Source organism: Cyclopterus lumpus, chromosome 12 (genome assembly GCF_009769545.1).
Source record: "Cyclopterus lumpus isolate fCycLum1 chromosome 12, fCycLum1.pri, whole genome shotgun sequence".
NCBI classification, from domain to species: Eukaryota; Metazoa; Chordata; class Actinopteri; order Perciformes; family Cyclopteridae; genus Cyclopterus; species Cyclopterus lumpus.
This window is the reverse complement of record NC_046977.1, coordinates 11,612,887-11,845,635: the sequence shown is the minus strand read 5'-3', so window position 1 is coordinate 11,845,635 and position 232,749 is coordinate 11,612,887. Positions and strand designations below refer to the sequence as shown.

Here is a 232,749-nt window from a genome sequence, read left to right as displayed (position 1 = left end):
TGTTAACATTCAGAGGAAATCTTGTGCTTAAGTCCTTCAGTATCTAGTGCTCTTTTAATGCTCCCATTTGCAGCGACTTTATTCGAGTGAATAGTAATTCACTTCTCATCTATCGAGAGCCTTTTCACGAAGAGGGGAGAGTGTCAGCGTAGGCTGCTGCTGTGTCACATATTATGGATTCTTACTCTTACAAGGAAATTATAAGGTTTCTACCAAAGATGGTCTTAGGTTGGTTCCATTTTCCATCAAAACATGTTGGGATAAGTAAAGAATCGTGAACGACACAATGAGCAGGTATTTTTTCTCTTATGTGTGTATGGAATTGCTACACAGTGCCTGCCAATAAATAATGGATGTATGTGTGCCTCGTTCATCCGTCAGCACGGTGATAACTGACCAGCTGTAGTGGGACACATTGAAAATCAAATGTATTGCAATTAGTTGATGGAGATCAATAATGAATGCATCATCTTTTTCTCTATAAAGTGGTTGGTGGATGACTGCAAGTAATTGTTTTTATTAGTGATTAATCTATTGATATTAGTAATTGTTAGATTTATAAAATGTGGCCAAGATGGAGAGTCTACAGCTAAAATCACATCATGATTTTAGGTTCTGTAAGTGGTGCTTGTACATTGTGGCATGGGGACCTTTCTGTATGTTGACACACTATTTTTGTACTCGCATGTCACAGAGTCGTTTTTTTTGTTTCACAACAGCGACAAAAAGTGTGACCCACTTAACTGTTTTAAGTCCTTTTTGTCCCCATTTCCCAAAAGTCTGTATGCAGGGAAAGAAAAATGAGAGAGGGAGGTAAAAGAGATATTCAGTATGTGCCTGTGGACCGTTAAATATGGCCTCCGATAAATCAAAGTCTGTCTGTTTGAGGGTAGAAACTTCTCGTCGCCGCTCTTCCCCTGCCTCATTGTTCCATAAATGGTTCTCCAAATCTCCTGCTGCCTGTCGCAGTAATTCAGTCCAGTCGGCTCAATGTCGGCCAGCAACGTGGTGCCGCTTGTTCATTGTCAACCTTGCCTTACTGTCAAAAAGCCTCTAATATCCTGGGAGCCTGAACTCATTCACCCCATCTGTTGTCTCTTTGCTTTCTTCCCTGTGATGTATTGATCGAGGCGAGTGCCACTTATTCCCTTCTCTCCTCCCTTCGTGTGACCTAAATTCCCTCCTGCATGCTCATTAATTAGCTGATGCAAGTCTGAGTTCCCCAGGGAGGTTGGGGATTGAGAAAAGCTCATTATAGGACACATCAATAAATTGGGAATAATCATCCATTTCTGTGCATCAAACAAGCCTGCAGGTGTGATAGCTCTTCGTTTATTAATGATAATCTGTGTTTTCTTTAGCACTCATCCAGTCAGTATTCTAAAAGTCATAGTTACTGGTTGCAGCCATCCATGATTTAACATTGACTTTTGCATGATGTTTTTATATCATGACATATGTAACATTCTCCGTCTTTTCTTATAACATGACTTTTTGGGGTTTTACACTTTACACATTTTTGAATAAATGACCTTTGACATACTTTTCCTTTACTCTGACTTGTGACTTTTATTCAAATCCTATACTACAACTTTTTACTGAGTTTTCAGTATTTCACATAACTTAGATGAAGATAGGATTTATTACAGGGTTTTGTTAAATTATTATTACACTAGTATTAGTATTAGTTTCAGCTAGACACGACACGACACAACAAGAAATTCAAACCCAGATTCTTACTATGAAGAGGCAACACAAGCCACTGGTCCGCTTTAGGGAAATTATTTTTGCTCATCTAGTTCTTTAGGAAAAAGAGCTTTATGAAACTGTAAAGCTGGTAAAGATTCAGGTTGCAGTTTAAATGGCAATGTCTGATCTCATTTGAGAACAGCACTATGCATATGTTTGTATTCTGGTGTTAGCTGAATTACTTTAGCTAACACCAGAATACAAACAATATTCCTCTGTATCTCTGCCAAAACGTGTCACTTATCGGAGAGGCATTATTATTATTTATTTTTGTGTGTGACTATTTTCCGTCATTGAATAGACCAAACAATTAGTTGAAGAAATAAATCGGCACATTAATTGAGTTCAAACAAATAGTTGTTTCTCTTTTACAGCAAAAAACAAAGCCAGGAAATCTAAAAATGAAAGAGACAGAATACAACAACAAACAGTTTATTTAGTAACAATTGATTATCAAAAACAATATTTATCAAATAACACAAGTATAGACAAGTAACTGATGTCATATAGTACAGGCTTAGTGGTAAACATTCATCATTGTAAACTAATGCTAAATGAGGGCACACATGTTTGTGTATCTAAGGCTTTGAAACTTTAACTTTAACTTTATGGCACAGTTCCACACATTACATCAGCACTTCATTTAATAAAGTAGTGAAGCATTCATTCTGCCAGACATCAATTCATTGTGCTTGGTTTTTGGAAACCACCCAAACGTACAACAAAACACCAGTGCAAACACCATTACCTCATTGTACTACCGTCTGCTTTGCTCCCACATTCTATCTCCAGACTTCATTGAACCAGCGCCATTCGGGATCCCCATATTGGGTTTCACAGGGCGTCTCTACGGTTAAGCGTGTAAGGCTGCAGGCATGTAGCACCGGTATTAGCCGAGATCACAGCTCATATGGTGAGGCTCACAGGGTGCTAGATCAAGTGGGAAGACAATTAAATCCAACGTTTGCAGTGATATTCTTATGATTAGAGCCCAACAAATAAATTGGCCGGATGATGAACTTGTTGCAGCTATGTTTGCATTTCAACATGCGTTGGCCGCTAAGTAACAAGAAATTGCAGTACAATCCCCATTACATAGTTTATCGACCAGACAACACAGAAACATTTGTTTTTTAAAATAATTATTCTTTTAGAAACAATATAAAGTAATCCTCATCGAAATTGTTTGTTATGCAGTGTCTTGCTAGTGCTCGGGTAAAAAAAGCAATTAGGGCTGAAACAGTTAACAGAAAACTACTAACTATGATTATCATTTGATTGTTTAAACTATTCATGAAGCAAAATGCCAAACATTTGATGTTTCCAGTTTCTCACGTGAGGATTTGTTGCTTTTCCTGGAATTACTTTGAGTAAACTAAATATCTTTGGGTATTTGACTGTTGGTTCGACAAAGAATATTTAAAAATGTCACCTTGGGCTCTTAGAAATGACATAATATAGACCAAAAGATGAATCTCTTAATAAAATATTAAATATCACACTAATCAATAATGAAAATAATCGTTAGTTGCAGCCCTAGTTGCGATTGAGGTTAAGGAAGTTGACTATAAAATCAGTAAAGTGACACAGAGGCATGTTAAACAAGGCTATATAACTATTTGTTAGTGTATTTTTGCATTGCGTTGCATTTTTGGAGTGAATGTCGAGCTCGTGGGGCGTGTGCATAAAATCATCTAGGGCTTAGCTTGTATACATTCTTGGCTTAAATAAGAAAATATGTATTTATTAACTTTTTTAAATATAATATGTATGCATCTGATGATCTTAATGCAGTTTCAAAAGATGCAAATCACAGGAGAAAACAAACAACTAAATCATGAACAAGCTAAATAACTTGTTACAGCATGTTCCTGGGAGGAACCGTCCTGCCGATGCAAAAAGACCCCGTGCATAAACTGTAGAGTTGGCCAACACTTCCACGCTGGCTGCTGACTGTCTGATGGATTTAAGCCAGAAAACAGATGCGTGGCCGAGAGGCTTTGAAGTGGATTGCAGTCATTACTTCCCTCCGTGGCACACTGGGTACGACAGAGCTGTGTGCCAGCCGTGGACACGGTGTGTGCCACTTGTTTTGCTAAATTGATGTAGATCATGACATAAGAAATCAGAAACTATTCTTCAGTGTTTTGAACATTCAGTCTTTCTTAACATAATGCAATATGTCACTTCATGAGGTGCAATCTAATGTAATCCAATACAACTGTTCTTCCATAATGCCAACAATTTGGGTTTTCCTTGTCATAGAGGTGTTGGCTAAATTAGATATTTTAACACTGAGCTATAATTTAGTGATGGTGTTGTACTGGACTGCATTATATTGCGAGAGATACACCTCAATATAATATAGTCCAGCACAACACCTTTGTGACCACAGTAATAAACGCATAATTTAATTCACACCCTTCCAACAATGTCACCAAAAACAGAACATTATGAGCTTTGTAAAGATGGACTGTATGGCAGATCTGCTGTATTGGACGGGATTAGACTGTGTACCTGTTGAAGTGGACCCTGGCATGTTTAGATACCACTACAGGGAGGTAATAGTCAGGGAGAGAGATTTTGTGTTATTGATCCAAGTTTTAGAGATTGTGAAGAGTTGTGTTCATAGCTGAATTTCAAAAAAGGTTCTAATTAGCAGTCAGAAATATAAAATAAAATGTCTTCTCTTTTCTTGTCCCTATGATCATATTTAGACATGTTGAATGTGTCAATGTAATCTTTAATACTTGTGTGGTAAAAGTCTGGATCATGTCAAAATTATCCACATGTTCAGACAACAGAAAAGTGAGAAACTTTTGTAATTTAAATGAACAGACTCTTTAACCCTCTTAAATCTAGTTGTAACTCTTAAAATCTAAGCGTTAACAACCAAAAGTCATAGTTTTCAGCTGCGTAAATCTAATACATATTTCATGGAAATAGTATTGCCAACCTTCCATCTTCCACTGGACTGTTGTTATTTGTGTAAAGTTACAGAGAGTACTCTTGACTGTCAAAATGAGAAATGATTAGACTTGCAGCTGCTCTTGGATAATAGGAATGCATAGGATTTGCAGCTGAGGGAATACTGTGATACGAGCTGCCTGTATTGCCATTTGTTGTGTCAGCCACACAGCTAACGAGGCCATGAGGGCAACACGGTAAATGCAGTCATTTTGATTCATGGGGGACAAGACTGTTCTTCACTCAAAGGACTGTTTAGGGAGGACTTCCTGGTTTGATGGACTGTCAGAAATGGTGGGAGTTTGGGGGATGCTGCTGGAGAGTGAGGTAATGTGGCCTGCACGTCTCCCTTCAAGCTCTTCATCCTGAGAATCAGAAGTAAAGTTATGTATCAGTGAAGAAATGAAGAGCTCAAATTTCATTCCATTTGAATACTATTCTGCACATCTAAATCAGACTTGATTGATGATTGGAATGATTAGAAATCCATAAGAGTCCACTGAATGGGCCACTATTAAATAACATGGCTACTATGATACATGAGCTTTGTCCAATGCACGGGCTGAATATTGGTAATGGTATTTGGCTCCCTTTGTTTTGTTTATTTTGATAAAGTAGCATTGGCCCTTGCTTGAAATGTTAAAAGGAATGCGTTACCTATTCTAGAAATAATTACCCTAACCAGATTTGAACTGTCATATTGCCTAATTGTAGAAGTAATCTACCTTTATCTTGGCCCTTCTTTAGTGGTATGGGCTGGACACCTCCAGTTTATTCTAAATAATTATCCCTTTACTCCACCACTGACATTTATCTCTATTGTGTCTAAACTGGGTCCCCTTCTCTTTGGTATTGTCTATCTTACCATTTGTAAGAGAGACAAAAAAAAAAGATATATATATTTTATCACTTCAATTAAAATAATAATGTGCTTTAGTTCCAACCCAATTAACTGTATTCTCTTTCTTTACAATGACCAACAGAACAGTTTTGACTTTCCCAAAGTGTAGATTTAACAAAGTTTTTTTTGTGCCCAATAATAGTACAAATGTGCTGTGTAGGGAAAACAGAAAGCTCTGCTTATACAAACCATGACTAAACTGCAATAGCTGTAAAGTGCTATACTTAACAAAACAAAAACCCCATCATGTCCACCCTTAAAGCAGCGGTTCATGCAGTGGTTCACACCGTGTCAGCAGTCTCCTCCCCTTCAGTGTGCTCTCCGTAGCGATTGTATAGCTCCATGTCCGACAGAGCGCTCTCCACTGCCTCCTCGTCATAGTCAGTTTGGTAGTCTGACTCCTCTGATGAAGGGAAGGAGCGGAAAACAGGAAGTAAAGGAGCACATCGTGGGTAAATAAGTTGGAATACGTGGTGGAGAAGCGGTAACGATGAATGAGGGTGTGCAGGTGAATAGTTCAGAAAAGAAAAAATGTGAAATATTGTGTCAAACAGTGAACAGTGTGACAAGTGAAGGAATACAAATAGGTTGTACATAGAAAGAAGAGGATGATAGCAATAGCTGAGAACCATTGGTTGCTGTATTACTTAAAGATGGTTGCCAAGTAAGACTTGCAGAGGTCCTACTTTACATCAGCATCTTACAACATGGTATATAAAAGGAATCCTGAGGTTCAATGCATTTCCTTTTAAGCCCTGTAACATACATTTTAAGCCACTTTGAGTTCCATTTCATAAAAACGTATACTATAGTACGTCAAAAAGTAATAAAAACTCCATAGTATAGTATGTCAAAAAGTATTGTACTTTAACAAAGTAATACAAAGACCTAGTGCATGTTAAATTAAGTCAGTGTAGTTTGTCATATCAAAGGATGTTATAAAAAGTTATAGTAAGTACTCAATTAAAATGGAGGTCCAGTTAGACACAATTTCCTCATGCAAAGCTACGGAACATCCCAATAATGTCTAACTTGTGCAATGATTTAGTATCGTAGTACAGCATCTCAGAAAATGATCAGAAAAAGTCAGTATAGTTTGTCGAAAAGAATTAATAATATATTATAGTCTCGTAAGGGACCATTGTTGTGGGACAGTTTAACGTTAACCACCCGACTGTAAAATAAAGTGTTACTGACGATCATTATCCTCTAATATTCAGTAAAATATGCCATCAGGTCCTCGGCATTTATGTTTTTTATGCCGATTAGTTTAATATTGTGAAAGAGGGTGTGGCCATGAATGAATTCGACAAACCATTTATATGCAAATAGTTGTTTAAGGGTCTTTCTAGATTCATAGCCACCAGTGGGAGTGGAAACGTGTTCATGTGCACCCAGATCCACAGTGATTGAGATATGTAAAACAAAACCAGGCGCCCCTGCGTCTTCATAAATGTGACAAAAGGAATGTTTATGCCTATTTTTGTGGTTTAGGGGTACACACACATTTTGAGGTGCGAGTCCACACAGCTTTTCTCATAGTGGCTTTGTGACGAGCACGTGGGACCAACCTGCGTGTACAGTTAAACACATAATTGATTAAAATGTATCCATTTCCATGCTTTCTAGTATGACAGGAAAAGAAAACCCATCTAAAAACAAATAAGTGCACAGGAAAGAATGTTATTACCATTTCTCCTGCCCGTTGGTAAATGGACCTGTACTTGTAAAGCGCTAAGGTTCCACCTGCACATCAGCAGTAACTAATATTCACACACCGTAGGCACAGCTAAGACAACCGTCAATCCTCTGATTGAAATACGACCCTGCTCCCCACTGAGCCAGTCGGCCTGTGTGCACGCATTAAAAAAAAAAAAAATATATATATATATATATATATATATATATATATATATATATATATATATATATATATATATATATATATATATATATATATATATGATCTTGGTTGAACGTGAAAGTGTGCGAGTAGTTTACCATCCACCAGAGCAGGTTTGACAGGCTCGATGCGGGACACAATTTCTGCCAGGTCAGTAAAGGAAGCATTGGGACATGACACCACCTGAAAAGACACAGAAACACATTTATATATTAATTAAAGTCATACTCAAATAGACTTAGTCAACAAACAGTCATGCAGTGGGTCTCGATAATCTGGTAAAAGATAACGATTTGGCTCCATTTAGTGTGCAGTCATATACATTTTGGTGAGGGACAAATCAGGCTATTGCATCAACTGTGGGTATTGTCTTTGTGTCCTTCAGTCACACAGGCTCATTTAACAATTTAATGATGTTTGTTTGTTTTTCAATTATAAGATGCTTATTCTGGATCTCAACTACTTTATTTTTATTGTTAGCTCTTTTGTTTTCAAATCTATGCCACCTGTTTTGTTTGTTCAGCATTTTGTGAAACATTACTGAACACACTGTAAGGAGAGATGCACATGTTCCCCATAAAGTTGCAATTAAAGCTATTAAATAATGGAAATTGGAATCAATCTAGGACAGTTTTAAGCATTACAGTTTCAAAACTGCATCCATGACTATCGCTCCATCCCTATCTTTACAATTAATCTGGTTCGTTTGTTAGTTTCTTGCTTTGGGGCTATTGTCAAAACTCATTTCAATATTCCTGCTATTTTTCTACTCATCCTCCTCCACATGTTGTTGTTTTTTGTTCAGATTGGGGGTAAATATCTCATCTTTCTTTGTCTTTCTCTCTCCGGCCTTGTTAAATTGGTTCTTTTGTCTTACTTTGTCATTGCTGTGGGACAAATCTGTTTCCTCTGTACTTTAAGAGCAGATGGATGCATAGTTTTATAATGTTGTTACTTGAACAGCGGTGTAGCCCCAGGCCTAACATGAGCCTGTTGACGACAGACTACAGACGAAAATTACGATATAATGTAGAATTGAGAAAACAATGAGAGAAAATATAGTACACCCATGGTGATGATAAACATACATGGACTGCAAATGAGATTACAGATATCGACCAAAGTCAAGAGGATGTGAAGGTTGCTTTGTTTTTGCCCAGATGGGTACCAATGCAGAACAGTTACTGAGCTAATGTGTTTGTGACCTCATCAGTTTGATTGCATTGAAGACAAACCATTTCCTTCCACCTGGGTAGTTGTACGTTTTTTAATAGATTTGATTAAACCATGAGTGCAAGACATTTGAGTTAAAAATGTCTCCTGTCATCTGGTTCGCTGTAGACAAGAATCTGAATTGTGATGACAATCTGTAGTAATAGTTATATTCTGCTGCTGCTCTGCATTAAACTGTGCCTAATGGCCTTCTTGTCATATAAACTACAGCATTCCTTCATGCATTTCCCTCCCTCCATACTTACATTGTTCTTGCTTTGGGTGTTGTGGAACTCCTCCTGGTGTCGGTCTTTCAACATTTTGTCCACCACTCCACTGCGAGTCCACACGTCAAACACAGTCTTTCCGTGCTGGTATCCCACCTCCTACATTACACAAACGCTCACATGTCACTATCACTTTTTCTACTGCAAAATCATTAAAAAGGTACACCAGAAGACTTTGTGTAAACTTGTTTGATATTTGTTACTCAAACTTACAGCAATCTCATCAAACTTGCCGAACTCCAGGGTTCGGTATCTGTCGATTGGAGGTCTGATATACTCGCAGTAGTCACTGCTCTTCACAGACTCCAGCTGCCTAACACAACACACGTAGGCCAGCCGAGTCTGAATCTCTGCCATGTTTAACACCTAAGACCACAAGTTCAGAGATGAGCATACAGTACCACTCCAAAAATATCCTCATTGTTATTCAAAGGATACATTTAGTTTCTTTGCACAGTCTGTTGTCTATGTCTTTATTTTTTAAATCAAATCAATTACCTTTACTTTCTCAGCTAAGGGGTTTAGCCGTTTCCATAGCAGCCACCAGCCTGAGAGGGAGTCGCCGTAATTAGTGAGGTTGGTTTCATCCCGGCTGCCCACGTCAATAGCTATCACCACTTTGGCCCCCATGGAGCGTGCCACATCAGCTAGGGGAGGAGGAGGAAACCGAAACAATGGTGGGACAGAAGAAAGAGAAATAATCAATCCTACATGAAGTTAAAATACTAACAACGACATGGTCAAGGCACTGAGAGAAAGAAGGCCCAGTGAGGAATGAAGTAAACTGAAAAAACTGAGCGTAACACACCGGGCAGGTTGTTGATGTAGCCTCCATCCATCAGCAGGTGTCCATCTTTGGGGTCGCAGAGAGGAGGCAGATACCCAGACAGAGACATGCTGGCACGAACATACCGCCACAGAGAACCTCAAACAGCAAACAAGGTATGCCTATTTAGCACCATATATTTCATTGAAAGCAACCAACCTGAACTGACAATAATTAAAAAGGGTCAGTTCACCAATCAGGTTGGTAGAATTCTCAGAGGCAGATAAAACCGAAAGTATCTACTACCATGGCCAGACAATACTTTAAGCAAAAAATAAGAGTTTTATTACCTAAAGTGTCAAATTACAAAATAAAGTATAAAAAAAACACACCAAAAACATAACACTGTACGTACCATCAGTGTGTACTCTCATGGCAGAGGCAGTGATGTCAGTTGTAATATTGAAATACGGGATGCGAAGGTCCTGCATACACAAAATGTTCCAAACAGATAGACATAATAAGTTCACACGATGCATTTGCTTATCCTACACCATCTTAATCAGCTGAAACTAATTCATTGTTATCTCTGTGTCCTCTTCTAGTTCTTTGGGAACTCACCTCAATCTGTTTGCTCTTGAAGACATTGCTAATGCTGGAGTTGAAGGCAGCGCCGGAGAACATGGAGGTGACTGGGTACGTCAAATCCAGAACCTTCTTAAACACAGATGTCATTTCCTGGAGAACATAAAAAAGGTAAAATGGCTTCTATTCTTCGCACAACAATACATTTTCTTCATTACAAAGCAGAATTAGTTAAAGTTAAACTTGATCTAAAGAAAATCTTCTAGATTTGTATTAATTGTTTTTGTCTGTAGTGTATATGAAGGTTCTTCTTAGGACACATGCTTTGCTTTGTAAAAAGGGTGAATTCTGTCCTGTTCTTACTTTGCTAAGGACAAACGTTTTATTACAACAGTGGTTATTTTAGTTTGATACTAAGGGTGCAGCCACACAGCCAGCTGCTTCTAGAGATGACTCAGAAGCAAGGACAGAGCCTGAGGAGGAGGGGCTGGAAACACGGTAGGAAGACGAATCGTGCCACATGCTCAGCCTGCAGACCTAGAGACTGAGCAGGTGTCTCAACTCAGCCGTCATGGATTGTCACAGGGTTAAACACACAAGGATGAACTTCATATTACAAATACAAATGTGCTGTCCATGAGCTAAATGCACCAATCATTCAGGGCTGTGTGTGCAACACCAATCCATTAGTTTTAATGGCTAATCAGCACAGCGTGGTTCATTGTTATAAAAAGGTAGACTAGAGGTCTAAACTGCATTTAAAAAGCGTGCAGTTAGAAACAGTCACCTTCACAAGGACAGACTTACAAGCAGAACATTGAAAGGGCTTGAAACATATTCCTCTACAAACTGGAGGAGTTGCTGAAATCCATCTTTTTAGAATAGTTTACTCTCACCTCTATAGTATCTCTATCTAGTATCCCCTGTCTAATAAATAACAGTATAGAAACGGGGCTTGAATTGGTCTCTTGATGATAAGAGGGATCAAATTTGAACCGCCTACTTGTAATAAACCCAAATGATGTGTCATTGCTGCATTGACTCACCATCGCCCATTCTTTAGCCCTCATTTTCATGCGGCTGTGGCTACGGTCCTCGGCATATATTGCCCCCATCAGGGAACCGATCGAGGTGCCACCAATAAGGTCCACTGGGATGCCGGCCTCACAGAGAGCTCGCATTATCCCCACCTGGGAACAGCCCCTGAACAGGAGGGTTGAGAAGGAAACATAGAATTTGATGAAAAAGACACATATACCCAGCCAGCAGAGAGAAAGCTTTATAATTACAGTCTGAGACTGACAATTATAAAATCCATTAAGCCCAGAGGAGGCGTCATATTTAAAAGTGTGTGTCCTAGATTACAGTATATTATGACATGAACTTTTAGAACAACTGTCGTGTAAGACAGTCAACGAGGTGGCATTACCTGGCCCCTCCTCCTCCCAGAATAAGAGCAATAGCATTGCCTGTAAGGACTCGAGCCAGGCGTGAGAAGTCTGAGTGACGGTCTGCCGGCTTCTCAAACACACGTTGATACAGCTCCAACTGAAAAACAAAAGTAGAGAGGATGAGTGAGATGTTGAGAGGATTGAATGGATAGGAGAAAATATATGTTAAATAAGAAAGGAAATATTATGAGAAATAACTCAATGAGTTAATTAAGAAGGAAAACAAATGTGTTTTTGATCAGCCGATGAGAAGTGAAAGAAAAACAATGACATCTTACCAGTTTGGGCAGGCTCCTCTTAGAGAAGACCCTTCGGGGACAAGAGAGGTGGAGGTGTCTGGAGATCCAGCTTCGCATGTTGAGCCAGTCCACAGTTCCTGTGGGTGGGGGGCCGTCTTCTCTGTGCAAAAGCACCAGCTGCTTCTGGGCACGCACTGCACTTCCTTCCAACATACGCTCCAGCTAAAGGGAAGACGGCAGGCACAGATGTTTTAAAACATTTCTCATTTCAGAGTGGCTCTTGAACAGAATGTTTAATGCTAGCACAGAAATAAACTGCAAACTCGTGACTTCTAGAGACTAAACTGGCATGTGTACAGGTAGGCAATTGCACTTTCATATTTATGAGAACCTTTAAGAAGAAAAAAAAGGGACAACTCTTTTATTTTTAAATTTACAATTGTGAGGAACTACACTTTCATTCTGGGTAGCAGGAAGGGCAGAACAGAATGGAGATTTATTTATTTTTTCCAAGTGCAATTTTCAAAAGCTAAATAGTCAGAGGAAGGTCGGATCTCTTACTCCTTCAACAGGCCCACTGCTAAAGGTTTAGTGTATGTGCAAGGTGACAGGATGCCGCGCGTATGTGTGTGTCCTGAAAGATAAAAAAAACCTGCGCCATGACTTGTTCTGAACAAATATTGATTTATCTTTCCATTTCTCCCACCATCTCCTGTTAAACAGGGACACATTCCTTACTATTCTCTGCACCCATTTTAATCTTGGAAGGCAATTACCTCCCCTTAATTAGCTGGACGGCACTTCCTTTCTCTCGCTCCCCACCTCTCTTTCACAACATCCATCCTACCTTTGGCCAAAAGGTCAGATACAAACCTTTCAAAGCCGGTGTGACTATTAAGTTGTTAAACCCCTGAATAAAAGCATAAATCAAGAGCAAAATGATCAGCACTCACCCCAATATAAAATCAGAAAGCGACCTGTTAATATTAATTGGTGAGACTTCTCTGGAGAGAAATCCTAATAAAGACTAGAGATTGTATGGTCAGCTGAAACACAGACCATTAACCCATCAACGTTATTAATTTACCTCCAGCTTTACAAAAGGTTCATATTTTCAGTTCCAGATAACAAAACCCATCTAGTTGACAAAGTATATTATCGAAAATATTGTTTTAGAGTAATTAAAAGGATATGTCGAGTTGTTTTTAAAGCCAACTTATCCTCCACGTAATTCTTGTCTGTGCATCACTAGCCAGTTCTAGCCAATTGTTAGTGTCATTAACCTCCACTGGTTCACTTCCAATGAACATGGGTATTGTAGTTTATTTTGAGTCATTCCCAAATGCACACTACACTGTTCTGCTGCAGCAAATAGTTATTAGCTCATCAAATCTGCCACTGAAACTAGTAGGGTTCATACATTCATATGACCAAACATTTTGTGAAATCTCGGTGTATACATGAAAGTCAGAAAATGTAATTCCAAAGCATACAGTATACCTTAAATGACCAAGGAATGAGAAACAATAGTTTGATTAAAAGAATAAACATTTATATAACCGTTTATTCTTTTAATCAAACTATTGTCCCATACGTGCAAATCCATCTGTTTGGACTGTAAATAGCGGTTCAGGCTTTGGTCAAATAGAATGACATCGGCCCTTTCAAGTGAGGAGCGAGCCCCAACGAGCAGAGATATGCACATTTGCTTTCGCCACAAACGGTCGGGGAACATTCGTCGAAATAGCAGGCTGGCATCTACCTCGGTTATCGGCACCTGCTTGTTACCGAAAAGATAGTGTTTTAAAAAAATAATAATAATAAATATAAATATATATATATATAAATAAATAAATAAAAAGGCACTCCTGCTGTGAACTATTTTATACCATACAGCCTAAACTATGTTTATAATTACAAATTATGCCAAAGTAATGGAAATGTATTGAGCAAAAGTGGGAGTTCCCGAGCTGCTGATACAATCGCCATGGAGGCGGAACAGAGCGAGGTTGCAGCATGATGACGTACAGAAACTGGGAGGACATATGGGATATATGGGCGGGATATATGGGCGGGAATTTTCCACAGGTCGAGTTATTTTGTGGTTTGTGTTGAGCAGACACAGCGGAACTCAAAGCCATGGGATATTAGTTTTGATTTCTTCATATTGTGTAATTTAATGTGTAATTGCTACCATCAAAATCAAAGTAAATACTTTTTTTACTTACTTACTTTTAACCACTTCTTTCTTAATCAGGGTTCATACATATTTTGACCAATGGATGTCCATGACTTTTCCATGTCTAGTCCAGAACAGATACAACAATAACTTATTTTTGACAGTTAGGAACTGTAGTTTTAAGCAATGTTAAAGAACATTAAATGGTAAATAATGTATATCTTTTGAGTTTTGGACTGTTTATTAGACACAAAAGGCAATCTAAAGATGTCTCCTTGGACTTTGGAACCTTGTGATGGGCATTTTTCACAATTTCTTTACAGAACAAGCTAATGATCAAACTAATGTTAAGCAACTATACAACCATCAAACAAAAACTACATTCCCAGAAATACCTTTGCCACTGAGTCTTCCGTCACCCAGCCCTAACACCTCACCTCCCCAACAACAGGGTCCTGCTCTCCTAGTCCCACAATAATGATGCAGTCAGCCTGACGAATGCACCGCTGTGTCCACGGGGTCAGTGTGTAGTCCGTCTGGTAAAGAACTATGCGATGGAGGTCCTCTTGTTGGCCCAGCCAGCTGGACAGACGATACTCATGGACACTAAAGCGGATAAGAGTCCATTAATGACAGCCACTGCTGCCTAGTTGGCAGCACACAGTAGAGCCTTTTTTTTTTCCAATAATGCATACTTAAACTGGATTTAAGGACGAAGTCAGAAAGTAAATTAAATAGACCAACAAGTAGTAGTGAGTTTCTGGGGGGTTGTTAAAGAGAACGCACTATTCAGTCAACCATCAAACATACCTGTCTAGTGCTGCAGCTCCAAGTCGCTGTTTGATAACCTCACTGGTCAGCAGAAGAGTCGGACCTTTAAGTGAAAGATCACAGCGGTTACAGTCAATAAGTCTGGTCAGTCTACAAGTGGTCCACCACTAAGACAGGTGGCACGAGTTGATGAAGAACTTTTAATACAAATATTACAGCAAAACAAGCAAGAGAGCTGCACTTGGAGTGTAACAAACTGTCACCCCTCCCATGGTCACTCCCAGCTAACGGAGTAAATGCTCTCGTAATAAAACCTAATTCCTTAGTTCAATATGAACTGACCCTGGTACAGTAGAGGAAAGGAGCCGCCCTATGGAGTAAACGGGTCCTCTAAAACGTGGCGATTGCTGGAGCAGTTACACCGTAGCAGGGAGTAAACCTCTAATACCAGACACATCAGACAAGCTGTGTGTGTGTCTGACAGCAGCAGTAGTGTGGCCACATGGTACAAAGACCATCCAGGACATTAAGTGTCCTCAACTCCACGCTCTGATCTCTCTGGCAGTGAAACAGTGAAACATACAAATTAGGAACATTTTGAGCTCATGTATTTCTTTTCTTACCTATTGCCATGAGTGCATGCTGCAGCTCCAGGGTGAAGGCAGTCAGAGGTACTTCTTCTGATACAGGCAGGACTGTAACAGTGGAAAGGTTGGAGGCCTGGTTCCCTGCATCCCACTTACTGCCAGGAGTGTGGAGGGCCAAACTGCGAGCTGGGGACATGCACATACTAGTAAACCCCCACCCCCTTCATCAGTGAGTTGAGATTAACACAAGAACACATGCAGATGCACAAACCTGTCAGAGGACCATTGACCTGCTGGAGGATCTTCTGTCCCAGTAAGTGGATCAACCTGGTGACAACCTGAAAAGCACATTTTATAAAGAAGCTCCATTTTAGCCATCAGACTGACAGCTGCAGTTTATTCACCATGTATTTAGCAATACTTAACATTTTTATTTGAAGCAAGTAAGTATTTCACATTCAAAATGTTTTTTTTGGGAACACATTACTGGCCAGTCGATGAATTCATAAAATTATCATTATCAAAGGTTGGGTTTAATCAACCAATTTTAAAGCAATTAACTCTGAATGAATTGTTGTTTTCACATTAGCTGAAATGTATTTTAACAATTGAGGTTCACTTACCTGCGGGAACTTTCTCTTGATGGAGCTGAGAGCTCCTTCTGGTAACTTGGCCAGCTCAGAGTCTCGTACAGCATGCACTGTGGTGGCTCTGTTCTGATGAGTCAGGGTCTCCACCTGCAGAGAAACAAAAGGACACATCACATCGTTTTCTTGGTCAGAAAACAAAAAGGTCAAATCAGTTTTAAGTTTGTATGTTAGTCCATAACTGTTCGTTTCACGAGTTCCAAAGTTAAAAAAAGAAAAGCTATAAATAAGATCTCTCCATCTCATCCAGAGTTGACGTCAACACAGAGGTGCTAAATACGTCTCAGAATGTTAGCCACCTTCAGAGCAATCTCATTCCCTCCATCACAGGAGCTGCGAACAGCTTCCCTCCTCCAGGTAACAGTAACCATAGTCTCCATCAACCCGGGTATTATTAGAAGCATCGCAGCAGAGAGTCGCCACACCAGCCAATCGGAAAGTGGGTGAAGTGTAACAAAGTGACTTTGCTTTACATAGTTTATCAAAATTAAAAACACAAAACAGTCCTCATTTTTAAAACTATAAATAGGAGCAACACTAAATGTTTGCATACGTTGGAAGGAATAAATGCACCAGTGCTCAATTTCCTTTTATAAATTCTAAATTAACCTGTAAATGTGTGCAGCTGGTTCAGACTCAAATCCCGCCCTTCTCGCGCCTACATTCAATCATAAATGGGCAATGAAAAAGCACCTTATGAATGTTCAGACTTTAGACATGAGCCTGCCAAGAGGAACCTTGCAACAGAAATCAAAGTGCTTGTGGATGAAGGGACCCCCTCAACACTCAGTATCTATTGTGCAGCATAGCACATCACGAGTTTCACCGCAGTATTTAGTAATTAGTTTCCAGGAATGAGACAAAATGGTTGCGAACTATCAGTAGCATCCCCTACCCTGGATATCAATTTTTTTTTTTTTTTTAAAGAGTTTGAAAGGTCTTATTTATTTACTTATGTTTTCATATGGTATAATGATTGTGCCCAATAACAAGGAAATGGAGTGATTGTGCAAGAATCCTCATGTGCAGGTGGTGCCGATTTGCCAGGTGAGGGGACTGGAGGAAGCAGAATGTGTGACAGTCACCGTGGTGACTCCAGTGAGCTTGGATACTTACAGCATACTATACACAGACAAATGTCAGCTGCTCTACAGCTGACCAGGAGTGGAGTATGCCTATTTCCTGCAAACGCTAGTCTAGTCTTTGAAGCCACCAAGAATAGTTTAATTTCATAATGTATGCTGAATAAATTAATAGAACTGTGAGTAAACTATAACGTATGGTATGGATAATACAGATACAGTATTCTTGAAAATAAAATTTAAATCAATTTCAGCAGGCTCACTTTTTCTCCCTAAATATTCATTGGATGTACTTGGTTGAGTTGTTATTCATTGGCAGTGAGAGTAGTCCAACGTTGGTGTTTTTGAAGAACATGTTGACAGTGAATATGTTATGTGAGGATTAACTACTGTTAATGACAAACAGTTTTCCTGATGCATATTTAAATCTGCATGTTTTTGATCTACTATGTTTCTGAAGAAAAACTCAGAACTGTTCCTCTTGATATGCAGTGATTAATTATTATGAAGATACTAAAATGAAAAACAGATATTTATAGTTGTAAAACTACTATCCACCTTCTGTCTTCCCCCTCACCATCATGGTCCTTACCACTCCAATCAGGTCGCCACGTCCGTACTCTCCTATGAGCTCCTTCTTTCCATCTTCCTTCATGATTACAGAGCGCAGTCGACCACTCAGCACTATGAAAGTACTGTCCGACTTCTCTCCTTGCCTGAAAAATATACACAAAACTTCAAAAATCACTGCAAACATGCATGTAAACGGGACTATCCGGAACAGGTGGTGGAGAGGAGGACACTGAATAAATTCTTGTCCATATTGGATAACCCGGACCACCCTCTCCACCTACTGCAGGGACAGCGGAGCACGTTCTCCAACAGACCGCTTCAGCTCCACTGTCACAAGGACAGATACAGGAGAACATTCCCGATACTGATACAGGAGAACATTCCCGATACAGATACAGGAGAACATTCCCGATACTGATACAGGAGAACATTCCCGATACTGATACAGGAGAACATTCCTGATACAGGTGAACATACCTGCCAACTGCAATAAGACTTTGTAATAAATCTCCTCAGGCCAGATCCTCCTCAAATGAACATCAATAAACCTTGCACCGCTGTCACTTTATACTTTAGATACACTTTCATTTATATTTGAATTTCGTTTATTATTTAAATTATTAAATGTAATATGCCCTGCTATTTTATTTTATTGTAAATATGTTTGCTGCTGCTTCATGTAATTTCCCCGTGGGGATGAATAAAGTAAAATCTAATCTAAAACCAAAACCTCCACTTTTCAATTGTTTGTTGACATTAATATGTTCATGCAAGAGATGTCAATAGATTTGAGATGAATTCCAAAGTTGACCTTGTTTTCTAAGATTATGAGTGGAGTACCTGTAGACCGCCCTGCCAGCTTCCACAGCCATCCAGTCCAGAGCAAAGTCTATCTGTCTGACAAAAGATGACATCCTTCTCACCACTGTGTGAGCAACGTTCAGCACAACCTTGGGCTCCACGCGCATTATCCTGAGGAGGAGACAAAAACAACAGACCATTGTCCTTGCTTTTGTAAACATGTTAAAACATTCCACATGAGTTCACATACGTTTTGTTTCACATGAATATATGTTGTAAACTATCTTAATATCACATATTTTAATGTATTTAATTCCTAATGTATTTATTAAAGTAGCTCTTTATTCAAATTAACAAGAAAGCTGAAGTAGAAAACAAAGAACACATTAGGTTTGTAGATACTGCACTTTCCTTGCGCCCTTTAGATGGCTCAAAAATACTGAAGTTTATCTAAAGGTTTAGGTTTTAGATAAAGTCTGTGATTATTATTAATCATCAGAATAAAACGTTACAATTTATAACTCTGTTATACACTCGAACTTCACCATCTATAGTTACTGCTCTCTGCCTTCGATATGCAAGACTACACATCTTGAGATCACATTTCATTAGATGTGTGTGTGCAGATGTACTGACTCGTAGAAGTGGGTTTTGGAAATGGAAAGGAAGATGCAGTCTCGCTGGGCTCGAACAGTGAATATGAGGGGCTCTCCGGTCAGGACAGCAAGTTGACCGACAAGCTCTCCAGGGTGCGTCACAAACAGACGCGTCTCTTCTTCACGGTCAATCATCCGTTGGTAAACATGGAGGAGGCCAGAGATCACAAACTGGATGCTCACTTCCTAAAGCACCATGAGGAGAGGAGAGCACAAATGTGACATTCTGTAGGTGAATGCCAAGATTCAGGTGTGCCAATGGGACACACTGATTTGTGAGTTCTTAGTTCATTAGAGTTAGAGCATGAGTGTATTACTGTTGTGAATAAGACTTGAGTATTTCAAACAATACAGCCGATGAGTCAAATATTCAAAGTTTCACGCTGTGACATAATTTGGTAAAAATGTTCCCAATTCTTACACTTTGAATTGCCTTTTATACGAATTGTGCTCTATAAATAAACTTGCCTTGCCTTACATGACATTACAATTTGTCAGAAAGGCAATCGCAGCTAAATGGACCCGACTGTCTTAAGCTTGAAGCGAAAATATTCAAAGCGTTAATGTATACTTGTGGCTCAGATCAGGCCTTTGTCCTACAACACATTTGTGTGCCAAATGCTGCCATATTAAGTTTAACAGGAGAAAGCTTCCTTACGTTTTTTATTGATGGGACCACAAACCAAGTTTCACACACCTGCAATGCATCTACAGCCTCCATTGGTAAAAAAGAGACCGGGATAAAAATGGAAAACCCTTAAATTAAGTGACTCTTAGGTGTCAGAAACGGAAAGGAAGATATAACTGCTTTTGAAGTTATTGTTCTTCTAACCTGGTCTCCCTGACGAGCCACCACAGAACCAGCTTTGACTTGATGGAGGGTCACTCTGCCCTCAAGTAGACTGGGGTCCTACAACAGACCAAAAAAAAAAAAAGGTTTGACAAAAAAATATACTGAATAATTAGTATGTTTTTGTTCATTTTCTGTGATCAACCAGTCACCTGCAACTGGATGATTCCCAGCAGGTCCTTCTTAGCAGCCTGGAGGATTGTGCAACTCTTACTGAGGTGAATGGCATCAGAGTGCCCCCCACTGTCTGTGTAGTGAAACACTTCGGAGGGCGTGTGCTGCATTGTCACACTCTTCTTCAGACTGGACTGCAAAGACAGACATAAGAGAGGGATTCATGAGGATGAACAAGACGAAAGCAACATAAGATGCAGTGGATGCTGGGATATGGTTTTAAATCTACACAGCCAAACAGATTCAATGTGAAGAGGTGACGTGGCAAGAGAGTCTTACTTTGGGAGTGACAGGACTGGATGGAGTGTCATCTATAGTGACTCGAGCTCGTTCACAAGCCATGTTCAGGTCATTACCTGCAACTGAGGACAAAAAAGGGGGCCGATTATGATTTTAGGTATGTTGGTATCCGTATGTGTATGCTTGTGTCCTTCCTCAGATCAGTGACTGCAGGAAATTACTACAGACATATGCCATTTGGTGACCCCGTCAGTGACCCACCTGCGCAGTCGGTGGGCATCGAGGTGGATCGCAGCTTCCTGTAGCTGCTTGAAGGACTGTCCTTTACATTATCTGCTTATGGTACAGTGCCAGCACAGGATTAGTCTCCACACAAAGCACTTTTTAAACGTGAGTTCAGTGTATATTTAGAATTATTTGTTTAACCTGACTCTGTGGAGCTCTCCGGGGCCCCAGTGGGCAACTCATCCTGGAAGTACAAACGACGAGTCGTCTTCCAGGAAGTCACATCTCCCATCACACTGTTTATGTTGGACAAGGGCACCGCCCGACTCTCCTGTTAATTAGGCAACCAAACAAATAATAACCGTCCACATTTCAGTTTGTCAGGACTACAGTAACATTTTGAATAACCATAAGATATTTCATGCATAATAGATTTGAAGCGCAGGGAAATTAACACATTATGCGCATCACTGTGGTGAGGACAACATTATACATAAAAAAATAAATACATAAAACCTTTTTCAAAACATCAGGAATTGTCAAAGTGAACACCCTTCAACACATTTGCTCACAAAAAGAATTCAAGTAGTATTTGGGTTCGTCATCATAATGTCTGAGGCAAGCCAGGTTTACTTGCCTCCCTGTTTACTGGGGTTGTAATAATTGTCACTGAGATTTATGAAGGACCAAGTTTTGACACTATGCTTAAATGTTGTGTGAAATTAACTTGCATGTGTGACATAGTGTGTATGTGCATTTCAGTGCTTGGTTGTGTACAAATTCATATAGATTGGCATTTAGGTATTCAATGTGAGCCTCTCCATGTGTGTGTCTGTGTACACACACACACACACACAATCATGTGTGAACTAATTAATTTCCATCCTACCGGATTGAAGAGCTCAGTTGTTAGGCCCAGATAGTTATGCAATGCCAAGAAGGTGACTCTTTGGAGGCGCACCATGATTATCTGTAACGCACACAAAATCAAACACAGCGGTAAACAGAGCAGAACATATAATACAGCAGATTGTACCGGTAATTACATTAAAATGTGATTGTGTTTTATTTTATAATGATGTGTTCCAGTAATAGGAACATGTCTCAAAGAAAAACAAACGCTACACACTGTATAAATATGTTGTTAAACAATCTGTTACCTGAATGACGCGAACAAGCGTCTCTGGGTATTTCTTGAACACAGACTCAAAGGCTGATGCAGGTAAACGTAAGATGGTTGCACGAGTTGCGGCCCGTGCACATACAGTCTTATATGGAGCTGGATAACCCTGGAAAAGGAAGGAAGACGTAAAGACAAAGGGTGCCATCACTAGAGCCTAATATACATATTTGATTGCAGTGTTGATAGCCACCTAATTAGAACCGTCTGTGGAATAATGAATTGGACAAAGCACTTTTTAGGCCTCTTAAATAAACTTGTACATGCATTATTAATTGTTAAAATAAACTTAGTATGTTACAGGTTTGGATCACTAGTGTTTTTGATTAGTGATACAACTTTCTATTTTTCAAGTTGTTCCAAACTTTGAAGTCTTGATTTTTCACTGTTTGTATGAAACACCAACTGATTAATCGAATCCAACCTGACCGATCACACTATGGGTGTCTTTTTCCGATTTTTGTAATATAAATTTAATGAAGTTGACTAATAAAATACAACCATCATACAAACCCTAAAAGGTTGTATCTGAATGGAGGAACAAAACGGAGGATTACAAGGGAAATGAAAAACCAAACCAAACATGCCACTGGAGAAAATACAGAAATAACTTGACACAGGGATATAAGCTATAATGGATAAACTAATTGAAAGTGGAAATATGAACAGTTGAACAGTTGAGAGGGCAAACAGATCAGAGGACAGAAGCAGAGAAGTTAGTCAGATGTGCAGATGCAGAAAAAAAAGAAGGGGAAAAAAAAGGGGAGCTCACAGTGATGATGTCCAGAATGCTGAGCAAGCTGTGGACGCTGTCTCCTGGAAGCACGTCCTTCACCACTGGTTCAGTACCATCCTAAAAAACATGAAGAAAAAAATACTTTACTGTGACGCCACATATATATTGCACCTTTCAAACAAATCTGCAGGATTCCAGTGAGATTGAAGAACTACCCACAGTAGAGTGATATTAGACTATAGGATGGGATGCTCCTCCTGAATTGTACATATTGACAGAAGCAAGTTGCAGCAGTAAAAACACATTTAAATACAAACAAAAAAGCAGAGCAATTCTTTTTCTTCTGCTTGTTGAGCCTTAAAACAGCAGACTGCATCTAGATAAATGTTGCATTACTGCTCTCTGGTGGCCATATGTTTTCATGGGTATTGTGAGGTTGAGGGGGCCATTGTAACAGTTAACACAGTGTAAAGTGTGCCTTTGCCTCACACTTTAAGACAACATTTTACATGTGTTATTGATCAGTGGCACTATGGTGCCTGTCGCCGTTTTAGTATTATGTATTTAAAAAACAGCACAAGATTCAAGAGCTGTATAGATACAATTTTAAGGCTTCTCTTTATATTTTTGGATATTAAAATTGGATTAAACATTCACATGTAATATGATAAGTGTCCAAGAAACACAATTAGATTAAAGTTTTTCTGGAAAGGAAACTGCTGAAAACTTAATATGATATCCACATACGTTCTCGTGGATGCATAGCTCGAGTCGTCCATCCTGGACCACGAAAATGCTATCGTCATCGTCTCCTGGCCTGAAAAGACTTTCACCCTCCTGCAGTTCGATAAACACCATGTGGCGACACAGCTCGAGGAAGAGGGGCTTCTCAAAATGGCCCAAGACTCTACAACAAGTTGCAGAACACAAACATTATGAAAACTAATGGGAGAATGGGAAAAGTTAAATCTGTAGGAAAAGTTGTATATTCATCAACCTGACATTCTTCAGCATATAGAGGACCTCGGAGGGCATGTTTGAGCTCTGCACATCAAACTCTGTAAGGTCAGCCTCCAGCAGGGAGGGCGGAGGTTCCTTCGGCTGCAGGGTGGGAGGATCTTTGCGGATCCTCAGGATTCTGATGACCGGTACAACAACAACATATTTAACAAATTCAGAGTTCACAGTCCCATTTAGAGATGATTTTCAAAGACTGGGCCATTTTCAGCCATGATCAAGCTGGTATGAAAGCCAGGTTATATGTTCCTCATGTTTTGGTCCATTTTACGTAAACAAGGCAGCATTGCGCTTGAAATGACAATGCTGGCAAAGTAAAAAGTAATGATAGCCAGTATTTAGCCGTTGGTTGACTCACATACAGTTGTACCCCCAATCAGTGTTTGGACCACAGCTTCCAATTAGTTATTATCCAACTCTCTCAACAATGTCAAACACACATTTACAACCATTGCTCCCAGCTCACAAGCCTAAAACCTTTGCAAGCAAAACAAACTAGAACGCATGTCAACTTTAGCAACTGAACCAAACATGCTAACAAATCTAACATTATTCAAGGGTTTGAAACAAGTTAGGAAGACAACAATGTTATGTAATGTCATCCAACCTGCACATGCTACCATGTGAAGTGACTCGGTGTGCTCAGCGTTTACACATCACAAAAAATGTGATCCTGAACATAACTTAGCCCTTTCAGATGGAAATGGCATCCGTTTTGGGAAGCTCCAATAGCCTCGTAGTAGCCTCAGCTAAAGGAAAATATTTAAATATTTAGATTTTCCAGGGAATTTCGATTGTTTCTCTCATTGTCCATGTGTTTTCAATGAGTGGAAAATTGGTCAACTGCTTTTCAGTATTTCCAGGACACGTAGGAACCCTGCAATTCCATTAATCAATTGAATAAACAAGACTAAAACTAATCTGAAGAACTGTTTCAAGGTTTCACTTGAGCACATTCAAAATGTAATTAATTAAGCATACTTGCGAGCTATACTGAGAACTTTGGTTCGTTTGCGTATGCGCTGCGGTTGCTTTGTCACTGAGGCAGAGGTGGGAGGAGGAATCGCTGACAGCGTCTGGACCTTAGAAAGACAAAAACATGCAAGATTTTCATGTTTGCAGTTTGTTTACTGCAGACAGAAACATGCATTTAAATGTATATGACACAAGTGTCGATAGAACAAAAAATAAGACAGGACCTAAGGACCTGCATTCATAACTAAGCTAAAAAGTAATGTTCTGTTTTATTCTCTCACAGTGTTTTACAATAAGCTATTGGAGCCTTAGCATTTATATTGCCAGTGGAGAAGGTTTCATGCAGTAGTGCAACAAGATAGGAACACTCAAAAGGAGAACATTTAGTTACATGCAGGGAAAATGTACAAATAAGTATGTACACAGCACAGTATGCCCCAAATACATATAAAAGCCCATTTACACAATTTATAATACTGAGATGAGTCTACCCCACTGTAAATGTCTATAAGACTGCGAGACAAATGGAAATAGAGAAAACCTTTCGCATAATCTTCCTTCCATAGAAGAGCACTTTATCTCGTTTTCTGAAGCGATACTGAGGTACACCGGGCTGTTTTTCACCTTGACACAGAATCAAAAAACAAAATGCAGATAAAGTCATGTTAAGACCACATTATGAAGAAAACATGGATTTGTCTGAAGAGCCAAATCTGAAATATGCATTATGGCATTAGAATAAGTATGAAGTTCAGGATGAGTGACTTTTGGGTGACTCACGAGCAAGCTTGAATCTCCTGTAAAGGAAAAGCACCACAATGCCGATCAGTGAGACAGCAACTGCAGCTCCAATCAGCACACCTGTGAGCTAGACAGACAAGAGCATTATAACAACAGTACAGACGCATGAAAAGGTATTGTATTGTAGTTATGTTCCCACCGAATAAGATGTTATTTATCTGCTGGTTTAGTAACATTATCTGTAAAAGTCCAAAGCTGTACCCCAGTTAAATACCACATACTAGAAGCAGGTTTCGAGTATGTAGTGCATTCACAAGGGAAAAGGGACTAAATGTATGCAGTACTGGCATAAGCTGAATGTATACTAAAACAGAGTAATTGAGTATAATGTTGACATACAAAATATTGTTCCATAATGGAAATCCAAAACATAAATGGGAGGAGCTGCTAACAGCTGGAAAAATGTGGATTGTGGTGAAACACTGATTGTCATGGTTTGTTAGTACAAATCAGTATAGTATTGATTTACTGTATATTAATTGGAATTAACAGTATACTATGAAAATGTGTTTATGTTGCATATTGAAAAAAACACTATGTTGTTTGGTCTTGGGACACAGCACAAGTTATTTGCTTTTGATGTCATGATAAATGCACACACACTTTATGCAGGCAGTGTTGCCAGATTTAACTGAAGCTCAAAACTATGATTAATATTAATCACTTATATAAACAGATTTAATGTTGTACATGTCTGTTATCTCTGAGCTATGAAAGAATAATAATGTGAATAGGAACACATTATAATCTAAATAATGCAAATTAGGAGTGGAGGGGCCAATATATTTTGAATGTTTAAAATCGGTGTAAATGTGTAAAAAAAAAATAATAAAAACGATGATAATCACAACCCACCCAAAACTTAACTGCCCAATTAAATAAAAAATATCCCAATCTGGCATCACTGTGTGCAGAGTGCTGTGCTCTGCTTGCTTGTTGAAAGATTAGGCTATCACAATGAACTGTTGTTTCATACCATGGTGGTCTGCATCCTTTCCTCCACAAACTGTTGCAGTCGTGCGCTGATTTCATTTTTGCTGTTCATCAGCAGCTAAAACATAAGTAAGATTAGCTAAATGTACTATTGCTCAAAAGGAGGTCACCACTGTTATGTCAGCTGTTTCTTGTGCATTGTAAAATAAACAGTGTCGCTTACTAAACTCGCCCTCGCCAATCTGCAGAATTCTCCATCATCCTCTCCTGAGCAGTCCATCCTGTAGTAAGAATCAGATGCAGGTTTAAAGCCAAGTAGGGTTTCACATACAAGAGATGTGCCCTGATGTTTGCTGCATAATGAGCATAGCAGAGAAAACACAACAAAAGCAAGTACGTTCACGAATCAGGCAAGAAGCAGTCATAATACATTTTTAAAAAAAGAAGACAAGATCGCTAATTTGTGAGGATGATATCTTTCATGGAAAGCTCACTAAATGTTCGGGAGTGAAAAAGGGAAACTGTGTAAAGAGGAAGGTGTATTTGTGAAATAGCAGTATGCTCCACCAGCCGCACATCAGTTGGCTTCGTGTCTTCTTCATTTAAATATGACTTCATGACATTATCAAGAAGCAACACGATGAGCTAGTACGATGAGCCTGGGACGATGTAATCAGCGGCTGTTGTTCATTTCAATTGATTGCAGTCTGTGGTTTCAATTGTAGCTGTAGCTTGACGTTAGCTAAAACGACACTAGCTAGCAGCTGGCTGACTTAGGTAGTAACCCGTCTTGCCAGTGATTATAAATAACCAAAGTCAACGTCATCTAAGCATTAGTAAATTATTAGTTGACAGAAATTACTAAACTTACTTCTCGAGCGTTTCTGACGTGCTGCGTTAAGCCAGTAACATCGCCTCAGACGATGGAGCAAAGTTAGCAGGAAGCTCAAAGTTTTCTGTATTCTGCATGTCACTTGCTTAGCCCCGCCCACGTGTGTCCGTCCACCAATAGCGTTTCTGATATCTGCTGTTGCCTCGATACCGTGTAATGCACTTGTCCAATCGGGAACGGACCAGGCACATGATTCTGTACCACTGTGGCGTTACACAACAAACAATTAAACTAAAAGAGGAAGGATTTAATAAATTAAATGGTGAAAAGTAGTAGACGTACATTTACTCAACTACTGTTCTTAAGTACAATGCTGAAGTGTTGTACTTAAGTATCCCCACCATATGCTACATAATACTTATTTCTTCTATATTTACAGGGGAAATTATAGTAGTTTTTACTATAGCAGCTGCTAATAATTGTGTGTGTTTTTTTTACGTGCGTAAGAAATTGATGCATAGTAAATAGTAGTAGTAGTTCAAATTAACACCACATTGAACAGTTAACGTTACAACATTGAAATGCTGCTGTTAATTGTTAATTGTGCTGCTGTTATGTTTATTAATTCGTCAGTGATAATCTAATGAATGTATAATATAGGCTAAATTTAAGATTAAAAGCTTTTATTTTATTACTATTATAATATATTTCATTAGCTTCCAGGCAACATACTGTGTTACATATATATTTCCTGACATTTACATGTACATTGTTTTCACATTGCAAACTCACTACATATTCATACAACCAACACAGCACTTTTACACAGTCTTTAATATATACCATGTACAAATATACATATCTTCACCCTGTCCTCATTCAGTTAGATTACATGTATGTCAAAGTTAAACACAACTGAGTTACTACTGAGATATATGAATCATTTACACACACAAAACAATTAAACGGGACGGACTGTGAAAAATGATTGTTAACTCATTTTCTCAAGAGAAACAGTGTTCCTTGTTAGCTTAAAACCCTACCATTAAAAGACACTTTGATAGCAAAGAATATTTTTGGAATCTGCCTTTTTTTTGCTTTTTTTACGCTAGTAATTTTCTAATCATATGATATTCAATCTAAAGATGCATCTGATTTAATGTCAACATGCCATTAATAAATTGCAATCAACATCATGTATTTACTTAGACAGAATATATGCATACAAAACAAGACATAACATAAATATCCTCTGGGATTTACAGTGCTTATGTACTCTTACTGGGGTTAAATAAGAAATATACATCAGTACAACCAGAGTATGCAAGAGTACATAAATACAAATATAAATTGTAAGCAAATTTAAAGTAACAGTTATCAAATTTAAATACTTTTTGTTTTAAAGCCAATTGTTGTACAAACTGCAAACATTTCATTATCCAAACTCTAATTTTGACACAAATAAAACATAAATGTAAAGTTTTCAGACATCTTGTCACCTTTTCATGTTGTTCTCCGCATTACTCTCTCTCTCTTTGTTCTCACTCACGCAGCTTCATCTCTCCCTCTTGATTTGTTATTTGTTCAGGTACTTTGCTACAGACTGGTAGGCAATGAGGATCTCTGAGTCTTTTGGGCACGTGTAACGAAACTCATCTTGTTTGTAGGCATTATCCAGATAACGTGTCAGACCTTTCAGCTCTCTAGGGATGGCAAAGTTGCGGTACTGCTTGCACACCACCTGTGGGAAGATGGGTTTTAGGATTGTATTATTCTCAAAAAGACGTCAGCAGAACTTGAAGTCCTGGAACAGCTCATTATGACTTAGAACTCATCTTTATCCAGGAGACAAACATTTGTAGATCTCTATCCATATGATGTAATCTGCCTACCTTGACAATATTAAGTTTGGGAAGCAAGTTGCAGTCTGCCAAGGTGAGGGTGTCACCATCCAGGTAGAGGCGCGAAGACTCAGTGGCATTGGGGTTCTGTTCCAGCTCATGGGGGAGAGGAGTCTCTAGGTACATGGTCAGCTTCACCAGAGTTGACAGGAATTTTTTCTCGAGCCCTGAAAGAGTGTAAAATGCTTTTCTTATCCTTCAGGTCTCCATTTTATGTCTTAAACAGAAATGATTGTACATTTATTTTTGAGTCATCCATCTAATGCCCTTACTGTCATTGAATCCAGGAATAGGATTTTTTATATATCCTGAGAAATTTCGGAAGATGTCGTCTCCAGCACCGTTGGACTCTTTGTATCGACAGCACAACTTTGTATACCTGCCATTGGTTGAATGAATGTGTGTCAGTGCAATAATCAATGTGTCTCAAGACAAATACTTGACAGAAAACATTAAATAGTCTACTCACTGTGGTGGGGCTAAGTTTTCCTCCAGGAACTCCTCAATTTTGTTAGTGTCAGTTTTGACGTCATCGTTGTAGAGGAGGAACGGAGGCTGAGAGCCTGGAGCCAGAGCCTTCAGCACTTGAGGTGTTCTACAACAGAACAGCAAACAGCTGAAAACTTAAGCTCACCAAAGATGGTCAAATGATAGTAGTTGTAGTAGTAGTAGTAGTAGTAGTAGTAGTAGTAGTTGTTGTTGTTGTTGTAGTAGTAGTAGTAGTAGTAGTAGTTGTTGTTGTTGTTGTTGTTGTTGTTGTTGTAGTAGTAGTAGTAGTAGTAGTAGTTGTTGTTGTTGTTGTTGTTGTTGTAGTGGTAGTAGTGGTAGTAGTTGTTGTTGTTGTAGTAGTAGTAGTAGTAGTAGTAGTAGTTGTTGTTGTTGTTGTTGTAGTAGTGGTAGTAGTAGTAGTTGTTGTTGTTGTTGTTGTAGTAGTAGTAGTAGTTGTTGTTGTTGTTGTTGTTGTTGTTGTTGTTGTAGTAGTGGTAGTAGTAGTAGTAGTTGTTGTTGTAGTAGTGGTAGTATTATTCATTTTCAATATTGTTGGTCTAACATTAAATCTACAGTTGGAAGAAACTAGCAGGAGTATGCTAGATTAAAAATATATATATCAATATACCAACTCTGGTAATGTCAAGCAGCTGTGAGTACTAACCAGGCATATGTTTACGGTTATAATTATACATTTGGTGACACGCAATGAGTGCACACACAAAGTGCTCGCAGATTGGCAGGTAGTTGACGTATATTATGAATCACAGCCACAGATACCGGATTTCTTACTTTCTTTTTGTTTATGAGAGCATTTTATTTATTTATTGGTGTTGTGATGTTCAGATAATATCAACAAACAGATTACCAACCCAAGTTTTAAAATTAATTGATGATGGGTTCGATCTCTTTGGCCAGTTGGGCATTTTTGTGTGTGGTTTTTATGTTGCTTTGTGTGAGTGGGTGTTCTCAAAGTATGTTCATTTCATACTCAAAATCTCCCAAACATTATTAATATTGTTTATATGTTAGTCTGTAGTGCTATCATTGTACCCCTATTGTAAATAGCGTACCCTTTTTAACCATGTAAGTGACACAGGATGCACTCCCTATGCAAACCCTGTCAAATTAAAATGCTTTAGAAATCAAACATCGTTTTTTGTCTTTGTCTTGTGAGTTGTATGCCCCACATCAACTGTTTATGTGCAATTACTCTGACATATAGTAGTTGTGAACAATAAGCACACATTACAATGAAAATGCCATAAATGTAACCAGTGAAGATATCCCCATGTGTATCTTTGTTCAGACCACATTAAGGGAGTTGGCTGATTCTTGTTGTATTTCATCACATTATATTGTGAGTTGTAAATACCTGTCTTAAAAACAAGACCAATACATTTTACTTCGGGAAAAAATAAAAAAAGATATGTTCTCACCTCTTCATGTCCACAGTGGTGAGGGTGAAGTTGGCCCCTTTCAACCAAAGAATCATGAAGAGTCTCTGAGAGAAAGGGCAGTTCCCGACACTCTCAGCATCAACACTGGCCTGACAGACCAACAGACAACATTATGAACACCTGCACTACTCATTGCTTACAGTGATGTTTAAACATCAGAAGGGATCTTGTTTTTTTGTAATGAACCCGACCACATCATTAATACCTGCACAGGTATTCTTGTCGAGCCTGCTACGCTCCCACAGTTTAAACCAACCGCTGAGGAATTTCAACTGGTGAGTTGAGGATGCTTTACACCCAGATTATACAACCCAGCATTCATACATTTTCTAATACAGTCTGATATTGTTGTTGAGTCACAGGCATTCGTGGAGGCAAATATCTGAAAGAAGGGCAGGACACAGGTTTTCCAACTGGACAGGCCTCTTTTTTAGTTTATACTGTTCATCATTTCCACTCTGATACTTTCAAGGAATAACAAGAGATGGATATAGTGACATTAAGCGTTAACGCAGTTAATGAAAAACAATGTTAAAGCAGACACTATTTTTGTCATTGTTTTTTTTAGATGTATGGCTACTAGAGAAGCAGTGGGTTAAGATTAAAAGCCTACAAATTGAGTTATATATTAGTTTAAATAACTGCAAGCTCGCTGGATGTTTGCTGTTCATAATAAATAAAAATAACAAAAATGATGTACTGCATTTAAACTGTTTTATCCACAGCTGTAGAGTTTAAACAGGATTTATTTTAAGTAAGTCTTACCTTAACAAAGAGTTCAATCTTGGGGGCCTGTGCCATCTTTATTTCTTTCTGTTTCGTCTTGTATCTTGTATCTTCAATCCCTGTCAATGCGAAAACAAGTTAGTCATTCAAAAAATCTGACTTTCTAATTATGCCTATTTTGCTATCTCATTATTTCACTCTTTCCTAGTTTTAATGAAACTGGTGGAAACATGCGTTATTCAAGTCTATACTCACAGTCTGAATCAGGAACACTGCTTTATCTTTACCGTTTGACCTTTTATTCCAGTAATTCACCTCTCCCTCTCTTCTCTCCCTTCTCTTCTATGCGTCTGTTTCTGTTTTTTGTTTGTCTATCACCGCACCTGTGATGCTGTGGGAGGCAGGCCACACCCCCTCTGGCCTTTCCAGTCAGACCAGTAGATCTTGATCTCTGTCCTCAGCATGTCAGCCTTCCAGCATATTCTCTGAAAGAAATCTTCCACTCTCAATCTGTAAATGTCTCAGTCAGTCCACGTTGGTCTTTATCTATCTCTGTTTCCCCCTGTTTACGTTCTGTCACTTTCTCTCTACTGTAATAAGGCAGTGCATTATTAGCATATCATTGAGTTTTTTCCAAAAGACAAATGAGAATAAAGCCATATAATTTGATTGCTTTAAGGCTTTGTGCAGCTAGAATAATGTCTAATTAAAATGTGGATTTACAATGATTGTATAACACAATTCATTGTATTTCCTTTAAGTGCTTTATTAAATCCTTGCACCCTATATGGCCAGAAAGTATGTGTGAACATGACAAATATATGTGACTAAATTAAAATGCTGCTACAAAAGCCTCTTTGATAATATGTGTGTAGCCTGACTTCAGGGATATACTTCCATTCAGCCTCATGGCATCAATAAGGCCGAGCACTGATGTTGAGCGGTGAAGCCTGTCTTGCAGGCGGCACTCTAATTCATCCCCAGAGGTGTTGGATGGGGTTGAGGTCTGAGCTCTGTGCAAGCCAGTCAGTTTCTTCCCCACCAAACTCTGAAAATAAACATTTCTTAATGGACCTGGCTCTGAGCATGCAGGAATTGTCATGTTGAAACAGGCCTTACACAAACTCTTAACATACAATTTTTTTATATCTAAAATATATATTGTATCAAATATTGTGCATTTTGTTATTGTGTCAGAAAGATATTGAGAATTGAGAAAACTACCTGCCTGTATGTCATATAAGTCTTTCTCTCTCAGAGTTATCAATTGTGTTTTTGTAGTTCGGAGTCTATTGCTTGTTCCCTGTCTTCCTCTTAGTTTGATGTGTTTGTTTTGGCTTCATCCAGCAGCCTACTTTCACTCGTCAATCCGCATTCATGACTGGCAGAAAATGCTCTCATGAAGCAGGTATTCACAAGGTTTCACTGAAGTCTCAGGGATTGGAGAGAGGAGGCAGAAACAGCCCTCAAGCAAGTTTACATGAAGGAAAACAACAATGTAGCAAGCTGAGAGGAGTGAGATAAAGCTCACATTATTGAATGACACAGATTGGTGGAGCTATGTCATGTCATATATATCATTACATAAGCGTGGATGCACAAGAGAGGAATCACAAGGGTGTGATAGCAGTCACCTATGACTCTGTGCAGTGGAATCCACAAGTCAGAGTATTGTACAAGGTCAATTAAAGTAATTTTCTATTTTGAACTGCCATGTTAGAGGACTCATTGAAAGATATTCCACATTTGACAACCCAATTGTCCCTGTTAACACAAAAGGAACATCACAATGTATGTGATACAAGAGTAAAAGGTAGTCATAACCATGAAATGCTGAAAATGTGGTGGACACAGCTCACAAATCAAAGACTGGAATTGACTTGGGCTATCTTAGCAATTATAGATGACAGAATTTTGAATACAGAACTACGAATCCCACGAATGAAATCAATGTGGACAGACCGCACTTCTGCCTTGAAATAGTAAAAAATCACAAATAAATCGCAGACATTCGTTGCTAACCGCAGTGGAGTCATCAAAGAGTCAACAAATGTCAATCAGTGGTCAAAGAATGTCGAGCAGACTAAACCTTCCATGGAATGACAGCCGAGCATTCCTGGAGCTCGATGTTTGGATAAGAGGCCCTCAGTTCCTTCTTGGTAAGAACTGTGTCCAAGTTCCTTCTTGGTAAGAAGGAACTTGGACAAGTCTCCTGTGACGAGCCTGTAATAGAGAGAACGTCACAGGGTACATCCCAATTCTCTTAATTGGATCAGCTGATCACAGCTGGATGGATTTAACAGCTGGAGAGACCTTTGATGGAGTTTGTGTCTGCACACTTGCACTGTGCTTACACTAATAAAGACACCACTATCATCACTGCCAGAGTCGTTTTCTCTCTGTAGCCTGTTACCTGTTTAAAAAACTGCATTGAGTATTTATACAGTCGTCTGTGTCCTGCTTATGAGCGCAGGACCGATTTCTACCGGTTTATAATATTTATTTATTATTTAAGAAATCAAATATAAAACTTGAGTTTAATCTGTGATCTGTCTTCACTCTGGTATGAAACTTCAGTGATGTTGAGAACAATCAGTTCAGGCCGTCAAATCAAATAATTGATGAGCAATGAGGGGGGTGCGTCGACCTTTAAAACACTTCCTGGAAGCCTGCTCTCATGCACCCTCGCTCGTGGCTCCTCAGAGATGCCTCCTTGCATACATACTTGGCGCGATCACAAGGACAGTATATCCACGAGTTCCCCTGTGAGGGAGACTTCTGCTTTGTAACCGCTCACCACTCGTCATGATCGTGGCTGATGTCTCAGCTCCTTTGTGTCCCTCCCACCACCGACAGTCTCCAGCCAGACAGACAGTTCTCCCCTGTCCGTCTGTCTCTTTTTGTCTGTGTCTGTGGGTGTGGCTTCTCCTCTCTCCAGGCTCTCTGATTTCTACCAAGTTTCACCTGCTCCAAACCACATAAGACATGAACCCTGGCTTTCCTTCAAGCCCTTGTCAAATTGTTCCATCAGCTACAGCGGTAGTCTTAGATTTCTCACTACTATTTTCCTCATGCCTCAGTATCATTTGCCTTCCTGCCTGCCAGCCTCCTTGCTCGCTGCCTGCTTACCCCGTGCAACCTCAGCCCTGTCCACCTCGCTCAGCCATGCTTCATTTCCTCTTTTCCCCAATGCCCTCATCTGCAGTGCTTTTCAATAAATCTGTTGAGCTTCATCTGTCTCCTAGTTGTGTTCTGCTCTTGAGTCCACCTTTTGCACTAAATCTTAACAAATAAACAACAGAAAAGAGTATAAAACATGAAGCAAACTTTTTTCCTACTTGTCCATACATTCAACACAAAAAGAAACGTAGAGCATTTTCCCATTCAGTGCCTTTGCCACAATTACATTTTTGCACCGCACATGAATGTACATATTACTAACTTAAAATGTGTGTTGCCAATAAATACCACACTTCTATACATTACATTCTATTTTCCACAACGTACTACGATGACTCACTGGTGTGCGCGTACCCTTGTTTTAACCGCCATCTAAATCCTGTTCACGCTTCCTCTTTTTCTGTCAGTGCACACATGTGGCAGAAACATTCTGATCTTTTAGAGAGTTGCCAAAGAGACACAGGAGCAGATCAGCATTATATCGACTAGTTTGAAGCAGGATGCTGAGCTCGAATCATATTCAATCATCTTTCAGGGAGCCACACCTCAGCTTTCTTGAAAGGGGTTCCGTTTTTGGTTTATAAGCGCTTCAAGATCGCAATCATGTTCCTACCAGCAGATACCAAACATGGTATCAGTGGTGACAGTGGACTGGCAGCTCATCTGGTGATCAGGTTAGTGGAGGTTTGGGGTTCTCTTGAATGAATCACTCTGGTCCATGTGTTCTGACCTATAACATCTGTGTTGTCTCTATGAAAAGAAGTACAAAACGTCAAAGCTGACAGAATACTAGTCCACTGTAGGTGAATATGTACATTCAGGGTTGAAAGTAAATTGGTGTGCCAGTTGTTCAGCTTCTCACGCTGAACAACTGGCAGTGAGTCTAAGAGTGCCAGTGCCATCATTAATCATTTAACACATCCTGTTCATAGATTGTCTTTAAGTCTCAACTATAGAAGCTCACTTACAAAAATAATGGTTGTAAGAATAACCCATCATAAAATCTCAAATCACAAATGCTCTTGTTCTTGTAGGTTACATTTTAAGTAAGGGAATAAAACAAACTTTGACTGAGCAGGATGTTTTATGGTATCTCAAATGCGGGGTATATCCCATTTTAATAAACGCCAAAGCTGTGGGACAAAAGACACAGAGGACTTTTTTTGTGGTAGTTTCCACAGGTTGGAAAACACATTTGTATATAATTATGAACAGTATTTGTGTTTTGGTGTTGTTGTTTTTAGATTATTTATTCTTTTTCATGCAAATAAGTCTTTTGTTGTTTTTTGCCTTTTAGTTTTCCTTATCTGCACACTGTTCAGTCAGATGTCCTTTTTCTTGTTTTACGCAATGTGAAATCTTTTGCACAACCCCTATTTCTTAAGATTTCACACAGGAAACCCACTCTCCAGCAGTAAGGCTAGCAACTAGAAGAAGAGAGACCTTTTCTCTTGACTGAACTATTTCATCATTAATGCCAAACAATGTCTTTGATTTCATTCTTTCTTTAGACATTACAGAAAATGTTTTTATGGTAACAACATGAAATGTTTGACCAGAAGTGGTAACTGATTGTGCGATGATGTGAATGAATGGATGTTTTCTGGTTTCGACACTTATAACTTTCTCCTGATGCTTTTTCCTATTTGTCCATATAGAAAAAAGGAAGCTCATACATATGTTTCTATTGAGTAATGGTTGAGCAGAAAACCGGCATGGTCTCTGATTTCAGTGGGTGGTGGTGAGTCTTCTTCATTCTGGGCGTCACAGACTGCTGAGTTGAAGTCTATGATGGTGAGTTCTCTTTACGATCATCATTTATGTTGCGATTAGAGAGACAGATCGGATGTCAACACAGACTGGGACAAAACCTGCAAGACATGCAGTACAACTTACAGTAACCCTGAGGAAAATAATTTGGTGCACTGTATTTGCGTCACAGTCATGACTGCCACACCTTGACAATCTCCCTTTGAGATAATAGCCTTATTTTCCTGTTTGCATGTCAGTGCCAGTCATGCAAGTGTTGTGTTACTGTCTCTGGCTGTGAGCCTCCATTAGTAACCTTTAGTAGATTATGAATGAAAACCTGAAGTAGTAATACAATGTTTTCCTGATCCTGTGGTTACTTTTCATGTATTCATTAAGCCCATTCGGCCATCCAGAGGTGACTCTAATTCTCAACTGTTAGAGGTTAGAGAAATAGTGAAAAAGGTTTATTGCAGTATATAAAAGGATCATTTTAATTGAGAGCTTAAAGAGCTCTGGTACAATTTGCACAACATCATATTTACTAAGAATGCCCAAGAGAGCCTAATTAGGAGGTTAGTGACACAACTACTGGATATTCTCAGGATTCAGATAGATTAAAGGATGTGTTCAAGTGAATTTAACTTGTTGCAAAATACTCATATAATACTATAAAAGATGTGCTAAATTCTGAATTGGTCATGGTTCCCATAAATACTGGTGCAAAATGAAAAGCAATTAGCAAATTTGGGGGGGGGGGGGGCAATTTATGATTCTGGTACAGTATAGATATGACAGGACATGAAGGGAGAGATGGGGAATGACTTGTTATCCCCAGACTCAAACTGGGGACATTGTGGTTCATCATCAGTGCTTTACCCCAAACACCACCAGGGCATCCACACGTTGATTTAAAAGGTCTGCGCTGCAATTATTTTATTATTTTTATCATATGGGAATAAATGGAAAGTACATCCACATATTCTAAAACACGGCAGAAAATGTTGCAAAATCATTGAATGTGATGGTAAGGGGTTTGTAATAAACAGGCAGAACCTGCAAACATCCCTGATATGGGGATTTAACATCTACTTTAACAAAAGGTAAAGCCACAATTCTCATCTCTCCTTTATGATCCCATTTCTTAATTCTTTTTGCGACAGGGGTGTGTTAACATTAAGAGGACTGTACTCAGCTCAAGGAAGAAGCGCCTCCTCCTCTCCTTTCTCTGTGTTTTACCACTGTGTCTTTTCAATGGATGGCCGAGAAGATTCCAGGCACTGAAAGCCATAAATCCCTTCACCTTCCGTAACGGGAGCAGCAGTAGAAACATCACCATCCTGCTGTGGCACTGGCCTTTCAGAAGGGCATTAAGCCTGAGGGGTGATGTGTGCTGGGACCTCTATCGAATCCCTCACTGTAGACTGGTGGACCAGCGCTCCTTGTTCCCCTCAGCTGATGTGGTTGTGTTTCACAACAGAGAGCTGGTACTGGGACAACAGAAGCTGCCCCTTAACCTCTCACGGCCACAGGGACAGCGGTGGGCCTGGATGTCCCTGGAAGCCCCTGTTCACAATGACAACTTGTGGCAGTATGCAAATATCTTCAACATGACCATCACCTACAGGAGAGATGCTGATATCACAATACCCTATGGCGAGCTGCTACCAAAGGAGACTGAAGGACATCTGGTTGAAGAAGTCCCTCTGAATAAGAGCTTCCTGGTCTGTTGGGTGGTCAGCAACTACAGGACCCATCACCGGAGAAGCAAAGTGTACAAAGAGCTCAATGCCACAGTTCCTGTAAAGGTTTACGGTCGCTGGACAAATAATCCCCTCTCCTCTCAAGCCCTCTTACCTACAATCTCTCGCTGCTACTTTTATTTGGCTGTTGAGAACTCAGTCACCAAAGATTATGTCACAGAGAAGCTGTGGAGGAATGCTTTCCAAGGTGGGGCGGTGCCTGTCGTCCTGGGACCTCCATTAGACAACTACAAAGCTGTGGCTCCACCTAATTCTTTCATCCATGTTGATGAGTTTGCATCAGTTAAAGAATTAGGAAAGTATCTACAAGAGCTCGCAAGGGACAAAGAACACTACAATGAATACTTTACCTGGAAACATCAGTGGAAAGTGAAGTTGTACACAGACTGGAGAGAGAGACTGTGTAAGATCTGCTTACAGTACAACAATTTACCTCAGGAGAAAGTTTACTCCAACCTAGAGGCCTGGGCCAATGCTAAAAGCACTTGATCTTGCATAAATATGTCTTACTTATCATATAGATCAATTAGCAGCTTTGAGATTTAGGAAACCTCATCGAGAGTACATATACTCTGGAAACATGTATATGTACATATATGCTGACATCCCTAGCACGATATAACAAACGCCTGACTTCACCAGGATTAACAGAATAGTCTAACAGTTTGGGAAATGGTCCGATTACCTTTCTTGCCTGAGTTAGATAGACATGGTCATCTGAGAATGGCTATTCCTTTCAATTTAACTCAACACAGCACACTGTAATAAACACAGGCACATTACTGTGCATTCACTCCCCGTCTTTGAATCGTCAGCATATCCTTTCAATGTCAGCATCTTTTACATGTTCACAATACTGGACCATTCAAAAGGGCAGGCACCATGTTGAAGGATTTAATAATTTTTTGATGTTTGTCATTTTACATTTGTACTGTATGTAATAAATGTATGATTTGATGATGTCCTGTTTTATTTCATGTCCATCTTCCCTTGAAAGTAAAAGCAATGGTTTACATTAATGTCAGTTTCATTGCAGGAAAAAACATATACTACTTCTGGTCTCAAAGCTCAACTTCCTCAAACTTAAAATAGATGGTGTTTTCAGTTCCTGCGGTAATGAGTGAGTTAGTTGTGATGTCTTTTTGAGATCAAAGACACCATCCAGTTCCTTAGATGGTTATAAGTTCATGTTGGACCCGGCTCATTAAACTTCAAGTGCAAAAAAAACTTTTAAAAAAAACAACTTTCTTTGGACATACAGTATGTCTCAAGACCTGGAGTTAAACCAGTTTGCATTCAAGGTTATGTTTTGATTGAACACATCTCAGGTTTAACTATTCTAATTTAATCCATTTACAATCTGTTGAGAAAGTGTCACATTAAGAACTACCGGTTAAGAGTCCAACAATTCTGATTGAACATTGGTAAATATGTCTAAAATGATTCATGAGTTAAGATTGTTAGAATGCTGACATTTTAAAGGATTGTTTCAACGTTTTGATCATTTAGTTTGCTCTTGTTAATAAATGCAGCCATCTTAAGTCAGTTGAGGGATAGTCAAAGAGTGAATAAATGACATTTAATGTCTAAACATGACAGTCAGAGTAAAAAATATCTTAATACAAGACCAGACGAGAGAAATACTCCACTAAGCACACAAACTTGTCAAGTATTGGGTGTTATTCATCAATTCATAAACATAAAAATCTTTTACAATAAAAAACAAAACAAGCAGTATTGAAATACAGTTTGACAGCACAATTGAGCCGGGTCAGAGTAGACCTCATCTTACAATTCACCTGAGACATTGAGAAAAATATTGATTGTGTGCAAATGGCAGATTAGCAGCTAAAACACATGTGAGTAACAAATTATCACCTTTCCTCAAATTACTTAGAATCCCCCCACCCTAAAATGATGCTAAAGATATTGGCCAAAAGACTGATTAGCAACAACTTTAAGGCCAAAATCTCTGTTCATTATACAAGCGGGGCATTTTCTTTTAGAGAGAAAAAAAAACAAAACAAAAAAGATATCATTTTCAATACAAAAGCAACTTTGTGCAAAAACATAGGAAACGTTGCACTTTTTCATTTCAATTAGGCAGATCAGACAAATACAGGAGCTGCTCTATTCAGATGAAACAAAGAAAGTATTGCACAAACATTGACGAACTGTCGATGGCGGATAACCAAGATCTTTCCTCACCTGCGTCACAGAAAACCTGCACGAGATTTGGCAAAAGTGGAAGGAATTACTTGGCTCTTTAACCCTGCTCACATTACACACATCCTCACCCAACAACTGGACCATGTATTGTAGCAAGTTAACATCGGTACCAAATCTCACCTTGACATTGTTCTAAACCGGCAATGATAAATAAAGCCTATTGAATAACTTATTATGCATTATCCAAGAAAACAAAAAAGGCATATTCAGTTTAAAATGTGTCTTAGTTGCTGGTCATTGTAAGGAGGATGTTGCCCATGGCAGTTTGATACATTTCACCAGCAAAACACAACCACTTTCAACAATCCCCCTGCTGTGGTCAGTAGAAGAGCCTCCCCACTTGGAATGTTTCCATCCCACAATCTGACGCAATTAGTCAATCTGGTTACTGGCTATAGAGGCTCCTCTTCCGCTTTAGTTGAGGTTGGACAGAGGTGCGGGAAGGCAATCTGTGGTTCTGGCATACCTGAGGACCTGAGTTTATCCAGTTAGGTGACCAACTAGTCCAGGGTGCAGGGTTTGTTTCAAGATGTCAGGCCGATGAAGCGGGGGCATGTAGAGTGTAGGAGGAGGGGCACCGTGGTAGCTGGAAGCAGGGTAGCCCTGACTGGAAATGGGGGAGGTGACCATGTTCAGTGGGGAAGGACTCTGCTCGTAGTATTGGCCGTCGCACTCCTCGTCTAGAGGCAAGGCCAGGCGCTTTCCTTTCTGTCTTCGGTTGCAGAACCATACACGGACAACCTGCCAGGAACGACATTCGTCTGTTAAAAATGTGACCAATTAGACACATGCTTCTTGACAATGTAAAAGGCAAAGGGGATCTCTTTTAGACTTTGTACTTACATCTCTCTCCAGACCTAGGTCATCTGAGATGTGTGTGATTTCTTGGGTGTTGGGCTTGGGACACTTGATAAAGTAAGACTCCAGAGCAGAGCGCACAGCTCCCTCCAGACTGGTCCTTCTCTTCCTCTTTCTGGTGTCAACAAATACTCTCTCAATCTTGTACATCTGACAAATAAGAAACATTTTATAGTCATGCACTGTTGAGTACAACCTTATTGATATAAAAGATGTGTATTTTATATATTGTTCCATTTGATGCATGCCACATATTGAGTTCATGGGTCAAATAATGTTTGTGGCCACTAGGTGGCATATTACAATTCACAAGAATAGAGGGTCTTGGTCCAAGCTTGCCCAGCAGAAAGTTAGCCAGGCCTGAAAAGACCCATGAAGCTTGGCGATCGTGTTGTAAACTAGTCGACAGATGCCAGAGAAGCAGACTTACATCCTGGGGATTGTCTGAGGTCTCTGCCTCATTCAGCCATCTCTGAAGAAGGGGCTTCAGCTTGCACATGTTCTTAAAGCTTAGCTGCAGAGCCTCAAAGCGGCAAATGGTGGTCTGGCTGAACATCTTACCTAGGAGCACATGCAAACATCAAATATGACAACAATAAAATAAAGGCCATTAACTTTATAGCCCAAACAACAATATTTAAGGAATTTTGTTTTCTTCTTATTTACCAGATCAGTTGATTTTAGTCCCAATTAAGAACTGATCTACATCCCAAACTAGAAATCCAGAAGGTGTCCACCTGGACTTCCATACAGTGTTTACAGAGCTGCTCCCAGGTGGACCATAAAGACTGGGTACTCAGTTATGACATCACAAGTTCCCAGCTTTGCATAGTCTGATGCTGAACCTTTGTCATTTAAAATCCCCTGGGTTTAACAACGCTTACCCTTTCATTTACATAATTAATCAAAAAAGCCTGATAAACCATTATCTCCACCTGGTAACCAAACTCACCATAAAGGTTACCCAGGGCAAGGCCAACATCGGCTTGAGTGAAACCCAAGGTAATGCGCTTGTGTTTCAGGTCCTTAGCGAACAGCTCCAGTTCTTCTGTGGAAAGATTCTCCTTGAAAGGGAAGAATAAAAAAACAAGATGGAAACCGTTGGAGCCGAGGTAGCCTAAAGTCATTTATGTGAGATTAAAGTTGCATTGGTAGTCACGATAAGAAAATGGGAACACTGATTCAATGGCTGGTCTTACCTCCTCCGAGTCGCTGCATCCGCCGCTGGAGGACCCGCTGCTCCGCGTGGAGGAGGCCGGGTTCTGCGTCTGGGGCCCGGCGGCAGTCTGGGTAGTGTTCACGCTAAAAAACGCGTTCCCTGGAAGCCCGTTGCTTGGGGGAGAGGGGGACATAGATGGTGAAGACGCAGATGATGTGGAGGGATTCTGATTACCGCTACCGGGTGCTGTAATGTGGGTGATCCCGGGCCAGAAGGACGGGTTCCAGGCCGGAGAGTAGAAGACTCCATGGGACATGGCGGCGGAGGCTGGCGCCGTTGAGTACTGCTGAACCTTAATCTCCGAGTAGTCATTGCTGGTGTCCTTCTCAGTCTTTATGTCGGGCAGTTTGATTTGCTCCCGAGTCTCAGCTATGGAGGGACTCATGTTTGTAGGCTGGGTGGCTGCAGTTACGCCGGGTACCTGGCCGGTGTACTCGGGCGCAGCGAATGGATACCAGTGCTTGGGTTGCCCAAACTCTCCAGCCTGAAGATCGGATCCCCTGTAGTCACTGGTGACCGGTGGGAAAGCGAAAAACGTCTGTGCGGATGCTGGTGCGATGCCACCATACGCGGATTTGTTGTAGAAGAGGCCCGGGTCTGGCAGGACGCCGTGGGGAAGCTGGAATGGCGCAGAGCTGCCCGAACCCTCATGACCCAAAACCTGGGTGCAAGGGTTGGTCCGACTGAAGTCATACGGCCTGATTTGGCACTCCGGACTCTGCGACCTTTCAGACATCTTCCAAACTGCGTGAGAAATGTTCAACAAGCGTGCGTCCCAAATCAAAAGTTTAAAAAAAGTGTGCGGCGACTAATTCGAAACCTGCTCATCCGTTTCACTTCTCGGCGCACACCAAGGAGGGATGGTAGAAGAAGAAGCTCTCCAACCACGAACAGTCCGGTTTTTCGGAGATGGGGGATATTAGGCAAAAACGTAGAGCTGAGCAGTTGCCGTTATGGTGAATAACCACCAATACGCCTCGGGCCTAGTCCATGAAGTTCTTACTTTAACACCAATCACCTGACCTTCAAGCTCAACTGCTCCTCTCCGGCCACAGCTCCCACAAGCTTTGCTAATCACAACTGCGGGGATTGGTGATCGCCGTAACTCTTCGCCCATTGGCTGGCGAAGACAATTGCGCACAGCTGATGGTGATTTTGTGAATGACCTTGATGCTTTCCAAACGTAGTGGGCGTGTTTTCACGTATACTTTAAGCCATTTTGCTGCAGACCAACTATGTGTTTTGGGTTTTTTTAAGCGATTTTGAAATTTATCGTAACCATTATACAGAAACATTGTTAAGTCAACTTAAAAAAAAATAAAAGCAGATTTACATTGCTAAATAGGCACGAGTCACTGCTCCTGTAAATACATATTGTAACACGATAACGTGCTCACCTCATACATGAATTATAATGCTCGGTTTGTTTAAGTTATTCGTCTCTAAGGACATGGCTTTGATATTAAAATCCCTGGCATTTAGACCTGAGTTAATGTGATCACTAACATTTCAACTGAAATAAATTGGCATCTGTAATAAAGACAAATTAACTTAATGAATCGGGCTACATTTACTTTGAAACAATCAGATATGAGAATAACTAACTAATGGGTTATGAATATTTGGGAAATAAATAAGGAAGAAAAAAAGTGTACTGGAAATTACCTCAAAGTATTATTGGGAAAGCACGAGATAAGTAGGGAGAATTGCATGATAAGCCACACTACGCCTCTGTGCACTAAAGAAGAAGTTAAAGAGTGATGTCTGAATACTGCTTTTTCAAGATGAAAAATGTGTATGCAGTAGGTATATATTTGAGGCAGCTAAAGCTGTAAAACACTGAGAAATATAGGGGCTACTTTTGATTCCATCAAAACCATCCCACAGCATTCAGGTGAACGTCTCCCATTCACCCTTGATCGATGGTCGTTCAAAAGCCTGGATGGCCGGAGCACTGGTACAGATGCGCTCCCCCAGCGCGAGTCGTTGGCTGCAGATTGCGGCAGGAAGACACACTGCGGGAAGGGAGAGGGGGTGCCATTGTACGACCTGGCCCCGGGGCACCCCGTGGATTTCAGATCCCGAGTTGCGATGGTCGACCATTAGCTCCTTTTCAGAATGGAACAATAAGTCTCAACCCTTTGATTCAACAAGATTCCGCCCCACACCCACCTCCTCCTGTCTCTCCCCCCCTTCCCCCCTCCCGTGCTCTGAAACAAACACCAGGCTGCAGTTTCCCCCTGGTCTGCAGGTCCGGGGTTCATTGAGGCCATATACATTGGCTTTCAGTTTGATATGGCCTAAAGGTCCAAAACTGGTCTGAGGACCGAGGCGCTGTGGTCAAATGCAATAATACAGCTGTGTTTGAATATCTCTTCCAGCTTAAGATGAATGTGCATCAGATTCATTTATGTTTAAGCTTGTATAACAGGTATTTGTTTTATTGCATTGGCCTCTTAAAATGAAGTGATACCTGACTGGTAAAACATTTGATTAAACAATGATGCTATTTCTTCACAAGGAAGTGTGGATTGGAATAACAGCAGAAAGATACAACAGTCTAGTCTCGAAGTATAGCAGAAATATATCGTTTTGTTACACCTCATAGTTATCTCTCGTGGTCACAGCTTATTAAATAGAGACAACATTTCTCCTTCTGAGTTTGACAAATGAACAGTCAGCAGCCTCTTCCATATACAGAGTTAGATGGGTCCAGGAACAGGGAACCTGAGGGGGAATAGCTTAAAAGACATCAAACCCCAACCATACAAGCATTGTTCTGGGCCATGGACTTGGGGGAATAATTGTCATGCAAAAGACAGACAGCAAGAGAGATAGCAGACTTCAGGCTGGGCTTCAGAGAGAAAGGGACAGCAGAGCACAGAGCTCTCAGGGTGTCCAAAGGAGGGAGGGCAGGGGGGTTTAGTGTTGAATAGCTCAGTACAGTGAGGAGGAGATGTGTGAGGGGAGTATCTGGGTACCCCCCACCCCCCCCCCCAGTTGTCTCAGATCTTGTCTTTAGTTCTTTTTAAGTGGCCTCTTCAAGACACCTCAGAGATCTGCTCACAGGGCAAGTCCGGTCAAACAGAGAAAGGGACAAAGTTTCAGATAAAAGAAAGCCTGTTGATGTAGCAGCAGTGTGAATGTGTTGCACACCTCAACCAATTACACCACTGGAGACGGAAACTACTTCTATGAGCAATGTAACCAAACCAACCCCAAATAATCAGACCGTCTATTGCTCTTTAAAAGTATTTGTCTTCATTTCTGCTTATTCACACCTTCACTGTGGGCTGTGGGCATTTACAGGAAAGCAATACTGGGCATATGTGTGTGTGTGATAAGACTCAGGTCATGTGACTGACTGTTGGTCCAGCAGTAAGAAACTTGTGAGATGATCTCTGAGCTGGTTACAGATTTTTGTGGAATATTTTCTTTTTTAATTGACAAATACAGCCGTCTTTCATTTTAGGATGTATGTTTTTTTTTATGTCAAGACATGCATCTACACTTGTCATCTCAAGAAGTGATGTGTGAGTTTCATTTAGGGGCTGATGTGGTTAATAAATAAGCACTCCTGAGAAGCTGTTAATTAAAAACGCTCTAAAAATACTGGTGTCGTCTAAAAATGAGGGGAAGGTCTAAATATCTGCCTGAATGACACTGCAATCTAGAGAACTAAAATATATTTTAATTGCTTCATTGTGATGTGTTTTAGTCAAATAAATATGGACATAAGAATCAGTCTCTACTTTTTAAAAGTTACTGATTTAACAAAGAAATAACCCTGGAATGTAAATACTGCCCATCTTGTTGAGCAGCACAAACGCCTCCCTCAAACAAGTCTGATGGCTTTTTGATTTTCTTCGGCCCTGCCTTTGATAACAACCTTTACAGACCCTCCACCCACCCACCAGGTTTTTATCTGAGGGCCAATGGCTGCTTTCCTTCCACTGTCCTCCGGCACAAAGAGCTTTTAATGGCCCTCGGCGTGCGGCTCAATGGGGACAGGAGACTGAGACTGACCCCCACACACACACACACACACACACACACACACACACACACACACACACACACACACACACACACACACACACACACACACACACACACACACACACACACACACACACACACACACACACACACACACACACACACACACACACACACACACACACACACACACACACACACACACACACACACACACACACACACACACACACACACACACACACACACACACACACACACACACACACACACACACACGCCAGGGCTTGAGGCAGAGGCCACACTAAATGTGTCATACTGCGAGGTGCCATGTGTGATGGCAGAGTTCATCTAAACAGGAAATGCTGCAGTTTGACTTGAGTCTAACTCAGAAAGGCTAAGTGTATATTTAAATGAGTCTGACTTCCCTTATTTTGTCATCATTTCTTTACAGAATTGCTCACTAAAGTGGTCTAGAGGCTTGTTTTTTGTGGGTGTTTTTATGGGGAAGTGGATTAATGCCTATAGTTTGCATGGTCCCATTTGATCTTAAATGTTTCGTACACACTGGTCGGGTCTTGGTCTTGGCTCCGTAAAATACTCTCGTCATGGTCATGAATTGGTCTCGACTGCTGACACTATCACATACTGTTCTGGATCAGCTTCTTTCAGCTCTTCATTGAAGCTATATGACGTTTAAACTGAGTGCCTTCATGCTTTCATCAAGTGGAATATTTAAATTGCATTATTTTATATCTAAAATTCAGTCTGAAATATTTGGTATCTTTAGAAAGTTTGGGATCCCGACTAGAATCTATGAAGTTTTGTTTGGCAGCACAACATTAGTTTGTATTGAATAATTTCAATGTATTTCCCACCAGAGAATGAGATCAAAGTTGCCGACATTCTTTGCATTACGTTTAGACCTTTGTTGCATCTCTTTCCCTAATTGCCTAGTTCTCGCAACTATCACAAATAAAAATATAATATATATAAAATATGTATACCAAGCACAAAAAGAAACAAAGTACTTTGCACATGTGGTAAAAACTTTAATTCCAATCCTTGGTCTGCATGTACAAATATCTATAAAAAGTGAACACATTCACTCTTTGTATGTACATTTTGCAGCAAGAAGTTAACTTGGGCCCGGACAAGAAGACAGAGAAGAAAGAGGGACAATACAAGAGAGTGATATTTACCACCTACAGTATAGTCAATCACCAACATTTCATTCAAGTGCTCACTTTTACTGTACGTTCCTCCTCCAGCAACAAGATGCATACATACATACAGGAGGCAGAGTAGTTCAGCAAAGCATTGCCATTATTCAAACACAGTAAATCAAACCATGCAAACAGACATCATCAAGTACTTCATTTTCATATATATTTATATTCTATAATCTTAAAATATTTATGTGCAGCTTATATGACAAGGAATAAAATAGGCAACACAGACAGTAACAACCTTGTGTTGTGCTCGGGAGTTTTTTTTACAGAGGTATCACAGAGATCTGATCTGTCAGGAATGTGGTTTAGACACTAGCTATGCATGACAAAACGAGGAGAGGGCACCTGTTTCTCAGCTTATGCATGTGTGTGTGTCAGTGTGTTGTACACGTCTGCAATTGTATCACATTCTTTGGAAATAGCTGCAGAGATTAAGGAAAGTAACAACGGTGGAGGATTAATCTTAACTCAGAGACAAAACACCTACAGGGACATATCTGGGAGGACTCTGATAACATTATGTTAAAAGACCGGAATGACAAAATCAGTGTCAGAAATAAATTAAAGAATCCAACATACATTTGTAGTAAAAGCCGTACTGGGGGCAGATATAGTAAAGGGAGCAACAAGAAAACAATCATTTTTGTATCACCTCTGCCAGGATCCTCCATTTCTATATGCATGCAATGTGAGACCAAGTGGTTTCCACCAGAGAAGTGGCGTGTATACCTGTGTGTAAATGTGTGTGTGAAGTGTCCAAGATTTACTTGTGATTCCCCTGATAATGTAAAGTCGAGTCATCAAACAGCGGGTTCTTCACTTCCATCTCTCCAGTCTGTAAAGGAGTGGAAAAAATGGGTTTTCAGTCAAATAACATCATCACAACTGTTTAGTTTGTGTGTGTGTGTGTGTGTGTGCGTGTGTTCTCACCGGCGCAAGTCCGGGGCACTCGTATACAGTGAAGTCTCCGCCCACTTCCTCCTCATCTGATGTGACCTCGGAGTCAAGGACTTTCTGTTCAGGTTTGTTACTGAAGAAGGGAAAAAGACAGTGGAGTTAAGGCGAAGAGGTGACAAGGTCAGAGGAAGTGGTTGAACTCTGCATTAAGACATGAGAGACAAGAAAAAGAGGACAGGGAGGAGTGGCACAGAGAGCGTAGCCCAAAAAAATAAAACGTACTTTCCCATAGAGAGCATCTGCTGTTTTTGATGTTGGTAGTGATACATTTGAGCATTTTGGGCCAGAGTCTTATCTCCCATCTGAGGATACAAGAGCAGAAGGAAGTGTGTAGACACGTTGGAAAACATATCTTCGGTGCACAATCACATCTTGTTTCTAAAGAAGAAGTGAGAAATAGAAACTAAGCAAGCTCTAACAATAGCAGTTAGGTGAAGAAAAAGCTGTGTGCTTACAGAGGGAAGGTTTGTGGTGGCAGAGGGTAGGCCTGCCCCTTTGAAAGCAGGGTAGTCCACCTTCTGAGCCAGGCGCTCGTCTTTCTGCAACCTGTGGGGCACATTATGAATCTGAGTTTCCTGCCATTCTGAAGGCTGTTTCCTGTGCTTGGCATTAAAAACACACTTTAACCGAAGCTCACAGAGCTTATGATACACGAAGCGCAAGTGGCAGTTGGCTTTTAAGGGTGATCAATAGTTGTAAATGTTCATGATGAGTTGAAACAACCAACATAAAGTGAAATTGCCTGAGACGTCCATTCGGCAAATTATCACTGGTCATAAAATGAAAAAAAACAAAACAACTGTAGTTTTATCAGAGTTATTTACTCTGTCTGTGAGGTTTTAAATCAACCAGTAAACCTCGAGGCAATACTTTGTTCTACATGACTTTTAGCTGAACTGATAGTTGAATTAATCTCTGAACGACTTGAGGTGAAGGCTGACCCCTCAATACAATGTTGCGTAGTTGATGTTGTTTTCTTGCTGGCATTGAACACTGTGATACATACTTCCATTTTAATATTATAAAGCCAGATTAAAATTTGTTTTCTCTAAATGTTCTTTTTAAAAAAAAAAAAAGATCTCCATGAGTGTAAATTATGCACAATTATGTATATTATAAATCCTCTCCTCCATTCATTCTATCAATCTATAAGTATTAACAATCAACGTCATATGGTTTGTTATGCAATGAATCTCAAACCCAGATTGGTCTTTCTAGTGAATTTAATTTGGTTTAGAGACAACAAAAAGATAAAATCAAGCGTTCTCTTATGTTAATTTTGAATTCAGGTGTTGAGACTTACTTGACGTAACAGACGGTTGCCAGGGTAACTGCCACGATGCCCAGCACCACACACACCGAGATCATAACTGTAGGTACAAACGAAAGAGGAAAACAAAGAGGAGGCATGTTAAGGAGTAAACAATGAGTGATTGATTACTTCCCTACTGAGACGTCTTCTTTTATGGGTGATGAATATAATTATATCTTAGCCCATTTGGGTTGTTATGATCATCTTGGGTAAAATGATATGCAACGCATATTATCACACTGGGATGAATAGAATCCAATGTTCATTTGGGACAAATAAAGAACAGAAGTGATTTCATCTTGCTGGCAAACATCCAGACAGCGAGCACTAAACTGCTTAACAAGAGATGAGAATGACAAAATGACCCAGATAATAACAAGCTATAACTTGTTGCATTGAGGTTTTATCCACCATCTGCTTGCATCTTTATCTCGTACCAGCACTGAATTATATAGCATCAGGCTTTCACTTCCTAGGTGCAGTTAAGCCTTCTGGTCTGTGTTGAGGACATAAGATCGTACTCACTGACAATAATGTTGTCACTCTTGGATGCCGGCACAGCTATAGGACCAACTCGGCCCCGAACTCCAGTGGTCCTGGGCTCGGGGGTTGGTGTGATGGGGAGGGCAGAAACCGCAGGGGCTGGAGTGGTGGCGTTGAGGATCTCAGTGAGGAGACGATCCTGGCTTGTCTGTTGGAGTTTGGAGGCATCTGTCTTGCTTTTGTTAACATCTGCTTTGGCTGCTGGAGAGAGTCAGGAAGACACAAACAGTCATCATCAAAGGCTACCATGAGGGAAAACCACAATATCTAATGGAGGGGAATGCCGACTGAAGGACATGTGGGCATAATATCACTGAATACTCTCTATACTAGAAGAGCTTAAAGTAAATCCCACATATCCACAATCAAAACTGTTTTCTTTTTAAATTGCGGTCAAGGCTCTTACCAGGATGTTTGGACTGCCTTGGTGGTTTGATCTCTGTCACTTCCTGTTTCTCAATGACGGAGTGAATGTAATCGATCTCTTCATCCAGGTCAGGGTAGAATGACACTTTACCTACAGACAAGATTTAAAGTTACACTGATCAATTTAAACCTTAATTAACTCAAGTATAAGTTAAAATTAAATAAAAAAGGCAACAGGAATTACAGATTACATGTAATGTTGTACCTATTATAGTGACATAAAAGGCGTCTTAATATGGACAAGGTACCTTCATTTATACACATAACATAGAAATCAGTTACTAACTAGCGACAGTCACTCCATATGCATCACAGGGCGAAACACCAATGGCCAAAGTTCTGATATTAACAAATAATTAGCCATAATATTAAATTAATTACATCTAAATCTTCAAACAGAGGTGTACCCAATTATTCTTTTCACCATCCTATTCTGTTAATTAATCAGCAGATTTTTTTCTTCGATTAATCATTTGGTCTATAAAATCAGTGGAAAATAATATCCAAAATGATTGATCTAAACTGGGAAAAAGCCTTTTGGTTTGAAAAACACATCTTAACTTTTATCAAAATAGTTGCACTAATTAACTAATCAGCTCAAATGTTCCTAGTTGTTGTACCTAATCAAGTTTGATGTTGGGCTTTTCTGTCTGAAAAAAACATATTTCTTCAGCGTGGCCACTTTTGTGACTAACTACTAAGAAAGGGAGAGCCAGAGAGCACATGCATGCAGTTCAGACACATCGGTGTGTTTTTCCGGGTCTTGCCTCTGAAGTGATGAGCAGGGAGTGTGCCCATGTGTGTTGTTTGTTTGTGGACTGATAAAAAAGGAGACAATACTAAACTGTTGTTAACAGCCCTTGGGGCCAGACAGTGAGCCGCATTCCTGCAGTACTGCCGAGGTGTCCAGGGCGACCAGGGCCGATAGTGTGTGTGTGGCCGGGGGAGGAAGCACCGCGGGGGGCAGGAGCAATCAGCCAAACTTTGGTTTCACTGGGTCTCAGTGGCTACATTCACAATAGATCCCATAGCGCACTGCTAATGACAGTGATCAAAGTGCTATTTCCCTTCATAAAAGTTACCCTGCAATATATCAAATACAAAACTATAGGTATTTGCACGCAAAGCTGAAGAGGCAGCAAGTCATGTGAAAAGAAGAATAACAAAATAATATAATGGCAAAAAGCTGAAGTTGCTTGCGTTGCTTGCTAAAGTTGATGACCGATTCAGCGTCCTTTGCCAAAACAAGTTGTTTTGATTACTGTGGAAACCAATGCGGATAAATAAATGACCAGTGCGGATAAATCTATGTAAACAAAATGTGTTAAAGCACATTTGAACACCACCTACATTGAATTAATGATTACATTGTCACTTTTGCTCCTGAAAGCCGGCCATCTGCCTGAGCTAATGTGTATAATATGACATGCCAGCACTTTCACTGCCTGCTTTGTTATTTTCGTACCCCCCTCCACTAATGGCCATTTAGTGCACTCCATGGCAGGTGTCTGTGGAGGCGGGATGCACCATCTGTACTTTGCAGGTGGTTGAGAGCTCCAACTGTGCCCGCGTGCTCACCAGGAGCATGTTGTAATACAGGATTACATTTTAGAGGAGATTTTCTTTTAAAAAGAAAAAGAAAAGATGTTCATCGCATATTTCTTAAGTGTGGATTTATCTGAAATCAGCAAGGAGATGGTGACAAATATGTGAGCAGTTTTTATTGATATGGAAATCCTCAGGACCCTAGCAAGGTCGAAGTTGATAATTCACAACAAACAAAACAAAAAGGCGGTGATTTTCTGTATGTGTGTGGTTTGTCACACACTGTCTAAGCACGCACACCTCTCCTTGTGTAAGAGAGTTTTGTCACCGGCTTGATAATGACCCATAACCTCTTGAGAGGCACCCAGGGGGCAGTTGGGTACAACAAACAAACAAACAATAAACAGCTCAACAGGGATTGAGGATCACACACATCTGTGCCGTTCCATTTTCACTCTTAAAAAGCATTCACCTTTCTTCCTCCCCCAAACCACATGCTTGAATGTTGCTCTCCCTTCCTGCCCCCTGGTCCTTGTTTTAAAACTCTAAATCAGACAGATTTCACAGATCTTGCCACATTTATGTGGACATTTGACTGTAATCTAAACAAATTTTAATTTGTCGACTAATCATTTAGTTAATTTTAAATAGACAGATCTGGAAGAGCTTCTGAACAAAATTACCATTTTAAATCTTGTGTTTACCAGAGTTGAGTTGTTAGTCGTAGAAGGGCCAGTTGTAAGTGATCACAGGGCCTCTCCCTCACAATGAGCATGTCCTCAGTCCTGTCCAATGATCATTGGCTTATACTCAGGGTGTCCTGCTGCCCTCTAGTGGGAAATGGAATATGTGGTGTACTTAGAAGGAAGAGAAACAGCCAGAGAGACTTCAGGTGTGACATTACTCTCTAAAACCAGAATCTTGACCGACTCCACAGCGAACAAAAAGCAAAACGGGGTCGGCCTCTTTCAGATCTTTCTAATGAATGCGCTTCTTCCCCAGTGTATGGAGGGTAGGCCTGATAGGAGATTATAAGAAAACAGATCGACAAGGTCACAGTTTAAACAGAAACTCGTATCTACTTTGTTAGTTAGCCTGTTTAGAATGAGGGAGTGGTGCACAGTTAGTAATGTTTCCCATAAAATCTAAAGTTGATACGTTAGTGCAGTGGCGCTTCCTCTCTTCTGCTATAAAAAGTTAACCACAGATGACTGCAGAGCTTCAAGTAAAAACAATGTGCTCACCTTCAGTAAACAGTCCCGCCTGTCTTTCATCCACAGAACTTCAGTTGCCAGTATCTGCTCGTAAACCTGCTATGGCCTCCTAATTTCTACAATATATTTTTTTAATCAAGGGACATTGTTGAAAATATAAAATAAATTAGTGTTTCAAATAATTAATCTTATTTTTCAAAGTAATCTGAAAACAACAACAAAAAGTTTTAATTTTTGTAATTACAATTGTACCCACAAAAAGGTACACTTTCTTCTAAAAACAAAAATCACTTAATGAAAAAAGAAATGCAACTTTGAAAATAGAAGAAGCAGAAGCCCCTTCCTCCTCGTCTAAACACGAACACATGAGCAGGTCTTAGCTGTTGTATCTGCGGTTACTTCTCTTGCTGAACGGTGGTGAAGGTTGAACTGAAAGTGTAAGAACTGCAGTTGTTTCACACAGGATTATGTTGATCCTGTGGCGGGGCACCTGAGCCGTAAGAACATTTGAAATGCATCAATCTGGTGCACTTGACAGTACGATTAAGAGGCTAGATGTATGGAGCGGTAGCTGCTCAACGCTGCAGAGGAAATGTGCAAAGAGAGTCAGCCGGCCCACCCCATGATGAGTGTAAACATTATGAAACTATGTGGTGGAGTAAAATATACTATATTCATTAATAATAATAATAATATAAGTAATGGGAAACACTGAGGAAAGTGTTAGCTACAACATTCTAAACTTTAAACATGTTTGCATTGTGATGCCCTGGCTGAACATTATTACACCGTGCAGTTACAACCTGTGAAATTGTAAAAAGCTACAGAAATGTCACGTTGAAGCTATTTGATAATTGTGTAAAGTGGAAAAGCATTATGTGAAGAAATGATGTTATTCTCAAAAGGTGTAACATTTTGTATTTAATTGCGAATTAACTAAAACTGTAATTTGGCGATCTAACTTCACGTTATTTAATTAAAACTGCTGCAGGTTATCTGTTCATGTTTTGTGTTGCTGAGCCCCTATAACAGTTGTTTGAATGACATTGTCTCTTCAGTGTGTCGATTGCTCCATTATATAGATTATATAAAGTAAAAAAATATAAACATGCATTCACAAAAATAGTCTGACATGGAGACAGCCCTGCCTTTAGCAAATACACTGCATATAAAAGAAAGCATACAATGTGCATACTTTGTGCGTCGGCTGGACAGAGGACATGGCTTTGAGGCATACTGTATGTTTACCAATGGCAGCGCACGCCTCCATGTCAAATACAAGCAGGTCCTACTTTCAATAGAAAGTGCTGCCGGTGTCTTGGACATCTACTCTGCTCGTTCATCCTCTTCAAGTTCATTTAGAAAATGTTGACATTTTAGACTCCTTGCAGAGGGGTTTCCAGTGATTACAATAACTTTGAATTCCTGCAATTTATAAGCACTCAACGCTACAGTATTTTTACATAAAACAGCTACTACAGCCAGAAAAGAAAAAGCAGGATGAGTGACGAGTGGAATCCTGGGTGCTGTAAACCAAGGACGATATACCGATAGTTCCTGCCCTCTAGTACATACGACATTCAATTATGTATTCCTTTCTGGCCCACATAAACATCTCAGCATCCAATTATCGCAAAACACGTTGTGTTTGTGATATTACTGTGAAAATTCAACCTGGCTGAAGGGCCAGTGAGTCAGCTTGATGGTGATGACAAGATGTGTGCTTGCTGACAAAACAAAGGTTTAGTCACAAGCGTATACGTGCGTGAGTGGGACAAGTAAAAGAAAGAGAGAGAGAATGAACCGACTACTATTACTACTGGGGGTGCAGGAAAATCGTGCGTCAGAATCAACAGTTTTGATAATGTGTATTTTTCATGCTTTATTAAGTGCACAAACATTTGACAAACAATCAGCTGTTTAGTCCTGAAAACACAGCCGTTAGAATTCCTCTGAGGGGACAAGAGAGTGTCTTCAGAGGTGATATTTGCAGCGTGTCATGCTGCCAAACCACCGAGGCAGCAGCTGGACTGCCGAATCCATCGGGTCTTGATGCATTTTGACAAACCAAATAAACCAAATGTTCATCTGTTCATTTTGTGTGTGCACACCGCGTACATGTGGCTATGCCGGTGTGAAAAAGAGACAGAGTTGGTCTCCCATGCGGATCACTGTGTGCTGTGGTCTCTCAGGGGTTTATGTAACCACTCGGGAGCTTAGCTGAGGCTTATGATGTGCTGGATTCACAACACCACATAAACAAAAGCGTCATGAGTTACAATCCGAAGTCTGAATAACTGATCAGGTTTTAACGTCGTAAAAGAAACCCTCCTCTCTACACGATGTGACCTTTCTCTGCAATACGCCCTCACACTAATCTCTCCTTCTCGTGTTTTCTTCTCTCTCTGATGCTGGCGCCAATAATTTGAGCCAAGTTCGTATCGTCTCCTGACGCAGACCCATCTAAATTATTAATCCTGCAGAGAACACACAAACACACACACACACACACATAAATACAGTCCGTCAGTCACACACAAGCCAAGATGTATACATTTCTCTCTCTATTTCTGCAGCGCCATTGAAACCCGGTGTGTGTGCCAGCAGTGCAATGATGTCATGCCATGGAAATCATAGAAATATGATTTATTGTTTTTGCCGCTTGGCTCTGTCGTTGAATAAATTAGAGTCAGTGATGGAGATGAAGGGCGAGAGAGAGAGAGAGAGAGAGAGAGAGAGAGAGAGTGAGGGGGTATGTTGTCTGAGTGATTAAAGCCGGTGCGGGGGCGATGCGGGGGCGATGCGTGTGTGTGTGTGTGTGTGTGTGTGTGTGTGTGTGTGTGTGTGTGTGTGTGTGTGTGTGTGTGTGTGTGTGTTGCAGACGCAGCAGGGGCGGTAGGGAATAAAAAACACAGGATCGGACCATAGTTGTCAGAGATATAGATGAGGACCACAACAAGGAAGTAGAGACGGGAGAATTGGACAAGAAAAGAGCAAATTAGAGGAGATATATGAGATACGGAAAAAGATGAGAAACAAGGAAGCTACGGTTGACAGGGGAGGAGAAGGAAGGCACAGAAGCAGTAGGCAACTGAGAAGAAGAGGTGGAGTGAAAGAGAGATGTGGGCAACAGGATACTGAGATCAACTGAAAATAAAAGAGGCAGTGACAGAGAATGAATGTGCAGTGAAGATGGAAAGGAAAGCAGAGAAAGAGTCGGTCGGTACACATTTACATGCACGCTTGTTGGAACTGTCATTTAACATTTAAGCAGGTCGTCTTTGTAGAATTGAGGTCGCAATTAGTCAGTATTAATCAATCTTCAATTTTATCCGGTCAAGCTGAACCTTTTCTGTGTTTTACGACTAGTGATAAAGAGTAAAAAATATATATTTACGATGAACTGCTTTGTCTACAAAATGCGACGTTCATTCCTTGTTTCGTCTGACCAAAAGTCCAAAATCCAAAGATACTCACGTTACAGTGATATTAGACAAAGAAAAGCATCAAATCCTCACAAGCTGGAATCAGACAATATTTGACATTTTGGCTTGAAAATTAATTTAAAACGAATAGCTGATGATTGAAATAGGAGCTGTCATTTCAGCTCTAATTAGAACAGAAGTAATGCTTGTGTGACGTTTGTTGGATTGCTAAACTGACTGCCTGCACAGTAAAGTCAAAGATACAAAGAATGTAATATAAAATAATTTCGTGGGGCGACTATGGGTCAGTGGTTAGCATGCCCGTCTTTCAATCAAGGGGTTGACAGTTCAATCCCCGCCCTAGTCGATGTGTCCTTGAGCAAGACACTTAACCCTGCATTGCTCCCCGTAGCTGTGTCTACGGTGTATAATTTAAAGTGTCTTTGAGTATCTAGAAAAGCACTATATAAATTAAATGGATTATTATTATTATTATTATTAAAAGAAATTGCCCTTCTATTTCTTGATAGTGTTTTCAAATATTAACCTGCAGGGTACCAGACATCCTTGTAAATGTAAAATTACCTTATCTTACAAGGTGTTTATGCGCATATCAAAACACTGAATTAGTCGGTCAGTGTGAGTGAAAGAAAACCCGGGTTCAGCTATAATGTGATCAAATGAAAACCAGCTTGTGTGTAGTGATTGCAAACCTGCCTGAGTGTGTATGAGTGTGTGAAATGTTTATAGAGTATATTTCATACCCTGCTGATGGTGCCTCTTTCTCACAATGCAGTGACCTTCCTTGTTCTCCTCCAATGGGGAGAGGCAGGGGCCACATCGGGAGGAGCCAGGTCTGCAGAAGTGGCGTCCATCTTTAGCACAGTCTATGTGGTGAGGGCACTGATTGCCAGCTGGGTGGGGAGAGAGAGAGAGATTCATTAGTATCCCGACAACAATAATGTGATGCAGAAATAGTGCTTCTAATGAGGCAGTTATATACCAGTCTTTGTGTTAAAAGAAATGCTATGAAAGTGCTCTCATTAAGAGATGCTTCAACTTTACAACAAACTATTTCATTAGTCAGCTCTTCTGTTTCATTCTGAGAGGCTTCCATATGGGCACGAGTTGCCAGATAGGACGAGAATGTTTGGACAGGAAGAAATGTTTTACCCGTTTGATCTGAGTCAGGTTCAACCAAAGTAAAGACTGATCTCACAGAACTGCCCACAATCAGGTTAGATAAATAGACTTTTGACACAAACACAAACAAGAAGAAGTGGGTTGCAGATCCACAGCGTTTGGTAGCAGAGGGCAGGAGGAGCACTGGAGTGCAGAGCGGATAATGAGCAACGCAGAGCTGCACAGCAGGCCGGATAAAAGGTGACCAGCACAGTGGGTGTTTATGCTGACATAACAGGCAGGAGGTGATATATGGAGGAAAGACGAACCAGGTATTTCTGGGGGATAATGAGTCTCAAAAGGTCAGGGTTGTTCAAGTCTATAGGTGACAGAGCAGTGTAAAGAAAAAAGGGTTCTGCTTGGTGGGTGTATTTAAATGAGTTACTGAAGAGGTCAAACAGGTCTACTGTATTATTTATGTTTTCATAAATGTGTTCATTGCTACCTGTTTCATGTTGCTTTGATAAATGAGGTGTTACGAGATACAATATTGCATCTTCGTCTTGTTTTTCTGAGTACTGCTACTGAGTGCGGTCCCACCTCCTTTCTAAAAGACATGAGGAGAATTACACATTCATAACACATGGCAGGAAATCGCAGAGGGGGATATCTCAATGACCTCCATGGCAACAAGGCCTGTAACATCAGAATAGGCATGTTTATGTGTAGACAGGGAGGGTTGCAGCGATGAAGATAAGAGTTTTTTTAAATTTGCATACACATGTGTAAATAAGCATGCATAGATACATTTATCAAAATAAGTTCTTCATCTCAATAAAAACAGACCATACGTATTCCAAGATTTAATATTTACTGTTTTTTGTCCCTCAGTTTTTAAATGTGCTCATTACTTTGCACTTGTGTGGATTGACTTCATAGGTCTGACCCCACGGATGTACATGGCCCCTTTTCAACATACTCTACTACTGCTGCTGCTCCGTCTGACTGGGATGTCAAATGGGTTGATTAACTTAAGTCATTGCACATCCCCCTCTCCTTATGTCACTCATAAACTAGCATTTTGCTTTTTGCTCTGGCGGGAGGAGTCGTCAACATCAACACAGAGCTGCTGGAGACCCGGGGCCGACAAAATAAACACAAAATCAAACTTCTTTGTAGTAGCTTTACGATGCACTGTAACATCTGTTTTGAACTCAAATCAAAATCTAAACATAAATCTTAAAACCACGTGAACTAAAAGCTAAAGAAAATAAATAAATAAATAGCAAAAATGAGCAAATCTACACTTTTCAACCACATCACCAATTTTGATGTGCAAAACACCGCAGACGGTAAAACAAAAGCGAAGACATGCACACGGTTACACACACGGCCAATGCGAGCGCACACACACACACACACACACGTCGACTAGTCTGCACATCGCAACACCGCCAGGGAGATGGACACACACGTCCACGTCTTCTCCTGGTCGGCCTCAGGGAGGGAGCGGTGGAGTGACGCATGTGTAATCTGAGAACCTCTGTGTCAAAGACACAGGAGGAGCAGGACGGGGATGCTTGTGTGACATCGGAGGCTGACAGGCCAGTGGTGTATTCACATCCACAAAACCAACACGCAGGTATATAGACAACTCCCACAGCGTCTTCGGTCGCTGCTTATTGATTAAAGTCTTTTTTTTTTCCTTCTCACGCAGCAACAACTCTGTCACTTTTATGTTTAATTACTGCCTTACCTGCTCAGCCCCGATGCCAAGTTCCTCCACATCCTTGTGAGTGCTCATCACTCACGCTGTTAATTGTTTTCTCTCCTCTTCCTTCCCCAGTTGTCATGGCGTCTATTTTTACATGGCATTTTAATTTCCCTCCAGATATCTATTTCACGTGTTCTTGTTGATTTCCTATAACCCCGAAGATAATGTCACTGGAAATAGATCTCAGGGCATGTGCCAATGCGAGACATTGTCTTAGTCAGTCAAAATATAACTGAATCAGTTTTTCTTCCCTCTGTCAGCTACTGTAGTCTCTTACCTGACAACTTTCATTCTTACTGTCGATCACAAACATAACTGCAGTCTGCTATATTCCAAAGATGCAGTCCATCAACTTGTTATTTTAAAACCATAACAATGTTCCAGATAAGCCCAGAGGTCTTTGTTGAGTTGAATTCTGCATGGCTGTGATTAGTTAAACACTGCCCAAAGCAAGGGAATGAGTAAATCGTCTCAGTTCTCAACTCCATACCAAGCCAAGGGTCACGACACAGGACCCTGCTGGTATCTTCTGAAACATGCTGCCCAGGCATCACGTCTCTCTCCTTCTTCTTCTTCTTCTTCTTCTTCTCGGCCCCCCTCTCGTGTCCTATCCACAAATTATTCCAGCGACTATTGTTTACGACTCTTTGATCCGACCGGTGACTGTCTGAGGATCAAGGGCTGGCCCAGGATCAGGTGCAGATGGCAGCACTGAAGTCAGAGATCAAACATCCCATCCCTCTGTAAAACTCCTTAACCTCTCTTCGTCGAATCAATTTGTCAAATGTGTGACTGTGCGTTTGTATGAGTGCATGTTATTAGCGTTGGAAATCCCAGACTCCCTCACAATATTTCATACTTTTGGACAAAAGAGATAAACAAGGCTTTAGTCTCAAACTGTTAACATGCACCCAACAGTATGTTCACATGTACTCTCATTTAAATGTCAGACAGCCAGTGGTGGGAACAGCCAAAGAATGAAAGTGTCTATAGTAAAGCAAGGAACACATATGACTCAGTATCACAGTGTGTTGAGATATTGTTGCAATAATGTAGGTATAATGCATCACAAGAGACTATATCTCAGTGGACAGCTGAATCATTCGCTGTATTTGTCCAGACACCACATATCATCATAAACAAAAAAGACCATTTGTAAATGCTGGCACATAAATGAGTCCCTGGTGTCAAAGACAAAAAAAGGAAGAGGAATTAAAACCTCGTTATGAAAGCGAGAAGGCAATGTCCTCTATAGTGTCTATCCGTATGATAATGGAGCCGGCATTCATTATTATTTACCAACCGTTGCATGAAAATCTTTTTGTTCCATCTTCATTGCGATAATATGACTTTGGTGCACCACAGAATACGGTTATACCAAATGTCATTTTTCATAAAAAGAAAAGAATACATGTAATTGTAGTTCTAACATTTCACCAGGCTCTGGTGAAATGTTAGAAGTCAAAAACAATCCTACGCAGCCACCACTGAAATCTAATGATGCTACTAATCTAAATATAAATTCTGAATAATATTAGTGGAGCCAAACTTTATCTGCAAATGTGCAGAAATATTGTGTTTACACAGAATGAATAAACATGCAAAACAAAAAAGGCATATCTCAACATTATAAAATGATGCTTCAAAGCTTCAAACTTGTTGGTACAGCCCTATAACTTGCACAAGTAGATTTAATTATTAGTATTATCTCACAAATACATAATGGAACTTTTTCTAAGCACAGCTGAATCTATGAGGATGCTGGTCATGATAATTCTATGACAAAAGCAGCTCAAATCGATGTACCAGCATAACAAAAGGTGTCACACAGGAAGGCGGCCCTGCACCAACAAACCTCCCACACGGTGCCGTGGCTAATTAGAAAGCTCAATCAAGGAGGAAAATAAATACAAAACAAGATACAGACATATGGAGATGGAGATGGAACAGACACGTTCCTGCAGCATTTCAAGTCGTTTGGTATCGGCGAAGACAGTGAGAAAACATTATGCAACTCAGAGACACAGAAAGTAGTCCTTGGAAGGAATGAGACATTACTTTCTTAAAGCATCTGCTGCTGCTGTTGCCAGGCTGTGTGCTCACTGCTCAGCAGCAGCTCTGCCAGAGAGCTGAGAGGCAAACAGAGGCCTGGTCACAGCCTGGAAAACAGCTACACTGGCCGACACACACAGAGACACACTTTCATGCCGCCATTAACTTGTGCTCCATCAAGCTGTTCTACTGCTACAGTACAATAAAATGTCACCCAATCTGTAATTGTGTGTGCGTGTGTGTGCGCGTGTGTGTGTTGGAGACTTAGGAGGAGACGTAGGGAAATGGGTCGGCCGGGAGGGTCATACACTCCCATTGTGTGCCTTTCCTGACCCTCTGATTGCAGACAGGAAGTTAGACAAACACTCCAAATCAAGTGGAAACCTTTAAGAGCTCTGCTCGGTGCTCTTCACTTGATATATTACCACACTGTTTATTTCCACATGGATAAAGTGTCTGTGCGCGTATGTTTGCTCATGTGTTCATGTGTCGCTTTTTGTGCAACCATGCTGCTATGCGCATGTTTATCCAAAACAAACAAATGCTGAGCAGCCTGTTTCTAGTGCTTTGTTTCAACGGGTATCATTTGGGACAGGCGCTGCTATTGTATGCTGCAAGTCAGGATTAGGCAACGCGACGATATGCTGTGTGAGCCATACAACAACATTCATTTGTCATTGTCAGATATTTTGCCATACTGGTTATACAGTAGTAGCTATCCTTTTTTGACCGCTGGGCAAACGCAATCCACCCCGTCCACGGGCACACGGATTTGTTGTTACAGAAACGCAGTTATGCTTTTTTAAATATTTTCTATAAGAGCTTAATGGCTTTATGGTAAAATGACAGATTGTTTAGTGATCCATTCTAATAGTTGTATTACTGGATCCCAAAAAAAGAAAGTTCTGTGTATTTAACTTATCTTAAAACTGTTTCTCAATTGATTATCCAGAAAGATTTCAATATCATATTTGTCACAACCGGCGGTGGTAAGGCGAAAACTCAGCAGCAGAGGAACCGACAGGAGTCACGGTGAGGTCAAAACAGAGTATTAACGAAGCAAAGTAACAAACACTCGGGAAAACCGATACAAAACACTATTCGTCGCAGGTGAAACACACAGGTTGTAGCAGGAAGGAAGGAAGGAAAGAAAGACAATCTGACAAAGGAAAGCAGGGGAGTATATATGCAAGGAGTAACCACAGGTGAAGGGAATGACAATCAAAAGACACACACAAAGGAGGCAGGGGAGTGGCTGAGAACAGGTGAAGGGGATGAACAATCAGGAAACACTGATATCGTCACATAAAATGACATCTACCGCTATAACAGATTGTTCCATATTGCCCTCTACTATCAGAACAATTGTGTGGTCATGATTTAAGCATAAAAAGGTGTAGTTTCTGGTTCCGTGGCCAAGGAATTAAAAAAAATATAGATTTTTTTTAAATCAGTCATCTCTGCGTCTTTAACAAAATACCGTAAAACTCTGCCACGTAAACTTACATCGCCTCACTTCTCGAAAAAACAGTGTCAGAAAGCAAATGACTAACTGTGTGTGCCTTATCAGTCTCAGTACCAGTGTAACGAAGGTGTTGGGTTCCCACCATAATCGGATTCAGGGACTCATGTAACATTTTTCGCCACACTTCGCGGAAAATGGGGCATGACTCAGCACCTGTTCTACACACTGCCGCGTCGTAATGCTGAGGAAGGAAAGAGCCGTAGTGGTGGTTGCGTGATGTAAAAAAGGTGAAAAGGCAGTGAATGGAAATGAAAAAAAGCCAAAGAATATCCTCGTCAAGTGTGTTGAAGGTGGAACAAGCTTTGTCTTTGTCCCCCCCTCATGTGGAGCAGTCATGCCTCTCCTGCGTTATCTTATCTGCGTTATGTCCTTTTTCTTTTCCGTTGCAATGTCTTCTGTCATGTCACACAACGACGAGTCCAAATCTTTACACAGTGGATAGTTACGGAGTCATTATCATGAGAGGCAAAACAGAACGGAACGGGGCAAACAGAACAAAGGTAGAAAGGGATCATACAATGGCAGCAATATATGTAAAAGCTTCCGAAATGACTCTTTTGTTATTTTCCTTTCCACGGTCATTATGTTTGTTAGCCTCTGGATGGCCCAGCTGTTGTTGGGAAAAGTCTGTTATGAACAGATTTCTGAGAGCTGAGTACACCTTGTATTCAATAAGTGGATTGACCAATGCAAACTAAAACCCACAAATTGATTGGGCGGATTTGTCTCACAATGACCTCAAAATTGGTTTCTCAATAACAAACCTGTTATATTTTTAACCCGGTGTGATGATGACACAATAAGGGGTATCTAGGACAGACATATTTCCAGAGTATGAGCACCACGGAAGACGTGTCAGCACCGACATTATTGGCACCTCAGACACGGACATTCCTGGAAAGGATGTGGCAACACACACACACACACACATGCTAACCGCTCACATAGTAAGTTGTCCCTTTTCTGATTTAGTCAAAAAAAATCAATACATTTTAATTGCAGGATTGGGTTTAACATTTTTTTTTAAAAAGACAACTGTCGGTACAACAATTAAGGTTAAGGGTAGTACTGAAAGTAATGGAGAATCGTATGTTTCATTCCAGCTAAACTGTGCTGACTCTGGCTTGATCAGATTTCTGGAAGCGCTCTGTAAGTTGATTAATTGTGGCCCTCTCATTTCCTGGAGAGGTCTGGTAGCCGATGGTGCGTTCTCAAATGAAGGTCGGGGAGAGATAGAAAGAAAGGAACAGAGCGAGAGAGCAGTGGTTTGAAGAAGCCACAGCAAAGCCTTAGCCGACCACTTATTCTTCAGACCTTCCAGTTGAGACAACGAGGACCACAATCGGGAAGATCAATAATATCTTTCCTGACTGTTGCAATGGATGGTTACCACCATATGTCATGATCATTTATCCTTTCTCTCACTGAAGAATGCTGGTAATGTCGAATCCCCTCAAAGACCAGACAAGCTACAAAACAGATCCATTTGAAGGCAGAGGAAACACGTGTTAGCTTTAAACTCTATGTTCTAAATGACTTCCTGGCAGCACCGAGTTCAAGAGTAATCTAATGTGTGAAAAGAAAGAGGCAGATTTAGTGATTTGCCATAAACACCTTTTAGATGTGGTACTATTATTATTATTATCATTGGCTAATCTTTACAGAGTCTTTTAATTGCATGCTAACATAGATCCACTAAATCTCCAGAGATGATACAAATGCCTACATACAAACCCTCATCTTCTCTGTGGTCTTTATACTGCATGCAGTGTGCGCCTGTCTTTTTCTGACTTTTCATAGCTCTTAATCCCATCTACAACGCCTGCAGATGACTAATTATGCTGCAAGGCAACACAAAAAGTGATTGAAAAACACTGCAGCCGGTGGCTGTGTGTGTGTGTGTGTGTGTGTGTGTGATACCGAGGATCTTAATCGTTAAAGGCTAATCTTGGTGGAAGGAAAGGCCGGAGGCGGTGGGTCTCTGAATAATCATCATAGCTCACACCATGACACACCTGGCATTTAAACGTGGCAGCACAACAATGATCAGGATGAATTTGAATATTGAGAATTGAAGTTGATACAGGGAAATGCTAAAATTAGAGCAACAAGAACATTCATATAAATGAATAAAACAATTGACTATTCTGCTGCTGATTCAACAGGCCCAAATAAGCCTGAATTATAGAACAAATAAGAAAGAAATTAATTCTGTATCTTGGCAAGCAGACTAGACATAATTTATGTAATTAATTGGGTTCATGGAGATTTTAAACAACTTCAATCCCAAAAACCAAATGTTCTGGGAAAGCTTTCTGGCATATTTACACATGATGCGTTACCATTTGCCGACTCAACCGACCTGATTACTATGCATTTCATGCTGTTGTCCCACTCCAGCTAAATCACCTTGAAACCTGAGTCACTGGTAATACTGAATGTGCTTTTGGGTGGTTCTGCAGATGCCTCTAATATATTCAACGATTTATAAAGTACCATTTACTTGAAAAATGCCCGTGGAGTATATATATACACGACGGCAATAACAATCATGTGCAGCTACATTGTGCTGTAATCACCTTATTTCACTTGGGAGTGAAGAAATGTATTATTTCAACTCAACAAAGTCGAACAACAGCCCACATACTGACACCGACACCAAGCATACTAGCATTGTCTTTGTACAACAAGAGACAAACTGGAGGCAACAGGGCATCTCCATCTTGTACAACATCCGGATTTCATTCCGTCACTGGAAAACTTCTCTCTGTCACCAAACAACCCCCCATCCTCCCAGATTTGTTATTCAGAACTGGAGAGGGGAAACAATGTTGTTTGGATTGGTTACATTATGATGAAAAGCATACAATAGCCAGACTTCACACATTTACTCTCCAGAAGAAAAAGAACACAGACACTGCGACACACAGCCTCTCTGTCGCGCATAAGCAGCATTAAGCTGCACTCCCTTGTGATATCACAAACAGCCTTCGGTGAGCTGGAGTGGAACACGACGACTGTGTGGATGGGTTTATGTTTATGAAAAATGTGTTAAAGTCCATAAATGCTGACAAGTCTTGGTCCAGGTCACAGCAATACATGTTGAGAGTGAGTGAGTGATTGTGTGTGTGTCCTCGGATAGAGGGGAAAGATTACATGTGAAACCCCAGCTGTTGGTTCTCCCACATGGTTTCTGTTTTAAAAGCTCAGAAGCAGATTATCTCCCCAGCAATCATCAATGTGTGGAGACCCAACACACACACACACACACACACACACACACACACACACACACACACACACACACACACACACACACACACACACACACACACACACACACACACACACACACACACACACACACACACACACACACACACACACACACACACACACACACACACACACACACACACACACACACACACACACACTTTAAAAATAGTTTCTTACCGTTATCATTTTCCAAATGTGGAGCAAATTATTTGTTTTGTTTTTTTGTGGCTGCTGCTGATATTAAGAAGTATAGGCTATTTAAAAAGAAGAAGAAAATACACTCAGGTAGAGTTATTACGTACTGGTTAATCAGCGAATCAAAGCAATACTGAATCAAACCATAAACAATTTATATTACAATCTATACCGCAGTATAATAATATTATGTTGTCTATTTCCATGGATGTCCTGTTGAATTGGACCGACAAATGTAGGTGTAATATTAACAGAATACAAATCGGGGAGAACACAAGGAAATGCACTGAGTAACCCAACAAGGAAAGGAATCGTCCTTTCTTTGTGCTCTCGTGTCACTGAGACGTACACATACCTGTCTAACCTGTCCACAACCTCCATCTCAATTGATGGGTTATCCCATAACTTCATCAACAGCTAACCTAACACCATAAACCATTTTTTTCCAGGTTTGTGTTCGTCACGAGCTCATTAGTTAAAGATGGCCCAGTAACGGATATTCGGGGTAATTGCTGCACCTGGTGCTGCTGCGTGTTCGTACCGCGTGTTGCTGCGTCTTTACCTGGAAGTCTGGCGCTGACAGGGACGACGCAGAGGAGGACAGCGGCGAGCAGCAGCAGCGAGGCCCGGCGCAGGCGTCCGTCCTGCGGGCTGGAGAGCAGCAGCATCCTTGGGGTCTTCTCGGTGACGGAGAACCGCAGACGGAGTTCGTCGTCATTCCCCCATCACTTCTGGTTTATGTTTCTATTTTGTTTTTGTTTTTTTTGTACACGAGAGAGCTTCAGCGCGGGCTTCACGCAGCGATGGTCCAGGCTGTCGAACGACGCGACGCAGTCTGTGACACACTGCGCACTGTAATCCGTGGCGGTGCTAAAGATAGCGGAGCTTCTGGCAGGGTTGGACGGGGGTGTGTGTGCGTGCGTGCGTGTGTTTGACATGCTGCCTTCATCGTCTCCACGTAAACTCCCAAATAAAAAACGGATGTATCACCCAACAGACAGCAGACTTGTTTTCCAGATTATTATTATTATTATTATTATTATTATTATTATTATTATTATATTTGTATGCGGACGGTCGGATACTGACAATCCATGATCAACCTGTTCAAATGTATTAATTGTTGTAAAGTCAAACATGACAATTAAACGTCTAACGGAGTAAAACCTGAAGAGAAAACTGTACAATCACTGACAACAAAATTATGATTATTGATTTTGAACGTCAGCTTTGGACATGCACCTTTTTAAATGATTTGGTATGCCTTTACCATACGATCCACCACATGCTTCTGCAAATTATGACAATCGAGATGTCACTGTTTCCCACAGCACCTGAATGCAGCAGTTTACTGAGAGATTACATACAGGGCCCAGGAGGTACGTGAGACGTGATGACGTGGAACCAGGTTTGTTGGTTTAAATAACATTAGATTAGTGTGGTTACATTGTTTACACACCGCTAGGGATGGCTGATAATAAAAAAGATAATCTTATTTACATGCTGTTGAGTTTACACGTTATCAACCAACTATTTATTTCTATCAATTCATTCATCATTAAACAACACAGATTGGCTAATAATGGCCTAATGACGATAGTATTTGAGCGAGAACGTTGATTAGCAAGCTGTTTCAGTCAGTTATCAAATATACACTACCAATAGTAGTAGTAACAGTATAAATGTTCGTAAAACATAATCTAAAACATACTACTGGGAACGTCATGCATGTAATTCCATGATACATGTGTGAATGTTTTTTTTGTAAACTCACCCCTTTCATTATCAATGATGTCATAATTTGTTATGATTGTGCTGTTCTGAAGTAGCTGTTCCTATCTGGCACAAAATGTTTCAATGTCTGTCTCATCTTCTCCAGACAAAAAAAACAAAAGAGAATAAAAAAATACACATTCAGTCCACTCACCAAAACACAACCTCAAGCACTCAAGCCTTTGGTTTTCTGTTTAGACACTTAGACACATAATAAATCCTCATGTGTCCTCTCTGAATGCTTCACAGGAAAGACAGTGATGCTTAAAAAGCTTATTGTAATGTGAAAAGCTCAAACTACAAATAAGTTATTTTCTCCCAAAGCAGTGAGTGTAGAACATTTTACAGACAAATCAAATCTGACTGCTGAAGTTCCAGATATTCCAGATTTGATTACTTCAATAGAAAAAAATATTCCCATAATGATATAATCCACAGCTGCTGAAAATGCAGAGCAATTTTAACCCACAATGCAGGAAAATATAGGTAAAAGCTTTGATAATTGTGATTTCAAATTTATTAACAGGACTGCCTCGGCTCAGTGGGAAAATAAATACAGAGAAGATGCAAAACGGAAATTGGCACCACGTCGTGCATCTTTTTTGGCACTTGACTTTCAGCCACTAAACTAAAAACTTTGTGTCCATGGTGCTTTTCTCTGTGAACTGTAAAACAGTCCTGAGGTATACGGGTTGGCAAAACCTCATACAGGCTAAACAAAACAAAAAAAGTAATGTTGGATTAAGACGATAAATTAACTCAGCAGCATCAAAAACATGTCCACTGTAAAGACATAAAAGAAAATGTACTCAGGCATGAAAAGTGTTTTCCCCCACACAAACATAAGCTGACATTTAATGTACCACAAAAATCATGCAACAAATTACTAGTGAGAATGAAGGGACTATGAGCTGATAAGAGTTCTGCATATATTGTTACATGAAGTGATTCCTCATCATAGTTCAGTTTGTGTAGAGAGTGAGAGACAACTGTATCCATCATACTTTTGAAACAAACAGAATTCAATAGGCCTTTCCAGTTTGACTGTTACCATTTTAAATGATGCAAAAACATCGCTGGACTCCAGCAATCTAAATGAAGGACACACTAATTAGAATGGTTTTTGGGGGGGGGGGGGTTTCAAACCATCCTTGTAGAGTTGTCCATGTAGGTGGCTTAGAACATTGCATCAGTGGACATGAAGTTACTTATTGCAACACAAACAAATGCCATAGACGATCATCATACCCGTGTTTCAAAGTGCATAGCCGCCTGGGACCGCAGACCAACCTGTGGTGCTGCATCTGGAACTAAACCAGACTTACAGAAAGACTTCAGTTGCAATGTTTTAAGATGGCACGATAAATTACAAAGTTATTTATAGGCTTAAAAACAAGAAGCATACAGCCTGAATCCAAATCCAAACTTAATTTCTTAAAGATTCATGGTGGTTGATCCTACAGACTTTTTATTACTTGCATGACTTTGTAAAAAAAGGAAGGATTTCATCAAATAGCAATGTTTTAGCAGACTCTTTTTAGGTGTTTTAGTTATTAAACACATTGCATTCACGTGCACTCGCAAAACGGAAATGCAGAACCTAGCAAACTGCATTCACTCTTAAAATTCCCTGAAGATATTTACTAGTACAAAAGAAAATAAACTTTCCAAATTGGCCCCCGCTCATCTCCTTCATCTGCTAACATGATTTCATTGAGCGGCTACGGTAGCTCACACCACCTACTCGCCAGGTGATATTGCATTCCCCATCACGAAATACTTAACAGTAGCTGTTGAAGTGAAAAGGTGCACTCAACAGTAAAAGCAAACCGCATTGCATAAAAACCTAGCTGAGCACATGTTTGCCTTGTCTATGTTTTCCTCTAAGGTGAGGTCATTTTTAATTCTAGTCGGTGATCTATGTCATTATCAGCACAAACACTTGTATGAGCCTAGCAACACTACAGGCTGGGTGTGGGCAGCACCAGCCCAGCCATCTTAACCTACAGCTTTTGGTCTCCAACTACCTAGTTTAGTCTCATGCCATCCCTCATTTCAGAAGTTTCAGTAAAAGCCCCACTTTGATTCTTTGTCTAATAAATGTAGTACCATCTTTAGGTTTAGAAGTCAAAACAGGAAGTGAATGTGGCCACCGCACTGCTTTCCTCTCCTCCATCGGTTGTAAACATGCAGACTGCAGTTAGGTCTCCATGTAGGCAGTGAGGGGCTCTGAGGCACACGCCATTAAGAAGCTGACGAGAAATCTGTGTTAGGAAACTCGACTGCTTCAGGATCAGCAGTGGTCAAGGGTTTGCGTTGGGTCTACTGTTAAAGTTTGCGGTTTGACAGGAATCTGCTGAACAAGGTTCAGTTCTGTCCTTCTCTGCTGCCTTTGAGCAGAGCTGCCGCTGCTGTGGTTGTTGTTGTTGTTGTCTCAGCTCTTCTTCTTCCTCTTCCTTAAGAAACATCTCTTGTTTCTCCAAGACAAACTCCAAGGTGGGCCCTCTGGCTGATCCGTCCTCCAGCTCCTCCTCGTCTGCCAGACGGAGTTTGATATTCATGCCGAGAGTTTTTTTGGTCTTATCTAGACAATGAGGCCAATGATATGCAAAATTAGAAAAAGAACAGAGAGAAGAATTATAATTTGAATAAAGAGGCCTTTTTTCATGGGATTTGTTGACAATAACTATAGAATATTACCGGCCTTATCCTTTAACCTTCCTGCTCCTCACCATGTCCCAGCTGCCTCTCCTTGGGCAGCAGCAGCACATCCACATTGTAATGTTCCTCCAGAGCCTCTGTGAGCACGGCACCCTCGTGGCTGAACAGGAAGACCAAAGGCAGAGTGATGTCTTCAGTGGAGTCTCCATCTCCAACCATCTGGAAGAGGGGAGTATCCACGCTATTACTTCCCTCGCTGTGGTCTGAGAAAAGAAATAAGGGAGTAATTTGAATGATTTAATTTCCATGAGGTCCAGCCTTTAGTATTAGAGTCATTCTAAGCTTTGAGTTTTGAGGTGGGCTTTAGTTTCTCTGGTAATCATCCTCACCTATAAAGATGACTCCTATGGCCCCTGCTTCCTGCAGCCAACGGGCCTTTACAGCAAACATGCAGTCACCACGCAGTGCCAGAGCGATATGCCCTTTAAGTGCCACTGCACTATCTATTGGCTCACATGCAGTGTATGGAGAGGCTCTCACTATGCTGCCCTTCACCTGCGGCACAAGAGTTTGAGTGTGTTATTGCAAGTTATTGTGTTGAGACAAAGAAGTGCAGGTGAAACAAAACAGGTAACATTTGCATGGATCAGAAAAGATCTGGAATGTAATTGTTAAGAGTCAATGCTTTGGCCTTGTTAAGGTCCATCATTTCGCTGAAAAGTTATAAATTGTATAACGTTCTATGATTTGGTCATCTTATCATCATCAAACACCTGTTTCTTTTTAAAGCTACAGGACTTGTTGGGAGCTTTGATGTTGACACTGTATACTTTATTACGGTCACATTGAAAGCTCACCCCGTGCTCCTGCTTGGTGAGGTCCATCCCAAACTTGGCAGGTCCTGCTGTGAGGACTGTCCTACCCAGAAATGGGGGAGATATGAGCTGAACGACATGGGGCAACACTTCCTCCTCCTCCATGGTGTGGCTCACCTCTGCCACAAGTTTGACCCGGTACACTGCTTTATGCTCCTAAAGGAATTCATATATAAAAACATTTAAATTCAAAATGAAAAAAAACAAGTGACATGTTTTAGGTAAGAAAAGGACGTACTGTGTCAATGTTATGCTACAACTAGTTACATTTTTATCCTGGTTTATCAGGGAATCTGTGGACACTGTGATACTGTAAAGATTAGTAGCCCACATTTCAGGCATTATTTACAGCCATGCGTGTAATTATTACCGTGACCCAATGTTTACTCCATAAAGGTTGCTTTAATCCCAATGCTTATAAACCGTTTAAAGAAACAACATTAAATGGTTAATCCATTTACTGGGATTGCATGATTTATTTTTCCCCCTCATGATACCAGATGATATTTACTGTTTAAATAAACACAGGACTGAGCATAGTATTGCTGATAAGATGATGAAGTAATGTGTTAAAAAAGCACAGCTTACAACCAATGTACATTCACGCTCAGTGTTATTTGGTTCAAAAGCAGGTCGTACAATTAACAATAATTAACTTTTTTTGACAGCTCCATTGAAGCATACTCACAGATTGTAAATGCGTGAGTTTAAGTGCATCATTGGAACCAAATGGACAAAATCAGGTCTTAAATCGGGAATTGAAAACATGTTTTGCATGTTTTGCATGTTTTAAAGGAAATCAATAGGGAGAACATTTTCTGTTTAGGAGGTCATTGGGACAATGTTGGGGCCTAGTGCAAACCATTGACTTGCCTAAAGCTTTGGAGGCCTAGACAGGCAGATCTTAATGTCACGAGGTGAGTACAAAGTAACTAAAATACTTCTGACTTACGGTTTGTCCTGCAAAGACCTCATTCAGTGGGGTGAGAGAAATACCCATGCTTTTCAAGAACTCTACTGGCTCCATCCCATTATCATGGAGCGGTAGTTCAATTTCCCTGTAAAAGTACAAATATTACCCAAGTAATCAAGGCAAACTTGTTTCACCAGTGAATTCACTCTAAAACTGGAGATCCCCTAGAGATCACGCACATCTTCAAACTTGACCTTCACTTTAATCTCAACTACACACCTGTAAAGTTGTGTGACTGCATCTTGCATTTTGTTGTGATGTAATTGCAGTAACAAAAAAAAACTGAAATATAATCCCCTCTAAAGGTATTCTAAATCACCTTAGTAGTGACTTTCATAAGTGCCCAGGACCGCATTTTACCATGATGACTCACAAGGTGAAAGACTGGTGTAGTCATTTAGGCACTTGTTAGCAACCGCCTATTTCGAGACATGTACCTACATTTTGTGTATATTGTAGAACATTTCTGGAAATCTCTTCAGCTTGGGTTAACCACAGACCTTATGGCTTCTAACCAAAAACTCGTAAAAATAAAAAATTAATTGACTTTGAGACAAGTGCAACAATGCTAACTCATTTCATGGTTTTAAAACTCTTTCATGCAGCACCTTATAGCTGTTGTGGCTGGTAATCAACACACCTGACAGGTGAGGGGTGGAAGGCGCGTCCCACTCCAGTGAGGTACTTGTAGCTGTCCCGTATGGTTTTGGCAAATGAGGGGTTGTTGGGAAACAACGTCTCTATGCTGGGGCAGGAGTGTGTGAACATATCTTCTTCTTTAGAAACAGGAACAGCCTCCTGAAGCACAGAAACATCAATTGAACATAAAACACGTTTAGCTCATAGAGAAAAATGTCAATTCACATACAAAAACAGTATAAATGACGTCAATAAATAAAACTGAATAAAATACCTATTCATACTAACTAACTACTGTCATTAACTACACTGTCTACAAATAATGTTATATAGAGTTAAAATATCAGAATAAAAAATGGCAATATAATAATAATATAAACATAATATAAACATATAATGTTTGTACCCGTGTTTGTGAAAAGGCCGTATTGTTGCTTTGACAGGGCGGCTGGGTGATGGAGAGAGAAACAGGGAGGAGGTGAGCCTCCGTGGTGAAGATGTAGTCGTCAATATCGATGGGCAGCTGACTCTTATCCGTAAACAGCAGGTACAGGTATTTAAACATCTCAGCCAGAAAGAATGAGTCCATCCTGCACACACAGAAACATACACATGCACAGAGACAAACGATGTTATCACACATTCATAAGAGATATTTTGTGTTTCCATAACAACAGTTATTTCATCTCCAGACCACACCTTCTGAGGTTGCTTATCCAAATGAAACGTGACATTGTACATGTGTGTGATGGCATTTGTATACCTGTCTTCATGCATCCCAGTGCGGACATCTTGCACAGCAGCAAAGCCGCAAGGCACCCTGGCGTAGGCATTGAGTTTTTCCACGATGGACTGTCCCACTCTGAGGTAGTAAGGGTCGCCAGTGGCCTGCAGAAACCAAAATATAATCTCAACCACACACCTAATAAAAAGCTTTGTGTATATAGTACAAGAGTGGAGCAGGGTTGTTAATTAGCCTACTTATAACATACCTGACTTTTCTAATTATTAGTAATAGTATGTTTGAATAGTATTATAGTTATAGTGTGTGTATTTGTCCATCTATGGCACTGGCCTGTCACCTTATAGAGGTAGTAGGTGCTTTCCGCAAACTCTGGTCTCAGTAGGTGTTGACCCCAATGAACTCTAAACTCGGTCGTGAAAGCCTGCAGGGAGATTAAGCACAGAAAGCTAAATACATTAGTGACACTGGCTTCTTTTAAGTGTTTTTTAGAACAGATTTCATGAACAATTGGACAAAGAGGCTTAGCCACACAGACATTTATATTTATTATTCCTTTACTTGGTGTAATGTAACGACTAATATTATATATCACCTCAACTCAATGGATCTAATATATGGCAGTAGCAGACACTTCCATATATTACTGTTTTGAGTTTTCATTTGAACTTCCAGAAAACTCACTATAATGCAATGTCTAATTATATTGTGATACACAATTATTTATACTGAGACATATAATTGTATCAATATTTCCCAACCCAAATGAGCGTTATATCTTCTATATGCCTAGTATATGTCATTAAATAAACAAAAAACGCAAAGATTGTTTACCTCTGGAAGGAACTTGTGCTGTTTGGTGACTTGATAAAGCATTTCATGAGTCTCAATAGCTGGTTTCAGGTCTCCTCTCAAAACCTGTATGAACAATCAATGTCACTCGACTCCAGAGACACGTGTGCAACAATTTCTACGCCTTCTAAAATGTTTAATGGTAGCGAATGTGATTCATCGAGGATCCCTGACCTGTAAGCCAGGGAAGAATGCCAGGAGAGAGTCCATCCAGCTGCGCACGCTCACAGTGGGGTTGTGCATGTGTACATTAAGCAGCAGAGGAGGTTGACTGATGTACTTCATAATGGCACTGTAGTGCTGTTAAAGAAAAACATGAGACTTATATTGGCAAACACTTCAACCCACAATCACAATATGAACACAATGGCCAATTACTGTATGTTGCAACAGGGGGGACAATACAGCATATAGATTTATATGCAGGCTTACAGTGATAGAGGACTTACAATGTTGAACCTCTCAAGAAAAACATTGTCTCCGAGAAGAATGTAAGCCTTCATCAGATATTCATAGTACGAGTCGATACCAGCACCAACTCCACTCTCTGCAGACACAGAAGTGAGAAGATTAGTATCATATGGTTCATGTAAAAAAACTGTGGAATATGTTTGTACTATACAGGTAATTATGAAGTATCAGTGTGCTATGTGTGGGTTCAGTTTTAATCTGTTGTCTATGCCAAAGTTTTGCCTCACCTCTCCTGACCCATTCCTCATTATGGATATTGATGACGGTCCCCACCAAGTCACTTCCCCTCTGTCTCCTCTGCCAGAGGACATCCAGAGCCTTCCTTGCATGTTCCTATCAAACAGTAACAACAAGTAGTATATCCTTAAGATGTTTCTGGAAAAACAGTTACATCATCCTTACATGATTTCATCTTTCAACAACAGGTATCAGTTATAGCCAGCAATAATTTCTGCGAAAATGACTGTATTCCACTCTTGTAGCTCAGTAATTTCACAATAAGGCTGTACTGCAAAGAGATCAATGTTAAGAGCCCTATCTCTAGAGTGGCGTACGGAGATAATACCTCAAAAACAGAATCTCCTGACAGTCTGCTGAGAGCAGCAAACTCCAGGATCATTGTTCCAGCACATGCTGTGCAGGTGTCCGATTCAGTGCCCGTGCGTGAAAGTGGGTTTAGAACTCCATACCGCAGATTCACCTGGTAACCAAAAAAGAAAAAAAGACACATTTATCTTATCTACTTTAGGTGCTAGAAATACACTCAGCTCAAATCATTTCTAGTTATTTACTAAAATAAATACTATGTTGTTCATTAGTTCCTCTGTGGTGCACTGACTGTGGAGGAACTATTCTCTATCAATACATTGAGTTCAATTCCAGGGCAATCCTTGATAAGATTGGTCAGTCAACTGTCTGTTCCTTCTGCTTATAACACATCTAAAATAGGCCCTGTGGTATTAAAGAATAAAACAAGAAATACCTTAGGGTAGGGAAGGCCACTTGTGGTGTTAAAGGCAGGCAGTAATCGATAGCCCAGCTCTTTGGCCATGTGTAAGAGCTCATCCCGATACCACAGCATCCTCTCCCCGCGCTGCCGTAGCAGGTCGGCCATCACGTGGGCTCCCAAAAGCCCTCTGGGGAGAATTAAATGAAGAAAAGAAAGATTTTCATTTAAACAAACAACATTTAAAATAGAAAGGTTGCTTTTGAACGGTTGAAATACTTAGATCTAGTATTAGCAATACGCTGGGATGTGGAATAATTCTACATTCAGAATTTTTATTTATTTAAATGATTAATCTATTAAAACGTGCATACTTTTACAAAGTAAATAAACATAAAAGAGACATGTTTCATACCCTAAAACTCTGATGTTGGTCTCAAACACAGACACCACCACATCGTTGTCAAGACGTACATCTGTCATGGCCTTCCTCACTGCGTCCTCAAACTCATCAAGCTTGTTTAACACCTGAACACACACACACACACACACACACAGGAACGAATAAATCTACTTTAAAAAAAAGTGAAAAAACCCCAGAAAAATCAAAAGAAAGGTGACAAAACAGACTCAGAAACAAAAGCTGTTAAAACTACTTTTATTCTTGTAAACAGAGGAATAACTCACCACCAGGGTATCAAGGGTGTCAATCAGTGTGAGGGAAAACCTACAGAAAAGATGGACGACACATTATGAAGAGAGTCTCTGGCACAGCGGGGTGGAGCTGATGTCCCACTTCATCATTAATCCAGTTTCATATTAATGAACCACAGACTATTAAATGTAAAATATGTTGCATTTGCAGTAACATTACATTATGCAACATGCATGGTGCATAAATGATGTATTGCACTGCAAGTATGTCACTTATTGCCTTCTTGTAAATTAAATTGACCTAAATGTGCATTAATTCATGTATTCCTATAAAACTGGAGCATCTACTCGGTGTTGAATTCAGTATGTTTGGAGCAGCACAGTATTATACAATTTTTTAAATAATTGTCTTTCTTTAAAAATGAAAAATACATCAATTACATAAATATCACATTGTGTATTAAATCTCCATTCACTTGCATATTTGCTCCAATGCAAATGTATCTGGATGTTGATTTAGTTATGTATCACAAAATAGAAAAACTGCATCAAGGTTTTTCAATAATAAAATATATATTTTAATCATAAATATAATGCAAAATATAAATGCATTCTATTGTAAATCCAAAGCACCATATTTAGTTTAAAGTATTTTTTGTAATGAAATAAAATGTCCAAACAAATATAAATGTAATGCTTTATTTTATAGTATAGCATGGATAGTGATATGACACTAGGACTCACATAATACCTTCAGATGAGCAGTTTAAATTAGGATATCCTATAATTAACAAAGAGTTGGATGCAAAATTGCAGCAAATGCATAGGTGTATTTTTCTTCTTTGATTATATTACTATATTGTAACATTCTCAGTGAAGAGGGAATTTTGAAAGCAGGCAAAATATATAATGTATAAAACAACTGGACAGAATCAAGCAAATGTTTATGTAATGTAGTTTCATTTTTACACTCAGCAAATTAGGAGTTTAAAAAGCAACTGTGTCAAAGTTTTATGAAGCAATGCTCTTAAAACACAAAGCACTCGAAGCCAGTTATTGTAAATATTAGATTAGAAAAGTGTGCGTACAACTTTGGTTTCAACTGATAAATAAAAAATACATGACTTGTTTGTTTGAGGAAATTTAACTGAACTTACTTCCCCAAGGAGTCATCTATGTCCCCTCTATTGGGCTCCTGGCCACGGACTCTCCCCCTGCAGCTTAGAGGCATAAGCTCATCTGCTGGATAGGCATATTTCTGCAACACAAACAACAGTTACTGTCTTCAAGCTTCATTTAGCAAAAAAGGTGTCATTAAGGAAAGGTGGAGGCTTGAAAATTCTCGAGGAGGGAACGGAAACTAGCAGCCTGAAGCGGAATACCTCACACAACACAAGAGCTGGATCACTAGTGGAACTGTAGTTTTTTCACACACAATGTTCTTCCAATTAGATGCCCTGAATTAATTATGGAGCGGAGGTCTGAAGACTACAGCACAACCAAGAAATAGTAAAGGGGAAATTGCATTTGCTTTGCATAGTTTCTACACCAGTGAGCACTGAGCAGTATTTTAACCTTAAATATCTTTGTCTTAATTATTTCAAAAAATAATTTCAGAGATCCTTATTAAAAATGTGTGTTCATTTTAAAAACAATATTGGCCAACATTTCAGATGCAGCTTACATTTAAAACTCTGAGCCACTGAATGAGTCTAGCTACCAACGACCCAATCATCTCTTGCTGTTCACTCTCACTGCTTGCTTTCCGAGAGGAGAATCCCAACTCCTGGAACGGATCTCATCACTGACAAGAGTTGAATCAATATTATTAGGACCACCATGGATCATATAATGTTCTGATGGCATCTGTTACACCAGTCCGATACTGCAGCTGCAACTAAATCATGCATGATTGCTTTCTGCACAACCCCACTAAAACAAATCCAACTGCCCTGAGGCCTTGGTCCAGCCACTGATTAAAGCTTTTCTTAACCAGATGACCCTGAAAAATGCCAAATGCCAACACGTGCTAGTCTCACAATAAATTTGTTTTATATACTTCAAGTCTTGCTAGAGTTTTGACCTCTTCAACTTTTCATAACTTCCCTCTTACAAATACAGTTTTGTTTTTTTAAACGTACATAAAAGTGAACACCTTACCATGTAACTGCCGTAAGCATGGTCAAACATTTCAATAATCTGGTCCCTGCAAAAAAAGGAAACAATATTAATGCCACTGTAAAAGTTGTCACAAACACATCTAAACAGCATTATATATATTTATGTCTCTAGATAGTTGTTTACCTGATAACAGTCTTCTCTTCTGGTGTCATGCTCTGGCTCTCTTGACATTTCGCCCAGCCAAGAAGACTGGTGATCAGTAAGGTCCTCAGCAACATCCCAGTGCCAGAAGTGTGGACCAGATCCCAAAACAGTTTATTTCCTTTTCTCCTCAAGTAGACTTGTAATATGGACAAACAAACTGCGGTCCTTACTCCAACGCCCACACAGTCAAACAGTCCAGCAGGCACAGCTGTCCTCCTTCAAAGCCCCGATCATCCTCAGTCAGGTATGAGTCGGCTGCAGAGTTCTTGTTAGCTTCCTCCCAGACCCCATTTCCATGTATGTCCACTGTAGTTGTTGTGTAGCTGATCCAGTACTGTTAAGACCACAAAATGCCCATAGTGCACTTCAGCTGACCGTATCCGTGTCAACAATAGAGGCAACTTGCTACCGCTGAATCTCGATAACAAAGACTGACCACGAAACACTGACTAGATTTAACTGCACGCGTCTTGTTAAATCAATAAAAGTGAAAAAATGTTACGACAAATATGTAGGTACCTGGACAATCTAAAGACAGTGTATCTAACGCTTGCTAGCCACAACAGGGTTGGGAGGGTCCATGTTGCTAGCTAACGATAACAAGTTGCAAGTTCGCCCTCTTAGCTAACTAGCATTAGCTTAACAGCTAAATACAGAAATAAAGCAACAAATATTTTTGGCTAAAAATAAATGGTTGACTTGAACTTTCAAATGACTGTCATACAGTTAAATGGTCAATGACACGTCGTCAAGTATCACTGCTACCATACAGTACCCTGACGTCGAGTACCGAGCTGTCAAAGAACAGACAGGCGAATTTGCTACCCGGACTGATCAGTTAAAAAGGGTTAAATTTGCCCTGAGTCTCACATTTAAGGGACGCTTTATTCCCACGTAGGATAACGTGAACTCTCCCGTTCAGCATGTGACACTCTTGGGGTGGTTGGCTATTGAATGTTTAGATTTGGTTCATGCTTAAAGTTGCAGTTGGACAAGTAATGTATGTCGAGTTATTGTCCAGACAGAAAGAAGATCCCCTGGCAGGCTAAACTTAGGGCGCAGTATCCATTGTAGATAACTGAGACACGCGTTCAACGTGGGTGGAGTCAAATGGAAGGGGGGGGGGGGGTATGAGAAGTATGAAAGCCCATTCTTGCAAGAAAATAAATAAATAAGATGAACATGTAGCTATGAGAATTGATTCAGAAATGTGCCGTCAGTCGTGAAGTGTAGGATCCGATACACGCAGATTATAATCCTACTCATGAACGTCCGGAATGATTTGAGTGAAACACAGAACATAGCTCACTGGTGGCGAAATATGAATGTGATATTTTGGGAATTCTTTAATTGATGTTTGAGTTGTTTGTGGCATTTCGGAATATTTCCTTTAGCAATTAGAGAGTGTGCCACTACTAGTCAGAGACTTGCCACTACTAGTCAGAGACTTGCCACCACTCGGTGTCAGACGACTGCAACCATGGTTTACATGGATTGTGGTTATATCTGGACCCTGGTCCTGCACCACACCTACTGCTATTATCATTATTATTATTATTAGTTTCATTGCTATTTGCATACCCTTACTGCTTTTATTATCATTAGTATTCTACTATATCCACTGTTGCTGTAATTATTGGTAGTTGTAAGTTTTTCATCATGCATACTCATCATATGAATCATTTCTGTCATTTTCATTGAATGTGCTGTAACTCTGTCATGTTGTTCATTCTGTACACATGACATATATTGTACTTCTCTGTTCCTCTCTCGAAGGGTTCTTACCTTTTTCTCACTGTTAAAAGTTTTTTTGGGCAGAGTTTTTCCTGAACTGATGTGAGGGTCAAAGGTCGTATGTGTACAGATTGTGAAGGCCCTCTGAGGCAAATTTGTAAAATGTGATTTTGGCCTAGACAAACTCATTTGAATTTAATTGAATAGTTAATTGAAAGTGCCAAGCTGACACAGGACCGCCACTAGATGTCAGAGTTTATTTTGTAAATTTTAGTTTGTAAGGTTCTATGATGCTCGAGTTAGATTCTGTTTTATTCTGCTTTCAATGAAAAGTGCTGTCCAATCCATTATCCGAACCGCTTATCCTTTTTGGGTTGCTATGGCACATATAGAGACAGACAACCAGTCACACTCACATTCACACCTACGGGCAATGTCGAGTCCGAGGAAGCCGGAGAACCCGAAGGGAACCCACGCTGACATGGGGAGAACATGCAAACTCCACACCTAGGCCCCTCTTGTTGTGAGGCGACAGTGCTAGCCACTACACCACGGTGCAGCCCCGTTGAAACTTGCTATATGTAATTAATGTGATGGTTAATACTTAAATAATAGACCAAACTTAAGTTACACATTAAAGCAAAAAGATTTGCAGAATCAATAAAGCTAGTTTGTCATGGGTGGGAACAGAAGATGATTAGAACCAGACGCAGAGACGGTCAGGAAACAGGGTTCACAGAACCTATTTTTATATATGTAAAGCATTGTAATCAAAATAAAACTCAGTCAAAAAATAGAAGAAACTCTAATTAAACATAAAAACAACACACGCATTTACTTACACATGAATAAATATACATGGAAAGAAATTCTGCTCCCAAACAAATGCAGTGTCTGGCAGTGAGGTTGCAGATTGCAAACAGCTTATGAACCATCAACCTTCTGGCCCTTGTCTACGAACTCCTCACAACACATATCGTAATCACTCTGGTATTCCAATTCATGGAGAGTCTTTGACTTCTTCTTCCTCTCCTGGATCTGCTGTGGCTTTGAGCTGGTCTGCTTTGTCCATATGTGTCACTGGAAAAGTGACTAATAAATAAATATTGAATGAGGCCAATCTCCTAATTATGACTTACCATGGGGATATTTTTATTATCAGCTACATTTTTCTTATTATTTTTTTCTTTTCTCTGGCAGAAATGGGCTTCCATAAGAAACAGCACAATAAAATGGTAAACTAAATAAGTGCTAACAGCAACAACTCTGCACACAAAAACTACTTTGATTAAACTTTATTATGAACTGTGTTGCATTAAACAATGCAACGATTGAAACTTGATTATTGCTGTGTAAACGTTACATGAATATTACACCGCCAGTAGTCAACTGTAGTCATCCTCTAATGTTACCTGTGTATGTGTTTTGCATCATGTAAATAAACACGTCTTTCCTACGATCCTTCTATTGCCTTTGCTTTTATTTTTGACAGACTCGTATTTCCGGGCACCTGCTCTGCTTTGAATGTTTTGGGATTCAGACGAAAAATGGGTTGTGTTTTTTCGTTGTTTTAAAAACTGAGAAACATGGTGTTTCTGTATTTTCGTTTTGTCAACGAAACTATAAAACAAACAAACAAAAACGGGACGCGGAGCCTCATGGAATCTAATGCCTTCTGGAGATGAAGTGGGCAGATTGTTGCGCGATGGAGTCGCGTTGCAGAGAACAGGCGCATTTCCCCCCAACCTCCACTTGAGAGTGTGTAGACGTCACGGGCAGAACAGCTACTGCGCATCAGAAAGGAGGAGTTTATGAAAGAAACGTCTCTGTGGTTCAACTTCCTCCAGCTAATAAAAGGGCGTTGCCCATTTTCAACTTCTCTGAAAGGTGTGGCGATTTCGGGACCGCGTGAAATTCCTCCTGTGACATCACTCCAGTCCCCTCACTCAGGTAAGAAAACGGTTTGTCTGACTTGTGATCACAGTCTGTGTGGATTGACACGTATTTATTCTCTGTGTGTGTTTCGTGTTTCTTTTTTTATTTGTTATGCTTTGCTTATCGGTCTGCAGCGGTCGACGTTACAATGTTGTGTTTTTAATTTTCTGCAGTTCTAGTCACGTACACGTGTCCACACGAGTATGAAGACTTGGTCGTTCACGTAGTTAAAACGGATTCATACGACTATATTTAGAAATAATGTGTTTATTTTACCCGAAGTCAGAGGATGAAGGTGAATCCGTAGCTGAACTCTAGTGCTGAAGAAATACATGATACTGATACTGTGAGCTTTTACATCTCCCCAGTTTGAGACTTCAACCACAACAATGTCTGTCTGGGTGAGTAGTTGTATGCAAATGAGATTGTAGGCCTTCAACAGAAAATACACTTGATAATGAAAGCATATTTGTTGACTTGTGTTGAAGGACGACTTGGACCTACTCTTAGACTCCCCCTCCTCCCTTACTGTGAAAGTAAGTCAAACACACTCTTACCTTTTAGTTCCTAAGATGATGATTTATTATTCATGCATGAGATGCAATGGCTTGAATGGATGGTGACTGGGTGGATGTGTTTCTGTGTTCCTCAGTCCAGTGCAAGAGGAACTGTGAAGGACAAGGCCAACTTCAAAGTGGAAGAAGATGTGTCTGCACTAAGGAAAGCCATAGAGGGCGTTGGTAAGTTAATGAGTCACCACTATCGGTACTCTGCTACATCAGACCAACATGTAAAGGACTTGTCATATTTTACTGAATACGTCTGCTAGTTTGTATAGTGCAGTGTAAGTGGTAAGCCCGTTGTGTATCTCTTCTCTATAGGTACGACGGAAAAGACACTAATTGAGGTGTTGACCCAAAGAAGTAATGCTCAGCGTCAGCTTATTGCCAAGGCCTACGAGAAAGCCACAGGCAGGGTATATAAATGGACTTTTAAATTTCGATTCTGAGTGTTGTAACAAAGACAGAGAAAAATATGGCGCATGAACCTTCCTCCATCAGAAATTAGCAGCTGACCTGGAGGGCGACACCCACGGAGACTTTGAGGATGTGTTGGTCGCTCTGGTAACCGCTCCTGACATCTACGACTGTCAGGAAGTCATCAAAGCCATCAAGGTGAGATGGTGTTGGATTGACTTTAAGATGACATGAACCTGACTCAAAGCAGAGTGTGTATTGGCCTGCTGGTGCGTCATTGTTCAAATAAACCAAACCAAAAGGTTTCAACCAGAGCAAAGACACCAGTATTTCAAGTTTCATTTGTTTAAACAGACTTTATGCATAATTATACTTAATGCGATCATGTTTCACTCTGTTACCATTCACTGGTGATTTGCATACAGGGAGCCGGGACCACCGAGAGTACGCTGACAGAAATCTTTGCCTCGAGATCCAACAGACAGATCAAGGCCTTGTCTGAAGCATACCTCGCGAGTAAGTGCTCGTATACAGAAACTCAGATTATTGTGAAACAGTTGGCAAATGTTCACGATGTGTCTAGATTGTTGTGAAATTGGTTATTTTGTGCCATTTCATTCAAGAAACTGGAAAATTGCTGATTCATGATCTGCAGTCGGAGGTATCTGGAGATTATGGCAAAGCATTGCTCATCTTGGCTGAGGTACGTTACATTAAAACAGTGACCACATTCTCAACTCGTCAGAATCAGACCTAAAGCATTCGATTTATTGTAGCTAGATGGGTGTAAACGTTTCTATCCCATCTTCAAAAAACGTAATGCAAAAAAGTCAACCTACACTGCGGGGGGGGGGGGGGGAAGAAAATCTGAATTGTAGATATAAATGAATAATAATGGATCACTTCTACGCATTACAAACTTCATGTTTTTCTGGTCCTCCTCACAGGGGAAGAGGGACGAGAGCACCAATGTGGATACTGCCAAAGCTAAAGCAGATGCTAAGGTATATTCACTACAGAACAGTTTAGTTACTTTGACAGATCTGAAGGTGCCGTGTTAGTTTGACATTCTTTGCTTGACTTTAGAAAAATGAATGGGCACCGCACACCCTGAAGCAGCCCTCTTGCTGTTTGTTCTACCCTCAACATGAAATTAACACTTTTCATATGATACAATGCACATGTATATTCTTAAGCTACGTATTTTTCAAACATCCCCCTTATTCCCCCCCCAGGCCCTGTATGAAGCAGGGGAGAAGAAGTGGGGAACTGACGAGGGGACATTTATTGACGTCTTGTGCCACAGGAGTATTCCCCAGCTTCGACAGAGTGAGTTCACCCCTACACGTTTGTTCTGTGGATGCTAATGAAATAAAACAGACCCGTGTGCAGCCATGTTAGCGGCTCTCTGAGGTTTTACAATGGTCGTTTGAGCGCAATGCCGATGTCAGCATGCTTACATGGTCACAAAGACAATTCTGACATTCCGATGTTTATCATGTACAATGTCGACCGGGCTCACCATCTTACCTTTAGCATGCTTACATTTGCTGATCAGCTCTATACACAAAGCACAGCTGTCACTGATTTTAAAGGTTTTTGGTAACAAACAAAAGCATTGGACAAACTAAAAGTTTGATTTGACCCCGGAAAGAGGAAAAATCTAATTGTCAATCCATCCCAATACGTTTCTTGATATTTCACTAAAAGATAAACATGTCTACCTCATGGTGGCGCTAGATAAAAGAAAGACTGTGGATCCCCAAAGTCGGTGGGGTACACTCACATTTTCACGACATGAAACAAAGATGGTGGACTGACATTACCATCCTCAGAGCACTGCCGCTAGTATAGCTGACAATCTAAATTCATTAAATAAATGTTATGTTTGCCGACATCTGATCTTCAACAGTTGTATTGTTGTGTTTCGGCAGCTCTGGTAGAGTACAAGAATATTAGTAAGAAGACTCTACAGGAGAGCATTGAGAGCGAGATGTCTGGAAGCATGGAGAGTCTACTGGTGGCTGTTGGTGAGAATAATGAGTCATACTGTCTGCCCATTTCTGACCCTCACGTTGAATAGTGATCCATTCAACTTCTTAACCTTGTTTTTCTTTTGTCTAGTTAAGTGTGTGAAGAATGTTCCTGCATACCTGGCTGAGAGGCTTTTCCGGAGCATGAAGGTAAACTGCATCTGTATCATAAGGGCCCTTTAAAGCCACATATTGTCTGGCTGCATCCCGTCCTTTTTAGCCACAGCAGACATTTGTATTTGTCTCCAGTGGTGTGGAAAGGAATGCTAAGCTTGTTTTATTGTGGCCTTTGACTAAACGTGCACCACTGGCTGAACTGTGTCAACAGGCTCGAAACCATGTGACAGCACAGACAGAAGCAGCCGTTACTGCACGATGATGCATCTATACACACGGGCCAATTTGTGCCTTTTTGCTTCTTTCCCCAATGTTCCTTTGTCCAGGGTGCAGGGACCACAGAGTCCACTCTGACCAGGATAATGGTCAGTCGCTCAGAGATAGACCTGCTGGACATCAGAGCAGAGTATAAGAAGCTGTTTGGATCTTCCATCTACTCCGCGTTAGAGGTCGGTGCACACGCCCAGAGACATGAAATCACACATGCACCTCGACAGAAATGTTTAAATGTCATGCAATCTTGTTTTGAGAAAGTTGGACAATTGTTGGGTTAACATCAGAAGATAAGTCTTAAAACATAATTTCCTCTTTCTCCCCCCACCTCTTTGTTTGTGTAGTCTGAAGTTTCGGGCAGTTATGGCGACACCCTCAAGCGTCTATGTGGCCAAGACGACTAACTGCTTCCAACTCCAGTGATGAGCAACATGTGGTGGGAAGAGTCGCAGCAAGAAGAGGACCACCGGTCACTTTCCAATAGTATTATACATTACATTTGAAATACCCATGTAGAAATGCTTATGAATGTGGAATTCCAGTCAAGTTCAACCAGACCGTGCAGACTGATTAACACACAAATTTAAGAAGTGCAGACATGAAAATGTTGTTGAATGCATTTTTGAATTTATAAAAATGTTTGTATTCCATGTGACTAACGCAAATAATTAAATGTCCTAACTTTCACAAAAATAAATATAATTAATACTCTATTTGATGTTGGTGAACTGAGATACAAGACATGTTTATACAAAAATACTTATTTTATTTCAGGGTTTTGTTTATGTTGCTATAACCGACTCCTACACAGGTCATCAAGACCTTGTCCCCCCCTTTCCTTTTGTCTTCTGAAGGCTTCTGCACCTCGATCTTGAACATGATCTGGAAGAAATCTTTAATGTGTCGAAGGAACTCGATTCTGTAGAGACGGTGGGGGGAGAGAGGGGGAAGAAAGTCAAAAATGGGAGATATGAAGGATAGGCATGCACCAAGTTGGATGAAATAGTCCTGTCAACAAATATTAGTGTCCTCGGTCTATTCCATGCTGTGTGCTTCAAATGACGTAGGTTACCATCGAAGGCCATCAGTCCGTTATCTCATGAACCTCACCTTCAAATATTAAAGCTAGGATGTCTAAAAAGTAAAATATTCCAATTTATAGGAATAAAAACAATGCAAACATGTAAACTTGATTTCATTGGTCTTCAGAAAATTCAGCATTACCTGAGTAATGAGGAGAGCATTGTGATGGCACTGCCAATCTTCAGTTATCATAGTACTGTACTTGAGATGGACACAGCACCGGTACCATGATAACTGAAAATGGACAGTTCATAGTTGTCTCCACATTCGTGATGATTCAGATGTCTGAAATCAACTTTGTATTCAGTTGGTTTTCTATTTGCTTACAAATTACATACAAACATTTTATTATAAATCTATTAATTCATCATGTGCGGACACCAGACATGGGCACAGCTGGCCAAGTCCCATGATAATACGCGCATGCAAAAGCACGTCAACAATTTGCCAAAAAAAAAAAAGCGATCCAAAGTCCATTGACTAACAGAGTTTTGTTATTTTTCTGCCTGTTACACAATTAAAACAATTCCCCCATTTCTTTATCACAAATAAATTCCCCATAAAACCTTTTTATGGGGAATACAGCAGTAAGAGAACAATCAATGCAATACACAAATCCAATCTTGTGAACTGCGGAACTCAATGTGTTTGCAGCAAGAAACGAGCACGGGACATTTAATTTGGGTTCAAATTAGTTAGAACTTTTAGCAAATTGTGGTATTTCTTAGTGAAAATCCATTAAAGAAACAATGAATGAAGTGTATTTTTTGCCTGTTTATTTGTCCATTTCATGCTCTACAGCAGAAATAAAATACTGCTGTAGAAATAAAATAGTCACTTCCCAAGTAGAAGAATAAATAAGTGCATCGGTGTAGTAACTTAATACGTGTATTATTGAGTGATGACTTACGTGTATGGAGAGAGGGGTCCGAGCAGAACCTTAGAGACGTCCTGTTGGCCAAGGGTCATCAAGAGCAGCGTCAGGCTTTGATTGGATGAATCCACGCAGCCACCCTAAAACAGAGAGAGGGTCGATGAGTTTCAACAACAAAAACACAGAAATATACGTCATGGAGGCGGGGCTGTTTGAAAAGGACTCGGCGACCCCTGGAGAGGGAATTGATTATCTCAGGTCCAACACTGATAGCCTTCTACACTTGCATAGCATAGTTAGGTTTAGAGTCATTTCTCTACAACATATTCTTCTCTTCTTTTTCTTTAATAATGCTGCATTGTCCTGCCCCCTCTGACCTTCTAGTCTGTTGCCATGGACCCATCCCCCTTCTTCAACATCTGAGACATTTAGAGGACAGAGGATCCACTCTCTGTAACCAAGTGATCACATGTCATGTGTTATTATTGCCCAGCCTGTATGAAGACTACCAGACACCCAGGGAACATGGTATAAGCCAAATACATATTACATTGGTTGCCCATTCTGTGAATGCCATTAGTTTATAGTAAGATAAAACAAACAAAATCAGTTTCTTGTAGTGCGACAGCAGGAAAATGACCAAAATGGCGACAGTTTTTATTGCCTTTCCTGCCAATGAGGCAGAGCTTTTGCCCACTGCATTCCATCTCAGTGAATGAGTTTGATCAAACTTGGTATGCTGTAAAAATCCTTAAATACTTCAACTATACAACCTTACAAAAACCTACACCTCCGTCACAAATTATTTCCGCCATTTTACTCCATTCTGTCAAGCGCATCCATCTGGAATGTTTCATATTTCTACATCGAAGACATTTTTACCAATCACAATTTGCCTCCTGTAGAAACATTACCAATTTTAAAGTGTGGAAAATGGGTCATCATAGTTGGATAAAACCTCCTTTGAGAGCACATTTAGTTGACTATTAAGTGTTGTGTCAACTTGACCCTTTTGTGTTGTTCTGGGCTACAGAAGTTCAAACGACTTCTATTTTCCAGGAAGTTTCTGGTTTCCCACCTTTTTGGCTTAATTTCAGTAAAATATGAGAAATAGACAGTCTCCCAAGAGGCCAGCAGCCGCCAACAGGCCACGAGGCTCTCATGGAAAAGTCCCTTGAATCCTTCGAGCAAGTGGCAACCCCCTTTCAAGCAATCACACAGGGGAAAGAAACTAGGTGCAGACAAACTCAAGTATTATAACCTATAAAACACACTGAAATAAAACCGAGTGGATGCAAACAGGGTGAAATAAGCTAATTAAGGAGATATCCACATTTTGTATTTGTTAGTTTAACATTGAACAAACGCTTTTACATTAATAGAAAAACCACATGCTGAGATGTTTTGAGTATATTGAGAACAATAAACAGAAATACTTGGATTACATGACAAAACTCTCAACATAAAAATACGCGCAGCCACTCACATCAGCTCCTGTCCTGTGTTGATGTTGCGTCCAAAAACAAAATGTCGATTATGTAGCGTTGGTTTACTACAAGAAGACGGTACTGATTAACCATTAAACAAACAAGACGCACAATACAGAGGGCAGATGACCTTTAATGCTACTCCAGCTAATCTCTTTTACTTTCTGGGTTTAAAAAATGAACTACTCCAGCACAGGCTCAAACTGTCCTTTTGCTACAGTTAGGGTATTAAAATCAGCAGTTATTCAAATACTGTGCAGTCACTGAACCGGTGAATCTACCTTTTCTATCAGCAGCTGTATAAAAAAAAAAGAAAGAGTAACAAAACCTTTTCAGTCCACCCTCTGCGGCTGCTCGAGAGAAACGTTAGCTACCCACTTGGATGCGTCCAACAATATTCCTGTGTCAGAGTTAATCAGCTAACTGGACTCACATGGCTCCCCTGAGAGGAAGATGTGGAGACAAACTGAAGTCACACAATCACTGGATCTAATTGTACCAATTCTGATGAGGTGGGCTCTTTTCCTCTGACTATGTGACATTATTTTTGCCTGTATATGTTTTTACTTGCAGACAAGTAAGTTAGTCTTACAGCTACTACTGTAAGTCCCGCCTGGGGAAACACTACACCGGCAGAAATATATGGAAACATGTGTAACTTTTATCATGCCTCAAACGACCCGTCAAGGAATCCGCATTCATCGAGCTTGTTCGGACAATCACTCTTGAGCTGACGCGTCCCTTAACTGCTGAACCGATCACTGACCTTTGACCTCCGCACAGGCATATCTGTGATTTAAATTTATGTTGTTTCAAATGTCCGTTTTTAATTCATAATGGCACTTTCATTCTTTTTATTTTATAATGAAATTGTTTATGTGTGGGTTGTCTTCAGCCTCTTCTGGCTCAGCAAAACATTGTGAAAAAGTGCCAAGTAACTAAAGTGTCACTGGGAACAATAAATCAGAAGTAGCCTCTTCTAAAGACTAACTTTTCCAACATAGACAGATGTCCATGATGGCTTAAGTCATCAGGCTATAGCCTGCAATAGATGGAAGTGGGTGACCAACCCATTTTATTTGAATGGAAATGCCATTTAGTTGTGTTTTTTTACATCGAGGTTATGCCCATAAACCGTTTCTCAGTTGAATTCCAGACTAGGGTCATTACCGGAGAATGCTGGCAAACAAGGGCAGTGTCAGTATTGCATGCTCCGACTCTAATGCGCCCTTGACCGTCGATGTCAGGCATTCCCCAAGAATTTTGATTTGTCTGGGGTCAAGCTGAAAACTGATGCTCCAGCTGCTGTGTGCATGGCAATGAAGACCTGATAGCATCCTCCAGTGATGATGGAGATGTTCTAAAAACTTTACTTGAGTGAGCTGAACTGAAGCAGAGTCATAATAGTGCAATCTTCCAGGTGGAAAATCAAAACCGCACAAGAGGCAACAGATAAAGTTTCACTGTGAAATCTGTATATTACATGGAAGAGGCTGCTCAGCATTTGAAGAAAATATATCCCTTCAAACATATCCAATAATAAATTAGCATTGGATGTAATCTGTAAATCAGACCTTTGAGAGAGGAATACAGGCAGGTTACCAAAATGGCTTAAATTAGGCAAATAAAACAGGACATGCGTGGAATTTTGAATGGCAGTTGCTTTGTAGATCAGTAAGGTGAAGAAAGAGTTGCCTGAAGTAACACACACACACGCACACGCACACGCACACGCACACAGTCTCTATATTTAACCTTTATTTCACAAGATAGCACTTAGAGATTAAGTGAGCCCAGACTGGGACAATAAAATAAGATCACATCCCCATCAGATTGTTCCAAGTTTGTTTTGCCGGCCTCTACTAATAGATGGTATTTTAAACTGCAGCCGTTAAAACTAAGACAAAAACGTTGGTCTTAAAGTTGCCCTGTTTTTAAGCGGGGTTGTATGAGTTACTTATCCACAGTTCGTTACCTGCAGTAGATGGCGGATGGCAGGCCCCCAAATGCTGTCCATATACTGCAAGTAGGATGAGAACTTCATACAACCTCACTTAAAAAAACCAAACTATCCCTTTAAGCGATGGAGGACCTTTGACAAAGATGAACCTACAGACTCAAATGAACCAATGTTGTAACCCTACACAAAGTGAGGGTGGACCATCCAAGCATGCTGTCTGCTAAAAGGTAGTGACCCACTCACCCTCACAATTACTTTCACTTACAGACCACAATATATTGGAGCCCAGGCTAAAATGACTAACATCTGGAGCTTTGCTTGAATGGACAACTCCCCAAAAGCACTAACATGATGAGTGTGTGTGGAAAGTATCGAATGGTTTTTTTCAGCACTTACCCGATGCACCTCCTCCAAAAGCAGTTTGGCACAGTTCCTGCCGAGGTCCTCTGGTAGCATGGGGTCTCCCTGCCCCTGCGGCGTGGACGACATCTCAGCACTGAGGAAGGAGCCATTCAGCGTCTCTGCTACCAGGGTGAGACCGAAACCTGGAGACCTGCAGTCACCCAACATAAATTACTTTGTGTCTATCGCCGAATATGCTGGGATAATTGGCACATCACTAATAAATGCAGTAAGAGTGTTATTCCCAGGCTATGTTTACATATAACCAGTATGCTATGGTGTCAGTGCAGTTTGAAGTGTACCTAATGATGGTCTGAGGACTGAAAAGTCATGAATAAAGTGAGTACAACCTCTAAACATAATTTGTTTTGAGCAACAAGTGACGGCCCTTTTTAAAAATGAATGTTGATACTCACTTGCCAGAGTTGGCTCCTTTCATGTGGTCGGTGTAGATGTAAATGTCTGGAATGAACTGGTTGAGGACACTCCTGGTTGAATCCACTATCCTGTTGGCCATCTGAGGAGAAACTCGAACTGAATATCTGGGTTGAGATGGTCAAGGACCGTTGAAAACTCATATGACAGTCAGTTCAACTTAAAGCTGAAAGGGGCACAAACTTGAGAAACCATAAAGTTTAGTTTCCGATATTCATGATGGGATAGATACTAGAACAACAGATGTCAATTAGCAACTCAATGTGAGGATTTGCTTTGAGAAGAAATTTGACGTCTGAAGCCATCACTTTGGGCTTAAAAATATTATCACAATATCCTTATTTATGACATGAGTAATTGGTAGATTAGACAACAAAATACAACAGGACTGAAAAGGCGTGTAATTGACTGAGCATGAGAAGGATACGCCACTCCTCTGATCCTCTTAATCTTTCCTGGGTCAGTCAGCTGCACTGGTCTGATGGTCCTGCGGACAGGACATGAGAAAAATACTTCTCCTCCCCCACCAGGCGCCATACCCCTCTTCACCACCTGAGGTAGCAGCAACAGAGAGCGAGACAAGAGATGGATTGTCTAAAGTTGCATCACTAGATTTGAATGTATAACATGACACCATGCTTATCAACAGACCACCATCATCATGTCCTCACCTTGAGATCAAAGCCCTCTCCATCAATGCCAAACTTCTTCATCAGAGGGAGGGCTGTGGACTTAAGCATGTCAATCTGCAGGAGACAGAGTGTTAAGCTCCTTAAAACATGCTTCTACATCTTCATTGTACCGTTTCCCATCACAGCAGCAATTATTTTTCCGTGACATCCCCTCTCCAGAATCCCCAATACTTCTTCTTTCTTGTCTGTGCTTTTAACATTATACACACAACCATAATGATGCTATAACATGTTAAAACATGCAAACAAACTCTGGGGCAAAAATGGGTGTCACTCACAACGAAGAGAACAAATTGCATTTGTAAATATAATGTAAACCAGAAACTGTGAACATTTTAAGACGGTATACAAACGTCTTGATTTATTCAAAAACCTGAATGCGACCCATTATCTATTTGCTCAAAAACTCCACCTCAGACGTGCACAGCCTGTGGAGACACCAACATTGTTGATCTGCACAGACATAATTGCATGAAAGGATATGTGCACTAGACTAAGAGCAGTGATCATGTGGGAGGTACCCATAAATTAAATGTTTAAAGAAGTTGACAGGTTTCTTTGCAGAGGCATGCTTCAGCTTCGCCCAGTGGACACAAGCTATTTGAGTCCATATCAAATCAGAAGGTGCGAAATTTACCAAGTAAAAAATAAATAGTTAGAAGGTAATCAGGTGCATGCATGAGTGTCCTCACCGTCGGGTCAGTGTGGTCGTTGGTGACGCCCCTCAGTGTGGCCTTTAGAGAGGTCTTCATGAATGGAGCCAGCATGAGCAGGGCCTCAAGATAGTAGCCAACCGAGCGCTGCATGTTACAGTCGTGTTCAACAGAGCCGCCATGCAACAAGCCGGGCATGTAGAATAACACAGTTCCTTGTGAGGACAGACACACAGGGACCGAGTGTGAGTCCATAACGTAGTATGTGGTACTTTACAGTTTTGCTGTAATGAAGCTGAACATTACTACACCCAACACAACATGCAAAGAGTACACATGAGATGTAAAATAATTGTGAAAGAACAGAAATACAGAAAACACTAAACAACTTCTGCTGAAATCCTGTTATTCATATCCAAGATGTCCGTCTTAGTCAGTCTGCTGGTGTTGATCAACCCTGAAAGCTCAACAATCCTCTGGCAGTAAACAGTATTGTCCTAATTTAACACTCACCTGTTTGGTTAATCTCTATTTTGGAGCCATTGGTCACTTTGTCTAACAGTCTTATGAAACTGGCCTCAAAATCTGGAAAAGACACAGAAGAAATGTATTCAATTAGTCTACCAAACATCTTCCAACTGCTGAATCTGAGGATTAAAGACATGTTTTCTTCCATTCAGCAAAGTCTGTCAAAACTTTGAAATATCAACAAGTTGGTTAGAACAAACTAATGCGTTATTTTAAAACATATGGATGTAAACAAGTGGATTAGGTCCTGTGGGAACTCATCAGCCTCACTCACATGTGCTACAAGTCACTCTAAATAACGAGGCACACGTCCGCACACACTGGTTCAATGCTCTCGACAAGCATGACTTTGTACAGTTAGGTAAGATATAATGCATCTCACATCTACACTCCTGCCGCATGGCTTCCCCACATCCGACGCCCTGTGATGAAAACACACTCCCAACTGCGTAACAGCTAGCACGTTAGCCGCCGAGCTAACTGCGACGCCACATGCATGGTGAAGATGCAACTCACCGCGCAGCCCCGGGTTGTCGTCTTTGGACCGTATGTTTGAGATTTTAACACGCTTCCCACTGAGTGTGGATAAAACTAGCCTCTGTCTGAAGAAATTGCAGCCGTCGTAGGCGAGCCCCTGGCTTGCCATGTTATTGTTTCTGCCTGGAGTCAGTGGAAATCCACGTGTGTTTGTCCAGGAAGAAGTTGGTGGGAGGCGAAGATACGGAAAAGCAGGAGGGACAAAAAGGACTTTTTTCCCTTTTTTTTAAGGGTACTCGCTGCTTTCCGCCACTATATGGCGCCAGTTAACCATTCATTAAAACACGGTGGGAGTGGCTTGACGATAGCTTTGGGTCTTAAAGCCACACAACGTCATCAAAAATGTAAACAAATGGGTTACCGCCATAATTTGCACGGATGATCTCTATCATCTTTTTTTCTTCTTTTAACGCAGACTGTAAGCACATCAAAGTAAACCGGAGATTGCTTTGAATACACAGACACACAATGATTACATCTCGCCCCCCCCAAAACACCTCCTTTCTTTTGATTTAGAGGCTGAATAGAGCGAGCAGACTGGTTGTTATTCAACCCAGCCTGTCTGCAGGTCTGTTCACGGAGGGGATTAAGACTGCAGGGATTAGTCACCGCAACCGTGTCAACAAGCTTTCCCCCCTCGGTAGATCAATTACATAACCGTGCTATATAGCTCGGACATACACTGAATAGTGTACATTGTCAGTAAACAGTGACATTGGTGAGGAAGTGTGTGTCAACACGCCTGACAAAGGAGCTCTTTACGGTGCGGATCCTCAGCTGGCCCCGCTGCCACGACACTGCTTGTTGGATTCCTCTTCCTCTTCCTCTTCCTTGTGGCGTTAAATAAAAGTCGAGAGTGCGAAAGACGCGCCCACTTTTCGTTGCGCACTTAGTCGTCTCCGGTCCAGCGTCGGCAGAGCATCCAGAGAGGGTTCATGGGAAGCATACGGCTATTCTGGAGCTAAACACACACTCTGAACAAATACTCGTGCAGAGATGGTTCTTCAGCGGATTTTTCGTGCTGTCATCATGGGACCTCCGGGGTCGGGCAAAGGAACAGTGTCTGCGCGCATTACCCAAACTTTTGGACTGAAACACATTTCTAGTGGGGACATTTTGAGAGCCAACATCAATGCCCAAACCGGTAAGATACCGTCCTGTCTTTACCAGCGTCGATGTGAATTAAAACACAACGCTGCAACTTCAGATGTTACACGTTTAACACAACATTGCTTTTTTGATATATATGCTGTTTATTTACACAATTTATTATCATGCTCAAAACTAAATATAAGCTGATTATTACACACAAGATGTATGCATCTCTCTCTCTCTCTCTCTCTCTCTCTCTCTCTCTCTCTCTCTCTCTCTTTCTCTCTCTCTGTCTGTGTAAGATAAAGTCACTAACGTTTTTTTTCTCCTGGACTGATAAGGTTCCTGTTTGATTTCCTGTCTTGCTGTGACTGTGAATCTGAGCATCTGTGTTCTCATGATCCAAGGTCAAACTGACTTGCAGGGTTACACACAATGTTGTTTTTTCTGTATATACTGGAAACACTTCAACCGCCTGACACATTACCTGAGGTCAGGAAGGAGGGCCCCACTGCCCCTCAATATCACCTTGGAGGAAGATAAAGAGAGCTAAAGATAAAGGAGGGTTGCACCTTTGTTCCTTGAGAGGAGGGACTAAGGAGGGAGAGGTGTGTTTTTACAGCTGTGGGTCGAAGCAGAAAGGCAAGGTTACAGTGGGGTTTGGAGTGTCTGCTTTCCCCGCCGCATCACGGCCGCTTAATCGTGCACTTGCAGACATTTTCCAGCTCCTCAGTTTGATTGTTCAGCTGAGCGGCTCCACTGGAGCAGTTCAGCAGTCAAAGCAGTTTGTCTTATTGACTTCCCCAGCTGAAATCTTTTGAAACAGTCCTTCGAACTGAACCGGTGACCTTTCACTTCTCGAGGGCGCCTGACTAAACTCCTCACAACTCAAACTGAACATCAGAAATGCCTGTTTGGGTGTGTCCACTGCAAATGAACACTATCGCAATCTTTTAAATGGACTGATTAGGCGTATCAGGAGCAGAGTCCTCCTTACTTTGCCAATAGTTGCCTTGATGAACTGGGAACAATGCATTTGCTTTCCAAACACCTAGTTCTGGGTTCAGTGCATACTGCCATCTTCATTTATCATATGTACTAAACAAACAAAGGAAACAGCAACTCATTCAGTAGTCCCTGTTTGTCACATACACAACACAGAATAACAGTCATTGCTGTACTTATTAATGTCCTTGTTAAATTCTAGTTGCTGCATGTGACTTGTGTTTTACCCATTGCTCTTTTTTATGGTTACATCACAGCAGTATATTAGCATATTCAGGTCATTTACGCAAGGCTGCAGGAAATTCATTTCTTCAGCTTGTCTCATAACTGAACCTCTATTATCCATTATCCTGTAAAATATTCCATTAAGTAGCTTTACAGCTGATTTTTCTTTTGCTTGTGCAGCTTGATTGTATGATGACTATTGTTAGATATTCAAACCCAAGAAGCCCAAACCTTTTTGTGCACTATTTTATACATATTTCTGTTATCCAGCATTACATATTAGTCTGTAAATCTTTGGTTATTTTCCCCCCGATAAACTACAGTTCTGTGGCGTTAAATACTTGACAATATAGAAGTATTTACTATGAGGGACTCACTGCAAACACTGCCAGGGTTGAAGCAGCTAAAATCATACAAATGTTTTATCTCCTCTTTTTATCTCTGCGTGTGTGTGCGTGTGTGTGTGTGTGTGTGTGTGTGTGTGTGTCAGAGCTTGGCCTGTTGATGAAGTCCTCTATTGATCAGGGTCAGCTGGTACCCGATGACGTAATGTCTCGTCTCATCCTGAGCGACCTGAGAGCGATGGATCAGAGCAGCTGGCTGATTGATGGTATGATCGATCATATCCGCTGAGCTTTATTGATGAACCCAACTGCATGATGGGATTTTGGTATAGTTATGTATCACCTTCTTTCTTCTGTCTAACTTTTGCCTTGCTTTACCATCTCAACCAGGTTTCCCTCGTACCGTTTCCCAGTCAGAAGCTCTGGATGACGCCTACAACGTGGACACAGTCATCAACCTCAATGTACCATTCCAGACCATCAAACAGAGGCTCACCTCACGCTGGACTCACTTTCCCAGCGGCAGAGTCTACAACATTGATTTCAACCCTCCTAAAGTCTCTGTAAGTACAACCCTTCTCACCTATAACTCCTTTATTTATATATATATATATATATATATATATATATATATATATATATATATATATATATATATATATATATATATATATATATATATAGATATATATAGATATAGATATAGAGAGAGAGAGAGGCAGAGTTCAGGTATATAAATGACTCTGCCTGTTTGTGTGTAACTGCTGGATGATTTATAGCTAAAGTGCTTGTGGTCACATGTTCTCACTGTGGCAGTGACTTGAAGCGTGTTCCTGCTAGATTTCCTGCACAGTCTGGAAGAGTTAATCATTGGCTTCAGTCCACTCCTCACAGTCCTTGTTCTCTCTCCAAGTTGGAGAGAGAACAAGGAAAAGAAACAGACTTAATAAGTGGAATGAAGGTCAAGTGTTTTTAAAAGAATGGCAGTGTTTCTTCTAGTTCTTGAAGCAGCTGTCACCTACCCTTAAAACAGTGAACACACTTAGAGGTCATTTCATCAGGTATGTCTTGTACCAGAGATCTGACTTAAGCACTCAGAACAACTTGAATAGTTTGAGGCATGAATGCACCTCAAAGTGCTCCTCAGGGCCTGTGCATGTAAACAGAAGAATCAAGTCTCTGCATGTTTCACGACATAATATAATATATTGTCATCTGCTTAAATCCACACACGGGTAGTAGACTGATAGTATGAAGGGATGCAGGTGGTCATGATGTACCTCAAGTTATTACTATGACCCCTATTCTTTGTGGTTAAAGTAGTGTTGAGATATTTGCACACTTTGCTTCTCGTCCTTCTAATTAAGTAAGTTCCATACACCTGTTTCAGTCATGCTAGTGGCTGTAGAGATGGCAATGTTGGTCTGTTGGTCGGTCCAACAACTACTGAATGGATTTCGAGGGAAATTTAGTGCCGAACATGTCCTCCAGATGGTGAAACCTACTGACTTTGGCGATCTCTAGCAAGTCAGAAAATGTATACGTCTAATACTTCAGCTGTACTTTGTGTTTTTAGTTTTTATTCACAAATGTTATATAAATGATACAGAAGACAGAAATCCACTTTGTGTGATTTTAGACCTTTCCCACCACATTGTTACATGACACGGGTGTAAATTATAAAATTGATGATGAGTTAATTCCATTCAGCTGCTTCTCTTTCAGGCTCCTGGTACTGTCCATGCTGGCTCGCTGCCGTGACTCACTGGGACACTTGAACAGAGCAGAACCATCGTTAATGTTATTTGTAACACCTGTGCATTCCTTACTGTGACAAGGGGAAATGTCTGCTGTGAAACAGGCCTGTGGCTTTGGCCGGCATGTGGCCGTAAAAGATGTGGTGTGTTCATAGGTCATGCGACTGTTTGAGATAATTATCTAATGACCAAGTGCTATTCTGGTTTACGTTTGTCAACGTGTATTCAATGGCAACATAGAGATGACATCTCACATGTTGAAATGTTGTTAACACAAAGCAACCCAATAAATGTATTTTTTACATTATTCAGCGTCGCTACTATCGACCTTGTGTCTCCTCTTTTGGACGACTGGTTTGAAAGAAAAGGCAACATCTACGTGTCTTGAGCGGTGTTTACATTCTCGGCCCCGGGCCGTGTCTGTGTTTGTGCTGCATAAATCCTTCGGTTGTGGACGAGTACAATAGCTGGAAGTTACTGTGCCTCGAGCCTTTATTAAGCAACTCTGGCTCAGCTGGTATTTCCTCTTTATTATACAGCATCCATCCATTTGCAGCTTCCAAAAAAAAACGTGCGTTTAAAAAGTACTGTTACAGCATGCTGTACAATTGTAGTTTTTAACTAATTAAGTCAGCATTAACAGGAGTGAATGTGTTTCCCTCAGGGTTTCGATGATGTGACGGGGGAGCCTCTGGTCCAGAGGGACGATGACATGCCAGAGACGGTCACGCGGAGACTGAAGGCCTATCAAACCCAGACTGAGCCCGTCTTAGAGTACTACAGGTACAGATGCATCAAAATAGACCTCTACCTATTTTTGTCTGTTTTGTTCAGACGTTGCTTGTTACAGTGACCTATTATGCAGCCCTAGACACAGAACCTAAAAGAAAAATGAGCCGAGGTTGGTTTAATATCTCACTGAAGTGAACTCCTCATTAATGACTTAAGTAAAAGACATTAAGCAAATGCCACTGAACCTTGACCCCTTGCCTTGTCCTCCCGACACAGTCCTCATACTTACTTGACATGATTGAAAAAAAATTGCTAAAGAACCAAGAGGACAAGCTAATGAGTGAAAACACTAATGTTTTTCTAATTAAATATAATACAAACATTTATTTTGATATAGTTTTCTATCTTGAAAGTTTACCAGAATCAATAACCCAAGCAAGGAAAAATAACACAAAGTACAAATACGAGGCCTTTGACCCAGTTTGTACATTCATCATAATTCCTTTTTCTGGCCTAATTAGGCAGGAAAACATATCACTCTGTGCCACAGGGATGAGCTTAGCTAGTGTCCCACATATCTTTACCACAGTGTGTAAGGCTGTTCATCATTTGAAGAAGTACAGGCTAGTAGCCCACAGACTGGGAATAGAAATGGACGAGTGTTCACTTGAAAGGATGAACAACTACGTATTTGCTGTACAAAGTATCTTAAGGGAGTGTTCACAGTTCTCTGCACATTAAAAACTGTGAATGGATCGTGCACATATTTTAGTTTCTGTGTAATATTGGAATAGGAGTTTGCGTAGTAAGATCTGATTTTGGATTTTCTCTGCCCTTCCAGGAGCAAAGGCGTACTGGAGATCTTCTCCGGGACAGAAACCAACAAGATCTGGCCGCACGTCGAGGCTTTCCTCCACAGAAAACTCTCCCCCGTCAAACAGAAAGTTGCATAGAAAGCCTGAACAGATGCTGGCGAGAAGGGTGAATTAACCTTTATTCCCTGAAACCACTCAATCAGCTGCACCTTTCTGTGAAACAAGAGGAGTGCCATCTGCGTAATATATATTGTGAATGTTCATAAGGAGGACCAAGCTCATGCAGTTTGTCAGGAAGTGAAAGTAAGATTGCAGATATTGTTGGAGAGAACGCCACCATTGCCACTATGTCGCTGGAATTAGTTTGGGTAACTCTCAGGAGGTTTGCGTGCAATCTTTCCAATATTAATCGTTAGAATTTAAAGATGGTCTCTTTATTAAACAATGTGCCTTTTAAAGCCAGAAGATTTCACTGAATCAAATGTCAAGGTCTTTAACTGTAGATTACAATATAATTGTTTTTATTTTAATTGTTTTTATTTTTAGGTTTTGTAAATCGCAATCATGATTTATTTTCTTAGTCGATGGCAGCGACGATAAAATGAATGGGCCCAAGCAATAAGACATTTTGAGCTAAAGGAGACTTTCCTGCTTTTGCCCTAAAAAAATCCTTTGACAACAATATTGCATGGGCTTTTTGCCCACGCATCACAAATGCATGCAGAACTTGGGACTGTTTATTGTGCAATGGGTTATTATTAAAGGGAATTGTTGCATGTTATACAAATGACTGTAAGTTCACTTTTGCACTAAAGGACTCTTTGCTGCTTTTTTAAAGATGACAAATGGCTCAGTGAATGTAGTTTGTAGATACTTTTACTGAATATGGACCACATATCTAATTTATAAACCACGCTTATTATATAGAATATTTTGAATTTCTTAATCAAACCATCATTTTGTAACCGCTTCTTTTAACCACCTTAAGTCTTAATTACGTTGCCTCTGAAATACAATGTTTCCATTTCAACCAGGCGCTCCTTGTTATGACAAAGTATATAAATGTATATTGATATTTGCCATTTAATGTGACTTGACAACTGAAAACTTGATTGAAAAACTGTAGTAACCTAAAACATTTTCAGCAAAGTTTGTACAGGGTTATTGTTCAAAGATATCGCAGCATTCAAAGTGGCTCTGCAGTTCGGTGTTTTTGCACTCGCGTCTTCAGAAGGTTTCACCGTGTTAAAAGCTACAGAAATGATAACTTGCCCTTCAAATGTACTAAAGAATGTTTCCTGAATTGTACTGTGTGTATTTCTTAAACTTGAATACAATACTTAAAAGCACATCTCTTCAGACAACTGTGTCATGTGTATTTAAGTCACAATAAACTTCTGATACTAGTAACTATATACTACTGAGTAACTTCCCAGTCATTGATTTAATTTGACTCATTTTGACACATCTGGCTCTTAAACAGGCAGTCTTATCAAACAATGCAGAATTGGTGACGTCAGACTCTCTAGGACAGTTACAAATAAATGAATCATAATTGTGTTGTTGTTGGTGCCTACATTACCAACAATGCAAATTGCCAGCAGACAGTTGGTCGTATATTTTGATGTGTTATTGCTTGTTTTATTGCTATTGTTTATGAAGGCTTGAGCCATTAGTCCCAAACAGAGATGAGGAGCGAGCTAGAGGTCTGGTAAACTCTTTCTAACCCCCAAATTGTTTTCCATTTTCAAACTTGTAATCTCTAGCTACTAAAGAAGATTAGAAACATGAATAATTTGAGTTCAAAATAAAACTTTAATCTCAGAATTTAGACTTTAAACTCAAACTCAAATATTGTTTCCACATGTAGCCCATATTCGGTTCTGTATCTAGCTCCAACAAACGTGTTATACATTTATCTGACAAATAACCCTTTTCCCCACATGCAGTAGCACCAAGGCCTGTCAATAGATGTGTTAAATTGGTTCTATAAGGATTAATAGGCGACAACATTTCAGGCTCCTCAGTGCCTGTTGACAGAGGTCATTACTCCCGGTCTACAAAGAACTGCAGCAGTAAATATCAAGACGCAAACATGTAGCACTTGTTTTATATTTGAGTCATCAACAGCATCAAGAGAAGACAAATCTTACAGTGGTCTACTGTGAGTGAGAAGTGTATCATTTTCTTAAAACTCAAAGCTTAGTGACTGAAATTCCTACATCGAGTCTCTCAATCTTCACTCACAGCTTTTGTGATAATCTTCAAATATTTCAGGACGTTGAGACACCATGGACATGGACCACAGGTTCAGTACAACAGCGTTAAGCCATACAATTAGTTTGCATAGTGGATTAGTCACTTTGGACCAAAAAAATAAATAAAAAGTACATTTCAAACCACTACAGCACATTGCTTACAATACCTCTGCTTATGTTTACAGTTTGTATGATACTGCCCGACACGAGCACTGTGCTGATCAGACGTAAAGCTGGGACATAATGACGAGTGTAACGACAGGTGCAGCACACAGTAGCTTTCAGTCATCCACACAGGCATTGTACTTTAATGCATCACGCGGTAAATTTCATTCCCCAGTCTGCAGCAAGCAGATTTTCATTCTGATTTTGGCTGTCTTGATAAAAAAAAAAGAAAAAAAAAGAAGACTATTAACAAGGAGACAGTTAATTGGAAGCCTGATAAACTGGGCAAAAGCTCCCGTGAACACATTGATAAAAAAGAAAGAAAGAAAGAATGTCAGCAAACAGCATACAAAGAGTAAAACAAAATGTCTACAATTCAAAATGCAAGCTAATCTAAAGCCTGCTTTAAATTCTGGACGACACGGGAAACAACAAAAAAAGTGTAAAAATAAAAATATGGTAGGACGAATTATAAAGTCAAGCGCTTCAAATACTCCATCTCGACCTCGCCAGAGAAATATAAAGTGCAGGACACATTCAGATGCAGAGGATTCCTTTCGGCATACAAACATTTCTTTGTAGGGGGGCTCGGCCCTTTTCCCCTCCACAGTGGTGCTTTTCAGCTCCTTGGGTGTAGATCCCAGAATCATGCAACCAACACACCACTGACTTCTGTCTGCACAGAGCACTTGTATCAGGACACTGGCGCTTGTGATTTGTTCTCAGATGCTGGGCACTGCAGATGGAAAGCTGGGAAAGAAATGTATGATCGCTTTAATCTGGCCTATCGCTGAGCCAGAGAAAATAAATACACAAAGCCCATGCAGGCCTAGTAAACCCGTTTATTTCCATCAGCTGTGGGCCAGTTGAAATTTGAAGCTTTGATCGTATGAATGCCTGATAAATAACTCAAAAGGAGGAGGAGCCTAATTCAGTTGATGAATATTAGGTAACTAAACAAACGTAGTGACCCCTTTACACCTTACACTACCATTCCTCTTGCACCCAGATGACAGATATGGATCATTCAGTTACACCCAACACCAAGTTTATCACGGTTGACTTTGTCCCTCTAAAATGTGCTTTACCACGTAATCAAAACTACGTTGTTATATTGTCTCACATGTAAAAGCATGCACTCATGTCGGTAGCTCAATATTTGTCTGTGCATTATGGTGAACCGCTTCATTAAATAAGCAACTGATTTGTTCTGAAAGGTGGAATTATTTCTGTCAGAGGACAATATGAGCAGATGCAGCCAAGTGAACAACGACTGGTGTCATCATCTGTGGTTGTATGTGGACGGAAAATTACATAATCATTGTGTATATTGGGTGAATTTGTGTTTTGTCTGACAGCGAAGACTAGATACATTCTGAATGTCAAAGATGTTAATGGAAGATGTAAAGGAGGTAGTTTGATTACTCAGCATTTGAATTGGTCTTTTAAGCCTTCCAGACAACACAAGGAATACTTAACCACTAAAACCACTCTTGTGCAGTCTTTCAGGAACATGTATTGTCCCACTCCGGAAGTCTATAACATGCTCCAACTTTAGTTCTGCCTGCAATCCTGCAAAGTGTTCAAAGATAAACGATCAACTCATTTGCACCAAAAGCCACAATGTAGCTTAAGGTCTGCTTACTTTAGAAACAACTGAGCCAGCTAACTGACTAGCCACCCACACATGTTGCATTATGTATCCTCTCCTCTTCCCATAAGCCTAAAGAGGCCTGTGGGTTGTGTGCCACTCAATACATGCATATCAGTTGTGAGTGAGAGCTGTAAGAGCCAAGGCCTGCAGGGTGAATCTGTCCCCAAACTCCTAAATCAACCGGTTTCCTTCAAGATTGCGATTCATTTTTAACCTGGAAAGTACACAAATCCAAGGAACCACAACTGGAACTGTATTTGTACAAATTCAGGCATTACGCCATTAAAACGCAGACAAACTGCTCTTTGCTCATTAGCATACAGCTAGCAGGAAAGCTTTTAGTAAAATAATACAAAATGTGCGAGACCATGTAATCCAAAATATAAAAAGGTATGACAATGGACAACAAGTCGGAAACTCTCCAGGAAAGAGATTTCTCTTTCATTCCAGACATAACACCACAGCAACACCTTCTTTTTTTCCCTTAAGCTTGAAGTCAAATTATTAAACAGATCCCACCTGCTGAATGATCATCTTGGCTCTTATACAGTAGGTACTGTATACTGGCACATGATTAGGTACTTTCATATGTCACTTTAAGACACGTTGCCTTAATAAATGTCAACAGTATAGAAGACCTTCTAGTGTATGAAACGTTCACCATTAACCAAACCTCGCCACACAAAGCCAGTTATCCATTAGTTGTGCTTCTCTCTTTTAGCTTAAGCAGCTAAAAAAAAACAATACTCCTCGGATGTCCACTGACCTGCCTCAGCCATTAGATTTGGTACCTAACTGCCCAAAGACTTTATTGGTGTGGTATTCTTTGTGTTCCTGGTTGTAATTTTCAATTTATCAGTTTGTTTGGCATCCAAGTCAGGATGTTTCTGTTTCAGGAGAAATAAAGATGAACCAGCTTGAAGGATATAAGAACTCCATCTCTAAAAACAGGGTTATGGCAGTGCACGTCCATTCAGCTGGCAAGAGACCCTGCAGCGAAACAACCACAGCGACAACACTCAGAAATGTTTGTCATCAGCAAACATTATTTCCTGCCGTTTAAAAGACTGAACGTGTCATTTTAGTCCTGCTTTGCACTGCGTGTATTCAGCCTGGTCTGCTGTGTAAAGAGGGCTTAAAACTCAGGTTGTTCCTAAATGGGAAGGCGATGGAGATGGAGGGAAAGCGAGGGCCGATCCTACAATCCCTAGGTGGTCTCCATCATGAGTATATCGTCTGTTTCTGTAGCGTCATCCTTTGTCCACCTCCCTGTGCTTGTCCACAGTCCAGCCTCTAGACAAAGCTTCACGGGATACTCTGCCACCTAGTGGAGGGAGAGGAAGACAGGAGGGTCCAATGAAGATCACAAAAAAAAACATTCATACATGAGGAATGTCATGCACACATTTAAATCAAATATAGGTTTACAATAAAGCTGCAGAGAGACTCTGGGGGATTAGTCAGAGTATGGTGGTTATGTAACTGCACTCTGCCTCTTAAACATGCCCTAATCTGAGCTGAAACTAGAATTTCATCATAATGTCACAGGTTTTCCAATGCAGAGATTTTTTACGATGAACTAAAACAAATCTGGGAGGACTCAAACACCTTCTTTTATTTGTAAAGAAAAGCTTTTCATGTGTGATTTCTCCTCCAAATCACCCCTGAGAGACTCTGTTTAAACTGAGATGATAAGAAAAGAAAACAGCACAAATACAAAAGCAGGACTTTGAGAGCCAAGCTTCGCTTTCACCAGGCCTGATCACATTCCTGGTAGCCATCTTTCCTCTGCGGGAGAAGGGGAGGACGTTGTTTTCCCATTTCTCTGTGTACTAAGTTTGGCAGCTAGTCAAGTTTTGGGGCCAACAGAGGGGAGGAGGCCTCATTCTCTCTCAAATACAAAAGGCTTTCAAACTAGTTTAGTAGAAAAGCATGTCTGGTATTACAGACAATAACAAATACATTAGAAAAAGGTCTAGAGCATTGAACATTTGCCCACATGTAACTGCTCCTTTCACTTTAAAATGGTGGAGCAGGTAAAGTTCCTCTGTTCTAGGCAACTGATACAGAATAATGATCTAATCATGATGAGTGGGGATTTTCTGTAATACCCGAGCTGCTGACACTAAGATTAGTGGGAGGAGACAAACACTGATGGGTGAGTTGAGGACATTATGTAGTGTTTGGATTTGGAAAACGATATCCTATATCGACGATTTCCTTTTGGACTACTGCTAGGTTATCAACTTTTAACTTGAGAGCCACGTCACGTCACACTACCAGAACATTTGACTGAGTCTGTAAAACTAGAAGCCAAGATGTTCCATCAAGTCGCTACTGTATGTCAGAGGTTTCACATTTAGCAAAACAACAAAAAAAGGCTGTTTGGTCTCACTGTTAACATCAGCAGCATGAACTCAAGGTCCTGGTATGCCGGTATTGTCAACGTTTGGCAGCTGCTGTATTTTTATTTTATGTGGAGATATTTCTGTCCAATTTTTGTGGCAAAGATATTACTAAGAAATAGAACATAAGTCCTGACAATTTAAAATCTAGCATCCAACTAAAGGACCCTTACGTGTTGTACATAATCACAGGACTAACATACAACAGCTCAATGGCGCCACCCTACATCCGTGGGAAGTAACTGCAACAGCCTATGAAAAAGAGAGTAGGAGCCCTTACTGGAGGTAAAGAGTCCAAGGCTTCTTTGGGGTCGAGCTTGCAGTTTGTGCCAGTTTTCTGCTGTTCGACATTCTTGGTTGCATCATCTCTCGACTTGACTGTGTATTCTTTCACTCTGTGTTTGAAGGCCTCAAGCTCTGTATGGAAGACTTCTAAATAGACGTCTTGTCCTTCCTACAAAGCAACAAGGGTAAAAATGTTACGAAAACTGCCTTTTGCATGCCCCTGCATTGTTAGAATGAGAGCCACACACACAATTAATATTATTTTTCTTACTTTGGCTTTGTGGAAGAACTGCCTGAAGCAGCCTCGAGGATCCTGCTGAGAGTTCGATGCCATCTCCAGGATGAACTGCATGACTACAGCTTGGTGCGCCACCTGCTCCATCAGTGCTTGTTTCTACATGACAATACACAATTTTAAAGGAATGTTTCAAGTCACTTGTGCTGTGTGATTAAGGAATTCCAATACCTTGCATCTATGCAGGATGTGCTGTTGTATACGATGAGTTTCCAGCTACTTTATCAGTGTTTTATAATCCTACTCAGAAGATTTCTACATGGTGCACAACGGTAAATTCTGTATTTTTAACAACTTCATATTGTGCGACACTTAGTTTAAAATTAGGACCCGCATGAGACTTTCAAAGCAGGGGAGAATATTTCTTTATTTGGAAGTGTATACTCGCTGTTGGCAGGAGGAAGTTTATGCTTTAACTACCGCACAACTGTATATTCAATGTTAGCAGATGACAGGGCACATGCTTCCATGTTTACACGGCTGTACGAGTTTCGACGAGCTGAGAGGAATTACACTGAGTGACGATGCAATATGCCACCGACTGCAAGCTGACTCATATGCGTTTTCATGGTTGTTGACAGAAACCATCAAAAGAGTTCTCTGCCACAGAGGCATCAACTTTATCAGACTGGGATGACATTATTATAGGTGTAATTGTTATGAGAATAGAAACACCAGACTGATCCTCTCAGTAACTTACTCCTTCTTGCTGTAGTCTCATGCACCACCGAATTAAGTAGTTGGCAGTTTCATCACAAATGAGCTGAGGCATGTCTGCGAGGAACCGCTGACTGTCGTCCCATCTCCGCAACATACCTGACAAACGGATAACATTTTTAAAAAGCAGTTCGGTTCATGTTTTCTAAAGACAAACAATGATTTTGCATGTTGAACTACTGTCAAAGAAAACTATAATAAATAGTTACAATATGTACAGCAATCAGAAGTGTGAGAGTTTTGTATCATTGAGCACTTAAAGCGCACATAGTAGAGTTCATATGTTCACTTTTCGGCTATAATTGGAACTTCTTATAATAAGTTAGTGATCAGTGCCTGCTTAACATTTTAAGCTGTCCAGCATTTCAGCACAAACTGCCTTGCTGGAAACATTTACATAAAAAGTCATGTTAATTTTGATAACTCAATTTGATAATAAATTCAACCAGTCTATAACTGACAAGGTCCAGGAGTTTGCTGTAAAACAGTAGGTGACTGGCCTTCTAGCACAAATGGGTGTAATATGTTAATAAAATCTCTGCATAAAACTGAATCATTCATCATAAAATGTAGTATGCACATGAAAAGTAAATATTTCAGTAAAGCTGGAAAATAAATCCTGCCTAAACCTGCAACAATTAACAGCTAAATTGTGCTATTGTATGTACTTACAAACATACTAGACCCAACTTTTGTTACCATTAGTCTGAGGGCAGGACCAACCTTATAGGAGATTACACTTACCAAAATGCCTGAGCTCTTGGTCATACTTTTGGAGAAAGGTCTTGCACTTGTCCTTATCCACTTCTACAGATTGACTTGGGACATTGATGATACTCTGGAAGAGAGCAACGTAATTGATTAACTGCAGATAACGTTATTAAATGGTTAATAAACAGTAGGTACACAGTCATGTAATAATAACAAATGTTTTATTAGACAACACCACAATATATTTGTTCTTTTGAAATCTGTTTGCTGACCTTATCAAAAACGTCCCAACTTCTGACAGCTCCAAGCACAGGACTGCGGCTGGGTTCCGGACATCCCAGCATGTTCTCCTTGCGGCGCCACTCCTCCTCTGTGTGCGTGAGTTCGGTGGGGCAAGCCCGAGTCCGAGCACGTTCCTGCTCCAGGGACTCGGAGCTATGGACGCCGAGAGAGCAGAGCTGATCCTGGGCCTCTGCCAGTCTCCAGCTGGAGACGATGGAAGCCTTCACACAGCGGTGCTGGCTCTGGCAGAGTGACGCCATGGCACAATCACAAACGTGCGATGATGGTGACTAGTGAGGTAAATGGAAGAAGAATGGAGAAGATTAGGACTATGAGCGAAAGGTAATATACTGTCAGGGACTCAAGTGAGAACATGCAACTATTATTTCCTGTCTACCTACCACAGTGTTTGGTACACTTCAAATATTCACATGCTACTTTCTGTTTCTCCACTAACCGAACCTGGAGGTAAATTAGCCAACCTAAGATCTTCTCGGGGCCCAGATGGTAAAAGCAATTTGGGGTTTGAATCTAGACTGATGGAAAGTAAGCATTGACCCGTCAGAGAACACGAGGATGCTCTCTTTTGCAAAGGGGACAAAGGGTCTAAGCTTTCAAATAAATAAAGTGTGCCTATTTACAACGAAAGCATATGCACGAATCCTGCGGTTATGTACTTTACATTCAACAAGCAAACGCACCCAAGGGGAGGCCACTTTAACAACATCCCGCAAAAGGCTTTAACTTGAAGTTTTAATCTCTAGCCTTTTTCTTGCCCACGTTTTCAATACAGCTTGAATACATCCTTCCCCATAGAAAGACTCAGTTTAGAGTGGAAAGCTTCAAACTGCATGCTATGAATCACACACACGAAATGTAAGGCTTTTAACCACAACCAAGCTGCATTTAGTACAGGGTGGCGCGAGAGGGCTAAAAATAAAAAAGGCTTGTATCCATTCATCATGGATACCAAAACAGCTGAAAGCCTTATTTAGTCAACAACAGCAACCACACACACACACACACACACACACACACACAGCTGTCACTTGGTGTCTGAGAATATCAAGGAACTGGGGAGGGGGGAAAGGGAAAGTGAGCTGCTGCTGCTTGATGTGGCCTCTCACCATCCCACACATAGAGGGTCTCTTTCTGGCGCCGAGTTTAGCCATGTCCTGACAGGATGATGACACAGCAAGTGATCCGTGTTCTGTATACCCACGCACGCGTCAAGGGGGGATATAGACAGCTGCATTGCACGAGCATGGGTGTGCATGAGGCCAGTATTCACTCCAACATGCAGCCCGGACAACTGGGGTTGTGTAGCACGAGTCACTGGCTGACTGTTATCATTTAGCTAGCTAGCAAGCTAAGGTTGAAACAGAGCCACTGAATACATCTTCACCCTGTTGAACAACTGAAGCTGTCAAACCGTCGAGGTCGGCTTGACTCCTTCACTGATCCACCTAACAGGTTTAGCTAGTTAGCACGCTTTTAATACCTTTAAGACACTTAGTCGGCCAACAACCCGGCCCCTAGCATGAGCCAATTACCTGCCGGTGAGGACGAACGCCACTGGACCCCTCCGGTCCGCCGTAGGAGTCCCCATCGCGGCGGACCGGAGCTCCGTTACTCAGCCACTCCATCGGTTCAGCTAGCTGCTGCTGCTGCTGCTAGCTGCTGCGCCGGAGGAAGCTCAGTGTTGCTCTCGGAGGTCAGCTGTCGGCCGAAGTTGTGTAGGATTTAAATACCAGACTGAACAAAAAGTCAGCAGAGCCGCGCCGAGCCGACCGGGGAATATGGCGCACCGAGTTTAGATTCCGCTAATAACATCGCGAGCTACACCAACAGCAGTCTCTGGCTGCTCCAAGTTGGCCAGCTGCGTCTGTGGGTGACGCGCAGAGCACGTGGTAAACAACTTTGAACACGTGACACGAGCTCGTGTATTTCTGCATTAAAACTGCGCATTACTTTGTTTTGCTGTTGTATTTTTACCTCGACTCTTAATTACTTTGACTTAAAAACATGAATTGATGACACGTGTTATCCACTAAAGAAAAAGTAGCATTGCTTCCGTTTGAGGTCTCTGGAAACGTTTCACATGCTCTGTATCTGTGATTGGTGTTGCCAGTAGTTTTTTTACACAGCACTATCGTAATTTTAAAAGCGTTTCATAGGAGGTCTAACATCACTGTATAGGTTGAAACATTTCTATGTTTTGTCAATGTTTTCGTTGGTCATCATCTGTCCACGCAAAGCCCTACAAAAAAAACAAATCATGAATCATGTCATCACCATGAGAGGTCATCACTGGGCCGTGGCCCACTGGTGCGCGTCAGACCACCATCTAGCGGCGCGCCGAGGTACTGCCAATGATAAGATTGATTGAATTAAAACGTATTTTGTATTGACCATTACAGCCGAGCGGAAAAAACTAGTGGAAAATAAATAAATACATTGACAATTATTTTTTTTTTTTAAATACAGTAAAGGGAAACGGGACATAAAGACAACCCACACGGACATAATGTGAAAGTAGATAGCAGCTATTTATTAAGGTTTATCTCTGTACATGCCAAAAAACATTTCATACATTCCATTGTTGTCAAACAAAACCGACAAGCACACTTGTCCATTCACATTTTTGTGTTATGTGCTCATGTCTACAGTATGTTTCATTGAAGTATGTCCATCACGACAGCCGATGACCCATCATTCACACCAGTGATGTCACACCTACAGTAAAACAGAAAGGTCAACATGATACAGGTCAAAATCATTGATGTTTTACACTTGTGTGTAGAGAGTTGCTCTGTAAAAGTGGAAGAACTGTGAAAGTATGTTCCTGATCATGTGACATGCCACGATAACCAAATGTAGTTACATGAAGCGTACATGAAGAATTACATTAAAAAGTTCAGCAGTGCTGTACTATGTGGCTCTAGCCATCATTCACGACGGACTCACCACGGGAGAACTTGCACTGTTTGAGCGCCTCATTGAAGCCCTCACAGAAACTCAGGTCTGTCTGGTTGGTGGCACAGTCAAGGAACTGTTTGACCTCAAAGTGACACGGGCCGGGCTGGGCTGGGCTGGACCGGGGCGGCTCCTGGAATTATACAGGCAAGGAAAGAAAGGCATCACGTATTGGCACAACTCAACAAGCAACACCAGCCTTAAAGAAAAGCTACTGGCCACATTTTCCACAAATTAGTTTTTTTCCCTTAATATAATATTCATAATTTTAATTATAAGAAATAACACACGAGTAGGGTCGTAAGCAGCTCCCATGACTTTTACTTTACGAAGTTGCTTTATCATTCTGTAGTGGCAGTGCAGTTCTTATTTTTTTATTCAAGTTCAAATGTTTTAGAGAATCCAACAACATATGAAAACTAGAGAGTAGCCACGGTAGAGCAGGTTGGTATGCATTAGTCAGTGGGACTCTGTACAGCCAGTTGTGCAGCAAAACCTGTACCAGTGACTTTACTGACTAATCTTCACAAAAGCAGTCAACAGATGATCTCCATTTTCTAAAGATAACAATAATAATGATCATGCTTGAGCAATTGACAGATTAGTTAACTAATCAGCGGCTTTATACTTTAAATCCTTGGTCGAGGGGGAGGAAATGTTGTCTTTGAACAATTTCAGAAAGTTGAGGGAACAAACATAAAGTCAGACTCAAAACACACCCAGACAAAAGTGCAAGACCTCCCAATAAGGAGGACCTACTTGACGTGTTGAAGTCCCTCTAGATTGCGTTACCCAGCCATCCCGACGCTGTCTGAATGTACTTCAGCTCTTACCTGGTTTGTAGGCTTGGCTGGTTCATTGCTGCTTCCACCAGTTGATCCTGAGAGGCCGCTGACAAGGACGTGGCCCATCGCCGAGCCGACTGCCACCCCAGCAGCTGTGGTAGCGATCTGGGCCATGAGGCCCGGACCCTGGGACTGAGCTGGAGCCGGGGCCAGCGCAGAGGGAGGTGGATGAGCGGGGGCCGGAGCATGGGATATAGCTGGACTACAAACATGGCAAAAAAAACAGTCCATTTATTTTGGATTAGAGAGGTTCAACAGGACATTAGGGGACATTCCTTATTCTGTGGCAAACCACCCACTTTTCTGTCCATTCAGCTGTATCAGAGGCGTAGCTAATGCACTTTAAGTATGAATGAATATGTATCTTATATCACTCAGGGCTTTTCAGTGTCAGCTTCCTACCCATTTGTTTCGTCTATAAAATACCACCAGACAGTGATGCCTTTATTTTGGTACAGTTGAAGTCCCAAGGAACCTTTTTATAACAACATTCGTTATAGTTGTTTGAGGACGTTCATATAGGAGAGTAATGCTGGTGATTGCTAATTGTTAATTTCCTCAAACAAACAAAAAATGGCATGACAAGAGGTCATGATCGACTAACTGTGTTTCCTTTCATGCTTTGGCAACATTGTTATTCTAAACTTCCATGACAATAAATACGATCAATATCTGTTTTACGTCGGAATGAGCGCTATTTCCTGCGGAACCAGAATATCAAAGTATGCAATATCCCAACACCACAGAATAAGCCCGTTTTCCCCTTAAATCCCCTTATGATAAATGTATCTACCTGGCTGCAGCTGAGGGACGGCTGCGGCTTCCTCTGGCCATGTCTGAGGCAACTCAAAGTCGGACTTATTGAGGGATAAAGAACGGAGTCGCTCTGTCGTTGTTTCTACAACGTGTTTTCCTCCCGTTCTGCTGCGCTGTGGTCGCGGCCGGCTGACGGCAGCGGTTCATGCACGCGCCACTGACCTTGCTCAAGGGTTTGACGCCGCCGGCTACGTAACGTACACAGATGTCGCAAGACTTCAACACGCTGACCCAAAAAGACGTCGCTTCCGCTGTGGGTCGAGCATCGCAACTGTCGCGAGAACACCTCCATCTGTTGGACGGGAGTGCATGCGCGTGAGCGCAGAAGCTTTATGACTTGTGTTGTTTAAAATGTTTGTAGTTGTTAGTAGTTCGTAGTATTGAGAAGAGAGAGAATAGTTCACAATTTCATTGTGTAGAAAACAAGTTATTCAATGTAAGCTAACAGTGGTGGAATGTGACGCACTTTAGTAGGATACAAGTACTTGTATTAGTACTACTTTCTAAAAATAAATTTACAGAAAATATAAATAAACTAATGCATTATGATGTATTATGATAGATTAAATTAGCCAACATTATGCAAAGTAATTAAAATGAGCTCCTCCTTCCCCAGCTGCAACATTAAAGCGCTGAACACATTAATGCAATAATAATTATAATCCAGAAATATGTATTATTCTGCATAATATGTAATTTGTTATTGTTGGTACTTTAAGTACATGTTGATTCGAATATTTGTGTACTTTTACTTGAGTAATATCTCGAATTTTGAAGAAATGTTATTTGTTTTATTTATTTACATTATTATTGCTACCTATATATTAATTGTGACTACTTTTTTTCTTTTCCCACCTGGACCTCTGCAGTTTCTACTCTTTTCATCTCCACGCCTACTGGTTTGCATTTAGTGGAATTAGCCAGGAGGGGGCGACATTGCTCCATTTCCAGATGATACGTCTATTTCGCATAATCTCAATCAAAGAGGCCTGCAACACACACATTTATACAGTAAGAGAAACAAACAGCAGGCTACACACCAGCACCACAACAGCTAATGGCATTCCTGTTAGCTCTTCTACTTCCAATTGAACTCTCTCCTTGCTGCTTATGTTTTTTTGTAAAGAAAATGAGTTATTCAATGCAGCAAAAAACAACAACCAAAAACAGATTCTCTCTCTCTCTCTCTCTCTCTCTTTCTCTCTCTCTTTCTGTCTCTGGAAGGAGCCGGTCTTCCTGCTCTGAGTTCCCAGAGTTCCCGGCTGCTGGCAGCAGAATGCTGGGAATATCCGGAGAGGATGGGGAAGTGACATCACAGCGGTGACCTTCCGTACCAGGCCATATCACCTGGCGCAGGCTGGAGGAGAACTACCAAACACACACACACACAGCCAGAAACACATACTTTTCTCTTTCTCAGCACACACACATTCACTGAGAAACCGTATTGACACACTTCAGTTTGCTCTTCAGGAGAAGAGATAGAGAGAGGAAACATTCCCATGAAGAGAGAGAAGAAGCGATAGCTTCAAGTGAGAACACTTCGCATAGACAGGCTGAGTTAACCACATGTTTGAAAAATCCCTACCTCGCTCCAGAAGGTTCCTCACATCAACTCCGTCTGTCTTTCTACTTATTTGCCATCTTCTACCGCATGACCATCTAAATTGATCAGCACTACTTATTTAGACTCAGCCAGCCCCACAGTGCACAGTGCTGTGCACACTTGGTCACTCAAAGGGTTTTAATAAGATACAGAATGACACAAAGACAGAGACATGACTTCAACCGGGCCCTTTACCTGTAACATCTGCTCATGGTCCACATAAAATGAAATTAATGAGTGAGTGTTTTTTTTTCTTTCTGGATGAATATTTTGGGCCAAGTTAATTTACTCAGGTGCTTAGGTACAGTTTGAGGGCACAGTGTCCCAGTTCAGAGTGTTTAGCAGTTCCACCAAAAGTGATTTTCCCCCTAAACTTCTTTATTTAAATAAACGTTCGAGGTAAAGTCATCGCTCATTTCATTATAAAAGCAAAGACCATATACAAATGATTACACATTTTTGTGGCAGAACCTTTTTCTTCTTGTCTAATCCTTTAATCATTCCACAATCTTGTGCTGCTTTACAGGATCATTTGTGGTGTAGGCGGTCCAACCCTACAAACAGAGGAACCAGACATGCAGTGAAACACAGGTTGCACACAGATGGGAGCTTGGCGTTAGTTAACATAACTTGGACTGGAGTGGAGATATTTACTGAGTCTAGAGTGTCTCAGAGGTAACATTCTTTAGGAGCAACGGCTGGAAAACACATAAATACAAACCCACGTACTTGCACAATCACAGACCTACAGAGACAGACACATGCACACAGCAAATACTATACAGAAAGAGCAGGATGGACAGAAGAAGACATGGACGTCTTGGGGGAGGCGTGGTCACAAGAAGAGAGGGGGGAGGCAATAGATGCCAGGAAAGAAAGAGAGAAAGAAAGAACATGCAGAAGCCAAATCAGGCAGCGCGGGAGGAGGGATGAGTAGTGATGGGCTGAAGAGGGTGGGAGGGAGGGAGTGTGTGGTGGAGACGTCATTATACGGGAAGACAAAAGAAGAAGGGATTCTCTGGTCAGCTGCTGCTGCCACTGTCTATTGTCCTGCCGACGGAGGACCCCCCTCATCACACACACACACACACACACACACACCCACACGCACACACACCACCACACACACTCTCTCATCTTGTGTTGGACATCACTTTCTTTCCTTCAAGTTCAACTCTGATTACATGGCCGACCAACTGGCAGGCCCCGACATTTAAAGATCCCGCTAACCCCCTCTCCGAAACACCAGCTGTGTCATCTGAGTGTTTTTCAGTAAGTCTGAGATCCAACAGATGTTTGCTCCCAAAATACGGAATGCAGAAAAATGTGCAAAGAAGTTCAGGCGTGGAAAGAAAGCAAGAAAAGAATACATACTTTTATCACCCAACCAGAAGTAAGATTGCTCCAATTGAAAACTAATCAAGTACAAATATTGTTGACCAACACCTCTCTCTTAAATAACTTAATGAGGGACCAAAGATTCATATACAATTTCAATGGCACATGCTCCTGATTTTGTAACAACAGCATATGGTAGCACAAATAATAAGAGATACTTAAAAAAAGGGGTTTTAAGTTGCAACTTATTGCTTTATTAAACCCTTAGATGCATCTGTCTTTCATAAATAGTCCCTAGCCTATAGGCCTAATGGCTTTTGTTAAACATAAATGCTAGCTTTATCCTTTAGCTAAAACACACAATTTGAATTCCATACCAGCTTCTATTAAGCCATCTCCAGTGCAAGCAAATGTTTGCTTATATATATTCTTCACACACATCAACATTTAAATGATCTTGCTGTGTAAAATGATGTAGGTGAGGGGTCTGGCGATGTGACTAAAAGGGAGGACAGATTCCCATAAACATCCATAGAAAACACATGAAAATACAGATGGAAATTTGGGGAAATGACACAAAATTGCACCCTTTCATAACTCACTTACACAACTGCATACATCATGTCTTGATAGAAAATCATTCACAAAAAGTAATTTGTTTTATCATATGGCATATTGTTTATCTATAAAACATGAATCAGTGATTCATTGTCTACTAATAAAGCTGTAATTTACAACTTATACACCTATTGTAACGCATGTCTTACTCGTAAGTTGTCGTCATCCAAACTCTACTTTAGCAAATGCACAGTTTCTGATTTAAGACCGTTTTTCTTTTTTTTTAAAGCAGAAGTGCATGAAAAAGCTGCCTAATTAAACGAACAAGAGTGCTTGTAATTAGTTGTTTTCCACCCATGGAGAAGTTTTATTGTTATAAAGAGGGATGCTTTATAAAAAGAGGCAATAAATTCAGCCAACTAATAGAAGCAGCTATGACTGAAGCTCCTTTCTTCCCTTTGTGTGCGAGGCGTGTATGTATGCGCCTCACGTAGTCGCCTAAAGGTGCTGAGCTCTGCATTATCATTTATCTACCTCCCTGGTGTTTCAGGCCCTGTGCACTGCTGCTCATGTTGAGTAAGAATATCAAAGTGTGTTTGTGTTAGTCAGTGTGAGTTCATAAATGTTTACAAGTCCATTTTTTTTAATGTTTCTTCATTTCGGCTTGCAAATCCATCCAGAGCAAATGACCCTTGACCAACTGACCTCAAAAATATTCAATCGTCCACTGTCTCTGCACAGTGTGTGACACTCTGGTCCATTCTGCTTTAATTGACCTCTCTTTGACACACACACACGCAGACAGACACAATAGGAGACCCGGCACATTCCTTTCCCCAGGTGGCATAAAAGACACGGCCAGATCAATGGCCTAATGGGCTCCAAACCAATGGCCGACGATCATTAACCCCTGACGAGTGTGGGTTCCTCATACCCAAGCCAGACTATTGTGTGACCACTGTGTGTTCGTATACAGACTATTGTGTGACCACTGTGTGTTCGTATACAGACTATTGTGTGAGGGTTTTTTTCTGCCGTGTGTAGCTGGTTAACTGCTGGACGAGGGGTCTAAGTTAGGGCATTAGATGGTGACAACATGTGTTCTCTTGACCTGAAGAAAAGGAGAAAAGCTGGACATTAACATGTGCCCAAAAAGGTGTCCCACAAAGAAGTGATAGACAGACAGTGGTGGAATATGAGACAGGAGATTGAAGTACAATTTGGTGGTAATTGTACTTTACTTTAGTATTTCCATTTCATGTTACTTTAGACTTGTACTCAGCTACATTTCAGAGGAAAATATTGTTGGATTTACCTCACTACATTTATTTAACAGTTACTTCTCAGGTTTCGCTATGTTGAAAATATGAATGCATGCATCTGTAATAATGCAGCGATATATATGATCAATATAACACTCTTTTTTGCATGTGATTTTGACACTTATGTGCTTTGACTTAAATCACATTTTGACTACAAGTCTGTTCCTTATATTTAAGTTTTTTATACTGTGGTGTTGATACTTCTCCCACCACCAAGTCATTTAGCACCCAAATATTTTGGGTATTTGCAATGACACCACTCCTTAAAAAACATGACGTTCCAGTATCCTCATTATACCAACTAAGACTTAAACATTACATTAAAGAGATACCCAGACATCACAATTTCATTTCAAACCCTGAATTCTCTCCCCTCTCTTTCTCACTCTTCCCCCAAACAGCTCTCAGATTCAGCAGAAGATCACTCCATCCCTCTTTCTCCTCCAGGCCTCCACTCCAAATCCACTGTCTCCATGCAGCCGTGTGTGTGTGTATGTGTGTGTGTGTGTGTGTGTGTGTGTGTGTGTGTGTGTGTGTGTGTGCGTGTGTGTGTGTGTGTGTGTGTGTGTGTGTGTGTGTGTGTGTGTGTGTGGAGGGCTGGTGGTGGGAGGACAATGGGCAGAAAGGGGGCTGGCTGAATGGGACCATTGAGTCTGCTCAGCCAAACAGAAAAGCATCTTCCATCTCACTTCAAAACCCACAGTTTCACTCTGTACAACCAGGCCTTTATTCTCCATAATTACTCCCTGACACACATGTATACGCACATGCCCGCACACACATACATACACACATACATACACATGCATACATATTTAAAAATATGAATGATTGTAGACAATAATCACAAAAATAATACAGCCAGGCTGACCCTTGAAAGTCTAAAATGTCAAGTGTCAGTGTAGTTATATGTCTACAAGCTCAATATTTCATCACAACAACTGAACCTTACATTTATAATATTAAGAATGTTTTGATGTTTTAACAAATTATATATAGCTGCATGTCTACACAGATGTTGTATGACTCTCAATATGAAAAGGCAAGTGTCAAGGTGTAGGTTGAGAGAACATACTGCATACATCATCATTGTAGACAAGCACAAGCACTTCATCATACACATGTAGGCATGCTGATAAATACACATTGATCGTGGCAGACAGGAAGACCATGGAACAAATTGATACTTGTCGCTTTATCAGTAAGCTGAGTTTCATAAGAATTGTGTGTTTTTTATGAATAAAATGTTTTCAGTCAAGTGAGTCATCACATTATCTTTTCATACTGGTCGTCCTATAACTTCAATATACATGTGTCAATACATTTCCTATATTTGCAGAGGATTGTATCTCCCCTTCCCATTGTTCATTGCCGTGTCGTGCATGGAATGTTGTGCAATGTTGACATTTTGCAAAGTTATTATTTTTGTGAGCTCTTTTTTCTCTGTTTTTGCAACTAATCAATTGAGTTGTTTTATCGTAAATTGTATGCTTTTATATACCTTGCCCTTTGTCATGTAATCTGGCCATCTGGCTGGTGAAAATGTTTGGATGCTATTGCAGTCAGTAACTTGTCTCTTCCCCTTAATTTGCTGTACACCTGCACCTGACCTAAATATACGATGGGGTGTGCATGCTCTCAGCCACCCAGCTAGAAAGGCAATTTAGCCAGTGCATATAGATTAATTTCCAAAGCCATCTAAGCCTCATTTTCTTCACTGTTATAGGAAAAATAGCTGCAACAGATGTGTCACAATATGTATTAACAACCTAATTCACTGTAAGCCCTTTAACAAGAGGTATTACCGCAGACAGCCTGTCAGACAAAGGCAGCGGGCCCTGACAGAGAACATGCTGTCACACAGTGCAGTATCACCAACAGTTTTTTGTCAGTGTTGCACTGGGCCATTTAAACTCCACCGAGCTCGTTAGCCTAGATCCAGCCCTGCGGCCAGCCTGCTCATTGTACATCCAGCACACTGAATCATTGTGTAGGAGGATAATCCATACACGGTAATTGGTACACCCTATCATGCAACACATAAGGACAGCAGGATTTAGATGAGGGTGGATGGGTGGGTCGATCCATATATTGTCCATAGTTAGGGAGTACTGTAAACATGTAGAACATTGTGTTAACACAAACAATGAATTAATGAATCCAGCCACCTATACACCTATTTATCTATCTATCTATCTATCTATCTATCTATCTATCTATCTATCTATCTATCTATCTATCTATCTATCTATCTATCTATCTATCTATATATATATAATATATATATTTATCCAGCTATCTAGATATGCATCCATCCACCTATCCACCTATCCACCTATCTATCTATCTATCTATCTATCTATCTATCTATCTATCTATCTATCTATCTATCTATCTATCTATCTATCTATCTATCTATCTATCTATCTATCTATCTATATATTATATATATTTATCCATCTATCTAGATATGCATCCATCCACCTATCCACCTATCTATCTATCTATCTATCTATCTATCTATCTATCTATCTATCTATCTATCTATCTATCTATCTATCTATCTATCTATCTATCTATCTATCTATCTATATATATATAATATATATATTTATCCAGCTATCTAGATATGCATCCATCCACCTATCCACCTATCCACCTATCTATCTATCTATCTATCTATCTATCTATCTATCTATCTATCTATCTATCTATCTATCTATCTATCTATCTATCTATCTATCTATCTATCTATCTATCTATCTATCTATCTATCTATCTATCTATCTATCTATCTATCTATCTATCTATATATTATATATATTTATCCATCTATCTAGATATGCATCCATCCACCTATCCACCTATCTATCTATCTATCTATCTATCTATCTATCTATCTATCTATCTATCTATCTATCTATCTATATATATATATATATATATATATATATATATATATATATATATATATATATATATATATCCATCCATCCATTCCATCCATTATCACCCGCTTATCCGGGGTCGGGTCGCGGTGGCAGCAGGTTCAGCAGGCCGACCCAGGCTTCCCTCTCACCCGCAGCACTTTCCAGCTCATTCTGGGGGATCCCGAGGCGTTCCAAGGCCAGCCGGGAGATATAATCCCTCCAGCGTGTTCTCGGTCTTCCCCGGGGCCTCCTACCAGTTGGACGTGCCCGGAAAACCTCTAATGGGAGGACGTATATATATTATATATATATGTATCCATCTATCTAGATATGCATCCATCCACCTATCCACATATCCACATATCTATCTATCTATCCATCTATGTATCCATCCATCTATCATCCATATAGCTATCCATCCATCTAACCATCAATCAATCAATCAATCAATCCATCTCTTCAAACACAACCCTCAGTCCTTCGTCTCCCACCTGGCTTGCAGCAGGTCTGTGTGTTGGAATGGTCGGTCTCTCTCTCCCTTTCTCACACACACACACACACACACACACACACACACACACACACACACACACACACACACACACACACACACACACACAGAAACAAAGGGTGCAGGCAGCAGGCGATGTGGTGTTTGAGTTCTGTGTGTGTTAGGGATGGGGGCAGGCTAGGTCGGGTGGGGGGATGCGGGGAGGTGGAAGCTCCATATGGGCACCCCACCCCTTGTATCCCACTCCCTTCCTCCCCCTGCAAACAGGCAGATGTCAAATGGGACGTGCCTCCCTGGTGGGGCACAGGGTCACACTGCACAGGGGTAAATAACAGAACAGGAGGGACAGAGAGAGAGGAGAGAGAAATGCCTTCCTGCCAACTAGCCCCCATCCACCCTCCCCAAAACACACCAAAAGAGATGTGTACACATGCTACCAAAGGAAAGCTGCTGACACAAACATGCCAACACACAGCCACGGGCATAGAATTACCATCAGTCGAACAAACCAATAATGTAGTAAATTAGTAAACCTGACTTTTGTTCAAACTGAGTCAAATTTCAAATTGGTTATCATGCAGAAGAAAATAAGAAATAAATTCAACCTGAGCCTCATTTCCACTGTAATATAAAAAAGAAGCAACTGTTTATGCAACATCCATGCTCTTCAGATCATGGTGTTACATTTTTTAATTCAGTTCAATGGTGCATTTTAATTATTTTTATTGTAATGTATTATTTTATGTATTTTTATTGCACTGTTAACTTTTTCTTTTTTTTTACAGGACAGGACATTTTTTTACAGGACAGGACAATCTAGTTTAAATCATGAATGCAATAAAATGTAGCATTAGTCCATTCACTTCAGTTATTGAAGCCCACTCAAACTAACATCCTCCAAGTTTAAAACACTTTCACTGAAGACTGTAACTTTCATTAAGTTATTAGCATTTGATGCAGGGCTGTTGTAGAAGACGTCTAGCTTGATGTACCAAATACAACTGAGTGAACTTAAGTATAAATTGTAATAACAAACAGTGATTGGTGGATGTTTAAATGTGTCTGTTGAATGTGTCCACTAATGTGTCCACTATTTGACTATGAAGGGAGATGCAACTTGACTCAAGGACAGGTGTCTGTGTGTGTGCGTGTGTATGCGTGTGTGTGTGTGTGTGTGTGTGTGTGTGCGTGTGTGTGTGTGTGTGTGTGTGTGTGTGCGCGTGTGCGTGTGTGTGTGTGTGTGTGTGTGTGTGTGTGTGGAGGTATGGGCTGCAGTCCTAAACAAAGCAGGGGAATGGACATGCACACACACATGCGCACACACACACACACACACACACACACACACACACACACACGCACACACACACAGGCTGTTCTCTGTGTCTTGAGCCCTGAATGGTTATGCCCGCGGGGCAGGAGTAAGGTTACTTTACATACTGCACTTACAGCTCCCTTTACCACTGGGGTATAAAATGGATTTGAATGAGAAAGAGGGGAACAGAGGGGTGGAAGGGGGGGAAGGGGGGGAGAAGGAGGAGGAGGGCCGGGGATTCCCTTTGTGTAACAGGAGGCGAGCTGCTGCTCTGGCATGGCCATGGAGATGGAGGAGCAGGGTCACTCTCCCTGCTCTCCCTCCCTCTGTCCCTGTGCTATAGGCTGGCTGCTCTGTCTCTCCTCCTCATCCCTCCCTCCATCCATCCCTTCCTCCCTATTAGCATAGCAGCTGCCTGATACAGGGCGTAGGGTGGGGAATGGCCAGGTTGCTGTGTGCATATGTGTGTGTGAGGGTGTTTGTCGGAGGGAGGGGTGTAAGGGGGGAGGATGAGGGTGGGGGGGCGGGGGGAGTCCAGTCAATGGTGGTCCGTCTGGCTGGTGAATAGCAGCTAAAGCAGGCCCCCACAAGCTAGACAAAGGAGCCAGGAGGGAGGGGATGGGGTCGGGGTGTGTGAGGGAGATGGAGGGAGGAGGGAGGGGTGGAAGAATGAGGCAGTGAATGGAGCGCCTTGTCACTGGCGCTATGGAAAGAAGCACAGAATGAACTGGAAGAATGAAAGAAAAGTTCAAAAAGGAGCGGAGGGCAAGGAAGAGACCGGCCCGACCACCTGTCTCTCTCTCTCTCTCTCTCTCTCTCTCTCCCTCTCTCACTTTATTTCTTTTACTCCCCTTCTTACCCACAGGCAGACTTTGGGGAGGGGGTGTTCACTGGTCGTGTTTAGCAACAGACATCTTTTTTGAGCGAAAGTGTTGCATCAGCAGGATTTCAAGCTCACTGTCATCCAGCAGCATGACACTGACTCTGAGCAGATTTCACTGCACATGAGCTGGTGAGTGGTTCACATGATTGTTGTGCTCCAATCTGTGAGATGCACACAGTGCAAAAAAGGAGGAACCCACAGAAAATGTGCAGATTAGTTATAAAATGAGACAGTGGGGTTTGATCGTAGCCGCCAGGTAGTTTTTGCCAAATCAGAATAAACAATCTCCCATCCCATCGGTAGGACTTGTTTGACATACTTGTTCTAATAAATGGTCAGAGGAAAACTCCCTGTAAATGAAATAAAGCAACTTTAAGTAACTTCTAAATAAATAAATGTAACATTGAATACATTGTTGTCCATTTTACTTGTTAGGGTTTAGACTACCGAGGGGCTAATGTTAGTGTTTGCTAACTTAAGCTAGATGGCATCGCAGTTTGCCGCTAACAGTGAAAACAGTGCAAACAACAGCAAAAGTGCTGACAGAGCAGAGCTAGAACTGAGCACCCAAGGGGGGAACTGGAGGATGGGTGCTACGCTTCCGTAATGACGCAGTCGTTCGGGACAGCGTTATCAGCTGTAACTGACTCATGGGAGCAGTGCTGAACAGTGGGGCACGCTCACGTGCACAAACATGCACTAAAAGTCCTGCAGTCGGCCCGACTATGTCAACAAAGCTCGGAGAAGCTCGGATGACAACATGCAGATGGAGAGAAACTCAATTTACTGCTCAGGTATTAGTCCAATTTATATTTACATAGATAATAGTTGGTAACTGCTCTATTAATGTTTAGAATGTTAAATACAGCTCCTTTAAGATTTAAGTATGTCGCAGGTTAAGCTTCTCATGATTTTATCACATCCATAAAACAACAAAAAGAACACACACAATAGCTCATTAGAAGTGTTATGCTTTTTTCTACTTGCTCTCACCTACAGTAGATAATAAATAAATAAATAATAAATTAAAGCAACTGACTCCAGATTTCCCGACATTTCCCGTTGTGTGTAAGCAATATTCAATGTATCATTATCATTGCTGCTGTTAAGCATAGTGTGCATACATACTTATTTTACATTAAACTTTTTGCAGTTATGAATGACAATGATAAGCTGATCAGACGATAACATAAACAATCAAGAATGTCAATGTGTTACACATACCCACAGAATATACATTTTTAAGGTTTGCAGTTTGGTATCATCTTTTAAGCAGCCATTATCAATATTTCTATATGAATAATCTATCAAATGACTTTGTGTAATGTGAAAGGTTCGCTCATTGTGAATCTCCTCCATGCCACCTCGTTGCTCTCAGCTCTACGGAGCGTCTGACCATGTTTTAACTCATTGTTTTGGTTGTCAGTGCTTGTCATTCAACTCGGTTGCACATGCAGGATCTGAGAAAGAAAAATGTCTGAACGAGGCCTCAGGCGGACAGATGTGCCCTTCTCTGAACAGCTGTGATCACTAAGTACATGTCAGGCCTGCTATACCTCTGTGCCATAGCTAATTCATTATCATAAACACATTTAAAGGGGCAGCTTAAAGGGGCCACACTGATATTTTTAATTACTGAGGGTGATCGGACCTCTAGTCAGGGGTGCAGCCATGAACAAAAGAGCTAAATTTAGACCTTAACAGGTGCAACAAAGCTAAGATACTGGAAAGACCGTTAACCGTTTCTCTACGTTCCTCTTTACGTGGTCGCAGGTTCCTGCAGCAAGTCTAAAGGTTCCTCATATGTGTTCTCGTCGTAAATGTAAAACCTATTCAAAACACTCAAACGAGCCATTTGTATTACATTATTACCCAATCACACTGCAATCATGTCCATCCCGAGGCACTTTGAGGAAGTCATGCACAGGCACTCCTGTCATTGCACGTACGTTGAACAGAGCCGTTTGAAAATGAGGAATTCACTGTTGCAAAACCAATTAAATTGCATTTTACACATATCACAAGATGTTCAGTTAATCTTGTGTATTGCAGATCAAGTGTAACCCTTAAAATGAGGGGTGTAAGCATGGATATGAATATTTTATGAGTTGCAGAACAATGGCCTTTTGAATGGAGATAGAAGATTATCACACAGACGCACTTGATTACAGCTGCTGTGCCATCGACGCACCAACAATATTTGACTCGATTTATGTGTGAACAAGAACAGACAATACATACACATGCGCGGACAGGACTGTAACCGGTTAAATATGCCATTGGGGCCTGTTCCCTTTTTTAATAAAGTCATGTTCCTTCGATTTCTGGACTCAACCCAATTAATTCTTCATCTGATTTTCTCTGTCTTCTGCTCCACGCACAGGCCAGACCAAGACAAGCGAGGTAAGCCAAGGCACATGAAGAACCTATTAGGGGGCCTAGCAGCCAGCAGCAACCCTGGGAGGCCAGCCAGCTCAGTGTGTGAACAATAGGCAACCCAGCTCAACAAAAACATCCTGCAGAAGTGAGAGACTCAGGGGGGAGAGAGGAAAGGACAGGCGAGCAGCAAGCCAGATCGCCCATTCGGCCTGCCGCGGCATCCAAACACGGAGGGAGCTGGTGTTCAAAGGGGCTAAATGCATCAGGTCGGACGTTTGAGGTCAAAGATGGTTCAGCTGCAGCTCAGAATGCACGTCTAAACAGCTGCTCGAACTATAACACTTTTTTTTTCACTTTGAGTGTAACTTCAGGATCACACTGAAAGGAAAAACTCTCGAACCACAACCGTTATTTCAATCACATTAAAATGCAACCCTCCTTACTCAAACAGTTGCAGCAAACTGCAGGTCGCCACCCAGCAAATGTTACAACACAAACAGGTTCGACGTGCAGGAAGATGTATGGTTTGTGTTGCTTTTCCCACGACCCTCCCACAGCAACAGGGAGGAGGTGACTCAATGAAAGGTTACTCATGAGCAAAATGTAGCCACCGGTATCTTGTACTTTTATAAATGATACACGTACAGTGAAGGAGGACAGGACAATGTTAATTTAAAGGGCTTGCCTAAAAATGCACAGACTAGCACAGTGTTTTTTCACCTTTTTGGCTGCAAATTAATCTTTTGGCTCGAGGCCGGCCTATATGAGGAGAGAGTGTTTAACAGTTTAACCAACCATTATCAGGCCGATTTCATGCACCATCACAGAAAGCTTCAAAGTACATATTTCCCCAAAAAGAAATCACAAAAAGTACCGAGTACATTCCCTTCCCCTTCAACACAATCAGCTGAGTGAAAATTAGCAAGTCTTAGAAGCAGAGTTGTGCCTGTGGGAAGAGGTTAGTGAAGTGAAAGGAACAAAGATAATTTGAGGAAAAGAGCAGAGATGACGAGTGAAAGACACTCAAGTGTGTGCAAAAGCAGGTTTGTTAGCAGAGAGCTGAATTGTTGCGCAGAGCTTGGGCCTTAACCGTCAGAAAGGGGGCACAAGAGAGGAGTGTGTGTTGGAAATGTTTTGAGTGTGTGGATGTAACATAAAACTAGCTCTCCCGCAACACACACAGGGGAGGGGACCCTTCTTTAAACGGAGTCTACCCACAATGCACTGGGCTCTTTTATCCCGGCAGTGAAAGGATGAGGCCAGATGAATGACAAAAGGAGAGAATGGGGATCTGGGCTGGGCCCGGCTTGGAAGACAGGGAGGGAAAAGAGAGAGAGGAGGGCATGGGGTGTGTTTCCCAAACCAACCTTTTCTATGAAAAATGCAGGAGGGAGGATGAGGAGGACTGAGTTAAAGGAAATGTAGCTTTTTGCTTGAGCGCTGAATAAGAAATGTATGCATACACAGATTTTTGAGTTTAATGATTTCTTTACTGGCTTGTACACAAATGTACAAAAATAATACAGCACTCATCTCCACATGACATCACGTCATCATCACAGTGTTACAAACGTTCAAAAATAAAAGAATACAAACAAAATGAAACATGATGGAACATCTGCATCACTCGTGAAAAATCAGCCGTTTCCTCTTGCTTGAAATGAAGCAAGACCAGAAACACAACTTGGTCCAAAGAAGTCAGCATGTACACCAATCCGGTAGCTGGCTCCTTACATCATAAATGTTATGACCCTGGTAAGCCAAACCACCACACAACGTGCAATTTTTAACCATGTTACAATGATCTTACCATCAAATGTATTATTCCCCTTTCAAAAAAACAGGAAGACAGCACTTCAAAAAAGAAAGTGCTCCCAGATATCATCATCATCATCATCATCATCAGCGTTGATATATATATATATATCCATATGTATATATACATACACCCAATCACAGAGATACACGCATCTTTGCGAGAAAAAAAACATAATGTTTTTTCCACAAAGTAACACACACATTAGGACTTTATCACTTGGAGCATATATTTATACAATAGTATTTTGTTGTGTTTTTTTCTATTCAGAAAAAAAATAAAATGTTGACACATAAAAGTCAACTTTTTCAACAACAGTCATCAGTGCAATATTCAAAAGGAAAAAAAGGAAAAAAAAATAAAAAAACATCAAGTTTAAGACAAGTGATGCATATCTAATTTGTTGCCTGATACAAATCTAAATCTTGATGTGGTGGATCTATCGCTTCAGATTACTTGTTGTTCCGGGGAAGTTTGCAGTCTGGATGACTGTTTTAACGACAGCGACACAGCCCCCCCCATGAGAAGCTCAGAATCACACAAACACACTTCAATTTAAAAAACACACTCTTTCAACAGCTTCTCATGTGGTGAACCAGTGCTGCTGTGAAGCTTCTATACAACTGTTGGCCATTTGAGCAGTAGGCTTTAAAAATAATAATAATAACATCAACATCAAAAAAACAAAAACAAAAAACATACAAGCAGCATTGATACAAATGTTAGGGTGCCATGACTTTCAAAATGCAGCAGGCAAGTTTATGAAACCATTTTATTTTTCCTTTTCTATTCTGTGACATCCTGTTGTTGCTATTTGAAGTCTTCATCGTCCAACAGTATTAGGGTCCTGCTCAGTAGTAGTAACTATTCCAAAGCCTTGGCTCCTGCAGTTACCCCGTAAAAACACTGGGGGCGCACAAGGCTCCGCATTTTTGTGCAATAAAACTCCCTGCATTTATAAGTCACGCGATACAATTCCATTTTTTTTTTGTATGACTGGAAAAAAAAAAATACAGGCTGGTGAAGACAGAGATAGAGTGGAGGCTTATAGGGAAAACAATGGCAGTGTGTGTGAGAGAGAGACAGACCATAGACTCCCATGCAGAAAGGCAAAACGATGCATTGCTCGACAGAATTGGTTTGGTTGTAGTGTAAAATAAACTGCCCCGACTGAGTGTGCAGGAATGGGTTCATTGCATCTTCTGTACTGAAGTCCATCGGTCTGGTAGGCGACAAAAAAACAAAAAAACATACTGGCATGCGGATGATCACAGACAAATTGTGAACCTCCTCAGACTCCAAACAACGTGGCAGAGTGGTGCTGAACAACTTGAGAATACTTTATAGTCGAGGTAGCTGGCAAAAGGCAACCAAACAAAGTCCTTTTAATGGGAGGAAGGGGAGAAAGTCCTCTTGGGTCAACAGGCTTTGACAGAAGGGGTTTCTGGGTGGGGGGGAGTGGCAGGTCAACCTCCACACGGGACACTTTATACCTCGAGTCTGAAGCAGCTTGAGTCACCCTAGATATTCATATATGTGTTTAAAGAAGAACCACAACATGTTCAAAAAAACGCATCTTCTCAATGTACCTTCATAAATAAAATTTAAAAAAGTCAAATAAAATAAAAACCCAGCCTGCTTTCACAGTGATGACCAGGATGTTAATAAAATACTGAAAGGAGATTATAAAGTGAATTCCAAATGCGACTTTTTTTTTTGATACAAAGCGAAAGCAGCGTGTTTTTTGTAGGTTTTTTTTTTTTTTTTTTTTTTTTTTTTTACACAATGACCATCGGCAAAGTGGTCGCAACTGGCCTGAAAAGTTGGACGCCAGCATGGCGAGATCTGCATGAGCGCATTCAGCTACTGTCTCTTTTCTTTTAAAAACAAAACAAAAACAAAGTAAAGCTATTGTGTACAGTACTTCACAACAATGATGGAGCCACTTGCTGTTACATAATGATTACACATGTGAAAGCGTGTTGGATAGCCATAATGCCGCTCTTTGAGTAAAACATAACTAAACCTCTGGGAGCCAACAGAGGGCAACCCTTCTTCTCTTGTTCATGCGTCTTCCCTTTCAGATATTCCAGCATGCAGCCATTTAGCATCAAGTGCCGTGTTTCATATAAAATAACTTAAAACGGGTGAACAATGAGGAGCAATACCCCCCCACACGAAGAAACTATTCAACTTTATACTGGAGATGGGAGGTCATGGATAGAAAGAAACTGGGCCATCTGCACTCTGGAGTCCAAACACACACACATGTGATACACAGACACCGGCTTCTTTTATATTGGACGACAAGATCTAATATACACATTCAAGAGGAAAGCTTTAGTACCAACAAACTCACCGAAATGGCGTTTCTTTTGTTAAAGAGTCGTGTTGAAGCGCTGTGTATGAACCATGCGATACTTCACTCAGGAGTGCAGAGAGGACCCCGTTTGGTTTACAATGAGGGAAGATTATTCTGCAGGTCTATTTTTTTTTAAATTCTTTTCTATATATATATATATATATATATATATATATATATATATATATATATATATATATATATATATATATATGCTGTTACATATATATATATATATATATATATATATATATATATATAATTTGGCACAACTATGTAGATGATGGCAGTTTTTTTTTGTTGCTTTTTTTTCAAGAGCCTGGCTTTCCCGTGTGTTGCAGCTTTATTTTTCCACTTGTTGTTATTTTTTATTTTCTTATTTTACCTGACAGCAGAGACAGATCACCGGGCGCCAGAGGAGTACTTGGCCTTGGTGATGAGGTATAGCACAATGTCTTGGTGGCCACCGAAGGCGGCGATGTGTAAAGCGCTCCACCCTTCCCTGTTGGCCAGTCGGATGTCTGCGCCAAACTTCACCAGCAGTTTTACCAGCTCCAGGTTGCCATCAATGACAGATTGGTGGAGGGCCGTCTGTCCTTCTGGCCCGAAGGAGTTGACGTTGAACTCGCAGTTTGTCATGTTCTGCAGCAAAGAGTGCAGCTCCTTGGTGTTGCCCTTCTTCACCGCCTCCTGGAAAACCCTCTGCGGCGCGGAGCAAGTCGACACATCCGCCTGGCTCATGGTTGCAGCTCGCTGGAGGGTGGGGAACCAGTAATCCTGCCTGGGCTCTAAAGCTGGTAATAATCGTCTTCTCCCTGTTGCGCGTCTCTGGTCTGGTGACAATGCCACAGTTACACTGGATTATAACCAGTTATTAAGGCACTTTTATGTACTAAAATAGAAAAAAAATGATCACTGTATGTATCCCAAAAAGGACAAGAGATGAAATAACACACTTGGTGTGCAAAAATGTTAATATTTGAGAGATCCTAAAATCCCTAAAACATAAGAAGGATGCTCTCAAGCGATCCAGTGCTCTCTGGACGTAGTCCCCCCTCCGCAGCAGCAGCAGCAGCAGGTAGCCTATAGCTGGGGATGGAGAAGAGAGACACCTCCGACTTCACTTGGGGAAATATGAAGAATGACCACTATCTCCACTGGAAAGTCTCCGCAGGTTTTCCTTGAACGGCCCGACCTGATGCTTCCTGGCAACACGTCCCGGCTATATGTCGCTGCTCATGCGGCCAGGGTGTCTGGGAAAGACAACAAAAAAAAGACAAGAGAAGTCCACATGAATCCCGATTCCTCACCAACGGGCTGCGAGAGGGACCCCACATTCCGCCACATCCAAAGACCGATAGAGACCTTCACGCGCACACGTTTACGCACAGTTACACCGCTTTGCCACTAAACATGTCTGGAAGTGTAACCCGCTGCACATTTGTGACTTACCTGTGACAGATGGATGTGTCCGTAGCGACGAAAACGATACAAATCCACCGTGTGGCCCGGTCTGTGTCCTCCGCGCGGTCCGTGTGAGTCTCTGCCCTGCGCTGCGCTCTGGGAGAATATTTTACGCGTCCTTTATTTGCATGACAATACCGTCCCAAAGAATCAACTGTGGAGGAATGGGCGGAAACCCGGTGAGGTTATAGGCTGCCGGCTCGGTTAGGGGGCGGGATCAGTGCCCTGTGAATCCGCAGGGAGGAGGCGTGGTCTTCCGAGGAGGGAACCAAATGTTGCTGCAGAAATATTAAACAAGCCGCCCGCAGCAATGGTGAGCTCCATATCCGATCTCCTGTAGCCGACCCCAGGAAGCGGACTGAAAGCCAGAGGCGCGGAGTTGCCAGGGCTGTAAACTGCTGAGAGAGCGGGCACGTTGTAAAGGATCATCCACTGGATTTAACATACACAGGAACTCCAAACAAAACGCCAATAAGCCTCTTCACACTGACAGCGATGGTGACTCGAGGGCGTCGGACGGGATTTACATTCATGCAGAGAAAAAGAAAAAAGTCTCATGAAACAAAGTTAAATGGCCACTTTTACTTGTCCACATTGTTGAGAGATTTGACGCAAAAATCAATGTGATATTCGGATGCACACTTTACGTTGGACTCTTAGATGACAATTAAAGACAAGGGGAGGGAATCGTGGGCATAATATTACACTCTTATGGTTCATTAATACCTGGGACTCATTCCACATGGGGGGGGGGGGGGGGGGGGGGGGGGGTAATGACACAGATAATGACACACCAGGAGAAGGTGTGGTTTACAACGATGTTGCTGTTTGTGGCCCAACTTTCTCTGTGGTGGCTGTCAGTGAACGTTGCAGTGAATGTGTGTACTAATTGTGAAATAGGAAGGGGCCCACTGCCGTGTCCAGTCTGTGTGCCATTGTGCGTTAAGGCCATCGGTACAGTTACTCTACTCTCCAAATGGTTTCACCATGCAGTGGCTGTCGGAAGTGTGAACTAAAACCTCAAGACAGTGATTGCCTCCGAACCAAATGGCAACGACCGTAAAGTACAAAACCCCGAACGAGTCTTTCCGTCTCAGTCTCGCTCCATATAAAAACACCCCCGAGGAGGAGATTACAGGTGTCTGTTTGAATCATAAACTGCCGATATATTCCAGTTGTGTGGGACTTTGAACAACAAAAGCCCTGCGCTACTTCCTTTTTGCAAGTGAAAAGAAGTGACGCTGTGTGCAGATTGACACGCCACTCAGCCCCCACCACCCACTCCCCTTTACCGTGGGAACTGTGTGTGTGTGTGTGTGTGTGTGTGTGTGTGTGTGTGTGTGTGTGTGTGTGTGTGTGAAAAACAGGGTAAAGGTGGTGATAGATATTGATAGATAGACGCAGGGTTTGACAGAAAGAATGCATGTGAAAGTGACAGCGCTGGATAGTGAAAAAGCTCTGAAACAGAACTATGTGACCACACCAGGTATAGCCTCCATCTCAGGCTCCCTCGGGGCCGTTTGCGCCGTTTGGCGGCCCCACACTGCATCTCATCTGTGTAGTAACACTTTGTGAACCGCTCTCCGCTCTGGTGGGTTGGTGGCTTTCACACTGTCGTCGTTTTCCCACACTCTGAACTGTACATGTGGCGCGCGTCTGTGGCTGCATCTGTCTGCGCGCAGTGTGTCATCGTGCATCTGTGCGTCAGCGTGGGAGAGAGCCCACATACAGTATGAAGGTCGCAATCTGCTTTGGTTAATCTAAAACAAGACAAGCTGTCAGCTACTACTGACTGCTGAACACATGATTGACACTTTCCTTCCGTATAGACACATTTGGAGTGCATTATCATGTACATGGATGTTTGCTTGAGACTTTGACTGACAGGTGTCCATTAAAGGTCATACAATGTGCTACATGAAACTAGGTCACGGAAACAGTCAACAACAAATACATCAATGCAAGCGGGTTCACAAAACCATAACCAACCCCATGACAGGATGTATGCTTCAAGTTATACTAAAACCTGAACACATGTTAATCTTCCCCTATCGTTTGGTGGTCATGGTGCTTGATGCAGCACTCCAAAGTGTCCCAGTATAGAACATAACAGATTTGTAGCAATTTAACTTTTGAAAATCCAATCAACATTTTTTTTATTTTTTATAGAAAGACTAAGCGATCATGTAAATCTAACTGGATTCCTTTGGTCTATTATTCTAAACAGGGCTATATATTCGGCCCTCCTTGGTTTTAACATACAAGGCAAGTGAACTGGTAATGTACAATACGTTTGGACTTAAATAAGGAACAATAGACAGAAGAGTTTGTGCGGGAGACTCTGATTCAGCTGTGTGACACTTTTAGGTGCATCGGCAAGTGGGCTGCTGTTTGTTCCTCTGCAAGTAGCCCACAGCTGCACCAAAACAAAGAGGCTGGCTCTGACTCATTCCTAGAAATATGTTGAAGACCTAAGTCAGACCTTTTAAGATAGGAAACAGTAACAGATGTGTTCCTCTCGACAGTCCTTATGTGACAGCATTGACCTGCATGGGCATACTGAGTCCAACACCCTCACATATACAGTATGTTAGGAAATACCAAGATTCATTCTTTAGATTTTCTTCTTCGGATTAGATTTTTAATCTTATATATATATATGTATATATATATATATATATACATATATATATATATACACACACACACACACACACACACACACAGAGTGTTTTCTGAGGGTTACTGAATGGTGCAGAACATCTTCTGGAGGAGAACATCTGTCCGCTGTCAAAGCTTTTGGCTGCAGTGCATCTGGACACATTTGCTCAGACCGCAGGAGCCAAACGTTTCTCCGATTGGAGGAGTTTCTCCCCAAAGCTCCTCTCGGCCCTCCCCACCACCTCGCTCCAGAGTCTTTCTTGGTAATGTGTGACTGGGAAGCAGCCAAAACCAGATGCAATCATGCGGCTGGTTAGGTACTTCAAGAAATACTCTAAGCAATTATTTTACAACTTGTTATTTTCCATTTGACATATAATTAAGCTACAATTCGGTTACAATGACCAACGACAAAGCGCAAGCCAATCACAGTAAGTACGAATTTGCAATAATCGATCGAACAAGTATTTTGGACAACCTTCCGTGAGGACAGTCCGGTTTTGTGTCGTCAGTCTGAGGGGTCGGAGGCTGTGCCGAGGCCAATTCTCCACAACCGGGTCACACAAAGATAAAACAAGTAACGACGTTACTCTGCTTCTATTTATGCAGCCATATCTCTGTTCCTGTGTGTCGATAAACAAGTCGTGTTTTTTGTCTCCTTTATTTCAGCGACATGGAGAGAACCCAGAGCCGCGCAGTGTTGTGTGGCGGTCCTGTAAACGGACAGATCGGGGACAGCCGGGGCCAGACGAGACGGGAGGAGCCTCACGTCCCGTCCGGGGATGTGGTGCGCACGCATGTCGCAGACAGTCCACACCGGGGAACGGACACACTGCGACACACGAACGAAACATAGTCATGTAAAGTGCCGATTTCTTTCGCCATTTAGCTTAGGCAATATTGTTATTGTACATTCTCAGAGAGAGAAAGAGAGAGATGGAGATGGAGATAGAGAGAGAGAGAGAGAGAGCGATGGGAAGAGAGAGAGAGACGTTTCACCGGGAGGGAGGGTCTTCTGAATCCAATTCATTCCGGGCACCACGTGTCCTCAGAGCGTGGGAAAGAGGCGAGCTTTTCTTCCCAGCAAAGAAAGAGCAAGGATCAAATAACACGGTGCTGCAGCAGAAAGCTCGCGCTCTGCGGAGAGGCAGGGGCTGCGACCACCCGGACGAGGACGGGAGAAGACACACAGAGAGCGGCTTATTTGAGAGTTAGGATGTCGACTTCACCCGTATAGCAATAACGATACTTCAGGGTAGATGAATGTAACTGTGGTTATTATACAGTCTGCTTAAAAAAATAAAAGGCAATATGCCAAGACGTCTCTCCCCCTGGATTTGAGCAGCGCTCTCGTGTGTGTGTGTATATATATATATATATATATATATATATATATATATATATATATATATATATATATATATGTATATATATACATATATATATATGAGATCCTGAAACAATATCATTGGGCGTGTAGTTCAACGCTCATTTTGATGATAGAGATTTATTTTTCGGTAGCGTAACGTCCGACCGATAAGAATCGGGCCAGTGTCCCCTACAGATGGATGTCAACGGCCTTCTTCCACTGGCAACATCCACCATGCGCTCAATTTATCAACCCTTCTCCACACAAAGTCTGAAATTGAGATAAATACATTTTGGAAATCGGTCTAAATGCATGAATGAAGTGACCAATACCAAATATTAGGATTATCCTAAGAAATCCTAAACTAAAGGATTTACAGTTCAAGAATAACCAGTAAACACATATATCATTTCAGGATGCTCTGATTGAGAAACTCTAAATTATGTCTGAGACGGACCGTAATCCACATGATCCCCTCTGTCCAACAGTTTCTTGTTGTAACTACGACATATGAGAGGCAGGTTCAGATCTGGCTCACCCAGCACTCACAACAATGGACAGTGAACTTCACATGTTAAGCCATGGACACCCACTTGTGTAACATTATTCTTCAGAAGTGACAATACTCCTGCAGTCCTCAGCGATAACGGCATTATTAACATTACTTACCGCAACAAAAAGCCCAAAGCCTTCATTTTCTACTGCACCGAAGGTCATTCAATTTGGTAAAGGGTGTTCCATTGCTCACATGTTGAGGTCGTGACATGCTCTTCACACGTGTGATGTTGAAAATTGTCCAAAATCATTTGGTTAGATAACACCTCTTTCCAAAGTAACTTCAAATTCCACAAATTGCTTTGATTAAGGTTTGGCAGCAGTTGAGTTCCCTGTAAACGGACCGCTTGGGAAGTTAGTGGAATTTCAGCTTCACCACATTAAAGACTTTACATCTGAAAACTCCTTATAGTTATTCATGGTAATCAGGTTATTGTGTGCATGTTCTGTAAACAGCCTCCCAATAGTCTCAATAAAATGCCTGCTATGCACAAAACACCAGAACATATTTAATTGCATACATTTCCCAATTAGAGCTTATTAAACTCTTTTAGGCATTCTTATTTCTGCAACACCACAAATCCAATGTGGAGTGCAGAGGAGAGGAGAGTTGGAAATTAAGGTATGAGAAAATGTGAAGGGATTCCGGCGGTGTGTGTGTGTGTGTGTTACTCCGTGATCCGTCTGCTCTTCAGCCTCGGGGCACGAGACCCCCACTGTTAACGTTACACCTGACAGACATCAGGGTTGATGCTCATGCTGTCCAATCTTAATCGTTTACCATCTGTGAATTTCGTCATAAAAATACCTGTACACTGACGGAAACAAATGGGACTTCTCACAGAATAATACATGAAATTAAAAGCACTTTATTTCCGCATATTCAGCTTTTAGCTAAATAATACAAAATGATACAGATGAAAACACAGAATGGACATATACAGTACTAAAGACTGCTAAAAAATGCCACAGAACTTAGCCCAGCAACTTTAAAAATCAAATCAAATCAATAAAATAACAAATAAAATAGCAACAAACTTTATAGTTTGATGATAAGATTAATTCCTCGGTGAGGGAAAGTGCTTGAGTAACAATTCAAACAATCTCAATACGATCCAAACCATAAATCCCACACAAATGTGGTAGAACAGTGAATACAAACAACAACAAAATTGACTAAGTCACAACTCGATCACAGCTTGACCCGTCTTTGGTTCACTGAGCTTTAAACTTAAAACGTTTAACTTTGAACACAAAAGCTTTAACACGGTTGAGACTATGGGAGTCTGCTTTTTGGTTTGACAAATGTTAAAACCAGATGGTGAACAGGAAATCCAATTATTTCAAAAGGTTTTGAAGTTGGTGTCTCTCTTGTGATGTCAGATGAATTCAGTCTTTCCGCCTCTTATTATTACAATTATGTATTTGGATTGAACGAAAACTCAGTTTTAAAAGTGTAAATTATTATTCTGGAAATATTTGAGGTCAGATAAGGTGCAGTAGCTCGACAAATGTCAGTTCTGCTGTGCAGCCGCATCTGCTTCAGTGTCCTCGTCTGTTATGTGTAAGACATCCTGAAACATGGAGAGGACACGGCCAAAGTGAGAGCCTTCCCAGAACACCTTGCCACATCTGGTGCAGACATAGAAGAGCGGTATCCTCGGCAGGAGGGCAGGGGGCACGGCGTGGAGCTGTATGGGTGCCCCCCCGGGAAAGGTCAGGGTGTCGGGGTCCAGCCCGGAAAGGGGGGCCCATTGACACTGAACATACCTGGGGATTTCAGGGGTCACACTTGGGGTCAGAATGTGACTGAGCTTCTCCTCTTCCTGTTGTTGTGTGTGATCAATGTTGTCCTGGCCCTGCAGTAATCCTAGAAACAAAATACAGACATTTCATGAATTAAGTGAGGTGAGCCATACCAATTTGAAAACTACGTCAAACAGAAGACGTAAGAAGTAATGGTAGATACATCCAAATACATTATATCGCAACAAGGAGTCCACTAATGTTTGACTGACCTTTCTGTTTCATCATCCGGACCATGTCCTTACAGGGCACCGCTGCATACTGATCACTGTTACACGCCTGGACAAAAAGATAAAAACAGCCATTAACAGCAGGGTCGAAAGAAGTGTTTCCATGAGTAAAACATGGGGAAGAGGAAATATGTTAGACATACTGTAGCCTCATGAGATGAAGATTAAAATGATCTCTTCACATTGGATGAAGAGTGGATGTTGAACACAACTAAACTAAATGTGCATCCTGATGGTCACGGGCATACACATGAAAAGTGACGGAATTAGTTTGTGTGAAGGAAAAAACTAAACTCTTCCTACATTCTCACTTGAGGCACACCTGAATAAGTCACCTGAGCTGCATGAAGTGGGCGTGTTTAGTTTAGAATTCTCCGAGATGAGACACTGGGGTCGGAGTTCAGAGATGACGTGGGCGACCAGATTGTTTCACAAGTAGCTGGTTGACACACTAACTTTAAATCAAAAATATAAATCGGTCAGACAATAGCCAGCACGTTCCAAGATTGCATTTCCGTGTTTTCCGCATCTGCTGCTCCCCACACGTACCGTTTACCTGTATTCAACCAAAGCCTGCTCGAATGTGATTGGTTAATAATAACCCAGACTACAAACGGAAACCAGAACGCCTCCAATACCAACATCTTGTCCCGTTGCCTACATATTCTGTATATGAATGCAGAATCTGTTCATTGAGATTAAGCACCAATGGATGTGAAAGCCCAGGTTAACATTATGAACAATAGTGACCAGAGTTCCCCTGTCGAAAAGGGTTACGCCTCTGGTATAAAACCAGGTGTAGTTCAGGATCTTAAGAGCACGAAAATGTGTGTTGTGGATCCATTCACACAGACATTTTCCTTCGTGGTTGCTTTGGTGTGAAAGGGGCTAAGTGTTACACAAAGATCAGATCGGTGTGGGTGAGTGTAGACAGCGTTTACGCCTCAGTAACGTTCACATGTCCATGCTGTCCTGGCTCTCCATGGTAAAGGTCTCCCTGGTGGGACATTAGTGACCTCTTGTTTGCCGGCCCCTAACGTGCACACACACTCATCTGTAAGCCATCCTGACAGCATGTCAGTGCTAAAAGCCTTGTCAACACACCTGAGCTCCACCCAGCAAACAGCATTCCACTTAGAGGTGGGCTGTAAATCAAACCTCACAAAGCAAGATCCCTGACTGGCTCACTTAAAGCCTGTTCGCTCTCTCTTTATCCAGGAAAACTTAAATGAAGACTGCAAATCAGAAACGCAACCCTATGTCCCCCTCGTCTGTGTGCACATGCAAGAGGGGTGTTTGCCTCCGTGCTGAGTGAGGTCGGACAGGAGAGAGCGGCTAGACAGTGGAGGTGTGGGAATAGCAGGAGGTGTCATCTCCTGTCGTCTGTGGGAATGAAGCCCATCTCTCCGTCAGTGCACTCTGTATTTTCCTCTTTTGTATTCTGCCACACACACACACACACACACACACACACACACACACACACACACACACACACACACACACACACACACACACACACACACACACACACACACACACACACACACACACACACACACACACACACACACACACACACACACACACACACACACACACACACACACACACACAGCAGTATACTACACTGCGCATAGACCGCATGCATATACTTGTAAGTAGCACATACACATGGCTCACACATAGAAGTGTGGCGACAGCCAGGAAAACAGACCCAGCTATTTGCTCAGCTCAAAGTTTCCCAGAGTAGAGCAAGCCAGAACCTGCTCTGAACTCTCAAGACTAAGCCACAGACAGGGAAGGCACACACGCACGGCATCGCACACACACGCAAACCTGGATGGAAGTAGTGTGCATCTATAATAAATCAAAACACGGCTCGTTAAAAAAATGCAAAAGGCCCTGCGGAGATTCATAAGACAAGTGAATTAAACAAAGACATTTTTGAAGAAAGTGAAATCATTCAACGTTAGAAAATACACGATGACAAACGTCGAAGTGACATGAACACACATGATAGTGATATCAGTTATGCATTCACGGTTCTCATGGATATGGACGTAATGAAACGAGCCTGGTCACAGTGGGGAGGTTTTATGGTGCCTTATATTTTAATAAACACAGATTGTAGCTCTGTAACTTCATTTAAAGATTTGAAACCCGGTTGAACCAGCTAATTTCTGTGATATTTTTCTGTTTTTGGCTTGCTGAAGGATATGATTTTCCCACAGTACTACTTAATTACTGGAGTTTCTCACGCAGTTGCCACAGAGAGCTGAAGAAGAACACACTTATGGAGGTGCCTCCTCTGCAGCTCCTGCATGTCTATCGACACAGAAAGCATCAGACTGACAGTGTTGTCAAACCCATCATAGTTTGGCATGTTTGCACAGGCAAATGATCATGTTTGTGATCATCAAGAAGCACAACAAGTGCCTTCAGTCACTACAGCCTGGACCATTTTTTAAAGTTGTTGTAGAAGTGATGCATGCAACCGTTCCAAACCGTCACGTTATTGATTGTGTTTTGAAAACATGCTTCTTTTGGATGCATGTAAGACGCAGGAGCTTCTCCCCACAGCACTGAATGTACTGACCAAGCTGCACGGAGACTGCCTTTTCCTCAAAGGTAGACATTATATTTTGTGATAAGTCAGTGTTCTCCCCAGGCTTTTTTATGTTATGGCCTTAAGATCAAAAGGGACACCACAAATTAAAGAATCCAATTTTCTTATTTTGTATCATACTCTACATCGTTTTAGGCAGTTGCTACATTTTCTTAGTCTTTTGTTCTTTCTGTTTTTCAGGGAACCTCCTGCATTCTCACACTCCGTGTGGCCGCGCCAGAGAAAGAATGCTCCTTGCCGTGACAACAAAGGCTATCTAAAGTGTGATACTGTGTTTCAAAGGATGGGAGGTGGTGGAAAGAGAGGAGAAAGGGGGATAGTGGAGAGGAGGTAGGAAAGAGAGGGAGGGGAAAGAAGGAGGCAGGGGGGTGGGAGATTTTTCCCTAACGTTCTCTATCTCTCTCTCTCTCTCTCTCTCTCTCTCATACACACACACACACACACACACACACACACACACAGTAGGCAGCTCCCATGGGAAAATCCTCGACCAATCTCAAAAGGCGGTGCTTTTAGGGCCGATGTAGGTCACATGGTCAGAGCAGCCAATTGGGCACAAGTGATTTGATTCAAATTGTGGTAAGTCAGGTAAGGGGCAGCGTGGGAACTGGAGAGAAGGAGAGCGAGAGGGGAGGCAGAACTGCACCATCATTTCCCTTTGAAAGTGTTGTCTTTTCAGTCTCAATGTAAATAATTAAAATCAAAGTTGAGGTTAAAAATACTTAATTCCACTGTTCAAGGATCCTGTGATCTAAAGAATATACACAATACGTAGAAAAGGACATATTCTTCATCTAGTTTGCCATCCAAGAAAACATCAGAGATTCATTGTTTGCTTCCATCATTGCATGTCTTGGACATTATGCCATATTTTGTCCACCATCATTCTGTTATAACATTTTGCTGCCAATGTGAAATGATGTAGGTCCAATGTAAGTGGGATGGCAGACTGAACTGGAAAAAGCCGCCTCATCCTACTGTAAAAATGATGAGTAAGGAGAAGCTAGCTGGCAGAAAGCGTCGGCTTTTTTCTGCTTTCCCACACAGTCCCAAGGTCATGCAAGGTGACTTGGATACCGTTCAAAAGCAATTGACAATCTCACACACAGATTTTTACTTACGGCTGTAAACTGTGGAAAAGTTACTGTTTTCATTTTCTTTGGCTCGGCAGACGGAAGGAGAAATAGTGGAAACGTCTTGCTTCATTTAACACTGACATGTCAGTGTCAATCATTCAAGTGATGTTTGAGTGGAGAATTAAGGCTGAATACCAGTTTGCGATCTGCCAATTAATGCTGCTGACCAAAGAGGTGAGATCGAGTCATGACATTATCTTTACTGATAAAACTTACTGTTAGGCATACATGCATTGCTTTGAAATGGAAAAGAGGTTGAGTATCCTGCTACATCTTACTATAGGTTTGAACGAGGTCTATCATTTTGTGGCCTAATGTCTTTTTTTTTTTTAACCATGGAAACAAACTAAAGGCAACAATTGTTTTGTATTCCTCAGATTTATTACAAGACACCATCAGATTTTGAAATGCAGCCAAACTGAGGCAAAATTAGATAACTGCAACTGCCCTTCTCGTGTTGAAAACAATCTAAGCGATAAGATGAGGGTGCACAGATAAATCATTTACTAAATTCAGAGCCATTGTTCATCTGAATTTACTCGAAAAATGGGTTACTAAGAAATTACATCAACAAAGTGTATACTGTAATGGACAGAGAGATGGGATTCCACTAAAACACTGTGAAATATAATGAATTAACACATTATATCACCAAGTTTAGATAAAAAATAAAATCCTTCCTGTATCTACTGTATCTAAACACCTGGTGTAGGGCCACTTTTCTGCTGCAGCAGGAGCATGAGGGAAATACTGCAGTGACCGACTAAATACGTGTACTTTCCCACAGTATCCTGAGGGTATCTGGCCAGTGTCTCAGCCCGACAGTCTGAGGTAATTACCAGCTCTGTTAACTAACCATTACCACCTGACAGCAACCTGAACTTGGACCACAGCAGAGCCTGTCTGGGCTTGACATCACACACACCTTCCTCTGACTCACCTCATTCGCACACATGAACAAACATATACACTCACACTTACTTTGCAGGCATGCAGAAGATGTAAAAACTCACATGCAACTCTCTCACACGCGCACACTCTTCCCCTGACTCACGTGGCACCCACTCATTTCACCTGCAAGTCCCATTATGTCTTTCCTGATTTTCCCAGGGTTGCATCCAGTTGTGTTGCATACAATAGGACTGTGAAAGCCTGAATGTTGTGCATAAATGCTTAGAATGTAAACAATATGTAAATTGGCCTGCATTCATTCCAAGTATTACAAATCCAGTGAACTTCAAGTCAGCTGAGACAGATGTGTTATGGTCTCTATGTCAAGTTCTTCTATTATTTCAACACTACCTAATTGACCCTTGTGCTCTACTCTTATTTTTCTCTGGGGGTCGAAGGGGCGCAACCCCCTCCACCAAGTGCGCCAACATCCATTTATTATTGCCAATAATATTTTTTCTTTTGGAACTACCAGGTTAAGAGTTTAAAATCTATTTATTTCCCTTCATATCATGCTTTCATCTGTTCTCAGTTAAAATGTACATGTCCTACATTTTTTAAATGCAGCCTCTACCAGCATATACAGTAAGACTGTCATCATTAAAGTGTTTGTATTATGACACTTACATGTTAATTGAAGTATATTTGTCTTTTTCTTTTTTTACAGTATACATGGTTGACTTAATTATACAAAAAATCTCTTTAGTTTGTATCTACTTAACTGTTTTTTAAATATGATAGATTAGTTACAACACTAGGTTATGTGGTACGACTGTGGGTCAGTGGTCTGTCTTTCAATCAGGGGGTTGGTGGTTCAATCCCCGCCCTAGTCGATGTGTCCTTGAGCAAGACACTTAACCCTGAATTGTTCCCTGTAGCTGTTCTACAGTGTATGAATGTAAAATGATTGTAAGTCGCTTTGGATAAAAGCGTCAGCTAAATGACATGTAATGTAATGTAACGTCAAATTACATGTGAAATGTATTATATTGGTGGTTAAATTCTTACCATACCATTCAAATTGTACATTGGGAGTTGTGACAGGTCATCAGTAGCAATGCATTAATTTCTCTGCCCCTTAACTCGTGCTCAATCCCTTTTTTGTCTCTTGGCCTCAACATTTTTGCCTTTTCTTTCGTCCCTTGGTTCCCTCTTCATTGGAGCTCACTAAAAGGGGTAATGAAGAAGATAATAGTCTGGAGTCTAGCAGATAACAGTCTAGCCGTCACACAAATAGCACTAATGCTTTCCCTTGGCTCGGCACAGTCAGTTCATTCTGGGTTTTACCCACTCAACCTTCAACCTCGACCCCTATCTCTCTCTCTCTCTCCACCAACTGCACCTATGTCTTCTCTCTTGCTCTATGTCTTGCTTGAAGCTCCATCTACCCCCTTCCAGTGTTCCCTTCAATCTCCTTCTCTCTAGTTGTTGCTCACCTCTAACCTCCTCCTTTCTCTCCATCTCCAAGTACCCTTTTTTTCTCTCTCTCTTCAGACGCCGGATAGCTGGGGCCGGTCTAAGCCAAACAGCCAGGGAGAACAACGTCCTGAAAAGGTCCGTTGACAATGCTGCTCACTGGGCAGTGGGGTTTGAAGAGGGATAAAAACAGCTCATCTCAGAAACATAAAAAGATGGATTAAACAACCAGCAAGCCTCTATTGATATGTTGCTTTTTTGGATTATGAGTTGAAATTAAAACAGCCAGACTAAACATTCTAAGTTGGGGGGACAATGTGTTAGGCGGCACATGACATCCAACACTTGCCCTAATGTGCTTTTCAATCGTAGCAGTTCATTCCAATGTCAGTGTTGGGTTGAAAACTGAAAATTGCTCTGGGCTTCAAATAGAGCAGACCGGCCAAAGGTGAAATGATGAAATCCAATAATTGATTTGACAGAAAATGTATCTGTAACTATTTCTTGGTTTATCGTTGTTTATTTTGTCATTTATTCAGCAAAAATTACAAATGTTTACTACATGTCCAGTAGCAACCAATTGTGAGGATCACCGTTTTTTCTTTGTCTTTTAAGAAAATGTATTAATTATATTCATGCAGTAGCAAATTCATTAAAAATCCAACTGACATTTGTAGCAACGCAAATTACTATAAACCAATCCTCATAAACTGACTTTGCTCAACTGTTCACTTAATTTGTCTATTAAGCAATAGACGGCCATAAAAAACAAACAAAAACAAACCATTAGACTTTTTTAGAATTCAGATTGCTGCTAAAAACAAGTTGGAAAGATGGCATTGGAAGGAAGAGTTGATCAAAAAAAATAGCTATGGGACAAACTGTATTATGTGCTGTTGGAAGCTGTAGTTTTTATAATGCTATGAATTGTTACATTAATATCACTAAGCATACAATGGATAGTGGATAGATAGGTAGGGAGGTAGGCAGCAGGTAGCTTGGAATATGGATAGTAAACAGGAGGTCAACTAAAAGAAACCACAAATGAGAAATTGCCTTAAGTTACAGAAGCTAGAGAAACACTTCAGCACTCTTTGGTTTTAACCTGAGAAGTCATAAATAATTCTTACTTTATACGTGAAACAAAACAGACCTCTGAATTGTTGTCACAACCTATTGAACACCTATAAAACTGAGAAAACTCCACAATCCCTGGGATCCTTCTTTTCCTGTTTTCATTTAGAAGACACAATTGTTGAGGAGACAGATGGTGGGTGTTGTGCTGCTGTCATATGTGCAATAAAGACAACTGGTTCTCTCAAAAATAAAGCATCCACGCAACTGTGAACATTTGTCTTTTCGAGGCAGACATGGCGCTCCAAATGTGCCCCTGTGCCTTCAATGTACCCATTCAACCCGATATCGTTACGACATACACAGCCTTCCTCGACATGCGCTAACAGTTCTCAAACTGTCACTACACCCACACACACACCAAACTGAAATTCCACCCACTCAACCTGAATCCATCGACCTGAACTACATCTGCACACACACACAGCTCCGCCATGGGAGAGCCATCGGCAGATTCCTTTGCTCAACGTTTATCGCCGCTGGCGCATACTTCATCCTGCAGCCCCCAACCTCCACGTGGCTCACTTTTCCATTTTTTCTCATCTCTTCCTGATGTAAAGGCACGCACGCAGGCATGCAGGCATGCAGGCATGCAGGCATGCAGGGAATGTTATTGTAATGCAGAGTGATTCATCCACGCTACATATTGACAGTGGTGACAGTGGTGGCTGCCACAGCTGGTGGGGTCTGTTCTCTCGAGAAGAGCTATGAGGAAACAAAGAGGAAAAGACTCTCACGTGGCTTTTTGATAGACAAGGTGTCAGAGTTGGGTTGGATACCCACAGATCATTTTACAGACTGGGTGACCTTCTAATTGGCTAATTCTGCAGCTTGAGGCATACACCCATGACCAGATTCACACAGGTGGGGGCTGGTTTATTTTCTTAATTTCTCTTATTTATAAAGCACCCAGGCAGGATCCCTATGAAACAAATATGGCTTTTAATTGTGCTGCCATCTGAGGGTAAGTGGGCAGACGAAGAGAAACAACTTTATCCTTTTCTGTGGGCACGACAATAGTTGCACCATCTGGGGCATAATCATTTCAGATACAGCAACAACACCCCAAGCAGCAATTTATAGTTTCTGCATCCATTTGACTGTGTGACATACATATTTTCATCTGCTCATGTCCTTGGACTGTAAGCATGGACTGTACACGTCAACAAACATGTGGACACAGACACCCCATTTTAGGACTAGCTTCACCAGCCATTATGAACCCTACCAGCCTTAGTAAGTGGTAAACCAACTCTGGGGGTGTTTGACATATTTACAATAACACTTAGCAGAGAAAGATCAAGGAAGCCATTCATATGCAAAGCTGAAACCCAGGAGTTACGATGTCCCCTCCATATATGACCACCTGTTATTCCGTGGCTAAAGTCATCCTCAGGCTCTTGTGATGACAACTGAAACAGCTCCATTCGCTGAATGAAGACCATGATAAGTGGCTGAGAGCTCTGTTGGCTTGTAATATACCCTTTAACTTACAATATTTAGTTATTATATACCCACTGAGCTTCCATGCTCATATTTGATGATCACCACCTTAAACAATGTCCATTTGTTCGACCATGGGCCATTTAGCTGACGCATTTAGCATTTAGAGGACATGAACTGAGGAGGACTAAGAACAGGTAATTGTTTACACCTTAAACCCATATTCAATTTGGATCAATATTTCAGCTGACCAGTAAATGGGTTCAAGAAAAAAACATTGGTGCACACTAAAAAAAGCTGATGTTTGTCATATAAACAGACACACCCACTATGTATATGTCTGTCGGACTTCAGCTACATCCAAACCAATACTCTGCCCCCCCCGGGCGTTTCAGCATCATTTTAGAAATGAGTTCCAAACTAAAACGCCTGAAAACGAATTTCACATAACTATTCATGTACACTGGGCATGCGGGTGCCGATGTAAACAGGAAGTAGATTGTTTGCTTAGTTACAAAATATATTATTATTATTATAGTAGTCTTTAATGATGCTTGATACTTAGGATCTTCTTCTAAAATCTTCCTCTATAAACTCAAACAGACACATTTGGTTATCTATTATCTGTATTATCTTGGTTTCGTTGTTGTCTGTTCTCACACTCGTTGCTCTACTGGGGGCTAAAGTCCCTGTTGTACTGGAGAGCAATTCATGCTTTTGTTCCTTTACAGTTTCTGTGTGGACTTCACAATAGTTGTCCTACATTTTGTGTATATCGCCCTCCTAAAAGCCGCAAACTGCAACTTCAAACGTCTGCTTCGTAGGGCTGAACATGCCGCTCGCTAATCGCTCCAATAACAGCTGCTTCCTCCGCATGTCGACAGTAGCAGAATTATAAAATGCAGAATGTAACTGCACAACAGCTGCTAGTATAGAAAACAAGGTCAGCAATGCCTGTAATCAGTTATCCATGTTGAACCACTGGTCGCCGATCCAATAATAAAGGCTGTTGTTGTTTTTGTTCTTCCGGAAAAGGTTCATGTGATACAGGCGTGACGAATCAGGGCAGGACACATTGGGACTGCTAAGACCCAATCAGGTCGTTAACGCGGGTGTCATCGTCATCATTTCCAATGCACCTACACTTGTAGGTAACCCCAGAGTTTTCAAACTTATCCGTCCTCAGGAACATTTTTAAACATATCCGTTTCGGTGCTCTAAAATTCCGGCCTAGTGTGGACGCTCAGAAGATAGGGCCAAAGATATGCGTTTTAAAATGGAAATGTAGTAGTGTGGACATTAGAGTAATCATATATACTATCAGGACACACGCACACAGCTCACATGCTATGGGAGGATGAGATAAAGGCACATAAAAGAGCAAAAGGGCTCAGGGTTAAGTGGCAATAATGATGCAGAATAAGACATCAGTGTGTGTGTTTGTGTTCCAACTCACATCAAAGAGTCTCTGGGAGCCTTGTTCATGTCAACAGGAGACACGGGAGAAGAACGCAGCATTAGAAACGCAGAGAGGTAGAGGGGGAGGTTAAAAAAAAGGAAAGAAGAGGGGTGCGGGGGAAAAAAGGAAGCAGTACATGATAGTGAACAAAGGCTGAGGGGAAAAGAGAAGACTGAGGTGGAGGAGGGTAAGGGAAGGTTGAGGAGAAGTGGGTCGGAGGTGAGAGGTTGGGGTATTAGGGCAGAAGAAGGGATGGGACTCGCAGTAAAGGGGTTCACCTCTAGTGTGAATGCAATGAGGTAAAACCAAAAAAAAGGACGATGAAGAGAGTTCCTGTGTCATACACCCTCTTTAATTCCACCCTTCCTTCCTTCCTTCCTTCCCTCCCTCCCTCCGCTCCTCTGCCCCCTTCCCTCCCTCCACCGCTGCTCCCTCTCTGCGACCGGTCCCAGCAAATTCCCTAGGGCCAGGGGCAGTCCCCTTTCAGTCTCCAGTGACACAGTAATTAGAAGTGTGGGAACTGAATCCGTCCCTCTTTCTGAGCCCCGCACTCCCACCCGCACCCCTCCCTTGCTCCCTCCTTTCGCTTGCTCTCACCCCCCCCACCCCTTACCAGGTCCTGGCTCCTACCCTTCCCCTCCACTTCCTTTGCCACCTCTCTTTTTGCACCCCACCTACGCTAAGTAGCATCTACCCTCAGAAAAAAGACACACATCAGGTCAGAAAGACATTATGTTCACATCCAAGGCTGAATTTGACCCCATATCAAAAACAGTGTCCACAAGTCTGCGCCATCCACATCTAATATGATGGATGCCTTAAAATAAATACAACATATGTTTTTAATTGACGATATGAATATCAACTCGCAGATTAAATTTAAATTGTGAATCTAATGAGATCCCATTGGCTTAATCCCCATGGGCCACCTGTGATGTTCATGGGAGCTACACATCACACACACTCTCAACCCCATACACTTCATTCACCCCCAACCCCCCCCCCCCCCCCCCCCCCCCCCCCCAATGCACCCCACCTCACCCCCCACCTCCCCTACAGCCACAGAGTCCCCTATCTCTTCGAACAGAGCAACGCTGTCTCTCCCGCTCCCTGTCAAGCCCACCACCCCAACCCCCATTCGCTATCTCCGCGGCGATAACCATGGGAACAGCAGCACTGTGGGAACGGGCCACCAGTTGACCAAAATAGACAGCAGGAAAATGAAGGGAAAGAAAGAAAGAAAGGGCTCGCTGCATCCAAGGAAGCCTGTGTGTGTGTGTTTGTGTGTGTGTCGGAGGTCCATGGGATCAGCCAGACAGACAGGTACTCAGGCACTCCAGTCACCTCTGGTTTCCATCGGCGACAAAGGGGACGCTGGGTGGCTTGAGTTGCAACATTAATTGATCAATGGAAATGCCGATTTGATTTGAGTTGGTGGGACATACGGAGAGCTTTCCTTCTCACACACACTTTTAATGGTCCAACAGTTAAGATACAAGTGTCCTAGGCAAAAAGGCTACACCCTTAACCACAAACACTCACACCCTAACAACACACTAATATTACACCATCACACACACCCAGTAACACCCGCACATGTATCTTTGAGAGCACACTTTTGTCATAGGAAAATATGGAAGGGTCTCAGAGATGTGATTCCCACCAAAGATAACATCACAGCTTGAATAAAGAGGATTACAAAATAAAACATGACCATGACAATGTATCAAAACTGCTTGTTTGGCATGTTTGTATTGATGCATTGGCAATGCTGCACACATGCAAACACACTTCTCAGACTTCATGACATTAGTTAAAATGCTTTCTGTGAGAAACATTAGACACTGATTTTTTTCTTGGCCTGAAAGCGGAGGAGGAGGAAATGGGGCGAAGACGAAGTTGCGCATCATCATTTATTTATTTTTTTTACCTACTTTGGGTCAAATTTTCCATCCCTTATATATCCTGCGTGTCTCTCAGTAGCTTGCTTTGCCCAGGGGACAATTTTGTAAAATGGAAGGAGGCTAGGGGGGAGTAACATAACTCATATTTATCAATAAAATGATGAACAGTAAAAGGCCTCATTTGTTTTTTGGTAATCATTATTTTCAAATTAACTGACTTATTAACTACATTGGCACAAGGATTGATACTAGGCCTATAATTACAGATACATTAGGGATTTTATTTAGGTATTTAATTATATTATACCAATTACTATTTAAATGGACATCAGGCCACCTGGCACATTACGTTGAGTATCATAGGCTTCCAATCTGATTTTATTTCCCTTTCTCTCTTCCCTAAACTTACTGTATCTATCTATATCTATTCTATCTCCTATTTTCCCGTTGTTGTGTTCACCATATTTATCTCTTCTCTCGCACCTCTTTTCTCCTCTGATTTCTATCAATCCATCTATCTATCCATAGAGCCCCCTTTGCTCTTTCAGGCCTTTTCCAGGTCAAGCAGCATGACCTCTCCAGCCGTCTACCTCTTTGCTCCCTGGGGTGGGGGGTCGTGCCTGTGACCATTCCCACCCGGCAAGGACTTTTTCTTTAATCTGACTCTGTGAGTAACAGAGGAGAAACTGAGAACAAAAAAACAGAAAGTGTGTGTGTGTGTGTGTGTGTGTGTGTGTGTGTGCGTGCATGTGTGTGTGCCTGCCGAGCCTGCAGTCCCAAAGCAAACAGACTTCTAAACTCCTGATAGCATCACATCACGCAAACTGCAGGGTTTGGGAAGGACCACGGCAAAACTTAGTTTAAAAGTTTTAAGGCCGAGCTGGCCTCACATTCCCAAGACCTACACATGCACGTACAAGCAGTACAACTAGACGCAAACGCAGGTCAGACATTTAAAGAATCTTTGCAGAATGTACAGACCTACACCCAGAACATAAACTGTGAAAACAGAGTCGCATTGATGATGTACGCAGGTGCACAAAAATATATCCCAGGAGCATCAACACGTGTGCGCACGCACACACACACACACACACATTCTAAAAAATATACTCAGCCTACAAAGGGTGCAGGGTTATTGTAAAGCTGTATAGGTCAGAGGTTCCCACCTTGCTGGTTTTCTATCCCATAATTTGCATTGAACACATTCATGTGACACTAAAAGAGTAAATCAGTTCTTGATTGATGCTAGAAAACAAACCTACAGGGCTTATGGGTCCTATGGACCAGAATCTGAGTTGCTTTTCAGAGAGTAAATGTGTTGCACACACTAGTGTTTCCCACACATAGACTTTACTTGGACAGGCCTATGTTCTTAACAACGCTGCCAATATTGGCGAACCACTTCATCAAATGAGTTATTAACACGAATGTAAGGTGCCTTAGCGAGTAGGAACAGCTATAAGTTTATGTTAGAATCCAGCTGGGTCATCATGGTCAGCATGCTGTGCTGGGTGTGCCTGCTTCAACGTACACACAATGCCTGTGTACGTTGAAGCAGGCACACCCAGCGTCCAGCATAACGTCACGAAACTCTATAAACAGGAGACAGGAAGACGCATACAACCACAGCATTTCAATACCCCTACTCTTGTGTGACTCTAAGCACACGCACAACAGACCACACACATTCATCACAAACAGAGGCAGCAATCATGGACTGAAAGGTAGCTAAACTTATGCAGTTAATAACCTAACATTAGAAAAACACAGCAGGGAAGGATAACACGACTTGCTTCCTAGAATTCCTTACTGCTGTTGTTGTAAGCACAAATCAGCTGAGGACGAAATATCTTTTTCCTCTCAGATATTGTCTTTTTTAACAGTAAAATGTCTGCCACAGCTTAAACATGGGAAAATATATCACCACATATCGTAAACTTTTAGTTTTGCATCCTAGAGCTGGGTGCCACAACGCAGTTTGGTCACTATAAATAAAATCCTAACTTCAAATTTGGAAGAATATCAACAAAAGGGCAGTCTTGTATCAATCAGTAAACATGTGAGCCTGTAAAGTTGTTTGCCTCCAGACAAACTGATGTAACCCTCATATTATTGGCTCAAACCGACAATCAAGTTCTCTCTCCTGGAAGTCACAGCGAATAGAAGGTAAAAAGAAAAAGAAAAATTGGGGTTCTGCCAAAAGGTAATATTACATGTGAGCAAGCATGGCTGCCTCCAAAGCATGACTGCATGTGGAGGAGTCACTCGAGCTACTAAAGTGGGCCCGTGTGCCACAGGGTTGTGATAATAACGACCCTAAACCTCTCGGCTATTTCTCACTGGCAGGTATTAGCATGGCTGACAGGAGTTCTTTATCATCCTCGCTGTGTGCAGCGCAGGCAGAATGAGTTTGGATGGTTTGCTATGTTGCACAGCGTGTTGAGTGTGGGAGAATGATCTATGATTCACTAAGCTGCAAAGACCGAAGATCACATTTCACTATCGCAAGGGAAACTATTATACCATGACCACAGACACAAAGACAATCATACCAGCAGTGTCTGGGAGAGAAAAACACGATTGCTGAAGCTAGTTCCCACAAAATGTTTCTACGGTTACCTATTTGATTTCTGTCTCCTTGGTGGAAGCACAACATAATTGCATGGGTACACACACTTTGTGTTGCTTTAATCCAATTGTTAACAAATATTTTCACATTTCTAATCAACATATTTTGACCTAATTTTGCAAATGGCATCATATAGTCTAGCACTCAGTGTGCCCTAATTATGTTTTCAGCCTGACTTATAGACCTAAAAAAATGCTGATATTTGCCAAGAATTCAACACAGTGAACAATAATGCATTTTTAATAGCTTCATATCTGTTTCTGTATGGTACTGTTGTCATTTGCTGACCCAAGTGTTGTTATTACGCTGCAAAGAATTCTGCCTCCCCAAGGAGACTATTTAGACACAGAGGGCAATCACTCCTAAGTCTGGCTGTGCAGCTACTGTACTCTGAAAAACATGAGAAACTTCCTCTTTCTCTGTGTATGTTTGAGAGGAAGGCATCAGTAAGTGGTTCCCTCTCCCTGAGCGGCAGGGGAAAGTAGACCCTCTCGAGTGCCTCTCGGCTTCCCCACCTCCCCCATGAGCCAATAACGCAGTCAGACAGACACACACATTCATGCTCTCTCTCGCGCACACACACACACACGCACACACACGCACACACACACACGCAGTGTGGTTTCTCCTCTGGAGGGGAACATAAACAGGGCTGTCTGTCTGCGAGCGGAGAGCTAGTTCTCATGACATCACCACCCAGCAGGAATGCTCTGCCCCGTCAAAACCCTTCCACCGGCCAGCAATTCGCACACACATTTGCAAAAACACATGTTGAATGATTTATGCACGTCCACAATTTCATAGGGAAATGTACCACATACACAATATGCACGCAAATGGCATTTGGAGCAATTTTTTCTCCTCTGGACTTTTCTTTCTCCGCAGCGGATTTACATTGCTTGCTGCACACAGACATCTTCTTCCTCTCCCTCTCTTGCTTCATCTTCATCACACTGTTATGCTCATTATTCCTCATCATTTATCATCCTCTCTGTATCTGCATTGCCTGTGCTGTCCACAGACCACACACAGACCAAAGAAACAGCTCAGGCAAAAGAGAAAAATGATAAACACTCAAGTGTATTTGGCTGCATATAGTGAATAAAGCTATAACACTGCTGAGAAACTTTGTGTGTGTGTGTGTGTGTGTGTGTGTATGTGGGTGTGGGGGACATGGGAAATTACGCACTACTTCATTGTATTGGTGTTTGGAGGAAAATCCCTATTGAAGCTCTCTCCTTCCTTCTCACCTCTCTTCCTCCCTAACTCTCTCCTACCTTTTCCATCTCTCCATCACTTCCTCCCTCATCCTTCTCTTCCTAGCCATCTCCCCCCATCTTCCCTTTCTACATTATCCCTCTTATTCCACCTTCTTGCTTCTCTCTCTCCATCTCAACCTGTCCCTGCTAAGTATTCTCTCCCTTTTCTTTTTCCTCCTCTGTTTCTCTCAGGCTTATGGGGAAAGCAGGGGCAGGAAGCAGCTTGGCTCTCAGACAATGGAACACATCAAAAAGCAGCACCAGCCTCACCAACTTCTCTCACACACACACACACGCACACACGCACACACACACATGCACACATGCACACACGCACACACACACACACACCAAGACAAACAGGACATTCCAGCTGCCGGCTGCACCGGATTCCTCGCCTTGGCTAATCTGAAACGGAGGAGAGTGAGACTGGGAGTGGAGCGGGAGGCAGGGTGAGAACGGCGGAGAGAGGGAGAGAGAGGGCCATGCAGAGGGTGAGAAGGAGAAACAGATACAGAGGGAGAAATGTTGGGGTGCAAAAAAGGGGAAATTGGAATAGGGGGGATTAGAGAAGGTGAAGCACAACTGAAAATGGATACGTTAATAGCAACATTTTGTATGAAATGATGTGTTACTGTAAAATCTATGTTTGTATACAAGTATGGCCTTGTGTCTTAGAAGAAGGTATATGCTTATTGTGACATGCATAAAAATTGTGATATGCATATGATAGTAGATTGCGAGTACCCGCAAAGAGACCGCAAATGGAAAGTCTATACCTTTGTTATATGATATTAATGTTGATACATGACGCCTGATACCTGGACGTGAATCAGAGATTAAAATATGGTTTGTATCCGAAATCATCAACCAGGCACAAATGTGTTGGCATGAATGCTGTATATACCAAAGAAAAAGGTAGAGAAACCAAACAGGGGAGAACAGATGTGGTACAACACAGCAGGGAGGTGAATAAGAGACTGAGATTGGCAGCAGAGAGAACGGCCACATCTATAGTACAGCAGGTAAATTTTAAAAACACCGTTCACAGTATATCCAAATGGTGACGTAAAAAGAAGAAGAAAGAAGGCAGTTGAAACACAAACTATTAAATATACAAATTGCACATCACAGGTGCTTGAATTGGCCTATATTTCCATAGTTTACAACTGCAAAAATGACTATATGCTTGACAGCCATATATGCTACTTATTTATCAAGGCTAATCAACAAAATGTTACATTTAATTGTGAAAGAAAAGTCATTGGCAACACCTGTACTGTGTGATCATGTGCTACGTGCATACAGATGGAAGCAGCATGATCACTTCTTGAATGACCACTAGATGTGTAATTAAATATCCTAAAAAACAAGCAACCTAACCACATTCATCTGCCCCTCTGAGTGGTAAGAGAAGCCTCAGTGGTGCCTGAGTAACAAATTCACACACAAGCATGCAGATACATATCATGCATGCACCCGCACACACAGGTGTCATTGCGTTGCTATGCTGTCCTGGGGCCAACTAGACTGTGGGAAAAAAGAAAAGAGCAGGCATGATTTCTTAAAGACCAGATGCCCGGTGAGTGATGGCTCATCTTCCACCTTATCTATCTGTGTGCATGTGTACGTGTATCTGCTATTGTGTCTGCTCTGTCAGCCATGAGAATCAACTTCAAAATGAGTCAGGGACACTAAAGACGCATCTAACAGGTTTCATGCTGCAAATTGTTCTGTGGGATTTTCACACCACTTCCCAAAAAAACTGCCTGCTTCTCACAATTTCAACATTTAACCACATCAGCAGACTAAGCACATGGTGCAGCCATCAAATGTAGGTATCTAGGCTTTTATCTTAACAGGGATTCCTAATCATTAAAACACAGTGTGATTTCAGCATTTCACATTCTAACTAAATGCTTTTACTTCAAACAACTTTCTCTGTTTTTGATTCTTCGTTCATTGTTGAGGCATGTGAGAAACAAAGATTTCTTTAAGAATTCAAGGTAGCACAGGGTGAGGGATTTGTATACAAATGGTCATTTTGTGGGAGAAGTATTTCTTTAACACATGCACAGTAATTGTTTTTATCGTGTTACTATCAATTAGCATTAGTCATATTGGGATATGATCTTATGATGACATACTTCTACGAATTCCTGACCAAGCTGGGACGAAGGACCAACACATTATTTGTTGACGTTCTTTCACTTACAGATACAAAGAGTTCGGTCTCATGTAAAGAATAACACTGAAACACAGTTGACTACTTTCAGTTTGATTATATTATATCTCCATCAACACATATATTACAATTATTTTGTGACAGTGATTTCAACCATATCATCAAGACCTAAGGATTTGCTTTGATTATTATTCCAATACTGGAATTATATATTATAATAAATGTGACCTTTTCATAAGACTTCTTCATTAGTGTGAGGCACTAATCCCCTTTCATTGAGACAGTGTTTGCCAGTGAAGCACACAGGAATACTTTCATATTTCTGATGAAAAATGAAAAGGTTACAGCTCTGAGCAGCAAAGGGAAAGCTTAATATTTACATTCATGCCTTATGATTATTCATAAACTCAACACAAATGAAGTGACACAACCGTCACAATGGCCTTTCCTGATTTGGATCCCCTACAGACATACAGACAGGCAGCACTTAGCCCTCCAGACAAACAGACATTCAGTCTCTCATAACTGCACCCACTAAATATGTGTATGCCAGAGAGTGTTTGTGTGCCAGCAACGCTTTTACCCAACGTGTGTGTATTCGCTTTTAGTACTTTCTGAAACCGTATGTGTGTAACAGGAGACACGAAGCCCTCGCCACACACAGTGGGAAATATTTGGGATGGTTTCCCTCGGAATGTCTTGGCGTGCCTATGGAATGCCCCCCCCTACCCACCCATCGCCCCCCCCCCCCCAACACACTGCTCCCCCCTCACCTCCCTTTCTCGCTGTCCCTCCCCTCTCCGGAGACGAGAGGGGAGGGAGAGTGGGAAAACGGCGAGACACACAAAAAACTATTTTGTCACAACGAAAAACGGTACATAAATGCAAATGAAGCCACAGAGCTGACATGCACTTATAGACACACAACACTGCAAATGATAACAAACAGAATGTGCAAAATAATAACAAAAATTACAGTCATGAATTAAGGTGTGAGAACATACGCGTTGATAAAAAAAAAAAAGAGTTGTTGCATTTTAACGCATATACGTTCAACCTGATATTGACCATCCCCATTTCACTCAGATGCACAAATATACACACACATGCACACACAGCCAGTGGAGGGTAACTTTAAACGTGTCTCAACCTCTCACATTCCTCCCGTTTCTCAGCCCGCGGCTCTCTTTGTAGATCAAAGGACAGACAACAAGTCTTTCTATCGCCTCTGCCTCCTTCACCCCTCCTCTTCCTTCAATGCCACCTTTCTCAGTCACTCTCTCTTCCTCTCGCTCTTCCTCACTCAACAAACACTCGCCTCGCTTGCACACACACACACTGATTATTTCGGACTTTCTCGCACAATCTCTCTGTAATTCCGTCTCAACGGCTCCATGTTATTTTTGTCTTTCTCCCCAACAGGGCTCAACAATAAGGATTGCCCCCGTAACTGGGGCAAGTAAAACACCATGGCGGGCAAGTAAATGTGGCATCTCGCTTGCCTAAACGGGAAAGTGGTAAAAGAAAAAGAACAAAGTTAAACACTTTCAACTTTAAGTAAAAAAAACTAAACTTTCTGCTGTTGATGATGTAAGTAGCTAAGGAGAGAGTCATCTTGCTTCCTTCTCATCTCTGTTGAGCGTTGCACGTGCACAATACCAATTTTGCAATTCTCCCATGAAAATGGTGGCCTGTGGCTTTAAGAGGATGTGGGCAAAAACTCCAGATTAATTTACTTACATAAAGACTAAACATGACAATTAACTTTGTTATTTGTTATTATTTGATAACTTCTTATACGTAAAACCATTTGTAAAGAGGCAAGCACATTGCTGACCCACATGTCTGACCCATGCCTAACACTGACCAACTGTCTCCTTCTTATTTGCTTTCACTGCCGTTCTGTTTCCATGTCAGTCTTTTTACCTCCCTGCCATCACCTCTGGTCTCACTTCTCTCCCTCCCTCCCTCCCCTTTTCCTCTCCCTAGCACCCTCATCTCTCCCACCCCTCCCTCTCTTGGTGTGGCGGTTCCTGTTGCTCTTGTTTTCACTTCCCCAGTAGTCTGGTGCGTGGGAACAAGTGTTTCTGCTGCAATAGTGTCAACGACTGATTCTGAGTGCGTCTGGGTCTGTGACCGAGTCTGTGTGCTCTTAACTGTTGTGTATGTAAAAGGTACGGAGGTGACTCTGTGTGTGTGTGTTTATGATTGTGTTTATAAGTTTGGGGTTTTGAGAGTCTATGCCTATCACTATATATGTGTGAGTGTGTGTGTGTGTGTGTTTGGCTGGCTTCATATCTATCTCTCAGGATATCGCTGCTATCTCAACATGTCTATAAAAGGCCAGTGTGGGACATCTGATGGAACTACGGAACGGAAGCCCAACGGAAGTGTGTGTGTGTGTGTGTGTGTGTGTGTGTGTGTGTGTGTGCTCATGGAAAGTATAGATGCAGCAGGATTTAGAGTAGGGATAGGATATAGCTGAATAAGGAAACTGTAATAGACCAATAGCCAACTCCACACTGTTACGCAGCCCCTTGCAGGAATCCACATGAATGAAATTGAAAGACAAGTCAACATCTTTACACAGTAAAATTAAGCTTTTCCTAATATATAAATGTTTATTATTTCAAAATAAATGTGTAGTTTTTTTAATAATTTGTTTTAACAACATCAATATTCAAACAAATCCATAGTATGTATGGTGTTCAAATCCTGTAGTGTTCATTAGTGCCAAAAAAGGAGTGATGAAGCTTTATTCTTCTGAGCTGAAACATAATTAGTCATGTTACTTGTGTGTCTATTCACTTAATTAGTTTTATATGACAATGAACAGTATAGGGCACATACCAATGCCATATGGTTACCACATCACTTATAGCCAAAGCTAGTTTACAATGGGCCTTTCAATACCTGACGGAATCCAGTTTTACAGGCAGACGTGGCTTTAAAGTTCACATGATTCTTCCACTTTCAGAGTTGAATACACAAATAAATAGTTTTTTCAAGTTAGTTAACATAATCTTTTTAACCCGACTCCCAACTAAAATTATGTTAACCAAGCCTATTTACTCTGAGGGCCACACTGATAATAAACCAAGTGCACATGATTCCATAAAACACCATAAACAGATTGAATCATTTGATCGCATCATAAAAATCTGCTGGGTTTCTTTTATTTTTTACCACCCTATTGTACGCAAGTACATGTAAGTATGTAGACAAGGACACAATTAAACTGGAGGCCTTTCTCCATCTCCCTTTCCCTCTTTGGGTCTCAATAGTGGACACACATTCCTATACTCTAAAATCTCTGTTGCGCCTATTGATACACAGAGACACACATTAACCCTTTCCCTGCACAATCTTTACACACACGTACACAAGTCTGTGGTTAATCTCTTCCCTGTCTTTTTTTTACTTCCTTTTCCTCATGACATTGATCAGTGGTGTATGTGCATGAGGGAGAAACAGAGACAAAGGGAGAGAAACTAACCCATCCATTGCTAATCAGAGAGCTTTACAATCAGACAACAAAGGGGTTAACTTTGCCTGGGTGGGCCACAGAGCAGCCCCGAGGGTGAAACCCTCTCTCTAACTCACAAATACACACACACACACACACACACACACAATTTAACAAAATTTGAATATGAACTGCACTTCGTATTTCATAGCCTGTGTCTTCAAGGTGCTTGAAAACACTCATGTATGTACGTCAAGACATTTTTTGAGAATCTTCAAAAATCAAAGTTGAAAAGACAAAAAAGGTAGGCTATTTTTAAATGATGTTATTTACATTAATTATTCTTCCGGTGAAAGTTATGACCAGGTTGAGGTTGTCAAATATTACCCACATGCAACAACAAAAGGCCGTTACTGGTAGTATGTAACACTAACGTCACATTTTGCCTTTCTTGGGCCATAATTTATGTGCGACTTTGCCTTGAAGTGACCAATAAATAGGGAAAGGCAGAAGACCATTTGGCCACTGTGTATGTGTTTGTGTCATCAAGGTGGTCCAGGTTTTTAACATCTTGAGCCAAAAGCACCCAGTGGTGTATCTTGACATATTTAGAGTCCCCCACAAGGAGCAGTAAGAACACCCAAGTTTAGAAACTGTCCTGCAAAGATACCCCCTCCCAATCACAACCGCCGCCACAGACACACAAACACAGCCGTCAAAGCACACACAAGTTTCCCTAAACAGCCACCCATGGAGATATCTACAGGTCAGGTACCGTATATTCAACAATGATTGGTGGCAACCAGCTGACTAACAAACTCCAGGCCTCATAAACATCATCAAATAGGAATTAGAATAATGCAGTGTGTACCCATACGCAAATAACAATGATTCTGTAGTTGAGGAAAGAAGAATATGTCAATGAAAGTATCATATCCAGTTTCATTTCTCCTCCAGGTTCAACTTGTTTACATCCTGGTTTCCTAATGGTTACATTAGAGAAATGCATTGCGTTTTATTCTGCCCACTCATTCTGTTCCAGCCATTTATCCCTCATTTTTCCACCACTTGCACAAGTGCAGGTTGTGGTGGCAGCAGGCTGAACAACATAAACCCAGACATCCTCCTCCTCCTCAGCTGCATCCTCCAGCTCCTCCTTGGGTCCCTGAGGCATTCTAAGGCCATATGGGACATGAAATCCCGTTCAGTGTTTCCTGATCTAACCCAGAGGGTCTGGCCAAGAAAACCTCACGGTCTCAACTGGCCACCTTCAACAGGAAGGTGCAGCGGTTCCACTTCAAGCTCCTTCCTCATCCTCGCAGTAAATGTGAGCCCATTTTGGCTACACACCCACGTAATTAACATTTTCTTTAAAAAGTAAAGTTGTTTTTTTAAAGCCCCTCTTCCCCATATCATATATTAATTCCTTCCTCTTTTTCTCTGTATTACATAAAACACCACAATCTATTTTCTCAGAAATCGGGAACTTAAAAAGCTTGGCAGCTTTTTATAACCACAGAAATATTGCTTGGTATTCATATTGCTTGTACTTCTCACTGATATAGGAACTCAAACGTTTTCCTCTTTTTTATTGAAAGCTGTTGTGTATAATCAGCTGATGGCATGAAACAGAAATGGAGATATGTGCTGATTTGTCTTTGGCTGGTGAACTTGTGACTCTGTACTCACTATTTCCCGATTTGAACACTTTGATAATCACTGGTCTTACCAGAACGACTAAAGTTTATAAACAGTACATTTAAAAAATACATTGAGAACTAGCGTGAATTTTCTTACCTGGCAGCGGCTGAATATATCACTGGGAGTGAGCTGGACGTTGAAGTGCCTGAGGACTCGCACAGCCTGGTCTCTGGCCTTTTCTGAACAGTCTAGGGACAGACAGCGACCCTCACCTACCTGGGACCGCAACTGTGGGCAGATAGAGGCAACACGTGTATACAAGCACACCAGGAACATAAACATGCACTTGCAGCATTTGTAGATTGTTCATTAGTTAGTACTTACACTTTGGAACGGTTGCCCACATGTGAGAATGAAGCGGCCTTCAGCTTGTGCTAACTGACATACAACAAGTACACATCAGAAAAAAAAACTAAAAACAAAACATAAATGCAATACTTGTATTATTGGATTGTATTATCTGAAATATGGTTATGTTGTTTGAGTTCTTCTTGTATGTGTTTATTGTGTATAAAAAGGTATGTGTGTCTTCAGCTTGGACCTCTAACTAACCTTTGCTGCTACTCTGTGATCATCAGTGTTCTCCAACATGATCACATCAACACCTAAACAGCGCAGGTACCTCCCAAGTCCCTGCAGCATGTTGTCACACACCACCCGCAACTGCTGGGGGGGCAGAGGGGGGATGTCTTCTGAGCACTTCTCGCCACACAGGAGGCCTTTCTCTGTGTTGGAGCTAGGGGGACTGACCCTTTGAGCCCCCTGACATTCCTAAATGGACAGAGACAATAATGTGATACTTAACTGATCCCCAAAGGGGATTTTCTTTTCATTTGCACCACAGTGCAGGGAGGTCAAAGCACAGGGGGAGCCATACAACTGCACCCCTGGAGCTGATAGAAACTTCTGAAGTGTCTCGGTCAAACACGTATTGTCCCTCTCTGCAGGTTAGATGCTCAAATCCAAGTACTTTCGTTTTTTCGATATTTTATTGTGTCACATGAAAGCTTAAAGCTCTTAAGAGTTGTTAAATGCAATAGCACAATAGTTAGTCAAATAAAAAATTGGTTGGATCCAAATCATTGCAGTCCGTAAAAGTTAAACACACATCAGAAATGATATCCCTGACAACGTTCTGCTGACCGAAAGGACAAGTCTAAATATTGGCCTCCTTAAGGATTAATTTACTTTAACATCCTACCTCGACCGAAAGGCATTTGGTATCAATTACAACCTCACAAAATATAATCCCTATCAACACAGCAATTTATGGAGAAATAGTAATTGACTTCTGACCTCTTTGCCATGGGCCTGTTTCTTGGTTCCACTCTTCTCTGGTTGGCTTGATGAGATGCTGCGCAGGTCAGCCGGTAGCCCAAAGTAAGCTGGGTTGCTGGAGAGGGCAGAGTACACATCCAGCAAACAGTAGGCGTCTGCCACTAGGAGGAGGTTAAGAAACAAGATAAGTAGAGGAAAAGGGGGTGAACTTATTGGTTTGCAGTTTGTCCATAAATGAGCAAATAATCTGTGGTACTCTATAATGAAACGAACTGCGACCAGCTGTCTCCCTGTCATTGTCTGTGTATGCATGCATAATATCTTACCTGCATATCTAATTTGGCTGATGCGCAGTGGCCGTTTTTCCCAGTGGGACATCTGCTCCGTCTTGTCGAGGGGCCTTCCCAGAACCTGTTGTACCAGCAGACTGAGGCCTTTCTCTGCAGAGTTCTTTCCTACCAGCACCTCTTGAGGTCCATTTTGAGTCCTATTGATCTTTCGGCGCTGGATCTGCAAAAGGCATTATAGTGAGAATGAAATCGCATAGTTCTTTGTTGAATAATCCTCACCCAAAGGTCCCATTTCCATGGTTGCAATTACAGCAACTCTATTTATTGAAAATGATCTAAAAATGTTTACAATGCATGCAATACATTTTTGTACTTTTAAACAGCCCCTTCCCTTGTGATGTTCAAAAACATTTATTGGATTCCTCACACCCTGCAACATGCAGGCTACTCCAGCATATGGTGAAGCAACATCATCAGTTACAGACCCATGTTGCCATTTTCACATTCCTGTCCACCACAGAGACTCCGAGCGTATAACTACATATATCTCAGGCAGACTACAGGGCCACAGCTGCAGCATGTACCCGAGTTATGACCATGCAAATGAAACACGGACCCAAATGTTACAATCCTCAGGTCCTGCAACCCTGATTCGAATGGGGTACAGTGGACCAGAATTTTACATCACCCCTTCGGTACAAATTATTTTTGTGATATGGAGATAGAAACACAAAGCCAATTTTCAGGCACCCAATTTTTATGTTAAAAAAACAATTGAATTAACTATGACACCAATCTTACGAATCAAGACCAGAATTAAGTTAAACATTACACTCCTACAAATTTAAGAAGCATGACGCTCTAAAAAGGTATTTTTTATTATCACTAAAAGACAAACTGTAGGATTACATTTAGAAGAAATTTGTATGAAGTTATGTGAATGTTACCTTTTGGTGTACATTAAGAAGATCAAGCATCGCCTCCATCTTCAATGGCTCCTCTATAAGCTGGTGCCAGGTGGCTATGAGACTCTTGAGATCCCCTGACATACCATAACCTGAGAGAGAAGAAAGGAGAAATGGTAGAGACAGAAGTATAAACAAACACTTAGATGTATTTGATTGAACCTTTGTAAAGTATCTTCTTACCCAGTTTAAGGATGTTTCTTTCGGAGAACAAGGTCTGAATGAAAATAATAGTATCTGGGTGATGACGGAACCCATTTGCACAAAGGTCTAATAAGAAAACCTGGTCCAAAACGGCAAGCTGTATCAGGGCAACCTGCTGAGTTGAGATACAGCCAAACGTGGGCTGCCACTCCATGTCAACTCCTATGATACCACCCTCCTAAGAAAGGATAAAGACAGGGATTGTAAAAATAAATGAATGAATAAAGAAATGATTTACAATCATATTTTTTAAGTTGCTATCCAATGGATGGATATATATATATATATATATATATATATATATATATATATTCATTAATGGTTGAAAATAAGTTGTGAAAACAAAACCTTTTTGAAAATCAAGTATTTGGTTCTCTGTACCTTCAGCACAATGCTACGACATCTCCGAAGAGCTTCCGGCGAGTCCACAAAATGAACCTTGTCTTTGGTGAGCGGTACCTGGTAGAAGTTCTGACAGTGAGACCGAGATGGTCTCCACTCCTCAGGTTTTGCTGAACCACTCGGACCTATCTGTCTGAGCAGAGGCGTGTGTGCGTTTTTTGCGAGTGTGCACATTAAAAAGAGACAACGAGTGGGGAGAAAAAAGAAAGAAAACGCAACATCAGCCAAAGCAGAATGAAAGTGGATCGATAACATTAGAGATACAGAGAAAGACAACAGAGTGACATGAAATGTAAAGGAAGAGGATGTGGCGAACAAAACTTGTGCGTGAAAACTCTGAGGCTGTTGCATAATAGGATGTGTGTATGCATAACTATAATCAACTCACTGTTGCTCAGGCGGTAGACTCTGCTGCATTTCCCATATGGACCAGGGAAGTCGATTTTTGGGGATGTTGTATCTCAGTGACCACTGAGAGGCTTTATGAAGACCACAATACTTCATCAACATCTCCACCAACTGGATCTGTAGCTCAAAGTCATCTGCCACGACGTACTATAGATACATCATACACATACAAAAAACACACATTCACTTAAAGAAGTCACATAGAACACATCCTAAATATTTTCTGTACACTTATATACAGTACAGTACACACATACAGTACAACACATACCTGTACGTGGTCACTCCAGTTCTCATCGGTCATGCTTTTCTAAAATAAAGTACAAAACACAAATAAATAACGAGTACACAATGGGTATCACTACTTAATTATATAACTGGGAAATCTGACTCCAATATTGTCTTTTCCATAATGTGACATTGTTGAAATAACCACACATTTACAAACAAGTCCTTGCTCAACACGTCTGACAGTGAGACTTTATTCATCAAATAATTGTTGATTACAGCAAACTCTTGTTAAGTGCCTGTAAAATGTATTTACTGATAAAGTTAGTTAAATAAATACTTAATACTACATTGTATTTGTTCTATTTGTCAACCACAAACGTACGAAAACCTTGAATGCCTCCATCTGCTCATGTTTTTAGAAACAGTCACACGGTAAAATCACTTGAGTTTCCACTGAAATCTGTTACCAGCTTTTATTGGCTAAAACCGGAGAAAAAATGACTTTTGATTAGTGATTCAAGTTGACATGAGTATTAAAACAGCAACACGAGATCTGAGTAGAAAAACATAACATTGTGAATAAATACTTCTCAGACAAAAAGGTTGCCCATTCTTTTTCTTTCCTTTTCATATTTAATGAAACTGTATAGACCTAATACAAATAAATAACTGCATTTCTCACTGTATAAATATTGAAATACAGCTTATCTAATTTTGTAATGATTTTGTGGTTAAATAACTTTCATAGCACTCTATATGAACCAGCTAGGCTTGAATTAACCCTGCGATTTATTTCTGAGAATGTTTTCTCTTTCTTCAATGCATATCAAACTCACCTCACATTTTGTATTATCCCAGACATTCCTCACAAGAACTAGTCTGACAGATCATGCACTGCTTTTAAAGTTCAGAGTACAATCTTAAAATCAAATAAAAAAGACATATAGGTGTAGTATAAGAAAAAGAAACCTAAATTTACAAATTTTCTTTCAACTGTAGGAAGCAATAAAGTGTATATATGGACAGAAAACAACAAAGGATGCGTGTCCTCGTCATTAATTTGTACTAGCTAAAAATGCATATCCCTGACTATAAGCCTGCTTGATTACCTGATATATAATATGATGCTAAAATAAGAAGCCTGCTTCATCACTTGCCTCCACAAACCTCTTGTACATGAGGAAACGTAAAGAGTCCAATCTCCTCTTGTGCAGAGCATTGGGACACAGACCTGAGTCAGAAAGACAAGATCACAATTATTTCTGCCCGAGGTGTACACCCACAAATGAACCACTCCACCCGCGCCCAGTCACACACCTTGGTCTATGTGGAATTTCTCCATGAGTCTGAAGACATGTTTGGTGAGCATTTTGGGCTGAATCTGGCTCATGCCCTGTTTGGTTACAGAGAAGTGAGGGAACCGCCTGTGGAGTACAGACACAACCATGAGTTCATACACTGATGCTGACATGCATACTGCAGGTTCCCATAGGTTCCAACACATGATCCATACTTGTATATCTCTTCCTCACTGAAGTAGGGGTGGCACCACGAGTCTAGCAGTGTGACCAGTTGTTGTTCTAGATCATTGTGGCCCGTGACGAAGGCCTCTGCCATGGCCAACTTATTTTGCAAGATTAGTGGTACACACATCTGCAGAAGAAAATTGAAGATGGAAACTTGTTAGAGATTCCATTTTGAAAAGTTCGGACCTCACATTTCTTAAGTATGCTTATTTATTCACTAGCTGTGAATTAAGGCTGCACAGACATGTCTGCAGGAAATATTTGATCTCACCTCCACCATATTCAGTTCTTTCTGTAACTTCAGCTTTATGCTGAGCACTGCTGCCTGTGAAAAACATAAATTATAAATCAGTGCAGAGACGAATGTTTTCGTCTGAAATCTTTCTGGCATGTTTAATAATGTTAACATCAAAAGGGGGACTCACCTCTTTGTAGCAGTGGAGAGCCTGCAGCTTCATAATGTTCGATCGGAGAATGGCTGGATCCAGGGAATTGAGTTGGTAGATGTGAATGAGATTGTCTACAAAGCTGGGCTGGGTATCTGTCATTAAGCTCAGAGCTCGCTGCTGAAGTGCTTGGTGTTCTAGGAGTAAGCTCAGAGTCACCTGAAAATAATAATATATTAATAAATAAAAGAAAAAAATATATACGTAGATATATATTAAAACAAAACAAAAAAAATAAAATATATATATATATATATATCTAAAAGAAACTAGAGAATAGAAAGAAGAGCCTAACATAAAGCAATACTTGTTGCTGACAGAATTCTGGAACAAAGTCCCTCATGAGACAACTTAGGAACTATTGGATCTAATGTTGCTGTTGTATGAGGATGTGGTTATACAAATTACTCATTAAAAAAGATACCTGTAACAATAATTGTCTGCAGGTGGCACACGTGTGAAAACATTTTTTCGGCATGTGTACTAAACTGCTGAAGCCGGTTGGACTTGTACTGTACAAGGGCTGATGTGTCTAGAAATGCAGCTTTGACACTGATGGAACTGCAACTCTGCGGTTCATTTCTTTAGTTTCAAAAGGTTTGGTTGATAATTCTTGTTTACCTGAGGATGTTCCTTCATCCATGTTTGGAATTCCATGAGGATGTGAAGGCCGAGGGTGTGGCTCCGACCCTTCTGTTTTCCTGGACAGCCCTCCAGGATTGTTAGCAAAGCCTCCAGAGGCTCAGACAGCTTTGAAAATCCCTGGATGGCTGCCAAATGTAGCTATGGGGGGAGAAAGGGAAGGTAGTAGTGTGAATTAAAGCCAAAATGTACGAGAAGGGAAAGGTAAATGTATAAAATGTCACAGCATAATCGTCTTTTTAATCTTGATTTTAGGTGGATGTATTTCAATCTGAACCCTGAGCATCATTCATATTTCAGCCACACGGTATTAATTGACAATTAAACACAATGTCATTCAAGATGGTCTCCTTCATTTGTGTGCAAAACAAAGTTGTTTTAGTTTGGAACTAAAACAACTTCTTCGCCATTATTTAAATATAAAAGTGTGTGTAAGAATTGTGAATTTTTAAAAGAACATTTTTGTGAAAAATTGTCTCAGAGTGACCTATTCATGAAGAACCAACTGTGCAGTAAACCTGTTTCTATAAATGTGAATAGTACATGAGTCCAAGTTGTTGATAAAATGAATAAATGAATAGCCGAAACACAGGAGCCGGTGAAGACAAACGGCTCACTTCCCTCGCTGCGCCCAACAGACGCAGAGGCTTGTAAAGAATGCACACTCTGGCATTAGAAACTTCCGACACAAGAAAATAATATCTGTGTGAGAATGGCTTGCGCTCCGTCTTAATTTGCAAAACAGATGTCATCCACTCAATATCCTCCTCACACAGATCTCAAGTTCATTCAGTGCAACGCAAATTCCTTCCTCATACTGACAGACACTCTGGTTTCCTCATTAACGTGTACACACACACCAGATCTCTCTCTCTCTCTCTCTCTCTCTCTCTGACACACACAGACTCCATCTTTCTACCTTTGTCAAAACACACACACTCAAAATTGCTAGTGTGGAATTGGCACACGCTCTGAAAGTGACCCTCACCGTCTGCAGATCTTTCCGGTTCCATAGCTCGAAGAGTTGGTCTCTCAGCACGGCAGGGTCAAGACCTGGGGGGATCACACCACACACACGCATAGATGAGGTGGGGTTTCACGGTGACCTTTGACCTCTATCAACCTGTCAAGAAATCAAACCTATGAGCCTTGAAAGTATTTTGGGGGTTTGAAATATATATATAATGGCTATTACCTTGTAAATAAAAGTTTGGTTCCAGAAAAAACGCAATACTGATTTGCCCTTGCTCATAATTACTGGTCATGTTAATAAAAAGTCAAACTTTGTCTTGACATAACTTGTTTTGTGTCCAAGCTAAATCTTAGCTTACAGGTAATGTGATACACTAGAAATATTGTTATTTAACTGAGTAGTCATAATGTCAAATATTATTTCTTTAACAGGCATAGCAGAGCAGCCATAACATTGGATTAACAGCTGAGGCTGGTTGGATAGTAGAGGAACCGGGCATTAGCTCTGCATTCCAGTTGAATCGGCAGCCGAAATACTCTAGAGAAGACTCTCGGGGCAAATTTTTTGGAAAGCCATGGTGAGTAAAAGAGCCCAGAAACAAGAGGAGATGTAAGCATGCTTCCACGTTTTGTGTCTATCTGCCTGTGCATGTGTTCCACTTAGACTTCCCAAAAGCTCCAGCTCTTTCTCTGTCGCTCATGCTGTGTGGGCTTTACCATACCTGCCCCCTCCCTCTTCCCAGGGCTAGTTTTCCTGTTCTCCTCTCCCTCCCTGCAGCAGCCTCTCTCGATTTTGTCTCGGATTTCCCCAGGAAAGGGCTATGTGGTGGTCATGGTGTAAAAAATACAACCTTCCTGATGCATAGCCTGGGAAAGTAGACCAAAAGAGCTCTCCCTCTCTCTGTGTTGGCCTCTTTCTTTACTGCCTCTCCTGGCTTGACATTTTCAGTCTCTTTCATGTTGCCTCTTAAACATTAACTTTACCTGCCTGAGAATATATCTTCTACATTTGTCTTATAGCTGCACCCTCTCTACTTCAACTTGTTATTTCAGTGACTATGCTTCTCTTTGATTTGCCAATTCTATTTCACTCCCATGCTCATTATGTACAGACCTCATTGGCCTCCTCCCTGGTTAGATTGACTGTTTTTTTGTGTCTCAATGTAAAAACACACAGTGATTTGATAAATAGTCTCCTCTTTGCCAAAACCAGAATACTTTCTACTGTCACTGGGTCAAGGCACTTTAAAAAACTTTACTTGTTGCATGTTATGGCCAATTAAGTGCACATCATGCATTCTCTACATTAGTACCAGTCACTTTTAAAAATGTGTATTAGTTTCTGATTTGTGTCAATGCATTTCCCATCTTCCAGATAATACCTGCTTTTTCAAATAGTTTCCTCTTGATATAAAAATCTATTTCCAGTTCGAAGAAGTTGCTTTTCAACTCATCTTAATGGCTGTAATATCTGCTTTTCTTTTTGTAAAATATACTTAGCTTTTGCATGGCAATACAGAACTGGCTTTTAAAATCAACCTACTCTTCAGTATCTCACCATGGGGCCACAACTTTGACAGCAACATCACAGAACGCTATGGAGAACAGCCAACAGCATAGAAGACTGGATATGTAGCAAATGGGACATGCAAAAACACTGCAATGGTCCTCTGAAAGGTCCTTTAATTTCAAGAATTTGAATAGCTACAGAGTTTCCTTTGCTTTTCTCCGTGGTTCTCCGATTATACACCCCACTCCAGTCCATTCATCCCACTGACGAACACGCGTACGTGCACAGGGACTCACACAAACAGCACAACCCACTTCAGTGTCACTGTTTGTGAGGAGAGGTGAGGAGAGGAGGGGAATGTGGAGCATGCAGCTTCTTTAGAGTTTTGGCTGGGGGATGAATGACAGAGTTGGAGACTCCCCATTCATTGCAACATAATAACCTCCATCATCACCATATACAAATACACGGACACACATACAGTACATGCACTCATTCACCTTCGGGAGGGTGACTGTTTTTCTTTATTTTCTTTAGCACAAGATCATTTGAAATATGAGAAAACACTGGATTTAAACCAAGTGGCTTTTAAGGTAATAATACACTATCCTAAACTCCCATTCTTACAAAACAATACACATTTCACTTCAATGTCAGTAAAATGAGATAGAGATTAAATCTACAGGCAGGTTGAAGTTCCTGTTGCCAGGCAGCTGCCAAAATAAAAGAAACACAAGGATCAAGTGTCTAAATGGGGCATTTGGTGTCCCTACAGCCACCAGAACAGCTTCAGTGTGACTTGGCAGAGGTTGTGCATGTGGCTCAACTCCACTGGAAGGATGCCACAACATTCTTCTATACGTACTTCTCTCCTTTTGTATTATGTAGTAGGAGCTGGAAAAAACCTTTCAACAGGTGCTAAGACATAATCTTGAAAGTGAAGAGAGTACAAGCACTGGCAGAATTTGATGCTTGTTAAAGCAGTGTTTGCATGTTAATTACCTCTCCAGAATTGACTACAACTTCTCCAAATGTGGACTGGCACATACCTACAGACTCTACAGGGAAATGTGATGATGCTGATATCATTAGACACCCCAAGAGCTCGCTGTGTTAAGCGAACTAATGTTGCTAATAAACGTGTATATATAGTTACTGAGATGAGTCAAAGTTAGTAACTACACAGTGGCAACACATTTATACTTTAGAAAACAGTTTGTTTGTTGGAACTTTAAATGTAATCTATAAAAAGACCTGGGGTTTCATAGTTAAGTAAACGCTACATTTAACCCCCATTTAAAACTGTGATACATACCCACTGCCCCTGGAGTCATATGGTTCATTTCTGTCCACAGGATGGTGTGCTGCTGTCACTCTGTTGAGGAAGGCACACAAAACAACACTGATATGAATAAGACCACCACATTTGGTCAAATATATTGAAAGGAATATATTGAAAGGAAAGAAAATCTGTATTTATGCACCATGAATGTAAAGCAAATGCTCTGAGCCGGTTGGCCAGGATACAATAACCTACACACAACTTTGTCCAAAGGGTAAGCAGCAGACTGAGAAAGGGCAAGATACCAGCTGGGTAAGAGACTTGATTTCAGGCTGAGGATGTTTTTTTTAGGCCTGTTGTGTGGTTCTATCTCCCAGTCTGAATGCCTGCAGGCTTATTTAACCCGTTGAATCATAAGAATATTTCTGTTTAAAGCCTCTGATCAAATAAATAATTAGTTTTTTCTTCATTTCTTCATTCTTTGGAAGATTTCGTGAAAACGTAGCGACAGCCGTCTGAAGAATCAAACATATATATATAACATAACACTTACATGTTAACAATGGCAATAGATTGGGCATTGGTGATCAAGTGTTGAAATATGTATATTTCAAAAAAGAAGGTTTAATGTCATAACACTTTGATACAGCGCATTAAAAAGCCAATTCATTTGACAACATTACATGAGAACATTCATAAGTACTCACACCAGCCTGTCTGGCACCAACAGAATATACTTATCTATGACTAAGAATTTTAGGAATGTAGTTGAAATACTAACTTGGACAATTGTTGAAATGAGTCAAATAGAGAGAACAGGGTCCGTAAGATACATCCATGTGTCTTACAGCATTACCTTTTACCGGCCTAACGCTAAATGTGGCTTTGATGCAGCACTATGAGGGGAATATTAAGGGTAGAAGCACCTTCTCTCAGGGGATGGAGGAAGAGAAGAAGCAGATTGTGTTGTGTAAATGATCCTCTAGCCCCACCTAGCGGTAACACAACACATACTACTTCCCGAGTGCTTGATTTCATGCTACGTGTTAGCAAACATGAGCTCGTCCGACACAAACAAATCACGCCAGTCGAGTGCCGACACATGTTGCGCGTGCGGACCTCCGACTTGCTCGGTCTGTTTCTGATTGTAAGCGCAAAGACAATGGCGCTAGGTTAGTTTGGCCAGGGAATTGTTCTGGTTAGCTCGTGACTGACTAGCTCGAGCCTCAGTTGCTCAACAACACACAGTCGACTTTATTTGTTATTGTGTTGACAAGCGAATTCCTATTGAATTACGCGAATGAAACGTTATCGATACAAATGGACTCACCATGTGCTACTTTCTCCCAGTTTACCAGCTATCGTCAGGTAGACTACAGTTCCGTTACCTTAACGCTAGCTACGTACATCTGTTGAGTTTGTGGGCAACAGTCAAACGTGTGTTTTTCGCCCTGCGCGAGGGAGCACAGGAAAATCTCGCTCTCACATTGAGCGCAAACTAGGATTTATTCTCAAGGATTTACAGACAATGACTACCGAAACGTGTCATACTCGAGCAGCAAACATCGATGACAACACTGTCAGAAATCTGTTGGATGGAGTTTATCGGGAGCCGTAAACACGATGTAGGTAAAGCTGCCTGTAATTTCTCACTGAGGGCAACAAAGTCCATATCATTCTTGTTTTCATTGGACGCTGTCACGCAGGCTAGAAGTGCCGAGGCCTGGACGATGAACACGGAGCACACTAGTTTTCTTTCACATATTTAGTTTTTTGCCCCACATAACCCGAAAAGAATAACTAAACAAAAATAATAAAAATTATACCATTCTGTTTAATACAAAATGTAATTTTGAAACAGTCTTGATCTGAAAACAACAATACCATCCTGCAGAAATGTTACAGTATTAAAACAGACATGTGGCTTGAAAGAACACGCCTGCTATTCCCTGTTGATTTAAAGAACGCATGCAATTAAAACAAGTATACCATGTATTCCACAAACACTGCAAGATCGTTCATATTTTATGAAACAAACCAAACTGAAATACAAATGTCTCCTTCGCAAGTACATTTTTACTAAGCACAAACAAATAAATAGGAAGGAATTATATCCAAATAGGGGAGTAATGTTATTTTAGTAATTTTTATATATATATATATATATATATATATATATATATATATATATATATCACCACATATATCACTTAGGCCCCCTCTCTTTTATTCTGATGTAGATATTTAAACCAGTAGTTTTAATATGAACTATAGGAGTAACCTTGTCTACTCATGGTCAGAGCATGGTATCAGTTTGTTGTCAATATCTGAAATAACTTTAATGACCTTCCATTTATCCTTGCTAAAAACATGTGATGTCACGGCTGTACAATAGTCTACTTATATGTGATGATACAACTGATAGCTTGTAGAGAAACTGAAAGGGAGCATGTCCAGGTTTTTGCATCATTTTTGTGTCTATTTAGGGTTGCCAGGAAGCAACTGCATTAGCAGAAACAAATGGGCTAATAACAGTAACAAAGAAGAAACACCAGCCAGTGAGTTATGACTTGTTTTATTTGTGATCTGTTGTGATATAACGTCACATATTCTGTAAGTGCTGAGACAAAATCATGTTTCTCTAATGTGCGCCTTTTGTGATGCTGCCTCAAGTTGCATCGCTGTATGATAAGTTCAGCTGAGCAGCAATGTTTCCTCAGCTCAGTTTGCCTTCAGAAGTTCTCCCTCTGGAAATGATACAAAATACACAACATGTTTTTAATCATGTGCTAGTGGAGATATAGTGTGTATTGTTTGTGGGTTTTATATTTCCTTCATGAACTCACCATCATTCTGTACCCCGCAGTACTCGTCACACTCTGCTTTTCTGTAGAACTTGTTGGCATTGCCCTGGCAGAAGCCTTGTTTGTAGGGCACGCACAGACCGACGGTGGAGTCGAAGGCCCAGATGGGTGGCTGGCCTGTGCAGGGTTGGGCCACCATGGGCAGACGGCACACAGCTTGGGAGACAAAACATATTTCCATGTATTCAAAGAGACATCTTTTATCATTTCACAGCTGAGGGGAAAAATGATCAAATGTAAAAAACAACAACTGTGCACTGACACAGAATAAACTGATGTTGTGCAACATATTGATGCTGCATGTATTGTATAATCCTCCCATATGCGGATGTTGTTTTTCGTATTTCATTCCTCACCCTCAGTGCGACATCTCTGCAGACACTCTCTCTCGTTTTCAAAGTTGTTCTGGTTGCCCAAACACCCTCCGTACTTGAAGAGTTGACAGCTCATTGAGGAGGAGTTGTAGTAGTAACGCTGGTGCATCCCAAAACATGGTCCTGTTTCTGGTGCTGTGTTACAGGACTCTGGGAGAGAAATAGCACGAGGAAGGATAGACAGCCATTATTTGGAGAATCAGAATCAGGATCTTACATCTTACATTCAACATACATACATACATACATTTTCATGACTGTGCTATGCTATGAAAGTGGACCACTTACCGGTTCCATTGAAAAGAACTGCAGGGTCACCAGAACCCTCATCGTCTTCGGTCACCAAAGAAGGCACCAGGTTTCTCTTCATCCGCTGTATTACCAACAGACTCAGTTAGAGATACAAAGACACCTGAACCCCAAATATTTCACTTAAATGTGTTTTTAAAATCCTTTGAGACAGCTACACAACTCAGAACTACATTATAGTTGTTGTAGGATTTAATTAGAATAGTAACATTATAGATGTAACAACATGAAATGCACTGTCCACATTGAGGCACTCTGAAAGGGACCTTTTTTACAATGAGCCCTTTTATTTATTACTTGCAGAATGTGTACATTCTGGTGCGAACAAATATATATACTTTTACTTGATCCCTCAATCATAGTTTGCTCTGAATTCTGTACAATCGTTCGAGTACCTGAGGCTCAGGCTGAGTTGACGTCGCTGCTACAAACTCTCCAAGAACACAGTCTCCTGCGAAGATTTTAAATTAAAACACATCATAGACACCCTTACAGACAAACAATGTTTGTTTTATTGCGCTTATGTTTTATATTTGTATGCTGCAAAAATAAATTTCCTGTTTCATGCACAGTGACGGTAAAATCTCCCACCAGATATCGTCATCTCTCATTCAAATATCTAATCATAATGAACGGTCTGTGCAAGTACAGTAAATGTGATAATCTGTGTTGTACCTTTATCCTGCCTAATAACAACATTGTCCTCGGTCATTCCATGTTCTCCGACCAGTGTTTTGAAGTCATCCAGCACAGTGTCTCTCACAGCCTTAGTTCGACCTGAAGAGGAAGAGGAATTCAGATGAAGCAGAAGCGAAAACTTTAACATGATGTAAATGGTTTGATTAAAATTTATTCATGCCCAAGAAGATGGTCTATCTTAACATACATGAGGCGTAATCGAATACTTGAGATGTTAGAGTGAGAGTGTCCACTCACTGTAAAGCTTTACGGAGATGGTCTTCTCGCCAGATGTTTTCACTTTGCTCATCATCACTATCGCATACTCATCGTAGTTTGTGTGTACCACGTAGGCGTCCACGTCTGCGTCCCACTCTGTGGAAAGGACAGAGGAGATCATTATACCTGTATAAACTTCATGGACAAAAGTAACTGAACAGGGAGCTGTGTCACTGCAGGGCTAAACAGATGGAGACGTACTTTGAAGATGGTAGGTGAACCGTCCTGGTGTGGTGGTCAACTCATAGTCCACATTGATCTCCTTGCATGCTCCTTCTCTGCACACATACAACATATAAGACGTGCTATGTATTTCATATATTGGATGTGTCTATAATACACAGTAGGCCCTGTCACCTTTAAATGTTACCAATGATGGAAGATTAGTCAGAACTTTGAGTTCAGTAAAAGTAGCAATACCACAATGTTAAAAACTCTCTGTTGCATGTAAAGGTTCTGCATTACATTAGTACCAGAAGTAAAAGTACTCAGTATGCAGAATGGCCCATTCCAGAATAATATCTAAATCATCGCTAATAATTATACTGCATTAATGTGTAAGTATCACCAATGTTGTGGGGCTAATCTGAACCATGTTACATACTATCCATTAGCCTGATCTGTAATAATTCATCATCGTTTATTTGTAAATATACTTAAAAATACTTAATATACTTAGATATGTGAAACTGACTAATAAAAACAGTGAAGTTCAATATTACCACTTGAAATGTAATAGAGAAATAGTGGCAGAGAATATAAAGTAGAAGTACCCCAAAACTTTACTTAAGTTAATTTCCACCATTGGATTTTGCACTTTGGATACTGTACTGAGATATTGTCGGACCAAAACACTGCCAGGATTAGCCAATCTGTGTTCAGTATGAGTTACCCAATATATGTATTCAGTAATTACACATTAATTTTTTTTCCTCGATATCTCATTTAGGAAACACATTTCCTAAAATGTTTTAAGGACAAGATTCAAACAGTGAAAAAAAAATGGTTTACATTAGTCTGTTGGTGTGTACGCGTGTGTTTGTGTGTACGTGTGTGTAAATGTGACATGCATGCACTTCCTACAAACCTCAGCATTTGTTGAGTCGCCTTGAGTTTGCCTTCAGTGGCGCTGGTCTGCAGAACTAGTTTACCAATGGCTGCATCTCCCTTTCTAAGTTGGATATTGGGACATGTGCTTGCCATAGCAACATCATACCATGTTCCCAAAATCTGTTAGAAAAAGGTACCGTCATGTGTTAATGAGTAATAATACACATACAAACTACAATTGCAATGGGGACTGACATTTGTTTTTAACTCACTTAATTTAAAGAAAAAACTGAAAGTGAAATAAAAGATGCAATAAAAGTAACATATTTTACTATAGACATAAAGCTCATTAGAATACATCTCACAATAAAATTAAACTTCAGTACACAAAATCTCCCTTCACACAGATGATGTAACACTTACTCATGTGGGCTTAATGAACTTGTACTTGACTTTTCCTCTATGTAACTGAAATGGTCGTTTCAGTTTTGATTTTCTATTCTTAATTTTTAGGTCATTAATATAAAAAGTTCCACTGCCCTGTCTGCTAAAAACAAATTGCATTGTGATTTATGTTTTGAGGCAAACATATTTTGTTGTGGTTTACATTTGCTTTTGACGTATTACAAATTAGCTTAAAATGAGTGCGCTGAGCTCAGGGTGCTCGGGGCTATCGCCCAAGAGACTGCTGTTTGTGTCCGGTTTGAATAACATGCTTGTGTTGCATTTAAGTTTAGTTAAGTTTCAATTGCGTAGTAATTTTAAGCCAAACCATGGTGTTTTTCACTAAACCTAACAAAGTAATCTTGTTGAATTTATTTTTGTTTAAAGTTACGACGTCAACAATGCAATTCAAACTGTTTAAAAACGGACTAATCCAGGAGAAAATACATGTATGTATTAATGGTAATGTAATATTCTAGGACAGAGGGTTGGCCTGACAGATGATGAAAGATCGAATCCCAAAAAATATGAAATACACGTTATTAATCTAAAACAGAAAAGGGTGGAAAAGAGAGCCTTTTACTTCTTTATACTGAATGTATGAGTTCACAACAACACATGCAAGTTTGCAGAACTCACCCGGGCCAGATCAAAGTTCTCCTGCGTAGGGTAGAGAGGCTCTGGGAGAACAGGGACCCCCTGAAGGGTCCAGGACCATCCCAGGACCAGCAGGGGAACCAGAACCACTGCTTTCTGCATCCTATCAGTCTATCCACTCGTCTGTGAGGACTGATGACTGAAGCGCTGAATCCTAGGAAAAGTGTCTCCTCCTCAATGTTTCTTACCTCTTTCAACCCTTCCAATGGGGAAGGGCATTGACCTTTGTGTTGTGTGCAGGTTACTCACTCCCACAGACAAGCAGAAAGCAAACAAGTGAAAGAGCAAAGTTATGCTCTCTGTCTCTCACTTTGTGCGCCGACTTGCTGCTGACACATTGGACCTTGGACAAGAGTTCTTGCAAAATCAATAAATCAATACCTGCTATTCATGAAACTACTGAGTAACATGATATTGTATCACATATAATGTATGTGTTATATATACACGTTTATTTTTTTTGGAAGAAAGAACAATTCTCTCAGATACTGTAAGCACATCATATTTTATAATGCTGTTGGATGACTTTATATGGACAAATCATTTCCACATTTAGGTATATAGTTATAGCGTCAAGAAGAATTGCATTCTCTTGCTCGGCCTCAGATATTGCTTTCATCCAAAGAGCATTTGTCGTTTTTGCATTAGAAGGACCCACAGCGAGTTCACTCCATGAATCCTTAAAACATAGATAATCAACAACGAGAGAGAAAGAGTAAGAACGTTAACTTTAACCAATCAATCTAAATAATTCATATTGCTCCCAAAAAGATATCAATATTTTTTTTATCACGATGAAATTCAAATTCTTAATGGTTCCTGATAAGCAATAATAAGATTCCTGTGCTTTTTGCACTCTTTCTTTTGTTTATTTAATGTTTTGACAAGGCATAGACAAACATGTATTAATGGTATTTTACAACATTGCAGTATAAGATATACAGAATGGGTTTCACTTTATTCGCATTTTATTTGTATGACAATAAAATACAATAGTGATATAATAGCATAGGGGTGATGGTCCTCCTCTTCTGTTAATCCACATGATCTGTCATCCTGTAACAGTAAACAAGCATTTGTTATTATGCTAAAACTGTACAGAAATACAATATATGTCATGATTGTTTTTCATCACAGTTGCATGCTTTAGAGCGTGTGAGGATGTGATATTTAGAAGTCTTGTTGAAAACATTGCTCTCGCCTCATTTCCTGTCTCTATTACAACAAATGAAGAAAAATAGAGAAAAAAGATGAAATTACAGTGACATTGAGACAACAACAAAAATACATGCATCATTGTTTCAGTAATGTTACATTTCAAGGTGCATAAACAATACAAAGCATTAATATAGCAGCAAACAACTAGTTAGCTCCGCAAGGACATTTGGCGTAGTTTGTGCCGATGAGCAGCCAGTTCAGGCGTCACCATGTTGAGAGCCAATCAAAATGCTCCCAATCTCATATTAGGCACCTTTAAACAGTGAGTTGCTTGGCCTCACCTGGTCAAATATTACCGGCGTACTCCTCTTGTGCAGGAACCACAGGTGGCACCGGATTTCTTTTCCACCTCTGTGTAAAAGCACGTACCTGAGGCTGAGCAGTGACAGGCTGTGTCACTTGCTCACCTGGAAGACACACACCTGGGAAGACAGTAAGATGGAGAGAGGGGTTACTGTCTTTGATAATAGTAATAATAATAATAATAATAATAATAATAATAATGATAATGCATTTAATTTATATAGCACTTTTCGTGGTACTCATAGACACTTTACATAACATAATTATAACATCCTAAAAGCTAAAAAAAATAAGAATAACTAAAATTACAGGTAAAACAAATAGGGAAAAGATCAGTGCAGTCTCGGATGAGTTTTGGGGAGAGAGTTCCAGAGGGAGGGGGCAGATATGGAGAAGGCTCTGTCACCCCACGTCCGGTGCTTGGTCCTATGTGGGATGGACAGGAGGTCGGCATCAGAGGAGCGGAGCCGACGGGATAGAGTGTGGTGGTGGAGCAGGTCAGTGAGGTAGGAGGGGGCCTGATTATGGAGGACTTTGTGAGTGAGGAGAAGGATTTTGTATTGGATCCGTTGTGGGACGGGGAGCCAGTGAAGGCTCTGGAGAACAGGGGTGATGTGATCACGGGAGCGGGTGAGCAGGCGAGCAGCAGAGTTCTGGATGTACAGTATTGGAGTTTGTTTAGGATTTTTAGAAGATGTGCAATAAAGAATACTATTACAATAGTCAATTCTGGAGGTGATGAAGGCGTGGATTAAAGTTTCAGCAGCAGATGAGGAGAGTGATGGGCGGAGACGGGCAATGTTTTTTAGGTGGAAGAAGGAGGTTCTGGTGATTTGTTTGATGTGATGTTCAAATGAGAGGTTGCTGTCAAACATGACTCCGAGGATGCGGATGTGAGGGGAGGGAGACAGAGTGGAGTCATCGATGGTGAGGCATCACAATTTATAGAGACAATATGTGTCTTTGTTTGTCAAAAACGTCCCACAGCAGTAAATGTAATTCATGTTTCAAACTTTGAGGAGGGTTTTAGTTCGACCTGGAACTGTCAGTAGTATGTCACCTTTGTTCTGATTCATGATGATAGCGTCATCACTCCCACCATTTTGTCTAACCAGCGTTTTGAAGTCCTCCAGCACAGTAGCCCTCACACTCATAGTTCGACCTGGAGAAGAAACAATTACCATTACACAAACTGATCCATATATTGAATATAAATCACTTTCATAGATGCAAGTGTCACTCACTATAAAGCTTGAATGAGGTGGTTTTATTTCCTGATGGTTTCTCTACGCTCTGCAGAAGAATCATTGCGTACTCCTCATAGTTGGAATGAACCACGTAGGAATCAACATCTGCCTCAAACCCTGTAGAAAGGAAAGTGTTCACAATGCTGTGCATTATAGATTCAGTTTAGCAGTACCTCGTTTATGTGGTGTGAAAGGAATGGGCCAAACATAGTGAAATCTTTTTATTTTTTAAAGGATGGGGTGAGGAGGAAAGCCTGAGAAAACATACTTGCAATATGATGGAAGAATTGTCCCGGATTGTTGGTCAATCTATAATCTGTGGACGTCTGCTTACATAAGCCATTCCTACATGCAGACAAACATACATGCAAACACAACACTGGTTACACTGAATGATAGCACCCTTAAACTCCTAGAATGCATGTCAAACTGACCTCAAACTCGTGGCTGTCATTGTGAAGCTGCCATTAGAGGCCACGTGTTGCAGCTCCAGTGCAATGATGATGGGGTCTTCCCTCTTGCGCTTCATGTAGTGAGGACAAGTAGAAACCACTGCTGCTTCATACCACTTCCCCATGAACTGAAGGGGACACAGACATATTTACTCTACAGCAAAGCATTAAGCGAGACAAAGAATATGGCAACTGAATTTATTTCATTTATGAATGAAACAATACAATCTGTATTCCTGCCTACTCACCTGGGCCAGATCAAAGACGTTCTCCTGTGTGTGGATAAAAGGTTTGAGGGCCACAGGGACCGTGTGCACGATCCAAGTGGACCCCAGAACCAGCAGAAACACCACGCTCACAACTCTCTGCATCCCGTCAGCCCCTCGGGATCAAACTGACCCACTGCATGTTTGGATTTTTTTGAAACACAAAATTATAGGAGCGAAGTTCAGATTGTCTTTTTTGTTCAACTTTGTGTGTTTTTGACCGAGTGTTTGCAATCCATATAATCAGCAATGAATCCCTGGACTTCAGTATTTGAAGCTTAAACAAACAACCGATCAATACATTTCAGAATGTAACTGCTGATAATTACTAGGAAAAAGACCAGATTGCTGCCTGCCACAGTGTCTCTTTTGAAAGGACCCCGGGGGAACCGGCTTGAACCTGATTCCTCACAGTATCCTGATTGTCATATGTGTGATATTAGGTGACATGGATAGCTTTACAAGTAGCTCGTTTAGAAAACTCTGGTTTACAGTAGAAACATACTGATATGCAATCATGTGTAGTATCTGCCCCCTGGTGTTCATAAGTGAACTACACCTCTTCACATGGAAGCACAAACCGTGAATTAAACACCCCCTCACACACACACACACACACACACACACACACACACACACACACACACACACACACACACACACACACACACACACACACACACACACACACACACACACACACACACACACACACACACACACACACACAGCCTGGAGGTTAAGGTTTATTTGACAATGTCAACACTGTGAAACAGCACATCGGATTACATTCAGGTGGAGAACATTACACAATTTGTTATTTAAATAACCTGGAGGTAAATATGTTTTAATTAACTATGAATGATGGAACATAATGTAAAACACTACATAACAGAGAATGACAAATACATTTCATCAGCTATAAATTGTGGGAAAAAGTGACCCGGCAAACAAAAAGCAGCACGTCAGGAAATGCATGCCACCATCATCTCAGGTACAGCAGAGAACCTATAAGGAGACACACATACTCATTAACACTGAAGATGTGAAGTCACGTATACAGCTGAATGTATAAGTAACTCACCTGTTTGTCAATATTTTAAAATCCAATGTAAAAAAAGACTCACCTAACGCCCAGATCTTAATGGTGGGCAATTTTCTGTTGGCCAGAAAACATGTAGGACACTTCAGTGTCATGTAACTCTCCACATTACCTGTGTGTGCATATGTGCTCCCTCTATTTTACCTGCTGGAGGTGGAGTCAGAATCGAGTCTCTGGGGAAACCTTGGGACAAGGCAAAGGTTTTAAACTTCGCAATTATACCGTTCGAGACCGTTTGAGTGCGACCTGCAAGCAAGAAGAAAAAAACATAGAGTGAGTGTTGCCTCTGCATGCTAACATGCTGAGATGTGATGTAAAAATGAGTCTGTGTCTCACCGTAAAGAGCAACCTGTGTGTACTCTCTGTTAAAAACCTTGTTTTTGAGAACCACGGCGTAATCAGTATAGTTCGTGTCCACCACTGTGATGTCTTTCACGATGTTGTGGCCTGACAGAAAACACAACACAGAAGTGAGAGACACAAAGTATTAAATAGTAACTAAACCAGAAAAATACGATAATTAATTGAAATCCACGTGAGTGACACTGTAACGCTCTTTGTAGAATATTTAATAAAATCTGAAAGGTAAAAGCCTATAATTTGAACCTGTAATTTGGATGATTGACATGGGATTAGGGATGAACATGTCCACAGAGAATCAGTTATATATAAATGAAATAGATACAACTGGATGTAGTATACCGAAGGCAACCATATTAAAATATTCTGTATATAAATGAAAATATAATAAAACATAATATATTTGTATATTATAATACAGTATATGTCCTGCAGTATGACAACAGTAAAAAAATAACAAACAAAAATATAATATGAATACATGTAGTATAAATAAATCAGGATGAGCATGGATTTTAAATATATAGAAAATGTTACGTGAATAGCTGTCTACAATGTCAGATATAACACGAATGAAAAACAGTCAACAATTGTAATTAGTGTTATCTGTAAAAAAGAAATGAGGAAAATCTCAAAGTACAGATTTTTTTCTTAAAGGGAGACATTGATAACAAAAACAACAACAACATTAACATGCATACAAAGTGCACAAGTGCATCATAACAAGTAAAATAAAAAAACAACTTAATTTTGTGTGTGTAAAATAAATAGAATACAATATTATATTTCTGCTTTGCTTTTATTTCATTTCTTGCAGTCTATATTATAAAAGCATTTTTTGGGGACTCAGTAATACAGCTGCACAGCAGCTCTGGTCCTTTTACGTGTTCCATGCATATCCACCACCTCTCTCTCGTAAACAGGCGGTCCATGTAAACATTCGCGGCTCACTGCACACAAGCACGGCTGCCGACTTCCACACACGTGTGATTTATAAGCCCAGGGAAAGGTTTGCGTCATGTTTGGTCATATTTGTTCAAGTTACAGAGACACACCACTAAACTTAAATGTATGTCACATGTCATGCCTAGGCACTGTGGCTTTTATCTGTGTGCTTGTTGTAGTTGTTTGCGCAATACGGTTGCAGATCCAGAAATCAATGTTGTCCCACTGCTGTGGGCATTCACTGAGTACTAGGCACATATTTACATTGTAATTGAGCAAAGTTACAGAGCTTACTAACAAATCCTTTCTCTTCTCTCTTGTCAGGGCGATGATTGAGATTAGAAGAGAGCAGACTTACGTGTGCTGAAGTAGGTGAACTGTCCAGGTACGCTGGTCTTCTCATAGTTGTACACCTTTCTCTGACAACCAAAAGGTCTGAAGCACACAGGGGAAACACCGTCTTTATCTTTTATGAACAGCCCTCATTTTCCTCTCTTCTTTGACCAACACACACTTTTTGGCCATCCATTTACATACACATGTACTGTATATGCCAAAATCACACCGACTCACGTGGCGTCCCACATCGTGAGGTTAACATTGCCGTTTGGCAGTGCGGCGACGCTGCCCATGGAGGCCTTCACTTTGTCTCTGAAGGGCGTGAAGCTTGAAGAGTCATAGGCCAGGCCCACCCGGTACCATCTCCCTGCAAACTATACACGCACACGCACACACACGCACACACACACACACACACACACACACAAACACACACACACACACACACACACACGTATACACACACTCACACACATAAGGAACAATCACACCAGGGATCTGGGATACATCCAGTATCAAATCAGCCACCGGAAACACATGAAGAGGACATTTCTTATGATGTGTTTAGCATGGGAAATGTCAAGCTGACCCTCTCAACCTCTCGTGTGGGAGGAAACCAGGAACAGGAGTCACACATTTATTAATCATAACAATTTCAGCTGAGGGCGAGTAACCGGATAACCGTAGCTGACACACACAGACACACACAAGGTCACACACACAGTGACAGCAGAACCTTTTTTACTTAACAAATGAAACTGATTTAGACACATTAATACAAAAAAAATACCCAATATGGATGCGTGACTTACCATCCGCAGGTTGAAATCTCTCTGCGGCTTCACGTCTGCGTCTACCATCATCACGCACAACATCACCATGACAACAGCGACCACAGTGGTCCTCATGGCTGCGAGGAGAAAGTAAGCGGCGAGGCGGATGGGCTGAAAGCTTGAGAGAGGGTATCTGACCTGAGTCGAGAGAGAACTGGAGGCAGTCAAACAGACAGGTACAGAGTGGCAAAGCCTGTGGCAATGTTTGCTTTTCTCCTGATCCACCCACCCGGTTGTCAGCCAATCAAAGCTGGAGATCAGGGAACAGTGAGCAAGTGTTGAGGATGTGTGGTTCAAAACAACCCCGACTTAGACTTCACTTCCCATAGGTGCAGCAATATCGCATGCTTGTGGTCTCTCAAAATCAGCTGAAGCTTCACAACCACAGACGCACATGGTTTCACGAGACGCTGTCCCACGTTAACAAAGGAAAGAGGAAACAGCAAGTTCTGTGTCTAGAGCCCCGACACTGGTGGAAAATGTCTTCAAATCATTTACTGAAGTACAAGTATGACACACTATAAAAACTATACGAATACGAGTAAAGGTTCATCATTCAGAAGTATTAGGAGAAAAAGTTTTGAAAGTAAAAGTGTTCCTTATGCAGAATAGCTCCTGTCAGTTTCATTTCTAGTCACTATTGCTGTTAAATAAATGTAGTGGAGAAAAGAGAACACTATTTCTTTCTTTCTCTTAAAATAGAAATACTTCAAATGTGTACCTACACTCTTAAACTGCTTAAACTGAAGTTTGACAATTATGTAAAACAGGACACATTTTCACAATTACAGTATAAAATGCTACACATAATTATCGTCATGAGAAGAGAAGCTGGTCATACAAAGAGGTGCAAGTTCATTTTAAAGCTCCTTTTTAAGTTACAATTTCACGTTCCTCCATTTCAGTTTCCTGATGGGCTCACTGACCGTTTTGACAAATGAGTAAAGATAAATTAAACAAAAGAACACTTTCACCGTTCAACGTCGAGGTTAATAATAAAAAGCTAAATAATTTGTGTTTCTGAGCTCAGCTTGAGCAGCTAGACATAGCAATTGATTTCATAAAAGTCTCAGATCAAACAGCAGTGCGCAGCAAGATATTGAGGTCCTCTTTGATGACCTTTTCTTTACTAAATTAAATATGGGAACATTTGTATAGTACTGTGTAAATTAGAAAGACTATGGACTGCCTGCTTTTTGTAATTACAGTATACCAACCCTTAATTAGATTGTTATGAATCCATAATTTACAAAAGAATCCCTTTTTAAAAGTTTAAAAAGGAAATCTCCCTTTACCTGGAAGTTATCTCACAGTGTGATCCAGAGTGAACTGCTTAAGCGAATGATTGGTCTATTAAACACTGTGTTTTTAGGGCAAATAGCCGTGCTATTAGATTTAACTGTTGAAACTATTTGTTGAACTACTGAGGATGTTTTATAGTCAAAATCTGCACACAGCGGGCATCAAATACATCTGATGAATCACAGTAACGATCAGAGCTCGAGTAAACAATTTAAATAGGTTTTATTAATAATGATTTTCCATTTGCAGCACTGCTTTTATCTCATTTTCTTGAAATGCATGATGTATACAGCTAGCCTTCAGTGGACAAGAGGACATCAGTGTGCTGTGTGTGTGTGGCTCACACACACACACACACAACACACCTCACACACCTCCCCTACAATACTCCGCACAAGGCGAGAGCTGTCGCTTGTGCAATGAGACAACAAAATAAAGTAATACAAGAACTTTCACACTCATAGGCAGACGCGTACAAATTTGTTTCCTTCTCTAGCATTGCTTGATGTTCTTGAGGACCACGACCGGGAAACAGACAAACAAAAAGTGCAAAAAGCAGTGTGAGAAAATGTTGATCAGAGGCATGAGGGACAGTGGTACCAGAGACAGCCAGGGATTCTGGATCAGTCTGGTGTGTCATGATCTCCACATACCAAACGTATTAACTGTGGCCAGAGAGGTGACTTGTTCTTGGATCAGCAGTCCTTTTTATTTGTTTAATTTATTTTTACAGTTTAATCAGAGATAGCTTGACTGATTTCAGTATGAGCTGCTGGTGACAGTTTGATGTCAACTGAATAAATGTATATTCACATCATTCAACGTGGCCCGACATGCTAATTTGTCTCCAAGATGATTTTATATGAATGAGACAGTGTCAAGTGATTTTAACCAATACTATTAATATCAACAGGCTTGTTAACACATTTAAATCTATTTTATAAATATATCATGTGTGGTTTCATTTTCACCAATACATTGCCATCGACAGTCGTCATTAGGTCTTTTCATTCGCGGTCCAGACTGGATTAAATGATGGCATGGACACGTTCACTCTCTTTTCTGATGAGGACACAGCGCCCCCCTCTGGTCAAACAGGCGTCTCACTCCCTGAAGGGCTCCAGCTGACTCATATGGTTCGCCAGAGACTTTTTTAAAAACAGTATCTATTAGCTGTGACATGGCCAATTGTCATATCTTGGTCAATATCTATTATGACCCCAATTAAATCCAAAAAAGGTCGCTCCCTGGCTGTTTCCTCGTTCCATTTATAAAAAAGTTCGAAAAACACAACTGCCCTTCGATTGTCTTACTCTCATGCATGAATCCCCCCTTTTTTTTTCTTCTTTTTTTTTTAAACATACCAAAATCACAAATGTTATGATTTCACGCAAAGAAAACAAAAGCAAATACAAATAGCAGTAAAACCATCAAAGTATAATTAACACTTCCTTCAAAAATAATAATAATTTAAAGTCATTAAAAAATAAAGAAGAAGTGGAAACATCTTATTCAGAGTGCTCTGCTGTGGGACTGGTCAGGGTTGACAACCCTCAGCCACAAGCATCATAACAGCCAAACTGTGTTCCCTCAGATACGTAACCTTTACTTCACAACATCGTCATACTCATTGGTCACTCATTTGCTTTTTCAGACATTCAAGAGCACATTTCACACTCATCATTAAATAATAAATAAAAGTGAAAAAGCGACAAGCATTGGCGCAATAAAACTAAAAAAAGGACAATAAGCCCTTGACACTACAGCCAGTTACACATCCACTGTTGGCAATGGCTGTACTGTAGATGACTTTGGATGTGGTCAGTTGCAAAAGTATGACAAAAAGTCACAGGGTAATGGCAGACTACGCACAACACACATCGGCAAAAGATACTCAAGAACAGTTTTGAGTGTGTAGTTGGAGCTTTGTCACCGGACCTCTCAAAAAAATAATAAACCTCACACTAAATGAAAATCCACCTAGGAAATATCTGAATGTATTCAACTACTGTTTTTTTTAAAACCATTTTCTGAACATGAGCACAGCAAGATGAAGCAGAAACGGCAGAGAATGGAGACTCGATAACCGACAGAGACAGCGAGGATCAAACAGAGGTGCCAGCTCGAAGGGTTGGAGTGCCACGGACAGAGAGGGAGAGGAACAAGGGAAGAGGTGTGAGCAGACAGATGAAGGTAAACTATGAAGATAAAGTAAAGATGCTGACCAATAGAAACTTGGGTGAACAATATCTATAAATAAATCTAGAAGACAAAGGAAGGTTACAGTTTGGACTAAGTAAGACCAGAGGACACTCAAAGGAGAGCAAGCAAGGAGGAGACGCCCAATGACACATCAACCCAACCTCTTCCTGCACCTGGCAGGATGAAGGCGCCAGTCGCTGGTCTGCCATGGACTCTTCAGAATAAACATATATGCTCCCATGATTTAGGCCAGCCTTGCAATACTAACTTGGAGATGATGGTAGATAGAAGCTGAACAACAAGTCCAACATGGGGAAGCACATGAGATACTATGTGGGCCCGGGCCTGTGAATCTGGGAGGTGAACTCACAGTAAGGCACAGTGCTCTGCTTGCGTGGTTGATGATGCTCATTCATGCTACTACAACCTCTGATGACAGCTATTGCAAACAGCGGCCAACACATCGATGACAAAGCACATTTTCTCTTCTTCTACCGTTCCGTTTCCTCCGCGACAATGTCCCCACTCCCGACTTTGAATCTTTGAATCTTTGGGCTCTCTTGAATCTGGCAGTACATCCCATCCTTAGCACCAGAATTTTGTTGAAAACATGAGTCCCAGATCAGACGATTTGGTGCTTCTTTTTCTTCAGTCTTCTTCGTAGGTTTCAGAAGAATATACACACACACACACACACACACACACACACACACACACACACACACACAGCGTAGGATAAGACTACTTTTGAGGACAACACCTGCACAATACAGCCACAAACATACAGCATGTCAGCTCAGTATAAAAGTCCTGTTAATGGAAATAGCCCAATGTATTTAGCCCAGGGTTGAATCAATCAGATCACTTGACTTTGTGTTCCAGCAGCTGATATAAAACGCATACTGCGCTTCCTTCTTGAGGACTCCAAGAGTTACTGAAGCACAGATTTAGATACACGTGAAGCAAAAACAACCCGATGCATTTCCACTATAACAAAAGAGAAAGCTTTTACAACAACATAAAATAACAACACTTTAATATCATTTCAAATATGTAAACAAACACTACAACTTAAATATATTTGGTGTGATGCAGACATATTTAAATACAAATCTTTGTTTTATATCAGCTCTCATGTGGTGCGGCTGATTATTGCACTGCAAACGCTGGAGCCCTATTGCACTTTAGTAAATATTTCAGCTTCAACCACTGGTCTAATTTAAGGCTTTCTGAAATCCCTAACATCCACATGGTATTCCCTTTAAAAAAATTTAAAAAAACCTTGGTGTCCTTTGCTTATTTCCATCTCACGCTCTGTGGAGCCTGGTGGAAATGAAGACAAGGAGACCAGAGAGGTGCCACAAATATTACTATAAAGTTAACCTCAAAAAGCTGTAGTTGACATGCAGGTTTGTCACTGCTGATTGTGCAGGGAAGTCGGCGGTAGAGCCTCCAGTGTTTTATGAAACAGTCTTGCTCACAAACAGAGAGACAGTCTCGGTCCTCATGGGTCCCTCCGTTGTCACACACACACACACACACACACACACACACACACACGCACACACACACACACACACATACTTTTTGTACTGATTCCATTTTCCTTCTCAACATCCAGTCTGTGGATATCTGTAGTCAATAGTTTCATTCTGGAAGCCAGGCAACTACTCGTCCACACATCCCTCCCAGTTGTGTCCCCCAGCAACACATGGTTCGATGGACCAGGATGGATTGGCGCGGCTGCTTGAGACCGCTGTGGGCCGGGATTGTGTGGCTATGAACGGTGGTTTCAAGTTACCAAACACTAGGTTTGTGCCTCTCTCTGCGTTTGCTGAGGTAGCGAGAGGAGTTGCTGGGGATGGAGTGGTGCTGTGTGTGTGTGTGTGTGTGTGTGTGTGTGTGTGTGTGTGTGTGTGTGGCGTGTAAGTCTGCTTTTAGGTATTTTAAAGAGCAAAGTGGTTTTGGGAATACATTGTGTGTGTTTGTAGGCGTAAATGGGCATTCGAGTATGGGTGCAAGGGAGTGTGTATGGCTATAACTTTGTATGTATTTTATTATGGGGACACGGTCCTGCATTCTGCTATCCTGGTCTCGCAATATTGTCTTCTTTTCTGTATCTGTTTGTGTGTGTGCGTCTATGTGTTCTTGTGTAGATGTAGTGGTCAGCCTGCTCATCACAATTTGTGTTTTCCTGACAGTATGGAGCGGTAAAGCTCCTCGTCCAGCTGCACGTAAGACCCTCTTCTGGAATCCAGGAAGTAAAGTCTGTCCGACACTGCGCTGGGGTCAAAGCTGTCCCGACGCAAGTCCATCTTCTGAAACTTGAACGTTCCTGAGAAAGAGACAGAGAGATTATGTAGGCATTTCATTTCGTCAATTAAGTTGTCTGAGGACCTGTGTCCACGTAACGGGTTTTTTTCTGAGTGCTAGCGTCATTTTTTCAGTCGTTCCAAATGAGGAGAGGAGCATATGTATTCACGTTGAACATCTTGAAGAAATTGAGAAGCTTGTTTATGCTATGCCTGTCCATCCAGAGCTGTATATGTCAGACAGACACGGTCATAACAGACCGAAAAGCCCATTTGTAGGAGCAGATCGGTCAGGCGGATAAAGATTGTTGCTGGCGGAGTGTATGCTTTTATGGCCATCGTCTCCAACGGATCATCCATCTTGTATTACAGCTGTCATATTGAGTATTGATGGCTCAGTGTGAGCTCAAGCATCCTCTGGTTGGTGCTCATGGTGAAAAACCAAGGTCGAACAAATACTGTAGATAGTATCCAAATAGATAATATATAGCTGCGTTGCTGGGATGAAGCGCTCCCCAGTGCCTTGCTGGCGTTTTTTCTGCCAAAGGCTATGTCGACACAGGGCTTTAGAATTACTTTACTTCACGGTCTTACTGCTTTCAGAAAAATATACAACACACCAATATTCAATCACATTTCTATTTTTTTGTTGTTGCAATATTTAGTGCACACAGTAGAATTGAAATGTAATCAATCCCTTAAAAAGCATTGTAGTTCAAACAATATTATAGAGCTGCAACAATAGTCAATCATTTATCTGAAAATTAATCTTAAAGATTAAGATTTTTCAGAAGCGGACAAACGGCATTAAAAATAAAATTCTACCTGTCTTGTTGACCTCCGGAAGGAATCGAAGGAATACAGGTCTGGCGTAGGGAGGAAGAGCCTTCTCCATGTCCTTCACAAACTTCGCCAGGTCAGTGGATTGAGTGGGATCAGCGATGGCGGCCATGCCAGCCTTTCCCTCTGCTCCTGTGCACAAAGAAATGGCCACGTCAGAGGACTGATTCTGTGGACCGCTGAGGTTGAAGGTCAGACGGATGCCTGTGTTTGTGGCCTTGAACGCTGTGCACAACATTCTTTATGACTTCACAGTAGCTCACTGGTACACTTCCCTTCATATACTGCTAGGATGGAAAGAGACATGCTAAACCTCTATACATTGTATTTGAATATTGTTTTTTTTAAATTTAGTCACCAGGCTTCTGAGCAACACTAATGTTCTCTGTTAGTCCGTGTGTTGTTTCTGTTGTGGCAGTACGTCTTTCATATGCTTATCTGCTGTGATCTGTCTGACTTGTGTATCTCGTTATCCACACCGATCATGCCAAACTAGCCTTGGGTTGGGGATTATTAAAAGGTATCGAATTATATCTAATATTTAATTTAATCACAGTGACAGAAAGGTGGCAGCTGCGATTCTTCTCTGCAGAGCCTCAACTATGGCTCTGCTTTGTATGTAATGACATTTCAAAATGGTACAATTCCCTTCATGTCACAATAAATTAGGAGTAAGCCAAGTTACTGCCGCTGTGATTACTATAGATAGTATATATATATATATATGCTCAATTTTCCATTCATCTCTCTATACACAATGCAGGGACTTATCTTAAAGACACGCACAGGATGCAGACATGTTGTTTGTGCGTACTCTTGCACAGCTCCAAATCAATAGACCAACTTTCTTTGGACATGTATTGAGGACATCACGTCCCAAATTAAAACAAATATTCAAGCATGTGTATTGACAAATTTTACCTGGTACTTCCACTCCATAGACAACTACATCTTTCATGTCGAGCAGCCGGCTGAGAGTTCCCTCCACCTCGGTCGTTGAGACGTTCTCTCCTTTCCAGCGGAAAGTGTCTCCTGTACGGTCCTTGAAGTACATGTGGCCGCACTCATCCATGATCAACACATCACCTGGTGAGAGAGTGGGGGGCCGATATATATATTATTAATTTAGTCAGCCAGCATGGAGCACAATTCATTACTCAATATGTATGTATGTATGTGGGTGTATGTATGTGTGTGTGTGTATGTGTGTGTGTGTGTGTGTGTATGTATGTATGTATGTATGTATGTATGTGTGTATGTATGTATGTGCGTGTGTGTGTCTCTAACCAGAGAGATAAGCACTGTCTCCCTTCTTGAAGACACTATTAGCTATCTTCTTGCTGGTTGCTGATTGGTTGACATAGCCATCAAACCTCCGAAGAGGGTCATTCTGAATGATCCTGCCGACGAGCTGCCCAGGTTCACCTAGAGAGAGATAGAGAACAGAAGAATTTATGAATGTATAACTGCCTATTATTATGGCTAATTAAATCATTTCCCACACATTAGGTGGATTTTTTTAGCTCCATCAGGGGTTTCAGAAAGGACAAAGAGTGTGTGGCTGTTTGTATGTCTACAACGTTTACACAATCTTTTTGAGGGAGTGTTCAACCCACTTCCTCAGCCAGTAACTTTTAACATTTCCAGAAAAACAACTGCCGTGTGTCCAGTGTAGTGATTTGTGATAGATGTATAATCATAATGAGTCTTCAATAATCTTCTGAACATATGGGGCTATTTTCATTAATTTTATATTCATTATTCTATAAGCACATCGTACGGACGTACAATAGGTGTATAGATTAAACCTACCAGGTTTACAAGGAATACAGACGCCATCAGGTCCCCTAATGAGCTCCATGGTCTCCTCATCAACCCTCACCAGTCTGATGGGGTAGATGAAGGGGAGGATCTGACTGTTGAAGCCACACGCTCCAATCTAGAGCACAGACAAAAAAACATGAACAAGGCAGACTGGTTCCAACTGGCCGAACAGTACATGCCGTGCTGTGTGTTTTGTGTTGTCTTGACGAGAAGCTACGACAACTGAAAACAACATTTATAAAACAACTGATGGCTTAACATGAAGAGGATCAGAAAGAAAAGCCATTGAACGTAATGTGAAACTCTCAGAGGTGAGTGGGGTGGTGGTAGTCAGAAGGATTTCAGAAGAGGGTATTTCACTACACTACAACAAACTACACAAACACAAAGAAAAACTAAACTGAAAGCCTGTTTGGTCACAGCATCATGTCCACTTCGTTGCACATTCCCACCTTGTTATCAAAGTTGCCCAGGCTGCAGTTGCACTCTGTGGCTCCGTAGAACTCTGCAATCTGTGGGATGTTGAAGCGCTCCATGAACTCCACCCATATGGACTGGCGCAGGCCGTTGCCCAGTGCCATGCGCACCCGATGTTGCTGCTCAATGTCCCGAACTGGTTGGTTCAGCAGGTATCGGCAGATCTCACCAATGTACTGCACAATCTGGAGAATGGAGAAGAATAGTAGAGACAGAACAGAGATATGAACAGACAAATCATCAATTTAATACCAAGCTTACAATAATGCAAAAGGGATTCAGAGAGATTAACTGGGGAAGATCGTATAATCTTGATACAATTTAGAAAGAAAGTGACAGGAAATTCATCTGTTGCGTAACTCTGCTCACCACATCGTTGGCAGCGACTTATAATCTACATTAGTACTTACAGTGCAGTTGTATTTGGCACAGTCGTCCCAGAAACGCGAGGCAGAGAACTTCTTTCTGATGACTACAGTCATGCCATGTAATATGCACTGGCCCACTCCCACAATGTTACCTGTGGTAAAATAATGATGACATATCGTTGTGGTCATAGCATGCTAGCCTCAAACATACAAAGACATAATTAAAAGCAATAACATGCAACGTGTACCCCATTTTCTGTCAGCAGATACAGTCAAGAACCCCAAGACTATGTGCCATCATTCAAACACACAGGTTGACAATGGCAACTCTTTTTAGTTGACAATTGGCTTTAATCACTATCTTAGGCTGGATGCTGTTTCAAGTTCATTATAAGGAACTTAGCTGATGCAACAAAACAAGTCATGAGGGAAAGTTGCAGATTTTAACTTGTAAAATATCAACTTTAATCCCACTCATAGTTTTACCTGCAGAGTGGTAGAGCGGAAGGCAATCATACAACACGTCATCGGGAGTCATCCTGAAGCCATAATAAACCAAGGCTGCCATGCGGTAGTACCTGAAAACCAGGGTGAGGCACGGCAAGAGAAGAAAGTAGAAAAAAAAAAAGTCAAAACAAAAAAAAACCGACAACTTCGATATGTTTCTCTTTTACCAGTATTTATACTACACATGAAAGCAGCATGGATCAATAAAGAGAGACACTGCAGAATTCCTGTGTGTCTGTTAGTTAGCCGCATGGCTCCTTCCTACCTGCTGTGCACAACAATAGCAGCTTTAGGCATCCCAGTGGTTCCTGACGTGTAGATGTAGAACAGGCGATCTGAAAAAAGACAACAGGGTGAGAAGACTTAAAATGTCAACACCTCAATGAAGCTCTGTTATGTTCAAATGTGTTACTCTTTTTGAAATACATGTTGCTGAATGCTCCCTTCCGATTAGCTGTGCAGGAGTGTAACAGCTCGGCTTTGATCCTTAAATACAGGCCTGAGCACAGTTCTAATTGAAAGCTAATTTTGAATGAGTTACTGCGCTGATGCATAGAGGCCGAATATAGCAGAATCCCTGATTAAAGATTGTACAATTACACCAACAAGTGCCTTCTTTTCACTGGGAAAGTGGGATGTGGAAGCAAAGTGGTCAATGCTGAGACAGCACGGCCCACTTCAGACCCAAACTCCTGCATCCAGATGTATACAAATTGGCTTTAGATTCAGTTGAGGTTTCACTTTTATCTGTAATAAACTCCAACCACTAAGCAGAAGGAATACACTTCTGAGCTCCGAGTTATATAGAGATCTGGATCATGGTGGCTATGTGCTACCTTAATCCATGTACAAACTTAAAACCCTTTCACCGAGTTGTTTTGCATTTGTATATCAGCCGAGTGGGTGCCAAGTTTTGCCAAATGTGAACATGAACAAAGGTCACAGGTTTTATTGCTGCAGCAGTCTGTGTGGCTGTCCGTGATTAGATATAGTGTTCAAGAGCAGAAGTGAGTGAGCAGGTCTCTTCTGGCTAGTTTTTCCTTATGTGAACCGAGGCTTTCAGGAGAGATTGTATTGTATGCTCTACAGATTGTAAATCCCACAGAGGCAAATGTGTGATACAAATATGATTTACGTGACTTCATTGTTAATACCGTGGATTCAATTTGTACTCCCTTTAACCCATGTACTGTTTACAAGTTGCCTTAAAAAGAAGAAACCAATATAATCTCTGGTGATGAGTCATCAGCCATTCCAAATAACTAAAAAAGTCAAAAGAGTGACAAATTGGGGTTGATACTAATTCATCTTATTAGGTGCAACTCTAAGCATCATATGATACATTTAGTTTGTGCTTCATTGAGTTATGATGTAACAACTGTATTTGCAGTCAGAAATATATTAACAACCTTTAATTCATAATATCTAAAATAATGAATTCTAAAACAGTATTACAAAAAATCATATACTGTATATATAAATATAATCTACTGCATCAAAAAACTAAAAAGAAACTCTTCTTGACATTTCAGTTCACAGTGTAATAGTTTGATTTGTCAGTATGATTAAATGATGTGATTTATTTGACCTTCAAATATAATTACTCATCCCTACTCTATTGTTGTATGAGTAAATGCAAACTAATCCATTTGTGAAATTGCTGTATTACTTAGGTTAAGGTAAGTACTGTACTCATGACCAGGGCATCTGTTGTTTTTTCGCTGACTTATTGTTATGACACCACAGAAAATATCCCCTAAAATGACTCCCAAAAGCAGTAAAATGTGTTTTTGTTTAAAGTATGTCTGGGAACTCCCAACATTGTTAGGAAACTCTGATCCAGATCTGTTCATGGTCTTACCTGTGAAGCAGCGTTGCGGCCGGCTTGGCAGGTGAGACGGGGCATTATCCAGCAGGGGCTCTAGGCACTCGGTTCCCCGTGGGACTCGTTTGGGGTCCCAGTCTCCCGAACAGAACATCTGCACTTCTCTCCCCATTAAACTGTGGACCTCGGAAACCGCTACGAGTGTAAGAAAAACACATTAAAGTAGGTTTAATACGTTTCATGGGGCACAACATGTTAGCACCACTGCGGACAAGGGAAGAAGGAGGTACATGGCAGAGTAACAAGGGAGAGAGGAGCTTGAACTAACTGGGGGTGTCAGGTGCAAGGTGAGAGAGTGAGAGATACTTTGACATAAATGTGCAGTGTGACAAAATTGCATGAGAGTATCAATATGTTAGAAGGGAGGTCTCATACCTTGCCCTGTAAAAAGAGTGCAAGCCGTATGACATGCTGGATCAGTAATAATGCTACTTGCTTGACTTGCTGCTCTGTTGCAAAGAGGCTGCATTTCAAATTACTTAAAGGTATAAAGCACATGACCGGTCCACGATTCAACGCACACTCTGTTCCATCAATCAGCTCATTCACTCTTTATAGCTGTTGAGATCAGGGCATTTCAAATTGGGGACCCAAAAGAGGCTGATGAGAAGATTGAAATAGATCCCTAATTAATGTTTGACCATTCCACTGAGCTGCTGCAATTTCATATCGTGAGGGTCTCCCAGGTCTAAGCAATATAATAATACAACACAGGTTAGTATATTAGATATTAGAACAAGTAATACGTTCTGTTTGTACATAAAAAAAACTCCAAAATGTAATATATGATTTCAATCTTGAATATAATTTGTTTATCTATTATTTAAGGTATTGACCAGTATTAAAAGGAAGATATAATAGTATAGATACTAAACGTTTTAGCTGCCTTTTCAGTCTACATTCCTGGCTGCAGACTTTCTGTTCTTTATGATTTTATTGACCACTTTGTTTAATTTTAGAAGAAAGAACATTCACATTGATAGGATGGCATTCTTCTCTCCAGAAATGGTGTGAAGCAATTTGCGTCGAATGTGAGGAAGTCTCTCCCTAATTTATTTACATATTTCTCTCCAGGCCACTACGCCAGATAGTGTGCTTATCATTAACCACTGGGACTTGCACAATATTTCAGGAAATCCTCTGTATTCGATTCATAGACCAAAACATTTTTTAGAACAGAACTCTCCAAAATATCATAGATTGTCTTTCCTAAATTTGACAATATTCTTATTCTTGGCAATTTGTAATTGCCACCCTGCATTGATATTTGGGTTACAGATCATAATTGTACTTTATTTAACAATACATTGCCCATTATCAAGAATGTGCCTCCTCTGATTTCCATTTCTACATGTTCAGCCATTCCAGAAAAAAAAAAGATCTGTCGTAAAATCAGAACAGAAATGGGGGGCCACACACAATGAACTAGTCCCAGAATGTATTAGCCGTACTACGGACTCGAGCCCTTAACAGAGATTTACGAGAAGATTTTAATCTTCTTTTCCAATAAAGTAATTACAATAAACACTTAACATCTCACCGTCTCTTGTTTTTACCCAATCTCAATTGATCATTTGGCCAAAACCATAACCAATATGAAGCTGTGCTGATATCCTTTCCACTTGCTTCCTTAAATAAAGACATGCAGCTAGTGTGTCCTTTTATTTATATCATAATCAATTCCTCTCTCCATCCATTTCCATCTGCTTATCCTGAGCTGGTTGTGGAAGAGCTAGGAAACATTGCTTTGGAGAGGCCCAGCAATCTGGCACCGTCCCCGATCAATTTCAGTCTGCAATCGTTGAGCCACATCTCAAAAGCCTTCACGAGACCCAACTATCTTGAAACACTTTGGTCTTATTTCCTAACTTCCATTCCTGGCCGAGGTTTCCTAGTCAACAATGTCTGCCAGGCAGAAGAGTGGGCCGAAGCACAGGGCTGCAATCCTAAATGTACTCAATGATCTTCTTTTAGCAACTGACTACTCTGGCCACTCATCTGTTTGAATCCATTTAGAGCTCACTGCTGCCTTTGATACCATAGGTCATTACATTTTAATCTTGGCATCGGGTGCACTGTATAAGATCGGTTTTATTCGTATCTCCGAAATAGGACTTTTAGTGTTGCTATTGGTGATTGCACATCTCCCACAGAATATTTGATGTGTGGAGTACCTCAGGTGTCAGTCTCTGGCCTCCTGCTTTACTCCTTTACACTAGGATATATTATCCGCAGACACAATATTAGTTTCCATTTTTACACACTCTTTTGAGTTTCGACCCCATCAGGGAATGCCTCAATAAAGTTCAGATCCGGCTGTCAACAAAGGTGCTATACAAAAAGAGTTTACTCTTATTATACCAAATTGACTGATATTGAAGAGACACCTCCTCTGAAACGCATCTACCTTTTATGACCTCTGTTGCTTTCTCTCTGCACCACTCACCTCTCTCTTATAACAGCACTCATCAGCAGAAATCAGTGCTGTACAGAGACGGTCTTCAGATTACAAATATAACAACAAGAAATCTGCCCACATATCCTTCAGATGTTTCTCTAAACTCTAACTCCATCCTCCCAGCTCTTACCTTCATTCAGCTCTGAGCCAAACACCACAGCCTTGGCATTGGAGATGGTGACACAGTGGACCAAGGCCTCTAGTCTTAAATTGAAGTTGATGAGTGCGGCTTCTACTCCAATTTTAGCCATGCCAAGCCAGAGGCCCACATACTGGGATCTGTTCTCCATGAAAAGAGCCACCACGTCGCCATCCTGAGGAACGAAACCACAAAAGGGCTTGCCATCAACCGATTGAGTGAAGTTTATTGTTATTCAACGTGAGTCTAAAGGGGCCATGTAATTTCTTATTCTGGATGGAAGAAGCCTTTTCTCCCCAATTCCTTCAGAAATATTTTCTTTTCTTAGGTCCTACCTTGAAACCCCTTTCCAGCAGCAGGTTGGCCACTCTATTGGAGTACTCATCCAACTGTCGGAAGGTCCACTTCTCCCCAGTCCCCTCGAAGATCAGTGCCGTTTTGTCCCCGTAGCGGGCCACCGTTTCGGCAAAGATCTTGGGAACGGTGTTCTTGTTTTTGAGGTGGCGTCTGACATTCATCTTCACCTGCAATAGCACACCTGCCGCACTGAAGGAGCAAGAGAAAATGTTATTAAAATGGAGAGAACAGACAGTTACAATAACTCATCCTGGTATAACTATGTTACAATTCTTGCAGAAGTCTGTGGTGTTGATTTTTGCACTTTAGTGACAGGAATGGAAATCACATCACATTCTCTGCACAGCAAATGCATTAATGATGAGAAATTGAACAACACACTTTTTCTGTAGCGAGGAGGCCCAAATCTGCCAAAGCACTGTTCATACCATTCAGAGTAATTTGATATTCAACGCTAAATATTTATAAATACTTATTACATAGCTCATTTACATCTGTAGTTGACCAACTAAGGTCATCTGTTTCCACACAGTGCAAAAAACACAAGGCATAAAACGTTATGCCAGAGATAATTGGATGGGTCCCAGGGTAAAGTCTGTCAACATGGAACGATGTCACTCGATAATATACATTTATGGTCGCTAGTGGGCAAACTCCAGAGCACTGTATTATTACACAAACATCATACAAATCTACTGAGCCAAGTTACCTCACAGTTATATTGTGGTAATGATGGTATTTGTTTTTATCAATACACAGGATATTGGCTTCATGTTGGTCCAGATAACCAGTCTCTTACTCCTCCGTTGTTTCCGTCATTAGTACACTCAGCTGTTCTGAGAATATTGTGTTGCAACAGAGCAGCTGCATGAACTCACTTTATCATTATCAACTTTCTCTAAAGATACTTTTTTATATTGTTGGCAAAGTTACTTTTATTGAGATCTTTAATACATCTGATAGTATTTAGTTCTACTAAATGCTTGTTTCTTTATTCACCTTCATGAGTTTTATATTGGAAACAAACTGCACTGTACCATTATGAACCCCCCCAACTATTTACAGAGAAGTATTGCAAACACAGAGGCTTGAACCACCTGGTGACACTCAGCGCTACTTACAGGGACATCAATGTGAATACCTCCAGTAGCTCACAAAAGGCATTAAGGTGTGAAACATTCTGCTTCTTACAGTTGAAATACCTCAGCTTTGTCACAGTACAAAATAGGAATGTATGAGTCACTGGGGAAAGGGCATGCTTTGACAGGGTCAGATATGGTACAATTTTAACCTTGGGGCTTCAGCCATTATCAACATATAGACAAATAATGACAACGCTATCAGAACTGCACTTAGAGTGTGTAAGTGAGGGGAATTTGCTTTCGAGCATGTGCACACAACTAGGTAGCGGAAGCTAGTAACAGGTCTAAAGAGGAGAAAACATAGTTATGGCAAGCTCTTATTGTGATAATTCAGCAAAATGCTTTTAACACACAGCCTTTGTAACTGTGATTTCTAACTCTAACCAATGAGAAAGCAGAGGCCCTTGTTTGGACACAATGGGTCACAGAAGCGCTGATTACTTCTGGTTTGGTCAGTTTGGCTTATGTCATGGAGAGGTCATAAACACTTTTACAATTTCCTGTTTTACCATGACTAGAGCTGTAGAAGAAAAAAAGGAAGTTAATCACAAACCAATCACTATGGTAACCCCAAATGTAAATATTGGCTTTAGGTAAGACAGTTAAAAGATCTGCTCTTTCCTATTCCTCACGATTGTCCTTTGTCCTTTACTTCAGGCTACCTGATGTGTCATTTTGAAACCTGCACAACAGGAGCATGCAGAGCCTTGGGTATTGTGCCAAGTTCTGTGAACCTGGTAAGGCTACATTTTTGCAACTTTAAAGACGTTAAAGAACGTGCAAATGTTCCTTCTATGGAAAAATGTGTCATCACAGTAACAAGTACACATGTCCACTAATCAAACTGACGCATCACTGCATCGTCCTTTTCAAGCGTAATGACACTCAAATGTTAACGGTTTAAACCGTACACTGAGACAATGATAGGACTACAGTTATGTAGTGTAGTGACACTGCACTATATTTTGATCGTGACTCCAGCAGACAAAACCTGGCAGGTTGAAAATAAAATGTAGCTAAATAGCTAAATAAATGTGAATCAATAGCAATGATTTGAAATGCTAAAAAGAAAAACATTCAAATGACATGACTTTTCTGGGTTTCATTAACACAGGAACCATGCTTACTGCAAGTCTCTGCCAATTGTTTTGGCGAAAATCTGCAGGAAGCTCCATCCTCCACTTCCCAGGTAGAAGATCAGGATGGCCGGGAGAACCTGGTACCAAGGCAAGCCCACCAGCAGCCTCAGCACGAACAGCAGGACTGTGGAACACGCTAGACGCATCATCCTGAAAGAATGCACAAGTACATATCAACATATACACACACAGATAATGGCTGCAGAGCGCCGCAACTATCACAAACATTTCAGACCAAACATCAGTTCAGTAGGAGAAAGGTTACATTTGGTTACGGTAAGCAAAGAAAACGGATGTTGAACATTCCCACGATAGTATTTAAGGAAACCACATCAAGAATGTAATCTACTATGAGTTTGGTTAGACATCCTGTGCCCAAATTAATCAACCGACTCAGCTCTGGCACACCACGAGCTGACAATACACGAGGAAGAGGTTACCCATATGAAACCGGTTGAATACTGTATATTGTCATGCAAGTGTTCATAGACATGTAATACAAAATGCATATTGTCCCAAATGGGCAGAATAAAACCGAGAAAATCGGTGCTATGTATTTTCTCTTCCAGTTGAATAACACCTAAGGCTACATAGACCTTGAGGGAAATCCTAACTCAAAGCAAAGTGCCCATAGTGATGGCTGAGAGCAGCAGAGGACAGCACGTGTTGACATTGGTGTTCAGTGCCACCTGATAGCTAGGAAGATGATCCTAAAGCAGGAAACGATAGGTTTACATAGGTCTGCTGCTGCTGCTTATTAGATATGCATTAACCCATGTAGAAAAAATAAAAACCTGCAGGATTGTCATTTCACAACAACTAAGCATATTTGAAAGATGTCCGTTTAATGGGATATGTATGGCTCCCTGCATGAGGCTGTCATAATGATGATGATGGCTATATCATAGCAATTCAATATGTCTGCTGCATTAATATAGCCCCGCGCTCCGTGTTACAAGACAATTACTCTGAATGTCCCACGGATCGACATAATGGTATTTTATTTTTTTTGGTATTAAGACTAGGGGGGGAAAATGTGAATTAATGCCACATCACACTGAAAAAAAAAAAAAAAACCTTCATCATTCGCTGCCGCTACACCCGGAAATTCAAGAAGCGCGTAGCATCATATTGCGGTAGTGGATGGGGGAAACGATAGCGAGGCTCAACCCACCGTTAGTTAGACTACGCCTCGCTAACCGGGCCATGTGCGCCTTCAGAGCCAGGGCCGGCCACCGTTATTGGACAATATGTATCGTGCTAACCTGATGTAGGTTATTATGGGAACAGGCGCGCCTGAGAAGCAGGATGCGCACCATATTGCGCGCATCGGCTTAGCTGTGGAGCGGGTGGACAGTGTGAGAGCAGCCTCTTTTAGGGAGACGATGCATGCGCAATACGCAGCCCACGTTTACATAAATCGCCTCTGCGTGGACAGAGAGCTGCCTGATATCAAAGTGTCGCGCCACCTCTCGAGTCCCGTCAGAGGGACGATCGCCCACAAGGTTGCCAGAGGACAATAGTCAAATCCGGGCTCGTTCCCGTTCTGCTAGCACGCAATAAGCAGCGGCAGCCGTGAAGTGGCACATCGCGGGGGCGCACAGTCAGCTCGGTCTGTGGCTTACATACCTTGCACCTCGTCCACTCAGTCACAGCATGAAGGTGCGCAGGAATCCCCGACGTGAAGCCCGCTGTGTGCGCTCTCGCCCTGATCGGCTTAGCGGCTGTAGCCTCGTCGTCCTGCCCGCTGCTCGCCGCCGCCGCTCGCTTGGCTTGACAGAGGCTCACAGAAACGCACGAAGAGACAGCCACACGCACCGGGACCCCCTCCTGCTCTAATACCACAATGAGCTGCTGCTGCTGCTGCTGCTCTCCTCCCGTGGGTCGCGAGTCAAATTCGCCTGACTGTGCGCGTCGACTTTGACCCCGCGATCATCATCCGTCCATTGTCGCAATTATTGATATCATATCTGGGATTATTGCAGTCGATAAGATCGCTAGCAAGCGTAATTCAAATGACCTTATAATTTTCTTAGCTGGCGCCCGCCCACCGCCGTCAGATACCCATCAGTGCATCAGGAATAAGCGCTGACGGACAGGTGCCTGGGCCAATCGGCGACGGCGATTCTTCATACATCCCATCCGGCCGGGGCGGGGTCTGCGGCTCTGGCGAAGAGGAAATGCGGTGCGGCCCTGCCTGCTCGCCGACAACAGAAAGCGTGATGGGTTTCCACCGGACAGTGACAAGACCCTGATGCGGACCCGTGTGGCTTAAAAGGAGAGCCTGTTCCCATCTTGTCGGGGCCACCGAGGACAAGATCTACACTCAAAGCCTGATATCAGCGTGCAGGTTTTTCCTGCATCAGCGGATTGCTTGAATTGAAATTGCTCTAGCATGGCTGTGCAAATAAAAACACTTCAGTTGTTTTTCCACTCACAAGGCTGGCATTTGATACATGTGGATAAACTGTAGTAAGATGAATATAACTGTGCAACATAACCATCAGTGGCTGTAAAAAAAAACAACACAAGGTAAAATAACCAAACATTGTCAAATTCCTTGTATTTGCAAACATATGGCCAATAAAAGGTGATTGTCATTACTTCTAAGCCAATGAGAGTATTGTAGCACACAATGACGCAACAGAATAACGTGGGCCGAGTTGTAAGTGACATTTAACACAGTTTTCATAATAGCAATGTGAAACACTGTCATTGAAAAAGACATCAAGCAGTGCTGTGGGTCTCTGCTACAGGTTACTTCCTTAATGATCTATTCAAGTGGGGATATATTGTTTTATTATTTTCAAACAGCTGATTGCATCTTCAACAATACTAACGACTTATCAGATAAAAGTCAAAGCTTTAGATGTATCATTTGGTTTCAACTGATTAACAATCAGTACAGTATTTACCACACTGATCCCATGTGAGATGGTAAATGAGTGTTAATGAGTGTTAGGCGATTAAAAAATCACGATACGAAAAATAGGATGAGCTTTGACCTGCAAATAAAAGAACACACACACACACACACACGTACACACACATACACACACACACACTTACAGCTCCACAGGAAGGAAGAGACGCCCATTGACTCACAAACACACAGCCAAGCAGAGCGCCATTAGGGCCCGGCCGCTATCAGTCCAAGAAGACACATTATCAGTGGTTCTCAGACAGATGAGGGCATGCCCTGTATAGCATGCTGCTAACTGTGTGGTCTGTTCATCATACTGACATTTCCATACAAGCAGAGCAGTATTGTGGAGTCTTTTTTCTTTCAATATTGGAAGCAAATACCTAACCCTTTTAAGTTAAACTTCAGATGGCACAGTGGAGACAGACAGGAAACTTAAAATGAGTGTGATAGTTTCCCAATATCCTTTTCCCCTCCAGTAGAATTGTGGGTGGTGATTAACATGAAGTTAGCAAACTGATATATGCGTTCATACTGATATAAACATATTTTGTTATAAAAGTCAAAACAAGCTAAATGTCTCCATTTCAATATTTCACTTCAATGCATTTACTTAATGGTTGGAGGAATGAATGTTAAATATTGTCAGTGTATCGTGATACCTCCTGACAGTTTATAGCACAACTATTTCATTCCACAATATGAATGCTTACAACTATGATGCGTCAAATGGAATTTCCATAGTGGACAATGAGGTGACAATACAAATGGGAACATATGGTCTGTGGTGGTCTGACAGCCTTATTTATTACATGTTATTGTCAGCTTACAAAGCATAATGCACCAAGAGGTAGTGCATTTTATTTTACACTTTAAGTTAACACTCAGGCATTCTCTCTTTTGATGAATAACCAACCAAAGTCAGAAAAGTAATAAACCCTCACGCAGCCATTATCCAAACCCTATAAGCTCAAAGGTCAAAACAGAACAACGCCTTAAGTTAATGGTTTGAGTAGATGGCCTTAAATGTCATGTCTGCATGCAGGGCCAGCTTCATTCTCCTCGTATTATGCTCATTCCCTCTTTTGAAATATCTCTCGGTAAAGAGGTGAAAACAAAAATCACAGAGAAAATAGGCGAACCTGTGTCTGCGAGAGCAGGTTGAAGTCAACACAGTTCCTTCAAATCAATCTTTGGTCTTTTCTCTTTAAGGCCGTCTCTCCTTGGTCAGAGGAACCATTCTGACCACTGTTATGTCACAGGTTTTTTTCAGTCTTCCAGTTCCAGACCAAAGTGGCTGTAGAGATCCCGCGTGGTCGCCCCCCTGAGAGTAGCTGCAAGACATAGCAAAGTAGGGGTTAAGCACCTTCAGTGGATTACAATCTCCATTTGAATTTCGAAAATACAAACTGAAAATGTAAATTCAAAAACATAATTTTATCCCCTTAACCTCTTCATCACACACTGTTGATAAAGTCTACATTTATTCATATATATATATATATATATATATATATATATATATATATATATATACACATACATACATATATATACACATACATACATATATATATATATATATATATATATATATATATATATATATATATATATATACACACATACACACACACACACATATAGACATTTAGAGATAGAGATCGATATATATCTAAATAATATTACATGAATGACAATGTCCGATTTATCATTCGGGAAACTCCTGTATTACATACTGTATATAGCTCTAAATGTCTGAAAATGTGTACATTTTTAAGATTTGTTGGGAGATTTTATTGGCTCAGAGACAGACAGGCTAAGAGACAAAAGGGACAGTTGTCTTAGGAATAGTGCAGGGCCTCTCCTCTTGCCTCCTCTCACCCTTCAGACCGCCCTTCTCCTCCCTCTCAGAATAACCGCATACAACAGTGTTTCGCGTTGACTCTTTGTGAAAGTGTGTTTGAGAGAAAGAGCAGGATGGGGGGGATACAGAGGATGATAGCAAGTGTTTGTATTTGGAAGTTTGTGAGTGTATGCATGTGTCTGCATGGCAGACAGAGATTGTAATTGTGTAATGTGAAAGACTGCCATTGTGACGGAGGGGAAACGCCACCTCCATTCACTAAGAGGTCATTATCATCCTGACTCGCTTCTGTACTGTACTGACCGAGAATTTAAAGAGATAGCTACTTTTTTTTTTACTCACAACATAGATTTAAAACCAGATAGCACAGTTTTTCTTAACTGACAATCGCAGAAGTGGGAAATAAGTGACATTAAAATGCATTTGAGGAAAGTATGACTGATCTGTGTTGTTCCTGTGTACATAATCCACAAAGATCAGTAGACTAAATCAGAGGGTGTCCAGATTGTATTTGACACCACACAAACAAGCATGTGCATGTAAAAGTAGGCAAAAAGTCATGTTTGTTATGATGCATGCACAGACCATAATGTGACTTGGCTATGATTCACCAAAACCTTCCTTAACAAGAGTGTGATGTGTGACCTCCACACTTTCCCCACACTTATGTAGTTGCAACACATGCACACAAATATATTCTTAAAGACCCAGACCTACACTCATTGTCGACTCTTCACTTATTTTAGTGTGTGCCCAGACGGACATATTTACAGTGCCACAGGAATTAAGACAAAAGGTTGGAGGGAGTAGATGAGGGGTCAAAACAACTTTCTGATCCCTCTGAGAAAGGAATCAGTGATTTGCGTAACGTGATTGAAAATAGCACCAAAAGTATTCAAATTTCAACAATATTAATATTTATGTCATCATATCATGGATGATAACAATGCTTATCAATATTAGCCAACTATTACTGCACACAGACCATGAAAAGCGCTCTCAGGGGCTTTGGGAGAGGCAACTAATGACATTTTCCGGTTAAGTGTTAATCTAATGAAATGAAGGCTGTATAAAATTAAAGTGAACGGGGGCCTTACACAAGATGAAGTTGTAATTTGTACAACTTTTAATTCATACTTTATCAACTCAGTGGAGGCTTTAATTCAAAGCTCCAGTATTGGTAAACTTGATCATATACCAGTAAATGAAGATCAACCATGCTTCTCTATTCAAGATGTCACTGAATCTACTGTCACCAGAGTTCTAGGCTCACTCAAGAACTCAAGGGCCAAAGATGTTTATGGAATTGACAATATTTTTCTAAAGAAACACAAAGGCACACTCGCTCAACCAATCACAAACACTGTGAATAACTCTCTCAGGCAATGTGTGTTCCCAAAAGGATGGAAATCAGCCATAGTAACGCCCATTTTTAAGTCAGGAGATTCAACCGCTGTCTCCAATTATCGGCCGATCAGTATTCTTCCTGCTGTTTCCAAAATTGCTGAGAAATGTGTTGCAGAGCAACTTACTAAACATCTCAACAGCTCTCCATATCAGCTCCATCCTATGCAGTTTGGTTACAGGGCCAATCATTCGACTGAAACAGCCAACTGCTTCCTCTTAGAGAAAGTGAAGCTTAAAATGGATAAAGGGGGGGGTAGTAGCAGCATTTTTTCTTGACCTCAAGAAGGCTTTTGATACGGTTAATCACAATGTCCTGCTTAATAAATTGTCAAGTTTTAACTTTTCCCGAGAGTCTCTTGCCCTGCTGAAATCCTACCTTGAAGGAAGAACACAGTGTGTCAGAGTGGGTGATGTTTCATCATCTACTCTAAGATCTACTGTGGGAGTACCCCAGGGTTCTATTTTGGGACCCCTTTTATTCAGTTTATACATTAATGATTTGCCGGACGTCTGCGATGGGTGTGATATTCAAATGTATGCTGACGATACAGTGATGTATGTGCATGCAAAGAACAAAGAACAAGCTGCACTCAAACTCATGTCCACAATGACTAATGTAACTAAATGGCTTGCAAATTCCTGCCTTCATTTGAATGTTAAAAAGACTGTTTGTATGTTCTTCACAAAGAGGGCTTGCAAAGTGTCACCGGTGCCAGACGTTTATGTTGCTGGTGAGAGGCTACAGGTAGTGTCATATTTTAAATATTTAGGTATTTTTATTGATTCTAATCTCTCTTTTAAAAAACAGGTAAACCATGTGACAAAAGTCTTGAAATTTAATCTCATGAATTTTAGATATATAAGACACTGTTTAACCATGCGGGCTGCAAAATTGTATTTTAATGCAATGATTGTCCCCCATCTGACCTACTGCTTAACCAGCTGGGCACAAGCCAACAGCACAACATTAAAATCTATTCCCATTCTCCATAAGCAAGCCATCAAAAATACTTGATAAAAAACAAAAACACCACCATCACTGCAATATTCTCACAAAACACCACATCCTGAGTTGGGAGAACATCATTAAATTCACTGATGTGTGTCTGGTTTTTTAAATTTTAAATGGTATGGCTCCGCCCCCGCTTAGTGAATTTGTTAAACAAAGCAGTGAAAGCAGCAGACTCACTAGATCTGCTACAAGAGGTGATTGTGTCATTTCATATAGGTCAAGCTCGTTTAGCAAGTCTACATTCTCAGTGAAGGCAGGTCACTCGTGGAATGCTCTGCCACCACACATACGTGCACACAACACGTACAACACGTTCAAGCATAACCTGAAGGAATGGGTTGTTGCCAATCAGGTGTGCAGTCATTGATGTGCTGTCTGTCCTGATGCTTGTTTCGGCTATATGTGCATTTGTTTTTTATGTGTATGTTGTATTGTAGCTGGGTTTGTTCTGCCTGATTCATGCTGCAGCCCGTTATGTCTCTGGTCTATTGTTGTACGCTTTCTTTTTGCTGTGTATTGGTTTTGTTTATATGTTGTTGTCAGTTTGTCTATGAATTTTATTTCCATTTTTATTTTGAGATTTGGTTATTTTATGCTGCCTTAAAAACATCTGGCCAGGGACAGCAGATGGAAATTAGCCTCTCTGGCTAACTCTGGCTCACTTACAGTCCAACTGTTGATTGGTGTGCATTGTCCCTGCAAAATAAATGAATAAATAAATAAATAAATAAATAGGCGGGACAACGGAATCTTAATGTCTGTCAGCGTTGCGAGATTAAATACTGTCCCAAGTTTTAATTAAGGCCTCAGAGGGCAACAGAGCCGTGTCTCTGTTGCCCTCTGAGGCCGGGCTGTACAACAACTTGACTACACTTTCCCTACAAGCTATAGTTGCAATATCTAATCAGATAATAGCTTTTTCAAATGTTCCTTTGATGATGTACTTTTAAATAACTTGGATGTCAATTTGATCACATATAAAGATGGGCATATCCGGTTTTAGGAGTACACTCCTAACACAACCATACAACCATGTGGTAAACATAAATATTTCTATATTTACATTCATCTCTTAAGTAGTTTTAAGGATGTGATGACACCTTTGTACAGTTTGTTTTCTTTGGTCCAAATCACAGCAGAAAAAAGACACATTGTTGTATGTCTCATTTCGTCTGTTCAGTGTTCACACTGCCTTATAAATAATGAGCCAAGAGGTTTAAAACACGAGTCAACTCATTCAACAGACAGTTTTGGTTAGCTGTCATCTCGCAACACTCGTTTTTTTTTCGGTGTCGAGAGTCTGCAAAGAAATAGTTGAAAATATCTCACACGATCATAACTGCAAATGGAAATTAATCTGTCATGTAAAAAAGCAAACTGCTAACAGAGGGAGGAGAGGATGCATCCTATAAACGGCTGCTACATCCAGCAGACCAGTTGCCTGTATACTGAGTGTGATTCATGTTGCCGTCATATCATACATTTTCCACACCTCAGTTCACTTGGAAGAAACATTTGACCCATTCCTACACTCCCCATTATGCCCTTTTATTTGTTACTAAAAACTAGTCTCATAACATGTCTATACAAGTAATTATCTTACCAATACGGCCCAGGAGTGACTGTCCAATGTCTTTGATGTCATTGTATTCATGCAACATATCAATATGATGCTCCAGTTCCCCGACTCTGCATCCCCTGGAGAAACATACACACTGGTCTCACACACAAAATACAAAAGAACTTAAAAAAATACATCAGATTAACAAAACTACGTGCAGGCAAGAAGAGCACACATGGGACACATGCATTAAAGGTAATTCAAAGTATTATAGTGGGGATCAAAACTATGGATTCCCTGCCCTAAACAGAATCATCAACACTACATGCTTAACATTTAGCATACATCCCGCTATGATCCCATGTGATGAAGGTGCTGGAGAGGCTGGTCTTGGTCCACCTTCGACCGCAGGTGAAATCATCACTGGACCCTCTGCAGTTTGCTTACCAGCCTCGTGTGGGAGTGGACGACGCCATCATCTACCTGCTGCAACAAGCTCAGTCGCACCTGGATGGAACCGGTGGCTCAGTGAGAATCACTTTATTTGACTTCTCCATTCAACACCATCCAACCACTGCTGCTGAGTGAGAAGCTGCGGGTGGTGGGGGTCAACGCGTCCACCGTCTCCTGGATCACTGACTACCTCACAGGCAGACCACAGTATGTCCGACTGGGCCGTGTGCTGTCTGTGACGGTGGTCAGCTTCCTGTTCACCCTGTACACCACTGACTTCCAGTACAACTCAGGGTCATGCCATCTGCAGAAGTTCTCTGATGACTCTGCAGTGGTCGGGTGTATAAAGGGTGGGCGGGAGGAGGAGTACAGGGCAGTAACGGATGACTTTGAGGAGTGGGTCGGTAGAAATCACCTGCTTCTGAACGTGGCCAAGACTAGAGAGATGGTGGTGGACTTCAGGAGGAAGACGACGGCTCCACAACCGCTGAGAGTTCTGGGAGAGGATGTGAACATGGTGGAGGAGGATGTGGACATGGAGAAGCTTCGATGTGTGCAGCAAAGATGTTCTACCAGTCTGTTGGACCAGTGCTCTGTTCTTCTCCATAGTCTGCTGGGGGAGCAGCATTGGAGCCGGAGACACCAACACTCACTAAACTGGTGAGGAAGGCCCGCTCCATTATTGGCTGCAAACCGGACTATCCGGAACAGGTGGTGTAGAGGACACTGAAGAAATTATTGTCCATATTGGATAACCCGGACCATCCTCTCCACCACCTGTAGAGCACGTTCTCTCCAACTGACACAAGGACAGATACACAAGAACATTTCTGCCAACTGCAATAAGACTTTATAATAAATCACCTCTCCTGCTCTGCTATTTTACTGTATTGTATATATTGTGCATGTTTTCATACTTAATATTAATATTTTATGTTTACTCTGTAACCTTGCTTGCTGCTGCTACAACCAAATTTCACCCTGGGGATGAATAAAGTATATATCTATCTATCTATACCATTGCAGTTGGACCCCAAAGACTAAAATACATGAAGACAAAAACACACAGCTGTACTCACTCAGCCTCCAGCTGTGCTATCTCTGTGTCAAGCTGCTCTCTTCTTCTCTCCAGCTCAGCTACTTCCTCTGCAGGGCTAACGTTCGCACTCTCTGTTACTTGAAGCTGTCAGGTGCAAAACAGACAACTATGATGCTGGGATGCACATGGATATGTGTGTGTGTGTGTGTGTGTGTGTGTGTGTGTGTGTGTGTGTGTGTGTGGGGGGGGGGGGGTCACTTACAGGTGATTTGAAGTTGGAGTGCACTCTCTTAAACTTTGAGGAGGGAGTTCTAGGAAGAGAAGGGAGGGAACTTTTGTTAAAAAAAGTAATCTCTAATGCACAATAATAGCAACACAAGCAACAGGTTTAAAGCAAGAGCGCAAACCTTCCGCAAACAACACTGAGCGATTTCCCAACTTGTAACAAACACATCATATCACTTCATAAGTTAATTGAACTGCAATGTAAACATACATTTGGGATTTTAAGCCAAGTCTTCACAATTTTCCTAGCTATGGCTTAATAATGATAATTATCAAACCAAGGATTAGTCAGATGGTGTCAGATGACCATTGTGTAGTATTTATATCAGGAAGTAGGAAGGAATTGTCTCATGGTTTGCTTATAAACTGGTATGGTACAACATAACTCATTTCCATTTGACAACTAATTCAAAATATATATATATATATTAGTTACATCTCTGAACAGCAACGTAATAAAGTTGACGTTACAGCGACAGCACGTATCGCTCAGAAAGGTGTTGGAGGCAACGTCACAGACACAGGACGTAACGTAAAAAGTAACGTTACCTTTTCAGTGATACTTTGTTCGAGTCGTAACCCTCCGGTGTCGAAACTGGACAACCGCCGTGACTGTCGTGAGTTTCATCAGCCTGCTGCTCTGCGTTCATACTGTCTTAAATATAAAAGTAAGTGTGGTATAATAGGAGCAGAAAATAGTCACCGAGAAAAATAGGAAGTTCGCAATTCGCGGCTGATGGTAAACAGACTGTTGATTGGTTATTGAAACCGAGAGGCGGGACTTCCACTCTTCTCGCGAGAGTTTGTGGATACTTTATAATATTAGCTAAATAAACCAATATTAACACTAGTTCGCTCCTTCTGACACTTCTCAAACTATTAAACACCCTCACGACCTAACTTGTAATTCTAATGTACACATAGTAATCAGCATTGAGGCTAAATGTAAACGGACTACTCGAGTTATGTAGTTTTTGCATGTAGAGGAAATATAGATTACGTGACTCCAAAACACATACACTATTTTGTGACCATTTCAATTAAGTTTTATTGGTAAGGAATATTCGTTTAGGCTAAACTTAAGAGGGGTTCCCTGTCTAATTATTACAACCAGAGTCAAATCATATGTTTGTCTGGGATGTATCAACCACGCCATTATCTTTATTAGACCACCAGATGGCGACAAAGTACAAGTTAACTCATATGTTTCTGCCTTCATAACATCTCGCTGATGCTTTCCCTCACAACATACATATTTTCTCTCTTTCTGTCTGTCTGAAACAACCCACTCCCTTGTTGACTGAGGGAAAAAAATGAAATAATCTGAAAGGCATAGATTCATGTGAACGTCTAAACTCCTACTCTGAACTGCTCACCGACAAAGCTGCCACTCAGACTTATTCAAAGCAACCAGTGGTCTAAATCCAAATCGGTGGTAGAGTTTAAAAAACAAAAGGTTACATTCAATCCACAAACACAGATACACATAGACACACATTTTTCCATCACATATTGGGGCTGGTACAGTTCACAGGGGGAAGTACCAAAGGAAGAGGAACACAGCAACAGATTTAGCTCTTAAAACACACAGAGAGGGACTTAGATACAGGGCTCATAGAGACAAGAGAGAGAGAGACCTGAAAGGATACAACATGTGTATCCAGGGGAGTTGGTGTTGTGGGTGAGGAGGACATAAAATTGAGTCCATTCTGTGTTGTGTTCTCAGGATTCATTGCTTATTTATTAGTTGTTATACGGAGACTGAGGGTCTGGAATAAAAAATTCAGACAGGAGGCATGGCCTTCTCTCCTTTTAGAAATCACAAGATTACACACACACTGGGCGGTAATGGCTCCTGCACGCAGTCATGTGTGTGTAACAGAGAGAGGGAGAGATTTGTGGAGGATGTCCATTTCTCCACAAATCTGACACAGCAATATGCATCACTACATGTGTGTGTGTATGTGTGTGTGTTGCATTTTCTGAATGGCTGCTTTACATATACAGCTTTTGTTAATTACGGACACAAAGTCATATGTTACATTTGTTAACGCAGTGATGACGGGGACATTTTTTGTCACAGAAAATGTTACATCTGCTGTTATTGCTAATGTGAGTAAGTGTCTGTTTGGTGTTGGTTGTACTTTGGTCTTTAGTCCGAGGAAAGTGCTCCCTACCAACCTCTCACAGCTTGGACTAACTGCCTGTGTTTATTTTAGGCAGTAATGTCCATATTGGTGGAGAGGGGTCTCAGGAGCGCCAAGATAAAGGACTTAAGTACTGGCAAGGGATGTTCTGTTTGGCCTGGCTATGCTCAAGCACACTGCTGTGTGCTTTATACAAACATAATTAGAAGTTTTCAAGTGTGCAGGTGGAGGGGTGAATAATTTGTTATATGACAGTTTGACTTAGAAGGGAAAGCACAGGTATAATAACATAGTATGCCTCTGTTCTATTCAAGTGTGCCACTACGTCATGACGGTGTGACAGTGCCAGCAAGCACCGTACCAGAAACCTGAGAGTGAAGCACCTAAAGGGAATTCCGCCATTATTACTTTAGTTTCTTCACGTTTGTATTCAGGTTTTTTTCTGTAGGTCCATTTTCTAGCCTTTTCTGCGCAAACTTCAACCATTGAGGAAGCCTGTTAGATGTGATTGGCTTGTCTAGAAGGTTGACAGGCCTATGGTTGTACATTTCCAAGGTGAAGAATGAACTTTCATGCTCAACATATTCTTATTTTCTTAGACTTGTGACATGCCTAAACCAATTTAAATTCCCTTTTTTCGATAGTGACTGTTTTTTTAGTTTATGTTCTTTTGCCCAAAATCTAGAAATACTAAATAAAACAGTTTACAACCATGATTTTTCTATACAGATGTCTCTAAACTTCAAGGAAATCAATGAATCTTTCACAATCTGAAGAAAGTTGCATAAAGATCACATAGTGAAGCAGAATTTGAAAGGAGTGCATAAGAGGGAGGAGGTGGGAGAGGAGGCAGTGAGAAAAGTGAGTAAGGAAAATGAGTGCAGGAGAGGAGAAAGGAATGGGAATGAGAAGGACAAGAGATTGTAACAGCAGGGAGAGGAGAGGAAAGAAGGAGCAGGGCAGTATGACCACCATGTCCATAATTCATGGGGGGCCAGCCACAGACACACACACACACACACACCATGAAGTACTAAAGAGTTAGAGCGAGAGAGTGCACAGGGGACAGACAGGGTGAGAGGGAGTGAGCACACTGCTGCAGGACGAGTGGTAGATGAGGGGGATGATTCAAAGCATGTCATAAAACATCGATACACCTCTAAAGGCCCAGCTATACGAGCTCTGCTTACACTGGAGGCGATTATGCCTCTAAATAATTCACAAAGCCTGCGCAAGCACTTATTCACACAAATACAGTACAAACATTTATGCAAACAAATAGAGAAATAGATCCAAAACACACTCACACCTCCACATACACATGTGTACTCCTGCTGTGCACCACCATCCCAGTACGAGTCATCAATCACATTCTGGAAGGTTTACTGGAGTAAACTTAGAGGGAAAGATTGGTGTTTATATTATCTTTTCAGCCTTGGTGAAGGACTCTTTGATGGAAGGCGGCTGATAGATTGTTGGGCTGTTTTAGTTACGAGGCAGACTCTTGCTGAGCTGGACAGTGTCAGCCGTGATGGAAGGATGTCGCCTCAAACCTCCAATCTCACTTTCCCAACGACGTCTCAATCTAAACAGTATTGATTCCCACATCAGGTGTTTGTGACTAAATGTTACAGATGCCTTTACGTTTTGACAGAGCTATAAAATGTAGCAGTCGTCTCTGAGCCAGGCTACAGGACACGCTAAACGCGTTCTAGACCTTGCACTGAGATGGGACATTATCAGACAAGTAGTGTCATTACATGTAAATTATGGTGACTGTAAAGAGAATAAATAAATACATTTGCAATCATTTTTCCTTGCGTGTGGAACGCTAGTGTCACAGTAATTCCCCGTTACAGTGCAATTCATGCAGAAATAAATGAGAGTTTAAATGTGGCCACATTAAACAGAATCCATCACAATCTGAAAGGTTTTGTTTCATGTGCAATGCTGTTGTATTAATGCCATCAGAAAATGGCTATTCGTGTCTCTGCCAGGAAGGTCTCGGTTTGATATCAGCTCCTCTACGCCTCCATCTGTCAGTGTGTTCGGTGGTATGTTATATTTCTCATTCATTAGCTCTGACTCATCCTTCTAATAACTACCTCCATTTCCTCTCTGAAAGAGTTTTCAGTTGTTTTCCTATTGTATGATTAGTCTGCTCGCCTCTCTGACTCACTCCGTTTATTGTCAGAATAAAGCTTCCCATTTTATTTTTTAGCCGGATGACTTTGCATTGTGGTTATCATCTCCTCGCCGCTGGCTGTCAGGTCGGTTTCTCATATTACATAGGCATGCCATTCTTGTCTCTTAGCCCTCCCGTTCAAATATGTTTGTTGCTCACCTCGTCACCACAGGGCGGACTGGATCTGTGTGCAGACAGACCAAATCGCTGTTGCTGTGGTTAGAGGTTTATCAGGCGTCACTTTTCTATATGTTACAGTCTAATGTTTGACCTTTCACAGAAAATATAACAGATTTCTCTCTGAGACATGTGTACACCTGTATGCTTTCAGAGAATCACTTTTGGCTGCCCGTGGGACAATAACAATAAGTTTCCCTCCACGAGTTGAGATGATGAACAGATGTTGGCTTATTTTCTTCATCAACAACAAATAGCCAACATATGTGCCAAGCTAAACAGAGTGAAATTGCTTTTCAATATAGCACAGGAGATTGTTTCATTTAAATTCTAAATCAGCTTATGGTGCATTATGGTCCTGTATTCTCTACCACATGAAAAATAAGTCTGCTACACTGTCTTCTGCAGACTCAAACTCTTATTTTGAATCAATATTATAATGTATCCCCTTTTAATAATAACAATGATACCTTCTTATCTTATTCCCTTTTTATTGTCTTCTTATCTTATATGTTTCTGTATGATTTTTCCAAACAAAGCTGCTTTGATTAGTAAACCTAATGCTCTAAATTCCACTTTCATTCCTGTGGTCTATACAAAAAAGTACATTTTGTATTTTCTTGCAGGACTCTCTGCACGGCTCTGCTGTTTGTGGAGTATTTACCCTGCGTTTAGCAGTTCACTAAATAAGATAATCATGGATGATGCAACGTGTTTTTCGTTGAGCCCACTGTTCAACATTTGGCAGCCTGAAGCAATATGGTCCGGTGTAAACGTTCCATTCCAGTAAACATCCATTAATAAACCTTTATATCAAGAGGCACTTCATATAAAAGTACACAATGCAACCATCCTTTTAAATGGGTAAGTTACTTGAATTGAACGAATGACTTCTCAAGAAAATTGTAATCAACATTTGGTTTCGGTAAATTTACGGCAACAACAAAACAGATGAGAAGGATTTTCACACCATTTTATTAGCAACAATGTGTCTGTTAGTTATATATTAGAAACAAGGACAGAAACATTTCTGCTGTACTGTACTGAGTCTAAAAAAACAGCTGGATCATAAAATAAAGCAAGTAATTAAAATACTGTAGGGAAAAAGCCACACTGCATTTGAATATACACTTGTAATAATATTAATAATTATAATAATACATTTCTCTCAGAATTCTTTATGGCACAACATTTCCTGTGCAACTGTCACATCTGTTTAAAGGTAAAAGCAAAGCATTGAGAACTGTGTGTGTGTGTGTGTGTGTGTGTGTGTGTGTGTGTGTATTACTGATGTTGTGGGTACATAAATCTGTTCATACAGTCACATTGTGGGGACTAACCTTCCCTTTGGGGACTAAATTAATCTCCCCATAATGTACATTATTACATTATAGGATGAAGACTTGGTTGAAAGTAAGGGGAAAGTTAGGTTCAGGTTAGGATTAGGATAGGGGTTAGGGTTAGGCTGGTTGCGGTTGTAGTTAGGGTAAATCTCCAGAAAATTAATGTAAGTCAATGTAAAGTGGAACCACAACAGTATGTGTGTGTGTGTGTGTGTGTTTGTGTGTGTGTGCATGTATGAAGTAGTGTTTTTGCAGGAAAGCACATGTCACAAGAGGATAACTTAAAAAAAAATCACTCACTGTTTCACCCTTTGGGAATATAAATGAGCATGATTGCTGATACAATGAACAGAGAGAGAGAGAGAGTCAATCCAAGGGACAATCCAATCAGCGTCAAGCCCCTCACACTACCACACACATTTCTTCTTGAAATCCAGCATTGAATACCTTCGTTCATTAAATGTGTGTCCTGTGTCACATCATCCACTGCTCCTCCAGTCAGGCTAGGCTAGCCAAGCCCAGAAAACAAAAACAATCCCGAGAAAGAGCTCTCTGAGTACCTTTGACGAAAGGAAGAGCAAATATTCCTCAGTCCAACGAGTCGGGAGAAGAGAGCGACCGGAGTGTATGCTATGGCCTGTTAAATATTTATAGATGTGCCTTTAAAGATGAATTAATCTTTAGCCCATGTATCCATCGATCAACACATACAGAGACGGCACAATGAATGAGAGTCCACAAATTGAAATTTCAGTGAAGAACTTAAAAAGAATATATCTCACTGTAAAGTTAAACATGTTACTGCTCTGACTGCCACCTGCAGCTTGACTCTGTGTTAGAACATGTACCAGTCAAATAAACATTTACAAAAAAAGGGGTCGTCATGTCATCTGGTGGGGTCATTCTTTGCATCTTGCATTTAAAGGTAAAGTAGCAAACTAATACAATCTCTTCACCTTTACAATACACGTTGAAAATGTTATTGCAACCCACCACTGGGTTTGGTATACATACAGGGGTGACAGACTGTTTAATTATATGGAATAAGAGTAATGGTATAACAACTGATCAAGTCACACACACACACACACACACACACACACAAATGCAAGAACCCACCCCCCTTTGGCACCTCGTCCACCCTGCCTGCAAGAACACAGAGGTGTGTGTGTCTCTGCTAAAGTGTGTACTGTACATACACTTTGTGTTGTCAGCAGGCGCTCAGAGAAACCAGCCTCCCGTCAAACTGGAGACCTCTATGAAAGGATGTGGAAAACAAGCAGGGATTTCCATCTTCTGTGAGCCCTTTATGTCGTAAAATATCATGGCCTAAGCTAAGTCTATCTGAAATGTCAGTTAAAATCTCTATAATCTGTAGATGGAGGAACAGACAGATCATCCCATCATAGGAGAGGGAAACACTGGACTTCTCTAATCATATTAGCAGCTATGGCAGAGAGAAAATCCCTGCCGATTATGTCATTTCGACATGGCAGGAATTTGTGTATCTTTCAGGCCACGGGTACAAGAGTCCACAGGAAGTAGGGCTACACAAACTCTATCAAACCGTAAAACAAATGCCATTATTATTGTTACAAAAGAGCTATTGAAAAAAATCAATCAAGAAGTTCACGTCATTGGTAAATTAAGACTTTTTAAGTACTTTAAACTCCATAGTGGCCCAAGTGTAAGGTCCTGGACCTGAGCATAGTATCTTTGAAAATCCTGTCCTGAGAGCCATCTGATTCCTCCATTTTGCAAGAGGTGACCAGTACAACGAGACCAGACTAGATCAGACCATACTAGACTGGACTAAGCTGGTCAAGATGACAAAAAGTCTGACTCAAGCCCAGTTCGGAATGGGCCATCCAAGTTCATTTAAGCATGAATTTACACCAAACTCACCCAGCTAAACATCAGTGCTGATGCTACAGCTGCGGGTGAACATGTCCCTCATGGTGACCGACCGGCCAAGGTTTGGTTTACGGTAGTTTGAAATGTTCACAGGCACTGGCAGGTCCAGGTCCTGCTGCTGGACGCTGCGGTAGCTGATCCGGTCACCTCCGTTCCTCAACCCATCTGGTTGATGGTGGATCTGCGGCTGAGCAGGAGGCTGAAGGTAGAAAGGCAGGTCATAGTGCGTACAGGACGGACAGAAGGTCTGTGAGCGTGTTAGTTTCCTGGCCAGTGGAGGGGTGGAGAAAAGGGCGGGGCCATTCGGGATGGAGGACGCGGCAGCCGTCGCCGCCACAATGTTGTGATTGGAGTGGACCGGTGGGAGGCGGGACGTTACAGCAAAGTCTGGCTCCTCCTCCTCCGACTCGGACTCTTCCTTCTTGCAGCAATAATACTAGTGATAGAGAGATGATGCAGAGCAGAGATGACGTAAAAGGGAGAGAGACGGGAGAAATATTAGGGAAAAAGGTTCCAAATTATGTAAATTGTAATTGGAGACATACCAGAGTGTTAAGGAACAATGAAGAGCAAGTTAAGAGAAAGGAAGGGACATTTATTACACTGAAATGTCAGCATGGCCAAACACAGCCAAATAAATGCTTTGGCAAATTAATTTACATGCACTATCCACTCAATAAATGCCAGCCTCTATATTCTAATAACTTTTGTTATGTGGTACTATTTTACAATGCTTGCAACCACTCAGCCAGAGGTTTTGTGCATATTGAGTAGGACAAAATGTCAAACAACAAGCACTATCAAATAAATGTTGTCTAAATGCATGTATCCACACATTTATCAAAAAACGTAATATTTGTCCGGTTTGCACACTAAGCATGCATTCAGTCAACAGTCTTCAGAGCGAGGATGTCTCATAATCTAACCCCACTTCAGCCTATTTCCCCATCCCACATGGCCTTATAGATGGGCATATGCACATGTGCTACAGTATGATGTCAAAAAGGTTTAGGCTCTGATTATTTATTTTCATCATGCCAAATCCTCTACAAACAGTTCAAATTTTGAGTTGCTATTTCTGGCCCACAAAATGTAGTTTACAAATTCCTGGCCTCCTGCCACATAATATGAAGTCATATTTTGTGTATCACTTTAGATTTTTGGTGAAAAGGATTATATGATTTCCACTGAATGTTAGAGCCTTAGTTTTCACTTGATCTTGGTTTGTATAGTGCTTTTATTCAGGCACTTTATCATTTCCCTCTCATTCATCCATTCACACACACATGTATGGCAGCAAGCTATTAGCCCATGAGGCCCTAGCCTAACCATTGGGAGCAATTCGGAGTTCAACCACCTGCCGACTCAGTAATTAAACCTGTTGAGCCACAGGCACCTGTCTGAGAGTAAGTTTGACATCCAATGATTATATATGCATATTAATGTACAAATTATAACATCATTTGATATTTGTTCTGTTCTATTTAAACTCCATTAAGTAATATGTTTGGCATTAAAAGCAAATGAAAAGATTTTAAGAACTGCTCACCCCATTCTGCAGCCTTCAGCTACTGTCAATATCAGCCCTTTGTTTTCAACCATTTCAACCATAATCTCCTTCTTCCTTTCCCATATAAATGGTGGGCAGGCTGATTGATTGACTACTGAATCCAACAGAATGAAGTGCAGAAAAACCATATCCGTATGCAATGCATTGAAAGAAAAAAAAAGGAATCTTGTTTACGATACCTTAAAGAAACAGCTTTTGGGATAACGGCAATAACAGCATTATGTCCCACTAACTACGATAGTGATGTTTATGAAGACCTAAAATACTGGAAGGCGCTATTGAAATTTGTAATTCCTGATGAAATTATAATTTCACATCAAACAAAATTATATAATAATTCATTTATCTTGACCAAACTATTGTGTATACTACAGCTAAATAAACAGTACCCTAAGCTTCACACATGTTAACATTGGGAGTTATGACTGGATATTCTTTCTCAATTCAAACCTTCTTTGGTCTGAATGCAGTGTCATTTCTAGGGTTCACATTTAGGGTATTTAGACTGGTACAGCTACCAGAGTGTGATGTGTCAACATAACTTGAGTTTGTGAAGCATTAATACACAAAGCAATTATTTTCAATTATAAATTAATTTTCATTTTATTCTAACCAGTGATATGAACATCAAAGCACAACTCCAAAGAAAGAGTGGCAGCATCATGAGTTTTAAAACACGAAATGATCATTAAACTGAAGTCTGTAACACAACTATGAAACAAAGATAAAAGGTATTGGAAAATATTGATGGGAGTGCAATCTTGAACATTTTATTCTGGCAGCCTTGTAATAGATAATTCACCTGAAGTTCCAATTATGATCGGTTCATTCATTTCCCCCTCAGGGTGACTTTTCTTCAATCCCCATCATCAGGTCAAAACATAAATTTAGATATATAACTTAGATGTAGATTTAGCTATAGAGCTGCTAGCACGACTGCAGACTCGTAGCCCTGTTGAATTCTACCTAAGTGGGTTTGTTGATGGGTGTTGAGTCCACTATGTTTTGAATGTGTCAACAGTCAGGAGTCAGAAGATTCTCTGACAGGCTTTACGAGTCTTACAAAAAGGATTTCCACCATTCTCCAATCAGCACGAATCGGACACAGACAATGAATGTTGCTACACTCATAAATTAAAGGATTTGGTTGAAAGGAATATCTTATTATCCTTGGTAACTGAAGGTAACACACACAATTTCACAGATTAATGCAGTTGTACTTATGACTATCAACAAAGTGCTATACTCAATGACATCCCTTACTTGCAGCTCTGCAGACTTTCACAGGAAAAACAGTCTGTGGCCTCACCTGCAGCCTACAGTAGCACAATACTGCGATGATAAGGAGTAATATAACTGTAGCTAGTATTCCACCAGTGATGACCACTGTCCCGGCTGTCATTCGAATGGCTCTCCATCAACACCCTGCAGAGAGCAAGAGGAGGGAAGGAGAGGAACAGAGAGAGAGAGAGAGAAAGCGGGGGGAAAAAGTAAAGGAGAGTAAGGAGTGAGTGTTAAAGGAATGACGGAGGAAAAAGCACACAATTCATCAGCACATTGGCTTCATTAAGTAGATTATAACTGTGTGCCATCTCAGTGGTGCTTATTGAATTATCCAGCAGTTCGGAGACATGTAATAATATAATCCTACAAATGCTGCTCGTAACATTGACAGGATCTCAGGCTGGAATGTAGAAAAAGGAAATGTGACAGAGCGGGAACTCAGCGCATGATCGGGATAGAGAGGGATACGATGAATAGAAATGAAATGGAGAGACCAAATGATAGAGGTGATGAAGACGTTGGTGTGAGCGATAGATGGGCCGAGGTGAGACAAAAACAGTGGGCAGATGGAAAGGAAGAGGAGTAGATGAGAGAAAGAGAAAAAGGTAAGATGATAGAGGAAAACAGGCTGTGCTTCCCAACATACTATTCATGATGTACAATGTAGTTTATTCCAGCTGCATAGTATGGGGTTTTGTGTACATGAGAAATGCCCAAATGTACAAGATGGCGAGTGATGTTAAGGTGCAGTTAAGCAGAACAACGTGGGAGCGCTCATATATAGAAAAAAATATAAATATATATATCTAGAATGAGGAACTATCAGATGGAGAGAAAAACAATTCTCATCTCAGGCTCAGATTCAACAATGAGCAGATCGAAAAGAAGCAATAAATGTAAGGTACTGTGCAAAGTGGACAGAGAGAAAGATCATGACCTTTATTGCATCAATCAGCGGGGAACATTTAACCGACAGCTGTGGGTGACCTGTGAACTCTGACCTTACTATGAGGTCACAACAAAGACAAATGGAGATGTTGACCTGAGAGCTTTGAGCTCGTATTCACCAATCTCTGCAGAATTACATGGCAGACCTACATTTACTGTTATCTGTATTATTTATCTTTTTTTTATATATATGATTGCATCGTTTCTTTTTGTTACTGCAAAAATTGCAAGTTTCTTTTGTATTTACATGTCATTTATTCCAGGTAGTGTAGCTGCCCTTTTGTGTGATTCACAAAACGTACTTATTGTCGATTCAGGTGGTCAGAGTTACAGTTCTAGGTTTTACACGCAGATAGAAATGAGATGGAGTGAATGCTACAAACGTCCTAAGAACACTTGCAGCAGTATGATCGACTTGAGACTGAACTTACCTCATTCTCAGTTTATTAGATCAATGCTTCCCTTTAATTACCTCTTTTCAGTCACTACAGCAGCTGGATTACGGCAAGAAGCCTTGAGCTTAGATTCTTTAAATATTAATTTTACTCCTGAAAGCAGCGTAATAACAAACATTGTAATGTCATTCAAATTGTAATTATTTTCTCTGCCTTCCCCTTCACTCTAAAGTATTTGAGGCTGTCACCTAACTGAAGAGTTTGAACACACAACATGTGGTACATTTATAAAGAAGCAAACAATGACCACTTAGAGTAACTCATAATCACATTATAAGAAGAGCATAATGTATGACAACTATACGAATTATAATACACTATGACCAGCTATTATGAAGTAGTATGATACTTGACTGTATGTCATTTTGCAATGCTTTATAATTTGTTATGAGTATTGTTATAAAGCATTATTAATATCTGTAAGTGCACAAGTTCATAATAGTAGCATAATAATGTAGCATTTCTTGAAAAATCTTGCAAATCCACAATGTCCCATATTTACAGTAACAACCGCAGGAAACGGATTCTCCAAGGCTTCAATTGCATTTCATGCATCTTATTTGACTTCATGTGAACTCCATTAGGGCTGCACGGTGGTGTAGTGGCTAGCACTGTCGCCTCACAGCAAGAGGGCAGCGGGTTCAATTCCCGGTCGGAGCGGTCCTTCTGTGTGGAGTTTGCATGTTCTCCCCGTGGCAGCGTGGGTTCTCTCCGGGCTCTCCGGCTTCCTCCCACAGTCCAAAGACATGCTGCAGGTTAATTGATCTCTAGGTGTGAATGTGAGAGTGAATGGTTGTATGTCCCTACATGTGCCCTCGATGGACTGGCGGCCTGTCCAGGGTGTCCCCTGCCTTCGCCCTATGTCAGCTGGGATAGGCTCCAGCGCCCCCGCGACCCTAATGAGGATAAGCGGTATTGAAAATGGATGGATGGATGGATGAACTCCATTCTAGTATTTATTTATATTAAATATTGCATACGCTAAGGAATCAATTACAGTGGTATTTAAGTAAAGTAAGTTTAAGTAACACATTTTAAGGTTAAGAGTTGAGATGGATCTGTAAACCATGTTGCTTATTTAAATCAGGCAGAAATTAAATAAATCTCCAATAAAATCACTTCACAAAGCAAGTTAATTGTGCATTCCCACAATCCCTTAATCGTATAAAGTTTAATCTCATAATTTAACATTGTTTGTGTTGCCGTGCCCTTTTGCCCTCTTGTCTTGCACATGTCTGTATCTTTGCACACCAATTTCACCAGACAATAATAATAAAAGAAATATATAAAAAGGTTCCCAGGTTTCCTAACATTCTTATATATTTTGGGAAAACCCTGCGGACCCTTGACAGATGTGGTTAGAGACCTTTTTACTCTTCATTACATCCACAATCTGGAAGTATCATAGGCCTACACCATCACACTGCATTGTGGATAATTGCCTGAAACCAAAAATAGGACAGCAGGCTTGTTGCTAAGCTATGACTCAATGGTGCAATCCATTATCAACAGCAAGCACACAGCAGTATGGACCCGCTTTGGTAAGATGTAACTTAACTGTGACATGGACACACCCCTAAAAATAGAAATAGTGGAAAAAAGAAACAGGACTGCCAAAGTAATATGGAGCATTGTGAGGTAAACAAACTTGTTCTACTCACCAAGCTCACACTTTACATCGTCTTTGTTCCAGTTCCCACTCTCCATCGGCATTCCTCAGCCTACTCACATACACTTTACTATAGTGTGTACTATTCACCAAGTGACTGACAGCTCTGACCTTCTCACCCTGAAACACCTCTAAACCATGTTGAATTCCTCTGTGGCTAACTTGTCTAAACCATGTTAGCTCTCATTGTGATATGTTTCTCCAGAGATGCGCTATGAAGTTAGAATGGATCCGACTGTCTCTGCAGGAGCTATCTGCCCGGTCTACAAACACAACACAGCTACTCTCCCCTCAGGCTGGAATACAGCTGGACTCTAATCCAATCTGCCGGCCACACAGTCCACCAACCAAATCAATATGAAGGAACAGCAAGGACACAGCATCACAGGCTTTCAGTTTAGATGAAGATGGAAACAAGATGATTTGGGGACATTTCTGCTGTCAGGAAAAGAGAACGGCAAATGGAGTCGTGGAGTTTGAATGTTTGTCTGACTCTGAGGTGAAGCTGAGAGTCATTGATGTGCAGCCATTTTTTCTTTTTGTATTGTATTGTGTGTATTATTCAGTCAATCATTACATTCAATAAGTAAAGCCACAATATACAAAAAATAAATGACTGAAAAGGTATAAGCAGAAGCATAACATGCTTATATATTCCTATCCTAATAGGCCCTTTTCACAGCAGCCATTTGGCATGTCATAGCAGGGTAAACACAGGTGGAATTGATAACATTGATTATCATCCAGTTCCATTTAGTGTCACAGCTATTCCAGTGATCCACCATCCACAATACCAGGGCCCGGTCCACCTTTATGGAAGCATACTATTTTTTGTATCAATTACACCTGCGTTTGACATGTACAAATGGCTGCTATGAAAAGGGCCTATATACTGCAGGCCTCTAATCAAGTCTTCTCTCATTGTTAAGTTAGAGCTTTGATTAACCTAAACCTGTACTAATCAATATTTTATTCATTTTTTAAATGAATGGCAATGAATCAAAAAACCCTAGAGAATTATCACCCAACTCCTCAGTTGCCCTCATCCGTATTAAGGTTTTAGCTTCTTTTAGCTCTTTGGTTGCAACTTTGCTGTTTTGGTTCACTCTTACTGCTCTTATCTGTGTTGTTTCTGGTCGTCGCGGGCAACTGTCTGCTACCTGCTCAGCACCAAACTAAATTAGTGACTAGCTGAGGAATAAAGTGGAGCATTTAGCAGCGAGAGAGCCAGACATTTTCCTCCAAATATTGGACTTCCGTTGACCGAACACATGACCCCAAATGAGTGTTGCTCCGTTTCCGCTTGAATGACGTGGAATTATGTAAATGTTGTGTTTAAAGATTGTTCTACTGTTTCCAAATGTCTTTCAAAAAAATCAACTATTCTCGCTTCATAGACACAACAATATATTCATATTTTGGAGGAAAAATGCTGAGCTTAGATTGCTACACTGTGGACACATTGTACATACATACCCTGGCATTTCTTACCAAAAACAGTTCTTTCCACACAATAAATACAACCAATGAGATACGTTTCCCTGAACTGGCTTCAAGAAAAACAATAATGTATTTGTTTAAACTGGCGTAGAAAAAAAAAGACCAAATGTACATATATTATGCAATTAAAATAATTATTTTATTGACACACCTGTAAATCTGTCCATGTTATGAGCAATATTTCCTGTGGCGGTATTATACTGTTTCTCTACAAGATTGGTGCTACCATTCTCTAATAAGTGCAAACAGATTAGTGTAACGAGAACACACACAAATACATAATACAGGGACACAACACTACAAACAGTAACATGGGAGAATATAGAGCGTGTATATGTCTCTGCATTACAAAAAAAATTACAAAGAATCTTGACAGACACAACCAGTGACATCATGTCTGCTCAGCTCCTTTTGCTGGTGTTTGTCCACATCAATGACAAGAGGTTAGGAAGAAGAAGAAGAAGAAGAAGAAGAAGAAGAAGAAGAAGAAGAAGAAGAAGAAGAAGAAGAAGAAGAAGAAGAAGAAGAAGAAGAAGAAGAAGAAGAAGAAGAAGAATAGCAATGGGCACACGCACACAGAAACACACACTAACACTCACAGGCAATAATTTTAGTACTAGCTAACCTGCTCAGACAGTGGGCTTTGGAATGAATTGCCATGCTTTGATGAAACATGGCAGGGATCACAGCAGAGGTCTTGCTAGGAATAATGGCTGTTGACAGGCTTTCAGTGGAATGTGGGCGAAGCACATAGTAGGTGGTGGATTCAAGTCATACACAAGAGACAATAACATGCCCAATGGGATGAGCCCTATTACTGCTGTCGCTGTCAAAGAGGGATTTCACACATATATTTGCAGCCATATCCAAAGACGCAGTCCATGCACACATGCATGGCTCGCTGCATTGGCCTCGATTAGTCTACTCTCCAAAAAACGGTGCAATCAAAGAGTATTCAACTAGTGTTCGCAAAAAATTATAATTTAAAATTATTTCAGATTTCCATTATGCAACATTTATCACATCGACCATCACTTACATGTTGATGTGTGACCATGAGGGTGATGCACCATCATGAGGATAACGGAGCGCTGCTGTGATCCACTGTGTACACTTCATTAATGTTCCTTTGGAGCACAACCTGTCCTACTGTGATATCTGGTGATACAGATGTACAGCTTTAAAGGAATAGTTTCACTTTTAGTTTCAAAGCTTTCTTGCTTTGAGTTAAATGAGATCATTGACACCGGTCTCATGTTTGTGAGTCAAGTGTGGAACGACTGTAAAGCCAGGGTGCAATTAGCTTAGCTTAGCATAAAGGCTGGAAGCAAGGGGAACCGGCTAGCCCGACTCTCTTTAAAGTTCACAAATCTGCAAAGCGCCAGCTGTTTTCATGCGAAGCGAAGCAAATATCCTCCTGATCCAACCTTGACTATGAATAAGCGTATTTCCCAAAATGTTGAACTGTCCCTTAAAGACTTTTCGAATGGAAAGGATTTCTTTGTTTGACTGGATCGAATAGGAGACGATCAGAGAGTTTTCACTGACAAATTCTACATTAATACAAGGACATCTTTAATTCTACATAAAATGTATTAAAATTGCTAAACAAATATATTCTGAATGCATACATACAATAACATTTAAGAAGAATACAAATGATACCAAAGCCTGAAGAAGTTAAGTTAATGAAAATGAGCTTTACCACTGATGTGATGGTGCAACATTGATTTGACTGGATGATTATTTGTTTATTTTGTTTTTAATCTCCATTAAGCCTCAATGCAAGCAGTAATATAAACCCCAAAATGCGTACAAATTCCTCCTTAAGCCCTGTCATAATATTATACTGTCTGGCTGCACTGACCCTGCCTCCCTGGATTTTCCCTCTTAGGCTCCTGGCTCAACCCGTTCCAGCATAACATTTCAGAAGGCGTACCAAAAAAAATCTTTTGCATTCGTTTCTTTGTGTCCCTACACTAAACTCATTCCTCCACTGAAAAGCTGAGCTCACCCCCAACTCTGACCTTGAATCAGATACCCGGGAAATCCCAAAGGCTGAGAGAGTTTGGGGTTGTGGATGAAGAAAACACATGAACTAGTTTTCTCTTGTAGCCATGATTGGAAACAAGGAGTAGGTTTATCCCTTTCATTATCCGGGAAATGTTTCTGTAATTAGTGCCCCTCTGTGGATGATACATCATAAAAATGGCTCTCGGCTAGTATGAATATAGCACCACGAGGACATTTGAAAAGAAA

General features: G+C 40.9%; 19 protein-coding genes across 33 annotated transcripts; 3 read left to right on the top strand and 16 right to left on the bottom strand.

Moving 5' to 3' along the window:
• Positions 1-2,165: 2,165 nt before the first annotated feature.
• Positions 2,166-27,483, bottom strand: pnpla7a (patatin-like phospholipase domain containing 7a). 3 transcript variants are annotated; one of them, XM_034546378.1, is made up of 36 exons: positions 27,359-27,483; positions 26,711-26,768; positions 26,531-26,605; positions 25,534-25,621; positions 25,295-25,377; positions 24,760-24,860; positions 23,759-23,899; positions 23,509-23,668; positions 22,798-22,878; positions 22,006-22,134; positions 21,735-21,815; positions 21,047-21,176; positions 20,882-20,953; positions 20,660-20,742; positions 20,359-20,514; positions 20,189-20,266; positions 19,337-19,542; positions 18,740-18,871; positions 17,919-18,042; positions 16,221-16,334; positions 15,869-15,935; positions 15,634-15,783; positions 15,050-15,113; positions 14,677-14,845; positions 12,100-12,282; positions 11,800-11,918; positions 11,417-11,573; positions 10,407-10,523; positions 10,201-10,270; positions 9,828-9,944; positions 9,518-9,666; positions 9,233-9,385; positions 8,999-9,118; positions 7,619-7,703; positions 5,905-6,020; positions 2,166-5,081 (listed from the first exon to the last, which is right to left on the bottom strand). In XM_034546378.1, the coding sequence occupies exons 2-36, from the start codon at positions 26,765-26,767 to the stop codon at positions 4,956-4,958; spliced, it is 4,053 nt and encodes a 1,350-aa protein (XP_034402269.1). In that variant the 5' UTR covers position 26,768; positions 27,359-27,483; the 3' UTR covers positions 2,166-4,955. The 3 variants fall into 3 exon arrangements, with proteins under 3 accessions (XP_034402269.1, XP_034402270.1, XP_034402271.1); XM_034546379.1 differs by having other exon boundaries at positions 2,167-5,081; positions 25,534-25,550; positions 27,359-27,420; XM_034546380.1 differs by lacking the exon at positions 2,166-5,081 and adding an exon at positions 7,124-7,188 and having other exon boundaries at positions 5,906-6,020.
• A 651-nt stretch (positions 27,484-28,134) lies between these two features.
• clic3 (chloride intracellular channel 3) lies at positions 28,135-32,296 on the bottom strand. Of its 2 annotated transcripts, none has more exons than XM_034546666.1 (7): positions 32,279-32,296; positions 31,935-32,014; positions 31,149-31,258; positions 29,690-29,815; positions 29,493-29,599; positions 29,212-29,387; positions 28,135-29,060 (listed from the first exon to the last, which is right to left on the bottom strand). In XM_034546666.1, the coding sequence occupies exons 2-7, from the start codon at positions 31,968-31,970 to the stop codon at positions 28,896-28,898; spliced, it is 720 nt and encodes a 239-aa protein (XP_034402557.1). In that variant the 5' UTR covers positions 31,971-32,014; positions 32,279-32,296; the 3' UTR covers positions 28,135-28,895. The 2 variants fall into 2 exon arrangements, with proteins under 2 accessions (XP_034402557.1, XP_034402556.1); XM_034546665.1 differs by lacking the exon at positions 32,279-32,296 and adding an exon at positions 32,151-32,270.
• Positions 32,297-35,469: 3,173 nt separating this feature from the next.
• fut7 (fucosyltransferase 7 (alpha (1,3) fucosyltransferase)) lies at positions 35,470-39,549 on the top strand. 2 transcript variants are annotated; one of them, XM_034546663.1, is made up of 3 exons: positions 35,470-35,749; positions 36,808-36,869; positions 37,988-39,549. In XM_034546663.1, the coding sequence occupies exons 2-3, from the start codon at positions 36,864-36,866 to the stop codon at positions 39,074-39,076; spliced, it is 1,095 nt and encodes a 364-aa protein (XP_034402554.1). In that variant the 5' UTR covers positions 35,470-35,749; positions 36,808-36,863; the 3' UTR covers positions 39,077-39,549. The 2 variants fall into 2 exon arrangements, with proteins under 2 accessions (XP_034402554.1, XP_034402555.1); XM_034546664.1 differs by having other exon boundaries at positions 36,734-36,869.
• Positions 39,550-40,778: 1,229 nt separating this feature from the next.
• On the bottom strand, positions 40,779-43,629 carry pou5f3 (POU domain, class 5, transcription factor 3). The gene is made up of 5 exons (XM_034547024.1): positions 42,874-43,629; positions 42,627-42,738; positions 42,105-42,235; positions 41,660-41,824; positions 40,779-41,557 (listed from the first exon to the last, which is right to left on the bottom strand). Exons 1-5 carry the CDS (start codon positions 43,627-43,629, stop codon positions 41,297-41,299), a joined length of 1,425 nt encoding a protein of 474 aa, XP_034402915.1. The 3' UTR covers positions 40,779-41,296.
• A 4,291-nt stretch (positions 43,630-47,920) lies between these two features.
• On the bottom strand, positions 47,921-68,408 carry npdc1a (neural proliferation, differentiation and control, 1a). Of its 2 annotated transcripts, none has more exons than XM_034547491.1 (9): positions 68,056-68,408; positions 58,311-58,460; positions 51,343-51,453; positions 50,919-51,137; positions 50,385-50,451; positions 49,537-49,627; positions 49,304-49,383; positions 49,055-49,154; positions 47,921-48,959 (listed from the first exon to the last, which is right to left on the bottom strand). In XM_034547491.1, exons 1-9 carry the CDS (start codon positions 68,159-68,161, stop codon positions 48,888-48,890), a joined length of 996 nt encoding a protein of 331 aa, XP_034403382.1. In that variant the 5' UTR covers positions 68,162-68,408; the 3' UTR covers positions 47,921-48,887. The 2 variants fall into 2 exon arrangements, with proteins under 2 accessions (XP_034403382.1, XP_034403383.1); XM_034547492.1 differs by having other exon boundaries at positions 50,919-51,134; positions 68,056-68,377.
• Positions 68,409-69,765: 1,357 nt separating this feature from the next.
• si:ch211-282j22.3 (ER degradation-enhancing alpha-mannosidase-like protein 3) lies at positions 69,766-84,833 on the bottom strand. Of its 3 annotated transcripts, XM_034547498.1 has the most exons (21): positions 84,631-84,833; positions 80,384-80,738; positions 80,240-80,285; positions 79,237-79,337; positions 78,113-78,152; positions 77,841-77,953; positions 77,462-77,615; positions 77,045-77,179; positions 76,707-76,812; positions 76,458-76,555; positions 76,183-76,308; positions 75,991-76,074; positions 75,497-75,580; positions 75,178-75,302; positions 74,821-75,004; positions 74,416-74,573; positions 73,755-73,860; positions 72,785-72,958; positions 72,317-72,482; positions 71,999-72,190; positions 69,766-71,850 (listed from the first exon to the last, which is right to left on the bottom strand). In XM_034547498.1, exons 2-21 carry the CDS (start codon positions 80,476-80,478, stop codon positions 71,570-71,572), a joined length of 2,568 nt encoding a protein of 855 aa, XP_034403389.1. In that variant the 5' UTR covers positions 80,479-80,738; positions 84,631-84,833; the 3' UTR covers positions 69,766-71,569. The 3 variants fall into 3 exon arrangements, with proteins under 3 accessions (XP_034403389.1, XP_034403388.1, XP_034403391.1); XM_034547497.1 differs by lacking the exon at positions 84,631-84,833 and having other exon boundaries at positions 80,384-81,403; XM_034547500.1 differs by lacking the exon at positions 84,631-84,833 and having other exon boundaries at positions 71,735-71,850; positions 71,967-72,190; positions 80,384-81,403.
• Positions 83,941-88,186, top strand: anxa3b (annexin A3b). Of its 2 annotated transcripts, none has more exons than XM_034547505.1 (14): positions 83,941-84,088; positions 84,442-84,474; positions 84,562-84,609; positions 84,726-84,813; positions 84,955-85,049; positions 85,135-85,248; positions 85,476-85,566; positions 85,674-85,753; positions 85,998-86,054; positions 86,286-86,379; positions 86,985-87,080; positions 87,175-87,233; positions 87,527-87,649; positions 87,818-88,186. In XM_034547505.1, the coding sequence occupies exons 2-14, from the start codon at positions 84,463-84,465 to the stop codon at positions 87,875-87,877; spliced, it is 1,017 nt and encodes a 338-aa protein (XP_034403396.1). In that variant the 5' UTR covers positions 83,941-84,088; positions 84,442-84,462; the 3' UTR covers positions 87,878-88,186. The 2 variants fall into 2 exon arrangements, with proteins under 2 accessions (XP_034403396.1, XP_034403397.1); XM_034547506.1 differs by having other exon boundaries at positions 83,948-84,088; positions 84,356-84,474.
• Positions 88,079-96,912, bottom strand: rcl1 (RNA terminal phosphate cyclase-like 1). 4 transcript variants are annotated; one of them, XM_034547504.1, is made up of 9 exons: positions 96,867-96,912; positions 95,573-95,644; positions 95,099-95,274; positions 94,386-94,460; positions 94,142-94,266; positions 93,696-93,821; positions 93,274-93,430; positions 89,467-89,570; positions 88,079-88,392 (listed from the first exon to the last, which is right to left on the bottom strand). In XM_034547504.1, the coding sequence occupies exons 3-9, from the start codon at positions 95,255-95,257 to the stop codon at positions 88,239-88,241; spliced, it is 900 nt and encodes a 299-aa protein (XP_034403395.1). In that variant the 5' UTR covers positions 95,258-95,274; positions 95,573-95,644; positions 96,867-96,912; the 3' UTR covers positions 88,079-88,238. The 4 variants fall into 4 exon arrangements, with proteins under 4 accessions (XP_034403395.1, XP_034403392.1, XP_034403394.1 ...); XM_034547501.1 differs by lacking the exon at positions 96,867-96,912 and adding an exon at positions 96,104-96,353; XM_034547503.1 differs by lacking the exon at positions 96,867-96,912 and adding an exon at positions 95,970-96,046.
• Positions 96,698-103,509, top strand: ak3 (adenylate kinase 3). The gene is made up of 5 exons (XM_034547507.1): positions 96,698-97,268; positions 98,937-99,056; positions 99,181-99,353; positions 101,212-101,330; positions 102,121-103,509. The coding sequence occupies exons 1-5, from the start codon at positions 97,121-97,123 to the stop codon at positions 102,230-102,232; spliced, it is 672 nt and encodes a 223-aa protein (XP_034403398.1). The 5' UTR covers positions 96,698-97,120; the 3' UTR covers positions 102,233-103,509.
• Positions 103,510-104,190: 681 nt separating this feature from the next.
• cdc37l1 (cell division cycle 37-like 1) lies at positions 104,191-112,807 on the bottom strand. The gene is made up of 7 exons (XM_034547360.1): positions 112,420-112,807; positions 110,857-111,156; positions 110,618-110,711; positions 109,857-109,972; positions 109,133-109,255; positions 108,857-109,030; positions 104,191-107,495 (listed from the first exon to the last, which is right to left on the bottom strand). Exons 1-7 carry the CDS (start codon positions 112,510-112,512, stop codon positions 107,379-107,381), a joined length of 1,017 nt encoding a protein of 338 aa, XP_034403251.1. The 5' UTR covers positions 112,513-112,807; the 3' UTR covers positions 104,191-107,378.
• A 584-nt stretch (positions 112,808-113,391) lies between these two features.
• On the bottom strand, positions 113,392-115,738 carry chchd10 (coiled-coil-helix-coiled-coil-helix domain containing 10). Its single transcript, XM_034546878.1, has 4 exons — positions 115,481-115,738; positions 114,676-114,889; positions 113,834-113,975; positions 113,392-113,602 (listed from the first exon to the last, which is right to left on the bottom strand). Exons 1-4 carry the CDS (start codon positions 115,519-115,521, stop codon positions 113,583-113,585), a joined length of 417 nt encoding a protein of 138 aa, XP_034402769.1. The 5' UTR covers positions 115,522-115,738; the 3' UTR covers positions 113,392-113,582.
• A 17,055-nt stretch (positions 115,739-132,793) lies between these two features.
• nrarpa (NOTCH regulated ankyrin repeat protein a) lies at positions 132,794-134,136 on the bottom strand. The gene is made up of 2 exons (XM_034546956.1): positions 133,976-134,136; positions 132,794-133,776 (listed from the first exon to the last, which is right to left on the bottom strand). Exon 2 carries the CDS (start codon positions 133,262-133,264, stop codon positions 132,926-132,928), a length of 339 nt encoding a protein of 112 aa, XP_034402847.1. The 5' UTR covers positions 133,265-133,776; positions 133,976-134,136; the 3' UTR covers positions 132,794-132,925.
• Positions 134,137-139,421: 5,285 nt separating this feature from the next.
• Positions 139,422-175,541, bottom strand: exd3 (exonuclease 3'-5' domain containing 3). Of its 2 annotated transcripts, XM_034547189.1 has the most exons (22): positions 175,410-175,515; positions 174,113-174,172; positions 171,304-171,368; positions 170,295-170,456; positions 169,653-169,832; positions 169,499-169,552; positions 169,215-169,354; positions 169,019-169,125; positions 168,859-168,932; positions 167,742-167,780; positions 167,451-167,617; positions 167,042-167,195; positions 166,640-166,838; positions 166,439-166,548; positions 165,528-165,711; positions 165,220-165,362; positions 164,476-164,694; positions 164,248-164,301; positions 164,020-164,151; positions 140,591-140,657; positions 140,343-140,442; positions 139,422-140,146 (listed from the first exon to the last, which is right to left on the bottom strand). In XM_034547189.1, exons 2-22 carry the CDS (start codon positions 174,138-174,140, stop codon positions 140,131-140,133), a joined length of 2,394 nt encoding a protein of 797 aa, XP_034403080.1. In that variant the 5' UTR covers positions 174,141-174,172; positions 175,410-175,515; the 3' UTR covers positions 139,422-140,130. The 2 variants fall into 2 exon arrangements, with proteins under 2 accessions (XP_034403080.1, XP_034403079.1); XM_034547188.1 differs by having other exon boundaries at positions 139,422-140,442; positions 175,410-175,541.
• Positions 175,542-176,800: 1,259 nt separating this feature from the next.
• LOC117740601 (protein AMBP-like) lies at positions 176,801-180,836 on the bottom strand. The gene is made up of 10 exons (XM_034547093.1): positions 180,717-180,836; positions 179,671-179,813; positions 178,785-178,861; positions 178,563-178,679; positions 178,302-178,403; positions 178,022-178,077; positions 177,606-177,690; positions 177,300-177,467; positions 176,926-177,099; positions 176,801-176,826 (listed from the first exon to the last, which is right to left on the bottom strand). Exons 1-10 carry the CDS (start codon positions 180,834-180,836, stop codon positions 176,801-176,803), a joined length of 1,068 nt encoding a protein of 355 aa, XP_034402984.1.
• An 834-nt stretch (positions 180,837-181,670) lies between these two features.
• LOC117740195 (protein AMBP-like) lies at positions 181,671-184,325 on the bottom strand. The gene is made up of 7 exons (XM_034546422.1): positions 184,203-184,325; positions 183,937-184,082; positions 183,771-183,847; positions 183,500-183,619; positions 183,316-183,417; positions 182,234-182,374; positions 181,671-181,790 (listed from the first exon to the last, which is right to left on the bottom strand). The coding sequence occupies exons 1-6, from the start codon at positions 184,323-184,325 to the stop codon at positions 182,238-182,240; spliced, it is 705 nt and encodes a 234-aa protein (XP_034402313.1). The 3' UTR covers positions 181,671-181,790; positions 182,234-182,237.
• Positions 184,326-184,952: 627 nt separating this feature from the next.
• On the bottom strand, positions 184,953-188,046 carry ptgdsa (prostaglandin D2 synthase a). 3 transcript variants are annotated; one of them, XM_034546424.1, is made up of 7 exons: positions 187,779-188,046; positions 187,201-187,340; positions 186,986-187,062; positions 185,659-185,769; positions 185,467-185,568; positions 185,348-185,379; positions 184,953-185,228 (listed from the first exon to the last, which is right to left on the bottom strand). In XM_034546424.1, exons 1-6 carry the CDS (start codon positions 187,872-187,874, stop codon positions 185,348-185,350), a joined length of 558 nt encoding a protein of 185 aa, XP_034402315.1. In that variant the 5' UTR covers positions 187,875-188,046; the 3' UTR covers positions 184,953-185,228. The 3 variants fall into 3 exon arrangements, with proteins under 3 accessions (XP_034402315.1, XP_034402316.1, XP_034402314.1); XM_034546425.1 differs by having other exon boundaries at positions 184,953-185,379; XM_034546423.1 differs by having other exon boundaries at positions 184,953-185,568.
• Positions 188,047-190,691: 2,645 nt separating this feature from the next.
• On the bottom strand, positions 190,692-206,841 carry slc27a4 (solute carrier family 27 member 4). The gene is made up of 14 exons (XM_034546421.1): positions 206,381-206,841; positions 204,740-204,901; positions 202,449-202,659; positions 202,105-202,288; positions 199,493-199,651; positions 197,897-197,966; positions 197,611-197,702; positions 197,167-197,276; positions 196,732-196,941; positions 196,268-196,394; positions 195,743-195,880; positions 195,377-195,541; positions 194,441-194,587; positions 190,692-193,638 (listed from the first exon to the last, which is right to left on the bottom strand). The coding sequence occupies exons 2-14, from the start codon at positions 204,898-204,900 to the stop codon at positions 193,481-193,483; spliced, it is 1,932 nt and encodes a 643-aa protein (XP_034402312.1). The 5' UTR covers position 204,901; positions 206,381-206,841; the 3' UTR covers positions 190,692-193,480.
• A 1,599-nt stretch (positions 206,842-208,440) lies between these two features.
• Positions 208,441-216,031, bottom strand: swi5 (SWI5 homologous recombination repair protein). The gene is made up of 5 exons (XM_034547567.1): positions 215,848-216,031; positions 215,276-215,324; positions 215,054-215,157; positions 213,564-213,658; positions 208,441-209,008 (listed from the first exon to the last, which is right to left on the bottom strand). Exons 1-5 carry the CDS (start codon positions 215,946-215,948, stop codon positions 208,944-208,946), a joined length of 414 nt encoding a protein of 137 aa, XP_034403458.1. The 5' UTR covers positions 215,949-216,031; the 3' UTR covers positions 208,441-208,943.
• A 7,028-nt stretch (positions 216,032-223,059) lies between these two features.
• Positions 223,060-226,036, bottom strand: fam163ba (family with sequence similarity 163 member B, genome duplicate a). The gene is made up of 2 exons (XM_034547328.1): positions 225,944-226,036; positions 223,060-223,500 (listed from the first exon to the last, which is right to left on the bottom strand). The coding sequence occupies exons 1-2, from the start codon at positions 226,034-226,036 to the stop codon at positions 223,060-223,062; spliced, it is 534 nt and encodes a 177-aa protein (XP_034403219.1).
• Between the last annotated feature and the right edge of the window lie 6,713 nt (positions 226,037-232,749).

Excerpts from the sequence above, each read along its gene's own strand:
- pnpla7a (XM_034546378.1), bottom strand. The coding sequence starts at position 26,767 with ATGGACTGCTCAGGAGAGGATGATGGAGAATTCTGCAGATTGGCGAGG. Across the intron at positions 26,606-26,710 it reads GATTGGCGAGGGCGAGTTTA|CTGCTGATGAACAGCAAAAA; the intron begins GTAAGCGACACT and ends CTTATGTTTTAG. Across the intron at positions 20,267-20,358 it reads TGGGAATCATCCAGTTGCAG|GACCCCAGTCTACTTGAGGG; the intron begins GTGACTGGTTGA and ends GGTCTGTTGTAG.
- clic3 (XM_034546666.1), bottom strand. The coding sequence starts at position 31,970 with ATGGCACAGGCCCCCAAGATTGAACTCTTTGTTAAG. Across the intron at positions 29,816-31,148 it reads ACCACTGTGGACATGAAGAG|AACACCTCAAGTGCTGAAGG; the intron begins GTGAGAACATAT and ends GTTCTGTTGTAG. Across the intron at positions 29,061-29,211 it reads CCAAACTTAATATTGTCAAG|GTGGTGTGCAAGCAGTACCG; the intron begins GTAGGCAGATTA and ends ATCTTCCCACAG.
- pou5f3 (XM_034547024.1), bottom strand. The coding sequence starts at position 43,629 with ATGTCTGAAAGGTCGCAGAGTCCGGAGTGCCAAATCAGGCCGTATGAC. Across the intron at positions 41,825-42,104 it reads CCTCAGACAATCCCCAGGAT|ATGTACAAGATTGAGAGAGT; the intron begins GTAAGTCTGCTT and ends CTTATTTGTCAG. Across the intron at positions 41,558-41,659 it reads ACCTAGGTCTGGAGAGAGAT|GTTGTCCGTGTATGGTTCTG; the intron begins GTAAGTACAAAG and ends CGTTCCTGGCAG.
- npdc1a (XM_034547491.1), bottom strand. The coding sequence starts at position 68,161 with ATGCTGCTGCTCTCCAGCCCGCAGGACGGACGCCTGCGCCGGGCCTCG. Across the intron at positions 51,138-51,342 it reads AAGGCAGTCCAAACATCCTG|CAGCCAAAGCAGATGTTAAC; the intron begins GTAAGAGCCTTG and ends GACTCTCTCCAG. Across the intron at positions 49,628-50,384 it reads GCAACCGTCTGTTACGTCAA|GTTGCAGAAAGACGAGCGCC; the intron begins GTAAGTCTCAAC and ends TGTGCCCCACAG.
- si:ch211-282j22.3 (XM_034547498.1), bottom strand. The coding sequence starts at position 80,478 with ATGTTGCTGAGGACCTTACTGATCACCAGTCTTCTTGGCTGGGCGAAA. Across the intron at positions 76,813-77,044 it reads CAGGAGATTCTGTTTTTGAG|GAACATGCAAGGAAGGCTCT; the intron begins GTATTATCTCCG and ends ACTGTTTGATAG. Across the intron at positions 75,303-75,496 it reads GCACCTACTACCTCTATAAG|GCCACTGGCGACCCTTACTA; the intron begins GTGACAGGCCAG and ends TGGTTTCTGCAG.
- anxa3b (XM_034547505.1), top strand. Across the intron at positions 86,380-86,984 it reads TATTCCCCAGCTTCGACAGA|CTCTGGTAGAGTACAAGAAT; the intron begins GTGAGTTCACCC and ends GTGTTTCGGCAG. Across the intron at positions 87,081-87,174 it reads GAGTCTACTGGTGGCTGTTG|TTAAGTGTGTGAAGAATGTT; the intron begins GTGAGAATAATG and ends TCTTTTGTCTAG.
- rcl1 (XM_034547501.1), bottom strand. The coding sequence starts at position 96,233 with ATGGCAAGCCAGGGGCTCGCCTACGACGGCTGCAATTTCTTCAGACAG. Across the intron at positions 94,461-95,098 it reads ACGACCACACTGACCCGACG|ATTGACATGCTTAAGTCCAC; the intron begins GTGAGGACACTC and ends TGTCTCCTGCAG. Across the intron at positions 88,393-89,466 it reads GGACCCCTCTCTCCATACAC|AATCGAGTTCCTTCGACACA; the intron begins GTAAGTCATCAC and ends CCGTCTCTACAG.
- ak3 (XM_034547507.1), top strand. The coding sequence starts at position 97,121 with ATGGTTCTTCAGCGGATTTTTCGTGCTGTCATCATGGGACCTCCGGGG. Across the intron at positions 99,057-99,180 it reads GAGCAGCTGGCTGATTGATG|GTTTCCCTCGTACCGTTTCC; the intron begins GTATGATCGATC and ends CATCTCAACCAG. Across the intron at positions 101,331-102,120 it reads CCCGTCTTAGAGTACTACAG|GAGCAAAGGCGTACTGGAGA; the intron begins GTACAGATGCAT and ends CTGCCCTTCCAG.
- cdc37l1 (XM_034547360.1), bottom strand. The coding sequence starts at position 112,512 with ATGGAGTGGCTGAGTAACGGAGCTCCGGTCCGCCGCGATGGGGACTCC. Across the intron at positions 109,031-109,132 it reads AGTTCTTCCACAAAGCCAAA|GAAGGACAAGACGTCTATTT; the intron begins GTAAGAAAAATA and ends GTTGCTTTGTAG. Across the intron at positions 107,496-108,856 it reads CCTTGGACTCTTTACCTCCA|GTGGCAGAGTATCCCGTGAA; the intron begins GTAAGGGCTCCT and ends TCCCTCCACTAG.
- chchd10 (XM_034546878.1), bottom strand. The coding sequence starts at position 115,521 with ATGGCCAGAGGAAGCCGCAGCCGTCCCTCAGCTGCAGCCAG. Across the intron at positions 114,890-115,480 it reads CGTCCCTCAGCTGCAGCCAG|TCCAGCTATATCCCATGCTC; the intron begins GTAGATACATTT and ends CCATGTTTGTAG. Across the intron at positions 113,976-114,675 it reads CAGCCAAGCCTACAAACCAG|GAGCCGCCCCGGTCCAGCCC; the intron begins GTAAGAGCTGAA and ends GTATAATTCCAG.
- nrarpa (XM_034546956.1), bottom strand. The coding sequence starts at position 133,264 with ATGAGCCAGGCGGATGTGTCGACTTGCTCCGCGCCGCAGAGGGTTTTC.
- exd3 (XM_034547188.1), bottom strand. The coding sequence starts at position 174,140 with ATGAACCATATGACTCCAGGGGCAGTGG. Across the intron at positions 169,553-169,652 it reads CTCTCCACTGCTACAAAGAG|GCAGCAGTGCTCAGCATAAA; the intron begins GTGAGTCCCCCT and ends TGTTTTTCACAG. Across the intron at positions 168,933-169,018 it reads GAAATTCCACATAGACCAAG|GTCTGTGTCCCAATGCTCTG; the intron begins GTGTGTGACTGG and ends TTTCTGACTCAG.
- LOC117740601 (XM_034547093.1), bottom strand. The coding sequence starts at position 180,836 with ATGCAGAAAGCAGTGGTTCTGGTTCCCCTGCTGGTCCTGGGATGGTCC. Across the intron at positions 178,680-178,784 it reads GTTCACCTACCATCTTCAAA|AGTGGGACGCAGACGTGGAC; the intron begins GTACGTCTCCAT and ends TCCTTTCCACAG. Across the intron at positions 178,078-178,301 it reads TGTTATTAGGCAGGATAAAG|GAGACTGTGTTCTTGGAGAG; the intron begins GTACAACACAGA and ends AAATCTTCGCAG.
- LOC117740195 (XM_034546422.1), bottom strand. The coding sequence starts at position 184,325 with ATGCAGAGAGTTGTGAGCGTGGTGTTTCTGCTGGTTCTGGGGTCCACT. Across the intron at positions 183,848-183,936 it reads ATGACAGCCACGAGTTTGAG|GAATGGCTTATGTAAGCAGA; the intron begins GTCAGTTTGACA and ends GTCTGCATGTAG. Across the intron at positions 183,418-183,499 it reads CACCTCATTCAAGCTTTATA|GTCGAACTATGAGTGTGAGG; the intron begins GTGAGTGACACT and ends TTTCTTCTCCAG.
- ptgdsa (XM_034546423.1), bottom strand. The coding sequence starts at position 187,874 with ATGAGGACCACTGTGGTCGCTGTTGTCATGGTGATGTTGTGCGTGATG. Across the intron at positions 187,341-187,778 it reads GAGATTTCAACCTGCGGATG|TTTGCAGGGAGATGGTACCG; the intron begins GTAAGTCACGCA and ends GTGCGTGTATAG. Across the intron at positions 187,063-187,200 it reads CTCACGATGTGGGACGCCAC|ACCTTTTGGTTGTCAGAGAA; the intron begins GTGAGTCGGTGT and ends TGTGTGCTTCAG.
- slc27a4 (XM_034546421.1), bottom strand. The coding sequence starts at position 204,900 with ATGATGCGTCTAGCGTGTTCCACAGTCCTGCTGTTCGTGCTGAGGCTG. Across the intron at positions 197,967-199,492 it reads GCCGCAACGCTGCTTCACAG|ATCGCCTGTTCTACATCTAC; the intron begins GTAAGACCATGA and ends GTCTTTTTTCAG. Across the intron at positions 195,881-196,267 it reads CTGTATTCCTTGTAAACCTG|GTGAACCTGGGCAGCTCGTC; the intron begins GTAGGTTTAATC and ends ATCTCTCTCTAG.
- swi5 (XM_034547567.1), bottom strand. The coding sequence starts at position 215,948 with ATGAACGCAGAGCAGCAGGCTGATGAAACTCACGACAGTCACGGCGGT. Across the intron at positions 215,325-215,847 it reads AACAAAGTATCACTGAAAAG|AACTCCCTCCTCAAAGTTTA; the intron begins GTAACGTTACTT and ends TTCTCTTCCTAG. Across the intron at positions 213,659-215,053 it reads ATAGCACAGCTGGAGGCTGA|GGGATGCAGAGTCGGGGAAC; the intron begins GTGAGTACAGCT and ends ATGTTTCTCCAG.
- fam163ba (XM_034547328.1), bottom strand. The coding sequence starts at position 226,036 with ATGACAGCCGGGACAGTGGTCATCACTGGTGGAATACTAGCTACAGTT. Across the intron at positions 223,501-225,943 it reads TGTGCTACTGTAGGCTGCAG|TATTATTGCTGCAAGAAGGA; the intron begins GTGAGGCCACAG and ends CTCTATCACTAG.